Below are 288,358 nucleotides of genomic sequence, written 5' to 3' on the forward strand. Positions count from 1 at the left end.
AGGCATTGCTATGTGATGTCATTACCTGGCATCCACAGCAACTGTTTCCAGGCTGGGCTGGGCTGTGGGATGCATTTTGCACCATGGGGTCTTGGCAGCATTGGCTGCAATTTGGTGGGGTGTTACTCCGGGGTGGTGGCGGGGCCTGTGTCCCACTTGGGGGAAGCCAAGTGTTGGTTTGTTGGCACCAGGTCTGTGGTGCTGTTTATTTTTAAATGGCCAGCACATGCCATGGCAGCTCCTGCATTGAGCATCTGCTCCCTGGTGGTCAGTGTGCATCATAGCTACCAGTCAGATGGACACTTAGCAATATACACTGAGTGGCCAGATTATTATGATCTCTGAACGCATAATAATCTGGCCACTTAGTGTGTGTGTGTGTATATATATATATATATATATATATATATATATATCCTATCTAATAAAAGAGAAACATGCAGTACTCTGCTATACCCACAAGCCACGCCTACCAGCCAATCGGAGAGAGTATGCAAATTAACCTAACAAATATGGCAGTGGCCACAGAGCTGGAGAGAGCAGGAGGCTTGGTTGCCCCCTGCGATGGAGGAAGCTAAGCTTCCCACCTGCCCTGGCCTGCCCTGGCCTCCACTCAAAGCTACAAAGTTTCAATTATAGAAGATAAGTAAATCCCAGATACCAGGGCCTCCGCTTGGGTCGCCGGGGGACGTGGCCGGCCTGCAAACCACCACAGGCCCCTTGCCCAGGCCGCCCCATGCCCCAAGGAAACCCCCACCCTGATCTGGGACACCCTTCAGGGCAAACCAGCCGGCCCCTACCCATGCACCAGGCCTCTATCCTATCTAATAAAAGAGTAATATGCAAATTGACCATCACTCCAACACACAAGATGGCTGCCCCCATGTGAACACAAGATGGCTGCCACAAGATGGCCAGCAGGGGAGGGCAGTTGGGAGGGACCAGGCCTGCAAGGGAGGGCAGTTGGGGGCAATCAAGCCTGCAGGGGAGGGCATTTTGGGGGGACCCAGGCCTGCAGGGGAGAGCAGTTGGGGGTGACCAGGCCTGCAGGGGAGGGCAGTTAGGGGCAATCAGGCTGGCAGGGGAACAGTTAGGCATCAATCAGGCTGGCAGGGGAGTGGTTAGGGGGTGATCAGGCTGGCAGGCAGAAGCAGTTAGGGTCAATCAGAAGGGCAGGCAAGCGAGCAGTTGGGAGCCAGCAGTCCTGGATTGTGAGAGGGATGTCCGACTGCCTGTTTAGGCCCGGTAGGATCAGGTCTAAACCGGCAGTTGGACATCCCTTGAGGGGTCCCAGATTGAAGAGGGTGCAGGCTGGGCTGAGGGACACACCCCCTGTGCACAAATTTCGTGCACCAGGTCTCTAGTATGTGTGTGTGTGTGTGTGTGTGTGTGTGTGTGTGTGTGTGTGTGTGTGTATGTTGGAGGCCCAGTGCATGAATTTGTGCATGGCATGGGTGGGGTCCAGCCAGTCTGGCCAGGGGGAGGGGACATGGGCGGTTGGCCGGCCTGCCTGCTTGTTGAACTCCTGGTCGAGGGGACAATTTGCATATTAGCCTTTTATTATATAGAATATACACTGAGTGGCCAGATTATTATGTGTTCAGAGATCATAATAATCTGGCCACTCAGTGTATACACACACACACACACACACACACACACACACACACACACACTTGGTAGCCAAATCTCACACATGGTGTAAAGCAGAGATGACACAATAGCATTCAACAAATATCTACTAGTATTGAGTACTGAGTTGATAAACATCAGTGCACAAGGCAAAAAAATATATATATATCCTACCATTATGGAGCTTATATTCAAACTTGGGGAGACAAACAATAAGCAAGAAATGTACAAAACAAATTGCATGGTATGATAGCAGGTGATGGGTGAAATGGGGTAAAGGAAACAAACAAAAAAGCAGGGCATGATAGATCAGGAGTTCTGGGGATTCAGAGTGAGTTGCAGTTTTAAATAGGTCAGGGTTAGATCTCCGTGAGAGCATGACATGCGAGCCATGATTTGAAGGAGGAGCTCCAGCATTGGTAACCTCCTCAGGTAGCTTCTACTTTCTCTGCCTTTGTATGGTATGCCTGGCTAACTTTACTGATGGCACCAGTGAGTCTCTGCTGGCACAGAATGCATGTGGGCTCACCATAGATCTCCGGACAGAAGGACAGGACAGATGATTTAAACACTTACAAGCTCCAGGAAGAAACATGTATGGTGTTTGTCTACATGAAGCACTTGTTACTTCCCCATCCAGACCTTTAGGTTGCAAACTGTTTCTTTAAAATGTTGACTTTTGCTGAGTTGATATATTCCTTGCATTTTATTATTATCCTATATACTAAAACCCTAATATGCAAATTGACTAAATGGCGGAATGACTGGTCACCATGACACGCACTGACCACCAGGGGGCAGACGCTCAACACAGGAGCTGCCCGCTGGTGGTCAGTGTGCTCCCACAGGGGAGCACTGCTCAGCCAGAAGCCGGGCTCAAGGCTGGGAGCCTCTCCCGCCTCCACTGCAGGCAGGCAGTAAGGTGTGAGGGGTCCCAGACTGCAAGAGGGCACAGGCCAGGCTGAGGGAACCACCCCCCTCCAGTGCATAAAATTTTGTGCACCAGGCCTCTAGTAAATAATAAAAGCAAGAGTTAAAGTTCATTGGGTATCAAGCTAAATATCAAGCTCATCAGTCTATATATATTATTTCATTTAATTCTCCCAATAATTCCATGAGGTAAGAAATGTTATTAGAGTTTACCCTTGAATAGTGCAGGGTTAGGGGCACCAACCCCCCATGCAGTTTAAAATTCATGTATAACTCTTGACTCCCTAAAAACTTAACTACTACTAGCTTACTGTTGACCAGAAGCCTTATCAATTATATAAATAGCTAATTAGCACATATTTCATTTGTCTGTTATGTTCTTTTTTTAGATTTTGACATTTTAATTTCTTTTGAACATAAGTCACTTTTTGCAACCTAGGAAACAGAATCAAACTAAGGCAGTCTAGTATCCTAGGGATCAAGGCCAAATCTTGCGATCTTCAACAAAATGACATTATAATACAAGGTGCTCACAATGGGTTTATAAACTCTAAAGAACAACCACTTATCTACATTTTCCCTTAGAAAACAGCCAAACGTCCAGTCCTTAAAGACATGATATACAGAACATCTTAATCTAGAAAGGATAGAATTACCCAAATTATATGGTGCCCAACTGATCGGTGAACCAAGGCTGGCCAAGAAGTGGCAAACAGAGAAAGTGTTTACATTTTGAAAACTTGCTCTGAGGTTTAAAAAATTCCTGGTTGTTCTTAGTAAGAAAGCAAGTAAAAAATATTACAGATGCATCTACACCAATAATTGATTTTGCCAAGGTCTTCCATTAGAACATGAAGTTAATGGATAGGGGATAAGATAGTTAGATATTTTCAAAATACATTACTTAGTAATAAGAAATGTGACATACTGCGTTCTTCCATTTGCCACAAGAACAAACTGATGATAAAGACTATTTAAAATAAATGCTCAGCTCTAAAAAAGGTGGTGACAGCAACACTTTCCACTATAGAATAACTACCCACTTTTTCCAATTAACATTGCTATTCTTCCACAATACAAGTTCCTGTGCAAAAACCTGTCAGGTTTTTGTCAGGGCCAGGAGATGAAAATGGAGCATGCCCTAATGAGCTAATTGTAAGCTCAGTTAACATCTTTAGGATGGACCCATAAAACCTGGCCAATGTTTTGTTAAACATCAGCAAACTGCAGAATTCCTTAGTCCTTAGCCACCATTTCTGCTCAGTATCTTAAAGCTGAGCTCAGTCCCATCTGACTCTGCTCCTCAGGGCGGAGGTGGGTGCTAATCATCAAATTCTGGAACATCATTGTAGGAGTAACCTTGGTAGCCTTTGGGTGCAGTATAGGCGATGTGCAGGTGGTAAATCCTGGCAGGAACACCAGGATGCCAATGAATAAGACTGGATCCTTGTGGTCCCCGTCCCCTTTGCTGATATAACCCACCAGCAGGAGAGAGTATATGATAAACAAAAAGGCACCAATCAAAACCAGCACTGTAGCAAATGCAGTGGTCATACATGAGCGCTCAGGAGAGCTTTCTTAAACTGAAGGAAAATGTAGCCATCATCTGTATTGGAGAGCACTGAGTATTTCCCTTACTCCTGGGGGTTCCGGTAGGCAGGTTGGTATGAGATGGCATTGCAACACACTGACACAGCTGCAGTCGGAGAGCCATGCCAAGTCAACTGCACACCAACAGCTCGCTCATGGCTGGCAACAGAGATGCTCATGACACTAAATACTACCTTCTTACCATAAAGTATGCTAGAGAAAAGAAAATGTTATTAAGGAAAACACATTTATAGTATTATTGAAAATAATCTGTGTAGAAGGGGACTCATGCAATTCAAGCCCATGTTGTTGGCCAACTGTACTTCATTTTACAGATGAGAAAACTGAGGCTTAGGGAAGTTAAATAACTTACTTAAAATCACACAGATGGTAAGTGTCAGAGTCTGGATTCAAGTCTGTCTGATTCCAGAGTCATTAGCCTCTATTTAGTAATTAAATTTAATACTGAATTTAATGTATCCCTCAATATAAACTTTAAAATGTATGCTAAAAATCATCTAGGTTGATGATATTGCTTTAGCCATCAGGTAATTCACCCTCACAAAGAATGTGCATTTGTTCTTACAATGCTTCTGATTGATCTAGTGCCGCAGTCGGCAAAATGCGGCTCGTGAGCCACATGCGGCTCTTCGGCCCCTTGAGTGTGGCTCTTCCACAAAATACCACGGCCTGGGCAAGTCTATTTTGAAGAAGTGGCGTTAGAAGAAGTTTAACTTTTAAAAATTTGGCTCTCAAAAGAAATTTCAGTCGTTGTACTGTTGATATTTGGCTCTGCTGACTAATGAGTTTGCCGACCACTGATCTAGTGTGTGGTTTTCTGAACTCAATTTAGCAGTAGACTCCTTTACTACACAAAATCTTACAATAGAAGACTGGATCAGTCACAGTCCTAGCATGGAAGATTCAAACACCGATGGGAAACTCAAAAAGTGTGAGTGAAGGGGGTTTAATGAAGGGACTAGTCACAAAAGGTGGGTAGGGTAAAGGGACAGCTGCAAAGGAAGTGGAAGCACCACAGGGCTAGCCACAGTGGGGAGGCATGGATCCTTTGGCCTGAAGGGTCAACAGAATGGGCAGAGTGGTTACCAGAGCCAGGCAAGAACTGTGGCTATAGGAGGGGCCCTCAGATAGCAGATGTGGACTTTGATAACGGAATGTAGCCATTAACCAGCCACAGCCTAGAAAGGGTCAGTGGAATAAGTACTTCTGCTTCTTTCTCCTTCTGCCCTCAATCTACTGATGCTCCTGTCATTGGCTGAACCCAATGGAAAGCTAGAGGGCAAGAGAACCCAAAAGATGCAGTCCACAGAAGTCAGCTTCCTGGGGGCAAAGAGCAAGATGCAGAAGGGCACAGAAAGGACTCAAGCAGGCAAACAGAATAGCCAGCACAGGACCAAACATACACAACTCAAAAGCAGAGAGTTTCTCTTGTTGACTTGGGGTGGGAGGGTTCAGAGGCTCCAGCTTGCCTCTCTCTACACTCATAGCAACCTCTGGGTCACCTTTGTCAGACCCTAGTGCTCTGGTCTAGTCCTTATGTTCTCAATATCTTGGTCACCATCAACCACAGGTCTATCTGCTTTACAAAATCAATATGCATGTAGGTAAGATCACCTGGATGCAATAGGACAACGAGAGGCATCAGACATGTTCCTGGTTTAAGGTCCCGGGGCCAGGAAAGAATAGTCTGATTTCACACATAACCATAGCAAGGGTCCCCTGAATGTGGGAGCCCGAGGGCTGAATGAAATATCTATAGAATGTATAGGGCAGCTGAGGACCCTCATTTACCCCTGGGCAATGCCTGGGTTTGTAGGCTAAGGGGCTTCACCTATGTGAATCCTCCCAAAGGGACTCACTAGTAAGCTTGATTGTCCATCATACTAGAGAGAGGACTTTGTGTGCCAATACTTTGAAATCTGCAATTATTCACAAGAATAAATAAGGAGATGGATGAGAGGGGAGAGAGGGGTAGATATACAGGATAGTCGGGGAAAGAGTTATGTAGACAAAGAACTATTTAATCTGAAAAGTGACCACAGAGTGCCCATCACTAACAAAAGACAAAATCTAATGCTGTTACTATCAGCTGAGAAGCAATACCCTCCAAATGTGCTCTGAAGTCTGAATCACAGCCTGGCCTTCTCATTGGGGCCGCTGCAGGTCCATCTGTCATTGGGCAGAGCTGCTGAGCAACCCCTCTGCTGCTATGCAGAGAAGTCTGACCAGGGAAGCCAGAACTAGGATGGAGATGGGGGCGGGGGGGCAGGCAGGAAGGGAGAGGCACCAGCACACAGGGGCCAGACAGCCAGGTAATCTGTCACTGGTGCTGCCACTAAAGCTCTTGGTTCATTGGAGAGAGAGTTGTTGTGGGGGGGGCGGGGGGAGGATGGAGGGATGTTTTCATCTTAGTAGCTAGCATGGCCTTCACAGGGAATAAAAATAAGCTGAGCAGAGGAGAAAGGCACAGCTGTTCTCTGCTTCCTGAGGAGTCTCCAAATCCCTTATTTTTGTTACATGTTGGTGCAGCTGCCCAGCCAGAAGAGCACAAGTTACTTCTGTGACGGGAGAAGGTAGAGGACAAGGTGGTAAGAGATGCAGCCTATAGCTACCCTATATCCCCTTCCATGCTACTGCCCAGGCCCTGCCCCTTCACTGCATGTCTCTCCTCCAGGTTGGTGAGTTTTATATTACTGACATAAAGCATTTGCCACACATGAGCTAGAACAAATCATTTTATAGCTCTTATCACATCTAGTCTTCAAAGCAATACTATGAGAGAGGTACTATTACCATGTGTCTATTCAGATGGGAAATTATTGCTTGAAGAGGTCAAGCAACTCAGTAAAGAAAAGACAGCCTGGAATTTGAGCACCCAGTACCCTGATTTCAGTACCTGTGCACTTAACCATTAGACCATCCTATCTTGTCCTTATATGGTTATTGCTTTGCTGCTTCTGTTCTCTGAGCCAGCCTAGCCTCCATGTTTCTGACCTTGGACTGGTCACTTAATTGTTGATTTCCAATTATTTCCTCTGTCACAGATGCTGAAAAGGAAGGCCAGATCCCCCTCGCCTGGCTTTTCTCCCTCCTCATGAGAGTCCGTTGAGGTCCATCCTGGGGGAAAGGCGGTCAGCGAGGGGAAAGCACGCAGACCTCTCCCTCAGAGGGCCACACCTCATCGGCTTAGAATCCCATGTTCAGACCCTAATTTTAGATGCAGAACTCTGCCTAGAAATGTTCCACTGAATCCAGAAAGCCTCCCAAACCCTCTTGTAAGGGGAAGGAAGCTGCGCTATTAGCCTGAATCTATGGCAGTGCCCATAAAAAGTGATGCTCATGTGGCAAAACTGAGTCAGAGAGAAGAGGAAAATGAGTCACACCCCACCAAGTACTTTCAGAAAATTAAGGCTGATTTAAACACTCACATTTGGGAATTCAAATATAATTCAGGAAGCTATTTCCCTTGATTAAAATACTACATGGGTTTAGAGAAGGCCTTTGGTTATTTATTTATAACAATTAAAATTGCTGAAGAAAATGAAAAAGTTAGGCATCTATTTAGTGTTTCTTGAAAAAAATTAGATAATGTTTATGGTTCATGTGTACATTTTAGTATTACCGGAATAAGATTTTAAGTTGTTTGCTCTCTATGTATGTCATGGAACTTCATGCTGCAATTTCATGTCCTCTGCCTCCTATTCTCCCTAAGTAACACTCTATCCATTATTCTGGTATGTTTGGTATATGCATATATTCATATATATATGTACTCACTTGTATATAAAAGAAAATATTAATTTGAGAAGATTCGAGAGAAAGCTTAAGTAAATTATGGAAGCAGCTACTTTACCACTTTTTTTTTTAAATCTTTACCCGAGGATATTTTTTCCATTGATCTTTAGAGAGAGAGAGGAAGGGAGGGAGGCGTGGGGAGAGAGAAACATTGATGTGAGAGAGACACATCGACTGGTTGCCTCCCTTGAGCCCAGACTGGGGCCGGGGATCAAACCTGCAACTGAGATACGTGCCCTTGACCAGGAATCAAACCTGTGACCCTTTGGTCTGTGGGTGATGCTCTAACCACTGAGAAAAACTGGCCAGGCACTTTTGTTTTCCTTCCTCTATTCTGCCCCCTCTTTATGGTACAAACTTTGTCATCTGCTTTCAAGAATAAAAGGGTGTGTGGAATTATATACATTTGGAGTTATATCAGTGGTTATCCATGGATTTAGTCTCTAAAGCAGAATTCATTTAATTTTTTGTACTAGGGCACATCTGGTTGTAGGGAAGGGAAATGTACTTAAAATAGCTCAAGTAAAGAGGGACTTGGAGTTTATTATAAGGATACAGATGTCCTACAAACCAAAGCAGAAGAGCCAAATCAACAAACAGCAGCAACAGCGATTCTCAGTTTTCAATCTAGGATTCCAGCATCAACTTTAGCCAGCTGCCAATGCCCTCAACTTCTAGACTTCTTTTTAAACCAATTGATCCTTTTCTAAATGCCTAATATGATTTTGTCATTTCCTGTTGGGGGGACTCCTCGAGCTCCAAAATACCATAGTCAGAAGTCCCAATGCCTCCCACAGCACCCGCAGCTTCTCAAGCTCCAGCAGTCTTCCCAGCCCTGCCTCCAGCCCCCTGCTACCCCATGCACAAGATGCCTGCACCCCTGACTGGTAACCTGCTGAGAAATGTTGGCATTGTGTATTTAATGTTCGTATTGATCCTGTGTGTTTAAACAAATTTCACAGTACTTTAAAGATGGATATGGTTCCACATTATTGCTCTCTACCATTCATTACTTGTATATCTACATTACATTATAAATTAAGCAGGATTGTGAACTAGTCTAATAACCTAATCTATTGTTTCTGGCTAGCTCCATCAGTATTTGTAAAAACACTTACCATATGTCAGGCACTTTCCACATTTATTACATAAAGATGAAAAGTGAAGTCCCTGATTTTAGGAAGTTCACAGTCTAGCTGGGAAAGAAGACAGGCAGGTAAACAAACAACTAATACAATGTGACAAGTGCGGGAATGGAAATATACATGCAGTACTCTAGGAATGGCAGATAGATTAATTTTACGCCATGTGTCATGGGAAACAGCAGGGAGGAGAGTTGAAATTTGATCTGGGAACTTGATAAGAGGGAAAAGGCAGTTCCAAGCACAGAGCAGCAAAAGCAAAGGTGAGAGTCGCATACAGACACCTGCCAGGACATCAGCTGACCCTAAACGACTGTCCTTTTTCTCTCTCTGAGGATCTGCAACAAAGGGTTGAATAGACTTTCCTTTTGAACTTTCAAAACCCAAAGCATCAAATCATCCCTTTTTCTGTCGACAGTGACTGTGGAGTTCAGACTCTCGTGGCTCCCCTACACCTGCCTGTCTGAAAGAAACCACCCTCAGAGTCCAAGCTAATTGCCCTTCTAAAGCAGAGTCCTTTGTGGTTCCAAGGTGCTTTATGGCATCTCTCTTTCTACAGCAAAGAAAGAGAAACTTCATTTCTGAAAAGTTTCCGTTACATGTGAGTATTTCTTTTCAGAATATTGGTTCTCAGCCTTGACAGTTAGACTCCATTTAACTAGGCAGATTTTAAAGATGCTAATGCCCAGGCAGCACCCAGAACAATTAAATCAAAATTTCTGAGAGTAGGACCCAGGCATAGTATTTTTTAAAGGGCCCACCCGCCCAGATGATTCCAATGTGAAGTTAAGGTTAAAAAGCACTGATTCAGAGTTTATAGGGATCTCCGCTTAATATCGATGTTTAATTATCCCAATCCTAAACCTCTCTGACAAGAGTTGGATTACCTGTGGATTCAGAGGTAGAATGGAAAAACATCCCCAAAGTTTGCTGTTATTCATCCCCAAAGTAAAATTTGTCTCTTCCTGTTTATATTTATTTCAGTCATATGGTCTTTCTCAAGGATCCTTTCCCTGACATGCTTGTATCTTTCTCTCAGGCTCACGCTTCAGGTCAGGAGATGGGTTTTGGCTAAGTGGCTTTAAGAGAAGGGTGTGAGGCCTATTCTATCACTGGTTCATTCCTTCTGTAACTAGGAGGTCTCCTCGGTGTTAGGGATGAAGACTCCTGTGTCTTCACCCCACTTGAGGGTATTCTTTGGAACTGAATCTTTGCAGTTCCCTCTTCCTGTCCAGCCTGGTCTGAGGCCCTGACCCACATAGGCTGACATCAGGAGCAGTGCAGGCCTCTCCGCTGCCTAATCCTCCCAATGTGCTGTGAGCGAAGGAATGAGGGGAACGGAGAGGTCTTGACCCCAGAAGACAAGGGAAGAACTTCAGGTTGGGAGAAGAAGGATAATCAGCCCTCATCCTGAGACACGAGGCCTGCTCTCTTTCTCTCTCCCCGATTTGAGGGTAGAGATTGGGAGAAGGCAGAATGCAAGGGAGGCTGAGCATCAGAGAGAAGAGTGAGCCAAGTAGCTAGCCCACCAGAAAGTCAGAGGCAGAGTAGGGAAGGGAGAAAATCAGAGCCCCGGCAATCGCGTTGACAGTGCAGGAAAACTAAGCCCAGATCCGACAAGAAAGCTGACTCTGCAGTCCATTGAGTCAGAAAGAACTGATTTCTCATCACATTAACCAGCTAACGCCTGGGGATGAGGCAGCCCACACAAGTGTTGGCTGTAGCCTGGATGCTCATTTGTCAGCACTGAAGTGACATCATGTAAATTCACAGGCCGATGCCAAACTGGATGAAAACACACGATTCACTCAGTGTCTGTGGGGCACACCCAGCTAACTGGGTGACCTCTAAGGCCCCTTCCGGCTTTTTAATTCTGTGATCCCGAGTGACTGCGTGAACCTGGCATGTCCCAGAAAGTGCACTTGGGAGAATGTCCAAAGAGCTTTGTCCAGGTGCTAGTGTGCTTTATGCGAAAAAATGAGGGGTCACCACGCCAAGGGGAGGAAATTGCCCAGAGTCAGTTTCCAACAGGGGAACGGCTGCTTCCGTGTGCCATTCTTCCTAAGCAGTCCTCTAAACAGTGTACACATGCAGAGCCAGTGTCTCTGCTCAGTCCCTGCCCAGGCAATGAGATTGTGGGTTTTTGTGGTTTTTTTTTCCTGGCAGAGATCTGGCTCTTCTTCCTGGTTGTGCATAGATAGTATTCCTGTGGGGCCACACTATAGAAGGCATACCCACCTCCTGCTGCTATTAGCAATCTGTCCACCCTTTTGTGGCTTTCGAAACTTACTTGTTCAAAGGCACCATGGGAGTCTTGGTCTTTATTTCTGATCCCTCCAGGTAGTAAAGATTGTGCCAGTTCCTTCTGGACTGAGAACTAGAGTCAGCAGAGAACTCAGCGGAAATGGGGGCCCTGCAAGGATGGACCATGTGTTCCCCCCGCGCCTGTAACAGGTCTCTGTTCTCGTGCTGAGGTAGCATCTGCATCGCCGCATTCTGTCCCCACCAGACCCTTGCCTCATTCTCTTTTTAATCACTTATTCCGGCTGTTCTTCTTCCTGTCAACAACCATTTATAACGATGTCTCATATAATGCTCCTCTCACCATGGTTCAGCATAAGCAGTGAAATTGCAATGGAAAGGATAAACAAAATCCCGCTCACACAATTCTTTGTCTGCATATGAAAACCAGGGGAAAGACTTAAAGTATTTCACGTCTAATCATGAGTTGGGAGCATTGGTAAAGTTTTGATTATAATCACTTTCTTTTTTATAAAAAAATGTATACTTCATGAATTTTCTTATAATAAAATCTCTGTAAATACAATCCCAACTACTGGGGCTGGGTTCACCTGAGAATGATTCCTATGGCTCTGTATTTTTAAAAGGAGACAGAGTACAAGAAAGAAAATTAGACATCATGAATTTTAATTTTTTTAAAGAGTAACTTTAAAGCATATCCTGCTGTCCATATGAATTGGTGCAATCTTACAAACATCTGCTGGGCACATCATTTTCAATAGTAAGTGGTGGACAGAAAGATTCACTCATGCTACAAAATCCTCAAACTTTGAAGAAACATTCCATTTTCTGCTAATTCCATGTCTTCAAATTATTCAGAGTTGTGAGAATGAATAACTTGAGCTCAAAAGGGAAACACATGTCAATCACCTTTGCCATGTCTGTGGATAAGGCACATCTCCAGATGAAAAATCCAGGTTAAATGAGAGAACTCGAAAAATCTGGGAGTTTCGAGCCAGGAAAAAAAAGAAATTTGCTCTGAGAGGGGTTGAGAAGACCAGTTGGGCCAGTTCTTAGGAAATAGACTATAAACAGACCCCCAGAGTCCATATAGCCACAATAAGGCTGGAATTTGAGAGGGAAAGTAGGAGACATGAATTTTTACCCTGACTTCAGACCAAAGTGTATTCATTTTAGGAAAAGAAAATTTGACTATCAAATAAGTTTCTGGTATCTTTACTAGGATCCTTAGGACTGAAAAGATATGCTGCACTTTAAAAATCATATCATTGTGAGATGATCATTTTTAAAATTTATGCTCATTCATATTTATTTTCCCACTCCATTAAATTACAGAGTCACCATCATCTCTTATCTTTTTTAAAAATTGTTTTTCCTACCTTACATAATATAACTTCTTCATTACAGTCTTTGATTTTGGACTATATCTACCTGCCCCACTATTATATGATTGCATTTACTAAGATGGAAAATAAGATTATTATGTAAAGATTCATATATGTAAAGTTGAAAATTTTTCCTGACTAAATTAGCAAGAAAAGTTCACTTCACAGAACTATTACAGATTAATGTTTAATAATCTTAGAAAATAGTAAAGGAGCCTGAAGATTGGGAATAGACAATTTTTGTCCAGTTAACAACAGTGGCAAGGTAAAAGAGAGAGTAACTCCCTGTATGAATAGGAACTATGGACAAAGAAGTATAAAATTACAAACAGATTTCTTTATGATGGTGTGTAAGCACACAGATAAAGAAGTGACCACCAGGAGCCAATATATGATCTAAAAAAGAAAATCAGTTTCCTTCATTAAGAGTAGATGTTTGCTAAATAAAAGGGATAATAAAGACAAATTATAATTTCAGTAAGTCTCTTAGAATGTCATGGACAAGATGCTTTGGTGTGAGATAGGATGATGGTTTGAGGAGTGTGTAGAAGTTTCTTTAGAATGTGTCACTTTCTCCCACTTGACAGTGAGCTCAAGGACAGAAAAGAGTATATTTCATATTTCTTTGTTTTTCTGGAACTTACTTCAATGCCTGAAAAATAGTAAATACCCTTTCCATTTTTCCTGGAGTCATAAGCACTTAAACAAGTCTACTCAAAATGAACCTTTTCATGGATGCAGGTCAACCACAAAAGAATTCTTAAGTGGCATGTTTTAAATACTCTGAGCATGACCATTGTCCTGTTCAACATTCTAATTCCAGCAATGAATAAGTAAAATTTAAAGGCAAGTGGTCCAGTGCATAAGAATCAGAAACTAATAATCAGAAAGAGGATAGTGGGCCTATGTCTCATAATACCTAATATAAGACACATACAGAATAGATGTCGATAGCTATTTTCTTCATTTGATCTTACCCCAAAGGCTGAGAAATGATCAATACTATTTTCTTAACTTTTAAAAATTAATCATGCTATTCTCAAGGTTTAATATCCATGGTGGTTGGGACAACTAGACATCCACATTTGGACCCCTTATCTCACACCACATGCAAAAATTAACTCCAGTTGAACCCAACCTGTGGCAATGTTAAACATGGCAGATTAGGCATACAGATATCTTTTATATTTCAGCAGCCCATTAAACTGAAAGTAAAGTAATTTTGTTTTTACTCATTAGGTCAAAGAGAATTAGACAAAAAAACTCAATGGATGAAGGAATAATAGTTGTCTTAGCAGAAAGGAGGAAGCAACAAAAATACTTGTAAAGTGGGATTCCAATGAGAAGTTAAGTGATTTCTTCCTTAGAGTTTCTGAAAAGCTCAGGACGTGGAAGGACAGGAGCCCCTGGAGACAGGTGCAAGAACAAAGCTGAGAACAGAAAACTGGTTGAAATCAATACGCCAGAGAGAGAAAGAGAGAGAGAAGAAGAAGAAGAAGAAGAAGAAGAAGAAGAAGAAGAAGAAGAAGAAGAAGAAGAAGAAGAAGAAGAAAGAAATCAATATGCCAAATGCTATAGCTCCTAGGTTGCTTCCATTATTTATTCTTGCATGAGACTAGAGATTTATTTCTTGAAAAAACGAACTAGGGAGACTGAATTTGGGAATGCTAGAGTCACTAGAGGAGGAGTGAGTGTTGGAGCTAAAAATAGGGGAAATAAATGAAGTCTGGCCTGGCTGGTGTGGCTTAGTGATTGAGTGCAACCTATGAACCAGGAGGTCACGGTTTGATTCCCAGTCAGGGCACATCCCTGGGTTGTGGGCTCGATCCCTAGTGGGGAGTGTGCAGGAGGCAGCTGATCAATGATTCTCTCTCATCATTGATGTTTTTATCTCTCTCTCTCCCTTTCCCTTCCTCTCTGAAATCAATAAAAATATATTAAAAATCAAAACAAATGAAAGTCTGCACATTGAATAAGACTGCTCCCCTCCACTCTGCTTCCTCCTATTAGCTCTCCTCACTTAATTAGCTCTCCTCCTATTAAAAAGTTCATTTTGAGTACACTTGTTTAAGTGCCTATGACTCCAGGAAAAATGGAATGGGTATTTACTATTTGTCAGGCATTGAAGTAAGTTCCAGAAAAACAAGAAATATAAAATATGCTCTTTTCTGTCCCCCCCCCCGCCCCGCCCCCCCAAAAAAACAACTGGGGATTTTTCTCTGTAGAAACAGAATGACTCCAGAGAAAATACAACTATTTAATACTGGCATTTGCAGGTCCTCAATGAAAAAGTGATGTGGCCGCTCTGTCACCCTACACTGCTCCCACACACAGAGCCTCCAGTTTTATAGTCCTCATTCTTTCATATAAAAGGTCAGACAAGGGTGACCAGACATTTGAAGAAAGTCTTTAATATGAAAAATGGACCAAAATAACTGGGGGCTGGGGGGAAGGGCGAAGCATAGAAAAAACAGTGGAAATGAAAGGAGAAGAAAACATTTCTTCAAACAGAATATACATAACTTAATGTCTCGGAGGTGTGGGGGGGGGGGAGAAATCATTGCATCTATGAAGCAAAAATGGGGAGGGGAGAACAATTGGAGGCAAAGAGAGAACTTTTTGTAAATAAAAAATATGATAAAAATTAAAATGCAACAGAAGGGTTGGAAGACAAAGAAATGGAAAGCTCTCAAATATAGGATAAATGGCAAAGATATGGATAATATAAGGTAAGTGATTAAAAAATAGACTCAGAAAATAACAGCATAAGATATATGAGACAATTCCAGGGGGGTAATGAATCATGAACAAAGGATTGAAATGACTGAACTTTTTAGTATCAACTCTGGAAACTGTAAGATATTGGAGAAATACCTTCAAAAGTCTAAGGAGGGAAAAAGGGGGACATCTGTAGTACTTTCAACCATAAAGATAAATTTTTTTAAAAATCTAAGGGAAATTTTAACTTTGAATTCTATACTTACACAAATTATCAATCAGTTATAAGAATAATCTAACATTATTTGTAGGCATCCAAGGACTCAAAATTGGACCTTCCATGTACTCTTTTTTAGTTTGCTTCTGAGGGATGTGCTCCACTAAAAGCAATAAAGTAAATTGAGAAACAAAAATATACAGAATTCAGGAAACATGAACTGCAACACAGAAGAACAGTGCAAGATGACAGTAGAGCAACTGATACAAATTAACCTAAGGTCAATAATTGGAGAAAAACATGATCAAATACCATGTTTTCCAGCCAGTTATCCTTGGTAACAACAATGTAAACATGGAAAAAAAGAAGAAAAATGTTAGAATAAAAAACCCCACACACTATGTACCTAAAAAAAAAAAATTCCTTCTTTATAAAAACTGTTCTATTTTACTGTAATTCAGCATTAAATGCAACATGGGTCCAGGTGCTGCCCTTGCTTGGGAACAATCGCTGGGGCTCTAAATGTCTGCAGAGCCCTCTGCACCTGAAGTGACCTGTGAATGAATTTCCTGCTCAACACAATACACTTTCCTTTCTTGTCCAAAAAAAAAAAAAGGCAGAGAGAGGTTCTCCAGGACAACAACAACAACAAAGGAATTGGTAGGTTAGACCATATGGAAATAGTATTGTAAGATGTCCTCAAAAGTCTTTGGTGCATTTAGAAAGAATGATCAATAAGGTGTATACAAAACCACGTCATTTAAAAACAAACAAACACCAAGACAATCTCTTCCCCCAAAAGCAAAAGGTTATCTAAGAAGCAAACATAATCAGGGTACATTACCCAGCTAGGCAGTAAACAGTATTTATATCATCATCATAATGTAAACATTAATATTAATTTACCTTCCCCAATTATATAATTGTGGAGAGGATGGAGTGGAGAGAGGAAGAGAAGATGGAGATATTTTAAAGATAAATCCTCATCTCTGAAAACGAGATATCCATAGATAATGTTTAAAATGTTAATACAATAGTCGAGCATATAATTTGGAAGTACAGAAAATGGAATAGAATAAAAAAAAAAAAACTAAAAGAAATGGACATGGTTGCCTCCCAGGAACAACCTGGAGACAGGGAGGGAGGAGTGGGCAGGGAATTGCTATATTTTGTCTTATATTTAACTTTCAAAACTATTTGTATATATTACTCTGACACAAATACAATTCAATTGAAAAATAAAACCTGTAAAGACTCCCAACTTCCTAGTATAGTCAATCTGAAGTACTTGTTATTCAAATTATGAAAAGGGGAAAGAACATGAAATGCAGATTCAGACAGATGTGCCACTTAATAGCTGTGTGATTTTGGTGAACCTTTAACCCTTTTATTGCATCATCTAAAAAAGGATTCATAACACTTTCTCATAGGATTGTTATGATAGTATTATATGACAGAGCACTATGATATCTATCAGAGAGCCCAGCATATAACAGAGGCTTGATAAATGTTAGCCATTGCTATCCTTAGTCTGGCCTTCAGGAACCCCCATCAGTTCACCTTCTTTTCCAATCGCCATGTCTTGTCTACAATCATACATCATTTTCCTTGTGTGTTAGCCATACCTCCATTCTTCATACTTATTACTGGGTTTGTACAAACCTCTATCTCCAGCTGGAAAAAAATATCTCGAGACTTTTTTCTAAAATTCTATATAAGGCTACATAGTATTCCATGGCGTAAATGTACCACAGCTTTTTTATCCATTCGTCTACTGATGGGCGCGTGGGCTTTTCCAGATCTTAGCTATGGTGAATTGTGCTGCTATGAACATAGGGGGTGCATATATCCTTTCTGATTGGTGTTTCTGGTTTCTTGGGATATATTCCTGAAGTGGGATCACTGGGTCAAATGGAAGTTCCATTTTTAGTTTTTTGAGGAAAATCCATACTGTTCTCCACAGTGGCTGCACCAGTCTGCATTCCCACCAGCAGTGCAAAAGGGTTCCCTTTTCTCCACATCCTTGCCAGCACTTGTCGTTTGTTGATTTGTTGATGATAGCCATTCTGACAGGTGTGGGGTGATATCTCATTGTGGTTTTAATTTGCATCTCTCAGATGATTAGTGACTTTGAGCATTTTTTCATATGTCTCTTGGCCTTCTGTATGTCCACTTTGTGTCTATTTAGGTCCTTTGCCCACTTTTTAATTGGATTGTTTGTCTTCCTTTTGTTAAGTTGTATGAGATTCTTATATATTTTGGAAATTAACCCCTTACCAGATGTATCATGGAGACAGCATGGAGAAACTTGAAGAGTATTATGCTAAGCGAAGTAAGCCAGTCAGAGAAAGATACATGTCACATGATCTCACTCACATGTGGACTCTAATGAAGAAAGTAAACTGATGAACAAAATAGATCCAAAGACATAGAAGCATGGAACAGACTGATGAATCTCAGAGGGAAGGTGGGGTGAGGGGGTGGGGGGAAGAGATTAACCAGGGAATTTATATGCATATATGCATAACCCGTGGACAGAGACAACAGTGTGGTGTAGGCCTGGGAGGGGTGGGTGTGGGGTGGAGGGGGTCAATGGGAAAAAAGGGGGGATATCTGTAAAATTTTCAATAATAAAGATAAAGTTAAAAAATATTTATATATATATATATGTCATTTTCTTTGAAACACTTCCTCTCAATGTATCTCCAGGACTTCTAAAATCAAAGAGTTTAGGTTATGTGGCAACCTGATCTGAGGGCAGTAGCTAGGGGTCTTATTTTGAAGTTGAGATTAGATAGAAAACTCATTTTTTAAAAACAAACTTTGATTATATGTTTATTTGGAGTAGTTAGGGGATAAGTGTTGATGGAAATTATTGGCTCTAAACCAACCTAAATCACCACTTGACACTGCTTTTTATTTCCCCTGAAATCTACCCCTTTGTAACCCTACCTGTTTCTTTACTACGAGTTCCTTTGATTCCCTTGTATGTGCCATCACATATAATATTGGGCACCTATTTAAAGGTTGCTTTTTTTAAAAAAGTGATCTCATTCTTTACTTTCCAGACCAATCTTATATAATAAAAGCATAGTATGTACATTGTCCCCTTGACCGGGAGGTCATCCGGGAGTTTGACCAGGGGACAGGGCTGGTTGAGGGAAGGGAGGGAGTACCAGGCAGGCAGCCAGCAGCCACTAGGGACCCTACCAGTGCATGAATTTCGTGCACTGGGCCTCTAGGTGTGATGATAATTGAGGACAGGTACAGCTTTCTATTTGTTGTGTATAATCCCATGACACCTGATACATGTCCCACTCAAGAAATCCTGGTGACTATGTTATTTGCTTTTTACTGAGACATGAGTGAGGTGGCCCATGCTACAGAGAAGAAAATAGGAATTTAGTCATCTCCTTGGAATAAATCAACAGCCAAGAATCCATGGGAAGACACAGTGTGCCTTTCAAAACAGAAAATATGGCTGGGAAAGTAGGAAGGAGAGAACCAAGGCAGGTATGGAGACAGCAGGGATCAGGTTGGAGACACGGCATGAATGACAGGAAGAATGTGTAATCAGCAAAATGGCCACAGCTCTCCTTCAAGTGAAGCTCAGGTACTGCGGTAGTACTAGGGCTGGCAACATCACCATCACTATTATTATTTAGGTCCTTAAAATGTGCCCATCACTGAGCCCGGAGGCACAAACACACGCTTCAATATTTACTCTCCAGGGCTTGAATCCATGGTGGTACAGTTGTCGATCCTCCCACAGCCATCAGGCACATGCTTGACTAAACAGATGGCCTTTTCAGAATTTTTTCACTTGGGTAGGAGGGTGGAGGCTTGTACAGCCAGAATTCTTGATTCAATATGTCTTCTTGAGTATATTCTCTGAACAGAAGCACCATGTGGAATGGGGAGGACGGTTGATGGGGGTGGGACAGTGAGGAAGAAGAGGGGCAGCTGCCATGGGGCAGCATTAAAAAACAAACAAACAAACAAAAAAAACAAAACAGAACTTAGAGACCAAAAATCTACTTTCAAGTTGCTTTTGCCATGAACTCGCTACGTGACTATGCAAAAATCTCTTTACCTCTCTTAGCCACAGTTTCCTCATCTGTGAAGCGGTTATAACAATGTTTCTCCTGCTTACTTCTCACACTTTTATAAGGATTAAGCCAAGTTGGATCTGTGTTACAATACTTTGTAAACTGTAAAAAATTGCATCCTCATTTTATAATACCCTAGTGTCTAAAATAATTCTAAAACTTGTTTTTTTTCCCCCGAAGAATAATAAATGCTTTCAGTATTTATTAACTACCAGGTGTTCTTTAAATTTCCACAATTTTCAAGATTAAGGAGGAAAACTAATTTTTTTATGTTTTTATTGATTTCAGAGAGGAACGGGGGTTGGGGGGAGTAGAAACGTCAATGACGAGAGAGAATCATTGATCGGCTGCCTCCCACACGCCCCCTCCTGGGGACTGAGCACACAACCAGGCGTGTGCCCTGACCGGGAATCGAACTGTGACCTCCTGGTTCATGGGTCAATGCTCAACCACTGAGTCACACAGGCTGCGTGGAATTTCTTCTTCCTCTCTTTTCTTTCTTGTCTTCCTTTCTTTCTCTCTTTCTTCTTTTCTTTTTTGTAGTCTTTCTTGCTTTCCTTTCTTTAAAAATATCTTTCTTTAATTCTCACACTTTTCATTTGAGTTTAACCATTTAAATCACTGCTCCTTGTTCCTCTATTAAATTTTCAAGATACCAACCCAAATTACTTCCTGATGAAAGCAGGAAGAAAAGAGAGTAACTATTTGATAGTTGGGAAATAGAGAATCCTTCGTCCTAAGGAGAACTGGTGTTTTTTTAAAAAATTAATAGATAACATATACCTATAGAAAGTACAAATGTCATAAGCATATGGCTTGATGAATTTTCACAAATTGAATACAGCTACTTAACCAATACCCAGATCAAGAAACAGAAAAATAGCAACATTCCAGAAACCTTAAACCTCAATGCCCCTTTCTCATCCCTACTTTCCTCCTCAAGGGTAACTACTATTGTAATTTCTAACAGCATAGATTTTCCTGTATTCATATGTTATATCATTTGAATCATATCATATATACTCTTTGTGTCTATTTTCTTTTGCTCAATGTTACGTTTGTGAAGTTTTTTCACATTGCCTGTACAGTTTTAGATCTGAATTCTCCATGGCAGGATACTATTCCATTTTGTGAATATGCCATGATTTATTTTTCCTTTCTATTTTTTGTTGGACATTTGGGTAGTTTCCAGTTTGAGGCTACAATAAACAATGCTTCTATATATATTCAAGTACATGTTTTTTGGTGAATATCTGTATGCCTTTCTATTGGGTATGTCCTGGGAGTTGAATTGCTGAGTCATATGGGATGCACATCTTTGATTTTATTCTATACAGCACTTTTGGAGTTCTAATGGTTTCACACTTCAGAGAAAGAACTTTGGGTTTTTTGTTAATCCTCTCCCAACGAGATATTTTTCCATTGATTTTTAGAGAGAATGGAAAGGAGGGGCAAAGACCCAGAGAGAGAAATCCCGATGTGAGAGAGACACATTCATTGGTTGCCTCCTACACGTGCCCCTACCATGGCTGAAGGTGGGGTTGGCGGGAGTGAGCCTGCAACCCAAGTGCATGCAATCGAACCTGGGACCCTTCAGTCAGAGGGCCAGTGCTCTATCTACTAAGCCAAACTGGCTAGGGCTCTTCATCCCCTCTTACAGTTACACTTATCCACATTCATATATATGTCATTCCTTTGCAGGAAGCTTATTTGATTTTTCTAGGTTTAATAAAGTCCAAAGTCTAAGCCTAATGAAACTTTCTTCTGAGAACAGAGACTGGGAATGTTGTATAAAAACCTTTACAATGCTCCTGTTTTCCCTTCTCACAACCATGACAGAAAATTATTTTAATTTTCTTCAGTGCTCTTTTCAGAGAGCTCTGACCATATATTTAACTTTTCTAAAATCATGCAGAGTCCCTTTCCCTAAGCATACCAAGCTGTATTTCTCTCCATTCACCTAGAGACCTCACATCTGTTTTTTTAACTGTATTGAAAGAAAAGTAAAAATCAATAGACAATAATGTTTCCAAGCATATACAGGAGCTATGGCAAGTAATTTAAGGGCAGAGAAGAAAGAATAATCTTTTAAGGGACAGACTAAGAGAACAGGAATGCCTTACTCCAGCTTTTTTATCTATTTGAACCAGGAGACACCATTAATCCTTCATCTGTTAACCCAATAATTGGTTATATTTGATGGTCTCAGGAGAGATTTCATCAAAAACTAAGTCAAGGGACCAAATGTGCTTGATTACTAATTAGTCTTGAGGCCTACCTGGTTTTCTAACATTACAGAACTCCCATGACTTGATAAACTTCCCATTCAGGCTATTTCAATTCAAAATTTTGGGCCTCCACTGTCATTGAGAAGCGTTAAAACACTCTTTTGGTTGAATTAATGCTTGCATATTTGTCCCCTACCAAGGTTAGATCCAATTCAAGCATCCATCACCAAGTATTTACTGAACATCTACAACATAGAATGCTGATATATATGTATTCAGAGCAGCATGATCCTTATTTAATATTGGATTATCCAGGCACAGTTCCTGTGTCCCTGTAGAAATCACAGCCTAGTGAATAGATTAAAAAATAAATAAGAAATGAATATGTAAGCACAACTTGTGATTAGGCTAAGAAGAAAATAAACAGAATAGAGTATCCAAGCATAATGACACAAGAGGGTGGAAACTTCTTAGAACTTCAGGGTCTCTGGAAGGTGATGTTTAAGCTAAGACATAAATGGTGAGAAGGAGCCAGCCATGTAGGGGACAGTGGGGGGAAGTGCATATGTAAAGTGGAGGGAACAGCATATACAAAGGGGCCAGTGCAGTTGAGGAATAGTATATTCCCTCTCAATTTATTTTGAATCTACAATATAAAATTTAGATTTTCCAACTCTTTTAAACAATAGTAAGGGCAGTTCGTTTGTTAAGAGTAAATCTTGTACAAAGGTGAGAGCTGTCCCTAATTCCTCTGTGCTAAATACTTGTTGTTTGGCAGCAGGTCTGTGGATTGGAACTGGAAAATGGGGATAAGGACAATGTGTCCAAATTAAGTGGCAGAAACTAATCATCTCATTGGCATACCTAAGCAGTTGACAAAGGCATAGTGCTAATAGAGCCAAGGTCCAAAGTAGTCAGGAGCCAGAGCTGCAGTCAAGGGGAGCAAAGTCAAGTAATATTGGAAACGTCAGCATTCTAAAACATCTAAAAAGATTCCTGTCCAGCCAAAAGGGTCTTATAGTTCCTTGCCTCGTTGGAGGAAGCAAAAATAGTGAGTTGGACAGCTAGGAGCAGGCAAGGGACCAGAAGTAGGAAGTCAAAGGCAGAATATGCAGGATATAAGAGTTATAAGACAGTGGGTCAGATATGGAAAAGCAATCACGGAGGGAGATCACAAAACCACAGAAACAGAGAGAAACCAAAAGATAGAAGGTGTGAGGCATCGGGGAGAAAGTAGGGCTTTGGTAACAGAGGACAGAGGTTTTAGACATCCATTTACCATCATCAGAGGAAGATGGCTTCTGTTGAAAAATAGGGATCAGGGTCTTAAGAACTTTGATCTGTGTAACTTCCTTATGTTTATAATTTTCACTATAAACCATAGTAAAGAAATTATTTCGCCAAAAATCAATTAGAAGGAACACCCTTAAAAGCAATAGGGCCTCTGGGCCGCAAGAGGCCATCAGACTGGGAAGCTAAGGAGCCTGTGTCTCACTCTGTAACTAGCAAGGGAGCAAACATCTCCAAAGATGGCAAGAGCTGCAGAAAACAAAACAAAACAAAAAAACAGAACACAGAGAGCTGCTTTGGAAACCTTAGGGTTGAGCAGGAGAGGGGCCTGTGTGAGGTTTCCTGACATTTGGTGACCAGACATGAGGATGATTCCACCTGGACTCATGCTGAGCCCCCTGAGAGGCCCAGCTGGAAACTCCGAGATACAGAAACGTGGCTGAAAGGAAACTGGGTCAGGCAGATGCAGTGGTGGCCACCGTCTCCTTTTCAGATGAGATAGCTTACTCAGAACTGAGCTGGGATAGACACCCAAGAAAGTCTTCAGAACCTTGCTACTTAGAGTGGGATCCATGTCCAGCAGCATTGGCTTCACCTGGGATACTGTTAGAAATTCAGAATCTCAGGCTCCAGCACAGACCTACTAAATCAGGATCTGCATTTTAACATGACCCCCAGGTGATTCCTATGTAATTTAAGATTTGAAAAGAACTGGTCTAGGACATCCCTGGAGTATCCAAAAGAGCATTACAGACTATATAAGGAGAGGACAGGAGGAAGGGAATGATCAGTGGGTTTGGAGGTAGATGATGAGTTGCAGTTTGAACCAAAGTTACACTTGGGAAAATCTGAGGGTAGAGAGCCAGCATTCCTGCAGGTGGCAGGATGGCCCCTCTTGGTGAAAAAACAAATTCTTTCCCGGCTGGTGTGGCTCAGGGTTCAACCTATGAACCAGAAGGTCACGGTTCAATTCCGGTCAGGCCTCTGCCCGGGTTTCGGGCTCAATCCCCAGTATGGATCATGCTGGAGGCAACCAATCGATGATTCTCTCTCATCATAGATGTTTCTATCTTCCCCTCCTTTCCTTTCTCTGAAATCAGTAAAAGTATATTTAAAAATGATAAAACAGATTCTTTTCCTTGGCCAGCAAAGCAAGAGAGAGAGAGAGAGAGAGAGAGAGAGAGAGAGAGAGAGAACAAAACCAGGCAGCTCTCTAGAAACTCTCTCAGAATTAAGTCCCAAAGGCAGTACTCAGGTCTAGAGGTAGGTGACTGGAAGGATGTTTCCTAGCCATGAAGACCCAGAGATTAAATTGGTGAGAGGTTCTGTTACAAAGCAAAAAAGAAGAGAGAGAGAGAGAGAATCCAAAGGAGGTGAATGGCAGCATTCCATCATAGGAAGCCAGCCCAACTCACACCAAAAGATTTCCAAGTATGCAGAACAAAGAGATCTGTTTGCTTTTCTTTATTCTTCAGAACAAACAGCAGTTTTTTGGAATATTCCTATGAAAACTAGGTGCTACTGCATAAAAGCTAATTAGGGTGAAGTCTTACAGAAGTCAGAGAGGTTCAGTATGAATATCTGATCTCTCCCTGCTTGACCAGGCTCATGTCCTACCAGATGTCACTCTGTACTTTATATTCTAACAATACTGAAGTAGGTTTAGATCCGGAACTTTCCATGTACCCTAGTGTGTAAAAGAGATGCCATGTGGTAGATGAAAGAAAATGTGTGACACTTCTAAGGAATCCTAAACTGCTTTGATGGCTTTTGAAAGGACTGAATTTTCTCCTGAGCCAGTTGGGGACAGAACTAGAGACATGGTTTTCTGATAAACTTTGTACCTTGAATTTTACCCTTCAGCACAATGACTAGGCAAACTGGGTTTCACTAATAATTATCATATTTTTGTAATTATTTGTCTGGGTGAATACTAAGAGTCCATCTGGGGTAGAGAGGCTCTACCCTGAACAGAAAAGGTACTCAGTTCACATCACTTGGATAAATGAATAAGTGAAAGAATTGTTGGCCCAGAGACTTGGCCAGGGGTCGGACTCCATTTTTTCCAAAGCCAGCAAATAAAACAAACAAACAAATAGAAAACCATTCCTGGAGTAGAGAAGTAATAAGGCTGAAAGAAAGAATCATAAATTAGCCCTGACTTCTAGTTTGTCTCAAATTTCCAGTTACTTCCAAGGTTAACTATTTTAATGACACTAAAACTTGACAGGTCAAATACTGTCCCCTTCAAAATATACCTTCCTAAATTCTCCATTATCATTAGTGATATAAGTGTCCTCAATGTCCCGTTACTCACAATCTCAAACTTACTTTTTACTTTCCTTTCTTTCATATATACATCCTGCTACAAAGTTCTGTGGTTTGTTTTACTGACTGTCTTTCATGTATCTTCTTTCCTATATGATATCATAGTCATCATCCTTGTACTGGCCCTAATCACTCAAACTTCAGATCATCACAATATTCTTCTGGCTGGATTTTCTTCTTCTGTCTCCAGTTCCTCCTGATACAGCTTTCAAAAAAACTTGCGTCTTGCCATTCTCTTGCGTAAGAGCCACCCTTCTCTTCCAATTGCCTATTGACTCAAATATAAGGTAGATAGATTTGTATGTATTAGTATTTCCTCATCTATTAGTATTCTCTACATGGTGTGATCAAATTGAATTTCTTACCATTTTCCCCCCAACTCTTGATCATTCTCATTTTTGCTCATTTTTAAAATGATTTTTCTCTTTGCCTTGGTGGCACTTAACCTCTTCCCATCAATTCATGACTATCATTCAATTAAAATCAGATTCAAAATTCACTTGCTACCTGCCTTGGTTGATGTTGGCCACACCTTGGTTGAGATGATTGCCTTGATTTTCATTCCCATGTACTTTCATATGTATATAGATATATACACACACATATAAATGCATATACATTATGTATATATGTATACAATCTTTTTATGTATTAATATTATATTTTAAATAAATCATTATTGTTCAGATTATTACAGATGTTCCTCTTTTTTCCCCCCCCATAGCCCCCCCTCTACCCGATTCTACACCCCACCCCATGGCCTCACCGCCCACCACTGTCATCCATAGGTGTACGATTTTTGTCCAATCTCTTCCTGCACCCCCCAAACCCCCTTCCCCCTGAGAATTGTCAGTCCACTCCCTTTCTATGCCCCTGATTCTATTATATTCACCAGTTTATTCTGTTCATCAGATTTTTTATTCACTTGATTTTTAGGTTCACTTGTTGATAGATATGTATTTGTTGTCAGTTTGTTGTTCATAATTTTTATCTTTACCTTTTTCTTCTTCTTCCTCTTCTTAAAGAATACCCTTCAGCATTTCATATAATCCTGGTTTGGGGTGATGAACTCCTTTAGCTTTTTCTTATCTGTGAAGCTCTTTAGCTGACCTTCAATTCTAAATGATAGTTTTGCTGGGTAGAGTAATCTTGGTTGTAGGTTCTTGCTGTTCATCACTTTGAATATTTCTTGCCACTCCCTTCTGGCCTGCATAGTTTCTGTTGAGAAATCAGCTAACAGTCGTATGGGTACTCCCTTGTAAGTCACTAACTATTTTTCTCTTGCTGCTTTTAATATTCTCTCTTTGTCTTTGCCCTTGGCATTTTAATTATGATGTGTCTTGGTGTGACTGCTTCCCTGTGTTGATGGAGTAGCTTTGTGTGGTAGGTGACCTATAGGGGCCAGTGGCTCAGCCTCTCCAATCACCTGAGGTGGACGCTCTTGGTGCACCCCTTTGTGGGCTGAGTACAAAGTCTTGGTGTAGTTAAGCTTTGATTGCTGTTGGTACACTGGGAGGAATTGACCTCCAGGCCAGTTGGCTGTGAGGACCCGCTGTGTCTATAATGGAAGAACTGCTGTGCTGGAGACACCCTTATGGGGCAGGACTTGCTTCAGTGGGGCTTTGGTGTTCACTGAGTCTGCCTCTTGAGTGTGTCACTTATGGATGTGAGGAGTTGAAATCTGGTGTCGTCTCACACTGACCACTAGGTACACTGGCTCCTGGATCTCCAAGAAGGTGCAAGTCAGCTACTATCTGAGACCCTCATTGCTTGGGGTTTGGAAGTTTTGGAGCTGTCTGACCCAGCTGCAGTTTGTTAGGTTAAGCTGCAAAAGGGCAGGCCATTCATATGCAAAAGCCGCTGCATACAGTTTGGATGGGTTTGTAAATTGGGTGGGGCGGGGTCTCCGGGAGTCACCAGGGTGTAGCAAACAGTGATGGCTGCCAGTCAGCCATCTCAGTGTCTCAATGTCTCGGTGACTCCGTGTCCCGCGCCCCAGTGCAGTAAACAATGATCCCTGAGAGCACCTCTGCAAGAAAGCCACCCTCACTTTCCGACCTGATGGCAGACAGTCCAACTTCTCCCCATAGGAGTCTGGGTCCCCAGAGTCTTGCCGGAAACTGGAGTTCAGAGGAGTCGGGAGCTTGTATCTCCCTTCAGATGGAAAAAAACAGCACACCCAGTCACCAGCCCGATTCGCACGCCTCCGTACCTCTGCTTTTCCATGCCTGTGCATGTCCTACCTGGTCTCAATGCACTTTTCTCTTTCCTTCTAGTTGTAGAACTTCTACTCAGGCAGATTTCCCATGGTTCTGGGGATAGACATTTTGTCTTTTAGTTGTAGTTTTAGTGTGGTTGTGAGAGGCAGCACGTACAGGTGTATACCTTATGCCGCCATCTTGCGTTTTTTCTGTATTAATATTGTTTTACCTTCCAAATTTATATAAAATTAAGGGACTTTGTTACTTCAATGTTTTATTAGTGTAGAGTAGAATTATACACAAAGTAGATTATTATTAATGATTTTAGAAAAAATAAATGAATAATTTTGCTTTGAAATATTAATATTGCCACTCATTTTCCTTCATGAATAAATAGATTACTTAATAGATTCACTCATTACTGGTCAACTACTTATTGAATACCTTTTGTTCTGAGCCCTGAAGTGAGACCTGAAAATATCAAGATGAAAAAGACATATTCCCTACCCTCCACTTGCTCAAAGACTGAGAAGAAACTAGATAATTACAATTATGTCAGCCTCTTGGAATTGTCATCTACTTTTCTAGAAATTTCCCTTATGCACAAAAGTCATTACTCCCCTCCCCTCTCTTAACCGGAATGACTGATTCATCCGTAAGCAATTGACTCAGGAATATTTTAATTTTTTCCTGAAGCAATGATTCATCAGACCAGTGGAAAAGTTTATATTCCTTTCAGTTAGAGTGTTATTTGGTGCTCAGGAAGACAAGAGAAGTTACATTGAGTAACTCCCCAATGCTGATATTTGTCTAAAACAGTGGTTCTCAACCTTTCTAATACCGCAACACTTTAATACAGTTCCTCATGTTGTGGTGACCCCCAACCATAAAATTATTTTCGTTGCTACTTCATAACTGTAATTTTGCTACTGTTAATGAATTGTAATGTAAATATCTGTGTTTTCCGATGGTCTTAGGCAACCCTGCTAGCAGTTCTCAACCTGTGGGTCGCAACCACATTCTCACCAGCAGGTTAAATCTCATTCTGTGGGTCGTAGAATGCACTAAGCCGATGGTCTTAGGCCCGTGGTCGGCAAACTGTGGCTCGCAAGCCACATGCGGCTCTTTGGCCCCTTGAGTGTGGCTCTTCCACAAAATACCATGGCCTGGGCAAGTCTATTTTGAAGAAATGGCGTTAGAAGAAGTTTAAGTTTAAAAAATTTGGCTCTCAAAAGACATTTCAATCGTTGTACTGTTGATATTTGGCTCTGTTGACTAATGAGTTTGCTGACCACTGGCTTAGGCTCTAACCGCTAGCTGGGTCACCTAAGACCATCAGAAAACACAGATATTTACATTACAATTCATTAACAGTAGCAAAATTACAGTTATGAAGTAGCAACAAAAATAATTTTATGGTTGGGGGTCACCACAACATGAGGAACTGTATTAAAGGGTCGCGGCATTAGAAAGGTTGAGAACCACTGGTCTAAAAAGAATGAGGGTAAAGAGGGTCTATTATATGGACAGAAGGAGATGACTTTGGGTGATGAACACATAATGCAATGATGTCTTATAGAGTTGATAATGTACTAGTATTATAGAGTTGTACACTTGAAACTTACATAATCTTACTAAAATTTTAAACAAATAAATGAAGAAGATGACGAGAAGAACCTTTGGAACCTGAACAAGATTTACTCTCCATTGTTCTTAAAAAAAAAAAAGTGCTCTGAATAAAGAACCCAAACTTAATTGTTCTATACTAGTTAGGCAGGGGGCTTCTAAACAGCCTGCTTATTGAGATGATTCAGATTCTATAATTTAACTTGGAATACCTAGAAATTATTTTATTTTCAATAAATTCTGTCCTTTCTTCTTCTCTGGTGTTCTGTAGTAAGTAGCTCCTATCTGGTTTTCAGTTACTGACTTCCTCATAATCTCACATTCTTTGTTCTTACTCTTCTACATTCTTCAGTGGAATCTGTTTCTCTTTGTTCCCTATTGGAACATATATTTTAGTGGTGTCGTGGTTTATGGCATTCTGACACTGCAGGTTCAAAAACACATCTATTTGGTAAGATGAGGTGAAAGAAAAAACATTGATAGTGACCTTGATAAATGAGAAATAGAACAACAAAATAAAATTCAATAAAGAAAATCCATGGTAGTTGATTTATAGACAGAGGCACAAAAATGTCACTATAAGGCAGGGAACAATACTGTGCTACTTTGTAAAGCTTTGCAGCTAATATAGTGATTTGTGGAAAGAAATAAGAGAGATGAATTGCATTCAAACTTCTTATAGTATACTTGAAAAATTTTAAGAGATCAGCACTCATCAATTTTTCTCCATGTACAAGAAAAAAGAAAACTGGCTTAGAAGAAAGCATATTATTGGTTGTATACTTCAGGCTTTCTTTACTGTCAGAGGGATGAAATACTGAAATGAGCTCCTAAGGGAGATTGTGGAATCTCTAGTCCACATATTAAAAAGTATGTATTACTACATATACATAATTGCTACATATAGGTAAGTATTTGTTGCACAAATAAGCAAGTATTTATTGCAATCTTTGGGGACTCATCATAAAGAGAACAAAAAACTCAGTGAACAGGAGGATTTAGTTCTTTGACTGGTTTAAGGAAAGTAGTTGGACAATCTTTCAGTATTCTCCCATGATCTAGAACACTTCCAAAAACATGATTCTGGGGAACTCAGGATTCTAGAAAGTGAGATGTTTAGAAGTATATGTTGAATTGATCCCATGTTATACCATCACTTTCTTTAGAAGAAGAAGAAGGAGGAGGAGGAGGAGGAGGAGGAGGACGACGACGACGAGGACGAGGACGAGGACGAGGACGAGGAGGAGGAGGAGAAATTCCTGTATTTTACATAGGACTTTTTCCTAATTTTAAGTTTGACATTCCAAAGTTTGTTGACCTCTGAGATTAGCTGTGGTTTGGAGAAAATGTTCCTATTTTACACCAGCATTACCCTCATTTACCACTTGTGATAGCCAACGTATTCTGTCATCAAGTTCAGAATTAAGATCAAAGATAGAAGTAACTCACTCTAATTAACATAACAAGCAACCCAAAAGGTCCTGTCTTACAGTTTCTAAAACATGCCTTATCCTAGAACTTAAAATTTTTTTCCTCCCATTTCTCCCAAATTATATCTTAACTAGAGGTCTGGTGCACAAATTCATGCATGGGTGGGGCCCTTAGGCCTGGCTGGTAATCAGGGCCAATCAGAGCCAGGCCGATCGGGGCCTGCTTCTGGGGAGAGGGATGGAGGAGGGACCGCAGGCCGATTGGGGCCTGCCAGCCAGGGGGAGGGATGGGGCACGGGAGGTTAGCAGCCAGCCCTGAGGAGGGAGCCAGCCCTTGGCCCCCCTGGGAAAGGGGCCACGTCCGCCGCCACCCACCCCCAGTTCCCTGTCCCAGCCCAGGGCCCAAAGGCCCCAGCGGGGTCAGGAGAGGAGGCAATGGTCAATAGCCGGGCACAGAAGTAACAAACGCCAGACACCAATGCCCCGATCGACTGTGGGAGGTTGGCTATGGGTGCACACTGACCACCAGGGGGGCAGCTCCTGTGTTGAGCATCTGCCCCCTGGTGGTCAGTGCATGTCATAGCAACTGGTCGACCAGTCGTTCTGGTCATTCCGGTTCGTCAGGTCGTTTAGTCATAGCAGTTGCTTAGGCTTTTATATAATATATATATCCCTAAAGCACCATGCATTCAAAAATGTGAACCAGATGGCATTCCTTGACCCAGAGGCCACAGGGAGAAGATTTTTGAGAAATGCCAGAGGAAAGACATTCAGCAAAATGAGAGATGACTTACCTAGCAAGGCAAGACTGACATTTGCTCTAATAGCAAAACCCCCAATTCAAGTTTTGGATATGAGCTGCTCAATATAAATATAATGTCAACTACATGAGTAATTTTGAATTTTCTGGTAGCCATATTTAAAAAGTAAAAATAAACAACTTAAATGCATTTTTAAAATATATTTTATTTAGCCCAACATGCAATCAACATGAAAACATTAATGACATATTTTATATTCTTTGAAATCTATATTTTACACTTGCAGAATATCTCAATTTGGACCAGCCACATTTCAAGAGCTCAATAGCCACATATGACTAGTGGCTACTATATTGTACAGAGAAATTCTAGATCATATATCTAACTTCAACTGCAAGAAAAAGAAAGAGCAAAGCAAGGGAAGGTTGTGCCATCTCTGTGGCCTTTGCTCCAGCACTTCCCTAATTCATTTTCCTTTACCATGTAGGAGAAAGTACTCTGAGAGTGCACTGAACAAGTCTTCGCTTAAGTGGCACTTTCTCAATCCTACCTGATCACTCCCCACCCCAAACTCCTTCTCTTATGCTCTTTATTCCATAGCACTGCAAACTTCTAATATGCTATATTATTTATTACTAGGGGCCCAGTGCATGAAATTCATGCACTGGGGGGGGGGGGGTCTCCTCAGCCCAGCCTGCCCCCTCTCACATACTGAGAGCCCTCAGGGGATGTCCTACTGACGGCTTAGGCCCACTCCGGGCCTAAGCTGAAGTCTGGCCTCCCTTTGTGAGAGACAACCAGGCTGATCAGGGAAAGGCACCAGCCCCATCCCCCCGCTGCTAGAGCCACTGCAAGTCACCGAAGCCACCAAGGTGTTTTCATCAACACGGACTCCAGTCCCTTCACCAAGAAAAAATGACAAATTTCTTTAGGCATTTTCAAGATGTGTCTTTCATAGAATGACATTTCTTTCTTTCTTTTTTTTTTTTTTATCCTCACCTGAGTATATGTTTCCATTGACTTTTAGAGAATGTGAAAGAGAAAGGGAAAGACAGAGAGAAACATCAAAGTGAGAGGAATACTTAGATTGCTTGCCTCCTTCATGAGCCCTGACCTGGGCCCCAGCCAGGGAGGAGCCTGCAACTTAGGTACATGCCCTTGATCAGAATCTAACCTGGACTCTGCAGTTGGCAAACCTTGGCATTATCCACTGAGCCAAACCGTGTAGGGCAGGTTATGACATTTCTTAGCCCTCCAGCAGCAGACCTTCGTTTTTTTCTCCAGGAGTGTGGTGGAAAAGCCCTAGATCACCTTTTTGGATTCTTATACCCAAGTTACTAAGAATATTACCAGTGGCATACAGGGAGCTTAGCCAATGAGCGGTCAGAAAAGGTATTTCCTCTGTAGTTCACACCTATCTCCTGTGATCTCTGGCTCCGCCCCTGCCAAGGCTTAAAGCCTCCAGCCCTTGGCAGGGGACCCCCAGCTGGCTCGATCGCCAGGCTCTGCCCCAGGCCAAGACCTCAAGCCTCTGTTTGAGGCTCGGGCCCTGGGCAGGGACCCCAAGCTGGCTCTATCCCCCGCTCCATCCAAGGCCAAGGACTCAAGCTTCTGTTTGAGGCTCGGGCTCTGGGCAGGGACCCCCAGCTGTCTCCCATTGCGGGGCTCCACCCCCAGCCAAGGCTGCAAGCCTCTGGCTGAGGCTTGGGCCCTGGTCAGGGACCCCCAGCTGGCTCCAATCACCGCAGGGGACCCTAGCTGGTTCCAATGGCCCAGCTCCGCCCCCAGCCAATGCCGCAAGCCTCTGGCTGAGGCTCAGGCCCTGGACAGGGACCCCCAGCTGGCTCCGATTGCCTGCAGGGGACCCCAGCTGGCTCTGATCACCTGTGGGGGACCCCCCGCTGGCTCCGATCTTCCCCTCTGATCTTCGGCTCCAATATCCCAGTTCCAACAACCTACGCTCTCCAAGGCTGCAGTCATCTTGGTTAAGTGTATTTGCATATTCCCTTTCTGATTGGCTGGTGGGCATGGCTGGTGGGCGTGGCTTGTGAGTGTAGCGGAGTGATGATTTGCATATTACTGTTTTATTAGATAGGATTATGTTGTTTAGTGTCTGTCTTCCAGCGATAGAATAGAAGGGCAGGAATATGTGTTTATTTAGGTCATTAAGGTAACCCAAGTAACTCGATCAGTGCCTGGCATATAGTATATCCTCTAACAATAGCTGACGGATGTCACAGGAGTGAGTAAGACTTTAAAGCTTAGAATTTTGCAGATGAGGACTCTGACCCCAGAAAAATAAACTGACTTGTCAAGGACAAACAAGCTGGTCAGTGGCAGAGCCAGTCTTAACACCCAAGTTTCTGAAACACTTGTCTGAAGCTTTTTATACCATTCGATGGGTAAAACGAAAGAAAGGTAGAAACGTAATTCCATTATTAGACAAAACACTAACTATGGCATTGGTAGTGCAAAAAATTTGTTGGATTGTGAATACCTAGAGGGCAGAGACTATGTCTTATTTAGTTTTGAATCTTCCTCCCCACCCCCCATAATTGCAAAGAATATTTTACATACTGTAGGTGCTGAATTAATAAAAGAATGAGCCTGGTCGGTGTGGCTCAGTGGTTGACCTATGAACCAGGAGGTCACGGTTTGATTCTGGTCAGGGCACATGCCCGGGTTGCAGGCTTGATCCCCAGTAGGGGGTGTGAAGGAGGCCGCCAATCAATGATTCTCTCTCATAATGGATGTTTCTATCTCTCTCTCCCTCTCCCTTCCTCTCTGAAATTAATAAAAATATAATTTTAAAAATAATAAATAAATAAATAAAAGAATGAGTGGTTAATGGTGTCTGGTTTGTGGTATAATATGTGGCTTTCTTTTACTGGGAAGACAGTGGAAAGAAGTTACTGCATTCACCACAGATTGTTAGCTTTTCATTATGGCTTGGAGAGTTTGGAACGAGGTTGATGTATCTTCCGCTACTAATAGCAACTAGCCTCTGGAGCTGAAAGACTAAAATCTAAGAAAAGAGATTTTTTTTCCAGAGGCATATTTTTACAACTATCTAGTTTGTAATTCTCTTTAAAGATCTGTCAAGGCCATGAGTGTTGCTAGTTTGAATCGATTTTCATGTTTATGTTTCTGAAAATCTTTCAGACTAAAATAAAGATGGCAAGGACAAATGAGGCTGATTACAATGAGCAACAAAAACAGCCCATTGTATGTACCTGCAGTAAAACTTAGCTATTGTCATGATGTAATCCTATTCACTAGGTTGTTATATAATCGAATATAAACTTTTTAAATACTGTTCACAACATCTTTAATCCTTTGATATCGCTGAGAGAATGGAGATAGTTGCTACCTTCCTTCATTGGAGAAAAAAACAGAAATGGAGAAAGACATCTGTTGGTTATTCATCAAGTTAACAGCAAAATCACAAATCCAGTCCTGGCCTCTGAGGACCCCTAAGAAAGACTTTGAATAAGAGTCTAGTAATCTTTGATATTTGTTTGAACTAAAGGCCATGTCATTATTTAAAACTAACACTAGCCAGGACCCTGAGAAATTCTATTTGCATAAGAAATCTATAATCAAAAGTTTATAGAAACATACTATTGGCATCCTAGTAGCTTTCTCAGCTTGAACATATGTTATCTTATCCCTTTTTTAGAATCTTAAAAAAAAAATAAAACCAGTGCTGGAACTTTGGGTGCAGCTTAAAGTACAAGCATAGAACAATTAGGAACAATGCCCATATGATTGAATTTGAATGAAGAATTTCAATAACTTTGAAACAAATTGTGGGCATCCCACTATCAGGTTTTTTATAAGTTTTCTTGAAGGGATTACAGATAGAAAGCTATTAAAAATTAAGCCATATTTTGCAGATTAATTTGGCTGGACATGTTAAAATGGCTGGGGTCTAGGTTAAGGAGAAACAGTCTTTAAGGGTTAATGATGTCTAGTAGTATTTTATCATCAGGCAGGTGCTACACAAGTGGAGTCTAAGTTTCCATCTATGATTCCATCCCATGTTCATCTGATTCGAAGACAAGCATTGTGGGTAAGGAAAGAAAAGACTCTCTTGAGGATCAGGAGAATAGATTTAAACCCAGAGCAATCATTTGCAGTACAACCTGAGGAAAATTGTTCAACTTTTCTGAGCTTTGGATTTTCCATCTAAAAAATAAATGGAAGGTACTTGAATTATAGGGGGGAATCACTTTGTAAATTATATAATTGTTTATGCTGTACACATGAAACTAATATAATATTGAATGTCAAAAAAAGGGGAGAAAATTCTATAAGAAGACAAGCTGATGAGCAGAGACCTGGAGGTGAAGGTGCAAAAAGACCCTGGGCTTGACAAGGGCAGAGACACCATATTGGGGAGGGAAAAAAGAGGAGGTGTGGTTAGAGTTAATTAAGAAGGGCCAGACTAAGGATGTGGACTTAACTAAGTGAGACGCTGGCAACTGAAGTAACATGAGAAAATGGTGTGTAAAAGATTGGCCAAGGGTGGTAGCAGAATGCATTAAAGAGCAAAGTGTCTGGAACTGGGAAGGCCCCTTGTAGTGAGTTGCAATAATTCATATGTGAGGTGAGAAGATCTGAAGTAGCACTGCCATAAAGAGAGGGAAGAAAATCAGTGATGGCTGAGGCGATGATGTAATACAGAGAAAGAAGATGGGAGAAGAGAACAGAAAGGGATACCAAGATGTTGAAGTAGAGGGCATGCGTGGCAAGTCATCCATGGGGAAACATTGGCTGAGCTTTCGCTGTGGATGTGGTAATGTGGATATCCAGATTAAGTGTGTTGGGGACAGTTGAAGCCATTGGAACCGATGAACTCCCCTGCTAAACAGAGAGAGCATAGCTCGGGATTTAGGATGGAACATTGGAGAATTAATGTGATAATGTATGTAAAGTACTTAGCACAGTGGCTAGCATATACTAAGCAATCAATAAATGTCAGCTTTTACTATAGTAAAGGACACACAGATTTCAAAGATAAGGCACACAAGGAGCTTTCAGAGGAGAGAGGCATACATGGAGGACTACATATAACAGCTCCCCTTTCTGATTAGAGAGTCTAGTCTCTTAGGGTAAGGGAGTCAGGTCCCAATGCAATGGTACCCCAGGACTCGCAGTGGCCATCTTCCACAAAACTCCTTACCAAATACAGAAGAGAACCAAATGTTAACAGCTTTGTCGGTAGTTTGAATTTCTGGGAGATGCATTAACTGATCATTCAGGTATTAGCTGGAAAGGATATGAAATATAACTCACAGATCTACCTTTTTTTAAGCCAGAGTTTGTAAGAGTTTACCATTACCCTTCTCCTAACCAGTTAAGATCAGCCTTGGGATCACAAAGTGTGGGTCCAAGTGTTCTTGCTTGGGTTGAGTCCATGGGAAGTTAGCATCAACTGGAACAGAAACGTCCACTTTGTAGTATCCCTCCAACTTCCTGGAGCCTTGACCTCAGCTCTATATACCTGGACATATCTCCAATCATGCAACCCTAGCAAGGGGCCCCTTAAATATCACAGTAACCATGGTACCTATATAGACAAATACTCCTAGAAAATCATTCATCCGTTTGTTAGCATATATTGATCACTTACTCTGATCGAAGCACAATGTCACCCGCACTAAAAATAATAGAAGGTTCTAAAAAAAAGTAAGTCAATGAGTAGATAGGGGAGTGGAGAGAAAATAATTAGTAAGGGCTAAAGTGCTAGACTGTTAATAAGATGCCACAAAGCATTTAAATGTTCATCTGTCTTCATAAGCTCTTTCTCTTTTATAGCAGAAAAGACAATTAGATGTGTAGGATACTCAATCCTAATTTCTGAATTCAAGAAGTAACTAATGGTTCCAAAAAAGAAGAGTTTTTCCACTTTTCTTACATCAATCCAGCATGTGTGAGAATGTATCTCTGTCAAGGATTGGGGAGAAAAAGGGAAGGAGAATATGATTACTGCCAGAACAAGCTCAACAGACAGGAACAGAAAAGAATTTTCCTGGCAGAAATTAGAAATTGTTCTTTCTCACTCCACCAACACATAGTAATCAACGCAGAACTACCTTCTGCTGCCTTTATAAGCTGTGTTACGAAAATGATGCCTCAAGGGATACAAGTAGGATCTGCCATGCAATAAAGCTGTACCACCCTACTTAGCACACCTGAAACTATTTTTAAAATATTTAATTTTTGCTCATGATACTTTTGATATAGACCCAGTAGTCTAAGTTAGTTAATGCATGAGGCTAAAACTTTTTGACCATAGGCCTTTGCAACCCCTCCAGAACAGATTGAAAAGTATATAATGAAATCTTTAGAATTAATAAAAACTCTCTCTCTCTCTTGCTCTCTCTCTCTCGCACACACACACGCACACACACACACGTGAGTGTTTCATGCATGAGACATGTAATGTTTCAAATGTTACTAGACATGTGCGGTGAGATGTTAAAATAAGACTGTCTTCCTTTGGCCAAAGCCCCTACAAAAATGAACACCAACCACTCCCACATTCCAAAGGAAGGTGCTAGAGCCTCTAAGCAGAACTTGCTGTTTTGTAACCATTCCTTGTCTTGGAGATGCTGAGAGTTTTTGAAGACTGAGCAAAGGATTTCTTGTAGAGTGAGTTGTGAAAGTGTGGTGGCATTTTCCTTCTCCATCATGCTTACCTTGAGCTCTGTATTGCACTTGAAGCCCAGTGGGAGGTGTGTCAAGGAAAACACCAGAGTTCAGTATGTTTCCATGTCAACAGTGAGAAATCCAAAGGGTTAGAGACTGTGTGAAGTAACTTGAGGCCGCAGAAGAGAGCACTGCAGCTCGTAGGTAACTACATCCCTGCTGACAACAGAGACAAGGTGCTCGTTGGCTACATGAGTCAGTGTAAACATTATAGGCAAGAGGTTGCTGACCTGGAACTGGTTAGAACAGTGCCCAGGAGGGTTTTCTTTGAGGGACAAGACAACCTTCAGCAGAAAGAGGCTCAGAAGTTTCACTGGGTTTACAAGGTCCGAAGAGGTACACAGACAGGTTGTCCAAAGCCAAGGCAAGGGCTATAGTTGAGTACCACCAGGGGGATCTCTGAGGAGACCACAAAAGCACCACTAGAGAATTTGCTCACATCTCTGCCCAGCCAGAGGAAATTAGGACCACAGCAGTGGTGCTAGCCAGACTTTTGCTGTTCCACACCTCTCCTGCCTTCCCACACGTCAATATTAAAGGAGCCAGAGTGAGCCTAGAGAGTGGGGCATAAGAATGGGAAACAACTCACACCCACCTGCACAGCAAGCTTCCAGTTGAAGCAGGTCCAAGCTGGGAGAAAGAAGAAGGTGTAACTTTGAATGAAGTTCAAAAATTTTATTACGCTGCGCTAGACATATTAATTACTGAACTAAGACTGTTCTAGCAAATCAAATGACCAGAAGAGACAAGGTTTTATTAACTAATTGTCAGCATATAGACTCTGAGGTCTGCCCAAGATTTCATCTGGGAGCAAAGGAGGATGTAATTGCACAGAATGCAGACAAAGAAGGAAAAGTACCCATTTGTTTTCTGATTGCACCCCACTCTTTCCTATATGTCCACAGCTCCTGCTGAAAGGACAGACCCTAGAGAGCCACATTTTGCCCTTTGTGACTACATTTTACTCCCCATTCCTCGTCATAGTTGATTAGACCAGGGAAGGGTATTTGATCAAAGTCAGCCAAATAATTATTCAGCCAGAGACCTGTGGCATGCCCTTGAATGAAAAGAAAGTAAGGGCAATCAGTTTCCTTCGCATGGGAATATAAGAAAAAAGAAGAGAATGAATAAACTTAAACATGGGAATTGAAGCTAAATATCAGTCATTCATTCAACAAATATTTAGAAAGGGCACTACTATGTTATAGTAAAGAATAAGAAACATAAAGTCCCTGTTATCAAGGTGCTAACATTCTAATGGGTAAGCAGACAAAAATCAGTTAAAGAAATAAATAAATTAGAGAATGACAGATTATTATTATTGCCTTGAGGGAATACATAGAATATTTGGACAAGGAGTAGCCAGAGGGAGGGACCTACTCTAGATAAGATTGTCTGGGATGAGCTTGCTGAGGTACAATATATAAACTAAAATCTGAAAAATTATATAGATCCAGATTTGTGAAGACGCAGGAAAAGAGTGTTTCAAACAGAGAAAAGCAAATGCAAAGACCCTGAGGAAGCAAATTGCTTGGCACATTCCCAGAACTGACAGACGGCCAGGGCAACTAGAGCAGAGTGAGCGAGAGGAAAAGATGAGCTCAGAGAGGGAGAGCAGAGCCAGAACATGCTGAGATTGAGAGGCCATGGTGAGTACAATGTGACCTAATGATACAGAGTTTAGGCCACTGTGAACTAAGTGAAATATACCTTTAAAAAATTACAAAGGCAAAAAAAAAAATAATGAAGACTGAGCAGTAACTCTGAGCTGTCCAGTAAAAATTATAGCTAACAAATATTGAGTTCTTTCATGCCTGTCAATGTACTGCATTAGAAATCAGCAAACTTTTTCTAAAAATTTCTAGATAATATATATTTGAAACTTTTTTAGATCATATTGGCTTGGTCACAACTATTCAACTCTTGTAGTAGGAAAGCAACCAGATAACATGTAAATGAATTAACATAACTATGTGTGAATAAAACTTTATGGACACTGAAATTTGAATAGCATATAATTTTCATGTGTCAGAAAATTTTAAAACCATTTAAAAATGTGAAAACAATCTTTAGCTCATGGATCCTAAAAAACAAAATAGTGGGCAGGTTTGTTCCATAAGCCATAGTTTGCCAACCACTATTATAGATGGTTTACTTGTGATTAACTCATATACTCATTTTATAGGAGGGGAAAATGACAAAAGTTCTCACAGCTAAAAACTGGCATAACCAAGATATGTACCAAGCAAATCTGGTTCCAGATTACATTCTATTAATTTTGCAATCTTGCCTTATGCTAAAAAAATAATGCAAATTTAACATATTCAGGAGAAACACTTCTATAATGGTGGAATAAAAAATCCATTCCTCCATAAAAGCAAAGAGAACACTAGCAAAAACAGATAAAATCAACTTTTTCAGAACTCTGAAAACTGACCTATTCCAATGGCATTTTCACAGAAATAGAAAAACAACCTAAAATATGTATGGAATCACAAAAGATTCCAAATAACCAAAGCAATCTTGAGAAAGAGAAACAAAGTGGAAGCATCACATTTTCTGATTTCAAACTATATTACAAAGCTATAATAATCAAAGCAGTATAATATTGGCATTTTTTTTAAAAAAAAACCCACATAGACCAATAAAACAGAACAGGAAACCCAGAAATAAATCTCTGCATATAATGTCAATTAACTTTCAACAAAAGTATTAAGAATATACAAGGTGGAAAGGATAATCTTTTCATTAAATGTTGGAAAAACTGGATATCCACATGCAAAAGAATGAAACTGGATACCTATCTTACAACATACACAAAAACCTACTCAAGGTAGATGAAAGACTTGAATGTAAGACCTCAAACTGTAAAACTCCTAATTTTGGGATTTGACACCAAAAGCAAAGGCAATAAAAGCAAAAATAAACTACTGGGACTACCTCAAACTAAAAAGCTCCTGCACAGCATAGGAAAACATCAACAAAATCAAAATATAACCTACAGAATGGGAGAAAATATTTGCAAATCACAAATCTTAAAAGAGTTCAATTTCCAAAATATATAAGGAACTCATACAACTCAATAGCAAAAATAAATACATAAATAAATAAACTAATTAAAAAATGGGCAAAGGACCTAAGTAGACATTTTTTAAAGAAGACACACAGATGGACAACAGGTACATGAAAAAGGGGCTCAATATCACAAAACATCCGGGAAATGCAAATTAAAAGCAATGAGATATCACCTCACACATGTTAGAATGTCTACTACCAAAGGGACAAGAGATATCAAATACAGGTGGGAATGTGGTGAAAAGGGAACCCTTGTAAATAGTTGGTAGAAATGTAATATGGCACAGTCACTATAAAAAAACAGTACAATGGTTTCTCACAAAATTAAAAATAGAACTACCATATAATCTAGCAATCCCACTTCTGAGTATATATCCAAAGGAAATTAAAACAGGATATCAAAAAATACCTGCACTCCCATGTTCATTGCAGCTTTATTCTCATTAGCCAAGATATGGAAACACCTAATGGATGAATGAATAAAGAAACACATACACACACACACACACACACATACACACACACACACACATACACACACACACACACACACACACACACACACAAAGGAATATTATTTTGACTTTAAAAAGGACATCCTGCTACTTGCAACAACATAGATGAAGCTGGAGGGCATTATGCTAAGTGAAATAAGTCAGGGAAAGACAAATACTGCATAGTATCACAATATGTGGAATCTAAAATAAACAAGTAAATAAGTAAGTAAGTAATAGTCAAACTCATAGAAACAGACAGTACAGTGGAGGTTGTCAGGAGCTGGAGGGTGGAGAAAATGGGGAGAGGTTGGTAAAATACATACACTTTCATTGATAAGATGAATACAGTCTGAGGATCTAATGCATAGCATGAGTTGATAATACTGTATTGTAGTATTAAAATTTGCTCAGAGAGTAAGAGTAAGACTTAAGTGCTCTCATACTCAAAAATTAATATGTGAGGTGGTGGATATATTAATTAACTTGATTGTGGGAATACTTTCACAATATATACATACTAGAGGCCCGGTGCTTGAAATCATGCACCAGTGGGGTCCCTTGGCCTGGCCTGTGAGATTGGGCTTAAACCAATCATGCACCTGAGGGGTCCCAGATTGCGAGAGGGTGCAGGCCAGGCCAAGGGACCCCACCTGTGCACAATCAGGGCCAGGGAGGGACGCGGGAGGTTGGCCAGCTAGGGAGGGATCATGGGAGGGCTCCAGGGTATGTCTGGCGGGTCTCGCTCAGTCCCGATCAGCCAAACCCCAGCAGCAAGCTAACCTACCTACCGGTAGGAGTGTTTGCCCCCTGGTGGAGAGTGCACGTCATAGCAAGTGTTTGAGCGGCCTTAGCATATTATTAACATATTACACTTTGACTGGTTGAATGGACAATCAGATGACTGGACACTTAGCATATTGGCTTTTATTATATAGGCTATCAAATCACCACATTGTACACTTTAAATATAATACAATTCTTTAAATATAATACAATTATCTCTCTATATAAAAGGCTAAGTGACCAACTGTTCATCCATCTGACCATCCTACCGACCCACTGGCCAGTACGTATGACGTACACTGGCAATTTAAAAATAAACGTTGACTCGCACATGCGCAATACGTAAGAGTTAATCGCACATGACGCCAGAATGTATCTGAAGACCAACTATTGGCACTTTGTTGTTGTTATATCATGTTGTTGTTGTTTATTTATAAATCAATTTATCAATCATTTTTATCAATGTTTTTATATCATGTTTTTGTTATTTTTATGTCATGTCTTTGTTGTTTTTTATCATGATGTTATTGTTTATTTATTAATCAATTTATATATTGTTTTCATATACATTTTACTAATTTTCTTTCATCTCTGACACTTCTATTATAGAGAAAGGGTGAATAGCAATATTAAAATATTTTGTATTTTAATTTTATAATACTATATATATTATTTTGACATGTAATTTTTTGCAGTAACGTAATTATCACACAAATCTTTCTTATAACTAATATCCTTTCAATGTGCACAAATTTATGTACCAGGCCACTAGTTTCTCTATAAAGCTGATGAAAAAGGGATAAAAACCACAAATCGGAAGTCAAACCTTTTACCTAAAGAAATTAGAAAAACTCAATCTAAAGCAAGCAAATGGAAGGAAATAATAAAATTAGAGAAGAAATAGTGACAGATGTTAACTAGACTTATTGTGGTGGTCATTTCACAATATACACTAATATCAAATCATTATGTTGTGCACCTAAAACTAATATAATGTTATACCTCAATAAAATTAAATCAAAACAAAGCAAAAATTAACTCTAAATGAATTTAAGTCTTGAAACCAAAATACTACTGAAAGAAAGCATAGGCAGAAAGCTCCCTGACCTTTGTCTGGGTGATGATTTTTTGGACTGAAAGCAAAGGCAGCAAAAGTGAAAGAAAACAAGTAGGACCACATTAAACTAAAAAGTTTTGCCCAGCAAAAAATACCATCTACAAAATGAGAAGGGAGGCTACTGAATGGGAGAAAATATTTGCAAATCATTTAGCTAATAAGGGTCTAATATACTAATATACAAAGTATACAACTCAATTGCAAAAAAAAACAAACCAATTTGATTTAAAATGGGCATAGGATTTGAATAGACAGTTTTTTAAAAAGGAGTAAGTTAAATAGAGAATAGAAAAACAATACATAAAATCAACCAAAAGTTAATTGTTTGGGCCCTGGCTGGGCTGCTCAGTTGGTTGGAGCATTGTCCCAATATGCCAAGGTTCAGGGTTCAATCTCTGGTCAGGACACATATAAGAATCAAATGAATGCATAATTAAGTAGAATAACAAATTGATCTCCTCTCTCTCTCTTTCTCTCTAAAAATAAATACATTTTAAAAAGTGGATTCTTTAAAAAATTCAACAAATTGACAAACCTTTTGTAAGACTGACCAAGAAAAATAGAGAGAGAATATCCAAATTAATAAAATCAGGAATGTGCAAATTAATAAAATCAGGAACAGAAGAGGGGCCATTACTGCTGACCTTACAGAAATAAAAAGGATTATAAAGGAATGCTATAAACAATTCTATACTAGTAAAATATATAATATAGATCAAAATGGACAAATTCCTAGTAAGACACAAACTGCCAAAACTGACTTGAGGAGAAATAGAAAATTTGAACAGACCTATATACAATAAGTAAAGAGATTTAACTAGCAATAGACAAATCTCCCCCGCCCCCCGCAGAAAAGTCCTGCACCAATCCTTCACAAATTGTTCCAAAAAAAATAGAAGAGGAGTAAATACATTCCAATTGATTCTATGAGGCTAGTAGTATTCTAATACCAAAGAAAATTTCCCAAAAAGAAAACTATGGACTAATATCCCTCATGATTGCAGATGTAAAACTTAAAAGTACCAGAAAACAGAAACATACATCACAAACAAGTGGAATTAATCCCAGGAATGCCTGGGTAGTTTGATGTGAAAATTGATCAATGTAATAAACTGTATTAATAGACTAAAGGATAAAACCACATGATAGCAGAGCGTAATGGCCAAGAGCATGAACCTGGAACCCCCACATAAGTTTCTATATTAGCTTTACCACTGGCTGTATGGTCTATGGCAAGTCAAGAACATTTCTATTCCTGCTTTCCCCTAGGTTTATTTGAGGACTAGAATGTATAGGATTTACAATAATGCCTGATATATAGTAAGTGCTAGTCAAGTATTTACTGTGATAGTAAGTGCTAGTCAAGTATTTACTGTGTTATTTAACTATTTTTATTTACTAAACTTGCAAAGGATCATGAAAATTATGACTTATCCAACTCCAAATTGTTTTTGCAACTGACATTCTCAATTTGCTATTTTAAATGCTACAGAAATGCTATTGAGAAGTAACAGATGCTTTCAGAGATTAAAATTAACTCATCAATATGAGAATAAAATCTACCATGGTCAAAATGATGCCCGAGTGGTTTGGCTCAGTGGATAGAGCATCGGTCTGCAGACTGAAAGGTCCCAGGTTTGATTCCAATCAAGGGCACATGCCCGGGTTGCGGGTTTGATCCCCAGTGGAGGATGTGCAAGAGGTAGCCAATCAATGATTCTCTCTCTCTCCCTTCCTCTCTGAAATCAATAAAAATATATTTTTTTAAAAATGTTGATATCCTTATGTTTTACTCTTCCCCTGATGTTTTCCTTCTCAGAAAATAAACCAGTTTCTCAGACCGCCCCCCCCCACCAGATTGTCATCTTTGATCTCTTTTCTTTCCCCTCATATTCAATATTCAATACACAAGCAAATTCTTCAAAATTTATCCCAATCCATTCATTCCCTACCTCCCCAGCAGTAGCATGCTAGTGCCATCATCTCTCTTCTGGATTGTTTGTTCTATTAGCCTCCTGACTGGCTTCTCTGCTTTCCCTCCTGTTCCCATACATCCTAGTCTCCATACAATAGCCAGAATGACACTTAGAACAAAACAGATCCAGAGACATGGAAGCATGGAACAGACTGAGGAATCTTAGAGGGAAGTGGGGGAGGCAGAGGCGGTGGGAAGAGATTAACCAAAGAACTTACATGCGTGTATGCATAACCCAGGACACAGGCAATAGTGCTGTGAAGGCCTGGGTTGGGGCAGGGTGGGGAGTGGAAGGCAGTGTGGGAGAAGCAGGTTGGAAGGGGTAAAGGCGGGGAGAGACATACTTTTAACAATAAAGATACATTTTTAGAAAAGATAATAAATTATAATGTTTTGTAAAAAAAAAAATTCTGAATCTGATCATGACTGTTCTTACCATGCCCTACAGGCCCTACATAATCTGGCTTCATGGGTAGCCTCTATTATCTACAAATTTCTTCCCTACTCCCAGCGCTTCAGCCACAGCTGATTTCTGTGTTGATCTTGCCTTAAGGTCTTTGCACTTGCTGTTTCCTCTTCAGAAACATCCTTCCCTCATAGCTCCCTCTCTCCATTCAGGTCTCTGCTCAAATTTTACCTCCTCAGAGCTACCTCTGGCCATTCTACCTAAAATAGCACCATGCTACTCTCTACCTTCTTACCCTGATTTACTTGTCTTCATAGCATTTATTGCTACTTGACATTACACATTTATCATCTGTTGCATTCCATGATTGTGTCTGCTTTGTTCACTGTGGCATTCTTGGTGCCTAGAGCAGTACCCAACACTCTAGTGATCAATGGTAAGTGATCAATAAATATTTGGTGACTGAACGAAGAGACAATCAGGAGACCTAAAAGAAAGTAGCAGGGACAGCATTACATAGAACCATATGTCTCTGGGACTGCATTGACTCCCGCAGGTTTACAGGCTCAATTACAGTTCAAGTGTATCCTCAGAATAGCCACCCCTCCTCATTTGTCTTTGTTCCTTGCAACAAGAAATTAACCAAACCTGAAATTGGTGCCAGGAATGGGGTGTCAAGTAAAAAACCCAAAGAAAGTGTGGCACTCCCTGTCTAGCATCAAGGTGAGGAGCAGTAAGTAGCATCTCCCCATCTTAGTACGAGGAAGAAGTATGGGGCTGAGGAGGAAAGGCTAGAACGATAAGCCATGGGCTGGGACACATTGGGCCCTGAGAAACAAGCCTTTCAGGAACTTAGTGGCCACTGCCTTAGAGCATTTCCGAGCAATGAAAGTAAAGAACAGGGGTTTCGTGTCCTTCGTTTCCTTAAGTAAGGCAGTCTCTGTTTCCAGGTTGCCCGGCCAATGGAAGATAGAGGAAAGTGGGGCCAGCATCTAACTTTTCTGCATCTCTCCCATGCCTTACAAATCCGCATGGCAGGGAACGCCACAGCAAACGCAAAGAAGGAGAAGATGAATTATGCTGCTCGGTATTGGAGTATCAGGCAGAAGAGGACAGCTGTGCAGGGCCTCCCCTTAGAGCCAACTCCCTCCACAGTGTGAGAACTCGGGCAGTGTGGCTGGTGACTCAAGAACAAGCTCCTCTGCAAAGAATGGAGACCTATGGGATTCCCTGGTCCTATCATGTATATCCTACCATGCACCAGAAGTTTGCCTTAAAGGGCAGGCTTGTAGTGGGAGGGTGGGTAGAGAACAGACATTAATTGCAAGCCTGGAGTGCAAATAGGCAACGAGCGAACTGCTCTCGGTTCTCCCGAGAGGCACTGCTCTGTTTAAACACCCTGATGGTGGCAATTTAACCTGCTCACAGAACATAATGACCTTTGCCCTGTTGCTTTAACAATTGTTGCTGAGAGAACCAGGCTGCCCCCAGATCACAGGATTGCTTAATGTGCTAGTACATGTATTTCAGTTGTCTCTATTTGTTACTTGAATTCCTAAGAAGCCATGAAAGTTTACAAGCTATGGTACAAACTTCCAGTCAAGTCGAATAGACACCTGTTCACTCTTTTGTCACATTTAGCAATCATAAATATTCAATGATTTAAATCTTAAAATGATTGTTGTTTGTTTTTAAAAATAGTCATCTTAAGAACGGCAATGAAGTTCATCTCAGACTATATTTCAAAAAATAAATGTCCTTATTTAGAATTTGAAAGCATCTGAATGAATTCATTAGGATTAAGTATGGCTTTAAGTAACAGTGACTTAAACAAGGTCGAAGTTTATTTCTTTATCAGGTGAAAATTGATCCAAGGCTAATATGAGAATCCACAATCCCCAAGTATTAATGTTCCTTCTAGCTCACTGTTTTGACATCCTTATGACAGCGTCCTTGTCCTCAAGGTCCAAGAGGGCAGCTGGAGTTCAGCTATCACACCCTTTTTCCACATAGCATCATGGAGAAAAAGATGAAGAATGGGAGGAGACACTCACCAGCTGCCTTTTAAAATGGTTTCCTGGGAGGCTTTGCACAATATGTGTTTATGTCACATTAGTTAGAACTTAATCACCTGGTCATACTCGGCTACAAAGCGACTGGGAAATGACTATATTCCAGGTGGCTATAAGCCTAGATAAATATTGGGAGTTATATTACTAAGGAAAAAGAAGAATTGATATTGAGGTCAACAACTAGCAACCTATGCCCCACCGGATAGAGCTCTAGAAATTCTGTGTCCAGGGCAGGTTAGCCACGATTGTTGCTAAGGATGAGGAGATTAGTCCATGTAACTATTAAGATATGCCTGGCTAGACAGAAAAAAAAAAATGGAGGTGGAAATTTAGGTTAGAAAGTAGGGATGGAATGTTTTTATTTTAAAATATAAAGAGAAAATGATGAATCAGGAAATGAAACGGTGTGTGTGTGAAGGAAGAGTGAGGCTCTTAATGGATACCTCCACTGCCTTCATGTTACAGAAGTGGGAGGGCAGCAGGGTTGAAGAGTCATGTTAAACTGATGGTTGAAAGCAGGGGTCAACAAACGATAGCCCTAGAACCAAACCAAGGTCACTGTTTTTGTAAATAAAGTTTTATTAGAACACAGCCACACTCATCATTTACATATTGCCTGTGGCTGCTTTCCATACTGTAATGGCAGAGTTGGGTAGTTGTAACAGAGGCCATGGGACCTGCCGAGATGAAAATATTTGCTATCTAGACCTTTACAGAAAATGTTTGCTTACCTCTGGTTAAAACACTTGGGTGAGGTGTTCCAACCTCTGACTTGACTACTTGCTATGTTCTTAAAGCAATTTCACATTAAAAATAACAGTGATCCCTAGCTGGTTTGGCTCAGTGGATAGAGCATCAGCCTGCTGACTGAAGGGTTCTGGGTTCAATTCCAGTCAAGGGTACATATTCGGGTTCCAGGCTCTATCCCCAGTAGGGGGCGTACAGGAGGCAGCTGATCGATGATTCTCTCTCATCATTGATGTTTCTATATCTCTCTCCTTCTCCTTTCCTCTCTGAAATCAATAAAAATATATTTAAGCCGAAACTGGTTTGGCTCAGTGGATAGAGCATCGGTCTGCGGACTGAGGGGTCCCGGGTTCGATTCCAATCAAGGGCATGTGCATTGGTTGCGGGCACATCCCCGATGGGGAGTGTGCAGGAGGCGGCTGGTCGATGTTTCTCTCTCATCGATGTTTCTAACTCTCTATCCCTCTCCCTTCCTCTCTGTAAAAAATCAATAAAATATATATATATATATATATTTAAAAAAAATAACAGTGAGTTACAAATATGATTTAAGCTGTGACCACGGGATGCAATAGCTGCATATTATTGGTGAAGGACAATATTGCTTTCTTAAATAATGTGTTATCAATTGCCCTGGAGAAGTTCCTGTTTCTTATTGTAGTTTGTTGGGTTCTTCCCAGACTCTGCATTCTCTTGTTTCATGGCTATGGGCAATTGAATGGGAACCTTAGCTCTGACAGATGGTGATAATGTCCCCAAGTGCTATCCATCACACATATTGCTGCTGTTGTTAGAATGCAATATGGAGATATTTCATTTTCTTGAGCTAATACATTTATTTATTTGAATACTAGTAAGCAAAACATTGATGCACAAAGCAAAGGAAAAGAAAATCATCTTTTGAATTTCAGATCAAATGTCACCTCCTCCAACAGATGATCTTCTAGATGGAATTATTCTCACCTCCTCTGTCTTCTGTAGCATGCAGTTTGCATCTCTATTGAACCTATTACATTATGTCTTGTTTTGAGATTGTCTGTGAACAATCTATCTCCTCCTCTTCTAGAATGTGAACTCCATAGTGGTATATATTGTTAGCTTCTGAATGCCCAGTGCCCAGCATAATGCCTGGCACCTGATAGGTGCTCAGTAAGTGTTCATCACATCTTTTCTCATTATTTTCCACTAGAGGGCCGATGCACGAAGATTTGTGCAAGAATGGGCCTTCCTTCCCCTGGCTGCCGGCAGCGCCTTTGCTTTGGCTGGAGCTGTCTTTCTGCTCTGGCCCATAGCCGCCTTTCTGCCTTCCCACACTGCCCAGAGGACCAGAGTGGCTGGGGTGGTGCAGAACAGCAAGTGTCCCACCCCGCCCCCAGCCATTCGGGGCCTGTGTATGCAAATTAACTCACCATCTTTGTTGGGTTAATTTGCATACTCACTCCTGATTGGCTGGTGGGCATCACCAAGGTACGATCAATTAGCATGTTACTCTTTTATTAGGTAGATTATAGAGGCAGTCAGATCTACCTCCAGACAATGTTGTTCTGGCCATTGTATTTTCCCTCCCCGCCTTCTCAACTGTAAATTACATCCACCTTTATGCACTCCACCAAGTGGTGAAGCAGAAGAGAGAGAAAGGGGTGTTCTTTTCTCATATTCTCCACCTCCCTTCCTCCCGCTTCATTGATCCAAAACACTTGGGCCTGTCTTGGCAAGAACTGACTCTGGCAAGAAATGCAGCAGCTTCACTGCCCTGAATTTTAAACTTTATAACTGAGGAACCGTCTCTTCTTACCCCCACTCTCATCGAAACAAGGCTTTAGCTACAAGGACATAGGATTCCTAGATTTAAAAAACAAATGTATGAAAAACTAATCATGCTGGAAATGGGAACCCACAAGAATAGATACTCCCATGATGCCCTTCATAGGCCATGGAGTGGCTCTGCCTTTATTAGCAGGGGGCCCATGACAGGGGTCAAAGAATGAGCTCCTTCCTGGCTCCAGCCATGTGCCTGTGGGCCCTTTTGCCTTTTCCTGGGGCTGCTGCCAGGACTGTCACTTAGTGCTCCAGCTTCCTAGGCACCCACCAGATGCAGCTGCCAGGCTGAAAGGAAAGAAGAATTGATTTCAGTTTCCAACTTGAGGATGTCCTCACTGCTCTGACCTTGAACAGGGCTATTTCACTTTTTTGCCAATCCTCAGTCCATAGCCAGAGTTTTGCTCTCAGCACTGTTTTGATGCATTTCCCCAGGATTTTTTTCTTCACCTCTTCTCTGTGGCCTCTCATTTGTGGCCCTATTCTCTGGCCCTCTCCAAACCCAGCAGGGCCTCCTTGCCAACCAGGATAATGATGGGCACTCAGAGAGTTGCGGCACTGGCTCTTGGCAGGCTGACAGGCACCAGGGAGGACCAGTGGCTGGGAGAGAACTGGGGCTACCTGATCTATCGAATCTGAGCATCCCTTTGACCCTTGTAAACAAAGAAAGATTGGTCCTAATATTAAGAGGGCTTGACCTATGGCAAGACCTACTTTTACCTCCTTTTCTCATTTAAAAGATGGAAATAACACCAGGAAGGTACAAATATTCACACAGAGACAATGTCAGCATAGTGGCAAGAGCCCCTTGGAAGAAAGCAGGCATTGTTTTGGGCTAGAACTATTAAGGATTTGAGAAAGTAATGCAGGAGAACTCAAATTTGGTCAGATTTTCCAACACTAAGATCAAACTAGATTAGGCAATTCTGTAGTCCAGCAATTATGACTTTATTTCCAGTGAGTATGTCTTATTTTCAGAAGTCAGAATTGTCTAGGAAACACTGATTCTTGCACAATACTGCTATTCTATTCACCCCTTCCCCTCACCGGCCCAATCCTCTCCCCCTGGGCCACATCCCAGCAAAATGTGGTTGTGTGACTCTCTCTGAAGCAACATTTAGCTTTCCTGCTAGGAAACACAATGAAGAGCTTCAGTTTCCTCTGTAGGCTGGGAGTCAGGAATGCAGAGGCATGAGATCTTGTTCCAGTTCCACCTCGGCTACTTAGATAAGTTGCTTTATCTCTCTTGGCCTCAATTTCTCCCCCCTACAAAATAAGTAGGCTAAATCTTTTTCTAAGGTTCCTCCCAGGCTCTGCTGCAGTAATTCATTCTTAGCTGCACGAAATACATCACAACTCTGAAGGCAAGAGGGAAAATGGTTGGCTCTCAGATGCACCGATTTCTCTTTGCAGTACGAATGGAAACTTTACAGAGGCCACTGCCGTATTGACTCAGACATGGGGGCAGGAGAATTATGGTTAGAGAAAGCTGTGCTCTAGAGTCCTGGGCTTCCATTCCTCTTGGTAATCCACAGAGTTGACTCATACTCCTCTAAGGGCATCTACAGAGGCAGCAGAAATCATCTTCTTGTAGCATCATCCCTGCCCGCCACTGCCCATCCACTTGACTACACATGGAGTGAGCATTTTTATGTACCAGGCACCATTAGAAATACAAAAAATTAATTAGGTAAGATCCCTTTTCAAACCAAGCTCACTATATGTGTAGGAATAAGAACCAGAAAGGTGAAAACCCACAGGTCCTAGTTGAAAAGTCATTTGATCCTCTTTTTCACCTGCTCAGGAAGAGAATTGAGTAGAGGTTCAGATCTTTGATATCAAACACACCTGATATCAAACTTTGGCAAGTTAATCTCGCTCATTCAGTTTTCTCACCTTCAAAATGGCACAATAATGGAAATTCTCTCAAAGGATTAGTGAGATAATGCATGTAAACGTTAATTTTCTTGCCACAAATATTTTTGAGGGCTTTGTGTATTTTTGGAAGATAACTAAGAATACAATTTCAGTGTAGAGGTGGCCCCTTTCCTCATGAATTTTTCAGTGTGCTGCAAACATTAATTAGATATTACACAAATAATATATAAGTTTAAGTAACCATAAGTACTATGTGTCATTTTGGGTTTTCCAGGGAGCAGATGCAAAGACAGAAATAGAAGCATAAGAAATTTATAGGGGTTAACGCCTGAGAAATGTTAAGGGCAGAGGGAGCAGACTTGGGCAGGAAGAGTCTCAGTCCGCAATGCAGATCAGTCAAAGGCTCAGCCAGTCCAAGAGGGAGTAAGGAACAAAGATTGCCCTTTCGAGGAACACCACGTTGAACAGAAATAACCAGGCACTAGGACCACCCACTATGTCTTTAGTTGGGGGCTGTCCTGGATGTGGCCTTGGCAAGAAAGCTGAGGCAGATCCGAAAGGCACCAAAAGAAGGCATTCAGTCAACAGCACTATTTGCGGATGAATAGCAGTCACTGTCCTAAGAACGTCACATATATTATCTCATTTAATTCTTACAGCACCTCTATGAAGTATGATTCATGTCCCTATTTTGTAATGTTGAATGATGAATATCACCTAGTCCTCTGAGCTCTAAAGAGAAATTTTTCTTTGGCAGCTAAGCATTGTTCCTTGTTGACCCTCAGTGAGGAAGGAAGAGGGTCACTGGAAAAGGTGATGGAAGACAAATGGCTTCAGGAGGTGAAGTTAACTCCCAGAGAGAAATATCGGGTAGTGGGAAGCAGAGGGAGGAGATGGAGGTAAGAAGGAAGTGAAATCTAGAAAGGAGAGAAGTTTATAAAATATTTTAAAGAAGTTTTGAGTATTCCTTTTCCATCTCCTTCAGAAACTTTGGTGAAGCTCTACGTTGCCCTTTAGAATTTTCTGCCTCGGGTTTCCTTCAGTCTCCAACATTGTGCAGAGTCTGGCCTTGATCAGAGCTGGATAGCCCAGAGGAAAGGTCTCTGAGAACTTTGGAGGCGTGTGCATTACAGAAATTAACTTTACACAGAGGCACCTCTTGCTCTGGATCTGGAGAGTAAGGAGGAGGAACAAGGAGGGGAAGGGGGTTCTCTATTCTGCAGTGAAGGGGAGCTTTGAAAGCAGAGACTGGGAGCAGAAGCCTTGGAACCCCCAACTTCATCAAAGCGATCCCGAAGGCTCAGGCTCAGGGACCAAAGAGTGGAGGCTGCACCGAGGCCACAGCGAAGGTGAAGAGCCTGAATTTCTACCAAATTGGGGCTAAATTTACACTCTTCTGTTTCCTCTTCTTTAACATTCTGCTCACTGACTTCCTCCACCAACCCAGGAAATAGATTTGACCTCCTTATTTTCAAGTTGCTGGTGGCAGGAAGAATAGCAAAGATTTGCTCAAGGAAGAGCTATTATAAAATAATTGTAATTAGTGTGAGAGTGCAGGGAGAGAAGCTCCATTTCTTCTGCAGAATTCAGGACTCTATTTGCATTTGAAAAGCAATCTCATTAGAGCAGTGTGTTAGACTATAAGGTATTTTCCAGGGAAATATTCAGAAGGACCAGAGCGATCTTGTGCTTGTGTGCATGCAGACACAGATGCACACTCTTAATTGTCCAATTAAAAGTACATAGGTACTTTTTCAATTAAAAAGCACTCAGAACGTGAAATTAACTGACCACTAAATTTAAAGAGGAAAAGACTTGTGGAAAGCTATATGGCAAGGTTAAGAGAACTGTGGGATTAAAACCTTGTAAAAATAATTGAGTTAAAAACTTTCTAAGAGAATTAGTCCAGTTCATTGATTTAGGTAGTTATAAAAGTAATTACATTTTTCAGGAATTTTAACTGGGTGGCTGCAATCAGATGCACATGGGGATTTCTTCCTGATGCTAGAATTGCAATCAGCGTGTTTAATTCATCGATGGGGTATGTGAAATCCCCCAACCCAAAGGGCTACCATACATCTAAAATCGCCCTCAGATGGCTTCCTATTTTTCATGTTCCTCCTCCAAGACTTTTTACTCTTGGCTAAACCTCTTCACATATTAGGCTACTTATTTAGTTTCTTTCCTCCTTACCCTCACCTCCTTTATACACACTTCATAGTTTTCTCTCTGGGTTCAACAATCACAGAAAATAAAACTGTTTAGGTCTGAGAGAATTTTAATGATCATCCTGTGCTAGTCTCTCATCTTATAGGTAAGAAATCCAGGACAACATTGGTTAATTTTCCCGGGATTGTGCAGCTGCTTAAGGGCAGGAGTGGTGAAAAGCCTAGAACCCAGGTCCCCTTCCCACCGGCCTCCTACTTTGCTCTTCAATAACTTTCCCTGGGGCAGCTGTCTTTTAATTTTTCCTCCTGAGGCCTCTGCCAGTTCACTGAGGCGCACCTTATGACATGGAACTCAGTACGACACACACACAATATGTTTATACAAGGGCCACCAGTGCCCTGGTTTGTTTCCTAAACACATTGTGTGGCCTTTTGACCTACTTTGCTCATTGGGCATATGTCTCACTTTAAGTAGGCTGACCCAAATGCCTTCCCTCTATGAGAGGTCTTAAAATAGGAAAACAGAAAATCCTCTACTTAAAAAAAGAAAGAAAAAACAAATGCCAACAGAAAACTAGAAAAGTCATGATCCCATCACTTTTCCCACCTCATATGCTATACTTCCTCCAGGCTGTTCTCCTAGGCATTCCTTTTAAATGTCATTGTTATCTGTCCTTAGCCTGACTTAGCTGAAACCAAGTGTTGGAATAAGTTAGTTATAAAACTGTCTTGCTCTTCCTCAGAATTTGGTGGAAGCACATCCAGAGAGCACCAGCACATCTAGAGCGTCACCCAGCACAGGATTTGGGGAGCGGAAAATTACTTTTGTCATTCTATGGTTGGGGGGCTGTGGCGGAGACCACTACCTGACTATTTAATATTTATATTCCCTTTTACTTTACTAAAAGAACTCCAATTTTACTTAAAGCAACTCAGTGGGAAGCTTCAAAACGATATTTCTGCAGCCCCTCTTTTAATTAGGATTGGCTATGTGAAACAGATTTGGTGAAAAGATGTAAGCAGAAATCACAGGATGGCATATTGCAAGGAATGCTCTTTGAAACATACTGGCTCACTCCGTATGTTTGCTCTCCCTCCTTCCTCCTTCCTCCTACCTGTGTGGTAGATGTGATGGCTGGAGCTGCAGAAACCACCTGTGACCAGGAGGTAATCTTGAAGATGGAAACTACAAATTAAGGATGTTGGCAGCTGAAAGAATAAGGCGGGGACATCGATGATATTTTGATGCTATTATACCAGCTCTGGGCTACCAACTTCCCAACTTTATTTGAGAGAAAGGTATATGTCCATCTTGTTTAAGGCACACTTTTATTAGATTTTTTTTTCTTTACTTGATGTTAAAAAATTACTGATACAGGATCCAAATATCTGTGAAATGCTTTTAGAGAGCGCCCTCTGGATTCGCTAATGATTCCCCTAAGTCTGGATCTTTAGTTACTTGGGATTTCCCAGGCCTCTCCATGCACCCCACGCCTTCCTCATTGGTGCCTTGACAAGGCCAGAACCTCACCCCTTGGACTCCTTGGGTTTTACTTTCTGGACTCCCAGGGCTGGGTCCTTTTCCTCTTACCTTTGTTTTTTTTCCAGTGGCATTCCCCTAAACGGCCCAGCTCTGCCTGGAACCTGCTGATCCTTCTAAACCCCACCCCTCACTCCTCCTCAATTTAGTTTGTGCACCTGGCTAGGGGTCATCCTGGCCAACTTTCTAATAACTGCTTAACAGAAGATTTGCATGTAAGATTTCTTTGTTGAAGATTTACATGTAAGATTTCTTTGAGCCCTGGCTGGTTTTGCTCAGTGGATAGAGCGTCGGCCCTCAGACTGAAGGGTCTCGGGTTCGATTTCAGCCAAGGGCACGTATCTCCATTGCAGACTCCATCCCTGGCCCTGGTCCAGGTGTGTATGGGAGGTAACCAATTGATGTGTCTCTCTCATATCAATGTTTTATAAATTAAATAAATAAATAAATAAATAAATAAATAAATAAATAAATAAAATATTTCATTGAGCACATACTCTAGAATGGGCTCAAATTTTGTCTTAATTTTCAAGATGTTTTCCCCCTTCCTAACAGACTTTATCAGACTGAGTAACTAGTTCACCATAGTGCCAGCAAGGAGTAATCATGGCTGATTAGACCCAGCTGAAAAATCTATACACAGGTGGCTAATGAAGAAGATTTTGGTTGTAAGATTTTTCCCCCAAAAGGTTAGCCATAGAAATAGAGAGGCCCTTATTCCATTTTTTTTAAAATGTGTTTTGATTGATTTCAGAGAGGAAGAGAGAAAGAAACATCAATGATGAGAATCTTTGATTGGCTGCCTCCTGCATGCCCCCCTGTCCCATCTGGGGATTGAGCCTGAGCATGTACCCTGACTGGGAATTAAACCGTGACCTCATGGCTCATAGGTCAACACTCACCCACTGAGCAACACCAGCTGGGCAGCCTTATTCTTATTATTTTTACCCATTAATCTTTCTTGTTGAGTTATGATTCTGGCAACACACAGGACTGCAATCTTGAGAGTTCAGATTTACTTACTGGATAAGTGATAACTTTTAAACCAATCTAAAATATCCAACTAGTGAATATAAATTTTAAAAAAGTAAATTATTAAATAACAGCATTGATGCCTGGGTTTTGGTGGTAAGTAGCATTCTTCCCTAGGTTATCTCTGAGCAACATTAGCTTGTGATTATACGTGAGCCTGGTCAAGCATTTTCTCCCTGGATCCAGGTGCTATCCTTAACCCAAGCCCCCGAGGAAATGCTCTTCCTGGTCCACATTCCCCACGACTAAAGCTTTCACAGGACAGTTGACTCATGTGATTGAAGTTGGCTCATGTGTGCTCCCACTTCCATAAGAGCCCACGTTGAGACAGGAAACCATGGAAGAGACCCCCTTGGCTGCACCTGAAAAGAATGGGTCAGAGAAGAATGACTTGGAGGGGATGGAGGGCTAGATGAACGTCTCTCTGCACGAGTGCCCAGGCTCAGCTCTAAGAGATTCATCTGTACTGTCAACAAATTGGGAGCTGGTATAAAAGACATCACTGGAACCGTTCTAGTTCTAAAATGTGGGCCCTCAATGGCTTCCTTCTCTGTCTTTAACAGGGACTGCTCAGAAAATCTAACCCAGAGATTACATCATTTCTCCCCTTGGGATTCTCACTTGCCTTTCTGTATCATGCAGAGCAATTATGCACACGCATACACCCCAATGTTTACCTCCATATTTTATCCCCACCACCTGTCATGACTCGGCAAACAGAGGACATTCTGGCTACCAGGACTCCCTCTCAGAATTATAAACAACAGCAAAACATTACTTTCTCTTACACAAAGGTAAAAGACAAAAGGAAAGCCAGCTCAAAAGCAGTTCAGGTGGTGGAACTATTGGTGTCTCCTTATTGCTACTTTCAGGCTTCCCATATTTTCTTTGATTATAATACATGTTAACAGATGGTAACATTCCTGAGCACTGATTCTGGGCCAGGCACCCTGCTTAAGCACATTCCATGTTTTATCTCCCTTAATCCTCTTTACAAATCTATGGATTCATATATAAGGAAACTAAAGAAATTAAGTAACTTATCATTGAGTAGCCTGCATCTGAGTCCAGGTTTATCCGACATTAGCTACTACACCATTATTTTTATAATTGAAAAAGTACACACGTTTAAAAAAGGTGATAGATGTTGAGACTAGAAACTTTAGTCATGGATTTATCTTAAGGAATTGTACTGTTCTAAATATGAGAGGGTACGTGGTATGGTGGTATATATAGCATGGTAGTTAAGAGCCTGGATTCTGGAGTGAGAGCTCATGAACTCAACTCCCTAGCCTCCCATCTTGCTAACTCTGTGACCCAGGGCAAGTTATGTAACTTCTCTATGCCATATTTTCTTAGTTTATAACATGGAGATAATATTAGCACCTACCACAGGGTTATTGTGAAGATTAAATAAATTATATTATGGAAATGCTTAAAGATTGCCTGGCATATAGGAAGCACTATGAAAGTAATTGTTGTTTTGTTTTTGTTATTTTATTCTAAGAGATTTTGAAGCTAGTCTTGTATTCTCCTAAAAAAACAAACAAACAATTTGAGCTATAAATCTCCTAAGTCCCTGCATCAAGGATTTTAAGAATGAGGCTGCCTGTCTTTCTTAATAGAATAGCTGTAAGGTAGGGGGTGATGAATGCATGGTGATCAATCTCTTTCAGGGCTGCATGGCTGTGCCTTGCAGGGAGAAGTTTTAACTATGCAAGCAAACCTTAGAGCAAAAACGTCCTGTTCATCTTTTTCCCCCCTTTGTATAATAAATTTAATTATTATTAAAATCACTAGAGGCCCGGTGCATGAAATTCGTGCACAGGGTGGGGGGTGTCCCTCAGCCCAGCCTGCACCCTCTCTAATCTGGGACCCCTTGAGGGATGTCCGACCGCTGGTGGGATCGGGCCTAAATGGGCAGTTGGACATCCCTCTCACAATCCAGGACTGCTGGCTCCCAACCGCTCACCTGCCTCTGCCTGATGGCCCCTAACCACTTCTGCCTGCTAGCCTGATCACCCCCTAACCACTCCCCTGCCAGCCTGATTGACTCCTAACTGCTCCCCAGCTGGCCCAATTGCCCCTAACTGCCCTCCCCTGCAGACTTGGTCTCCCCCAAGTGCCCTTCTCTGCTGGCCCAGTCACCCCTAACTGCCCTCCCTGCTGGCCTGATCGCCCACAACTGCCCACCCCTGAAGGCCTGGTCCCCCCCAACTGCCCTCCCCTGAAGGCCTAGTCTCCCTCAACTGCCCTTCTCTGCCGGCCTGGTCACCCCTAACTGCCCTACTTACTGGCCTGATTGCCCACAACTGCCCACCCCTGAAGGCCTGGTCCCCCCCCAACTGCCCTCCCCTGCAGGCCTGGTCCCCTGCAACTGCCCTCCCCTGCTGGCCTGGTCTCCCCCAACTGCCCTTCTCTGCTGGCCCCGTCACCCCTAACTGCCCTCCCTGCTGGCCTGATCACCCACAACTGCCCTCCCCTGAAGGCCTGGTCCCCCCCAACTGCCTTCCCCTGCAGGCCTGGCCCCCCCAACTGCTTTCCCCTGCAGGCCTGTCCCCCCAACTGCCCTCCCCTGCAGTCCTGGTACCCGCAAACTGCCCTCCTCTGCCGGCCAGGTCACCCCTAACTGCCCTCCCTGCTTGCCTGATCCCCCACAACTGCCCTCCCCTGCAGGCCTGGTCCCCCACAATTGCCCTCCCCTGCAGGCCTGGTCACCCCCAACTGCCCTCCTCTGCTGGCCTGGTCACCTCTAACTGCCCAAAACTGCCCTCCCCTGCAGGCCATCTTGTGGCATCCATCTTGTGTCCACATGTTGGCAGCCATCTTTGACCACATGGGGGAGGCCATCCTGTGTCTTAGAGTGATGGTCAATTTGCATTTTACTCTTTTATTAGATAGGATTATGTTATCAAAGTTCTGGTCATCATTCTTAAGAGCAGGGAAGAAAATCTCTAGAAATTACCAAGTAAAACTATTTCTGCAGCAATTATTTCTGCTGCAAAAATGAAAGTACAATATATGGAAGAAGAATATTTCTGCAGCAGAAACAATAATTGCTTAATATATGTTCAAAAAGCCAAGTGAGTCTTTCTGATAATAAGCAAATGGATGAGTACAAGAGCTTGACTTCCATTGTGGGAAGAATTTCTAAGGGGCTCAGGTTTTCCAAAGTGATGGTCCCTGCTCAGAAGCTAGAGAACATGATCTTCCAGCAGATGTCAATGGCTCCCAAGTCGAGGCCCAAGTGGGGTGTGTGTGAAGAAATATCAGGTAAAATCAGCTAAATGAATCCAATTGGGGAAAAACAGAGACAATGGTGGCTCCTTTGTCTAGGGAGTATAAATAAAACAAAGTAATGCTTTCCCACTTCTCACCTTTGTCCACTATAAAGTTCTTCTCCAAGCCATAGTACTTTCTAGACTCTGGGAGTTCCCCCTCTCTAGGACAATGGCTCAGCTGTTGAACAGCTCTTATGCTGAACTGACATCTGCCTTCTTAACTTGTACTCCTTGCGCTAGCTCTACATCTTGGCAGGGAAAGACAAACTCATTCTGCCTGTGACACGTGAGCCTTTAAAATATTTACAATGACATGGTGTTCCTTTGGTTGACTATTTTTTCTTCTCCAGGCTAAATGTGATTATATCAATTATCTCTGATTTCCTGACTCTCACCATCCTATTTGCTTTGCTCTAGTTGGTCAATATCCCCCAAGAATTGTGGTACCTACCACGGAACCCAGTACTTCAGTGTGGTCTAACCTCAGCCCACGGAGGACCAGGGCTGCCTATGATTTCCACCTCACTTCTCTGCATGCAGTCAAAGATTGGGTAGGTTTTTTTCAGCAGACACATCCTAGTGTTGGAAAATATTCAACCTGTAATTAATTAAAGTCCCCAGTTCTCCCATATAAACAAACATTGTCCAGGTAACTCATCCATCCTGAATAGCTGGTTTTCTTTTTTTACCCTAAATTTAGAATTCTGCAATTATTTCTGATACATTTCATGTTATTGAGTTAGACAAGACACTCCAGAGTGTCTAGACAATTTTGAATTTTGTTTTAGTTCTGTAGCTATATTTTCCAGCTTTGTGTCATTGTAGGTTTAGTAAAAATGCCATTTAATCCGTTGCTGCATTGCCAAAATGAAGCAAACTTTTCTGACATTATTGAAAGTGTAGGCTTGGATACACAATGCAGAATGACTTCTAAATTAGTTTGAGCAATTTATAGACAGCTTTTTGAAATTCTCTCCAACCCACCTGAACAAGACATAAGGCACACACAGAAGAAAAAGAGGCCTCTTCAATGTGGGAAGTGAGCAAGGGAAAAAAAGAAGAAAGAAAATGGTGGCCCTACCTGCACCTTCCTCCTGTCCTTGGTCCCAGGATTGGACCCTCTTGTACTCTGATCCCGATATCATCCTTTCGGGCTGGATGAGGCTGATGATATGCTTATAACTCCTTTTAGACCATGGCTCAGCCTGGGTACCCAACTTCCCTGTCCAGGAAGATCCCAGGCAACAGATTACATCAAGGCATCATTTTAACCGGATGGGCATCAAATGCAGCAGCTCCACGCTGTACAAGACTCAGCCCTTCAGTAGTTCTACAGCTTCCTCTTCCTCCCTCTTCCTTCACCTTCATGGGATCAGTATCAGACAGAAAAGGAGTTTTTCCCTCACTGGTTTATTTCTTCCTATTTAGACCTAATTAGGGAAATTGGGGCCTAACTTTTATGGGCTTAATATTGGAAAAACAAAGCTTACTAATAAAACTAAGGAAAATAAACAATTTTATGGCCAGGGCCTGCTGACCGGTATAATGTTTTCTCTGATACAGTTGAAATGAAAAAGTATCCTCTGAACCTGAACATTTTTGGTCTGACTTTTACAGCTGCCCTCCCATCATAATCATAGTCTCTAGAAAATTCTCTTACATGGGCTCATATGGGCTTCTTTTTCCTCATATTCCAAGGTCAGGCCATAGCAAATGGAACTTTTAAAAATGTCCTGCACAGTCATCAGAGTGGGAGGCATAAAGCAAGAGAGTAAAAGACCATATTTAGCTGCTGGCCCTAGAAACAGGCTGGATTTCAGTAGTGGATTCTCTACGTAACAGCCATGTGATCCTGGGCCAATTACTTTATTTCTTTGTTCCTCAGAGATGGATAAATAAAAATTGAGTTGATGTAATAAGAATGAATCAAAAGTTTGTAAGCCAGTTGGTACAATGCCTGGCATCTATAAAGTGCTCAATAAATACTAGTTATTTTAAACTAATCTTCTAAGATACACATATATAATGCATAAACTTCCTTATGTATTAGGTATTTATATTCAGCTTTGTTTTTCTAGTATTCATTTGTTATGCTTTGATCTAATACAATTAAGAAACATGGAAACAGCTGTCTCCAGGTTTTCAAAGCCTTAGCATGTCAGCGATCTAGTCTAATCTAGAAATCTAGATTCTTTTTACACTTGAAGAAATTGGCCCAGGAGGAAAAGGAAGCTTTCCAAGACACACAGCGAGTGAATGGCAGAACTAGGACTCTAAACAGGTAGCCAGACTCGCAATTGTGTCCATAATTAATGCCCCTTTCCCCCCCCCCAGAAAGGAATCAGAATTAGCTCCCACTTCCAGCCCTGCCAGTGTGGCTCAGTGGTTGAGCGTTGACCCATGAACCAGGAGGTCACGGGTTCGATTCTCTGTCAGGGCACATGCCTGGGTTTCGGGCTCCATCCCCAGCAGGGGGCATGCAAGAGGCAGCCCATCGATGATTCTCATCACTGATGTTTCTATCTCTCCCTCCCCTTTCCTCTCTCTGAAATCAATAAAACACACACACACACACACACACACACACACACACACACACACACCCTCCCACTTCCAAAGCCCCTGTTTACTAAGCAGCAAGGGATCATGGAAAAAAACAAACATAAAACTTGGAACTGAATGGGCTTAGATTCAAATCCCAATTCTACCACTTACTGCTTGCAAGTAACTTTAGCAAATTGACCTCTTTGAGCCTCAATTTCTTTATCTGGCAAATGGGGCTGTTTACCCCTTATCAGTAGTTTTTATGATGCATAAGACATACCAACTATGAAAGCCCAGTGCCTAGTATATTGGGATGCCAATCGCACGTTGGCCCCTCCTTAGAGGATTCTTACTTGGTGCCACTGATTTGGGCGCTCTGCTGGAAGCAGGCCACTGCCGGATACTAGTGAGATGGGGACATGTTGGAGGGGAAAGCAGCTGTTTTCCTTGCCGGGGACATGTAGTTCCCCTCACGGCCACTGGTGAGCATAGGTTGTTTCCTAGAGGACATCAGCTCAGGAAGTATGCCAAGACCCAGGGTTACTTACCACGGGGAAACTGTCTCTAGATAGTTCAATGTCAGGCCTTGGCTTTATTGGCTGGCCTTGAAGCACCAGGATTAAGTGTCCTAATCCTCAAAGTCTATTAGCATCGAAAAGCAGCTTTTGCTTTTGGCACTGGGAGTGTTGATTGCCACAACCTTCTCCAGTTAAGCTTCCTTATGCATTAGGTATTTATAAATATTTATGGAAGGATGGAAGGAAGGGAGAGAGGGAGAGAGGAAGGGAAGGAAGAAGAGGGGGGCGAGAATTGGTTCAATGATGCAACAGTGATAGGCCCTTAAGAACTAAGAAATAATGTTTTATTCTGAAAGTTAATCTATACAATCAATCCATGATGGATCAGATCAGAATATGTAACGTCATCTTAAAGCAACAGTACAATTCTTAGCCAAATAAAACTTCTATGTCAGTTGTCCCCCAACCTGGCTAATGATCAGAGTCACTTGTGCTCCCTGTAAACATTCAGACTCCTAAACCCAAAAAAGATTCCCATTTCTTTGTAAACCCTCCAGGTACTTTTGTGGCAATCAGCCCCACCCTGGCCAGCAGACTGGCTTTGGGGACCACAGTTAGACTGCAAGAGGTCTGGAAGGATTTACACAAAAAAGCAGTGTGTAGGTCAGAAAAGGGTTGGCCAGCCAAGGAAATGTGGGCAAAAGGGCACATTTGGCACCCTCTGGCTCATGCAAACAGGATTCTGGAATTGGGTTCCCTGCCAGAAACATCTAGACCATCTGGAGAGCAGATTCCTGTTGAGAAGAGAGCAGAGCTGATGAGCAGAGCCTGATGTTATTAAGCATCTGGATGGTCTAACTCCCCTTGTCAAAGTCCCCTGCTCACTGAGCAACCTTCTGATAATCTCTCCCCTAACAACTGGTATAAATGGAGAAAAGGGGCAGATCAGGTCAAACGTTTCCCACGGTAAGTTAATCAACTGGCATTCTGGTTATATATCAGTCTCTTGTGAGTTAGTATGAGTCAGCATCCCTGAGTCTGATCAACTCAGAGGCTCTGCCAAGATCGAGTTTCTGAGGCTGCACAGCTGAGGGCCTGACCCTGGATCCAGTCAATGCAGCAGAGTAAGTGTCCCCTTCAGGCCCAGGAAGCCAGCCAGCTAGCTTCTCCTGGGGAAGGGAGGAACACATGTCCCCAGGAAACACACTATGGAAGTCTTTTCTTGATAACTAGTAGCCCTGCGCACGAATCTGTGAGCCAGTAGCTCTCTGCCACTCCCCTGTAGCTCCTCCCTTCCCCTGTCCACCCCTTCATAGCTTGCTGCCCTGCCCCATCCTGTAGCTCTCCGCCACCCACTTATAGTTTGCTGCCCCAACCTCCTGCAGATCTGTGATCTGGTCGTTACGCCTCACGGAGTAATGGATAATTAGCATATTCCTCTCTTATTATATAGGATATTACATGTGCTTTACTGGGTACATGAACTTAGAGGAAGGGGTTAGGGACTTAGAAGAATGGTCATTTAAAATACTTTTCCTGTTCTCAAAGGGCTTTCATATGTATTAGCTCATCTGACACTTGCACCACCCTGGGAGGTAAGCCAGACACATATTACTATTATTCTTATTTCAGAGATGAGGAATCTGAGTTTACCTCATATTCAAAGTAAATGGCACAGCTGGAACCAGAATCCGGAATTTTTTACTCTTATACTCTACTCAGTTCCCCTCTCATTTAATAAAGAAACTACCCTAAATAAAACCTTAAAGGAGCAAATGAAACACCTGAATGGGATAGAGTGGGACTGTGTTTGCATATGTGTGGTGAGCTGGGTTAAGGACACATACAGAGTAGACAGAGGAGTAGAAGAAAAATCATACCAGTGGTGGTGATAAGAAAGCACATCAAACACTTTTCTCTTAACCAAGAGAACTGAGACACAATTCAATTTAACAGATTACTTGTTGAGCACCTATTGTGTGCAAGGCCTTGTGTGCTGAGTGCTACCATGGGGTGTAGAGCATAGGAAAGAACATTTTCCAACATGTGCTTTGGTATGGTGGAGAGTGATTCCACCCCCAAATATGTTTTCTTCTTTAATGGCAGTATCAAAGAGTGCAGTCCACACCCAGGGTATTTAAAGACAGGTGGGGAAAAGGAGACCGGTAGTTGAGAAGTTGACTGTGATTATGACTCTGGCAGCCAAGTCAATCTGGAAATGAAGGCTTGATAACATCCATCATGAAGGATGGATGGATGTTCATGCAAAATTCTTGGGGAAGTAAAAAAAGGATGCAGCTTCCTCAACATTTTTCCATCACTGTATTTTATCTTAAGTCTTTAGGTCCTTGGTGACTTCACCAGCAACAGTTTCCCAAGTAAATCCTGCCTTATAAAAAAATGCTTTTTATAATTGCATGAAAACAAAATCTAAATTCCAGAGGTGCAGGAATTATGAAAGGGGTGACTCCCTGAACTCCTCTTTCTCCTGCTCCTACAAACATTTCTGCATGAGCCACAGCTGGGACAAGGTGCTCCAGCCAGACCTGTTAATTAGCCCACAGATACTGCCACGTGGCTTGCTTCAGCGCTCATGTTTTCCTAACTGCTTGATTCTGTTTTCTCTTTATAAATCTGCATGTTTTGTTGGGAGTGCTCTGGGGTAGCAAAGGGAGAGAGAGCTGCCTGTTCCCCACTGGATCAGTTCATGTCTGGCTGGATCAGCCTCCCACCCCTCTCGCTGATTCATCAGGCTCAGTCTATTCAAACAGATGGGGCTTCTATTTAGGTATTTTAATAGCATGTAGTTAAGATACCCTATTGAGAGTCTGATCTGACAGAGGTATGATGAAGTGTTGATGTGCTGAGAAACCAGGCTTGCTAGGCAAATAACTTCTTCCCAAACCATATAATCTGAATCAATTCAAGCAAGTAAGGGCCTTACTGTGTGCCAAGCATTGTGTTAAAAGAACCAGAAAAGAAATAGAACGCTTGGCTGACAAGCCTTTAAACGTGTCTTTCCTGTGGGAGAAAACATGCATGGATGGATGTCTTTGTAATTTTATAAACTGCCTACTGTGTGCAAGGGGTTTGAGCAAGTAAGCAGCTAAACGGTCAGGGTAGTGGCCACCTCTTTTATACCAAGCCTGTGTCAAACAGTGTAAGAGAAAAGTGGCTTTCTATTGTCTCATGATGAGAAAAACAAATGACCTAACATTTATTGAGCATCTACATTGAATGATCTTCAATGCATCACATTCCTTGGTGCTTGTTACTGCCCTAACTCTAAGTGATATGTGATATCCACTCTCCCACTTTGCAATGCTTATCCAAATCTGATTTTTTTAAAATATATTTTATTGATTTTTTACAGAGAAGAAGGAAGAGAGATAGAGAGTTAGAAACATCGATGAGAGAGAAACATCGATCAGCTGCCTCCTGCACACCTCCTACTGGGGATGTGCCCACAACCAAGGTACGTGCCCTTGACCGGAATCGAACCTGGGACCCTTCAGTCCGCAGGCTGACGCTCTATCCACTGAGCCAAACCGGTTTCGGCAGATTTTTTTTCTTCTTAAGAGCAAATCTGACCTTTTCCAAAACCTTTGCTCCCAACCTTCAGGCAATAACATCTTCCTTTATAGCTTTTACTGTTTGTTAACAACATGCCTTTTGCAACTCTAATTTAGTACCTAACAGTTTATACTCTCATATTGATCTCTAATCTTTCAGGTTTGTGATACTACTATAAGCTCTTTAAGGGTAAAGCTTGACTTACATTTGTTCAGTTAATCAATATTTGTTGAGCACCTACTTTGCACCACATTTCCATTATGGGGGAAGCAAATATAAATTTTAAAAGATTCCTGCTCTCAAGGAGCTCACACATACATTTGCTACTCTGAAATGGAATCAGAATCTCTTTCTGGAAAGCTCTTAGCACAGTACCAGACACATAGTAAGTCTATAAATGGACACTATTATTAGTTATCATTTCCCTAAGGCTGGATTGAAGAGTGAGAAGTAAAGAAAGGAACTGGGAAAGGAAGTACAAACTGTTGGGTTGCTTGTGGAGCTATGTAATAGAAACCCCATCTCAAATGGCTTAAACAGTAAAGGAGATTTATTGGCTGTTCCAATTGAAAAAGTTCAAAGGTAGGGTAAAAATTGGTTATGATTAATCAGAGCTTTGGCATCACTTCTTTGTCATTCTTTTGGTATTACTCTCCCTGTGTGTTTGCTTTACCTGCGGGCTGGTAGCAAGATGACTTAGTAATTCCAGGCTTTACATTTACACCTAACGTCCAGAGGAAGAAAGTCTCCATCTTTTCTGGTGGCTCTCTTAAAAGTGATGAAACCTTTGTCCTCAAAGCCCCAGCAAACCTCCCTTCTCATCTCAGCACACTAACAGCCCCAAGCCTTTTTCCCCCAACCAATTCCTTGACCAAGGAATGCCATGGATTGCTTGGCTTAGGCTAGATTCCTGACCCAGGCAGGCACTAGTAAGAGGATGAGATTACATATCACTTAGGATGGCCTGCTTGTACTGCAGTAAATAGCCGATTCCCATATCTCAACAGCTTAATTCATTTCTTGCTCACTACATGCCAGCGGAGATCAGCATGGGGGGGCTGTACCATATGGTCACTCTGGGACCCAGGCTGATGGAGGCTCCATCTTGACACATGCTTTAGCAATCACTGTAGCAGGGGGAAGGGGACCTGGTGAATCATACACTGGCTCTTAAAGGCTTCTGCCTGGAAATGACATGCGTCACCTCTACTCACATTTTATTGGCCAAAGCAAGTCACATGGCCACACCTAACTTCAACAAGCTAGGAAAGGTAATCCTACCATGTATCTCGAAGTAGAATATTTATTAATTTCCCCAGTTACTACTGTTTCAATCAGGACCAACTGTACAGATGACTTATAGAGTTGGCTTCTCCAGAAGCATATGAACTTCCTTGGGAAGAAGGTCTGTTAGCAAAAATCAGGTAGTATTAGGATGGGAGCAATGGATTCTGACTAGGCAACCAATAATGTTTATTATAGAGGATGTATGAAGACAAACTGATCTCAGACATGAAAGACCATGAACAGATTGGTAAAGATCAAGAAGAGAAGCAACCACCGTAGCCAACTAGAGGAGGAGCCCCGATGAAAATACACAGCAGGGCCAGTAGCGCATGTGCTAGTCTGTTTGCTGCCATACATCGCAGCTCAGGCATAGGGGCATACAAAGCAGGTCAGGAAGATATGTAGGCAGGATAAATGATTTGTGGGGCCTTGTGGGAGGTCTTGGGATATTAAAGTTGGAGAGTTAAAAGAGTCAATGGGAAGCCAAGGAATAATAGAACCCAGAACCAGTGACAGTCTTAAACTAGGTTAAATATTTGAGAAATAACCTATTACAGTAACAAAGGCTTGTGGTACAGACAGATGACACGGAATCCAAATGATGGAAAATGGAGGGCAGCCATTCTGAAAGAGACACAGAAACCAATCTGGGGCCTTCTTTTCCACTGGGCCTTTTTCATAGGTGCTAGAGAAAAGGTGTGAGAGAAAGGAGGTTTCCATGGGAGAGGACAGTCTGAGTTTACATTAAAGCCTTGTTTCTACCCTGGGAAGGCAATACAATATGAAAGAACTCTTCTAAATCAGCAGTCTGGACACTTGGGTTTGATATGGGGAAATCATCATAAACTTCTTTCCACTTGTTTTCTCAGCTGAAGAAAGAGGATAATAATGCCTCCTCTACCTCCCTCAGAGATTTATGTGAAGATCAAGTGGATTAGCAAAACCCTAGATACGTATATGTATGGGATTACAACACAGGTGAGGGTCAGTGGGAAGAGCTGAGGAGGTTTAGGTTATCGGTGAGACACTCTGAGACACCACCTCCAACTAAACAGAGCCCAAAGGGAAAGACAGAGTAAAAATGAAGTGGAGGTATCAGCAGGCTGATAGGCACTGTCTAAGTCAACACTGTTACTTGCAAGGGATGGAAACCCAATTCAAATTGGACTGAGAATAAAATAAAATAAAATGTATTGACTCACATACCTGAAATAATTGCAAGGGTGAAAACAGCTTCAGGATTCAGGTGCTCACGTGTGATGGTTGGAACTCTGTCTCTGTCCTTCTCTAGTGTTTGCCTTCCCGTGTTGGTGTCATTTTTAGGAAGTGTGTCCTTAGACGATAACAAAGATTGTCCCCAGCAACTACCACTTATGCTGGTTAGTTACCTAGTAGTTAGGGTTAGTTTAATAACCCTAGAAGGAAGAAAGAATGTCCTTTTCGCATTTTTACAAAAACCCTGAAGAAACTTATTGTCTGGCCTGGATTGTCTGAGTCAATCACTATGACTGGCATCAACCCCAGCTGAATCATATGAATGGAGAGTGGGGAGAAATGCAAACCATTGAGGAGCAAATGAAAACTACCCATATCCTTCACCAGAGGAAGTAGGCTTTAAGGGGCTTGTTTCAGAAGTGATGACTATAGAAAAGAGGACACAGGGCAGAGGAGGGAAGAAATCAAGGCAAAGGGAAATTAACACTTTCTGGAGAAAGGCAAGTTTAAAAAGGGGTTACCAGTCCAGCTGGTGTGGCTCAGTGGTTGAGCATCGACCTATGAACCAGAAGGTCAAGGTTCGATTCCTGGTCATGGCACATGCCCGGGTTGTGGGCTCAATCCCATGTGGGGTGTGCAGGAGGCAGCCAATCAATGATTCTCTCTCATCATTGATGTTTATATCTCTCTCCCTCTCCCTTCCTCTCTGAAATCAATAAAAATGTATTTTTCAAAAAAAAGGGATTACCCAAGTGCACTTTGGGGGATGGGGAGGTGATTTAATGAGACAGGTGCTCGAACAAGGAGATCAGACAAACCACAGTGAGGACATGGTGAAGAATTCCCAAAGTGGCTCAATGCACTGCTTGAAAAATAGTAGTTTAGGAGGCAAAAGAGCCACAGTCACAGGCTTTCAGTTAGTCCTTTGCTTGATAGGTGGTTTTGTCCCTAACTATAGGAGGGGGAGGACGGAGGGAGGGAAAAGACTGTGTCAGTTTTGAAGGAGCTAGACTAATGCTGGAGACATGGGCAGAGATGTTCACAACACTGCCATATTTTTATAGTTTAATGAGTCTCAGTGGAAAAGCAGCAGAGAAATTATCACTAAATGTACTGGAAGTTACAGCCTGTCAAAGAGCTGTGAAATGTGACTGCCATACACAGCACGGTAGGTCCTCTCCGCCCACCCAATAGACATGAAGGCCCGCCTTCTCTTGCCTTTTTCCACCCTCCTACACACACATTATACCTGCACACAGGCACATAACAGCAGGAAACGATTCTCTTGGAACACTGTCAGAATCATTCTTTAGCCCTCCCAGGTAGGTCACTACCCTGAAATGAAAAGCTGCCAGCCTCCGGTGTTTGACGCTGGTGGAAGAGGGCTGATGAAAACTGACTTCGTACTGAGCGAATACTTGTGAGAGGCCTTTAGTTCTGGATCCATCCTCCGGATCTTAACGCCGCCATCACCACCAGCCCGGACGTTGGTACACTTCCAAGCGTGTTCAAACAGAAGGGCCTCACTTCATGCTTAAGCAAATGACAACATTAGCTGCTCTGATCCTGGACTTCAAGGCCTGACTGTGTGGTGGAGAACTGGAGCCCAGGGGTCACAGCTCCAGGTCAGCACTTTGGAAGGCCAGGAGGACTCCATGTCCCAGGACTGAATGTAAGGAAAGAAAATTCAAGACTCTAGAATTCTTACTTCATATGCATAAATCCCAATATGTTGCCCTCTATAGTTGTTGCCAGGAAAGGCTTTCTGATCACAGATCCTAGAGTTTTGGTGCTCTCTGTTGACTCTCACATCCAAAACAGACATCTTGGTTACAAGGCCCTGCCCACTCCCCAGTGAACGACAGTAATTATTGCACACAGTGCTTGGAGAGCTATTACTTTAAAAAGAAATAGCACATAAACATAGAATCACCATATTACCAAGCAATTTCACTCCTAGGTATATAGCCCTCCCAAATTGAGAACAGATACTTACATACTTGTACACAAATGCTCATAGTGGCATTATTCACAATGGCCAAAATGTGGAAACAACCTAAATGTCCATCAAAAGTGGAATGAATAAGTTGTGGTATAAACATACAATGCAGCCATAAAAAGTAATGGAGCATTGATACCTGCCACAATGTGGATGAACCTGGAAAACATGCTAAGTGAAAGAAGCCAAACACAAAAAGCCACATATTATACAGGTCCATTTATAAAAAAAAAATATCTAGGATAGGTAAATCCATAGACAGACAGAAAGAAGACTGGTGCTTGCTAAGGTCTGGAGGTAGGGGAGAATGGAAAGCAACTGCTTAGTGGATACTGAGTTTTTCTTTTGGGGTAATGAAAATGTTTTGGAAGTGAATAGAGATGCTAGTTGCACAAGACTAAATGCACAAAATGCCAATGAATTGTTCACTTTAAAATGTTTCATTTAATGTTACATGAATTTCACCACAATAAAAATATTCCCCCCCCCAAAAAAAATGGGAGGGGGATACTGACTCAGCTGGCGTATATCTTTATTCCCTTACACCCGCCCTTCTTTCTACCTGAAGGTGTAGGTGGATCAGCCATTGTGTGATCACGAAGCAACAAACATTTATCAAGAATAGCTGAGCATAAAGATAAAAGGAAGCTGGGTCTTTGATGTCATGAAGGAAACCATAATATCATCAAATTTTTTAAAAATTGATTTTAAAGAGAGAGGAGGGAGAAACATCGATGCGAGAAACATCAATTGGTTGCCTCCCATACATGCCCTGATTAGGGGTTGAACCCACAACCTAGGTATGTGCCCTGACCAGGAATCAAATCTACAAACTTTTTGGTGTATGGGACAACTTTCCAACCAACTAGGCCACTTGACCAGGGCTTGTCAATTTTACTATGAGACAAAACTCCTAGTCAAAGAAATAGCAAAGTACTTGTTCTTTATAAATTTCCTCTTTAAAGAACGACCTTAACATAGACTAAGTGAGCAAAGTCACAAGTAAGCCTTGGGTTGGATGTATTTGTTCCATGTCCTTTTGATTAGCTGGTTTCACCAGTTGTTGAGAAAATGCCCTTTGCTACACAGATCAGCACTCACCATCTGTAACACTCCAAACAGGAAGATAACTAATACAAAATAGCATCACAAACATTAGGTATACAAGTAAAATGACAGAAAATAAGTCTTTTATATAAAGGTCATACTTTACTCTTGTACTAAATAAACATAATTATTTATTCATTCAATATGTATTGACCACTACTTACTAGGTGCCAGGCACTGAGCCAGGGATCTGAGCCAGAATACTACAGTGAGCAAGAAAGATAAAGGTTCTGCCCTCATGGAGCTTACATTCTAGCAAAGGGGAGATACAGACAATAAACACATGAACAATTTCAGATGGTATCTTATATATTAACTAGGGGCCCAGTGCACGAATCTGTGCACCTTGAAAGGAACTGTGGGCTGAGAGGCTGCGGAAGGCACAGGGGTGGGTCTCGGACCATCTTCTGCCACCCTGCCCAGCCCCTCCCACCACTGGCGCCAGAGCCGATGGCACTGAGTGATTGGGACCGGTGCCGGGCACTGGCTGTGGGTGAGAGCGGGGCCGGCGCTGGCAGTGAGTGCAAGAGGGGCTGGTGCCAGTAGCGGGTGCAAGTGCTGGGCGGGACCGCGGCGTGCAGGAGCAAAGAATTTTCAGTAACCACCAGAGGCTTGCCCCGATGACAGCGACTGGTGCCCTGCCTTGGTCTGGCACCCCCGCTCACCTGCTCCACCATCCTGCTGTGGCCAACGCCCACCATGTTCCGCACACATCCCCTGGTGGTCAGCGCACGTCACAGCGACCGATTGTTCGGTTCCACCGTTCGGTCTATTTGCATATTAGTCTTTTATTATATAGAATGTACTGCATATAGAGCATTGAGCTTGCCACTCTCCTCTGATTTAGGACTAGCTCTTACTCTTAGCACCTCCATCTCCAGCAGGACTTCACAGGGTGCTCAGGTTCCTCGCTACCAACAAGTCAGCAGCACTTTCAACCTCACAACACTGGTCTCAGTAGTGGGAAACTTCTCGGTTCCTGTCACCATTGCTGACATCCCTCCATTTCACCCTACTTCAAGAAACAAACGAACAAAAAGCACCTCACCCCAACCACTCCCACCCCTAAAAGGGGAAAAATTAACCCAGCAAAATCCATTGTTGTCCCAAGAACAAAGAGCCTGCAAACAAAATGAAGCCTAACTTTCTGGAAGAGAGTTGGGGAGGAGAGGAAATGGGCACAGCATTCAGGCCAAAAACTTGTATGGGAGGAAAAATGCAAATAATCACTAAGTACAATACATAAAACTCTAGTACCTGAAGAAGGTGCCTAGACCAGTGCTGTCCAATAGAATAACATGCAAGCTACAAATGTGAGCCATATATATAATTTCAAGTGTTCTGATAGCTACAGAAAAAGAAATAAAAAGAAACCAGTGAAATTATTTTTGATAGTATATTTCCTCTAACCCAACATAGCTACAGAATTATCTTTTCAACATATAATCAATATAAAAATTATTAGTAGTAATTTTACATTCTTTATTCCCATACTAAGTCTTCAAAATGTGGTGTGTATTTTATATTTATAGCCCATCTCAGTTTGGACTAGATACACTTCAAGTACTCAGTCATATGTGGACAGTGCAGTCCTAAACAAAGTATTTCCTTTTCCATGAACATTAAAGCTAATGGCTCCCCAGAATTGAAGCTCCTAGCCATCTCATTGGCTGTGCCCAAGAAGCGATATTCTGGCACCCTCTACTGTTAGTCCTGGAGACACAGCCCTAGGTACCACGAACCACAGTGAACATAATTAACTGATTAAGAGAATGTATATATATTTGCAATTCAGGCAGGAACAAAATGATCAGCCGTAGTGGAGAAAAGGCTATGTTCCCCTAGTGGTGATTCATCAGTCCATCCATTCATTCAACACTGAGAGACTACTATACATCAGAACTAATTCTATATGCTAGTATCCTGCCCTCAAGGAGCTTAGTCTTTTATAGGAGAGGCTGATAGACATAAATAATTAAAGGAGAAATAAACAATTCATTTAAAATAGCAATTTTGCTATGAAGAAAATAAAACAGGAAAATGTGATCATGAATGGGAGAGATTTCCTTTAGATAGGGCAGACAGAGAAGGTGGGAATGTTATTTCTCTCTTTTAAGCTGAGAATGAAATAACAGGGAAAAGAATGGAGAGGAATGTTTTATGCAGAGAATACAGTTAGGGCAAAGACCTAAGACAGGAAAAAGCTTGGCATATTTCCAAAACAGAGAAAATATCAAAGTGGTTAGAGAGTAGTTAACAAGGAAAAGAATAAACAGTAGGAGACCTGGTCAAAAGGTAGCCAGGGGCCAGACCACTGAGGGCCCATAGGAAAGAGTAAGACATTTAGATGTTATTCTAAGAAGAAATTTTAAAAAAATCAATGAAAGGTTCTAAGGGGGTAGGGAGTTTGGGAGATGAACATCTGATTTACATTTTTTTAAAATCTTGTGTGTGGAGAGTAGTCAACATCCCTGGGAGTGGGGGTGGAGGGGGATGTTAAGAGTAGAAGTAGGGAGACCAGTTGAAAGGCTGCCATAGGCTGGTAGTGGTCAAAGTAAGAAATCAAGTTTAGAATATACTTTAAATTTATCAGCAGGTCCTGTTAGCTCTACCTTCAAATTTAGATTGTATAAATTAGATTATAATTTGAGTCTGATAGGCCTTGCTGATGGATTGGATATGGGATGAAAAAAACACACAAAACTATGACCAACTATTAAGACTTTCTGCTTGAGCATGTAAGTGACATGGTGGTTCCATGTACTGAGATGGTAACTAAACAGGAGTAAAATCTGCCCTTCCTCCTATGTTTGCATCTTGATAAATGGAACCACCCAGTCAGAAACCTGAGCTTCATCCAAGGCACTGGCCTATGCAAGTCAACAAATCCATTAAATCTATCTCCCAAAGTTCCTCAAATCTGTCTGTGCCTCTCTATCCCCACTGACTTGGACAATTTTTTAGACCAAATGACTCACCAAGATATTGAAATGGCCTTAATCATCTCCAGGTTTAAACACCCAACATCAATGCTACAAATTGTTCCCCTGCTTAAAATTCTCCAACAATATTTTCAAAGAGCAATTTGGCAACGTCTATCAAAGTTTAAAATGGGCATGCCCTTTTATGATTTTATCCTACAGAAATACCCAGAAAATGAAAATATGAGGGTAATTCATTATAGCATTTTAATAGCTGAAAAACTGGACACTCACCTAAATGCCACTCAATAAGGAAATTGTTAAACAAACCATCATACAACTATACTGTAAAATTCTAGTCCTCATTTTAAAAAATCGAAGACCTAAATATACTGATATGAAAAGACCTTTATATTTTTAAAGATACTTTAAAACAAATAGCAAGGTGTATAGGATTGCATTTATGTAAAGATCATTGCAGAATATTTGTGCGTACCTATGTGTCTATGTTGTTTCTTAAAGGCCTAGCAAAGGTCTGGGATGACACACATTAATTAAACTATTAAAAACAGTTACCTCAGGGGTAGTAAGATTGGGATGGGCTGTGTGGAGAGTTTTTATTTTTTACTATGTAGATCTTATTGGATGAATTTTTAGAAAATTAATATTCATATGACTATCTTATATGCCTTAACAGGATTCAAGGCACTTTAGGACCTGGCACCAGTCTTCTATCCAGACTAATTTCTCAGACTATTTACATTAGGTATGCAATAATGTACTTCTGTCGACAGGAAATGTGGGGCTGACTGTTGAAACTGGGTCATGTACTAGGCCTGTCTGCTCTGCACCTGGAATAGGAAAGGCAGCTTCTGGTGCTCAGGACATGAAGCTCTTTCTCAAGAGAAGCTGAGGGTACTTACTCATCCTGCGGAGGGCACACCAGAATCAGCTCACCCTCTAGCTCTTCCAAGAAAGGAGGGTAATTTCATGACTCTCCCCTTCTCAGCCTATTTGGCTTTACTTATGTTTTGAGAATACCTGTATTTATCTTGTTCAATTTATTTTGCTTCTTTTATGATATAAAAAGCCAAATGAATAGATAGTAAATTTACCATAGTGCCAGTGTCTTTCTGAAAATCTTTTTCATTTCCCCAAGAGATATTTTTTTCATTTTTAATCCTCACCTGAGGACATAGTAAGAGAGAGATAGAGATAGAGTTAGAGATAGAGATAGAGAGAGCGAGAGAGGGAGAGAGAGAAAGAAACATGAATCTGTTGCATTCTGTACGCTGCACTGGGGATCAAACTCACAGCCCAGGTGTGTGCCCTGACAGAGAATTGAACTGGCAACCTTTCAGTGCATGGGACTGAACCATACCATTCGGCTTCCCAAGAGATAATACATGTGAAATAGCTTTGGTGGAAACAAAATGCTAAACAAATAGAAGGTGGAATTATACTGATTTCTAAATTCTAAAGATTTTCATATTTGTTTTTTGATTGTCATTTCTTAGTTACTTTTTAAAACTCAGGAATAAAAAAATAAAAAAAAAAGGAAGTGCATATGTTAAGTCTTCCTATTGTGGTCCTGGCTGGGAGTCTAGCCATAGGAGCCAACTTGTAGAAAAGAAAATGAACTGCTCTTCCCAAGCTTACCATTTAGTCCAATTCTCTCAAAATGGTATAAAAAAGTTATGAAGTATTTAAATGTCTTCCTCAGTCATTCAGATGATTAGAAATGAAGTATCTTGGCAAGATAGGAAACGAGAAACCTAATTAGCAATTGTTTATTCTGAGGTTTGCTACATTCTAAACCCTAAACTGCCACCTACACTACTCCCTCAATTAAAATATCTTCCACTTGGTTTGAATTGCTGTAGCATATAAGACTTTTTTTTTAGGTTATTATTTGGCCTCATTTTAAAATGTATAACCTCTATGAAATATCAGAGCGGTGGAAATCATTGGTGATCCTAGCACAATCCTCTCATTATTGACAGCTGAGAAACCAGCCCAGAAAGAATACGTTAGATAACAGAATCACAGTGCAAGTATCTAATTAACTGGTCCTGGGACTAGAACTTAAGTCTCCTGACTTCCGGGCTATGCCAAATTAGATCATTTCTTTTAATCATTTAAACTTAATACTCCTTAAGGTGTTTAAGGGAAAGGGGGCATCTTAATAAGAAAAAGGCTTTAACTTCAAGGGCAGGTAGAATAAAAGCAGTTTTCCACCAGATATAAGGTTATGGATTCCCTGTAGCCAGTACTGTTTATATATGACCTTATATATTATATAAGTAATACATTTTAGTGCAGTGGGAAGAGAAAAAGTTCATTTAAAAGCCACAGTTAACCTTCCATGCTGACTGACTCCTAGAGGAGGGGAGATAGCTCCTTGGTTAGGGAAACATCCTGATAGGCCACTTTGGATGTGATAGGATCATTCACAGCACTGTTAGGAATAGGAATAAAACGAAGAACAAAGTTATTTCCTCTAATCCTATCTTACATAATAAAAAGGTAATATTTAAATTACCATCACTCCGCTACGCCCATGATTGGGCCAGCGGGTGACACAGGGGGCGGGACTCGGGGTGGCTGGGGTGGTGATTGGGCCGGCAGGACGCTGAGCTCGCGTTGCCAGCGACGACACGAGCTCAGCGTCTGCGCCATGGCTGTGCTGCGGCACAGACAGGCCTCTGGGGCAGCGAGCCAAGCCGGCGTTTTGGAGGTTTGGAGGCGGGGGGGGGGGGGGGGGGGGGGGGCGGGCGGCACGGCTCCCCGGGGAGGAGTCTGGCGGCAGTTGGGCCGCAGGAGCATGTGGCGGCGGCCCCAGCCTTCCTGGGCAGGAGGCAAAGGCAAGACCCTGGCCTGGGCTCAGCCTGCAGGAGGACCACGCCCCCGCCCTGCCTCGCCCTAGGGGCCCAGGGACTTTGGAGCTGCCGACCAGCGGACAGACAGCTTACACGTGCATGATTAAATCATGCACTGGGCTTCTAGTCTAATAATAGAGTAACTTGTAAATTACCATCACTCCACTACGCCCACGATTGGGCGGCGGGAGGCTGGGGGGCGGGACTCGGGGTGGCCTATCTGGCCATTGAGAGGCACCGATCCGCTGCCACTGAGGGGGGCTACCCTGCTGTTGAGAGGCGCAGGGGAGGGGACTCCCGCCCCCTGTGCCTCTCAACAGCCAGATCCGCGGCCACTGAGGGGGCCTGCCGCGGACACCCAGCTGCGCCTCTCAACGGCAGGGTAGCCAGGTGTCCGCAGCAGCTCCCCTCAGCGGCCGTTGAGAGGCGCAGGGGGCGGGGGTCCTGCCCCCTGCGCCTCTCAACAGCAGGGTAGCCCCCCTCAGCAGCCGCGGACCATCAAAAGTGGGGGAGCTGGGTGCCTGCTTGCTCCGGCACCAGGCCTTTCAGAAGCCTCCGCCGAGCCGGAGGCTTCTGAAAGGCCTGGTGCACCAGCGGACAGGCACCCAGCTCCACCGCGAAAAGCGAAAGCGTGTATGGGACCCTACACGTGCATGATTCAATCATGCACTGGGCCTCTAGTACATTTATAACATTCCAAGGCCTTTGGAAAGAAAGGGGTAATTGAAGAGAAGGAAAAAAGGAGCCGAAATTTTAGCAACATTTAAAGCCAGGATTGTCCTTGAGGTGAAGTCTGTGAAAATGGCAAGAGACTCTTTTAAGAACAAGAATGTATATAACCCACCCTTACATGCCTGAACTATGCAATGCTGAGACAAAACCCCCTTTCACTGCCTGTGCCCTGCCCATTACTATAAGAACTTCAGTGAGGATCTGTTACACAGACTGGCATTGAGGACACTCGGGGAGTCAGTACAGGTGGTGCAGAGGAGAGCTGGAGAAGCCAGGGAAGCAAGGAGGCAGAGCAGGAGGATATAAACCACCAAGCCCTTCCCCACACTCCCCAAAAGAAATGATACTGAAGAAGTATCCCATGGTGTTAGGATAAAACTGTTCTATTTAAATCTTAAAGGACAGTGGGACACCTGGGTAGCTGAGTTATACTAATACAGTCAATCTCGCTCAGAGAGGAGTTACCGGCCATTCTTATAGGCTGTGGGTGGTAACAACTCCATATACCCCGAGGTCAGCAACACTGTGACCACATGTATCAACGAACCTGGGGTGTAAGTCTGCCCTTCTGAGAGCTGCTAATTGGGAGGGCTCCCATTTTTGGTCATTCTGTCACTGACTGGCTTTTCTCACCAGATTATTGTGCCACTCAACATCCATAAACCTGTTGGATAAAATAACATCAAACTCCATTGAGTCACTAGATATGTTATTGAAATGTGGGGTAATGTACAAAATTTTATATATTAAGCTATATTTCCCTATTAATTTTGAGTCTAAATTCAGAGATGTTTATGTAAGGAAATGATAAACCCAGGATTTAAAAAAGAAACACCTAAAAATCCTAGCAATAATATAAAAAGCTTGCTTTTGTCACTCTTTTCTTTCTTTTTTTAAAAAAATATGGAACGTTTCACGAATTTGCATATCATCTGTGTGCAGGGGCCATACTAATCTTCTCTGTATTGTTCCAATTTTAGTATATGTGCTGCTGAAGTGAGCACTGTCACTCTATTTCTTTAATTCTACCAGGTAACTTCTACATGAACTTTTTAAAATGTCTATTTGATTCTTTTTTTCAAAATGGAAGTATCTTTTCCATTATAATTTAAGACCACTGTAATTCTCAACTCTAATTATATACATCTTTGTATACATATATCTACCTCACAGGTTATAAAGATTAAATGAGTCAACATATGTAAAGAAGTTAGTGTCTCAACACATATATTAGCTACTTTTTTCTTTACACACACACACAGAAAAACAGAATCCTTCTATAATTAAGACATTATGGATATCTTTTCCTATCAATACATTCTTTTTAATGGCTAAATGATTCATGGAAAATTATTTAATTCCTGATTAGTGCCTATTTGGTATACCTATGTACCTATTCTATTTCAAACACTGCTGTAATGAATATACTTATTCTTCACCTTGCCTCCTGTACGCACCCCAACTGGGGATCGAACCTGCAACATTTTGGTGCACGGGATGATGTTCCAAACAACTGAGCTACCTAGCCAGGGCTTGTCTTCACTTTTGACATTTTTCTATTACATAAGTTCCATACAGAGAGAGAGAGAGAGAGAGAGAGAGAGAGAAAGAACTAGGCCTTGAGATATGCCGATACATACAGCAGAGGGGGAAAAAAAATGAAGTCTAAAGATTGAGAATGAATAGCCAATGAGTTAATGAGTCAGTGTAATGACTAGGGTATCAAATGAAAGCATTTCAAGGAGAAAGAATGAGTTGATGGCATCAAATAATGAAGAGCAGCCAAAAAAAACCTGAGGACTAAAGGGCTGTTAGGTTGGGCAATTAGGACTGGAGAAAGCTGTTTCTATGTAGGAATAGGGCAAAACCTAAACTGCAAGAGGGAGGTGAAAGAAGTATGTAACTAGTCTGTCTGATCATTTAAGAAGTTGGTAGATAATGGGAAAGAAAAAGAATAGTAGCTTTAGGAAGAACATGCAAGTCAGAGTCAAGAAAAATTAGTGAAAACATTTATTTATTTAATAAAAAGATGACAGTTAACCTACAACTGTTTTTAAAACTTTATATCTGATTACTATTTTATTTACGTGAACTTCATTCTACAACTATAAAAGTTAAAAAAACAATATTTAAAAGTTGAACAGCCCATGTGTACAAGGTACATGCATAATAGTAGTGCGTTTTTTTCCTCCAAAGGGAAACATTCATAGAAACTTTATTATGAAAGTCATTCTTTTTTTTTCTTTTTGTCATTGATTTAGAGAGAGGAAGGGAGAGAAAGGGAGGGCAGAAGAAAAAGAGGAAGGGAGGGAGGGAAAAAGGGAAGGAAAGAAAGAGGGAGAGAGAGATAGAGACAGAGAAAGAGAGAGAGAGAAACATTAATGTGAGAGAGAAACATCAAACCTACCACCTTCCTGGGTATGGGATGATGCTCCAACCAATTGAGCCACACCAGCCAGGGCTAAAAGTCACTCTTAAGTCAACTATTGCCAGAAAAAGTTTGGACCACACACAACTGCATCTATAATTTAAAATATAACTAATAAGAGAACAAAGTCTGAAACTTTTTTTAATGGGAAGAATATTCATTTTAATTATGTTCCAAGATGTTACAGAGCTGGAAATGAACAAATTTTAGTCAGTATAAAATAGTCTGTTAATATTCAGTCATTCATACAACCATGTACTAGTAAATGAAACACTACTTCCTACAAAGCTCAGATAACTCTAAAATCTACCTTAACTTCACACATGTACTATAAAAAATGATAAATACTTAAAACTTACAATGCAAGGGGAAATATTACAAAATATACAACTGTTATAGATCCTTGTATGAAAGTTCCTTATTTTTAAAGTTCTGCCTCAGGGAATAATACCATGTTACATAGCAGAACTGAAATGATAAACTATGTTCCTTGAGGTTACAATGCTCAACAATATACTGGGTGTACTCTATAATACCGTGTCTGACAACAATCAAAAGAGAAACAAAGACGACGTTCAATGGTGTTGAGAGAGAAAAAGAGGGGAGTATCAATTGTTATATGCTGGTTTCTGCTGAAATGTCCTCATTAAACTACTGACAGCACTGTAGAAGAAAAGGGAAGGGAGCAGTCTCACCTTCCTATGAAGGATTTCCAAATCAGCACAGAGTCAGGCAATGCTAAAAGGTACTATTCTCAATGCTCTTCACTTTTCAACCCTTCACATGGAACTCCTGGTCCTTTGTTCATTTTTTTTTTTCCTCCTAATTTCTTCATAAGGGCTTACCAAAATACTTTCTGTTTTCTATCATCCAACATACAAACCAAAAGGCAATAAGCAAAACAATAGACTCTTTCAGTCAGGTCAATTCTAAATATACAAATTTTGGGTTAGATATTAATTGTGAGATTTAGGCATATCTATCCCTCTTCCACACACATTCCCAACTTCCCCTTACTTATTGACATCATCCTCAATTGAAGTTTTAAGATTGTTTTGTCCCTCATCAAATGATTTTCTGTTGGCAAGCTGCTTTAGTTAGCAGCAATACCAGAAATTATTTGGAATGCTGGCTCGGAATAGATTTTAAAAAATGTGATCAGTGAATTACTGTAACCTGCCATAGTGGGCTTCTGCAGGCAGACAGAAAGAATTTACCTTAAAGACTTCCCTCACTTATTTCACAAGGGAGAAGAACGTGTCTTAAAAAGGAAAGAAAAAGGATTCGATAAGAAAATATAGTAAAATGGCAATACTGTAGTAGTAGTGGGGAAAGGAACGCTTGTAGCCAACCTACCTTTTGGGAAAGTTTCTGTCATAAAAATCAATCTTTCTCTCCCAGTGTTTTTTTGTGCAAGATTAATAGTCGCTTTACATCAAGAAGGGCAGAAAGCCACTTAAATACTTTTCTTCAAAGGTAGGTACTTTCTTTTTGAAATGAGCATTAGAGAAAGGAGGAAAATGTAGGGACAGCTCATTCAAAGAGGTCCTCAAACATGCGTTGTCCCATTGCTATGTACGCTTCCTTCTCCTCTGGTGTCATCTGTGCCACCAACTCTGGCCGCTGGCTCACTTCACTGTACGAGAATGGACGACCAGCCACCATAGCAATGGGGTCATCTGCTACTTCCTCAAACTCGTCATCCTCCTCGTCATCCTCTCGGTGATGTGCAGCCACAGAAGCTGGACGAGGTGGGGAGTCATCGTCTGACTCACTGGTCTCACTCTCCGAGTCACTGCCATTAGCAGTGGTCACAGGAGCAGCTGCCCCCACTGAGCCAGCGGTAGCAGAGGGGGTCTTCTTCTCATGAATGAGCAGTGCTCGCATAACCTCTTCGTTATCATCCAGCCCTGCACGGCCTTCCTCACGATCTTGAAATGCATCTATATCTATGCCACCTGGAGAGAAAAAAAAACAGAAAGTCCTTAAATATAAAAGATATTCCCATATAATAAAATATATATTTTAAAACACTGTATTTAAATATACAATCCTATCTAATAAAAGAGTAATGTGCAAATTGACTATACCTCTGCTACACCCACAAGCCACGTCCACCAGCCAATCAGGAGCAAGTATGCAAATTAACCCAACCAAGATGGCTGCGGCCACAGAGAGAGCAGGAGGCTTGGGTTGCCCCCAGCAATGGAGGAAGCCAAGCTTTCCGCCTGCCCTGGCGGGCCTACGCTCAAGGCTACAAAGTTTCAATTATAGAAGATAAATAAATCCCAACAAAAATAGCGGCAGCCAGGGAGCTGGAGAGAGCAGGAGGCTTGAGTTGTCCCCGGCAATGGAGGAAGCCAAGCTTTCCGCCTGCCTTGGAGGGCCCAGGCCTCCACTCAAGGCTACAAAGTTTTAATTATAAAAGATAAATAAATCCCAACAAAAATGGTTGCGGCCACAGAGCGAGCAGGTGGCTTGGCTCCGCTCAAGGCTACAAAGTTTCAACTGTAGAAGATAAATAAATCCCATATACCAGGGCCTCTGCTTGGGTCGTTGGGGGGCGTGGCTGGCCTGCAAACCACCACAGGCCCCTCGCCCAGGCCTCCCCATGCCCCAAGGAAACCCCTAACCTGATCCGGGACACCCTTCAGGGCAAACCAGCTGGCCCCCACCTATGCACCAGGCCTCTATCCAATCTAATAAAAGGATAATATGCAAATTGACCATCACTCCAACACACAAGATGGCTGCCCCCATGGGGACACAAGATGGCCGCCACAAGAAGGCCAGCAGGGGAGGGCAGTTGGGAGGGCAGTTGGGAGGGACCAGGCCTGCAAGGGAGGCCAGTTGGGGGAGATCAAGCCTGCAGGGGAGGACATTTGGGGGGACCTAGGCCTGCAGGGGAGAGCAGTTGGGGGGGACCAGGTCTGCAGGGGAGGGCAGTTAGGGGTGACCAGGCCTGCAGAGGAGTGGTTAGGGGGTGATCAGGCTGGTAGGCAGAAGCTGTCAGGGGCAATCAGGAAGGCAGGCAGGCGAGCAGTTGGGAGCCAGCAGTCCTGGATTGTGAGAGGGATGTCCGACTGCCCATTTAGGCTTGATCCTACCTGGATCGGGCCTAAACGGGCAGTCGGACATCCCTCGAGGGGTCCCAGATTGGAGAGGGTGCAGGCTGGGCTGAGAGAACCCCCCCCCCCCCCGTGCACGAAGTTTGTGCACCGGGCCTCTAATAATATTATAAAATAACACCGATAAAACTTCACTGATTCTACTTTTTGAGCTGCTGTCCATAATATATTCAAAATGTTTCTCACAAACTGGAACTTAAGTAGCCTGATGGTTAAGTACATGGGTTTTAAGAGTAATATAGCCTGGAACTGAATCCTGGTCCACATGTAAACTGTGCTGCCTTGGTCAGGATATTCAGTCTCTAAACTTCAGTACCTACTAGTACTTCTATAAAATGGGGTGATAAAAGCATCTACCTTCTAGGACTCTGGATAAGAGCATCTATATATATAAAAGCCTAAACGACTGAATGACTGAACGACTGGTCGACCGGTTGCTATGATGTGCACTGACCACCAGGGGACAGACGCTCAATGCACAGGATGGGGCTCCCTCCTGTTTGGATTGGGCCTATGGAGATTAGGCTGAAACTGGCTATCTGACATCCCCTGAGGGGTCCCGGATTGTGAGAGGGTGCAGGCCAGGCCAAGGGACCCTACCGGTGCACAAATCCATGCACTGGGCCTCTAGTGTGAAATAATGTCTATGAAAGACCAGGTATAGTAGCTGTCATAATAGGAAATCAAGACATGGCTCCTCACTTTGCTCAGAGGAAAAGCCAGATACTTTACAATGGCATATAAGGCCCTCCATTATCTTGGACCCCTCTTGCCCACCTACTACGTCTTTTCCTTCCCCTTGCTCATTCTGCTCCAACCAGAGTGGCTTCCATGGTATTCCTGTACACACCACACACAGTTCTACGTTAGAGCCTTTGTACTCCCTGTGGCCTCTACCTGGGACACTTACATTTAATTCCCTTACATCTTTCAAGTCTTTACTCAAATGTCATCTTCTTTGAGTTCACCTCTATATTCCCAATGCTCTATTTTTTCCCCAGAGCAATGATGTTCTAACATAATAAATAACTCCTGTCTATTGTCTTTGGCACCCTCTTTCCCAGCATGTAGGTCCTCCACAACAGATATTTATCTTTTTTATTCAGTGATATATCCCATGCACCAAGAATAGTGCCTATAACTTGTTAGGCACTGAATAAATATTTGATGAATCAATAAATATATGGCAGTTTTAGCTTCCTGAAGCAAACTAAGCACACTTTGAACTCTTTATAAAAAGGAATCTAGTATCATGAATAAAAATTCTCTTACTACATACCTCCTATTTATCATTTTGTGTACACATTTTGTCTGATATATTGAAGATGAAAAATTTAAGACAAATATTTGTATTCAGTATTTGGAAAATAATACCAAACATATTGTCATTTAAAATATATGACAGGATTAAAAGTATTATTTGGAACTGACTTTTTGATTCAAATCCTGACTCTTAATACTTTTTAGCTGTGTGATTTAGGGCAAGTTACCTCATTACTCTCTGTTTCAGTTTTCTTTTTTGAATCCTTACCTGAGGATATATTTTTTCATTGATTAGAGAGAGAGAGAGAGAGAGAGAGAGAGAGAGAGAGAGAGAGAAAGGGAGAGAGAGAGAGAGAGATGTGAGAGAGAAACATGGATCAACCCGGAATCAAATCTGCAGCCTGAGGATGTGCCTTGACTGGGAATCAAACCTGTGACCCTTTGGTGCATGGGATGATGCTCCAACCAAACTGCCCAGCCAGGGTTCTGCTTTAATTTTCTCAAAAACAGAACAGAAAAGAATAATAGTATCTACCGCACTGTCACAGTTAGGTGAATATACGTGAAGTGCTTGGAATAGGCTTGGTCCTTAGAATAGTGGTATTTATAATCAACAGCAGTATCAAAAAAAGGCTCAGAAATGGTCAATTCTGGCTATGGTGAAATGAAAGCATCTTCTCATTAACATATTAGAATGGATTAGCTCTTGACATTTTTAAAAAGTATAGAACTCCTGAGATGAGATATTGGGCAGAAAAGAGAATGGGAAACAAGAATTAAGAAGTTAAAAATTTAGGACAGACAAAATAAGCTTTTGACAACATGGATACAAAAAAATGAGAATTGAAATCCAAAGGATGAAAGGATGAACCTCCTCCTAGCGCCCTTATTGTCAATGCAGTAATTCAACAGAAAAAAAAAAAAAAAAAAAGACAAGAAATGCACATGAGTCTCTAAGGCAATCATTACCTCTTTAAAAATTTTCCAAATAGCTTCATATTTCCAAAATAGTGTTTTGGTTAATGCTTAAAATAAATATAAAATGAGGGGAAAAGCTATTTACCTTTGTAAACTAAGTGAAATTATATTTAAAAGATTTCTGACAAGGGTCTTGAGAGGTATGGGACAAAAGGAATTGTTCTGCATTATAGATGAAGACAAGAAAACAGAATATGAGGATAAATGAACAAATCTCTAGAACACTAGTTCTAGAAACAGTCTGATTTAAAAGAGTTATAAATTAAAAAGAAGATTTATACTCAGAAATTGTCAAGTACACTAATGATGCTAATACTTGAGCAATATTTAGAAATATTCCTAAATTTCTAAAGCAATTCTGGCTACTTAGGGGCCAAGCTGATAGTGGAAAATATATAGGAAGAGCTGAAGGTTATATAAATGGGCAGAAAAGTGACAGATCCAGTTCTACACTGGCAAATGTAAAAAAATATCTAGAAAAGTAATCTAAAATATGCCGAAAGGTGTGGTCCAAGCTATCAAGCTATCAGATACAGGGCAGAAAAGGTTTATATCTATCTATCTCTCTCTCTCTCTCTCTCTCTCTCTCTCTCTCTCTCTCTATATATATATATATATATATATATATATATCCTATCTAATAAAAGAGTAATATGCAAATTGACCATCACTCCAACACACAAGATGGCTGCCCCCATGTGGACACAAGATGGCCACCACAAGATGGCCAGCAGGCGAGGGCAGTTGGGAGAGAACAGGCCTGCAAGGGAGGGCAGTTGTGGGCGATCAAGCCTGCAGCAGAGGGCAGTTAGGGGTGACCAGGCTGGCAGAGGAGGGAAGTTGGGGGCGACCAGGCCTGCAGGGAAGGGCAGTTGGGGGGGACCCAGTCCTGCAGGGGAGAGCAGTTGGGGGAGACCAGGCCTACATTGGAGGGCAGTTAGGGATGACCAGGCCTGCAGGGGAGGACAGTTAGGGGTGACCAGACCTGCAGGGGAGGGCAGTTAGGAGCAAACAGGCTGGCAGGGGAGCAGTTAGGCATCAATCAGGCTGTCAGGGGAGTGGTTATAGGGTGATCAGGCTGGCAGGCAGAAGCGGTTAGGGGCAATCAGGAAGGCAGGCAGGCGAGCAGTTGGGAGCCAGCAGTCCTGGCTTGTGAGAGAGATCCCAGATTGGAGAGGGTGCAGGCTGGGCTGAGGGACACACACCCCCGTGCATGAATTTCGTGCACCGGGCCTCTATTGTGTGTATGTACGTGTGTGTGTGTGTGTGTGTGTGTGTATGTGTGTGTGTGTGTATATATTTATTTTTTTATTTTTTTTTAACTAATTTCAGAGAGAAAGGGAGAGGGAGAAAGAGATAGAAACATCAACGATGAAAGAGAATCGTTGATCAGCTGCCTCCTACACGCCACACACCAGGGATCTAGCCCGCAACCCGGGCATGTGCTCTGACTGGAATCGAACCGTGACCTCCTGGTTCTTAGGTCAATGCTCAACTGCTGAACCACGCCAGCTGGGCTAAAGTTGTTATTCTTAATATGCTTCCAGAACCAAAGCAACAAACAAAGTATCAGGAACAACCAGAAGGACACTGGAAATAAAACTCAAATCATTAATGATGAACCCATGCATGAACAACATGTATTCTTCTGGTCAGTAGGTCTCAAGCAGAGTACATTATGACTGGAGGTTGTTCAAAATGAGGCAATTAAAATAAAATAAAAACTGTAGGTGGAGAGGCTGGGGGAACAGAACTATTTGTAAGGAAAGTAGAATCAAAAGAAATTCAAACTTCAGCGCCCTACCCAGTGTAGCTAAGTGATTAAAGTGTTGGGCCGGCACTGAAGAGTTGCAGGTTCAATTCCCTGTCAAAGGCATGTAGCTGGGTTACAGTTTGATCCCAGCCCTTGTTGGGGAACATGCAGGAGGCAACCAATAGATGTTTCTCTCTCTCCTCTTTCTATCCCCCTCCCCTCTCCCTTCCACTCTCTCTAAAAATCAGTGGGAAAAAATATCCTTAGGTGAGGATTAACCAAAAAAAAAAAAAAAAAAAGGAAAGGAATTAGAACGTTCTGTAGAGTAATAAGGACATGATTAAAGTCTATGAAATTCTGAGGAGAAACCAAAATGTCGGCATAGGTAAACACCTGAACTTGCTGCCTCGCACAACAACTTCAAAACTACAACTAAAAGACAAAACGAACATTATCCAGAACCACAGGAAGGCTGGCTAAGTGGAAATTCTACAACTAGAAGGGAAGAGAAAAGCATAATGAGACTCCAAGGAGCTGCGGAGGTAAAGTGCAAAGGTACGGAGGCGCGCACACGGAGAAGGCTGGCAACTGAGTACGCTGCTGGCTTTTTCAATCCGGAGGGAGACACAAGCTCCCAACTGCTCTAAACTCCAGTTCTGGGTGAGACTCTGGGGACCTAGACTCATACAGGGAGAAACTGGACTGTCTGCCAGCGGGCGGAACTCGTGGGCGGCTTTCTCTCAGAGGTGCTTGCAGCGATTACCGCGGGACACTGAGACCCAGGGCCTCTTAGGACAGGGCTGATGGGAAGCCATTGCTGTTTGCTCCGCCCTGAGACTGCCCCATCCAAGCTGTGCGCAGAGGCTTTTGCATATGAATGGCCTGGTCCTTTGAAATCTAAACTTACCTATCAAACTGCAGCTGAGTCAGAGAGACCCAGAACATTCAAAAGAAGGCCCAAGGCCCCACAGCAGCTTGCATTGCTTCACAGCTGGGCCTCATCTGGGCACCTCCAAAACCCAAAGAAGAGGAATCTGCAGATCTCTCCGTAGCTCCTGCTGGGTGGCCTCAGGCAGAAGCTAAATTAGCACTTTCTTGGAGATCCAAGAGCCATTGTACCCAAGGGTCAGAGTAGAACCATCCAGATTAAAACTCCTCGGATCCATAAGGGACACACTCAGGGGGCAGACTCAGTGAACACCAAAGCCCCACTGAAGCAAGTCTTGCCTCATAAGGGTATCTTCAGCACAGAAGTTCTCCCATCGTAGACACAGCTGATCCTCACAGCCAATTGGCCTGGAGGTCAATTCCTCCCAGTGATACCAACAACAATCAAGGCTTAACTACAACAAGACTGTGCACACATCCCACAAAGGAGTGCACCAAGAGTGTCCACCTCAGGTAACTGGGGAGGCTGAGCCACTGGGCCCTATAGGACACCTAGCACACAAAGCCACTCTATCAACTCAGGGAAGCAGCCAAAATGCAGAGACAAAGAAACAGGTAACAAATGAAAGAAATGGAGGAAAGCAAATGACTGGATATAGAGTTCAAAACCATGGTTATAAGGTTTTTCAAGAATTTTCTAGAAAAGGCCGATAAATTTAGTGAGACCCTCGAGGATATGAAAAAGGACCAACTAGAAATTAAGCATACACTGACTGAAATAAAAAATAATATACAGAGATCCAACAGCAGACTAGAGGATTGCAAGAATCAAGTCAAAGAATTGAAATACAAAGAAGCAAAAAACACCCAACCTGAAAAGAAAAAAGAAAAAAGAATCCAAAAATATGAAGATAGTGTAAGGAGCCTCTGGGACAACTTCAAGCATACCAACATCTGAATTCTGGGGGTGCCATAAGAAGAGAGAGAGCAAGATACTGAAAACCTATTTGAAGAAATAATGACTGAAAACTTCCCCCACCTGGTGAAAGAAATAGACTTACAAGTCCAGGAAGCACAGAGAACCCCAAACAAAAGGAATCCAAAGAGGACCACACCAAGACACATTATAATTAAAATGCCAAGAGCAAAAGACAAAGAGAAAATATTAAAAGCAGCAAGAGAAAAACAGTTAGTTACCTACAAGGGAGCACCCATACGATTGTCAGCCAATTTCTCAACAGAAACTATGCAGGCCAGATGGGAGTGGCAAGAAATATTCAAAGTGATGAATAGCAAGAACCTACAACCAAGATTACTCTACCCAGCAAAGCTATCATTCAGAATTGAAGGTCAAATAAAGAGCTTCACAGATAAGAAAAAGCTAAAGGAGTTCATCACCACCAAACCAGTATTATATGAAATGCTGAAATGTATTCTTTAAGAAGAGAAAGAAGAAGAAAAAGGTAAAGATAAAAATTATGAACAACAAATACATATCTATCAATAAGTGAATCTAAAAATCAAGTGAATTCAAAATCTGATGAACAGAATAAACTGGTAAATATAATAGAATCAGGGGCATAGAAAGGGAGTGGTCTGACAATTCTCGGGGGGAAAGGGGTGTGGGAAGAGACTGGACAAAAATCGTACACCTGTGGATGAGGACAGTGGGGGCGGGGTAAGGGCAGAGGGTGGGGTGGGAACCAGGTGGAGGGGAGCTATGGGGGAAAAAAGAGGAACAATTGTAATAATCTGAACAATAAAGATTTATTTTTTAAAAGTCTATGAAATTCTGAAAGATGTTAAAATGAAGTTTGAGGCAAATTAAGGGTAAAACAAATAAGACTCAATTCATATATGCACTGGATAGAGTCTATTTTACTGTCATAAAACTTAACAAAAACAAATTTAGATATGACAAATCTAGTACACTAGATGACTTATTTAAGGTCCGTATGATTCAAATTCGATAATTCTAGGAATTATAAACATTGAATGTTAAGTTTATGAGTCTAATTGTAGATAATATTGGTTAACAATAGTTTTATTCAGTTGTGTTTCTAAGTTCAAAGAAAAGAAGGTTTGGTTGCTTCAAGAATAGGCAAGAAGCCAAGTTGGGGAAAACAAGCCTATTAAATAGCTGACAGCCTAATTACTATATAATCTACAACAACTTGAATCAAAATAAACATCATAGCCAAGCTGATCAGTGGGAAGGAGGGAGAGTGAAGTATGGTTGCCAAAAACTAACTTTTTTTCTTCTGACTGGAATAAAGATACCAAAGAGAATCACACTAGAGGTATCACCTGCTTTTATCATCACTACCCAATTCCACACTACTTTTACAATTCTTAGCATACACAGTAAAGAAATGCTAATTATGAAGGGAAAGAAGGTTAGGAGAAAGGCCAAAAAACAAGTGGTTTTCAACTACTGATAATTCTATACTATTAAAGAATCATACTCAGATGCCATGTTAATAAGATACACAGAGGCATGCAGATTTGAATGCTGATGAAATCCAATCAGAAGTACACACTCCCTTTCATCTCTGCTTCCCAGTTTCTGAGTAATCTTTGTCCAGTCTTAACCTTCTATTTTCTACGTACTCTTAAATCATCATCCCCCAATGTCTTCAAATCCAATAACTTGAGACTAAAATTTACAAAGCAAAATCTTGCAGTTCTCAAACTTATCATTATTACGCAATTCTTTATTGCTCACAGAGATTTCTAAAATATTCTAGGATAAAGTTGCATCAGTCTTCATGGATGCTGAATATCCTTAGTCCTTCACTCAGGTGCTATCTTTCTATATATTTATGTGGCACAAACTCCTTGGTGTTTATGAGACAAGAAAAAACAAAGCTTGGACTAGTGTATAGTTATCGCTCCAAATTCAGAGAAATAATAGTGCATATGAATTAGGACAACAGCCCTGCCCAGTTGGCTGGAGTGTTGTTCTGTACACCAAAAGTTGACGGGTTCCACTCCTGGTCAGGGCATATGTAGAAGGCAACCAATTGGTATGTTTCTCTCACATTGATATTTCTCTCTGTCTTTCCCTCTCCCTTCCACTCTCTCTAAAAATGAATGGAAAATATACTCGGGTGAGGATTGAAAAAAAAGAAGGGAACTACATAATGATAAAGAGGCCATTCCAGCAAAAAGATATACCATTTATAAATTTATATGCACCCAGCACATGAGCAACAAAATATATGAAACAAATATTAAAAGACTAAAAGGGTGAAATTAACAGTCTTTAATTTGTAATAATTACAATTGTAATAATACAATAATAAAAAAGCATAGTATGCTAATTAGACTGGATGACCTTATGGTCGAATCTGGGGCTGCAAGGGAAGCCTGGGTCCCGGGTGCCAGAGGGAAGCCGGTGCCGGCAGCCAGGGGAAGGAAGGCCTACTGTTGCATGAATTTTGTGCATTGTGCCTCTAGTACAATAATAATAGGGGATTTTAACACCTCACTTACCTCAATGGATAAATCATCTAGACAGAAAATCAATAAGGAAACATTGACCTTAAACAACACATTAGATCAGATGGACTTAATAGATATATACAGAACACTCTATCTAAAAGTAGCAGAATATACATTCTTCTTAAGTGCACTTGGAATATTCTCCAGAACATCACATTAGGCCACAAAACAAGTTTTAATAAATTCAAGAAGACTGAAATCATACCAAGCATCTTCTCTAACCACAATGGTATAAAACTAGAAATCAATCACAAAAAGAAAATGAAGAAAGCACAAAAATGTGGAGATTAAACAATATGCTACCGAATAATCAGTGGATTATCACTCAAAAATCAAAGAATAAAAATACCTAGAGAGAAATGAAAACATAAATACAACACACCAAAATTTACAGAACGTAGCAAAAGCAGTTCTAAGAGGGAATTTCATAGCAAGAAGGCCTACCTTAAGAAACAAGAAAATCTCAAACAAACAATCTAACTTTACACTTTAAGGAACTAGAAAAATAAGAACAAACAAAGCTGAAAGTTAGCAGAAGTAAGGAAATAATAAATAAAGATCAGAGTGGAAATAAATAAAATGAAGACTAAAAAGAAATTTTAAAAGATCAATGAAATCAAGGGCTGGTTCTTTGAAAAGATTAAAAAATTGACAAACCTTTAACTATATGAACCAAGAAAAAAACAGAGAAGACACAAATAAACAAAATCAGAAAGAAAAGTTACAACTAATACTACAGAAATACAAAGGGTCATAAGAGACTAGTATAAACAATTATATACCAACAAATTGAACAATCCAGAAGAAATGTCTACAAACACACATTCTTTCAAGACTGAATCATGAATAGAAAATCTGAATAGATTGATTACTAGGAAGGAGATTAAATCAGTACTCAAAAATTTCCCAACAAACGAAAGTCCAGGACCAAGATAGCTTCACTGGTGAATTCTATCAAACTCACAGAAGATTTGATACATATTCTTCTTAAACTCTTTCAAAAAACTGGAGAAAAAAAAAAATTGAAGAGGAGGGAATCCTTCCAAACTCATTAAATAAGGTCAGCATTACCAATATTGAAACCAGACAAGGACACCACCACTACCACCACCACAAAATTATAGGCCAATATTCTTAATAAACATAGATACAAAAATCTTCATCAAAATATTACCAAACTGATTCAACAATACATTTAAAGGATGGTACACCATGATCAAGTGAGATTTATTCCAGGGATGCAAGGATGGTTCAACATGTGCAAATCAATCAATGTGATAATCTACATAAATAAAATGAAGGATAAAAATCATCTCATCATCTCAATAAAAAGGAACTGACAAAATTCAACATCTATTTATAATAAAAACTCTCAACAAAGTGGGAACATACCTCAACATAACAAAGGCCATATATAACAAACCTACAACTAACAGTGAAGATCTGAAAGCTTTCATCTAAGATCAGAAACAAGACAAGGATGACCACTCTCACCACTTTTATTCAACATAATATTGGAAATCCTAGCCACAGCAATTGGGCAAGAAAAATAAATTAAAGGCATCCAAATAAAAAAGGAAGAAGTAAAACTTTCACTATTTGCAGATAGTATGGTAATAGTGTGAGGCAAAAGTAGGTTTACAGTTGTATGTGAAACAGAGTTTATCCTTGTATTGTTATTTATTAATTATTGTATTATTTTCCATATGAAAACTATAAACCTACATTTGCCCCACACTATGTAAAGAAAACCCTACAGATTCCATCAAATAAACAAACATTAGAACAAATAAATTCAGCAGAGATGCAGGATACAAAGTCAATGTACAGAAATTGGTGGCATTTTTATATATTAATGATAAACTATCATAGAGAAAATAAAAAAAATAACCCCATTTACAACTGCATAAAAAGAATAAAATACTTAGGAATAAATTTAGCCAAGGAGGTGAAAGACCTGTACACTGAAAACTATGACATTGATAAAATAAATGGAAGAAGATATAAATAAATGATAAGACATTTGCTACTTATGGAATGGACGAATTAATATTCTTGAAATGTCCATACTATCCAAAGCACTCTACATATTCAATGCCATCTCTATCAAAATTCCAATGGCATTTTTCACTAGGGCAAATAACTCTAAAATTTGTATGGAACCATAAAAAATCCCAAGTAGCCAAAGCAATCTTGACAAAGAACAAAGCTAGAGGTATCAGTTATCTTTGTGATTACAAACTATATTACAAAGCCATAGTAATCAAAACAATATAGTGCTGGCATAAAACCAGATATATATCAATTAAACAGAATCCAGAGCCCGGAAATAAACCCACACAGATATGGACAATTAATATGGAGCTAAGAACATACAATGGAGAAAAAACAGTTTCTTCAAGCAATGGTGCTGGGAAAACTGGGCACCCACACGCAAAAAAAATGAAACTAGACCACTATCTTATACCATACACAAAATTTAACTCAAATAAGTTAAAGATTTGAACATAAGACCTAAAACTATAAAAGTTCTAGAAGAAAACATAGATGGTAAGCTCTATGACATCAACAATGTTTTCATGGTCCGGACTCCAAATGCAAAATAAACAAAAGCAAAAACAAATGTAAACATCAAAGTAAAAAGCTTCTGCATAATGGAGGAAATGATTATCAAAATGAAAAGGCAACCTACTAAATGGGAGAAGGTATTTGCAAATCATACATCTGATGAGATTAATATGCAAAATATACAAAGAATTCATACAACTCAACAACCAAAGAACAAACAACCTGATTTCAAAAATGAGCAGAGGAACTGAACAGACAATTTTCCAAAAACATACAGATGGCCAACAGGCAAATAAAAAATATGTTCTAGTTCACTAATAATTAGGGAAATGCAAATCTAAACCGCAATGAGACATCACCTCACACCTGTTAGAATGGCTATTGTCAAAAAGACTAGAAGCATCAGGTGTTGGAAAGAATGTGGAGAAAAGAGAATCCTGTACATCAAGCATGTCAAATTCACGGCAGGCGGGCCGCCGTGATTCTGACATGCTTGCTGTATATTGTAGGTAAACTGGTGTAGCCACTATGGAAAACAGTATGGAGAGTCCTCAAAAAATTAGGAATAGGACTACCATATATTAGCTATTCCACTCTGGGTATTTATCCAAAGAATACAAAAATATTAATTCAAAAAGACATATGCACCCCTATGTCCACTGCAGCATTATTTATAATAGCTAAGAAATGAAGACAATCTAAGTGTCCATCAATGGATGAATGGAGAAAGAGATGTGGTATATATACATAATGGAATACTACTCAGCCATAAAAAAAGAATGAAATCTTGCCATCTGCAACAACATGAATGGACCATGAGGGTATTATGCTAAGTAAAATGAGTCAGATGGAGAAAGACAAATAATGTATGATTTCATTCATATGAGAAATCTTTAAAAAAAAAAAAGAACAAACAAAACAAAAACAAACTCATAGATATAGAGATTAGTGGTTACCAGAGAGGAAGGAGGTTAGGGGGTGAGCAAAATGGGTAAAGGAGGTTCAATTGTATGGTGAAGAATGGTAACTAGACTTTGGTGATGATCACTTTGTAGTGCAGATGTAGAATTATAATGTTGTACACCTGAAATATATAATGCTATATTCCAATTTTACCTCAATTAAAAAGATAGATAGATAGATGATAGATAGATAGATAGATAGATAGATAGATAGATAGATAGATAGACTTAAAAGCTGTCTATTTGTTTCTTCAACTAAGTTGAAGGAAAATGCAAGTATATTATTTGATTTTAATGCTTATTGCTCAATTTCTTACTTCCTGTTACAATGCAATTGTTTTGGAACACAGATATAGTGGATTACCAATAAAACTAAGAATTGCCCAGGCAATTTCCCCACTAAGTCAAACTCATTTCCAACTGAACCCAAGACATAATTTTAATGACTTCTCTTACCTTCCTTCATCTCTTCAGAACCATATGCTCCTTGGACAGTGCTTTCTCTCAACCAAATGGGTCTCTCTTTGGCAGATTTCCCCTCCAGTGAGGCTCGATGAAGATCTTCTTGGTCATCCATGTTAATGACAACATTCTGAGTATATAAGTCCTCATAGGAGGGACCTTTGGTAGCCCATGCTTCCCGGTGGTGCCCACTTGCCAGGCCAGCAGCTCCAGCAGTAGCTGCTGCACGGTCTTTGCTGAATGAAAAGATTAGAGGACAGGAAGAAAAATATTCAAGTCTTGGTGTTGGAAAAGGAGGGCAGCTGCCTGGGTGGTTACTGAGAAAATACTATCTAGCAGTCATGTATACAAGCTTTAACAATGCTGAGAAACCTCATTTATATCTCAGGGTGAAAGCTGCATGGGTGAAAGCTGCATATAAGAACACATCATATTTACATTTAAGTTCTTCAAACTCTAGGTTAATCTGGGGTATATGAATGATGTTGCAATAAGTCTACTTAGGAAAAGGGAAGAATGTTATGATGACATAATCCACTTAAAGACACTAATCTGGCAAAAATCTCTCCCAGGTATGTCTTTCATGTATCTTTCTCCATATCTGACTGATTCTTTTGGCCCCATGTTTTTCCTTTACTTCCCTTCCATTTTTCTCTAAATATTTCCATGGAACCTGGACTGTTGTTTTGTGTGGAGTCCTGTCTCAATTTGAGCGTAAGCAATACTTCTTCACTTGTCTTTATGTCTTCTAACACTTCCCTCTCTCACGAGCCATTCACTATTTTTCCTTAAAGATGACAAAATTGACAATTCAGTTTTAAATCTTTTTACATTATTTAAGAAATTTTAGAACTTTTAAAAGACATAACTCTTGCTCGGGAGTGTGGGAGGAATATTATTTCAAACTAAAATTTTAAAGATCTTTAAGGTGAGTGTTAAATAAGAGATGATGGAAAGGGAGAGGCTACGGGCAAGGAATTCCACTTAAGAAAGACTTGCTGAAAAGCTGGAACTGTCCATCAGCTCTTGGGTTAAGTCTACTAATTCTGCAGAGGCAGCTTCTGGCTCCTGATCTGGGGATAAGCTAGAATTTAATTGGTTACAGATCAGTAACCAAACTAACAATCATGCCACTTATTTTTTTAAAAAATCATCAGTGAATCACTGTCATCTCTGAACTCCCTTTCCACTCTACTGGTTCCTTTTCTTGAATTTGGGGTAGGATGGCTATTGCAGATCTGTTATGTTCTGAAACAAATCCTTTAGTATAGAAAGGCTAAATCAATACCACTTCCAGGATGTTATACCCAGGCAGTGGAGCTTGTCAAATGCTTGGCAAGGCCATCTCAGCCAGGTTAACACCTTGTAAGCTCACTCCAATGGTCTTTCTCTTTAACTTAGTTCTTAGTACCTCCAGGTACCCCATTCTATCTCTTTTGCCTGTCTCCATTTCACCCTTTATTCCCTAGTGACCAGGCTGTTGGATAGGTTCTTTCTTGATCAGTTTATTTGCTCTATTTCCTGATTCTTTTTCATCCCTGTAGTCATCAACATTCCTAATGAGAAGCCAGGTTATTTGATACAGTGAGTTGCTAGGGCCTCTGGCATCACCACCACTCAGACTTGTCTCTGGCATGAAGCAAGGGATATCTAAATAAAGATCTGGAATGGGAGGTGGACAGTGGTGAGTGGGGAACATTAGAGGTAGGATGCCATTGGTGATGGTGAATGAATATTACTGTACCCAGGGAACATCTTGATAAACAGGAAAATAGCTATAGTTAGAAGAGGAAACACAAGAATGATTCATAGATAGTATTATATTGTGTTCTTAAAAACTGCAGTTACAACTTGGACTAATGTGTCCTATGAAAGGGTATACAGTAAATGCTAAGCTCTTTCCTTTTTCCTCTTAGTGTAACACTAGGAGGAAAAAGAAAAGAGGTAGCATAGGAGAACACTCGCTGACCCTATTCCCTTTTACTAGTATGCTTTTCAAAGAATATAAGCCACTTTTTATGGCATGGCAAAACTAAGGTTGAATCTACAATTCAATTAGGACACTCAAAAGAATAGGAAGCCATAGTAAGAAGTACTAACTCACAGGAAACACCTATTTTACTTCACTTTCAAGGAAGTTGCACTGAAAACTAAGGCAGTCAAGAAAGGTGTGGTTAATGTGCTTCAAAAACAAAAAAGTGAAAGCTGTATTCCTTAAAGAACTTCAGCCTTCAGAACTTGGAAAATTCAAATATCCCCAAGAGGCACTACCAATTTAGGATTAGCTGACAATTGCCCGAGTTGCGGCAGGCCTAATAAGCAGAGTGAGTAGTAGAATCAAACTTGACTATTTAAAGATTTTTGCCTAAGGCCCACACTTTTCTGTATTCACTACAAACAAACTTCATCACAGGCACAAGTTAATAAGACAAGTGTGGCAGAGCTTAGAATCTATGAAACACTAATCTTTAGTCTCCTAGTAAATTAGTTACCCACTCTTTCTCTTCAAAGTACAGGTAGTTAAAACAAGAGCAAGCTTAAAGTGTTACTGGTAAGAGCACAGGGACTATACTCACCTCTGTTTCAGGGCTGGTATTTCTGTGGGTTCTGGCTCAAGTATTTCATAGGCCAAATTCACATCCTCTGTTTCCCGAAGCAAAGCATAAATGGGCTCAATTTGTTCATTAAACCTTGCCAAAAGTGTGCGTGCATCTTTTTTGGGCATTGCTGATTCATCTTCTTCTACCTCTGTATTGCAAAAAGTGCAGCGGAAAGTTCCTACAGAGAAAACAAAAGTCTCAGGTCAGGGAAGAGAAATTCTCAAGACTAGCCTTTAGAAAACTGTTTATATCTCCACTCCTCCTCTAACAGGTTATTATTAAAACTTTTAAATAACAAACAAACAAACAAAAAACTTTTAAAACATACAGAAAAGTTGAGTTTTAAAATGAATATCCACGTGCCCACCATTGAGATTCTAGAATCAACATTCTGCTATACTTAACATATTGCATTTCGATTCATCTCTCATTTTTGATGCATTTCAAATTAATTTCTAACCCCTGATTGCAGCCTAGCAAACAGATTTTAATCATATTTCTAACAAACTTATTTTAACTTAAAACCAAATTTTTTTTACAGTTTACCAGTGAAACTGTACCTTTTCCCAAAAGCCTTCTTTTCACACATTACACATTTGGGCCTACATTATGGAGAAAGCCAAATAAATACCTGAAACCAAGTCTCTAGTCATCTTGTACACTGTCACGTGGCTATTTCTTCAAATTTATTAACCATTTATACCTAAACAAATTTAACCAATCATCTCCAAAATTAAAGTTCAAGAAGCCTTTATTGTTCATATTTCTTTATCCCTCACATTCAACTTGTACCTAAATTGCACTAATTCCCTAGGAATATCTTAAGATTTTTCACTTCTATTAGAGTGTCACTAATCAAAACCACCATTATTTAGCTTGAAACAGTTTCCTAAATCTGGTCGTTGGACCTCTAGGTTCTCCTCCATTTCCATGTTTTCTATGCCACCATTTTTGCCATCTCATTGCCCTGATCTAAAGTCTGTCTGACAGCTGAATGTCTAAAGTCCACAGCATGAAATCTAAATTTCTCATCCTAACATTCAAGATCCTGTATAATTTGGCACAAAACATCACAACCCAACCATAGTCCTTTACCTGTCAAGTAAATTCAAATACTTAAAAGACAACATACTAGACATTAATATTTATTATATTTTATAGTACTTTCTGTTTCTAAAATGCTTCCACATATACTTTTTAATCCTTATGTCAATCCTGCAAAGTTATGTCAGAACTGAGGCTCTGAGGAGTTTTGTGATTTGTCCAAAGTCACATAGCCAGTAAAAGAAAAGTACATAAGGAAATATTAAACAGTGTATGCAAGTTATATTAATTATCATTAAATTTTAACTGCCTTCACTTAATATGCTTGAACTGCTGCCTTAACTTAAGCATCTAGGAGCCAAAATATAACTATTGTTGCCTTTCTAACACCCATAATGCAGTTCTATATTAAACTGAAATGCACGTTAGCCCAGAACAAGAGCTATATACCATATATATAGCATAGCTGCTTAGTTGCATTTGAGATTTTCTAGTCATAGTCATTGTGTAATGCAACTACTTCTCATAGTTCCTGGTATCATTTTCTGATAAATGAATTACTATATATTTAATGTAAAAATTCTTATACTAAGTAGAATAAACTTTTGACTTCTTTTTTTCATTCAAAAGGAAAGGAAAGAAAAGAAGAGAAAAGAACAGCAACTGTTGAATACTGAGTGCTTACCAAGTATTGCCAATCCTCTGAGACTGGTATAATTATTGCACATTTAAGTTTGTAAAAGACATAGGATCTAAGGGGTTAAGTAGCTTGCTCAAGGTTATAAAACTAATAATTGTGAGGAGGGGGCAGGATTCAAACCCGAACTATTTTGCTGAAACTCACACTCTTAAACATTACAGTCTACACCACTAGCCTCAATCGGATCTCTAGTTTGGTTCTTATTCCCAACATCAGAGATATGCATCATTCACTTCTATTCCAATTTACCAGAGTATGGATTAAGAGACCATACAAGTACTTAGTGCCTGGCACATTGTAAGTATGCAAACGTTTTGCTTTACAAAGTTCCATATGTGATTGATACATAACTCTACCTTCTAACCCTCCTTCCCTGGTAAGGAATAAACAAACTAGGCATCTCTATCTGAACACAACACTGGAGCTTACTAGTACTGATATATTTCAAGTAGAATAAGCTTTTTTACTGCTTCTCACATATAAGCACTCAATACCATATAAATTCTTTGTTCATATATCCTGTCTAAAACATTCTTCATCCATCTTGCTGCTGACCAAATGGTACCTAATCTTTTATACCTCTTCCAAATAAGTGACAGAGAAAAGCAACCTTTCACAGCTAGGAGATTGCCTAGCACTCAGTTAGGCTCTGATGTATTTCTATCAAACAGAATCTCACAGATCACCAATATCAGATAAGGAAGGTCCACTGTGACCATGGTGCAGAGCCAAGTCTGTTTGAGTAAGAGTACAGACAAAAGCAAGGTCTCTGTCCAATCATACAAACACACAGAAAAATATCAGTTAACCGGGACTATTGCTTCTTTACCAGTTACAGTTTTAACCTGACCCTGTTCTTCTCATCTTCTAGACAAGACTTATTAAGATACCAAATCATAGCCCGGCCAGTGTGTCTCAGTGGTTGAGCACCAATCTATGAAACAGGAGGTCACAGTTCCATTCCCGGTAAGGACACATGCCTAGGATGCCCGGGTTGCGGGCTTCATCCTCAGTAGGGGGCGTGCAGGAAGCAGCTGATCAATGATTCTCATCATTGATGTTTCTATCTCTTTCTCCTTCTCCCTTCCTCTCTCTGAAATCAATTAAAACATATCTTTAAAAAAAAAAAAAAAAGATACCCAATTATAGAACTACTAGTGGCCCAGTGCGCAAAATCATGCGCAGTAGGCTGCCTGCCACTTCCACGGGAGGCGGGAGCGAGCCGCCGGTGCTCGAGGGAGCTGGCAGGGAGCTGCCGCTGCCGCCCAAGGGAGGGGGGTGGCGAGGGAGGGAGGGACCAAGAGGTGCTCCATGCATCTCCTGGTGACCGGTCACACACACAGCCCCACCCACCCACGCATGCCTGCTGCGCACGCAGCCTCCCGCTGATCGGTCGTTACACGTGAGGGCGTGATGACAACTTGCATATTAGCCTTTTATTATAGAGGATTCCCACTTCTTGACAATACCCAATCCAGACCAAACCCAAACCTTCCCTGAATCCTCCCCAAGATTACCTAACAAAAGCCCCAATTCTCCATCCAGTGCATTCTTACTATGACAGTCCATAGTTCCTCATGGCACGTGACTTCCCATGTTGCAGAAAACATCAATATACCCAACTTTGTTTACCTATGGGGTGTGTTACTGATGGTGTTTAACTAGTGGGCATCAATATAAAAATTCTAGTTTAATCAACTGGACAAGCATAATATTTACCAAAATAAAGACAGGAAGAATAAGTTCTTTTTTCTTTGTGGTGAAAAGATGTAAACTTACTTTAAATATCTGAGTCTTTGTTACCAATTGGTCATCATAATGGATAAGTTACAAGCCACCTTATTACAACTGCTCAAAGCTCAAACGTGAGATGTAGACTAGAAATTCTGATATGAGAATCAACAACATATAGGTGGTAACTGAAATCATAAAGTAGATGAGAATATCAAAGATTAAGGAGAGTGAGAAGCATAGTCAGTCAAGACATAAACCCAAGGAAAGAAGAATCCTTAAGAGAGAAATGGTACAACCAGAGGGATAGGATGGTATTTCAAGGGAGAAATGGTTTGGTGTTAATTTCTCAAGGTAAAAAGAATGGAAAACTAGCTTCTATATTTAGTAACAAAGGGTATTAGTGACCTTGGCTAGAGAGGTTTTAGTTGGTATGCTATCTTAGATGATTTTCTAACTATTCCAGGTTACCTCAGCTTCTTTGCTTCAACAAAAATAGAATAGAATCCATGTGGGAGTTAAAAAATAAATCATATAAAATAAGGTCTAAATCCATTTTCAAATACCTGCTGAATTAAAAAGAAAAAAAATGCTGATGTGGGACTTACATTAAATGTTGAAAGATGGGCACTTATAAAGACTGTCAATGAAAACTAGAGAATACTGCAAAAAAGTTATGTAATTCAGTAGTTTTCAAAATTTTAAAGAAAGAAACCCTATTCCACAAGTGAAGAAGTAACTAATATCTATATCTACATCTACATCTATATCTATATCTATCTATATCTATATCTGTATCTGAAAGCTTAAGCGACCATCCAATCATTCAACCAGTAGCTATGATGTGCATTAACCACCAGGGGGTAGACACTCAACACATAGGCATGGAAACATGTCACAGACTGATGAATCTCAGAGGGAAGCGGGGAGGGGAGAGGGTGGGAAGAGATTAACCAAAGATCTTGTATGCATACTAGAGGCCCGGTGCATGGATTCGTGCACCGGCGGGGTCCCTTGGCCTGGCCTACAGGGATCGGGCCAAAACTAGCAGTCCAACAGCCCCTGAGGGGTGTCAGATTGCAAGAGGGCACAAGCCAGGCCGAGGGACCCCACCAGTGCATGAATCTGTGCACTGGGCCTCAAGTATAAGTATAAAAGCAAGTGCTCCAACTGAAGCATAGAGAGACAGCTAAAACAAAGGGCAACACTATAATCCTCTCAACCTATGTCTTCAGAGCATTACAAACTGAGCTCCTCAAAGTCTTGCACCAGGCACACTTTGCTACAGAGCCTTTGTACTTGCTGTTTCCTCTGCCCAGAATGCTTTTCCTCCAGATAGGTGAGTGGCAGGTCTCCCTACTTAGTTCAGTTCTTTACTCAAAGGTAACGTCAGTGAGGCCTTCCCTAACCAACATTACCTAAAATTTCAATACTGTCCTGTCCTTCCCTTTTCCTTAACATTTATCACTATCAAACATGTTATGTTTTATTATTTATCCAATTATTTATCATTAAAAGTATTACACTATACCAACTTTAAAAGTCCTCCCAAATACCCTATTTCTCTTTTGAAGGCACGATACATTCAAAACTTCAGCTTTAAATAAATAAATGCGCTAGTCAGTGTTGCTCATCCACATAAAATAGCAATGCTTTTATTTTGGGGGGAAAAAGAGATCACTGTTAACATCATCATCTGATAGAAGGGCAATCTCAGAATAACAGTTCTTTAACTTGAATAAATTTGGTTTGTGGGGAAAAAATAGCGGGGGGGGGGGGGGGGGAGATCATAGTATATAGTCATAAGAGACCTGAATTCTAGCTTCACCCAGGTAACTTTCCAGATTTGGGTTTAATTTAGATGAAGATTTACCAGGAGTTACTTGTTGAAGGGCTCGTTTTCAGTTCTAAAAAGAGTGGCTTACATATTACTGTGAATAATCTAAGATTTTATCCTACTTATAAGCTAACAAATTATCCTACCAGTTTCATGGATGTTGGAGAAAGACACAGAACTCCCAGGTCAGAGACGAAGAACTTTATTAATCAGGGCAGTAGCAGTAGTCAGTTTTGTGACAGTCCTGTAAGCCCCCAATTCCCATAGGGTGACACAGAGAGAGCCAGGTAACAATTGTATATGCAGTGCGTTATGTTGCAAAAGAGAAACCCTGAGGTTAAGGAACCCAACTCTTTATAATGAGCATAAACATGCCTGTCCTTTGCTCTGAAGGGTGATGTTATCTTTACTATGCTGAACTGAGCAAACATTCTCTGAAGAAAGACTATTACATTTTTATTTTATTTTTCAGTTACAGTTGACATTAATATGCAATACAGCATAATGGTGAGAGTATCATACAATTTACAAAGTGATCCCACAATATTTCAAGTACCCACAGGGCAGCATACATAGGTAATACAATATTATCCTATCTAATAAAGAGGGAATATGCTAATTGACCCTCACGCCATCACAAAGATGGCGGTGCCCACAGCCAATAAGGAGGGAATATGCTAACTGACTGCCCCGCCCTCAGATGGCAGTGCCCCCAGCCAATAAGGAGGGAATATGCTAATTGACTGCCCTACCCTCAAAGATGGTGGCGCCCCCAGCCAATAAGGAGGGAATATGCTAATTGACTGCCCCACCCTCAAAGATGGTAGTGCCCACAGCCACAAGATGGCAGCGCCCAGGCCCCTCAGCCCCACCGGGGCGGCAGGTGCGTGGCAAGGCTAGGCCCGCCCCGAGGCAGGCCTGTCCGCTCCGCACGCCTGCCTCCGGAGTCCCCCAGTTCCCTCAGCTCCCCAGGGCTGCCCGAGGCTCAGGTAACCAGGGCCGACCGAGGCTTGCACTGCCTGCAGTGGCAGCAGCAGAAGTGTGATAGGGCGTCGCCTTCCCCTGACCGCCGGGTCCCCTCCTGCCCCTGAGGGCTCCCGGACTGTGAGGGGGGCAGGCCAGGCTGAGGGACCCTCCCTCCAGTGCATGAATTTTCATGTACCAGGCCTCTAGTCTATAATAATAAAAGCATAATATGCAAATCGACCGAAAGGTGGAACAACCATCCGGATGCCCTTCCAGAAGAAGCCGCGGCTGTGGATGCAAGGGATCGAGGCAGCCAGCAGGCACCAGGGCTGAGAAGGCCTACACTTGCACGAATTTCATGCACCGGGCATCTAGTTGACTATATTCTCTAAACTGTACATGCCCATGACTGTTTTGTAACTGCCAATTTGTACTTCTTAATCCATTATTTTTTTCACCCAATCCTCCAAACTCCTTCCCCTCTGGCAACCCTGTTTGTTCTCTGTATCTATGAGGCTGTTTCTGTTTTGTTGGTTCATTCATTTTGTTCTTTAAAGTCTGCATATAAGTGAGGTCATATGGTATTTGTCTTTCTATGTTTAATTTATTTCATTTAGCATAATACCCTCTAGGTCCATCCATGCTGTCACAAGTAGTAAGATTTCACTCTTTAAAAAAAAAAAAATTTATTGATTTCAGAGAGTAAGGGAGTGAGCGATAGAAACATCAATTATGAGAGAGAATCATTGATTGGCTGCCTCCTGCACGCCCCACACTGGGGATCGAGCTCTCAACCCAGGCATGTGCCCTGACTGGGAATCGAATGGTGACCTCCTGGTTCATAGGTTGATGCTCAACCACTGAGCATGTCAGCTGGGCAGATTTCATTCTTTTTTATGGCCAAGTAATATTCCATTATATATATATGTAACACCACTTTTTTATTGACTCATCTACTGATGGGCACTTGGGTTGCTTCCATATCTTGGCTAGTGTAAATAACACTACAATGAATATAAATATAGGGTGCATTATGTCTTTTAGAATTAGTGTTTTGGAATTCTTTGATATATACCTAGAAGTATAATTGCTGGGTCATAAAGCAGTTCCATTTTTAATTTTATGAGGAACCTCAATACTGTTTTCCATAGTGGCTGTACTAATTTGCATTTCTACCAACAGTGCATGAGTGTTCCCTTTTCTCCACATCCTAGCCAACACTTGTTGTTTGTTGATTTATTGATGACAGCCACTCTGGTGTGAGGTAATATCTCATTGTGGTTTTAATTTGCATTTCTCTGATGATTAGTGATGTTGAGCACCTTTTCATATGTGGGGGAAGTCTATTTTTATTATACTGAACAGAAAGCAAGCTTGCCCTTTGCTTTGGAAACAATATCTGTATCTTCCAAGGCTGCTCACTATATAAATATCGTTGAAAAAGGTAGTCCAGAAAAAAGGCAGACAGTACCTCTACTTACAAGACATGTATAACATATGAGAGACCCATGGAGAACTGTCTGTTTCCCAACAATTATCATGTCCGGCAAACAATACAAGAAGAAAAGCTAACCTGACATCTCTGAATCCTATACTTATCACAAAATACAAGTTGTAAACAAGAAGCAGCCTGTCAAAAGCCAGGTCTAAGAAGAAAAATAATAAATTCTATTATTTTTCTGGAAAATGACTTAAGACTAGCTTAACATACCAGCAGCATTTTTATAAATTTCACTAAACATTAAAAAATGCAGCCCTAACCAGTTTGGCTTAGGGGATAGAGCGTCGGCCTGCGGACTGAAGGGACCTAGGTTCGATTCCGGTCAAGGGCATGTACCTTGGTTGCGGGCACATCCCCAGTGGGGGGTGTGCAGGAGGCAGCTGATTGATGTTTCTCTCTCATCGATGTTTCTAACTCTCTATCCCTCTCCCTTCCTCTCTGTAAAAATCAATAAAATATATTTTTTAAAATGCAAATAAGCTTTTCCCAAATCAGAGGTGGGGGTGGGGAACTTTGCACACACTATGTACAAAGTACCATTCTACTGAGTGAGTGATGGTAGAACACAAATAGACTCTGTCATCAAGAAACTTCAAGTTTAATAGAGATGAAAGGTATCTGGAGATAAACATGATATGGGATCAGTGAAAAAATAAAGCACATAAATATTCTGGAGTTAAAAGAAGGAATATGACTTCTAGCAGTAAAGATGATTTATGGAGAAAGTGTGCCTTTTGAGGTAGACTTTAGAAGAAAAGTAGTTGTTAGAGATCAAGGACATGGGGAAGAGAACGGGACATTCTAGATCATCATAAGAGAAGTAGGTAGTTGAAAATAATGCTAACCTGCAATTTCAGTCTACTAGGAATATAGTCATCAAAAAGAATGGTGAAAACAGAATTAAAAAGATTAAAATACAGTGGCCATAAATATAAATGGGTCTTAAATGCCAAACTTCATTTTGATTTTATTCTTTAGTAATGGAAAAGTGATTGAAGTATTTTGGGAAAGAATATGAAGTCATCAAAACTAATATTTATAGCCGGGCTGGTGTGGCTCAGTGGTTGAGCATTGACCCATAAACCAGGAGGTGGAGGTTCGATTCCAATCAAGGCACATGCCTGGGTTGCAAGCTCAATCCCTCTCTCCCTCTCCCTACTTCTCTATGAAATCAATAAAAACATATTTTTAAAAAACAAAAACTAATATTTATAAACAGTGATTTGCCTTAATGGCTTGAAATGGTCTTCCAATAAGTCAACTGGAAGTTCTTAACTGAGTGTTTTCATAAAAATCACCAGTGAAATTTTTAATTAATACCCAGGCCCCACCCCAGAGATGCTGATTCAGTAAGTCTGGAGTGGGGCCCAGGAATATAAATTTTAAAAGTTCCACAAGGAATTCTAATGTATACCCTTGGTGGAGAGCTGCTGTTAAGTAATCACTATGATAAATAGCCCCACTCTTCTTGTAACTGGATCACTTTGCACTAAGTAGTATGCACAGAATATACTACTCAAGCATGAGAGAAGACACTGAAACTGAAGCTCACAGCTCTTTGTGGTCTCCCGCTTCCCATACATAAAAAAGTAGGCAAAAACTGGAAACAGCAAATCCAAACCAAGGAGAATGTACAAGCTACATCCAAGCATGTGGCAGCAGGGAGAAAATGAAGGCTACAAAGATTCTTTATGCAAAACTTGACAAATGATAGGATTAAGAGAAGAAAAAAGAAACAGTTCAATGATAACATATTTGTTTGATCATTTACATTCACAAACCACAAGACAACTAAGAAGGCTATTTCACAAATATTATCATTTGTTCATCAAGTCTATGTCAATAGTATTATCCAAATCTAACATAAGAGGGAATAAAGACTCAGAAAGGTTACGTTTACTAGGTCATAACTTAAAAACAAAAATCACTAAGCCTGGATTCAAGTACAAATCTTTCTGACTCAATAATTTACAAATTATTGTATTATTTTCCAAACAACTATAAACCTACTTTTGCCCCACCCCATACATAGGAAACGCAGGGACAGCCTTCTCTGATATAGCAATGAATAAGCAAAGACGTAAAGGACCAGTTATAGAGACATTTGGGCAAAAGGAAACAGCATGAAAAAAGGCAAGCAGCCCTAGCCAGTTTGGGTCAGTGGATAGAGCATCAGCCTGCGGATCAAAGGGTCCCAAGTTCGATTCTGGTCAAGGGCAGGTATCTAGGTTGCAGGCTCCTCCCCCGCCCAGGCCCTGGTTGGGACGCATGCAGGAGGCAACCAATCAATATCTTTCTCTCACATAGATGTTTCTGTCTTCCCCTCTCTCTAAAAAAAAAAAATCAATGGAAAAATATTCTCAGGTGAGGATTTAAAAAAAAAAAAAAAGGCAAGTAGAGCCCAGTCGGTGTAACTGAGCTTTTGAGTGTTGACCTCTGAACCAGAAGGTCACAGTTTGATTCCGGTCAGGTTATATCAAGCTGGGTTGTGGGCTCGATTCCCAATGCGGGGCATGCAGGCAGCAGCCAATCAATGATTCTCTCTCATCTTTGATGTTTCTATCTATCTCTCCCTCTCCCTTTCTCTCTGAAATCAATAAAAATAAAATAAAATAAATTTTAAAAAGGTAAGTAAAGGCACGCCTAGTGCAAGTAAGACAGAAATAAGATGGTCAGTGAGGCTGTTGTGGAGTGACATGGGAGTGGTGGAAATAAAGCTTCAAAATGGGAGGTGAGCGTAGATAAATGACCTTATAAATTCTGTAAAGTACTTCGACTTTTCTGAGAGAAGAAGACTTTGGAGGGTTTTGGAAAAAAAGAGTGACATAACCTGATGTGCTTTTTAGAAGGGTCACTGGCTGCTGTGACAAATAGTTCATATGAGCAGCAAGAGTGAAAGCAAGGAGAGTAGCTAAGAGTTGTGCAAAATTTAAGCAAGAGATAATGGCTTACATAACTTTTCTGGATAAGCCTATGGAAAAAAACTGTACTAGTAAATAAACTCACCCCCACTCAAAAAAGCTTCCAGAATGGAGAACAGTATGGAGTTACCTCAAAAAACTAAAAATGGAACTCCCATTTGACCCAGTGATCCCACTTCTAGGAATATATCCCAAGAAATTAGAAACACCAATCAGAAAGGATATATGCACCCCTATGTTCATAGCAGCACAATTCACAATAGCTAAGATTTGAAAACAGCCTAAGTGCCCATCAGCAGATGAGTCGATTAAAAAACTGTGGTACATCTACACAATGGAATACTACACTGCTGTAATAAGGAAGGAACTCCTACTATTTGCAACAGCATCGATGGACCTGGAGAGCATTATGCTAAGCGAAATAAGTCAGTTGGAGAAATATAAATATCTCACTCATTTGTGGAATATAATAAACAACATAAACTGATGAACAAAAACAGAACCAGAGACAGAGAAGCATCAATCAAACCGTCAAACCTCAGAGGGAAGGCAGGGGAGGGTGGAGGGAAAGGGGAGAGATCAACCAAAGGACTTGTATGCATGCATATAAGCCTAACCAATGGACACAGGCACCAGGGGGGTGAGGGCATGAGTGGGGGTGGGGGGGTGGGGTCAATGGGGGGATAAGGACACATAGGTAATACTTACCTTAATCAGTAATTAAAAAAAGCTTCCAGAAAAAAACAATAAAACAAAAGATTAACAGTTCCATGTTAAAACCAAGTAACTAGAACCAAACTTCCTAGAATTTTAGTGAGATAAAGAGGAAACTATAAAACTTCAATATATATCACTAACCCATGGATTAATTTTACCACACTGTAAAAATCCAACCATCATATATACCTTAAGAAGCATATATGGACATTATTTCCCCTCCCTCTGGATATTTTATAGATTGTGTATACATGCGAAAAGAAAGTAATTGGAAAAATAAGAGTGCCAAAAATTGTGATTACTCTTTACTATGCCACAATGTGTTTCTGAAGATGGCATAATTAAACAGCATATTTTCTATGTGAACACTACTATAACCATGAGTTTTAATTCCTAACCAAGACTTTCAAATTAACCAAAAGTGACTAACATCGTCTTCTAAGAGCAGTAATAAAACAACCTCAAGCCTCTTTATACTTTTAAAATGTCAACTATTTTCCGAATCAGAGGGTGTTATGAAATTAGAGAAACCATACATGGTACAGAATAGACTGAACTTAACATTTTATACATGCTAAAAAAGGCCTAGGATGATTAAAGGATTTGCCTAGGGTAACAGTTACTAACATAGCCCAAGACTAGAAGTCAGGGGTCTGGAATCCTAATACCTATCACTTTACTATCTTATAACCATTGCTTTAAAAAAGAAAAAAAAAAAAAACCTTCTAGAAATGACATGTTAACTGAATATACTGACTATGCAAAAGGACCCAATATAATAAGTGCTCTAAAAAACCCTGACAATACTATCAGAAGTTGACCAAACATTAATAACCATAAGCTGTTACAACAAAAAAATAGTTAATTAAGAATCACTTTACTTTCTTAGATTTCAAAAGGGCTTTGGGAAAGGATGGGGGACAGTTGGTGTTTCGTGGGCTTGGGGTGTAAGGTGAAAGGACTGGAAGGATAACTAAAACTTAATAGTTATTAACACAGTACACATTAAAAGGTGGGGAGAGTGCACACTGGGTTGAATGGGAAAGCATAGAGGAAAAACTAGGTTTGCCATTTTATCTACACTAGTGACCTGGTGCACAAAATTCATGCACATTAAAAGGTAAATAATTAGAGGAAATAATTTAATATTGCTATTTGCCCTTTCTCTGTAATAGAAGTGTCAGAGATTAAAGAAAATTAGTAAAATGTATATGAAAATCTTCCTCCTGTCAGAGTCTGGGGTGCATCACAGGAACCAGAGTCAAGTCTCTGCCCACCCATGTGTGCCTCGAAATCGCACGAGACCCAGACCCGGCTGACCCCAGCCCCGTCAAGCCCCACCTGGCCCCACCCCCGTCAAGCCCCACCTGGCCCAGCGCCGGGGCAGGGGGCGCAGCCTGAGGTCTCCCGGCCTGGGCTGGGGGGCACGCCTTGAGGTCCCCTGGGCCTGAGGTTCCCGTCAAGCCCCGCCAGGCGGGGGGCGCAGCCTCAGGTCCCCCAGCCTGGCACCGGGGCAGGGGGCACGGCCTCAGGTCCCCAGGCCCAGTGCCGGGGCAGGGGGCGCGGCCTGAGGTCCCCCGTCAAGCCCTGCCAGGCGGGGGAAATGGCCTGAGGTCCCCTGTCAAGCCCTGCCAGGTGGTGGGGGCAGCCTGAGGTCCCCCAGCCTGGTGCCGGGGTGGGGGGGCGCGGCCTGAGGTCCAGGGCAGGGAGCATGGCCTGAGGTCCCCTGTAAACCCCACCAGGAGGGGGGCGCAGCCTCAGGTCCCCTGCCCCAGCCCAGCGCCACGCAGCCTCAGGTCCCTGCTGATTGCTCGTTAAGGCTCGTTACGGGAACTTGGCCTCTGCTGTGGGTGCAGCCATCTTGTTATGGTGTGATGGTCAATTTGCATATTACCTCTTTATTAGATAGAACTAGAGGCCCAGTGCACAAAATTCTTGCACGGGTGGGGTCCTTAGGCCTGGCCGGCGATCAGGGCCAATCAGGGCCTTCCTGCTGGTTGCTGGCTGCCGGCTAGGGCCTGCCAGATGGGGGAGGGACCGCAGGAGGTTGGCCAGCCACGGGAGGTTGGCTGTGGGAGTGCACTGACCACCAGGGGGCAGCTCCTGCATTGAGCATCTGCCCCCTAGTAGTCAGTATGCGTCATAGTGACCAGTTGTTCTGGTCATTCTGGCATTCCGGTCACTTAGGCTTTTGTATACATAGATATTTTTCTAAATTTACATTACTTAAGTATTTTTAGAAGAAAGAAAACAAATGTTATTCTGAATCCTCCAAAAGCATTCAATTCCCTCTTAACTAATATGAAGAAGTTAGGTAGTCATTCTTGGACTATTCTTTGAAAGCATAATCAAGTCCTTTGTTATAACTTCTATGAAAGTTCATAATGTTCATGCACATATATATTAAAACTAGAGGCCCGAAGCATGAAAATTCATGCACTGGAGGGGGGGGGTCCCTCAGCCCAGCCTGCCCCCTCTCACAGTCTGAGAGCCCTCGGGGGTGGGAGGCGACCCGGTGATCAGGGGAAGGCGACCCATCACAGCTCTGCTGCTGCCACTGCCAGCAGCACAAGCCTTGGCCAGCTCTGGTTCCTGAGCCTCAGGCAGCCCTGGTCGGCTGGGCAGCCACCATCAGAGGCTTGCCTGTGCCTTGGGCTGGCCCTGGGCAGCTAGGCAGCCGCCATCCAAGGCTTGCCTGCGCCTCGGGCCAGCCCTGGGCGGCTAGGGGGCTGAGGGGACTGGGGGACTCCAGAGGCAGGCACGTGGCAAGGCTGGGCCCACCTGGGGGCAGGCCCGGCCTTGCCGCGCATCTGCCTCCCTGGCAGGGCTGAGAGGACTGGGCGCCACCATCTTGTGGCTGTGGGCACCGCCATCTTTGAGGGCGTGGCAGTCAATTAGCATATTGCCTCCTTATTGGTTGTGGGTGCCGCCATCTTTGAGGGTGGGACAGTCAATTAGCATATTCCCTCCTTATTGGCTGTGGGCACCGCCATCTTTGCGATGGCATGAGGTTCAATTAGCATATTTCCTCTTTATTAGATAGGATGCTAGCCTCAAAAGATACCTTTTACTCTGATTTCCAAACTTTAATAAAACAAATTTCTTCAGTCTAATTGGGCAAGGGGAAATATATGAAAAAAGGAATCTACACTAATAAAAGAGTAAGACGCAAATTGACCGTACCTTCACGACGCCCACCAGCCAATCAGGAGTGAGTATGCAAATTAACCCAACAAAGATGGCGGGTTAATTTGCATACGCAAGCCCCAGCTGCTCAGGGCTTCTGGGCAGTGTGGGAAGGCGGAAAGGCGGCTCCAGGCCAGAGCGAAAAGGCAGCTCCGGCCGGAGCGAAAGCAGTGCCAGCAGCCAGGGGAAGGAAGGCCCATTCTTGCACGAATCTTTGTGCATCGGGCCTCTAGTTACTATTATAAAATAGTAACAGACATGACAAGTACATAGCTATATATTTATATTATTTTACCTATAATAAAAAGGAATTTTAAAAATCATCCTTCAAGTGACTGCAGAACATCTAACACTGTAAAATACTCATTCATTTGCATTCAAAAGGAAAAAATAAGCAGGTTTAATGTATTGGGGGGGTATTCTGAGTATCTTTAAACTCAGAAGATCTCAAATATTTTAATGATGTATACAACAAAATCACACACCCCAAAACTCAATTTATCAATGAAATTATCTTCTGTCCTTCCTTAAATGGACACATCTAGATTTGGTCTAATCATGCATCATTCCTAGATTCTGTAACTCTTATAAAAAGGAAAACTGTACTATGCCTGGGAGGAAAACAACATATTGAAACATGGTACTTGTGTAAATAGTAAAACTAATAATAAATTCTATACATTAGGCCTAAATCAAATTCATCTCAACATGCAGTGAGCAGGCAAAAAGTCTGTGGTTTTGATATGACTAGTTGAAAGACAATATGTACTCAATAGAATATCAAATGCCAGGATCAATTATTCACAAATAAGTTAGCTCCTGTATAATCCGCATCAAATTACAAAAAAGAAAACACAAATGACTTTTTAAAAGCTCTCAAATCTTCAAGATCAAACACAGTAATTAAATAATAAAAAAATCAGACCTAAAGGGGTTGTTGTGGGGTTTTTTTGTGTGGTTTTTTTTTTTTTTTTTTGGAGAGGGAGAATGTTGAATAACTTGTTCCTTACTTTCTTTCCATATTTGCTTTTATTTTTTTAACCTGTTCTAATGGTCACCCTCTCCCCCCCAAATCCACACCTCTGAGCTTTCTGGTATCATTTTCTAATTAACTCATCCTGAGCAAGATTCCAAATCAGCAATTGAGCAAAATAATCCTAAAAAGATTTCTTTCTGTATTTGTTTGTGTGTTTAGCATTTTAAGAACTGAAAACACTGCTTTTATAAGACATCTCTTGTTCTAAATAGAAAGAGATGAAGACAAGAAAAAGTAGCCTGATGTGTGAAAATTGAAGAGGAATTTTAATCAGAAAACTGATCTATCTATAAACCAAAAAGCTTTGCCTGCAGTCACAAGGCAAGAAGAGAGATTCATATGATTTAACCCCAAATACATACGTGAATATCCTATCTAATAAAGAGGGAATATGCTAATTGACCATCACGCCCTCACAAATATGGCGGCGCCCACAGCCAATGAGGGAATGTGTTAATTGACTGCCACTCTCTCAAAGATGGCAGCGCCCAGTCCCCTCAGCCCCACCAGGGCAACAGGTGTGTGGCACGGCCAGGCCCACCCCCAGGCAGGTCCAGTCATTCCGCGCGCCTGCCTCTGGAGTCCCCCAGTCCTCTCAGCCCCCCAGCCGCCCAGGGCCAGCCCAAGGCACAGGCAAGCCTCAGATGTTGGCTGCCCAGCCGCCCAGGGCCGGCCCGAGGGACAACCAAATGACTGAACAAGCAGGCTGCGTGGGGCAACCAGGCTGGCAGGGGACTTAGTGACGGACAACCAAACGACTGAACAGCAGGTTGTGTGGGGTGACCAGGCCAGCGGGAGTGGCCATGAGGGGCGACCAGGCTGGCATGGGGGGCAGTTGGGGGTGACCAGGCCAGCAGGGGGGGCAGTTGGGGGCGACCAGGCTGGCAGAGGGGGCAGTAAGAGGCAACCAGGTCGGCAGGGGGATGGGGACAGTTGGGGGTGACCAGGCTGGCGGGGGGGGGGTGCAGTTGGGGCCAACTAGGACAGCGGGGGGGGGGGGCAGTTGGGGGCAATTAGGCTGGCAGGGGGGGCAGTGAGGGGCAACTAGGCCAGCGGGGGGGGGGGGGAGGCAGTGGGGGCAACCAGGCCGGCAGGGGGGGCAGTTAGGGGTGACCAGGCCAGCAGAGGGGGGTAGTTGGGGGTGACCAGGCCAGCGGGGGGCAGTTAGGGGTGACCAGGCCAGCGGGGGGGGGACGGACAGTTAGGAGCGACCAGGCTGGCAGGGAGGGGGCAGTGGGGGCGACCTGGCCGGCAGCAGGGGGCACTTAGGGGCAACCAGGATAGTAGGGGGGGGCAGTTAGGGGCGATCAGGCCGGCACGCAGAGGCAGTGAGGGGCGATCAGGCCAGCAGGTTGGGGGGGGGGGGCAGTTAGGGGTGACCAGGCAGGCAGGCAAGTGAGTGATTAGGAGCCAGAGGTACAGGATTGTGAGAGGGATCCCAGATTGGAGAGGGTGCAGGCTGGGCTGAGGGGACACACCCCCCCATGCACGAATTTCGTGCCCCGGGCCTCTAGTCCCAAGTATATATGAAGTTTACTTTAATATTCCAAGTGACTCAGAACTAACCACTAAAATTACACCAATTTCCATTATTGGCCATTTTTAAGGCTTATTTATTAGATACTTATTTAAGAGTTAGTTATTAAAGACTTCTTTTACACTAATTCTAAAATCTGTCTGTCTCTAAGTCATTTTCATGAAATCACACAAAACAAGCTGAATCTCCACAAAAGCTATCCTATTCTTCCCTAATATTCAATCTAAAATATCCTAGAAATTTATATAGCCCTAGGTTTATTTATTACTTGTAAGAATACTGCAAACCCTAGAGTACAACACAGGGATGTGTGTGTGCACCTACACACAATTTGATGAGCTGAATTAGATAAAATAATCTCTAAATTCTTATTCCTAAGATTTTATTAAATATACTTATAAGATTTCCTTTTTTAAAATTTAACTTATTTTGATGTTTATTTAAAATGGGATTCCCTTAGAGTGCCAGCCTGCGGACCAAAGGGTCCTGGGTTCGATTCTGGCCATGGGCACTTACCTTGGTTGCAAGCTCCTCCCCAGCCCAGGCTCTGAGCGCATGCAGGAGGCAACCAATCGATGTGTTTCTCTCACATCAATGTTTCTCTGTCTCTCCCTCTCTCTAAAATCAATGGAAAAATATCCTCAGGTGAGGATTAAAAACAAAACAAAACAACAAAAAAACTTCCTTACTAATATGCCCTAGTTCTCTGCCATGAAAAAAAAACCACTTAATTTTAAAATGGGATTCCCAGGTCTATAGGTAATTTCAGTAATAGGAGCTCCCAAACTGTTTCTAATTCAAACACCTAACAATTTTATCACATCCACAATAAACAACAGTGCCATATATGCCTTTTCAGAAGCTATAAAACTAAAGTTGCGTTGGTGGTATAGAGGTGAGCATAGCTGTTTTCCAGAAGCTATAAAACTATATTACCACTGCTGAGAATTCTTAAGAAAAAAACTTTTACAGGAATAAAATGGTATCTACCCTAAGAAAAAATAGACACAATCGAAGTGCTGAAAAATGTGTAGAAAGTAAAATGGGGGGACAGGGTAGAATTACACGTATTAAAACATTTTTTGAACACTAGATAGAAATAAGAGAGTTTGGTACATTAAGGAACCAAGAGATCACCAACTATTTTTGGCTGTGATTATAATTATAAGTAATATGCAAAAGCTAGTGGTTTTGTGGGTAATATTTTCTCTTCAAAATTATCCCTGGCCTTATGGCTGCTTAATTTTTAAATTAAGAAGGAAAAATATAAATGTTTCCATATCATCTAGCCTTAAAATCTAAAAAGAGAATATAATTTCCCCTTCCCTTTGGGAGAAGCATGTTGCTGAATTTAACTTAGAAGGGCCATTAACTGAATTACCCATGGCTGAGATTGCGAAAGTAGAAATATTAATTTTTCCACGGTGAGAAAGCTTCTAAATCTAAAAACATGCATTTATGAACCACAAGATTCTACTTTGCTGATTTGAGGAATTTTGTGTCATGCTGTCTTTGTTTTGATTACATAAACCTCCAATATTTCAAATAAATATTGGAAGTAAAACCACTAGTTTTGCCTCATTAAGTTTCTGAAACCAGGGACTAGTGGGCAAAGGCGAGGCAATTCCATTTTCATGAAGTATCTGTATATACTATAATGGAAAAACCTCAGTCTTCTTTCCTGTGCAGGGAAAACCCCAGTTCTTCTCTGTTTGTGTTTCTTCCCTGTGTGTTTCCTTTGCTACTCGCACATAACATTTCACTTCTGACACTTCTGGTCACCAAGTGTGTGGAGGTTTTACCCCACACCATGCAATTCTCTGTAATACCAGTTGTGTGTCCTACCAATCAACTCAATTCTGACACTGTCTACCTAGAGACAGCATCAGATTCTACAGGTTAAGGGCTCAGTCCCACAAGACTGCTCCCACTGCCTCCACTTTAGAAACCTGTTGCAAGCCCGGGTTATCACCTGTGCTTCTGACCAACTGGCTATAGGTCAGAGGTTCCAATGACCCCTCCCTTCCCCCACTCCTTGGGTTCAATTAAGTTGCTAAAGCAGTTCCAGAATGCAGTGAAACACCCATGTTTACCAGTTTATTAAAGAATATAATAAAGCACACAGATGAATATCTAGATGGAAGAGCTGTGTAGGGCAAGGTATGTGGGATGGGGCTTGGAGCATCCATGCCCTGTCCAGCATGCCACATTCCCAGCACCTCCATGTGTTCACCAGCTCTCCAAACCTCATACTTTGGGAATTTTATGGAGGCTTCATTGCGTAGGCATAATGGATTATTAATTCTATTTTCAGCCCTTCTCCTCTCTCAAGAGAAGGGGGAACGGGGCTGAAAATTCCAAGCTTCTCATCTAGGAGCCCACCAAAGTTGCCTCATTAGAACAAAAGGCATTCCTATCACCCACGAAATTACAAAGGTTTCTTTTCAGGTGCCCTGTATCAGGACCAAGGGTGTGTGTGTGTCGGGGAGCGGGTGGGGGGAGGTGTCAAAGACCAAACAGCACAAAAGATGCTCCTAGTGTTCTTATCACTCAAGAAATTACAAGGGTTTTAGGACATCTGTCCAAGGAACTGGGCAGAGACCAATATATATTTTCTATTACCTCACACATACAACCATCAAACATTTGGAGAGAGTTCAACCCAAGAACACCAAAATGGAAAGTATGAAGAGAACCTACAATTCTTAGAGAAAAGAGAGATGAGGTAGGGAAAAGCTGTAAATTGAAGTAGGAAGATCTCTGGCTTATGTGTAAATTAGCCTTAATAAAATAATTCTTGTTGGACTCAGAGTTTCCTGAGCCCAGAATTCCCAGGTGCTCATCTAGGAGTCACCACCCTTTAGTGAGTCACAGAGAGCTGCCCATACAATTGAGTTCAAAACTTTAAATCAGGGAAGCAGTAAAGTCTAGAAGGCTTCAAATCTCATTCCTGAATACCCCCTATTTGATAATATAACAGTTCAACCTAATAACTGTTGAGATGGGAATGAAGATAGCTCATCAGAAATCCCATCATTTGGTCAGAAACATCCTCAATCTCCAACAGCAACCAAGAAATAGAATAACTTTGTACAAGACTGGGCTTAGAATGAAAACTGTAATCTATCAACTTAAACAGAGCATAAATATTACAACATTACAGCATAAAAAGCCCCTGCCCCCGCTCCTACTCTGATACACATACCCAAATGTTTATTTCCCATCTTCTTCAAAATGAGTGTGAAGGAAATGAATTCTGAGCAAATCAGGAAGGGAAAAAAAGACCAACGTTTCTAAAGGGAATGTATAGAACACAGAAGGGTATCAAGTTAATAGTGAAAAACAAGACAAAACTGACAAGCAGACTGGGTCCTAATATCACCCAGTCAGCACATTCTCTCCTTAAAGGAAGGTCCAAATGAAAAGCCAAATTATAATCAAAAGGCGAGTACATTCCCAGGGCACCCTCCCCCAACTGATACCAAGATAAAATGATTTATTCTTACTTTCCTTGAACCCCTTCTTTCCACCTTCATATTAAAAAGTCTTTGTTCAGCCTAGCCGGTTTGGCTTAGTGGATAAAGCGTCGGCCTGCAGACTGAAAGGTCCCAGGTTCAATTCTGGTCAAGGGCACATGCCCGGGTTGCAGGCTGGATTCCCAGTAGGGGGTGTGCAAGAGGCAGCCGATCAATGATTCTCTCTCATCATTGATGTTTCTCTCTCTCTCTCTCTCCTTCTCCCTTCCTCTCTGAAATCAATAAAAATATATTATTAAAAAAATAAAAATAAATAAAAAGCCTTTGTTCAGACTGGCCACAAAACAATTATTACAGTTTTAGTTCTCTTTCATAAAATATTTTCATGTCCCCTACTCTATCTCAATTCCCTGATTCAAATAACCTTGACTATATTTGGGTGTTAGGCCATTTCTTCCATAGGCTACCTACCTGTTGATTACAATTACCTTCATTCAGACACTAACCTTAGGTGAAATTCAAAGAGCATCACAGATCAACCTCCTAAATACTAATATAAATACTGGAGTAACTTCCTTTTAGAAAGCTTCATTAATAAGAATAAAATGATGAATAAATATAGTAGAAGCACATTATATTACCATCTTTGAGGGACTGGATAAAACACCTTCTGCTGCAGTCAAGAGTGATGAAGATGACCACTAACTGTAACACCAACATCTGCATAGAATCACAACCAAAACCCAGAGCTCCTTTAAGAAATCGGGTAGAATTGGCCTGGCCGGTTGGCTCAGTTGGTTGGAGCATTGTCCTATACCAGTGGTCGGCAAACTCATTAGTCAACAGAGCCAAATATCAACAGTACAACGATTGAAATTTCTTTTGAGAGCCAAATTTTTTAAACTTAAACTTCTTCTAACGCCACTTCTTTAAAATAGACTCGCCCAGGCCGTGGTATTTTGTGGAAGAGCCACACTCAAGGGGCCAAAGAGCCGCATGTGGCTCGCGAGCCGCAGTTTGCCGACCACGGTCCTATACACCAAAAGGTTGCAAGTTTGATTCCTGCGCATATGTTTCTCTCTCACATTAATGTTTCTCTGTTTCTCTCTCTCCCCCTCCTCCCACCCCACCCCCTGCAAAAAAAAAAAAAAAAAAAAATCAATGAAAATATATCCTTGGGTGAGGATTAAAAATAATAATAAATAAATAAATAAATAAAATCTGTTAGCGTGAATAGCAAAAAACACAAGATTTCCCTAGTTTATTTTGAAACCGCTCCAGATATATTCTACCACTTCCTCTATAGCACACTCAAACAATCCTTATACTCAGGATGGTTAGATTTTCTTATAACCAAGAGCCCCCTAGTGAAGTCAGTTCAAGGTAAAAAGATTCAGGCAAAATAAACATTTAACACAAATGGGAATTCTTTAAATGACTTTCTATCCAGAATGACTGCTTCATATAAATAAGGGGGGGGGGGGGGGGAAGTTCTAAGCTAGCTGTTTTTGTTAATAATCTTAATTGATATTGAGATTATTTCCCATTTTAAAAAAATTAAGTGTACAATATGTAACATGTACAAAAATTAGAAAATTAAACATGCACAAAATCCTGTAATTTTAAAAATATATATTTTTATTGATTTCAGAAAGGAGAGGGAGAGAGAGATAGAAACATCAATGATGAAAGAGAATCATTGATTGGCTGCCTCCTGCTTGTCCCCTACTGGGGATCGAGCCCAGAACCCAGGCATGTGCCCTGACCGTGAATGGAACCATGATATCCTGGTTCTTGGGTCGATGCTCAACCACTGAGCCAAGCCAGCCGGACGAATCTGTAATTTTTTTACAATAAAAATTTCACGTGTAAAAGTTTAAATTACATTTTTGATAGTTTTTTCAAAGGCAGATCTAGGATTTTTAAAAAATATATATATTTTATTGATTTTTTACAGAGAGGAAGGGAGAGGGATAGAGAGTTAGAAACATCGATGAGAGAGAAACCTCGATCAGCTGCCTCCTGCACACCCCCCACTAGGGATGTGCCCACAACCAAGGTACATGCCCTTGACCAGAATCGAACCTGGGACCCTTCAGTCCGCAGGCCTACGCTCTATCCACTGAGCCAAACCGGTTAGGGCTGGGAATTTTTTTAAAGTCACCTATATTCCTGAATTCAGCCATAACAAAGGGACAATCTAACTTAGCAGCATTTTTTACATCTTGAAAGTAAGACCAAATTGTCGAGTAATTAGCAAAACTATAGTCTCTTTACCTGTTTACAAATGATAAGACAAAATAACTATACAACCCAGCACTTTAAAGTTTTTCATGTTAATGCTAGACATACTGCACTTTTTGAAAATGTGTTTTGTAAATTCTGGTTGATTAAAAAGATCCTTAACTAAAGTATTTATATGAAGCAAATTAAATATCTTGTTGACAGTTTTCTCCCACTAACTAATGCCTAAGAGATTAAATATCCATCCATGTGAAGGAAAGGATGCCCTGCTTATTGCATCTGGCTGACTCTTATCTTTTAAGTCTCAGCTGTTACTTAAACTCTTTCAGAGGCCATTCCAGATTAGAAGCCCTATTTATGTACTCCTGATAGCACTTTACACTTCCACTAACATAACATTTATATGCACTGTATTGTGACTGTCTGTCAGTGACTGGCATAAATAGGTGCTCAAATATTTACTGAATGAAGAGGTCAAAAGTGGAACTGTCAGAATAGTCTTCAAGTGATAGAGAAGTTAACCTTTCAGATTGAGCTGTACCTATAAATAAGAGGTAGAGGTGGGAACAGCAGTAGGAAGGCCATGGGTGGAAGAGTACACTCCTTTGTGAATGAGAAAGGCTTTAAAAGAGTTTCTAAAAGAATAACAGTCAAACAGGACAGTAAGACTAAGACAGACCATATAGTGATTTACACCAATCCATTCACTTTTATAATAATACCAGGTCCGGTGCATGAAATTCGTGCATGGGAGGGAGGGTCCCTCAGCCTGGCCTGCACCCTCTCCAATCCAGGATCCCTCTCGCAATCTGGGACCGCTGGCTCCTAACCGCTTGCCTGCCTGCCTGCCTGATCGCCCCTAACTGCCCTCCCTGCTGACCTAATCACCCCTAACTGTTCTCCCTGCCAGCCTGATCGCCCCTAACCGCCCTCCCCTGCCAGCCTGATTGCCCCTAACTGCCCTCTCCTGCCGGCCTGATCGCCCCTAACTGCTCTCCCCTGCCAGCCTGATTGCCCCTAACTGCCTCTGCCTTGGCCCCCCGCCACCGTGGCTTTATCCAGAAGGATGTCCGAAAGATGTCTGGTCTAATTAGCATATTACCCTTTTATTAGTATAGATACATGACTGGTTTAAAAATTAGATGAATCAATTTAAGAAAAAGAATACATATTTTATTTTTAAAAGTTACTTTAAAGATTCATAAACTGGAAAAGTCTCACCTGTCCTGGGATCAAAGAGCTGATTAGCTTCTAAATCTGTAAAAGTATTAGAACAGACAGGACATTTGAAGGAAGCCCGGTTGGTGGAATCTCTCTCATCAGTTTCAATCCTCCTTCTCATGTGGTCCAATTTATATTTAACCACATTAACAAGAGTACGATAATTGATAAAGTAGTAGTTATGGCGAGTGGTTTTCCCATCTGCAGCAGTCTCTACTCTCATTCTGCATTTGATGAACTTGTCTCCTTTTAAATTATTCAAAACTGAACGAAGTTGCTTCCGATCAAACTTGAGCAGCTCCAACATATCCTCCTCTTTCACACAAGGGTTCCGGATCAAGATGTCCAAGGCCAAAGCATGCTCAATGCCATAGAAACCCCGGATCACATACTTGGCTAACCTCTTCAATGATGCAGGAACCTCGGTGAGGACATCTGGGTCTGCCATCTTTAGTGGCAAACTTCAACTTTAAATGTACTGAATTCAGAAAAAAAAGAGAAGATTACATAGGCACAATGAGGAAACAGTAATCATTTTAAATCTAGAATAATCAACCCATTAGGTAGCTATCACTACTCTTGGAGTGCCATAAAGGCACTAAAACATTGTTTTGTAAGATTTATAATGCCAAAGCATTTAACAGAGAACAAGATTTTCCTCTGAGTATACAAAAGATTACATCTAAAAAGCTTGGCATATTTCTTAAATGATTACTTTCATGATCTACAGTGTGCTTAATTAAAAAAGTTAACATTACTTATAACAATGATACATATCAAGCCCACTTTATTTCAGTAAGAGAAACACAAAAAAGTAAATGAAGTCTTATTAGTCTTAACGCTATATAGATCAGCGATTTTCAACCCTTTTTATCTCATGGCACATAAAAACTAACTTCTAACTTCCGTGGCACACCAAAAAATATATATTTTTTGCCAATCTGACAAAAAGAAAAAAAGGTATAATTTTGATTCATTCACACTGAACGGTTATGTTGCATTGGTTGCTATCATATTTTTATTTGACAATCTAAGGGAAAAGAACTCAGTGCCCCTGACTACAGTACTCTAATTTGAAAATCACTGCTACAGATCTTTGGAAATGCTGGATACCCCCTCCCCAAGAAGCCTAGCAATTAGCATTTCCTTAAAGTGTCTTTATTTCTTGAGTAAAATTTTTCTACCAAAATAGCCCTGGCTGGTATGGCCGAGTTGGTTGGAGCACTGTCCTGTGCACCAAAGAGCCACAGGTTCAATTCCCAGGTAGGGCACATACCCAGGTTGTAGGTTTGTTCCCTGGTAGATCCCTGGTTGAGGGTACAGGAGGCTTCCAGTCAGTGCTCACATCAGTATTTTTTTTTTTCTCTCTCTCCCTCCCTCTCTGTCTAAAATCAATCTGTCTAAAATCAATAAAAACATATGCTTAGGTAAGGGTTAAAACATATAATTTAAAAAAATTTCTCTCGGGATAGATTCTAGAATGTTTTACATAGTCATGCTTTCACAATAAAATCACAACAAACCAAAAAAAAAACATAAGTAATCACCAACTGGGGTGCTTAGCAAAATTACTACTAGAAATATGAAAGAAATTAACACTTAGATTTAGATAGCTTTACCAACCTTGTTAACTTAAATCTGATGACCAATTAATACCATATAGTCCTTAAAAAGCAAACAAACACCCCAAGATATCCTTAAGTACTGGACCCCCTTGCAAAACAATTGTACCCAATTCTTATATCATGGCCCAGAAAGCTTTCTTTTTGAAGCCCAAAATGGCATTGGCTAGACTTTCACATGATTGTTCTAAAGGATGGGCTTTGGAAGTCAGAGTTGGACAACCTGTGTTTTAGCTTAAACCACCACAAGCCATACTTTATTCTCTTAGCGAAATAACAATATAAACTATCTCCATAAGGTTGTTGTGATGAATAAATGAGAATGTAAGTAATGTGCTTAGGAAGCACTTATTAATAAGAATAGCTCCCACATCGCCCTTGTGGGGGTGGCTCAGTGGGTTGATCATTGTCCCATGCACCAAAAGGCTGCAGGTTTGATTTCCAGTCAGGGCACACACCCAGGTTGCGGATTGTTCCCTGGTAGATCCCTGGTCAGAGGGGGTACAGGAGGCAACCAATTGCTGTTCACATTGCTGTTTCTCTCGGGAAAAAAAATCAATAAAAACTTATTTTTTTTAAAAAAAAGAATAGCTTCCATATAGATTTAATATGTCCCAAAGTAAAAATGGTCAGGCTATCCAGACATACTGTCAAATGAAATTCCCTATACCGTAGGGAAATTTTTAGGAGACATCCCATTGAATTATTTCAAAAGGGAATCATCTTTTGTTATTAACACCACTTTCTACTGAATCTTTTATTTCAAATCAGTGGCTATCAATACTATCAGATTTAATATCTCCTTTCATAAGAAATATTTTTATATTCACAATATTATTCTAAAAAGATATTCTTAAATAACCAATCTATACACATTTGGGGGAGGGGAGGATATAATGCCCTACATGCAATAAAGAAAAAAATAAAAGGAAAGTCGGTTACAATTAAATGTATATTTTATATTGTAAACACTCAGGCATGACTGAGATAACAATGTAGCACCTAGATCCAAACCTGTGGTCCTACCACCTTCCTGTTATCCCAAGGATCAAGGGTGCCAAGCAAGTGCCTTGGTTCAACACAAAAGTATTTATAGCATACTATCGGATGCATTTTGTTCTCCTTTCCAATTTGGTTGATACACTGTACTTGAACACAGCTGTTTTTGTATTTTTTATATGCTTAATGATTGGCAGAACACAAAATATGGCTTCAGAAACATCCAACAGACCAAAGAATGGCAGACAAATGTCAAAATAGCCTACTTTTCCAACATTATTTCCCCTCCCTGACCTCCCACAACATACACTCCATATTCTGGAATCAATGGTTCTCAACCCTGGCTGTAAAGTAGAACCATCTAGGAAGCATTTAAAAGTACCCACGTGGGCCCCATTCCCAGAGATTCTGTTTCAGTTGGTCTGGGAGGATCAGATTAGGCACCATATTTTAAAAGCTCTTTAGGTGACTCCAATAAACAGAAAAAGTCCCTGACCACTGCTCCAGACAAACCTGGTGACTGGCTATTACATATTATGCCAACACACATCATACATTGAGGACCCTCTGCTACTCACTTAGCCTGTTTCCACTGCCTGAAACAACTGAGGGGGTCCTAACAATTAGAGCAAGGGAGTGACGTGAGGACTCCGCAGTCCAATAGTTTTGGGTTTTGAATCCCAGGTTCCACCATTTCTTAACCTGTGGCCCGAAAATTCTGTCTGTTTCCTCATGCATAAAAAGTGATTAACAGTTCCTTCCTCATAGAGTTGATGCATGGATTAAATAAAATAATCCATGAAAAATATGCTGCTTACAGAGGTGGCATCATAAGAGTTCCATTATTGGTATTCATACCAAGAACTCCTTTTTAGAAAAGTGACTCTACAACAATATGAAGAACGGATCGAGGTAAGTGAAGATGGAAGTACTGTGGAAATATTAGGAGCTACAGTAATCAAACCTGAACTAAGAAAGAGAGCAAACAATTGCAAGAGAACAGGATGCTCCCTAGATAATTCTACTTTTCAGAAGCAAAATCAAATGGGCCCCATAATATATTGGAAATGGAATAAAAAAGTAGAAATTTTTTAAGTAATTATTTGTGTTTTTTTTAACCAAGTAAATATTTATTTTTTAAATAAATGTTTTATTATGGTAAAATACACATAACAAAATTTACCAATTAACCATTTCTAAGTATACAGTTCAGTGGTATTAAATACATTCATAACATGGTATAACTATCACCGCCATCCATCCGCCATCCATCTCCGTAACTCTTTTCATCTTATAAAACTGAAACGCTATAACCATTAAACAAGAACGTTATTAATATAATAAGATGTAGCTATTTGTTTTAGGCCAATGTAACCAAGGAAAGTACTACTATGAAAAAATAGGCTAACACCTGAAGAGGAACAGGTTTAAAAGAAATGAGGCATTCACTTTTAGTTGCTTCTTTTTGAGGAAATACTACAGAATATTCCTGTGAAGATGTCCAGCAGGTAGCTGAATGAGTGAAACTGGAGCTCAGGAAAGAAATCAATCATGCCACCTAGTTTGAAATTTCTCCATTCTAAAATCGTCCTTCCTGCCCTAGCTGGTTTGGCTCAATGGATGGAGCATTGGCCTGCGGACTGAAGGGTTCTGGGTTCGATTCCGACCAAGGGCACATGCCTGGGTTGAGGGCTCGATCCCCAGTAGGGGGCGTGCAGGAGGCAGCCAATCAATGGTTCTCTCTCAACATTGTTGTTTCTATCTCTCCCTCTCTAAAATCAAGAAAGCATTAAAAAATAATAATAAAATAAAGTAAAATCATCCTTCCTGACCACTGCCTTCTCTTCTCTATCACTTCTACTTCCCCACATATGCTAAATCTCCTACTCAATCTCTGAATTCCTTAAATTATTTGGTCAGAGGTACCAAACTGGCCGCCTCTACCACATTGTTTGACCAAACGAATGTCTTGAAAATGTTCTGAGTTAGTTGCCAACATTAAAAACAGTGGGATTTCACATAAACCTCAACTTTCAGCTCCTCTTGAAAATTGGAAATATCTGAGGAAAAGTGAGACCAGGTTCCCATATGGAAAAAAAAAAAAAGGTGAAAAGCAGCTGTCACTTTTAAACAGGGAAAGAGTTAGGCTGGCTGGTCTCTGGAAATTAAGTTTGTAACCTCTCAGGGCAACTCCTTTTTCTCTTCTTTTTTGCTTCAGCGTCTCAGTCCCTCCCAGTCTCACCTACCTCCCTACCCAGCACAGATCCCCAAAGATCTTGTTTTTGAATCATATGTAGTATAGGCATACAAACACTGGAGGACTACACTGCCCCAGGCACAGAGTTGGAGGACCAAAACTGAAATGAATGAGTTCTCTGCACTGTCTATCCCTGTCATTCTCATCTCCAGCCACGTTGGCAGGCTCTCAATTCCATCAGCCACATATGCCTGCCCCACGCCCAGGTCTTTGCACATTCTGTTCTCTCGGCTCAAACTCTCTTCTAAATCATCCTTCACCTCTCAAAAGACATTTCCTCACGGACCTTCCCAGATTCCTTGTTAACAGCTTAGCATGATCCATCCCATTTCACAAGTTCCCAAGGCTCTTTCCCAACCTTCCTCCTTGCAGTGAATAGACTTGCACTCTCATCTCTCTCTGAGAACAGGGATATCATGTTCACCCCTGACTTTTCAAAATCCAGCACAGCGAGTCAGGCACGGCCATAAACCTTTCAGTAGCTTCCCTAAGCACGTGTTCTTCCCACACGCCCCTCCTGCCAACTTCCCCGCAATTCACTTCCTCCACTGCTGCTTCCAGAGTAGAAAAAAGGCTACTGGACTCCCTCTTCTTAAAACTTCGAATGGTTTTAAGCAGGAACAACAGAATCAAATCTGCAATTTTAAAAGATGATGCTCCAGGGTATAAAATAAACGGAGAAAGAAGAGGATGCGGAGGGGTCCAGTTTATTAATCCAGTCGATTATTTCAGTATACTACTATGCCAGTTCTATATTAATTTGAATCTTATACACTTAACTGCAGTTTTTGGGGTTTTTTTCAGTTACCCTGTTTCATGGTCTCTCCACGCCTTCATACATAAGAAAGCTGCCTACCACCGCGAAACCTCTGGACCCCGCTGCCCTCCACGAGCCCGGTTCAGTGATGTCCACTCCTCCCCACACTGCGCGACCCCCAATTCCCCCGGATCCTGCCAGCTGAGCGCAGGGGCCACCCTCGGTGGAGCCAAGGGTCCGCCCGAGGTCGCCCACGGGCCGCTCCGGGCTCCGTGGCTCTTTAGAGAACCAAGTCAAGCGAGTAGCTGAGAGGAGGAGAGGAGCTAAGAAAGGAGCGAAGAGGAGAAACCCTGAAAGACGACTCCGGGCCAGGCAGCCCAGAGCAAGGAACAGGGAACAAGGTTTACCCAGGCGAATCCTCGAACACTGGCACTACAGCTTCCCTCAGCGCCTCAACTACCGGCTTAACCAAGCCTCGCCATTCGTGCGACAAAGAGAACGCCTTATTCCTGCGACCGGCTTTGGGGAGCCACCCGCTACTTTTCACCGAGCCGGCCAATCGGCACAGGGAAGCCGTCCATGAAGCGAGTCACGCTCGGATTGGCCAATGACGTCGAAGGCTCCGCCCCCCCCATGCCCACCTCTGATTGGCTTAAACTCAGGAACAGGGGTTAACCCCGGAAGGCAGTGGCAAGATGGCGTCCCTGGATCGGGTGAAGGTACTGGTGTTGGGAGACTCAGGTGAGCGGCTTCACCCACCTCTTGGGCTACCAGCACTTTTGAATTACTCGATAACTACGACTCCCTCCCCGCAGCCAACTAAATCGCTCGGGCCCCTGGCTGAAATCCCCCTCGAGGCCTGAAGACTACACTTCCCAGAGGACTTTGCTCTGTCTGACGAAGTGGCGGCCTGGCGTGGGTCGGGGGCGCGGAGACCCGGCCTGTCTCCGCCTTCGCTGCTTTCCACGTCAGTCTCCAGGACGGTCGTAACCTGGCGCGCCTTGTCGATTCCTTTGTTTTATGTGATAGGCAGACCTTGAGTATTCTATTGCGCGCGGTGCTAAGGAAACAGAAGTTAGGACCGTGCCTTCAAGAGGTTTTATTAAGGAAATCACACGTGCACTAAGAAAAATGACACTGTTCTCAGTTCTTTGCCTATATTAACTCATTTAACCCGGAAATTAGCCCTGTTGCCCCATTTTACAGATGGGAAGAGTGTGGCGGCGGAATGTAACCGACAGAGCCGGTTTGAACCCAGAGTCAACATACTTAAACACTAAGCTATACTATGAAATGAAATATTGGAGGGTAATCCTGTTTTTCTCTCAACTGGGCTTGATTTCTTGGTTCTCTTTGATCTTAATTGGAAACCTGTTACGTGCTAGGTTGTAAGAAAGAGAGAAATTAAGATAAGGGCCTTTTATGAATTAACTAGGACTTAATGCTGAGCCCAGTTTATTCCCAGTTTTAAAATTCTTCTTTTTACACCTTGGACATTTGGAAGTCTGTATTTCCCCCCTCCCACCTCACTACCCTTGTCCCTCTCACCGTTCCTCCACTCCTTATGAGCTTGGAATAAATGCTAACCTTGCATTTCATAGTTGTGCTTTTCTGGAGTTGACCTTTGAAATGTGTGTTGTGAGCAAAGACATTGTGCCAGATACTTGGGGGTGGAGAGGGCATGCCTCAGAAAGCTTGAAAATCACCCTTACAGGACTGAATAACATTGTTGGGGAAAGGAGGAGGTCAGAAACCTTTTCACCTTGCCTGAAGATTATTTACATTATAAAATATTTTACAGAGAGCATTATTTAAAATTCCCTGAGAAAATCCCATTATGAAATCCTATGAACATCATACATTTATGTCAACTCCAGTTCTTTCGCTTGAAATGATGCTGAAGTTAATTTAATAAAATCACTACATTTTACAGATAAAGTGATGGTGATCTAAAGAGATTTGGCAAGTGTATCATCAAGTAGGATTTAGAACTGGAATACAGAGCTAACACAATTTCATGATATGTGAAGTGGGTGTCTCTTTTATAAAATTTCCTTTTCTATTACATCTAGCAATCCCTTCATGTTAGATATTGTTGCAACTAGCAGATTCCCCTCCCCCCCCCAAAAAAAAAAAAAAAAACTCACAAAAAATACTTAAGTATGTACTACAGAGCAGACACTGCTGGGTTTATAACTGGAATCAATTATGTAGCAGATTTGAATTGGCTGCTGCATTAAATGGTGGAAACTGATCAGGCAATTAGTAAGCTTTATTTTGTTTGTTCATTATAATTTAGTTGTAAAATAGAAGACAGTCATGCCCACCAGGAAAGTGATTGATCTTGTTACACATTCACTGACGTTAGGCTGTATGTACAAAGTCAGTTATTGCCTTTTTATCAGTTCCCTTTTAACAGTGATTTGCTATCAGGTTAGAATATACTTCTTACACTTCATCTGCCTTTGTATTCAACCTTTAAAGTTTCCTTTTGAATAAAAGCTTATTTCCCTAGTGAAATTTGGAGGATTTCACAAAATACATAAAGCAATGACTTGGGATGTAGATATTTGTTTTGTATCCCATAGGTATCCTACCTAATAAAATGGCAATCTGTAAATTACCATCACTCCGCTACGCCCATGATTGGGCCAGCGGGAGGCGCAGGGGGCGGGACTCGGGATGGCCGGGGTAGCCGATTGGGCCAGCGGGACGCTGAGCTCGCATCAGTGTCTGCGCCATGGCTGTGCTGCGGCACAGAAGGGGCCTCTGGGGCAGCGAGCTCACGTCCGGCCGCGGACCATCAGAAGCGGGGGAGGTGGATGCCTGGTGCACCAGCGTACAGGCACCCAGCTCCCCCACGATAGAAAGCGAAAGCGTGTAGGGGACCCTACACGTTCATGATTCAATCATGCACTGGGCCTCTAGTATTTGATAATTCTCTTTGTTATTTCAGATACAAGGGATGAGCTTAATACATTACCAACAACTAATATTTGCAGCTGGTATTTATTTCATTACCTTGGGCCTCTTACCCTCCAGCAAATGAATGCATTTTTAAAAATATTTTTATTGATTTCAGAGAAGAAGGGAGAGGGAGAGAGAGATAGAGACATTAATGATGAGAGAGACTCATTGATTGGCTGCCTCCGGCTGCCCTACTGGGATTGAGGCCACAATCTGGGCATGTGCCCTGACTGGGAATTGAACCTGGGTCCTCTTGGTCCATGGGATGATGGCTCAATCCACTGAGCCACCACAGCCGGCAAAATAATTTTAACCAAACTTTAAACAGAAATCTTTTTTTGGCATAATGAAAATTTTAAAACACCCTAAATATCTAGTAATTAGGGAATGGTTAAGTAAATTGTTATGTCAGTGTTCTGAATTATAAAGGAGATATTAAATATGTTTAGGAAGATTATAATAACATGGAGAATTTTAGTCACTAAATAAGTACTAATTAAGGACCTATTCTGAGTATTGGATTTTTTTTTAAAGGTGAGTAAAACCCAGTTCCAATCCGCAAAGAAATTAAAATTAAACAGTGAATAAAACCTATAGACAACTATAATGTGTTTTAAGAGTTCTGTAGAAAAATATACAGGGTACAGTGGAGACCAGAGGGTGGTGGATAATGTGCTTAGTTCTACCTGTGTGGAATCAGAAATGACAATAACTAGAATGATGCTGAGTCTTGACAGATTAATTCACCAGGCCAATGGAGGGCGGGGGTGGGGAAGAATAGGTAGTATATTCCAGACAAAACCAGATGTGTAAACAGAGGCTTAGATTTATTATTTTCAAGTATACGATGTGTATATTTACAGTAAGAATCTGCTTATAAAAAATCCTGCTTATGAAAGTAAGCCTACATGTTTACAATAGTGCTCTTCAGGTGACTTTTTCTTCTTTTTAAAAAATACTTTCTGGTTGTCTGTAAATATAACTTCATATAATAAAAAATAAACATAAATGATAGGTTCATACACAAAATTGCACACAAAGAGAAGGTCTAAATTTTTTATACAACAAATGATGCATGAAGATTCATCAACCATGCTTGTCATGGTGGCATCAAAATGTTAGTTATATGAGTGACTCCATCATGTAAATGGAAACTCATTTTCTTCCCCCTACATATAGATTGCCCTGAACCCAGGAGAGCTACAGGAAAATAAAGTGCTGCCTTAAGGTAAAGGGCCATGATGTAGAAGAGGGAGTAGAGTTGTTCCCTTTTTTCCAAAGGGTAAAGCTGGGCCAAGTGGTTGGCTGTCGGAATGGGAGTGTCTAAACAAGGAATTGTGAAATGGTGAGTCCCTGTCACTGACAGTGTTCAAGCACCATCTGAAAGATCAGCTAACGGTGCCATGGAAGGGCCCTCTCCATTGGTAATCAGGATAGAGCATTACCTCCAAGATCTGTTAATATTCTACAATTCTGAAAAAGGTTGAATAGATGAAATCATTCAAAAGGAAAGGACTAGTTCATATGCAATTGCCCTAGAACAGTAGTTCTCAAAGCAAGGCCCCTGGACCATAGCATCAGCATCACCAAGGAGTTTGTTAGAAGTGCATAATCTTTGAGCTCCACAACAGACCTGCTGAATAGGAAACTGGGAGCAGGACCCAGCATTCTATGTTTTAACAAGCCCTCCTTGACCATTTACTTATTAATAAAGCTTATTAAATGCTTGGTATGGTATGGACATCCTTTAAACAACCATAATTTACATACCATGATTACTGCATATTCTCAGTCACACTTTTGCTATCAGATTTCAGCATGTCTCTTATATAACTAGAGTTTTTGTATCTTTTACAGGTGTTGGTAAATCTTCACTAGTTCATCTTCTGTGCCAAAATCAAGTGCTGGGAAATCCATCATGGACTGTGGGCTGCTCGGTAGATGTCAGAGTATGTTTCCTATATTTTTAGGGGTTTTTTTAGTAGTCATAGTAAAATTAATTTGTTCCAACTATGTAATCAGATTACAGTGCTGCAGTCAAAACTAAGTACTGATAATAACTGGGCTTTATTAAGCACATACTCTGTGCTAGATACTATGCTTTACATGTCTCTCCTTATTTGATCTTTTTTAAACTGTGAGATAATAGCTGCAGAAACTAAGCCATAGAGTAATAAAGTAACATGACCAGATTCACTCAGTGCTTAACAAGCAGTCAAGATTTGATCCCCATTAGTCTGATTTTAGAGACTTCACTTTTAATTGCTATGCTATGTATGTGGAGTTTACATGATCTAAATGGCATGGAATCTACTGAGAAATTACATGCTCCATAAATAATTCTAAGCCTTTGACACTGAAAAATCCAACTTTTGGCTAGAAATAGTGCAAAGGCAAAAGCATTTGGAGCCTTATGTCTAGGTCATCTGTTCCACCTCACATTTAGGAGACACGGGTGCAGTTTCCATAGACTTAAGTATCTTCCCAGATATTGTTGGTGTTTGCTAATTCCGGCTACTCCAATCCAAGTATCTCTTCTGCTGGCATACCTCTCTCCATTGAGTTAAGAAATAAGTTGGGAAGGGATGATAGTTAGCTAGATTGACAGTTATTTTCCTTTAGTTCTTTGACTAAGTTCTGTGACTTATTTTGCTGCTGATTAGAAATCTTTCATCAGAAATCTTTGATGGTATGTAGTTTTGCTAACCTATGTCTAGATATGGATTAGTTATTAGTCATTCTATTCAGAAGTTGTGCTTTTCACGGCTGTCTTCATTTTTCAAAAGTTTTAGCTATTGTCTGTCTTCCTTCATTCCCTCAATCTTCTCCTTTTGAACTTCTATTAGATTTTTCTCCTCTGTATCTTTTATATGTACTTTCATGTTTTCTGTTCTTTATTTCTCCTCAGTTCATTCTGGATGATGTACTCCAGTTACCTAAAAATCACTTCAACTATGACTAATGTGCTTTTAATATATCCACTCAGTTTTTTATTTTATTTTAGTAACTATAGTTTTTAGATATTCTTTTTTGGTTCTTTTGCAAATGTCAACATTTTTCAGAATATCCTAATCTTTAGTTATGGTTTTACTTTTTTATTTTAATCATTTTAAACATACTATTTTATAGGTTTTTTTTTGGAATGTTCTCATTTTTTCTGGGTGGTTGGTAGATATCCTTCATGCTGTACATATGTTGACTCTACTTCATGAAAATGTATCTTTTTGTATGGTGTGTGATTGTTTGAAGATGGTCACATCTTGAGCAAGATACCTTTCCTGTTCCTGTGGAAGTCCCGACCTATATGTTGTGGTGTGAAAGTCCAGTCAGTGCCTTTTCATTTCTCTTGCTGTCAGAGCCCTAGGGCAGTGGTCGGCAAACCGCAGCTCGCGAGCCACATGCAGCTCTTTGGCCCCTTGAGTGTGGCTCTTCCACAAAATACCACGTGCGGGCACACAAGTACAGTGCGATTGAAACTTCGTGGCCCATGTGCATAAGTCGGTTTTCTGCCTGGGCGAGTCTATTTTGAAGAAGTGGCGTTAGAACACTCAAGGGGCCAAAGAGCCGCATGTGGCTCGCGAGCCGCGGTTTGCCGACCACTGCCCTAGGGATTTCAGTGGTCCTTGTAATTTCTCAGGAGTTTCCATGCCATTTAGATCACGTAAATTCCCCTAATATTCAATTATAGCATAGGCCCATGGTTTCCATTTCTTGGGGCTTTTTCTCTATTCTCTATTACCTCTATGTGTGGTCGCTGATAAGAAAGTTTTTTTATTTTTCATGTTTTCCTGAGCCAGTGGATAGAGTTTTTCCTACTCTCTTTCACTGACAGGGTAGCTCATCAAGGGTCCAGATTTCATGAAGAGAACTATAGTCTGGTCTTTGTCACTCACCCACATGTACTCTTGCCTTAAAAACTGGAAAACAAATCTCTATTCCTGGATGGGCACTAAAACTCCAGGGACCAGACCCTGAAGCTATTCTGAATCTAGGTCAGTTCCCACTTCTCACTCTGATTTTTAAGTTCTTTCTTAATTTCCAGCATCTGGGGATTTTCCTGTCTTTTGAGCTTGTCCTCTTTGCTTATTTTTTAATAGTTTATGACATTTCTATGCATGTAAAGTCAGGAAGTACCTGTCTGCCATTTCAACCTACCATGTTCCCAAATTCTTAGATATGGAAGAAAAACACATTCCAGATAATGAGTTCAATGGCAACTTTATTTAAGTTTGGGAGACTCAATAATAAGATCTGCACAAAATTTTCCTTTGCACCTTTCTAGCTCCCTTCCTGTGAGAAGACATTGAAAAAACAAACAAAACAAAAAAACAGACTTAGATTTAAACTCCCATACCCTGAGTCAGTCTTCGTTTTGCCTTTTGCTTCTTAAAGAGTGACCTTAAACTAATCATTTTACTTCTCTGAGTCTTAGCAAAGTTGAAGTTAATAATACCTGCTTTACCTGGCTTACAAGTTTGTAGAGAAGATCATAGCTTAAGAAGCAAAGTTAAAATATAGTGCTTTACAATTTTAAATTGAACTTCAGTTCAATTTTCTGCTCCCTGCCCTTTATCCCTGTCCTGCCCTTCTTATCCCTAATCAGAGCTCAGTCTGTTTGTGTAATTTACCGTTTTTCCCCCTCACTTCATATTGAGTTGGCTAAATCTCCCGTACATACATGTTGAATAGAAGTGGTGACAGTGGGCATGCATCCTTGTCTCATTCCCAATCTCAGGCAGTTTTCAGTATACCCTTAAATCTGGTATCATTTTGTTCCATGCTTCCATGTCTCTGGATCTATTTTGTTTGGCAGTTTATTTTGTTCATTAGATTCCACATGTAAGTGAGATCATGTGATATTTGTCTTTCTTTGACTGGCTTATTTCACTTAGCATAATAGACTGCAGATTTTTGAACTCTCCCCATAGTTCCAAGGAACACTGGAATAAAGACTACAGTAGTCAAAGACAAATGTCATGAATGTGAATAATTTTACTGGAATGAGAATGAGTGTGATACTAATTGACTCCTTTAAATCTACCCTGGTCTAAATTGCTTATTGTGGAAGAATGGAGCATGTGGGACTCAAAGGGACCTAGCTCTTATTACTCTTCTTTGTTTCTTGGGCTGATTGATCTTTGAGAAGAATGAATTTTTTAAATGACAACATATGTAAAAGGCATTAAATGATAATCTTAAGTAAAGTTGTCATAGATATGTAAATCCTTTTGACTATCGTTATTATAAAGTGAACATTTCTTCCCTTTAGCAAGAATGATTAAATCTGATAAAGCCTTTACCTAAATAGCTTAGAACACTTTCTTCCTAGCAGCTTTTATATTGCAGCTAGAGGCCCAGTGCACAAAATTCATGAACGGGTGCGGTCCGTAGGCCTGGCTGGCTATTGAAGCACAAGCGTCTGGTGTGGAAGGGCATGACCCAGCTGACCTCTGGGCCCTGGGCAGTACCTGGGCCCCGGGCCCCCACGCACTCCCCTCCGCCTGAGTCACGGTGCCTGAGTCCCCACGCAGAGATGTGGTGAGCACGGCGGGACGCCGTGGGCCAGGGCGCAGCGTGGGCCTCTGGGCCGCCCAGTGGCGCCACGGAAGCCGGGTGGGCAGCATGCTCTCTCCTGGCTGGCCTCGCAGACCTGCTCTTGCATGAACCCATGGGGAGCCCGACTGGCCCCTGCAGTCCCGGCAGCTGCGGCCTAGCTCACCCAGAAGAGGCCACACGGTACAGGGTGGGCTTCTCATGGGTGTCGGGCACCTGAGTGCCAGGGGGCTTCTCTGGCTCACAAGCCCTGGTATCCTGGGGAAGGGAGCATGGAGAGTGATAGTGAGTTCTGTGGACACCCCACGTTTTCACTGAACCTCCGTCCTCATCACCCCCACCCCCAGGTAGCCAGCAAGAGGTCGCAACCCCCCCCCCTCACACTCCCCCCCCCCCCCCGCCCCCCGCCCAGGTGCCGCAGGAGATTGGTCGCCACCACCCACCCCCAATTTCCTGTCTCAGCCCCCTGCCCGGCTCCCTCAGCGCCTGGGAGCTGGGCGGTGGCCCCACCCCCTGCCACCGCCGCTGGTCTCAGTCTGCGGGGCGATCGGGCCCCCTATCGCACCCGTCTTGGCCTGGCGTTGCCCGCTTACCTGCTCCACCATCCCGCTGCAGTCCCGCTCTCATCAGGGCCCATCGGGGCCGGCAGCACCTCCACTGCTGCCCACTGCCAGCGCCGTGTTGCCGACACCCACCATGTTCTGAACTGCCCCTGGTGGTCAGTGCATGTCATAGCAAGCAGTTGAACTGGTCGAGGGGACAATTTGCATATTAGGCTTTTATTATATAGGAAGGATTATAGCTTCTCTGTTGTTGACATCTGTGAAAAGGATAGACCCATGAATACACTAGCAGTTGTCTCATTTAGCTCATTTCACATCTGTGTAAGAGCCAGCTAAAAATAGCAGTGATAAAGGTGATAATGTAATTGTTTAATTACAAGTACTAGATGAAGCTAATGAGCTTAATGCATATACTCAGTAATTATTAACTTTTGGATTTATGATGCACTGCAGAGCAGAAAAGTTTTATTTTGTGGTATTCTTCATTCCTGTCTTCTAATTTTGTGGCATCAAATCTGATGAGACTAATATGAATGCATGGGTACTTTTATTTATGAAAACAAGACTTACAGAACTTAATCTTTTCACAGATTATAAATAAGGAAATTGGTTTGTCATTTCTTGTTCACTTTAATGGGATTTTAACTAATTTACATATTGCATTCAATGAATATTTATGGACTTTCTCTTTGGATAGCATAATGTGCAAGCACTGGGGATAAATTTTTTTAAAAGCTATCTCTATCCTCACTAAGACTATGAAGTGGGGTCTAGTAGGTGGAACAAGGTGTATAAATAAATGATCTTTGATAATAATAATGAATGATGGCTAACCCTTTGGCTAAACTAGGCACCTATTTTACATACTAATTCATTTTGTTCCCACAATAGCCTTCAGGGTAGTTACTATTAGTGTCCGTATTTTCCAATGAAGCAGTTGAGGCACAGAGATATTAAGTGACTTGTCCAATGCCATACTGATCATAAGTGATAGAGTTGGGATTCAGACCCAGGCAGTGAAGTCCAAGAGCCTGTGCTCTTGACCGCTATTCTGTAGTTCCTCTTGTTCCAAAGGAACAATGGTAGTAAGAAAAAAGTATTCTAATGCTGTTAAATACAATAACCCCTAGACTCATGTGGCACTTTAAATTTAAATTAACTAATTAAATTAAAAATTTAGTTCCTCAGTTGAACTGTTCAGTAGTCACATATTACTAGTGGTTATTGAATTGGGTATTTTTATCATCACAGAAAGTTCTTATATAAACAGCACTTATGCAGAAAATTAGTGTTATAGCAATTCAGGAGAGAGTGAGATGTTTGTGAAGAGTAGAAAATTATACTGGCATTAATGATTGAATGGGTGGCCTGGGCAACAGATGAATGGATTATTCCCCAAGAAAAGGGATGTATATTATAGGTGAAAGAGAAGAAAATGATAATAAATTCAGTTCTGGACATGATGAAGGGCAGTATCTAAGTTATCCACCTGAAGCTATCCATCCAGAAAGCGTTTGAAAATGAGGAGTTGAAGTTCAAGAGTAAATGAGGAGTTGAAATCATCTGTATGGAGATGAGAGATGATGAGGTTTTCAAAAAAGAACATTTAGAAAGAGAAGAGCTGATGAAGAACTTTGGGGTATATTTAGAAAGTTGAAGGTGAAAGAGGGCTCAGAGAAAGATTGATCAAAAGGTAGGAGGATAGCCAAGATGATGAAATACCACAAGAGCAAAGAGAGATGAGAATTTCACAAAGGGAGGATTGATTTTTAGTATGAAATACTATAGAGATGTAAGGAGTGAGAAGAAAAAAGTTGAATTTGGTGATGATGAAGTCAGTGCTGACCTTTGAAAGTGCAAGGAATGTTAGTGGCAGGAAGCAAATGATGTGAGTAGACAGAGAGGAAAGAAAGACAAAGGTTTAAATCAATCTTTCACAAAGTATAGAGGTTAAGTAAAGGGCCCTGGCCAGTGTGGCTCAATTGGTTAAGTGTCCTTCCATGCACCAAGAAGTCTCCAGTTTGATTCCCAGCCAGGGCACATGCCTAGGTTTCAGGCTCCATCCCCAATAGGGAGCATGCAGGAGGCAGCTAATCCATGTTTTTCTCTCACTGATGTTTCTCTCCCCTCCTTTCTCTCTCTCTCTCTCCAGAAATCAATAAAAACATTTTTTAAAAATAGAGGTTAAGTAAAGGAGTGAATGGATACAGAATAGAAGGGAAAAGTGAAGGTTGTTTTTCTTTTTTAAAGGTGGAACTGAGCTTGGCTGAAGGCAAAACAAGATTACTAGAAAAGAGAGGTAATTAGCAGCAACCTCTATACTAGTCATTCATTCATTTGTTCATTCAGTACATAGTATATTGCATACCTACTGGGTATCAGACACTGCAAGGAATTGAAAGTATAGGCATTCCTCATTTTCTTGTGCTTTGCTTTATTGTGCTTTATAGATGTTGTGATTTTTGCAAATTGAAGGCAACACCCTGCACCAGTCAAACATTACCACTTGCTCTATTATGACACTCACTTTATTGCAGTGGTCTGGAACAAACCTGTCATCTCTCTGAGGTATGCCTATATAGCAGTGAATGAGTCAAATTCAGTTCCTGCTCCCTGCTGCACTTTCCTAGTTGCTCTTTTCTATCATCTCTTTTTTCCCAACTCTCTTCGAAGACCTCCTACCTTTTTATTTCTCTAACTAGTAGCCCATTGCAGGATATCACGCCGCAGTAGGCCGCCCACTGCTTCCGCGGGAGCCGGCGACCGCAGCGTGCCGCGGGGAGCTGTGCTGCTTCCGTGGGAGGCGGGCCCGCCATCTCCTCTCTGGGCCTGCGCTCGGCCGCAGAGGCTGCGGGCTGGCCCCCTGTCCCCCAGAGACCCTCCATGGCCAGGGCGTCGCCGCAGCGACAAAGCAAGCGTCCCACCCCGGCCGTTCCACGCCCGCTGCCCAGAGGCCCTCCATCACCACAGCAATGAAGCAAGCATTCCGCCAGGCCGCTCACACTGCCCGCTCTCAGCGGCAGACCCCCAGGACTGGGGGACTCCAGCGAGGCTGAGGGGTCTGGGCACCGCCATCTTGTGGCTATGGGCACCGCCATCATTGTGACAGAATGATGGTTAATTTGCATATTACCCTTTTATTAGATAGGATAATAATAATGCAGGCATATATACCAGACCAAACTTATTAGCATCTATAACATTCAACATTCTTTCTTGGTGTGTCTTATTTTCTTTACTAAATTTGATTTTAGTTTTTAAAAGTTACAAACAATAAACTATTCAAATGAGACAAAACCTTTAGTACTTACTTAGTCTTGATTTGGTTTCCAATAAAACGTCAAGAGTTAAGTGAGTGAGAACAGCATTAGAAGTATGGCTCCTTTTTCCATTTGATGATCAGCACATACTGTTTGCTACCTGTTGAGAAATTTTTCCTTGTATAACTCTAAAGTCTGTAAAACGTTATTAAATCCTTGATGACCTATTTAAGTATAAAACACATTGCTTATAGTTTGGCAATAAGAGTCCACCCCCATCATGTTGGACTCTTAGTATAGCACCAAGAAACTACTTACTGTGTGGAGAGCAATACCTTTTACAATGTCAAGCTTTCCCTTGGAGATCACTCACCCATGTGAAAGATATAATGTTATAACTACAAGCTACTGGTTTAAAGTTCTTAGGACTCATTCCATTTGAATTAAGTTAAACAGTATTAGTTGAACAAGTTGGAAAGGAAGAAGGACACTTTCTCTTCTAATTCTTGAGGGAAACAATGAAAGGTGATTGGGGAAGGTATTTTGTCAAGCTGGCTTGGGACTATGTGTAGCCAAAAGGGATCTGGGTAACAGACTTGGTACATTGAATGCTTAAGAGGGCATGCTACCTGGGAATTGTATTACATAGTGGCTATTCTTAGAGGAATTAGTCTTTTAGGGGAGGTAACATTAGACATTTGAAATAATTTTGGAGATAAAAGTGATATACTGCAATGCTTGCTAAACTTAATTATGTAACAGAATCACCTAAGGAGCTTTCTTTAAAAATACAGATTTTTTTGAGCCCCACCCTAAAAGCTCCTCCTCCTCCTTCTCATCCTCCTCCTTCTCCTCCTCCTCTTCTTCCTCCTCCTCTTCCTCGTTTTGTCAGAGATGAAGGGAGAATGAGAGAGAGATAGAAACATCAATAATGAGAGAGAATCATTGATCAGCTGCCTCCTGCACACCCCACACTGGGGATCGAGCCCGCAACCCCGGGCATATGCCCTTGACCGGAATCAAACTCAGGACCTTTTTTTTTTTAATCCTCACCCAAGGATATTTTTTTCCATTGATTTTTAGAGAGAGTGGAAAGCAGAGGGACCGACAGAGAGAAACACCAATGTGAGAGAGACACACTGATTGGTTGCCTCCGGCATGCTCTGGACCAGGGTCAGGAGCCTGCAACCGAGATACGTGCCCTTGACTGGAAACGAACCTGGGACCTTTTAGTCTGCAGGCTGACGCTCTACCCACCGAGCCAAACCGACTAGGGCAAGAATTTTTTTTAAAAATATATTTTATTGGTTTTTTTACAGAAAGGAAGGGAGAGAGATAGAGAGTTAGAAACATCAATGAGAGAGAACATCAATCAGCTGCCTCCTGAACACCTCCTACTGTGCCCACAACCAAGGTATATGCCCTTGACCGGAATCGAACCTGGGACCCTTCAGTCTGCAGGCCGACACTCTATCCACTGAGCCAAACCGGTTAGGGCAAGAATTTTATTTTTAACAAGCTTCCTATTAATTCTGATTTAGTACATTCTCAGAACTGTACTTGAGAAGCACTGGTGTTCAGTAAAATAAAGTGAATATAATAAAACCTTGGAGGATGAGATATCCTAAATTTATTTATTGATTTAAACAAACATAGCCAAGCATCTAATAAGTACTGGGTACTATAGTATTTTTTAGACCTACAAAGATGAATAATACATGATCCTGTCCTTATGCTCAGAGTCTAATAGAAGAGAAATTGGCAGATAAATAAAGCAATGTGGTTAGAAATGATAGATGTGTACAGGGTGTTATGGCAGCAAGTAGGAGTATCTAAACCGCCCTGGTTGGTTTTGGGTCTTGGAGGGAAGGGAGACGGATCAAGAAAGTTTCAGTTATGTGGCTGAGTTTTGGGTGTGTTTTTCTCTCTCTCTCTCTCTTTATTGATTAAGCTATTACATATGTGTCCTTATCCCTCCATTGCCCTCACCTCCCTGGTGTCTGTGTCCATTGGTTAGGCTTATATGCATGCATACAAGTCCTTTGGTTGATCTCTCCCTCTTACCCCCACCCTACCCTACCTTCCCTCTCAGGTTTGACAGTCTGATTGATGCTTCTCTGTCTCTGGATCTGTTTTTGTTCATCAGTTTATATTGTTCATTATATTCCATAAATGAGTGAGATCATGAGATATTTATCTTTCTTTGACTGGCTTATTTCGCTTAGCATAATGCTTTCCAGTTCCATCCATACTGTTGCAAGTGGTAAGAATTCTTTCTTTTTTACAGCAGCGTAATATTCCATTATGTAGATGTACCACAGTTTTTTAATCAACTCATCTGCTGATGGGCACTTAGGCTGTTTCCAAACCTTAGCTATGGTAAATTGTGCTGCAGTGAACATAGGGGTGCATATATCCTTTCTGATTGGTGTTTCTAATTTCTTGGGATATATTCCTATAAGTGGGATCACTGGGTTAAATGTGAGTTCCATTTTTAGTTTTTGGAGGAAACTCCATACTGTTCTCCACAGTGGCTGCACCAGTCTGCATTCCCACCAGCAGTGCACGAGGGTTCCTTTTTTTCCTCATCCTCGCCAGCACTTGTCATTTGTTGATTTGTTGATTATAGCCATTCTGACAGGTGTGAGATTGTACCGCATTGTCATTTTGATTTGCATCTCTCAGATGATTAGTGACTTTGAGCATGTTTTCATATGTCTCTTGGCCTTTCTTATGTCCTCTTTCAAAAAGTATCTATTGAGGTCCGTTGCCCATTTTTTATTGGGTTGTTTATCTTTCTTTTGTTAAGTTGTATGACTTCCCTGTAAATGTTGGAGATTAAATCCTTACCAGTGATAACATTGGAAAATATGTTCTCCCATGCAGTGGGCTTTCTTGTTGTTTTGTTGATGTTTTCTTTTGCTGTGCAGAAGCTTTTTATTTTGATGTAGTCCCATTTATTCATTTTCTCTATAGTTCCCATTGCCCTAGGAGCTGTATCGGTGAAGATATTGCTTCGGCATATATCTGATATTTTGCTGCCTGTGGATTCCTCTAAGATTTTTATGGTTTCCCGTCTTATGTTTAAGTCCTTTATCCATTTTGAGTTTATTTTTGTGTATGGTGTAGGTGGTGGTCTAGTTTCATTTTTTGCATGTATCTATCCAATTTTCCCAACACGATTTATTGAAGAGACTCCATTGTATGCTCTTGCCTCCTTTGTCAAATATTAATTGAGCATAGTGGTTTGGGTTGATGTCTGGGTTCTCTATTTTATTCCATTGGTCTATATGTCTGTTCTTGTGCCAGTACCAGGCAGTTTTGAGAACAGTGGCTTTGTAATACAGCTTGGTATCTGGTATTGAGATCCTTCCTACTTTGTTCTTCTTTCTCAGGATTGCTGTGGCTATTCGGGGTCTTTTTTTATTCCAGATGAATTTTTGGAGAGTTCGTTCTAGGTCTGTGAAATATACTGTTGGTATTTTAATGGGAAGTGCATTGAATCTATAGATTGCTTTGGGTAGTATGGACATTTTAATGATGTTGATTCTACCAATCCATGAACATGGTATGTTCTTCCATGTGTTTACGTCTTCCTCTATCTCTTTTTTCAGTGTCCTGTAGTTTTCCGAGTAAAGGTCTTTTACCTCCTTAGTTAAGTTTATTCCTAGGTATCTTACTTTTTTTAGTGTGATGGTAAGTGGGATTTTTTTAATCTCTCTGTCTGTAAGTTCACTATTGGTGTATAAAAATGCCATAGATTTCTTGGTGTTAATTTTGTATCCTGCTACATTGCCGAATTTATTAAGTCTAATAATTTTTTGATGGGATCTTTAGGGTTTCCTATGTACAGTATCATATCATCTGCAAATAATGACAGTTTTACATCTTCTTTTCCAATTTGGATACATTTTATTTCTTCTTTTTGTCTAATTGCTGTGGCTAGCACTTCCAGTACTATGTCAAACAGGAGTGGTGAAAGTGGGCATCCCTGTCTCATTCCTGTTCTTAGGGAAAATGGTTTTAGTTTTTGCCCATTGAGTATGATGTTTGCTGTGGGTTTATCATATATAGCTTTTATTATGTTGAGGTATGATCCTTCTATTCCCATTTTGCTGAGGGTTTTTATCAAGAAAGGGTGTTGGATTTTGTTAAATGCTTTTTCTGCATCAATTGATATGACTATGTGACTTTTATCTCTCAATTTGTTTATGTGATGTATCACATTTATTGATTTGCAGATATTGTACCACCCTTGCATTCCTGGGATAAATCCTACTTGGTCATGGTTTATGATCTTTCTGATGTAATGTTGGATATGATTTGCTAGAATTTTGTTGAGGATTTGGCATCTAAGTTTATTGGCCTGCAATTCTCTTTCATTGTATTGTCTTTATCTGGTTTTGGTATTAGGGTAATTTTGGCTTCATAAAATGAGCTTGGAAGTGTGCCTTCCTCTTGAATTTTTTGGAATAGTCTGAGGAGGATAGGTTTTAGTTCTTCCTTGAATGTTTGGTAAAACAGCCCTGTGAAGCCATCTGGCCCCGGGCTTTTGTTTGCTGGAAGCTTTTTGATGACTGCTTCAATTTCCTCCATAGTTATCAGCCTATTGAGATTTTTAGATTCTTCCTGATTGAGTTTTGGAAGGTTGTATTTTTCTAGGAATATGTCCATTTCCTCTAGGTTGTCTAGTTTGTTGGAATAGAGTTGTTCATAGTATTTTTAACAATCCTTTGTATTTCTGTGGGGTCTGTTGCTATTTTGCCTTTCATTTCTGATTTTATTTTAGTCTTCTCTCTTTGCTTCTTGGTGAGCCTGGCTAGAGGTTCATCAATCTTGTTTATCCTTTTAAAGAACCAACTCTTGGTTTCATTGACCTTTTGTATTGTTTTTTTCTGTGTTTTTTTGTTGTTGTTGTTGTTGTGTTGTTGTTTTTTTGTCTGTATGTCATTTATTTCTGCTCTGATCTTTATTATCTCCTTCCTTCTTCTCTCTCTGGCCTTTTCTTGTTGCTCTCTTTCTAATTCTTTAAGTTGTAGAATTAGATGATTTATTACCATTTTTTCTTGTTTTTTTGAGGTAGGTCTATAGAGCTATAAACATCTCTCTCAGGACTGCATTCACTGTGTCCCGTAGATTTTGGATCATTGTGTTTCCATTGTCATTCATTTCCAGGATGTTTTTAATTTCTTCTTTGATCTCTTTGGAAACCCAGTCATTGTTTAATAGCATGCTATTCAGCTTCCAAGTGTTTGAATTTTTTTATTTTTTTTTATTGTAGTTTGTTTCTAATATTATGCCATTGTGGTCTGAGAAGATGCTTGATATGATTTCAATCTTCTTGAATTTGGAGAGACTTTGCCTGTGACCCAATATGTGATCTATCTTTGAAAATGTCCCATGTGCACCTGAGAAGAACATATATTCCATGGCTTTGAGGTGAATAGTTCTGAAGATGTCAATTAATTCCATCTGATCTAGTGAGTCATTTAGGATTGCTGTTTTTTGCTGATTTTTTGTCTAGAGGATTTTTCCAGTGATGTCAATGGGATATTAAAGTCCCCTACTGTGATTGTATTGTTGTTGATCTCTCCCTTGATATCTTCCAGGAGTTTTTTTATGTATTTGGGTGCTCCTGCATTGGGTGCATATATGTTTACCAGGGTTATATCATCTTGTTGTATCGATCCCTTTAGTACTATGAAGTAGCCTTCCTTATCTCTTGTTATGGCCTTCATTTTGAGGTCTATTTTGTCAGATATAAGTATTGCTACCCCAGCTTTTTTTTCATTTCCATTTGCCTGAAAGATATTTTTCCATCCCTTCACTTTCAGTCTGTGTGAGTCCCTTGTTCTGAGGTGGGTCTCTTGTAGACAGCATATATATGGATCATTTTTTTTATTCATTCTAGCTGAGCTTTTTGATAATAGATAACTGATTCCTTATAACATCCTATGTGTTTCAATAGTTTTGCTTATAAATCTTGCTTAAATGTGTTTCCATGGTTTCTTAAACAGAACTCATATAATCTCACCTTTATTATCAGTTATTTATGCCATATAGCAAAGTAGTGATACCTTTTAATACAGTTTACAGAATTAGTTCCCATTATCCAAAATGATCCCTGTGTTTTCCAATGGTCTTAGGCTCTACACAAAATATCTGTGATTTCCAATGGTCTTAGGCTCTACAGCAGCGGGCGCGAGCGGCTGCTGCTGACCTATGATCGCCCCTAAGGGCTTCGCCACCTCCCCCTGCTCCTGAGGGGCAATCATGGCAGCAGCCGCCACTCGCACCCACTGATGGCACCAGCCCCACTCACACCTGCTGCTGGCGCCACACCTGTCAGCTGGTGCAAGCGGGGCCCGACGCCGTCAGCATGTGGGAGCAGCAGCAGTTGGAGTGGGGCTGCCGGCAGACAGGGGACCAGGAGCCGCAGCAGGAGGGGCTGGGCAGGGGCGCAGAGGATGGGCCAAGACCCACTGCTGTGCCCACCGCAGCCTCGCAGCCCACAGTTCCTATCAAGGTGCACGAATTCGTGCCCTGGGGCCCTAGTTATTTATAATAGCCAAGATTTGGAAGCAGCACAAGTGTCCATCAGTAGATGAGTGGATAAAAAAGCTGTGGTGCATTTACACAATTAAATACTACTCAGCCATAAAAAAGAAGGAAATTTTATCTTTTGCAACAGCATGGATGGGTCGGAGAGTATTATAATGAGTGAAATAAACCAGTCAGAGGAAGACAAATACCATATGATTTCAATGTGAAATCTAATGAACAAAATAAACAAACAAGCAAAATAGAAATAGACTTATAGATACAGAAAACAGACTGATAGCTGTAAGAGGGGAGGGCCTTTGGGAGGCTGGGTGAAAAAGATGAAGGGGATTAAGCAAAAAACAACAATTTAGACACAGACAACAGTATGGTGATTACAAGTAGGAAAGGAGATGGAGGGACATAAAAGGGTAAAGGAGGATAAATGGTGATGGAAAAATACTTAACTTTGGGTAGTGAACACACAAAACAATACAAATTAATTAATTTAAAGGAACAGAGAAGCAACATGATAGCTTAAGGAAGTATATGCGATCAAGAGAAGGTAATTTATTTTCTAAGATGGGAAAAATATGGCATATTTGTGTGCTGGTGGGAATTATCCAACTGAGAGGGAAAATTTGATGATGAGAGGAGCTACATCTTTGATAAGAAGGAGGGGGATCTCATGCACAAGAGGCGGGTATTTGTCGTTAGGGACACAGACAGCCTAGCTCTGGGCTGGAGGGAAAACATACAGGCACAAATGCAGAGAGATGGTTAAATACGGGAAGAACAGGTTGTAGAAGTTCTCTTTTGATTGTTTCTGTCACAGGAAGCAAGGTTACTAGCTCTGTTTGAGAACAAGGAATATATATTGGAAATTTGAAAAAGTGTAGAAAGTATGAAATAATTACCTAGGAGAGAAAAATAGGAAATGAACTATGCAATTGACTGAAGGAAGCTTCAAAGTTAAAATGAATCCAATCAGGTTGAATGTGTATTTTTCTGAGCTTCGCATTAAGCTAGCTGGGTTGTAGACATGGAAATCAAGAAAAAGGTGGATATAATTAGTGTTGGAATTTTGTCAGGTGAATATACAGTAATGTGAAATAGGGGCAAAGGAGTGACTAAAATGACAAATCATGGATTTTATGCTTATTGGTTTGTAGTGTTCGATACTTTAAACTGGAATGAGAGTGCTTACCAGTTTCCGAAGTGGCTATAAGTATTTTGATGGATTGATTTTTTAGGTTCATGACTACAAAGAAGGAACCCCAGTAGAGAAGACCTACTATATAGAATTATGGGATGTTGGAGGTTCTGTGGGCAGTGCCAGCAGTGTGAAAAGCACAAGAGCAGTATTCTACAACTCTATAAATGGTAAAGCATGTTTTATTTCTACCATGTATTAACGGACCAAGAGTACAGATCATCTGATATGGAGTGCTGTGGGATGCTGGACTCATCTTAATTTACGAAAGGTTTAATTACTCACAACTCTTAATTTAAATATGCATAATGCATTTCAGTTTATGTTTCTAGATTCTAACCATGTAATTCAGAATATTAAATATTTACTCTGTCTAGTGTTTCTATTTATATCATTGTCATAAACTAAATATTGAGAAATAAAATTGTATTTGGGGAACTTGACATAAAACATGGAACTTTCAAAACACTGTCCCTTGGGAGTGCTATTTCTCTAGTCATTTGGGTAAATACAATAGAACTGTTAGGAATCCCATAGTCTAAGCCAGATGTCACAGAAATAAAAACCTTTCTTTCTTTCATCTCCTCTTAGAGAGAGTCCTATGTAATTAATTATAAAGAGATGCGTAAGGGTATTTTTAGGGGTGCAAAAAATTCCTCCAGATATAGAGATTCAAATACTTCAAACAGATTTCCAGATGGAGGCATGTGATAGAGGTCATAGTTGCAATTCATAGAGGGCCTACTCTATGTCAAGAGACTAAACCACTGACACCTGTGATTTACCTATAGAGTTTCTTTATCTTCTTCTCTTTTTTAAATGCATTTTAAAATATTTTACTGTGAAGTATAATTTCAACTTGTCTTTAATTGATGTACCAAAAGATTTGGCATCTCACCTCTTCCCTCCTGGTGTATGCTTAGCTAATACTCATTTATACTCATTCACTATTAGGTAAGCATTGCAATTGCTAAGTACCTTCTTCATTCCTTATGTTCCTCTTTCACTATCTTATCTTTCCATGTCATAAGCTGTTGTGGATGCTATTTTAAAAAAAAGAGAGAAGAAGCTTCTTGTCATTGGATATAAACTATAGAATATAGGATATTGACCATAGAATATTGTCCAGAAGTGTCCCAATCTACCTGAAGAAAAAAAAAATAAATGAAACAAAAGAGTTATAAGATAGTGACATCAATGTATGATATTGTCATGCAAGAAAGAACATGATAATGGCATATATTAAAAGAATAAATATAAGTGAAAAAAACAGTAAGATAGTCATAGATTTCTTAGAAAAAAAGGAGAGAAAGAAAAGAACTAGAATCAAGTGATAAAACTTGGTTTATATCAGCCAAATGACTTTGTCAAAGTTGATATCAATCTGATCTGGCAAAGAAAAGTTTAGATATATAACACTTTTGAACTTTTGTTTAGATCTTTTTGAGAAAAAGTTAAGAGCAAAATAAATGTAAAGATAAAAATTATAAGTAATAAATTTAAAAACCATTTAAAACCTAGAGATTTTATGGAATTGAGTCATGAACTTAATAAGTGCTAAAGAAGAAAGCCATCTAAATCCACTTATTTGACTGTCTTTTCTATACCTACTATTCATTAATGATTTGTCTCTTCCTTGAATATTACTGAAGTAATTGCATATATTTTGTTAGTTTTACAGAGAAGACTGAGACCTATTTCTGTTTCTTAAAGTTTAAAAAAAAAAGTCCCTTTAGCCCTGGCCGAGTGGCTCAGTTGATTGAATTGTCGTCCCTTACACCAAAAGGTTGTGGGTTTGATTGGTCAGGGTATATACCTGGATTTCGGGTTCAATCCCCAGTAAAGGGGGTGGGGGGATAGGGGAGGCAGCCAATTGATGTTTCTCTCTCCCTCCCTCTCCCTTCCTTGCTCTATAAAATCAATTAAGAAAAAGTCTTAAAAAAACACACACACAAATGCATAGTCTTTATTCTTAGTAATAACATTCCTCCCTCAAGAGCCCACCTTCTTCCCACTGCGATGAACTAGGCTGGTAAATCCCCAAAGAAAATCTCTAAAGTATGTCTCTACCTCTTTCTCTTTTAAGATTAGAACATACTCTGATCAGCTGTCAACCTGATTTCTTTGCTCTGGGCCCCAGAGTGACCCTCCTAGCTCATACAAACAGGAATTCTCAACCCAAATGAAAGAGGGAGAATAAGGAAAAAGAGTGCTCAAATGCCTTTAAAAATTCCAGAGCCTTAAATAGAAATCTTTAAAAAATGAACTCCTTCCAGTCCATCTAATAGCTCATCTAAGCCCTTGTAATCCTTTCACTTTCCCAACCAAAAGTCTCACCCATAGCTTTATGATATTTATACCTGGGAAATAGGGAGAGGAGAAAATATCTGCCACTCCTGTGCCCTAAAGTGAGACTTTATTCTGTTTTCCTCAACCTTTTACTGTCAAATTAACTGAGTTCAAGGCAAGTTACTCAACCTCTCTGAGCCTCAGTTTCCACATGTGTAAAATAAAGGTAATTCCTACTTCATAGAACTATTCTGAAAATCAAATTAGACAACACTGGTAAAGTATAATATGTAGCATATAAGTGATGAATAAATGTTAGCTTTATTTTTTATATATATATTTTTAAATTGATTGCAGAGAGGAAGGGAGAGAGAGAGAAACACCAGTGATGAGAGAGAATCGTTGATAGGTTGCCTCCTGCATGCCCCCTATTGGGGGTCAAGCCCACAACCCGGGCATGTGCCCTGACTGGGAATTGAACCGTGACACTCAACCACTTAGCCATGCCAGCCAGGCAGCTCTGTTTTTTAATGGTAGTTCTTTATTCCTTTTTTAAAATCTATCTTTAATTATGTGTCCTTGATGCCTAATAGAACACCTCATTGAGGAAGGTAGAGTGAATGCAGTTGGCTATGGGGACAACTGTCAGATCTCTATTTATTCCAGATGCCAGGAGAGAGAACAGATTTATCTGAGCCAGCTTGAACACGTCAGCTATGACATGCACAAGCACCTTCATTGTACAAATGACTGTAAATTCTAGAGAAGCCAAATAATGCTAACTCTTCTGCCCTTCTTTTTTAAATTGACATGAAAATGGAGGAATCATCAGTTTTACATCCTCTCTTCACAGTAGAATCTGGGTAATACAAAAGGTTTGGGATTTGAAAAACCTAGTCTTTTGACCTCAAAATATCTTAAATTCCACGAGGCATTAAAGCTTTTCCTTTTTTATCTATAGCTTATTGGAATAATTACCTGCTTTGCTTTTCTGTCTAGGATCTTAACTGATTCTGTTTAATTGTATTTCTGAGCCTCATTACATTTTATTATTTTCCTCAATCTCTCAAAAGTCCATCTGTTTTCTATTATTCATGTCTCTTGACTATTTCTTCTTATCCTCTTCTAATGACATATTTATTTTGTTCTTTTAACTATATCTCTCAAAGAACTAAAAATTGGACTCTTGAGTTGATTAGGCAGGCCCAGGTAATCTACAGGAAAACATTTTCCAGGTAAAGAATAACAATTGTATCAAATTAAATCAATACTGTTTTAATATATTTTATATACTATTTTTAGTGAAAATAAGTAATATATGTATGTATGATGTCTATGACAATACTATGCAGAGTGCAAAAACAATTAGCTTTTTGAATGCATATAATTTCTTAAATACATGAAGTATTTTTTATTCTCTTTATTGATAAGGTGGTTCTGCAATTAGGACCAGACAGAGTAGGCACATGAAGTGTTGAATGAAGAAAAAAAAAAGAAAACACATTCTAAAAGTTTAATGACATTTTATAGAATTTTTAAAAGTTAGACTACAAAGAAAATTTGGTAATTTGTAAGAACTTGTAGAAGAAATTTTAAAATAATTGTGTCTGAGTTTATTATACATACTACTAGAATGCTAGGTTCACTAAGCAGCTCAATGCTTGTTATTTACTGAGCCTCACTTTGCCAATTCGGAAAGGAAGAAGAATTGTTCCTGTACTGACATTATTTTCTCTGATATTTTAGGTATTATTTTAGTACATGACTTAACAAATAAGAAGTCATCCCAAAACTTGTATCGTTGGTCATCAGAAGCTCTCAACAAAGATTTGGTGCCAACTGGAGTCTTGGTAACAAATGGGTAAGCCCAAATTACTTCATAATTGGTTTGAAATGTTATAGCAAGCACAAGAATGCACCCTCCAGAGTAACACTTTGTAAGATGTTTGATTTGCAAATATTTTCTCCCAGTTTGTACATTGCCTTTTCATTCTCCTAACGGTGACTTTCACAAAGCAATAGTTTTGCATTTTTAAAAAGTCTAATTTCTCAGTTTTTTCTTTTATATATTACTAGAGGCCTGGTGCACAACATTCATGCACTCGGGGGTGGGGTGTACCTCAGCCTGGCCTGCGCCTGCTCATGGTTCAGGACCCCTTGGGGTTTCTGACTGACGGCTTAGGCCCATGGGGAGCGGACCTTAGCCGGCATTAGACATCCTTAGCACTGCTGCAGAGGCGGAAGAGGCTCCTGCCATCGCCACTGAGCTCGCTAGCTGTGAGCCAGGCTTCTGGCTGAGCTGTGCTCCCCCTGTGGGAGTGCACTGACCACCAGGGGGCAGCACCTATGTTGAGCGTCTGCCCCTGGTGGTCAGTGCACATCATAGTGACCAGTCGTTCTGCTGTCGGTCGATTTGCATATTAGCCTTTTATTATATAGGATACTTTGAGTAGGTATCATGTGTAAGAACCTTGGCCTAATTCCAGAACATGCAGATTTTCTCCTCTGTTTCTTCTAGAAGTTTTATAGTTTTAGGTTTACTTTTATATCTGTGCTCCTTTTTGAGTTACTTATAATGTGGAAGGTTTTAGTTGAGGGTGACTTTTGCATATGAATGTCTAATTGTCCTAGCACAATCTATTGACAAGATTAGTCTTTCTCCATTGAATTGCTTTTACTCTTTTGCCAAAAATGAGTTGACCATATTTATATGGGTTTATTTCTAGACTTCCTAATTCCATTCCATTGCTCTGCTTGCCTATCCCTTCACCAATACTACAGTCTTGATTATTGTAGCATTATAGTAAGTCTTAAAACTAGATAGTGTGATTTCTTCCACATTATTCCTTTTCAAAATTGTTTAGCTAGTCTAGTTTGCCTCACCATATAAAATTGAAATCAGCTTGTCTATATTGGCGAAAATTATGCCTGGATTTTTATTGGAATTGCAATAAACCTATAAATCAAATCAGAGAGAATATTTTTTGCCTCTTCTAATCCATGAGTAAAGATGTTTTACCTCAAAACATCTTCAATGATAATCCTAGTCATGATATCATTTCATCTGTGTACTTCAGTGTGTAACTTTAAAGATTAAGAACTTTTTGAACATAACTAAAATGTAATTGTCATACTTAAAATTAACAATAATCCTTTAATATAGGATATTATTTTAATTTACACAAACATCTTATAAATATTGATTTATTCAAATCTGTATCTAAGTAAGTCCAATCATTGTATTTGCTTTCTTTTCATCTTAACTTCCCCTTCCTTTTTTAATTTTTCTCTTTTACCCTCTAGCAGTTTATTTTTTGAAAAAAAAGATGGCTTGTTTGTCTTGTAGAATTTTCTGTATTCTGGATTTTGCTGATTGCATGCTGATAATAGCTGTTAAATTTGTTTCTCTGAATCCTAAATCTTCTCTAAAATGGTAGTTAAGTATAGCGATCTGAAAGATGCAATTTTTTTGTTTTTGCCATAATTAAATTGGATGTAAGGTTTAATAAAAGAGAGAAAAAATGGAAGCTAAAAAGAGATATAAGAGAACAAATTATATGTATATTTCAACATGTATGTGTTATGATACATATATAATACATGTTAATGTATAACACGTGCAGCATATGTTATATTACATATGTAATATATGTATTGATTTGCAAGAGATTATGCAAGACTACAAGTGGCAGAGATATATGTGTATCAAAGATGATGTTGGATGAACTAAATACAAAAATTTGATACTTAGTGAGTATAGGAAAAGAAAATAGTCCTAACGGAGGTCACTCTCAACGCTTTATTATCTAATAAAGCAGATTTTAGTTTTTGGACAATTTCTCCTAAATCAGGCATGATATTGGCAAAAAGAATCAAAGGCCTTGAACTCAAGCTATTATTGGCTTTTATGCAATAAATAGAATGGTAATATTTTTATCAAATGGGAGTTAATAGTTCAAAACAATTGTGTTGCAAGACTGAATAGTAACTGAGGTTCTGCAAGATTATTGTGAAAGGCAAAAAAAATTAAATAATTTTGTACACACAGCCCTAATTTAGATTATTCAAAGAGAAAGGAAAATAATATCAAAGGAAGAAAAACAGCTATGCTCAACTGGGTTGTATTGATTGGATTGTGCAATATTGATTTACTGTCATCAGGTGTTTGAAACCAGATTTTGCTGACCATTGTAAATTGAGCTTATAACGTGTCAAAAATCCAAACCTTTTATTTCTCCTATGTGAATAGAATTTAAATTAATTCAATAACTTTGGGCTCTATGTTCCTTTTAGTTATAGAAGGTATACCACTCTATCCTTTGGGTAGAAATAGAAAAAAAGAATTGTAAAGAATTGTAATGCTGGTACAATTGTTATTGTACCAACAAAGAGAGGTAACTAGCCCAAGGTTATACAATGACCCTGAGGGATTTGTATTTCTTATCCTCATTCTCTCTGTCCTCTGTCTCCCACAGCTCTCATATCAGGACAAACAACTATTTGGTACTCAGTTCTTTCCTTTTACTATTCATTTTGTGGTTTATCTGTTTCTTCCCTTTCCATGTGTTGAAACCATCTTATGGTTGATTTATTCTGACCTTAGCATCCCTATTTCCTGTTTTCCTTGAACAATCTATTTTCATTGTAATTCATAGACAGAAATATGTATGGTAGTTTAGAGTTTATTTATAACCTTGCAAATACCCAGAAGCTTGTCATTTTCCCCTCTAACACAAGGCTTGAGTGCCATGCTAGTTTCCAGGGTTTTCTTTCCACTGAGGTTTGAATCCACTCTCAGCATCTATATAGAAAAATTCCTGAGCCTTAGAAGGTAGAGCTCTGGGAGAAGTCAACTCAACCTACCTTGGTATACCTGGTAGGCACTCAGTTATTCAAGTAGTCTATCAACACTCATGGGGACAAATTTTGAGTAGTTAGATGAAAGTTGGAACTCTGTAGATGGTGAGGATGGATTGTTAAATAAACAAGTAGATGGAAGAAATTAGGAGAAAAATAGGTTTATAGGTGATGGGTGAGCAAGAGCCAGTGAATGATCAGTAAAATAGTATAAGCTAGTTGCATTTAAATATTACACGTATACATCAAAAAGGTAAATTCTATTCACCTCTTCATTATTTATCACAGGGATTATGACCAGGAACAGTTTGCTGAAAACCAAATCCCACTGTTGGTAATAGGGACTAAACTGGATCAGATTCATGAAACCAAGCGCCATGAAGTTTTAACTAGGACTGCTTTCCTGGCTGAGGATTTCAATGCAGAAGAGATTAATTTGGTGTGTATTTTCATTAATGCATGTTTGTATTATTGTCAGTTGAAAGTGAACCTGAAGACTTCACAAGTCATATATTCTCACAAAAGAAGCTTTATACTTGAAGTCAGGCTATTTTGGTTCTACTCCAAAATATGGTGCAAATTGGAATCAACATAGACTGTCAGATGGGCAGTCACTTCAGTCTCCTTGTATGCTGATCTGTTGGAATGTTTAAACTTTGTTCTATAAATAATGTAAAAATCGTGGGTTTTTTCTTTAAAAGATTTTTAAAAATCACACTAAAATCAAAATAAGTAAATTAAGGTGACAAAGAAAGGTTACTGATACTGTACCTTAGATTATTCTTGCTTTAGAAAAGCCTCTTAGCTTCTTAAATTACAGAATTTACCTTAAAGAACAAACAACTAGACAAGTGAAAAAATTATAAGCTATAAACTAGGAGTGCCTCAGGGCATTAGTTTCTATACTCTTACGTATATACGGACGATTGAATCCCTTCCTGAGGTATTTAACTCAATTAGAACTTGGTGCTAAAAAGGCTAAGAAAAGTCCTCATATAAACCAGTTGGTATTGCCCAGACAAAGATATGCCATTGCTCACAAGTAGGATTTGTGCAGCACATACGGTGCGCTGGCATTTAGACGTGTTGGTCGTAGTGGTTTAATAATACCAGTTGCTACCATTTCTTATTTACGTGCCGAGCACTGTTCTGCTTATTTACATAAGTTATCTCACATGCATTATCTTCATATCATCTCTATAAAGTAGGCATTATTATTATCCCCATTTTAAAGATGAAGACTAGTAGCAGGGAGAGGTAACTATGCCAAAGTTACCCAGTCAAAGCAGGCACTCTGACTTCAGAGCCTGTGCTGTACAATTAACCCTATTTTCCACTTAATTTTCCTACAACTAACATTTAGAATCTTGGAAAGAACTCTTAGAAATCACCTAGATTAACAATTACCCAAACCTGACTGCATATTCATATTACCAACTAACAGTACCTCTGAAAATTTTTAAATAACTGCCCCTTTTTATTCATAAGGTCTGGCAGGAAGACCAGGACTCTATTTTAACAAATGACTCAGGTGATTCTGATGCCCTTACTCAGAGAGTCAACATTTGTGAACACTGCTTGGTTCAACCACCTCTACCCCCATAATTGAGTCAGCTTCTGTTACATTCTACTTGGCAGTTAAGGTACCTTATTTCTCTCAACTGCCACCATGGAATATTCAATGTAAATAACCCCCGGTGGTCAGCACTGGACCATAGGTTCCAGAAGATTCCTGCTCTTTAGAATATATAATCTACATATATAAAAGCCTAAGTGACCTTTAAGACCAGTTGACCGGAATGACCGGTCACTATGACACGCACTGACCACAGGGGGCAGATGCTCAACACAGGAGCTGCCCCTGGTGGTCAGTGCGCTCCCACAGCAGGAGTGCCGCTCAGCCAGAAGCCAGGCTCACGGCTGGTGAGTGCAGCTCGGGAGCCTCTCCTGCCTCCATGGTCCTGCCTCCATGGTAGTGCTACAGAGCAGCTATTGAGCGGCAGCAGCACAGTGAGACCAGGATGAGTGGGAGCGGCGGGGCGCCCAGCCCCAGCTCAGGCTCCTCCCCAGCCGTCTGCCCCTTCTGCACTGCTACATCCCTGAGGGGATGTCAGACTGCCAGTTTTGGCCTGATCCCCGCAGGCCAGTCTGACATCCCCCAAGGGGTCCCGGATTAAGAGAGGGTGCAGGCCAGGCTGAGGGACCCCACCTATGCACAAATCCATGCTCCGGGCCTCTAATATAATATATAATGCTAAGGTTACTTCCTTTGAAAATTATTTCCAAAGTGAAATTTACCATTACATATACTTAATTTGTTCCATTAATTACTTTCAATGTGTTTTGGGATGTATCTGTTTATAGTGGCTAAATATATGATTTTCTACTTTATTTGCAAAGTCAGGGCCAATTGTTAACAAGATGTAAAGGAACTCATATGGTGATACTTTGGCACACAGAGTCTCCACAGAGTTCACATACAACATACTTTTGGCCTTCTATCCATGTATGGCTTCAAGGACACAGCAGGAACAACAAGAGGGTCTTGAGTATACAGGGAACTACAAATGAGAAAATTGGTTAAGAATTTCAAAAAGAGATAATCAAAAAGACTCAGCAAGTAAATAAAAAGCCTCAAATAAACTAGTGTAACAATATTAGTGCTAGTATCTTTAGTTACTGTATGTATACATCAAAGAAAGAATCAGAGTTATCATCTTGTACTTGAAAAAGGTCAAAGTGTTTAAATTCTAGATAGGGAGAAGATTATTTTTTTCAAATCCTGTTAGGCTAATTGTGTCTAATACAATTTTTTTCTCTGTTATGTGTTTATTTCAAAACGGTCATATTAAAGCATCTTCCCTAGTTATTATTCCTTTCTCAAGCTTAGACAAGCTATTTAGAGCTATTAATTTTCAGGTTTTGCCCTCAGCCATAATCAATAATGGATGGCTCTTTCAGCCTTAAAATTCTTATCCTAAAATCATAGAATTTCTCTAGCCTGGTCAAGCTTAAATTGTGCAGCCTTACAATTAAGTTTTTGGGAGGTTTTGTTTATTTGCTACTTGGTTTAGATTTTTTATTTAGTACTGCAGCTCTATTTGGAATCATCTCTGAAGTCTTTTAACATTCTGATGACTATATAATTAGTATCCATTCTGTAAAACGTCTAACACAGGTCCATCTAAGGTTTGTCTCTTATATGCCCCAACTGCTGTATAAATGTGTTCAAACATTATTTCAAATACAATAGTTTGCATAATAATATTTCAGCTTATTTAATCTATATGTGGAATTATCTTTTATATTAGGTGCTTTGTGTCTGAAAATTCAGTCTGATAGCATTTTCTTGGAATGAAGAGAGAAGGGAACTAATATTTCAGTACCTGCTATGTGCCAGACATGCATTAACTCATTTAATTTTCACAGAAACCCTATGGGATAAGTATCGTTATTCCCATTTCATAAATGAACTACACTTTAAAGATTTAGTAACCTAACCAATGTCACACAGTCTAGAAATGTAGAGACAGATATTCAGATTCAGAGCTTGCTGGCTTCTAGTATTCTGTGATCTTGGAAACATTTGTTAGAGTCTCTCTTTTTTTGTGGTTTTGAAAATGTATTATAGATTCTGGCCAAAATTAAAAATGTGAGCCTTGAAATGTTATATATGGATAAAATAAGTGACTGTTACAAAATTTATTGGAAAGGAATCATGTGGGCTTAGAGAGTACAAATCAATAAATGCAACACCAATAATTTCAGAATTTCCCAAGGGACACAGCCTGGAAGACAAATATCATTCTTGCAAAGCAGCCTACATGATATCCTCATAGTTTGGTCTTGGAGTTAGAAATCAAAGTATTCTGTCTCTTAAGGTGTCAAGTCAGTAATGACAAGCAAAGGCAACACAACCCTGGAATTTCAATAAAAGGATAGTAAGCCTTTTAAGGTCTTTACTAGTCATTATAATGATTTAATGTTCCAGATTGTTTTGTTTCCTCTGGGCTCCATTTTTAAAAATTCTATTTAATAGTAATATATCTCTTCTTCATTATTGTTTCTCTAACTAGTGTTTAATAATAATGCTTAATGATATTTAATAATAATTCATTGTTTATTATTATAAAAATATATCTATTGTTTATTATTACCTTTCTGGCCTACCAAGAGATGTATTGTGTTATGTACAATGAGTGAGAAATCCCTGGCAACTATTCTGTTTGTTCTTCGCTCCTCTTAACTCCTTATTTTCATGCTTCCTACTATTTGTATGAACTGCATACAACTTAGTTGAGCACTGGTGAGTAACTAGTGCTAAAAAGTAAAGTGTTGACTTTTTAATGGCTTTATTTCTGCTTTTCAGGGTAAATGTAGGTAGGTCACCTGATTAGTATCTTGGTTGTATTAGTGAGATATTAGCAATCCTGTCTTCCTTTGTGGATTAATTGATGAACACATTGGTTCAGGGTCTTCTAAATTTGCTCAAATAACAAAAAGTGTCCTTATCTTCCTTTAGCACTTTCCTCTATGCTTTGTGCATCATGATTTGAAAATAACATGAATATTTTATGAGAGTATTATGCCTAATATTTTACAATGTGCAACAGGAACATTGATAACTAACAAGGATCTATGTTCTCTAGCTTTTAATCGTGGGTCTTATGTTTTATCTTCTAGGATTGCACAAATCCACGGTACTTAGCTGCTGGTTCTTCTAATGCTGTCAAGCTCAGTAGGTTTTTTGATAAGGTAATGGCCTCAATTAAGTTATTTTTAAACTTAATTTATATATTATAAGAGTTTAACTTTTTTTGTAAAATGCTTTGTCCTTTTATGCCTTCATCCTGAATGTCACAAGCTGAATAATACTTGTTTTGATCTCTCTTATCTGTTGGTATAATTGCTCAAGGCCTGCTGACGTATTTATACTATCACCAGTGTTCTCTAGCAAAGGATGAAAGCTACTGAATTTAAATGGGTTTTTTAAATAAAATACCTAATTCCCCTTCTTAAAACAATTTATGTTTCCCTGTTTCCCTAGTTTCTATCTCTTTTTGTACTTATCCCCCCTAAGCCCTACAAAAGACAATGAACTGAGGAGATTCTACTTAGTTAAAGCCCTGAGTTCATTTTGCTCTCCCAGCTATTAATAGTTCTTACTAATACTTTTAAGGTAATGCCATCTTCTTGATTCCCTATTGTTTCCCTATCAGAAACTTTTGTATTAAAGTTATGGACTCTTGCTAGCATCATCTTATTGTAGAATGAAAATGCAGAATGACTCAGCATGCTAGTAAATTAGAGCACTGTTTGTCTTTCCTTCACAAGTCCTTACAGCTGCATTGCACGTAGTATTGACCGAGTTTAAGTTGCTTGCCCAATGCGGACATTGTGTAGTCAAGTAAAATAGGATGTATTTCTGTATGCTATTGAAAAAGATTAATTTCTATATTATATTTCCTTTTAAGTGTAATCTTGCAAGAAACATTTTTCTCATAGATCTTCTTTATGAATCATTTTTCTTTTAGCAATTTAGGGATTAATATTTGGCCCTTTATCCAATATGTCAGCAGAGATAAAGCCCCACATCCTCCCTATTTAATGAGATCATGGGGAAATTTTTGCTTCATTGCAGAACTTCCCAACTGGTGTGTTGCAAATAGGGTACAGCTGTACTGAGATATTGATCCACTCATTTCTCTGAGCAGCAGAGCCCCTCGGGCTGGGTGATTGGCAACCTCTTCCATTTACCCCGGTGTGCTGTACAAATATTAGCATTTTCTAAATGGGATGCACTGCAAGGAACCACATTTTCTGTTCACATTGTTTTCAGACTTAAAATGTAAGAACTTTCATTTGGTTTAGATCCCTGATCCCATCTGTACAAAATGCTATCCCCTAAGAGCAACATCTTATAGATCTGTGTCTGACATGGAAAGATCCCACAATATACTGTTTAAAATTTTAAATAATTTAATAATTTTAGAATTGAGATATTTAATGTAATAAGTTATATCTTAGAGAAACAATGGGTTGTAGACTAGTAGGACCCAAGTTGTCTGGCAAGGTTTTATTCTAAAAACATCAGAGGGAACTTGATGAGTTTAAGAAGAGAGCAAGATTTAGTAAGAGGACATTGCAAGTTGAGGGTAGGGAGTTATGAGCAAAAGCAAAAAGGTAACTTCTCTCGTCATTGCCTAAATCACCACCAAAGGTATGTGGGTTAGGAGGTTGGCCAGACCTCCAGACTGAGGTGGTTGCCAGAAACCAAAGGATATGGCAGCTAAATTTCACCCAGTTTTCCATACATCGTATCTGTGAGAATTTTCCCCCCATTGATTTGAGGGAGAAGGGGAGAGAGAGAAACATCTATGTGAGAAAGAAACATCCATTGGTTGCCTCCTGTACCTGCCTTGACTAGGGATCAAACCTGCAACCCAGGAATGTGCCCTGACCAGGAATCGAACCTGCAACCCTGTGGGGCACCAGACTACCCTCCAACCAACTGAGCCACACTGGCCAGGGCCCCAAGAATTTAATGTAAAGATTTATTTTCCAAGAGGGAATCTGACTCCTCCTCCAGACTCCCTTGGCTAGTAGTCATTCTTCCCCACTCTAGAATGATAGGATTTTTCTGTGCTGCCCCAGAGAAAGGAAAGAGAATCAATCAGTCCCTTCTTGCTATCTCTAAGACCAAGTATTTTGAGATGTATATTGATCATGACCAGCTTTCCTACCATGGGGGCCAATGAATGCAACCTTACCCCGGGTCTCTTGTGGCTAACAGTGACGCAGCCATAGTCTCTAAGATAGAAAAATCCAGCTATTTTGCCTGTCGGGCCAGTTAGAGTAAGCTGACACAGGCCTGGAAGAAGGTGCTTAGCATTTATTCAGAGGAACTTTTATTTTCATAATTCTAGATTCCAGTGTCTTAATCTCTAGCTAATCTATATCCTTATTGATTACATTTTCTTAATCACAACAGCTTTGGCTAAAGAAAACAATACTGCCTGTGCAATCATTGTAGTTTCTCAAGGGTTAGAACAGAATTTGTTATTTTTGAAAATGTGTTTCATAATCTGAAAACGTGGTGCTCCTTAAACTCACCATTTACGGCATGTTTGAGGGTTTCTTTATCATAGAAGTGGTGGATTTGTGCAGATACACCCACTGCTTTACTGTGTTTCTCCTGTTGACCAAATACAGACGGTTCTGAAACTGCTGAATTACGGGTGCAGATTAAGTCCATAAAAAGAAGCTAATTGACACTGTTGATGTTGTGTCATCTGTCTCCATGGAGGCTCTATAGAATTTATCACTGTGTTTACTAGAGGGATGTGGTGGTTCATTGCATTACACAGACTCCTCTGTAAGGAATAGCTGTACTATTAGTAGGCAAGTGCTTTGCATTTTTCTTATGACTTCTGTTTGGTACCTTTTAGGACTGCCTGCTGGGAAGCTTAGAGCCAAATTTCCTCTTATATACTAAAAATTGCATGGGATCATATGTCATTCTCTGATTATTTAGTCATTTTTTTTAATTTATTTTTTTAATCTATTAGTACTTTTGGAATGAAGCAGGCTCTTAGGAAATAATCCTACAATCCTGATCCCATTAGCACCAGATTCAACTCACTGTACCAGATGTCTGTAGCTATTGAAAAGACTCTTAATTTGGATATATGCCTTTTAGTCCCCTGAATGGCCATTACAGTTAGCCACTTTTTCCAGATCTGTGTACTAAACTCTTAAAATCTTTGTTTCTCACAGGTCATAGAAAAGAGATACTTTTTAAGAGACAGTAATCAGGTCAGTATCTTTTCTTTATAAAATGGGTTCTTAAATTTGTAGAGAGGTGATTTCCAAATTTATTTTCAGAAATGGTTAAAAAAAAAAAAAGTAGGGATAGTCCCTTTGTAAGCACAAGCAACTGATTTTTTCCTGTTAAACCCAAAAGAAAATAAGATCAAGGGAAAGTAAGAGTCCAAGAGACAATGAATAAATAAATAAATAAACAAACAAACAAATAAATAAATAAAAACCAGGAATAAGGTTACATTATAAAATAATAAAATAAAATTGTTTGCTTGAGACACCAAAGATATATATCCGAAGTCTATTACAAGCAAATCATTCATGTAAAGTCCAATAGGGGAATATTCTGAGATTCACCTTCATCCTCTCTGATTTAGGTGACACTGTCACCAGTTTGTTGGCAAATGTTTTCCATTTTGGGGAAATGTATTTTTATTATTTAGTCTGCTGTGGTTTTCTGAGTAAAACCACAGACTGGTGGTTCTCTCAGGAACAATAGACTGACATTTTAAAGAAAAAAATTTAAAGGCTATTAGCATTTGAACTCTGCCTACTTGAAACTTATTGTGATTATCTTTCTTGCCTACAGATTCCAGGCTTTCCTGACAGAAAGAGGTTTTGGGGAGGAACATTAAAGGGCCTTCATTACGACTGAATTGTATGCATCCTTTGGAAGAGTGAGAAAGCAGTGGCAATTTTTCACAGCATTCTTCTTGCTGTGTCAATTATTAATGTCTCAGCCTTTTAATGAAATCATCTTAAAATGCCACCCTTCACCCTCACCCTTTAATGGAAAACTAAAAGGAATTGACAGTGCGGAGGTCTGAACTTTGTCCCCATTCTCTCTGTTCCTCACCTTTCTGTCCCTGTTTATAGATTATGTAAAAGCCTTATGGAAATACGAGATGTTGTCAAAATGATGCAGCAAATGAGCAGTGACAGAGTGCTGCAGAGAAAATTTACTCCTGCCTAGAACTGGAGCGTTTTTTTGGGTCTGTAATTTTCCCACACGTCTTGCTGAAGGCTTAATTAAGTACTTTAAAAATGTATCTCTATTGTTTTATCTTCTGGAGGGGAAAGGTTATGTTAACCAGCCCTGAGTTGTCTACACCAAACAATCTTTGTCATTTTCAAAGAAGCAAAATCGTGTTATTTAATTATCTCCACCCTCATCACATACAAGGATGCCTAATAATAGCAACCCTTCTTCCCTCTCCTCTCCTTTGCAAATGGTTCAGTGGCTGGAAGAGGAGGACTAATGGCTGGAGTTAAATATAAATAGATTAATAATACATAGAGAAGAGCAGTACCAGAAAAGAAGAATTCTGCAAGAAATTGACAGCTCACTAAATCCTTCACTGTTTAGGTTAAAGCTGTCCGCACAATCACTGTTGTCTGTTTGGAAATGGTTAGGGTGAAATCTAAGACCTGCACAAAGGCAGTAAGAAAGATTTGTAGCCTCTTCAGGTTTCCTTGTTTTTTAAAGGAAAAGTTAACTCCTGAAATGTCTCTTAACTATAGTCTATAAACTAAAAATATTATTCTTTGTGTCAATAATGTATTTATGGAGAGAAGTAAAAATAAGTTCCATAGCAACACACTTACATGAATTATAGATTAGAATTCTTGGATTTCATAAGCCAGAATTTTGGGGTGGTGGTATGTGTATATGCATAATTGTTTGTTACTTTTTTTACCCATCTTTTTTGCTTCTTTAATTCTCTCTGCCCTGATTGTTGTTAAGTATATAACCCTGGTTTCCAAAAACTGTAATTTGCTGTCTTATTCAAAAACACCTTTTCACCCGCATCCTATCTCTGACTCTGCTGCGGGTCTCTGCACTCCTGATTTTGCTCTATGTTAAAATATAATAATAATATTAAATACATAGTTTCAGCTTCTCATTTTAAAACTAGGGGGGAAAAACAGTAAATTCACTTTCTACTCCATTTTAATTACATTTCAGAAGTACTTTGGAAACCAAGGTATGCTGAAAGAGAATGCTAAAATAAGAATATTAGAGAGTGCTTTTAGAAAGATAGTCTTTGGAATTTGCAAAAGGATGGTTAAAGCACTTTTCATCAGCTAGAATATTCTCCAGTCTTTCTTTGCATCCTCCCCCACAAGACTTTGTCCTGATTTCTTTTTTGACATAAAGGAGAGCTATGCACATCAGGATCTGTATGTGGAATTTGGCCCAAGTGTGTTGTGACCCAGACTGTGCAGTTAGGAAGTAGAAACCAAATGAATACATAAAGACCTAAACCAACTAACAAATAAATCAATAACTCTTTCTTTAACCTTCTTTCTTCTTCTTTCTTTCCCTTAATTAAAAAAAAATCTATCCAAGTTTCTTTATGTTCTCCCCAATTAAAAAATAGTAACCCATCACTGGTGACTATAGGGTCAACCTTGAAAAACTGACATTGCTCCTTAACTCCATTTCTTTTTACTGTCAGGCTTGACTCTCTGAATTACAGTTCTCTAAGAAAAAACAAAATTTGTAATAGCCTAAGTTTGTTGCAAGTATGAGTAGCAAACAAATAAGGTTGTTTGCCAAAATGAATGTTACTAGCCAGAGTTTTTCAAAAAGAATGCTTTGAAGCATTATAATTTTTGCTGAGACTTTCTGAGATCTGCTCATAAAAATTGCTCTTAAATAATAAACAAGTGTAAATACCAAAATACTTCCTAAAAAGTGTTAATTAAATCTTTAATTTTCTTACTTTCTAATGGAACAAGTTGGTAGCAGTAGAGAAAGACTTTTTTTTCCTGTTGTGATTTAGATGTCTAGCCAATGTCCTTACTCATTGGGGAGCCAACCAGATGTGCAGGCACATGGCCAGTCATCTGTCCCTCAGATGGTAGGACCCTTACTTGGAAAAGATTTGGGTTGGTCCTTCATCTTAGTGCTCTAGAAGGGCTGTTCCCAAAGGGTTTGATCCATATCAGCTTTATCTTGGGTTCTCAGGAGTCCCTGAAATTGAAACACCCATGATATAATCCAAGTGCCTTGACACTCCTGCTTTCCTGTGCATTGTGAAAATGGACTGCATGTGCTGGGGCATTGGACTGGAATGAAGAGCTTCTAATTGCTGCCATAATCAGAGCGTTTCAGTCTTTGTTTCAATAATGTGGGCTGTGCCCTAGCTGGTTTGGCTTAGTGGATAGAGCATTGGCTTGCGTACTGAAGGGCCCCAGGTTCGATTCTAGTCAAGGGCTCATGCCCAGGTTGCGGGCTTGATCCCCAGTAGGGGTGTGCAGAAGGCAGCTGATCAATGATTGTCTCTCATCATTGATGTTTCTCTCTCTCTCCCTCTGCCTTCCTCTCTGAAATGAGAAAATATATATATTTTAAAAAATAATAATAATGTGGACTGTAGCACCCAACGTAGGTAGAGCCTTGCATGAGTGTTTAATAAATCTTGGTTTAATTGAAATTTTTAAAGCATAGGTAGCATCTGTTTGAAGAAGATTAAAGGTCTAACAGGATGTCTGCATTGATTTAATACCTGTTAAAATTCAAAGGACGATACTGTTTTGGAGAAAGGAGGAGAAGGAAATAAAAAATTGATTTCTCTTTAGTCCCAAGACTGAGTTAAATCACTGTGGTAGGAAAGGAAGGGTCTCAGGAAATCTAGTCCTGGAAGAACCCTGAGCCTCAAATATTGCACAATATGCCTGATGCAAAATTGGAACTGGGGCCTGCCTGGGCTGCTCCACAGAGTAGGAAGGGGGTCTGACTTCCAGTTACAATTCATCACCTCCATTTAAAGACTTAAAGCAATGGCTTTTAAACTCAAAAGTTGTAAAAATCCTCTGTTTGTTTAAAATGCAGATTTCAGGAATTATCTGACCCCTGTCTCCCAGTTCTATGCATATAGGATGGGGCCAGGATTTTGTACAGTTAGCCCTGAAACAACACGGATTTGAATTGCTTGGGTCCACTTATACTTGGATTTTTTTTCAACCAACAGCACCACATTTATTTTCTCAGCAGGCTATTGCTAAGCTTTACCAAGGTCATCTATACTAATAAAAGGGTAATATGCTAATTAGACCAGATGTCTTCTGGGCATCCTTCTGGACAAAGCCACGGTGGCAGGGGCCGAGGCAGAAGCGGTTAGGGGCGATCAGGCCAGCAGGGAATGGCAGTTAGGGGTGATCAGGCAGGCAGGGGAGGGCAGTTAGGGGTGATCAGGCTGGCAGGCAGTGGCATTTAGGGATGATCAGGCCAGCAGGCAGAGGCAGGGGCGATCAGGCAGGCAGGCAGGCTAGCGGTTAGGAGCCAGCAGTCCCAGATTGTGAGAGGGATGTCCAAGTGCTGGTTTAGGCCCGATCTCTGTGGGATCGGGCCTAAACTGGCAGTCAGACATTTCCCGAAGGGTCCCAGATTGGAAAGGATGCAGGCTGGGCTGAGGGGGCCTCCCCCCACCCCCCATGCATGAATTTCATGCACCAGGCCTCTAGTCTATAATATAAAAGCCTAAGCGACCGTTACAACCGAACGACCAGTCAACCAGTCACTGTGATGTGCACTGACCACCAGGGGGCAGACGCTCAACGCAGGAGCTGCCCCCTGGTGGTCAGTGCGCTCCCACAGCCAACCTCTTGCAGTCCCTCCCCCGAGCCGGCCAAGCTTCTGTCCCTCCTCACCTCCCCCAGCCTGCCGGCCCCAATCGCCCTGATAGGGACTGGGCAAGATGGCCCTATCGGCCCTGATCACCGGCCAGACTGAGGGACCCCACCTGTGCACGAATTTGTGCACCGGGTCTCTAGTCAATAAGTAATGGAGAAGAATGAAACCCCCAAACTCCAACAAAGGTGTAAGGTCTTGCTCAGTGCCATAAAGTACATCAAATAATCTATCAGTTCTTTATTGGAGACATCTGTCCTGGAGTCCTCCATCCTCTAAGTCCATTTTGGAGTGATTGCCCTGTAAGCTTTCCTTTGCATTACCCTGTGCAATCCCCAGCTTCCTGCAGATGACGTTTTCCGGTTTCTTGGTGTGGATTGGTGGTCTTCCAACTGGGATGAATTCAAATACCCCTCCAGCAGGTACATGAGCACAGATAGTTTTACAGGAGTCATTTTTCAGGTCATCACTTCCCCTCTGTTCTTAAAAATTGAAATGCTTGTGAATGCACCTCAATGCTGGTTCTTATTTTCTACCTCTACTTTCATTGTCACCCTTCCCCACTATGGAAAAGGAGCATCTTACGAGTAATACCATAGAAACATGGTATATTTTCCCAAGCTGTACGTGTCTTCAGGATGCCAACAAAAGGACAATTCTGGATATTAGTTTTACTTAAGAAAGGACTTTTGTCCACTTCTTACAATTACTTTTTTTTAAAATGCAGAGCTCTTAAGGGAGAGTTCCAGAGAACAAAGCAAAGAGCTTTGGTAAGAAATATCCAAGGCTGTGACACATTCTTTCATGGCATGGCTTCTTGCTTGGACTGTCAAAATAGCAAAATAACATTTTTAGCAAATGTAATTATACAGGCAAAGGTATGTACAATTAAAATTCTTATTTTCCCAACCCTTTCTGAGTAAATGAATTAGACAAAGTGCCTCAAAGTGAAAAGGTAACATTTAAAGTCAGTGATTCCCATAGCTAGATAACCAAGCCTTTTTCAATTAGATTTCCAACTATTTCCTTGCAACAAAATTAAAGAACCCTACTGAGTTGTTGATTGGTAGGCCATTAAAAATAATGTTTAATGATAGAACACTATGTATTTATTAGTATTTAATTCAGGAGGAGAACTGAGTGACACCATAGCAAAATTCCTTCCAGGCATATCTACTATTTATATGAACATATTTTCTCAGTGCTTATGTCTGTAAAACTGAAAAATAAGCTTAAGTGATGCTGAATCTTGTCTCATTCTAAAAACAAGAATTATTAATTATGGATATAGAAATTAATGGGGGAAGGGAACCATCTACCTCATTAAAGAAGCATTTCCGGAAAGACTTTACTTTTTATATTTAACTAGAGGCCCGATGCACGAAATTCATGCAAGAGTAGACCTTCAGGCGGCTGCCTGGATGCCTCCCTCGCAGCCATGGCGGCTGCAGCCCTGGCTTAGTCCAGAAGGACTCCCGGTCTAATTAGCATATTACGCTTTTATTATTATAGATAATTATTTATCAAAATGTGTAGTCTTTATGAGCCACTGTCCTAGAGAAGAGTACTCCCGTCTCCTGTCGGGAGGTAGAGCACTTGCTGATAGCATGCTGGAAGTGCGCTGGGAAAGGAGGCTGGAGGTCTCAGCAGCACTTGTTGCACTTGGTGTTGGTCCTAGTCCCCACTCCCTGGCACCTGTAAGTGTGAAACTTCTCTGACTTTTCTTCCAGGGCTTCTGTGGAGCGTAGGCCTATCTTGTGCCAGAGTCTGGGAGAAGCAGACACCTGGGGTCTCCCGTTCCTGGTTCTTTTCAAATGCTTCACCTCACCTATTCCCCATGTCGGTGTACTGACTCCATCCTCCCCTGTCTGGTTTTTAGCATCTTTGTGTTTTTTGCTTGCCACTTTGATATTGTGACTCTGTTCTGATCCAGTATACGTCTGTCTTGGCCCTACACACTCCCTGTTCCTTCTACTGGGTGTCTTTGGACCCTAAAGCATGTACCCAGCCTAGAAGGTCCCCTATTCCCTTGCTTCAAATATCTGACCAAACCTCCCCTTTCCTGGAAGCCTTCCCTCACTAGATCCCTCCACTCTGCTATTTCAGTCACCCTGCCCTAAACCCATGTCTTTGAATGCACTGCACTTACCCTTCTCTGTCTTTGTACACACTCTGCCCTCTGCTCCGTGCCCTACCAACTCTGATTCTATGTGACTTGGCTCAGGCATCATCTTCTTTGGGTAGCCTTCCCTGCTCTCCTAGTCTGGGCGAGGTGGCCCCCCAATCCTTCCCGTAGCACCCTGGACTCTTCCTGTTGCAGCACATATGGCGCTCTATTGTAATGACCCATTTACTGGTCAGTTTTCACCAGTACGCTGTCCTGCTAGAGAACAGGACTGAGGCTCAGTCATCTAGTGTTCCCCACATCTCACAGGGTCTGGCAACTAGCAGGTCCTCGATAATTGTAAAATAAAGAAATGAGCCCGGCTGGTGTGGCTCAGAGCTTTGACCCATGAACCAGGAGATCATGGTTAGATTCCCTGTCAGGGCACATGTCCGAGTTGCTCGCTCAACACGCAGTAGGGGGCATGCAGGAGGCAGCTAATCAATGAATCTCTCTCATCATTGATGTTTCTATCTCTCTCCCTCTCCCTTCCTCTCTGAAATCAATAAAAACATTTTTTAAAAATAAATGAGTGTGTGATTACATTAACATGGGAAGCCAATCAGAACTGTCTGTCCCTGTGTTTTATTCTCATATCCCCTGTGTGTATATAACATAGTGCCCGGCACTAGAAGTGCTTGTTTTATTAAATCATTGCTATAAAAACAGAAAAAGACAAGAAATAGTTCCCACTTTGGAGAAATCCCTAAAGTCAGTGATAGGTTTATTATTCAATTTTAAATGTTTTCAGGGCCCTCAAAGTAATTTTCATCCAGTCAAGGATCTGTTACCACTCTCTAGGAAATCTCTCACACCTCAGGAAGAACCCAAACACCTCTTCAGTCTGCCTTCAAAGTTGATTCAATGGAAAGAGCATAGAAAGTTTATGGAAAAATAAAGCAGTAAAGCTTTTCCTTTGTCTCATACTGGCTCCTATTTATTTTATTTTTTTAACCACCAAAGACTAACTTTTAAGATCAATAGAGATTCAAGATCCAGTGTACTCATAAACTCAGTTGCAAAAAGTATTTTTCTTGAATTCATTTTAAAAATATATATATTTTATTGATTCCAGAGAGGAAGGGAGAGTGAGAGAGATAGAAACATCAATGATGAGAGAGAATCATTGACTGGCTGCCTCCTGCACGCCCCACACTGGGGATTGAGCCCACAACCCAGGCATGTGCCCTTGGCCGAAATCAAACCTGGGACCCTTCAGTCCACAGGCCGGCGCTCTATCCATTGAGCCAAACCAGCTAGGGCTTGAATTCATTTTTTTATTTTTCTTGAATTTACTTTTGAATCTGCAAACTACAGGAAATATAAAAACTCAGCCTTCATAAAGCTGGGGTCTATACCCCTTTCCTCCCAGGTTTGCATATAAATTCCAGGAAAGCTTATATAATACCACAATGTCATCTGTCTATGCCAGTGGTCGGCAAACTCCTTAGTCAATAGAGCCAAATATCAACAGTACAACGATTGAAATTTCTTTTGAGAGTCAAATTTTTTTAACTCAAATTTCTTCTAACGCCACTTCTTCAACATAGACTCACCCAGGCCGTGGTATTTTGTGGAAGAGCCACACTCAGGGGGCCAAAGAGCCGCATGTGGCTCGCGAGCCGCAGTTTGCCAACCACGGGTCTATGCTGATAAATGCTGAGATGCCCTGTAGCTGCCTGGTCCACACCGATTGCTGTCAACCTGTCACTTGTTCCTATCAGCATGGGCCCTTTGGTCTGGCTTTCTCTGTCTTAATTCTTTAGACAAAGGCAAATCACTCTGCTGCTGCCATGGTAGGAAAGGGTCAGCGATTTGGACTCGGTTTAGCTGGTGGTTCTCCAGGTCTCACCTGGAATCACTCATATATCTGCAGTCATCTCGCTGCCTTATTCACATGGCTGGCAGTCAGTGCTGAGCTTTGCCTGAACTTCTCTTTCCATGTGGTCTCTCATTCTCAAGGAGGCCCGCCCAGCTTTGCATGGTGGTCTCAAGTAGCAAGAAATGGACAAATCCTAAGGCACAAGCACTTTTCAAGCCTCTGCTTGTGTCGTGTTTGCTATTAAACAAAGTAAGATTCAAGGAGGTAAAAATAAAAATACTCCGTCTCCTGATGGGAGGAGCAGCAAAGTCACATTGCAAAGGGGCATGCATACAGGATGGGAGGGCACTGTGGGCATTTTTTGCAATCTACCACAGTGGTTTTATTCATTCACTCAGTTGCCAATGTTTCAAAATTGGAGCTTCATATAAAAGTCTTCTCTGGGAAAATCACCTAGTCTACTTAACCCAATTATATTTCCTGCCTGGTCTGTTGCACTTGGAGTTTGTAATAATAAAGCCTTGTTTACAAGATTTTTTGTGTGAAATTAAATGAGGTAATGTCTGTGGGAAAATCTGGCAAGAGGATGCATTCGATATATGGTTTCTTCCTTCCTGAATACAATTAGCCACGAAGTTGATACCTGACCATGGCTAAGGAGAATAGCCAAGATGAAGGACAAGGAAGTCATGGAAAAAGTGACTGGAAAGTAATCCCTTGGTCTGTTTTCAAAGAAATAAAGGCATTAGGAAACAAGATTCTTAAAGAATTTATACGAATTTAAGGAATTGAGGGAGCAGTAGTAAACATCTCGGTTTGCTTTGCTTCAAAAGCTCTGAACAATTCACCCAGCTCAACCTTAGGAGGCACCTGCGGAGAGCTGTCTAGACCGGTCCCTGTTTCAGGCAGCTGTGTGCCAATACCTGTGCTAGAGCACAATTGTCTTCTCACTGCTCTCCAGAGAATGACACTTCCCTATTCCTTCTTGTCCTGAGTCAGGACTGAGTAGAGAAGTCTCTGCCACACACAGCAGGCACTAACTACTTCAGTTCCTTTCCTAGAGAGCTTTAAATTCTCTGCCTTTAGGCCCTGGCGGGGTGGCTCAGTTGGTTGGAGTGTCGTGGGTACACCAAAAGGTCATGGGTTCAATTTCTGGTCAGGGCACATACCCAGGTTGCGGGTTCAATCCCTGGTCAGGCTTATGTGGGAGACAACCAATTGTTGTCTCACTCTCACATCGATGTTTCTCTCTCTCCCTTCCTCCCCCTCTCTAAAATTAAAATAAATAAAAAAATTTAAATAAGTCAAAGCCAAATCTGGGCCAAATTTCAAAAAATACAAATTTAAAAAAAAAGCATGTCTTTGTGTGAGGATTAAAAAAATTTATCTGCTTTTAGTAATAAGCCTTCTTTTAAATGGAACAAATAATTAGTCAATCTTTACCTCAGGTGAAGAGGAGACAGGCCTCTGAAGACTCTTCCAGAAACAGCTTGGGGTCAGTAAACAAATGCAATTGTGTAAGCAGTTAGTGGAAAATAAGCCTGCTGGACTTTCTCCCTGCTTCACCAGTTAGGCAATTCTGTGACCAGTTTGAGCGACCTGCTGACCAGTGAGTACAGCAAAGTGGTGGGAATAAGAACATTCAGCAAGTGGTTTAAAGAAGAAACAGAAGCATTTGGACTTCATACCCTCTCTACGCTTGGGTTTCCTGAAATCACCGGGCCTGCAGCAGAAGGAAAATGGCTACACTGAAGGTAAGAAACTACCAGATAACTTGGCTGTGGCTTCTTCAGCCAGAACTTATGGAAGCTTCAGAGAATTCCATTGTGTAAGAGTTAGAAAGGACTTAGGCCCTGGTCCAAGCCCCCATCTTCAGAGGTTTCACCGTGGTGTCTGTGGACCTGGCTGGGGCTGGGGGCGATGAGGGGGATGAAGGAGAGATGATTTTTAAAAAGGAGAGTTGACGCTTTCATTGTTCATTTCAAATATTGACTTGGGAATCTGTAGATATCAAAAGGGCTCCCTCCCACCATGAACAGACACATGTCTTACTGTTTTTCCCCAGCCCCCCACCCCCACCCCACTCTCCAATACCTGCCTGGTGCTGGAGCTTCCTGGACGGCCTCTAGCTGACCAATTACATTTGTTTAATCTACTCAGTCATTTTGAGGCCCACAAACAGCCCTTGGCCAGTATAAGTTCTAACACTCCCTCTAGGAAATCATTCCTTTTTATAATTTAATGTGCAATTGAATGTGTGGGTTATATACAAAGGCACAGTATATACAGAGAGCCTGCCTGTTCTGGGGTCCAAGAGTGATTCAGCTAAATTTGAGTTGCTACAGGGACAGTCAAGTTGAGATCCCCCAAGAGGTGGTTGGAGGTGTAGATCTGGATCTCAGGGAAGTGGGTAAGGCTAGGAGAATAGATATGGGAAATCATCATATCAAAGGTATAGTTGAAGTCTTGGAAGAGTGCATAAAAACTGTGTTTCTTAATGAAAATCCTGTGGGGGAGTTCAGCAGGGGTTGGAAATATCCTTACCATTTATAAATAAATTATATTTAAAATCCTCCCCTGCTGAAATTTCTAAGCAATTTATTATGCACAGAGCCAGCACACCAATGTAAATTGCATGCTGGTCTTTGTTCCTAGTTTCAAAGGCATTCATCCCAGCCTGCTGTCTAAAGGTTAGCTCTAGAGATCAGGAATCAAAACACAGAAAGCCAGATTGCATCATTCTAATCAATAAGCATTATATGTTAAAAAAATATTTCTCAGCTTTTATTTATTCATTTTAATTGATATGTCAACACAAAGCCTCAGATGAAATCACATTTTCATAAAAGCAAAACTAGGGGAAGAAAATGCAAAAGATAAAATTAAATTTAAAATAGACCATACCCTATGTTCTTAAATTGCTTTGCTTCTATAAGTCTTGATTTCCTCATTTCTAAAATGAAGAGCTCTTTGCTCTGGCCATTGTCTCAGTGGTTAGAGTGCCGGCCTATGCACTGAAGGGTCATGGGTTCAATTCCCCATCAAGGGCACCTACCTGGGTTGTAGGTTCTATCCCTGGCCCTGGTCAGGGCCCCTGTGGGAGGCAACTGATCAATGTATCTCTCTCACCTATCTCTCTCTCTCTCTCTCTCTCTCTCTCTCTCTCTCTCTCTCTCTCCTCCCTTCCTACTCTCTCTAAAAATCAATGGGAAAAATGTCCTTGGGTGAGGATTAACAAAATAATAATAATAATTATGGCTAATATGCAAAGTGTCCCCACGGGAGTTCAACCAGGAGACCGGGAGTTCTATCACTCACTATGACATGCACTGACCACCAGGGGGGCAGCGCAGAATGAAGGAAGGCCCCAGCCAGCAGCCGGCAGGCCCTGGTCAGCCCTGATTTCTGGCCAGGCCTAGGGACCCTACCCGTGCACTAATTTCGTGCACCGGGCCTCTAGTATAATAATAAAATGAAGAGCTCTTTAACATGCAAACTTTGGGCCCCACCACCAAGTATTTTGATTCACTAGGTTGGGGTCTGCATTTAACAAACTTCAGGGGTGATTCTAATAATTAGCCAAAGATAGGTCCCACTGGTCTACATAATTATTATTTCTGCTGTAACAAATTACTATAAATCTAGTGGCTTCAAACTGCACATTTATTCTCTTATAGTTCTCCAGATCAGAACTCTGAAATCAGTTTCATTGGGCTAATGTCAAGGTGTTGGTAAGCCTGCTTCCTTTTGGATACTCAAGGGGAGAATCTGTTTCCCTGACTTTCCCAGATTCTCCAGGCTTCCTACATTCCCTGACTTGTGGCCTCTCACCATCTTCAAAGCACAGCGCTCCAATCTCTGTTTCCATCACCTTTTCCTTTTCTGCAGTAAAATCTCCCTCTACCTCCCTCTAGTAAGGACACTTGTGATTACATTTAGGGCACACCCCAAAAATCTAGGCTTATTCCACCATCTTAATCCTTAACTTAATTACATCTGCAGTATAAGATCTGCAAAAATCATCTCTCTTTTGCTATTTAAGGTAACACCTACAAGTTCCAGGGATCCTACCTAATAATAGACAAATATGCAAATTTACCGTACCTTCGCTATGCCCGCGATTGGCCAGGAGGCACGGGGGGGCGGGACTCGGGGTGGCTGGGGTGGCCGATTGGGCCGGCAAGACACTGAGCTCGCGTCGCCAGCGGTGGCTCGAGCTCAGCGTCTGCTCCATGGCTGTGCTGCGGCACAGAAGGGGCCTCTGGGGCAGGGAGCTCACGTCCCACCGCGGACCATCAAAAGCAGGGGAGCTGGGTGCCTGTCCGCTCAGGCACCAGGCCTTTCAGAAGCCTCCGGTGGGGCGGAGGCTTCTGAAAGGCCTGGTGCACCAGCGGACAGGCATCCAGCTCCCCAGCGATCGAAAGCGAAAGCGTGTAGGGGACCCTACACGTGCATGATTCAATCATGCACTGGGCCTCTAGTTAAGATATAAATATCTTTGAGGGTCATTTTCAGCCTACTGCAATTATCTGCAAGTTCCCCTAGAAACCTATAGTCTAAGTTCCCAACAAGTGAATCAGAAATACTGGACTCCTTACAGAGTGAAAATGGTAGCTGTAGCTCCATCTCTACCCTGACTTTCTCTCTCTCTCTCTCTCTCTCTCTCTCTCTCTCTCTCTCTCTCTTTCTCTCTCTCTCTCTCTCTCCCCCCTCTCTCCCTCCTCCCCCCCCCACTCTCTTTCTCTCTCTCTCTTTGTTTCATGCCCAGTGAAAGGAAGGGAGGTGCACCATCTGCTTGTCCCATCAGGGTGTTACCAGATCAGAGTCAGTAGAAAACAACTCATAAAACCACTCTTGACAAATAAATCATATCCTGGGGACTAGGTGAGAATTAAAAAACTGTATAGTAGGGAGCTGTCAAAGAACTGATGGTACTGAAGTTACATGGAGCTCAGTAATTTGTTCCTTTATTTAGAAAGGATGCATATAATTCTCTTGGAAAGAAATGAAATCATACTTTTATGTTGGATAAAATTATTCAGAAATCTGGACTGAAGAAAACATATAAACACACTTGCTAAATGTTAGACTTTTTTTGTATAAGATATATTTGCACATAGCCACTGAATCAGCTGGAGTTGAAGGCTCTGATTTTCATAGCAAATATAAGCAGAGTTGAGATTTGGTCCTTGATCTCAAAGCCTTGGGAAAGCAGCTGCAGAAAATGGCTTCCTTAATTCAGATACCTTCAGCAGTGAGGGACCTGGAATTTTAAAGCTCTAAAAAACTCACCTGCCGTTTTTCTCTCAGAGGATTAGGAAAACCAACTGATGTGATAGTGACTCAGCGGTTTCCACCCTCCTCTTCAGTCAGTACTCTACAGAAAAGACTGAGAAAGTGATTCAGAACTCTCACCTCTCTGGGCAGCTCCCTTCCAAATCACCAGCTAGCTGTGCTAGCTACTTTCTTTTCCATTTTTTTTTTTTAAAGCAATAGGAAGCAAATGCTTCAGAACTCCATACACCAGTACTAAATCTCTCTTCCCTTGTTCTAAGCATACAGTAGTATAACCGTGGATTCTGTTCTGAGGCCAGCAGTTGTGAAAAAGGGAGAAGACCCCATGCCGGCCAGATAGATGGGCTGCATTCCCGCCCCCGCACTCACACCCTCTTGCCTCGCTTGCTGAGAGAAACAATGAGGCAGCTGAACAAAGTAAAGACACTGTGACACTCAGTGGCTTCAGTCACAGATTGGTCCAAATTCCACTTCACAGAATTTAGGGTCATTACCATTTCTCAGCAGCTCACATTCCATCCTGTTCATGGTGAGCATGAGGTTCATTTAGAGAGAAGAAAATTGTGCTCAGTGGAGAGTCAGAATGCTGGATGGTCTCTGCTGTTTCCCCAAAGAAATCATTCCAAGCTGCATGCCGCTGCTGTTAACCAATCTGTATATAATAGAACTCCATGTTTTTAGTGCTGATAGATTTTCATATATTAAAAAAAAATTGTGTATGGAGGCAAAAAGAAGAATTTCACTTCCATTGTTTTCTAGGTCATAACATTTCACATTCGATGTTCCTTTCCAAATATAGACAGCTGCTGGCCTGCTCATCGCTCACACATGCAGGCACGTTGCATCAAGCTCATCCTTCTCCATGCTGCTGAGCACTCTAGAGGACTGGCCCTCCACCCACCTACATCCTTCTTATATCTCTTAAAGGCATGTGCTCAGATGGTGGCATTTCCCTCCCTGAGCAAGGCTGCACTTTCATCCTGGGCTAGAATTAAGTATTAGGAACAGCTGGGGTGGGGGTGGGGAAAGGCCATTTGTTTTGGTGTTTAAGTTAGAAAAAAAGGGGGTTCTAACCTCACTTAACAGAATACATATATTCTTAGGATAGGATCTAAGTGACAACTAAATCAAACAACAAATACCTATTGAGTACCTTCTATAAACCAGGCACAGGGCATATGGAGGTACATAAGAATGTTGTAGTCTCAGACTTCATGGAGTTTATGAACTGACCGAGGAGTCAGACAGCGAACAAGAACTCATAGCTGTGTTAAGTGTTGTAACAATGAGTTTCATGGGCTCCACAGGTGTTACTTTGTTGAGAAACCCCCTAACTTTATTTTCTCTGGGTGTAAACAAGTGACAATCAGAATAGACTCCATTTTGTAATGGTAGGCAGATTCTGGTTTTCTACTGAAAACCAGAGGGAGAGAGAGAGATAGAAACATCAATAATGAGAGAGAATCATTGATTGGCTGCTTCCTGCATGCTCCTGTGGAGATCGAGCCTACAACCATGGTGGAATATGCCCTTGACTGGAATCAAACCTGGGACCCTTCAGTCCGCAGGCTGACACTCTATCTACTGAGCCAAACCGGCTAGGGCTTCAAGCTTTCCATTTTTAGAGATGAACCAGATTATGTCATCTTCTATCTGCAGTAAAGCTAATTTGGAGAGCTTCCTCTCAAGAATATTGCTATCAGAATGGATCCTTGTGCCTCTTACAGTTGCTTGTTTCAGAGTATGAATGGGGAGTGGAGCTCCCCAAACCCAAGGAGGTTGCTATCCAGGCCCAGCAATATCCTATTAATCTGGATGAGGTGATGCATGAACCTTCTACCCTATCAGGGAATCCTTCATGGAACCAGAATTAAAGAACCTGTTCTTGGAGTAGGATAATTAAGAACAAGCCCATAAATTTACTAAGTACAGCGAAGGGTGAAGAGTCTATGTCATCCAGCATTCTTCTTCCAACTAATTAGTAGTCTTTAAAATTCACACAGAACATATTGTCTTTCCTAAATGCTTCATATGTCAAGACATAGCAAAGGTATTATGTATGGAAAATCATACACAAACACATGTTCATGTAGAAACTCTTACCTTTGTGGACTGTCAGTGTTGTGAAATACTCTTTAAATCCCATTAATGGTGGTCTTTTTGCTTTTGTCACACGCAGTACATTTCTGGATTCGGGAACGAATGTGCCTCAGAGGACCCCCGATGCCCTGGTGCCCTGCCAGAAGGACAGGTACGAGTAAATAAAATATTAGTTTAGAAAGCTCTGAATTACAGGAATGAATGACCAGCCCTCAGGCAAAGCACCTCTACCCACCATAGCTCTCGTAATTCAGCCTGTGAAGTATCTAGAAGTTTTACAGTCTTCCAGACAACTAGGATACAGACAATGACAGCACAAAGATTAAAGTTGGGTGATAGTTATTTTATGGCAAAGCACTCAACCCAAAATAAGAAGACTAACCATGGGATTTTCAGGAGGACCTCCTAGGTCCAAGGCTAAGGGAACTGTTTTTATAGTTCCCTTGAATAGCATCAGATGTGACAATGATAACAAAATAATCAGCCCTAAAAATTTTATGCACAAAGATGTTCACACTAGTGTTGGTTACAATAGTAAAAATATGGCAAACCATTTTTCAAAAAATTTTGAAGTATATTGTATGGCATGAGAAAATGCCTATGACATAGTGTTTCCTCTTTTTAAAAGTCCTGATTATTACAGAACTATACATAAATCATAAGATCCCCATTTTGGAGGATAAGAATCGAAGAAAATATATCAATATGACTACATTGGATTATTTCTGGACGGTGAAATATGGGTTACATTGTATAAATTTTCTACAATAGGCATGCATTACTTTTCTAATAAAGGGAAAAAATACCTAAAATATTATTACAAGAAGTATATATGGGTGGGGGATGGTCATATGCAGTGCCCAGTGCATCCCCCATTCAGGACAGAATCCTCTCACAAGTTGCATGGTGGGAAGGTAGGATGCATTTCTGATTGAAGTGATGCTATTTATTGCCTTCTTTGTTTTAGAACAATCCTCAAGTTTGTCCCTACAATCTGTATGCTGAGCAGCTCTCAGGATCAGCTTTTACTTGTCCAAGGAGCACCAATAAGAGAAGGTATGAGGATTAGGTTCATTCTGACCTGCAGACTGTGGGAGCTCTAACTGCTACTTAGTGTTGCCTCCTACACCTGGGCCACAGCCTCATAGGGCTGCCCAAGATCCTACTTCTCACAGACTGTGCTCTGGATCATGGGCCTTGTCTCCAGCTAGAATCAGGTGACTGGGGGATGAAGCTGAGAGAACAGCTGCCCAGAGCCTGGAAACACACGTCCACCTCCACTTACAAATTCTCACTTTTCCTCCGAAGAAAATGTTCCCAATAGGGTTGTCCAGTGGAGTTTTGGATTTTGGTTTACTTGTTTGTTTTTATATAATGATTAACTCAAAATTATAGAAGATTCAGCACAATATCTTCCTCAGCTGACTGTTCTTTACATGAAAAGGTTGGATAATCCAAGCTCAAGTATTTTAAAGGTCATGTATTACAGCCCCTTGTGGTTTGAATTAATAAGGTTTGTACTCTTTGAAATTTGCTTTTGCTGGAAACCAGCACATTCATTGGCACAAGGTGTCATATTCCATGTTTGCTCTAATCCTATAAACCAGGCCAATGAACTCACTCCCTTGATTAACTCCTAAGGGACAGGTTAGATGCAGTAGTTGTGGTTTGGGGAGACAGTAAGTGTTTTGATTGAAACATGTAGTGTCTAAATGTAGGAATTTCAGGCTAGGGCACCAGTGAGGAGGTCTGCTACTGACTATGGAGATTTAGAGAAGCAGGCAGGAGGTCTTGTGTTGCTTAGTGGAAGGGACTGGGTGTATCTCCACAAAGTTCTCCTGAGAAGCAAATAAGACAGTGAGTACAGAAGCATGATGGACCACACAAAGGACAGATTGTCCCCCTTAGTGGTTAATCATGCCCACTCTGGGGTCAGGCGCCCTGAGTTTCAATCCTGGCTTCTTCTCTTCCCAGCTTTGTGCACTTGGGCAAGTCATCTACCCGCTTAGAGCCTCAGGTTCCTCACTTGTCAAAAAGATAATAATAGTATCTATTTCATAGTTGTCATGAGGATTAAAGGAAAGAATGTATGTAAAGTGCTTAGCACATTGCCTGGCACATGATAGGTGCTCAATTAACATTAATTATGCTACATTATTGCCACCATAGCAGATGAGTTTCTTCCTCCAATACAGAGTATTTATCCCTAAGAGGCTACCAGAGAATTGAGTGTGAGATATGGCAGGTACTAGGCTACTATGTCAATATCAAATGGCTTCTCTCTCAATAGATATGTGCATGGGGGGAGGAAGAAATAGTTTCCCATACTTGTAAAAAACCAGGGGTTAATTCTATTGCTATTTAATCATCTCTATCTGTGCAAGCCCAATAGTCAAGATAAGGTAAACAAAGACAATTCCTGTCCAATCCAATGTATAACAACTTGACCTCCATGACTATGTTCTTGACTTTATGTCCCATTCACTAATGGGACACCTGGATTCTGGATTCTGCTGCCTGCCCCCATTATTCAGCAATATCTTCAGCCAGCAGGAGCTAAGCTCTGATCCAGGAGGCTGAAAATGAGCGGTTGGCATTTCATTAAGAAGCTGGCACCATTCCCTGACTCAGAATTAAATCTCTGTCCAGGACAATGTATTGCTGCTTGGGGATTTTTATAAACTCAGCTAAAAAAAAAAAAAAAAAAAAAAAAGGATCCTAGGCATGGCTCACCCATCTGTTTAGAACTCTTTAAAGATAGCCACACGAATTTTGTGAAAATGATCAAAATCCCCAATGGGAAGATGGAACCAATCCCATCCATAGGTGAGTAAGCCTAGTATTCTTATAGTCACCACTCATTTAAGCCACGGAGTGCAGTGCAGAGCCCCACAAAACTACCTGAGATCATATCGACCAAGAATTAATTTTTATAATATTAATTAACTGACTCCTTAAGTCCTGAGAAAGTAAGAGTCAGGACAGGGAATGTGGAAAATTTGGACCATCATAAAAACCCAGCTGATTAGGAGTTGACATGCAATTCAACATGAATCTAATAATTGAGCACCTACTCTGCACCAGGCACTCTAGGTACATAAACTCTGAAACCTCACAACAATCCTAGGAGACAAGGATGAGAAACACAAGGTTGAGAAAGTGTTTTAACTTGCCCATGATCACACAGATACATTCACACTCTCAACTCCATAGACTACCAGAAGCTGGAGAAGCTTAATTTTTCATGGCCTAAAAGACCAATGTCTGGGGTCACATCATCTAGAGCTGGAGAAATCAAATGGAAACTGAACAAATCCAGCCTTTTAATCTCTCTAATTGTTCATGTGCTGTCAGGCCAACTCCTACCTCCCAACCCGCCCCCCCCCCACCCCCCGCCCTGAAATAGACTGTCCTAGGGCTTAAAGGACCAGAGCCTGTTCAAGCTTCTCTGGTCTCCCATTGTCAGAAGTAGTATTCTTCTTCCTTTAGTTCTCTGTCAGGGTAATGGCCTCTGAAAGGACTTTGTTCCATTTTAGTGAGTTTCAGTGTCCCTCTCAACTTCTGGAGGGTTGTCCTCCAGGTGTCCTTCAAAGTTTCTTCATCAGAGTCTTCTTTTCCACCTCAATCCTGAAATCTGGGTCCTGACAGGAAGATCTTTGGCTCAGACCTTGACATATACAGATAGGAAAACTGGAAGGAAGAAAGGAAGCAAGGAAGCAAGGAAGGAAGGGAGGGAGAGAGGGAGGGAGGGAGGGAGGGAGGGAAGGAGGGAGGGAGGGAGGGAGGGAAGAAGGGAGGGAGGGAGGTAAGAAAGAAGGCACCATAGATATACTATAAGAAAATAAGAACAGATAGTCTTACAATTTTGGAATACAGAAGTGTTCATTTCCTAAACTTCGTACAAATTAATATTAAAAAGACAAATAACGCAATAGAAAAATTATAAAGCACTTGTACAAGAAATTCATAGAAAAATGACAAAGGTCCAATAAACATACAGATTCTCAACCTTACTCATAATAAAGGAAATACAAAATTAAAATGAAATATTTTTTACCTGTAAGGGCAAAATTATTCATACTAACCTATATTTGTGAAGATGTGGCTGATTAGACACTTTCACATATTTTTGTTGTGAGAATGAAGTGGTACAATGATTTGGCAATTTTGTTCATATATGCATTGGACATACTGAGAGAATATACAAGGAAATTGTGGAGCTCTGAGGATTGGCTCTGAAGGAGAAAGCCATTTACCTTTCAGGACTTTTTAAATTATTTGAATTATTTTTACCACTGACATGTAATACTCTTTATAATTTTAAAGAATAAAATGTATTTACATATCAAAAGTAAAGAAACCACCCATATCTTCCAATCTACAAAGGATTCGTTATCCTCACCTTCCAGAGCAAGGACTGGCATTTAATAACATATATAAACTAATGTTTTTCTATGGGTGATCCTACACAGATGTCCTTCAAGGTACTTCCTTTTCCTTTATAGTTGTCACTGGGGAAGACAGTTCTTCATTTTTGGTCAGTATGGGAATAACTGAGGGCCAGAGCTTTAATATGAAGAGTGACGGGTAGAGTAGAAAGGTGAGAAGAGGCCAGGGTAATGGGCAGCAGTGGCTATTAAGGAGTGATGCTGGGTCGTTGCTTTTCACATTAAAGTGCATAGATCATTGTTGACTTAAGCATCTTCCCGATAGTACTTCCTGAGCCAGTCTGTGTATCATAACATCCCCCTAAGACATGTGTCCTTGTTTCCTCCCAGTTGGCTGTATAGGATCCTACCTTCAGTTTCTCACAAGCCCTTTGAATCCACTGACCAAGGCCATGTCACTAACAACTGGGATGAAGTTGATCCTGATCCTAACCAGGTAAACAGGTTCTGTGAATTGGAACATGCCGTGTATCCAGAGCCTCGAATATAAATATTTAAGTCACTCCTGGGTCTTTGAGAAATTAGACAGTGTTTTTTAAAATAAATATTAAGCTGTATCTTTTGTTTTACTCAAACTTGGGTAGGAATTTTGGATTTGATTGATTGCATGAGTGTGTGTGTGTGTGTGTGTGTGTGTGTGTGTGTGTGTGTGGGTTTCTGTAAGCTTGTGTTTTTCTAGCCTAATGGCAACTAGGTAGGCACAGAAGTGGTTCAAACTCTGCAGGAGTGCCCAGGTGAGTTGGATGAACGGAAATTATACAGGCTAGTGAAAAATTATACAGGCTACATGTCCATAGGTTGGTTAGTTTGTTTTACTATAAACTTACCACAGAATATCAAAAACACATTCAATACTCACATAGCTGAAAAAAGGCCTCTGGTATAGGGATGAGAGACTTGTCTGAGCTGGAGTCTGTACGTTTATTGTGGTAACAGATTACTGTCACATTCTCTGCAGACCTAGGAAATTCCATTTCTTGCTAAGCTTCCTTCTTTTGTTTGCGTGACCAGAGGGCTTTTCTTCTGGACATCAGTATTTAGATACTCTGCTTTCAGTAATGAGACAGACTCAATGCTACAAAGGACTGAGCTCTATTTTTTTTTTTTTTTTTTACCTTCTGAGAACCCCAGTGTATCCCCTTTGTCCCTGAGCTTAGGTACATGCCACTGATAACAGCTATATAGTGCAGGAAGAAAAACAGGCCTGAGTTTGCATCCCTGTTGCTCTACACCCCGCTGTGTCTTTGAGCCGTGGCATTTTACCCGTAAATTGGCATGATAAGCTGCTGTGCAGTGCTGTTGTGAAGATTATGTAAGAGAACAGGTGTGAACGTGCTTCAAACAGTGCCTGGCACACTGGACGGAGGTGAGAACCTTGATTCCGATACAGCCATTTGACATATTCACTTAAAGGCAGCGGTAGTGCATATAAATTGCAGAAATTGTATTCAGGTAAATTCGTTTTTTTCGTTTCCTATTATTTTTTATTCTAAGTTCCTGTCTGCCCCACTAGCAGAAAACAATTTCGTCTCCGTCTTGGCTGGGATATGCTGGTCTTAAAAGACGCCAGAGTCGGAGTGGGGGTTGGCCTTGCTGGTTGGTCCTTCTCACTGGGTAGCGTTGGGACACCCACTGTTCTGCTGCTGTCTTGCCAGGTTGAGGCATGGGATCATCTGCAAGGCCACTCTTGTCCTGTCGTGCTGGATATGCCACACAGCCATTCCCTCCTTCTGGGAGTTCAGGTCACAGATTCAAGAACCCCCCTCCATATCCAAAGTCCACACAGAACAAGGAGTCTCTCTCTCCCTCCCCTTTCCAAAGCCCAAGAAAAACCTGCTGCCTCCCCTTGGTTTACCAAAACATTATGTTTATACCTACAAAACCTCCCCCCCTCCTGCCCCTAAATGGTTAGATTTTTTGGTAGATCCAAAATAATTCATAGTCACTTTTGGTTTCCTGCTCTGCTCCATCTCTTCTTCTCTAATTATGGAAATTGCAGAGAATTAAGTACTGAATGATTCTCCCCTCCAGCAAGGACAGAAAAGGCATTCAGGGTCGGGGAAAATAGGAGTTAACAACTTCAAATATTATCCACCTCACAACCATCCTGAAACCAGGATATTTTGTCTAAACTTCCACTTGTGTGAAGTGTAATGCATGAAGCAGACATCCTTCTCAGTTGACCACTGGCCTGTATATTACATATTGGCCTTTGAGCATATTGGAAAAAGTCAGGCCCAGCTCCAACCTCTAACCCCACAGACACGGTCCCCTGCCAAGACAAAAGGTTGGGCTTTCAGCTCCCGCCCCTTCCCCTTCTGCTGGTCAGGGCCCTTGTGTGGGGGACAATTTGTACAACCAACCTGGGGACTCTGTCTTCATTTCATCCTTGAGTCTCACCTGGGTTCCTAATCCAATAGTATCTTACCACCCTCTCTCTCACACTCTGGGGTAAGGAATGCATCTGGCACACCATCCTCATTTATCTTCTATATATATAAAAGCCTAATATGCTAAGTGTCTGACCATTCAACTGTTCACCGGTCGCTATGACGTGCACTGACCACCAGGGGGAAGACACTCCAACTGGTAGGTTAGCTTGCTGCTGGGGTCCGGCAGATTGGGACTGGGCAAGATGGGCCGGACATACCCTGGAGCCAACCTCCTGCAGTCCTTCGCCAGCTGGCCAATCTCCCTCGGTCCTTCCCCGTCCTCTAAAATATTTCTTCTAATTAATTTCCTTTCAATGTGCATGAATTCGTGCACCGGGCCTCTAGTTTACCGTATTCATTTAACTATTTACTTCTTCCCTCAGCTCATAAACTATTCTAGACAAAGTCGCTGTTTATTCTCTGAGAATTAGCGTGACTCCTCAATGGGTTGCATCTCAAATTCTCTAATTTCTCTATTAGAGTTACAATGGCCACATTTGTTTGCTTTTGCTTAATAAATAAACCAAACTGCTTAATAATGTGACTCCATCTTCCACTAGAAAATAGAAATAATGGATAAATGTACTTTGGTAGAATTCCTGGTTGGGTAAAATAAATTAAGCATTTATTATATACTAGTTTTGTAAGGTTGAGAGGTTATTTGGACCACACTACATTTTCTTTTTTTTTTTTTCTTTCCTTCAGGCAGCATAGAGAATTCCCAATTAAGTTTCTGATAGTTCCCTCAAATAGAGGCAAATTACATGTTCTGCTAAGGAACAGGGTGGTTGTAAAATGAGCAAGTAAGACAAAAATTAAGTATAAACAAAATTATCACTGATAAAAAGCCCTTAAATCATCCATAAAGTATAGGATACATGGTTTTGTGTGTGCCACCCTATGTGGTAATTCTTCTGTGCACTAAATTTGAGAACCATTGAGCTAAACTAAAGGAAGGATTACAGGAAAAGTCCATAAGATGTTTGGGAATTCAAACCATGGCCCCTTAAGATAACTATTAAAAAAGAAGTGGTTATTTAATAATTAGGGGTGGAGTGGGGAGGGAGTTTCAGTGTCCCTGCCTGCTCATGTCATCCACAACAGTCACTTAAGCCTCTATCACCTTAATATGTCTTCTTAGATTTGATCATGGTTGTGTGGGCAACAGTGGAGTCCACTTATTTTATATTTTATTTAGGGTAGGGGGTTAGATTTTAAACCTAGCCTTTAAGGAAAATGTGACTCTACTGTGAGTGTGATATGTAATATGTTCAGTATTATCCTTTTATTATATACTAGAGGCCCAGTGCACAAATTCGTGTACTGGTGGGGTTGGGCCAGCCTGGCCCCAATTGGCGGATTGGGGCTGGGCCTGTCAGGAGGAGGAGACGGCAGGAGTTTGGCCAGCCGGCCTGCCCCGATCGGGGCCTGATCAGGGCCGGGCCGGCTGAGGGGAGAGGCCCTGGCTGATTGGCCAGCAGGCCCGACCCCTAATTGGGGTGGGGGTGGTGATTGGGGGGGGGGCAGCTGTGGGGAGGGGCTGTGGGTGGTTGGCTGGACAGCCCTGCCCCCTATGGGGGGGGCGATCAGGGGTGGGGCAGACTCGGGGAGGGGTCACGGGAGGTTGGCCGCAGTGGGTGTTATAGCAACCAGTCATTCCGGTCGTTACGGTGTTCCGGTCACTGGCTTTTTATATATATAGATCTTTATTTCTATGACTACTATTGTTACATTTTATTTAAAATAAATATACCCTTTTATAATGATTATTTGGGGGGTACAGATGGCTTCTCAATGGAAGCTAACCTTGTCCTGATAGAATCTTTTCTGGTTTTGTCTTATTATAAAGGTAATAGAAACTTATAAAAACTCAAATGATGTAAAATTAACAAAATAGGAAATGAAAGTCTCCCACTATAGGTGAGAGTCAAGTATGCCATTTGGGCATGTTAGTTCATTATTTCATAAATTGAGAGGGAAATTTGAGGCAACTGCATTAAAAAGCATGAGTTAATATGGAGGTATCAAAATAGCTGTATCAAAGGTTTCTGCTTACTTTCTAGCAGGTTCTCAGTACATATTTATTTCCTCCCCCCTACCCAATGTGTCCCATTTAAACCTTTCTTTGCATTTCTCCTTGAACTTGTTACCTTTCCCCATTTTGAATTCCTTCAAACACTTTCTATATGGTGGCCACCAAATGAATTTTCCCCCCAATATTTCCCCTGCTCATTTTTGGCCTGTGGTCACATACTTTGGTATAGATGTTCCCCAGAACTCAACAGTGCCTCTGTCAACACCAGCCCCATCCAGGGAGCAGTTCATCATCTCCCTCCTCTGTGATTCACGTCACCTGCCATCCCGCTTCCCTTGCCATGATGCACACACCCTGGCTGTTCTTGCTACATTAATGCTTTTGTCTTTTCATTTACAACTTCTTGACAAGTTAACATCTCTTTCCAATTTGGTGCTTCATTAATAACCACAGCAATTTGCATTCATCACTTTTCCCCCTCATAACCTCTTCTAAATATATATTCTAGACTCCCACCAAGAAAGTCTAAGAAAATTATATTTAGGTACCTATCTGACAACCCTTCCAGCTGAAGTCTGTATGGTAGGTATGTCTTCACCTGTCACAGATCAAAGCAAATGATTCATCAGCTTCACCAAGTCCCCATCTTAGTCATCTCTGGGTATTTGAAGATCTGAGAATTACCTAATGTTTTCTCCATGAGAACATTGTGGAATATGCTATCATCACTATTATCTTTTTGATACCCTGCTAGGAAAACTGGGGACTATACCCACAAAACATTCATTTTCTTTTAGTGTTTACTTAATGAATTATTTAAGAATTAATGTAAACTCTTTTTGAGTATATTTAGATTTAGCCTGTGGACATGACAAGTTCAATCCATTAATAACTTACGTAAGAAATACACCTAATTGTTTTCATCATTCACCTTCCTCTAACTTCTGGAACCTCATAATTTAACAAACAAATCTGCGTCCAATTTAACTGATTTTACAGATTTCAATTAGCATTCCTAAATCAGTATTCTTCTTGAAGGTCAGAGTCCTTTAAAGTTTATCTTTTTTTATTACTACATCCGCAACCTCTTGATTGTTGGAAAGTTAGACTCTTGACCCAATTAAGCTTCAGCTGAGGAAATTACCTTTTAGTTCTCAGTATAATTTGAACTAAGTGATAAACACCTCAACGCTAATTAAAGACTACATCATAAAGTTACCTTCCAGGACATGCAAATTATAACAAATGTTTCAAACACTTGTCTAATTTGTCAAACTGTTCAGGTCTCACAATCCTAAAAGCCTCTTTCCTCCAAAACTTCTTGGGTTCTCCACCTCTTTAAGTTTTTAACCCTTTGTAATTCAACCTGCCCTGACTAGTCTATTGAAACTATTTACACTTCTTTAAACAACATTAATGCACCCCCCATCATTAATATATGTTTTTATTTAAGACTTATATAAAAGTGTCAATGCCCAATAATCCCACCAGTGCAGAGTTAACAACTTCTAATGTTCTGGTTTCTTTCTTTCCAGTCTTTTTCTTTGTATAAATATGTGAATAAATAAGGTCCAGAGTCCCATGCAGCCGGAGACCAAAAATAACTGAAAATAATTTTAAACTTCACTTGTTTCTCCTGGAAAAAAAAATCAAGAAGACCCACTATATGGCCCACAATATAACTTTTTAAAATCTCCTTCCCCCAGTTTTTCCCAGACTCCAACCCTCTCACACTCTGAGAACTATGCCTTCATTGTCTTCATAGACTTGCAGGATCCAGCATATGCCTTCTTTTAAAGCAGAATGACTAGAATTTGTTGACAATACTCCCTGGTAGCTTGGATCCCATCAGCCTGTAAATAGACTAGATTTCATTTCCCTAAATGCACTCACGGGCGTTTGCCATCACTGCAGTGCACGTTGCCCTGTTCAGCCCTTTTTGACAGCTTGCTAGCTCTTTTACCAGTACATCTCCATCAACTTGTATTTTACTCTTTAGAAAGAGGTTGGAGCTGTCTGGAAACCAGATTACAGGTATTTCATTGTGTCTGTCTCTTATTTTCCGTGTGTAAGAATATTAAATGGGCCCTGTGTCAGGACTTATTCCTGAGGGAACATTTCTGTTTATGTTTCTCTTCCAAAGTCATTTCTACTTATCCATTTCCTTGTTTTCCTATCAGAAAGTGTCCACACTCCCAGGATCTTCTGTAATAGGTTCCCCGGGGGGTAGAGACTGTACTCCTGTTTATCTCCAGAACCTAGCATAAAACTTGGCACACAGAGAGGTTCAATAAATCATTTGAATAAATTAATATAAAAAGATTGCACACAAAAACATTGACACTAAAGGACCTCAGCAGGATTCAGGTCCCAAAAGACAGACTGGGCCAGGACAACTCAGCACAGGAAGAGCGTAAATAAGGTCAGATTGGAAGACCCAGCATAAGACCATTAAAAGGAGGCAAAGCCTGGATTCGGGAGCCAAGGAGATCATGAATAGTTTGGGAAACATATCAAGACAACCTGAAAGTAAAGGGATTAGGATGTAGGTTACTAAGAGAGTCTGAGAGTATTGGCATCAGGTTTTAGTAGAAAAATATTACTTGGTCTACACCATCTGTGTTTTCACTTCTAAAATAGAGACAATAGCCCTAGTCGGTTTGGCTCCGTGAATAGAGTGTCAGCCTGTGGAATGAAGGGTTCCAGGTGCGATTCCGGTGAAGGGCGCATGCTCAGGTTGCTGGCTCTATCCCCAGAAGGGGGCATGCAGGAGGCAGCTGATCAATGATTCTCTCTCATCATTGATGTTTCTATCTCTCTCTCCCTCTCCCTTCCTCTCTGAAATCAATAAAACAAATATATTTTAAAATAAAACAGAGACAATAATAATCATAGGAGTCTCCCAGAGTTGTGATAATTAAATGTCATCCAACAAATATTTATTAAGTGACCACTATGTTTCATGCTCTATGCTGGGTGCTGAGTAATGGATTTAATGCCCTTAGCTTTACACTCAAGGGCAAGGCCAAATGGGAATCCAGGTTTTGCTTGTTGGATTTTTTTTTTCCATGAAAAAAATGTTATCGAAATCCCATGAAGGCTCGCCTCTTTTGTAGCCTCATGATAGACTTTTGAAAACCTAAATAAAGTACAGTGACTTGCATCCTCCTTACTTGTGCTCTTGTCTGTTACTCAAAATAATTCCAAAGAACTCAAAGTCTGATTTTTCTTCCACATCAATCATGCTACCTTTTTCCTCAAATTGCTGAGGCATTCAGTGAGTTACTGTTTTATTTTATTCACTCCCCCACCCACCCCACCCCCGGCCCCTGCCACCTTCCCTACTCTGGACTAAAACTCACTGTAGTGGATTACCCTAGGCCTCTCCTAGCCATAGCGGGGCTAATAAATGCTGACACAGTGTACGCACTACTACATCTACAAGTTACTTCCAACCTCTTGGCTAGAAGGTACCGACTTCTAACGATGTCTATCTCTAACCATCCAATGGTGTTGAGAGGATCTAACTTACTTTTTCTAAAGTCCAGGGCAATTTTGTAGTGAGTCTCAGTAAATCAAAGAATCTCAGTGTTGAAAAGTATATTTGAATCATCCAGTCCAACTCCTGATCTTCTGACTCAAAATAACTGAGGTCAATTCTCTTGTTTTCTTTTTCTCCCTGGGCATGAATTTCAAATCTTGATAATTAAATGTTGCCACTGATTCCAGTCTTTCTCCTTTGGTAACCTTAAAAATTTTTATTATAACTTTGGACTCCCTCAAATTATTTTTGATCACCTCATTTCTAGTAAGAAGAGTTTATTTTCCAATAAAACTTGTAGAATATAGCTGCAACATAAGTGAAGCAATGATAGAACTGAAAGGAGAATTAGATGAATCCCCAGTTATAGTTGGAGATGTCAACACCTCTCTCCCAACAGTTGGTAGAACTGGCCAAAAAATGAAAAGGGATATGGAAGAATGGATGAGTTTTTATATTTATAAAGAATTGACATGTTTTATAAATAATCATTGTACTTTTAGAAACATTTATCAATTTACTATTGCCTGAATGTCATTTTGACTTCCAAAAATCTCACAAATTTGCTTTATTCTTGTTCTTTGAGATATTAGCAATGTTCTCAGTACCTTATATTTATGCATTCAACCATTCACCACAAATTTATTAAAATCTACTAGTGTCAAGACATTACATTGGGTTCTACAATGGATTTCATTGTTTTTAAATGTTTAATAATTAAATTCTTAATTATTAAATTATTATATTGATAAATAGAAGGCTATTTATCAATAATATATAGTATGAATAAAATAAATGATTAAAAAGTTATAGGACTGCCTAGCCAGTTTGGCTCAGTGGATAGAGCATTGGCCTGCAGACTGAAGGTCCCAGGTTCGATTCCGGTCAAGGGCATGTACCTTGGTTGTGGACACATTCCCAGTAGGAGGTGTGCAGGGGGCAGATGATCAATGTTTCTCTCTCATCGATGTTTCTAACTCTCTCTCCCTCTCCCTTCCTCTCTGTTAAAAATCAATAAAATATATATATTTTAAAAGTTATAGGACTAAATCAGGAAAAAAAATCCCCTTTATTACTTTCAGAAGCTCTTCTCTGAAGTGAATTATGGGTTTATAGTTTTTCTTACATGTAAGAAAAACACAATCCAGGGAGAGGAAATGACGTGCCTGAGCTTACAGAGTGAATGGGAACAGGACGGTAACAGAACTCAGGTCTCCTGGTTCAGCCCAATGCACAGCCCCCTTTGGATCAGGGAGTAATTGCTCCACAGCATGCAATTAAGTTGAACATCTGGAGTTAGCAGATGGTTCTATCCTTTACTCCATGGACTTTTCCTTTTTATTCTTTCCCCAGATCTCCCTCCTTACATTCAGCAGCATATCACACCAAAGCTCCTAACCTGAATCTTGCCTGAAGGTACAAAGCTCGCTTCTTCTTCTGGGTACTGGGTTTGATAGGACCACCTTGCAGTCTTTATCATCCTTCGTGATATGCTGAATTTAGACCCTGTACAATCTGCTGCCATCAGATCCTGCAGATAAATTACTCCTCTCCCTATACCATCTCTACCATTTGAAGGGCATCCCTTTTTGCATTAGGAAAGGTTCTTCGAGGCCACTGCTCATCCAGGATGTGAGCCCTATTGAAGTGCTTCGCTGTGGCCCTTCCTGATGTCAGGGGACTATCCTCCTAGCTCAATCGTTCTCAACCAGGGGAAAGTTGTCCCCCAGGTGACATTTAACAATGGAGACACTTTGGATGGTTACAACTTAAGAGAGTGCTACTGCATCTAGTGAGTAGAGGTCAGGGATGCTGTTAAACATCCTATGATGCACAGGACAGCCACTCACAACAGAGAATTATTCGCTGCAAAACATCAATAGTGCCAAGGTTGAAAAACCCTTTCTAGATCCTTGTTCTCAGGTTTCCTCTCTTTTCCCAGGAAATCATCTTGAATGAATTAGTCCTAAATATTTTCCTTCTTTCTGAAGCATGATTTCAACAACGTTCCTCACATCAACATTTTACATTCCTTTTAAGTAGTCCCAGAATGTGATAATCTATGCTGCTTTTAAGAAATAAAGGCTGCTGTGTGACTGTGTATATCCGAGAGGCAGAATAATCCCAGCGCTGCCTTTCCATTTGCTGCTTGCTTTCCCCTCCCCCACCCCCAACCGTGACTGCCTCTCTGAAATACAGAATGAGCTGAGCCCAGGGACCTAATGGGCCCTACCTAGCCAGTGGAGCCATTCCTTGGGGTGCAGTTCACCCCACGGAGTGTCCCGAGGCTGCTAGGTTTATCAGCTGCCAGCCTGGCTGGGTCAGGCCTGCCGCCAGATTGATTGATAAGTACGGGGCTGACTCTTTGAGTAGGGCCTGGGCCTGCTGATTTTCCTCCCCACTTCCTTACATCATTTCATTATTAAATTAAAGATTGTTGTGATTTAAACTGAACTGTCAGGCAGCCTGGGGACAAACGTGGGGTTTGGTGGGAAAAAAAATTGAACCTGGTACTGCATTTACCAAATTCAATCTCAGCTGGGTGCGTTTTCTTTCGCTTCAAGAAATAATTCAAAACTCCAAGGGCTGGCAGGAGAAGTAGAACCTTCTCCTGCAGTGTCCGGGGCCCACACAGAGAGGCTGGCGTGCCAGCAAAGGGAGCTGATTATAAATAGCATTAGCAGCAGCATCGGTCAAAACTCACTGGTGTGCCTGAGCAAAATGCTGAAAGAAATAAACAGTTTCTGAAATAAGAAGCAATGGTCTTTATAAAAAAAAAATTATAATTCAAAGTGCTAATGAACAAAGACAATATATATGCATATGAATTAAACACACACACACACCAACTGAGCCCCTTTAAGGAAATGATGGATAATTATTAAATTTAAAATAACAAAATCACAAGTAGTCAGAACCTTGCAGGGAGCAGCTGTCCTTTTTCTATGTAATCGGTGCTTTTTATTTAGAAAGTCTATAGTTTCCCCTTGTGAAATCATATTCCTGTATGTGTATTTTTTTCCAGCTTAGATGGAAACCATTTGAGATTCCAAAAGCATCTCAGAAGAAGGTGGACTTTGTGAGTGTAAGTAAACGCTGCCCACACCTTCCCACTGCTCCTTCTCTCTTCCGCTGTGAGCGACCCAGCCATTTGAGGGCTGAATGCCAGGCAGAAGCAGCCTCAGAGGCGGGCAGCCGGCACAGCACCATCTGCCTCTGCTTTAGGCACTGCCCATTGATGTCTTACTTACCGGCACCATCTCCCCCCACACCAAAGGGCACTCGAGGGCTATTTACAACATCTCCCAACAGCCAATGGAAATTGAGCTTTTACCTTCCCAGGTTCCTTTGTTTTGGGGAACAAAGACTCCTTTGGTAGTCTGGTGAAGCCTGCGTTCTTAAATGCATAAAATAAATTACATAAAATGACAAAGAAGCCGATTATATTGAAATGCAGTGATGAAAATATTAAAATAAATTAGGTTTGGTTTATAGTAATAAGCATGCTTCCTTATTAATGCACTAAATCACAAAATCTATGAGAAGATCTAATAACTCTGGTTATTAGAAGTATGAGTATAAATGATATTTTGGGATATCTGTAACAACTCTAATATGATGTAAAATTATCCATGATTTCTATCAGTGTCAAGGTTACAGGCACCTCTAATACCGCTGTAGTTTGTTGCTTATGTCCACATTAATTGAAGGAAATGATCAATTTCAGTCATAGATTTGTGAAAACAAATATATAATTTTTTTTTCCCATCCAAATTCAGAAACTCTCTGAAATGAGCCCCTGAATAGGATCAACGCAGGCCAGCAATTCTGGTTAGGACAATGCTGATTAGAAGTTCTGCTTGGTAGTAATAGCTGCTGAGAGTATAGGAACACCTGCGCTCAGAGCAAGGTGTATCGGGGAGGAAGAGAGGAGCTGTAAAGAGGTGGGGCTCAAAAAAGCTAGTGGAAGATTCTGCAGACCAATCTCAGGTCATGGTTTACATAGGGAGAGTCCCGGTGTCCAGCCATAGGCCAGATTGTTTGTATCATGTTGACCTCGTCACCCATATTAAATGCTCCAAACCCTACATAGACTCATCTAAATAGCCCCCAAACTTGGAAATTGAATTAAAGTACAAAAAGAAGTCCTCCACCCTGTGTGAATCATGACTATCTGGAGGAACAGAACGCTCTCCTTGTGGGCTTTCAGTGTACAGGTTTGGGGCTGAGGGCAGCTTTAGATGGCCTGAGTGTGTTACAGTTCCTTGGACTGTGGATGATCAGCAGAGCGTTACAGTTGGTCCAGGTGCTTCCCTTTGCCTTGTTCTGGAGAGATTAGTGCTGACCCTATTCCTAAGCAGAGGAGTGCCCACATGGTCTGATGTATTTGAGGGGCATTAACTGGTCCCTAATGGTGCAGTCTTCCTCCCCAAGCCTCCTGGATATCTGATTTTACCTCCAATACAAACTTTCCTTCAGGTTGACCTAAGTACAAACATGATAAAAATGCTCTAATCAATTGATGCTCTATAAGTGCATCTGATGCAGCAATTAAAACAATCCAAAGCTAGGGCCATGGCAGGTAATGAAGGTGAACCACCATCTACCAAACATAAGTCAATAAATGTTGGGCTCCCCATAGGTAACCTGGATCCTGAATGTCCCACTGGTCCCAAAGGGAGGACGCTTGTACTAGAACTTTGCCTCATGGTCCTCAGGTACCAGGAGAAGGGGTAGCCTCTTGGGCACTATTCATGTTCACTCTTCCTTCTCCTTCGGGTCTCTCCCAGGGCCTGCACACCTTATGTGGAGCTGGAGACATCAGGTCTAACAACGGGCTTGCTGTCCACATTTTCCTCTGCAACACCTCCATGGGGGACAGGTAAGTGACTCAGTCCTGAGGTAGGACATCCCCTTTCCCCAAAAGCTGCTGACCAGAGGGGTTGTTGTTTTTGTTATTGTTTCTTCCCCAGGGCAATGTTGACATGCATTTATTAATAATGACAATAAATGCGTATTTTCATCTTGATGGACTCCTGTGACATAAACAGGAATGTCACATAACAATGCAAATAGAAAAGGACGACGGGGCACTGGAAAGCGGGAGTATCCAAGAGGCATTTTGGCTTTAGCCAGATTTGAGTTAGAATATTCTTAATTTCTAAGGTTCCCAGGACTATTCTTGAGTCCAAAGTCATGATGCGTGGTCAGCCATTAGGACCACCTGTAGGTGGCAGGTCAAGCAGACAGACTTTTGGCTTCAGCTAACAACTTTGTATAAGCTTAAAATTCCTAGATAGAGGGGCTTTGATACTGGATTTTTTTTTTTAAATCAGAAAAGTACGTGAATGTCATTCCTGCCTTTTCTTTGGGAAGCAGAATATCAGAACCATTCTTGAACCAGACCACTGTGTCCAAAGGCAATTCTACTCTTCCTGAGTGACCTTGGGCAAGACATTTAACTTACCTGAGCCATGAATCAGGTCCAAGACCAAAGCCCTATGACAAGGCACAGGAGATGTCCCTTTGGGTCCAGCTCATATCAGGCACCTCCTCTCTCCCCACTTGAGCCACTTTAGCCTTCATTCAGTTCTTTCCACCTGCCATGTGTCCTCCTGCCTCAAAGCATTTGCGCATACTGTTCCTTCTGCCTGGGATAGTCTCCTCCCTCCTTAAACCCTTGCCTAGATGATGCCTTCAGATCACAAGTCAAATGTCCCCCTTTCAAGGAAGCTCGTGCTGATTCCTCAAGCTAGATCATGTCCATTATTTTTTAATTTCCCTGGCCCTAACTTTCATATTGCCATTACAGTTTACGATGACATAGTTCTGTTTGATTGCTGTCTGACTTCCTACTAGACCCTAAGCTTCACGAGGGCAGAGATTGGATAATTTTGCACACCATTTTATACCCAGTACTAAATCTGGCAGAGTGGGTACTGAACAATAATTTGTGCAGTGAATTAATTTGTCTGGGTGATGTTAAAACAGGAAATCACATGAATGATTCTATGTTTCAGATGTTTTTACAATTCAGATGGGGACTTCTTGATTGGTAAGTTTTGAAGATTTTAGGCCCCTTCGCTATGAATTTAGCCCTAGTCATATGCTTCTTTTTAATTGTATACATATTATTTTCCTTCATCCTTCAATATGTCTTATTTAGTGGAATCTGCAGACTAAGGTATAAAGACAATTGGGGGTCTGAAAAGATTCCTCTTGTACCTCAAAGCTCTTACTCTAGGTCCTGATCTCTCTGATTTTGCCCATTTCTGTTGGGTCCTTATAATATGAAAGATCTGAGCAGCTGAAAAGAAATGAAGAGTAATACCAAGATGAGATTAACTTATTAAGATAACTCTATTGGCCTTCATACTCATCCAAGTAAAAGCTATCTGTCATTGATAACTGCAATTTAAATACAGATTTTCATGATAGCCCCTAAACTGGAATGTCAATTAGGGATTTATCTGGCCTGCCCCTTCTTTTTGATGGCTTTAGTAGAAATATTTTGGAGTGGACACTTTGGTGTAGACATTAGACATGCAAATAATAGCCTTCTGCTGGAAGTGTCAGAAATAGGTGATTTTCTATCCTATTTCAGGTGCCCTTTTTGGTCAATCCTCAGAATTGTGCATAGTCAAGATCCTTACTTGACAACTAAAAAAGACCCCAAAAAACAGTCAATTTTTTCATACATGTTCTTCTAGATAATAAAATAGGTAACCTAAATTGTCATACATTTTTCCCTTTGAGACTCACTAAAGCTCTGTTCGTTGGGAATGAAAAAGCAAATGCAGTCCTTAAGCTTCTGACTCTTCATGAAGTGGTTCTTCCATTAAAAGAGACACTCACTGCTGCCCTGTCTTTTTTATTAGTTCCCCAGAAAGGGAAACTTCTCATTTACACCGAGTTTGGCAAGATGATTGTGCAGCCCAATGAGATCTGCGTCATTCAGGTGAGTAATGTGTCCCCTCTCTCTGCCTCTCTCTAATTTGGGAGCAATCAGATGTTGCAGCTGCTGCTATTTCCAACTCTAAAATTTCTCTGTCATGTCTGGGCAATGGGGAGGGAGTTTGAGTTACCCAGAAGGCTCCCTGTGCAGAAGGATGAGCAGGCTTGGGTGTCTGCTTTGTTTTAAAATAGCACACAATCACAAAGCAAAGAGCACTGTCAGTTCACCTTCCTGAATGTCTACTCACACTCTGGATAAGGCCATGGATGTGGGTGGAGGGCAGTGAAGACAGATTTCTGGAAATGTTTGCTACATCAGGGCACTGTTATCTCTGAACCAAATAAGGTAATACGCTAGAGTTGGTTTTGGTCACAGATGTGATTAGGATTTACATTTTTTATTTCTAACTCATCTTTGAGTTGGTTGTCTCTCAGACCTAGTTCAGCTTGTGCATGTGGGGTTGGCTGTGGCTCTGGAGCTTCTTTTTAACTAAACTAGAGGCCTGGTGCACGGATCGTGCATCGGTGGGTCCCTCGGCATGGCCTGTGGGGATCGGGCCAAAACCGGCAGTCCAACTCCGCCTGCCGCTCCGGCCTGCTGCTCCTGCTCATCCCGGCCCTGCTGCACCTGCCACCGCTGCCACTCGCTGCGGTCTCCCCGTCTCCGTGCTGTGGCGGCCAGCTGTGAACCCTGCATCTGGCACCCATTGGTCAGCTGAGCGGCACTCCCGCTGTGGGACCGAACTGACCACCAGGGGGCAGCTCCTGCATTGAGCATCTGCCCCCTGGTGGTCAGTGCGCATCATAGTGATGGGTCATTTGGTCCTTAGGTCACTGAGGCGTTTAGATATATAGATGTGTGATCTGGGAGGGCACATGAATGTCTGCTTCTCATTCCAGAGAGGAATGCGGTTCAGCGTAGATGTGTTCGAGGAGACCAGAGGCTACATCCTGGAGGTCTACGGTGTCCACTTTGAGTTGCCTGACCTGGGACCAATTGGTAAGTCTCCACCACAAGCCTCTAAGCCTGGTTTGACATATAGGACACAGATAATTGCATGAGAGTTAAACATTCTTCTCCCCTCATTATCTCACTCAAACTTTAACTTTCCTCTAGACAACTTCTTCTCTAGACCAAGTGTAGTTGGGAATTTCAGAAGCCCCCTGGAACTCCATGAGTGATGCCAGACTTTCTTTTCAGACCTCTAAGTTCAGGGGCTCCATGTAGTATCGCTGACCCAGCGGCTGAAATGGAACCTTCACTTATTAGCTCATCGGTGTATTAACCCACCAGTTTGTTTCAGCTCCCATGTGTGCTGAAGGTGGTGACAGAAACCTCATCGAGGGTAACACAAACCTCTTCCCATACGTGTATAACGTGCATAACAGAAAATGACCCAATATAATTCATTATAAATTTCTCCCTATAACAGTACATAGGCCATTGGAGAGCAGTGTATGTACATACACCCTATTGGATGTAGAAGTTGGGATACTGTGAGCCAAGTCACCAAGAACAGCTTCACAGAAGAGATGAGATTGATGAGATTTAGCTAATTCTTGTTGAAAAGATGAGGAAAAATAAAAAAGAAAGGGAACAGCTTAAGCAATACAAATGGGAAAGAGCTTTGTGACTAGAAGGGATATCATTGTCTTAAGTTTATTGGTTGTGTGTAGACAATACAGGGTGGAAGCCATAACAATGGCAGGTGCTATATTCCTATGGAAAGAGAAAACAGACCGAGAGACACATAGTCTATGAACCTCACATTCCTGCTGAGCACACTCCACAAAATCTAAACACTTAACAGTCAAAAAGGGTACATCACTCAGTGCTATGAAGAAGCTGGAAACCACAGCCTCCATGAGGCAGATTAAAACATTCAAAAGTGAACTAAGATGCCCCACTCCTGATTTTTTTCTGGCCAGCTGGAGGCAGGAAATGCAGGAAAGAATTGAAGGTGGTAGGAGGGGTTGTTCTAAAAAACATCTCTTGGAGTGAAAAGAGTGGTTGGGAAAATTGGCCCTTGGTTTCATCTTTGGCATGTTTGCTGAAGGTGGTGGCCACACCTCCCAATGCTTCCCTTTTTTGTTAACAGCTTTTTTAGAGCAAAACAGGGACAGGCCAGCATGTGCCTTCTGGTCACTCCCCTGGGAGGAACCAGATAGTCAGAGGAAGGTGGGAGGCAGCAGGGAGGCAGCTGGAGCCGTGGTGGGCCGTCTGTCATCCTGCTCACCGCCCGCTCTTCCCACTTTGGTCTGGCTTCCTGCTGCTCTGCAGTCAGCATAGCCTCCGGGTTCTATGGAACATGTACCCTCCTGAAAATACATATAATTTTCTAACCAGCTGGGGCCCATTTTTTTTTTTAAACCCCAGGAGCTAGAAACTATAAAACACTCCCCAGGTCTCTCTTCTCAGAGTTAAATTAAGTTTTTGCACTTACGCTTTTCATTTTTGATCTTTTGATTTATTTATTTTTCTCTGGAGGGAACACTCGCAAAACAAAGGTAAGCAAGCAAGTCCCGTATCCTTTCTTCCTGACAGGTTTGTCAGGCTGGAGAGCAGTTCTCCAGACCTGGATTTATTCTGAGTTCTGTCTGAGGAGCAATGGCACACCTGGGCCCCCAGCATGGAACCCTTTCTTTCTCAAGGACTGTAGATCAAGGGCTGTAGATGAGTTCTACAGTCATCAGGGTTTTCTTGGGAAGAAAAAGGTCTAGTATTTCTATCAGATCTTCCCTTGTCCTCTTTTCTAGTCTCTTCCTCCTCTCTCTTCCCTTCACCTGTAGTGATGAAATAATATATGTAAAGTGATTTTATAAACCATTTTCACTCTAAAATTTTGGGAGATGATGCTGACAATGATAATGATGACTTTCATGATTTATTTTTCTGGATCATATTCTTTGGGTCCTCTTATAAAGGTACCATACTGGGAATCCAATGAGCCTTTGAACAATGAAAGCTCATTGTAGGGTGGCTCTTGACATAGAAAGCCCTTTGCTTTGTGCAACCATGAGCATCTTTCCTAAGTGACTTCAAAAGTGTCTAAAAGACTACGGGTCATTGTATTCTAGGAGCCAATGGCTTGGCCAATCCTCGTGATTTCTTGATACCTGTTGCCTGGTATGAAGATCGCCAAGTGCCAGGTGGTTACACTGTGATTAATAAATACCAAGGAAAGCTGTTTGCTGCCAAACAGGTAAAGAGGGTCAGTGGACAGTGGAGGGAATGAGCACCTACTTATTGCCAAGGCCAGTGTTAAATACACATATTATATTTCTTCATCTTTACACCACTAAGATACTACAAATAAAATAGTATTTGCTTTATTTGAAGCCATGAAAACAAGCCAGGTAGTGACAAATAATTTACAAAATGCCATAGTAAATGGTAGAACCATATCGGTTGCTCATGTTCTTTCCATTCACCAAGTAATGAAAATCATGGGGATATAAATGGTGGGGAAAACATAATGTACAGACAGGGTAATATGTTCTAAAAGGGAAATGAGGTAATAGGCAGATCATCCAAGATTTATATTCATCAATGGCCACCATATTTCAAATACTATCAATAACCATACAAAACAAGTAGAACTCAGTTAATTAGCTTGATTTAGTTTATACTACCAGCCTGGTAAACTCAAGAGATAAACAAAGGCATAGATAATAATAAAAATAATAATTGTCTATCGCTGTATCTCTCACATCTATGTTTCTCTCTCTATCCCTTCCTTCATCTCCAAAACCAATAAAAATAAATAAATAACAATTGTAACATAATATGTAATTTATAATATAACATATACTAATATTAGTATATATTTTGTATAACATGTAGTATATAATTAGTATATGTTATATTATTACTTAATATACTGAATATATATTAGCCTAAAGTGATCATATAACAAACATAATCCAAAGATCTCTTCTACCATTATTTGTTTGCTTTATTTTTGCCCATTTGACTTATTGCTTACATTTCGCCAAGGCATATTATTGGAACATCTAGAAGGTATGCTAACCAGCAGAGGCCAACTAGTTTGGCACTTAAAATTAACCCTTGAGGGCTAATGGTTACCCTCATTGATACATTGTCACCCTCTGATTCTCTGGGTGGTTTAGAGACCATTTGCATCAGAAATTATCAGGGAGGCTTCTTGAAAACGCAAAAACGATAACCTCTGGGGATGGGGTGTGGAAATCTATATTCATTTTAAGCATGTTCTCCCTATTATTGTTGACATACAGTTGATAAAGAACCATCATTCTAGGGGCCGCCAGCAGCCCCAATAGTTTCCACTTTCCAAGTGGACCCTCTGCTGGTTATTCTCGGTGAGAGCTCCCACTGATCCATTCTCCCTTCTCTGCCATGATCTGGGCCTTAGGAGCTTGACCTACATGGACTGTATCACCCAGGCTTCCTAGCCAGCTGGCTTTTGGTTGGGTTCAACTACTAAGAGGTCCTCACTGGAAATTAGAAGGCAGTTGGTTTTTTTCTCTGTTTTTAATTTATCTTTATCGTTGAAAGTATTACAGATGTCCCTCTTTTTTCCCCCTCAATGACGCCCTGCACGTTGAAGTTTTTCTTCCCCTTGCTTCCTACTTCTTGTGTTTGCATCCCTTCACAATCTCAGTTCGTGTTGGGTAGCCCCAGTGGTATGCTGGAGCCAGTTTATACTGGTTTGCCACCTCTTCCCAGCTTTGTGCTTAGTGACAACACATGAGTCGCTCAAAAATGATCCTGGTGAGAGTATTTATACCCCAGAAATCAGCAAATGCTATCAATCAGAGTTTTAAATTTTTTTCCAAGATTGCTGTTTGTAAAATATTTATCAGCCCACCACTGGGCAGCCCCTTTTTCATGGATTTTAGCTCTTGCTGGAGTCCTATAACACTTCCTTCCCATATACCACAGGTCTAGGAATGGCAATGTCTGCCCACTATTCCTAGGCTCAGATACCACACCACCCATCTCTAGTCAGCTCACTTAACAGTAGCCACACCTCTGTGAGTAGTCTCTCCAGTGGTCTTTAGAACATTCTGAATTGGATGCTGTTGCCAGCGTCCAAGACCCATATCTACAGTGGGGCAACCTTCCCATAACAAAACACCGATCCTCTCCCACCCCAGGGCAGGCTCAAGAAGCATCACCTTAGGATTGCTCTGAAAACTCAAGTCCTGGGGCTGGAACTCCTAGAGACCCTCTCTCCCTCCTGCACTCACCACCCCGGCACTGTGTCTGCTGGCTGCTCCTCTGGGCAGCAGTTACCTGGGGAACAGTCACAGCGCGTGCCTGCCCTTCGCACAGGAAACCCAGAGGGTGGCCCAGATGGTCTGAGAATTGCTGGCATCCACAGCTTCTCACATTTGCGTTAAAAATTGTTGAAAAGGCACTACTTGGAGAATGTGCTGTGCTTCTGTTTGCTGCACATGTGACCAGAGGCAGCTGCAGTTATGAACTAAAAAAATGGGGTTAGTGACTAGACGAGGGATAGTTTGAGGGTGTGTGAAGCAGCCACAGAATGATTCAGGGTTATGCTTCTCCCAAAGGATGGTATTATTAAATAATAAGAACAAAATCAAATCCAAAAGGAGAGAGTGATGCCAACTACAAACTGGCATCACGGCTACAAAAGCATTAGGTGCTAAGATCATCTTTTCTGCTTCTTTTGCAATCAGAATGTCTCCCCATTCAATGTCGTGGCCTGGCACGGGAACTATACCCCCTACAAGTACAACTTGGAGAACTTCATGGTCATCAACGCGGTGGCCTATGACCACGCAGTAAGTCTGGCCCCTGGAAGGGCCTTGGAGAAGGGGGAACCCTTGGGTGAGAGGGGTTTACAGCAGGCCCCTCCGTTCACAGATTTCACATTTCCAGTGTCACCCTTGGAAGCCTGACATACAATCATTTGTCACTGTGCTCACAGGAATCTGAGTCACCTGCAGCAAGGCTTTGGTGAAGGATTAAATAACAGCTAGTGTAAGGTGACCAGATCGTCCCGATTCTTTCCAAAAATAGGGACTTTTTTATTTATTATTTATTTATTTATTTAATATATATTTTATTGATTTTTTACAGAGAGGAAGAGAGAGGGATAGAGAGTTAGAAACATCGATGAGAGAGAAACATGGATCAGCTGCCTCTTGCACACCCCCTACTGGGGATATACCCGCAACCAAAGTACATGCCCTTGACCGGAATCAAACCCGGGACCTTTCAGTCCGCAGGCCGACGCTCTATCCACTGAGCCAAACCGGTCTCGGCAAAATAGGGACTTTTTTAAAACGCCGCGGGCCGCGGGACAAATTGTTAAAAATCGGTTTTGTCCCGCCAAAAGCGGGACGATCTTGTCACCTTAAGCTAGTGAGGAAGCCAGGCCAGACACCCAACCTGTGAACACAGCTCCATTCTCTAATACAGTTGTCACAGTTGATGGCTAAAAACTTATTTTCTTCATGGAAAGTTTATCCCCAAAAGAAAACCAACTGCTAGTGTCAGTGATGGAGTGATAAGAAAGAAACATTTCTGGTTTGGGGAAGTTCTCCGTCCTGCCCACAAATACCAAGAGTCGATTTGCTCCGGCTGCCTGCTCCAGGGTCTCCACTCCTGGCTGTTTCTAGCAGCGATAGAGCCGATGGCTCTCTAATAACGTTACTCATAATGTTTAGTGCTTGAATTCAAACCAAGGGAATTCTAGATGAAGAACTTGGTCATATTTTTCACTCAGTTAAGGGGCCACAAATAGGCCCCAGGTGTACAGTGCAGGCCCCTGAGGCCCCACATTCTTGATAAAGTGCCAGTCCTGGGGGAAAGTTCAGTGTGCCACCTCGTTCATAATAGATTAACTTAGTTCACAAGCTGGAGGGATAATTAGAGCAGAAGGGAGAGAACCAAAGACAGACAGAAAGATTACTCTGAGCCAGTGCAGCTTATTTGGGGGAGGGGGGCGCAGGGGGGCACAAAAAGACCTTTCTGAACGGCAGCAACTCTGAATAAAACCAAATAAAAAAGAAAATGAGGCATCATGCCCAAAACAAAATGAAAAAGGATCCTGCGAGACTGATGGAGCTTTATTTGAGCCACGCGCTACCTTTTCTCTAGTGGTTTCAGGTCATTTCTCGTGGCAGATGAAGTGTTAACTCTCACAGCAATAAGCGTTGGTGTTTTGACTTGCCTTTGCCCAGGTTCAGCCTCCTCAGCACTGCTGCTGCAGTTACTTTTCCAAAATTCAGATCCGATCATTCTACCACTGCATTAAGCAAACCTTTGCAGGCTCCCTGCGGTTTGGGATTAAGTCTGAGCTCTGAAGTGTGGTATTGAGGCTCTTCCCCATCTGGCCGTGGACTTGTTTGCCAGGGCCACCTCTTGCCCCTCTCTCCTCTTAATAAAACCTGTGTGCATTTTTATGCCTTTCCTGTTTTCTGCGCTTACAATACCTTTTCCTTTCTTTCCCTCCTTCCTCCTTCTTTTCTTCCTTCCTCTTTCTTCTCTCTCTTTCTCCTTTCATTCTTCAGCACCGATCTCAAATGTCACCTCCTCTTTGAAGCCTTCCCGGATCCTCTCAGGTAGAGACAGGACTCCTTCCTCTGTACTCCCTTGGGTCTCTATTTATAAAGCCAGATTGCCCTTGGCACCTTGCTGTGATTAGTCGTTCATGCACCTGTTTTATTACTCCTTTAGTCACCTACTCCACCCCTCCACCAATAATGCTAAAGGGGGCAGGGAATAGATCTCAATCATCTCTGAATGGCATCTGAAAGCAAACATGATCACTGATTTCAATTAAACTGAACCTCAGTCTTTTCACTGAAGGATTGTACAGTTCTTTTAAAATTATTATAGTGTCCCTCAACCTACTCCCCTCTACACTATCACCACCCAAACTAGTGATGTACGTGGTGTGTTTTAAATCTGAGAGTCAAAAAAGGGTCAGAAAGCAATAAGGATACCATCTGGAGTCTCTGTGACACACACACACACACACACACACACACACACCCTGCCGAAAGAGAAGCAGATCCTACATTTGTACCAAAGTTTGGATATTTTATTTCTATCTCCACCTTACTCTGAGCATCCCTTCTGCCCAGAGCTCCCTGCGGTACAGCCCAGCTCTGGTCACCCTGACTTCAGGTTGGGAGGCAGGCACCACTGGCTGGTTCTCAGGCCCACCGGGTAGTACTTACATGAAATGGGCTCAGCAGGGTTGAAAAAGTAGCTCAGAATCCTCCTAGCTGGTGTTAATTCATTTTGCTTCCAGCACAGCAAGAGGGGAAGGTCAGATGAGTGATTACTGCACCTTGATGGCAAGCCCAGACTTCTCAGCCTGGCCCGTGTGGTTTGATCAGAAATTAGAGTGTCCCTCCAAACCCCTTCATGTGAGGGAGCCATGTGTGTCATCACCCAGTCACTCCCTTTCCTCCTTGATCAGCCTCTCCTTGTGCTTTCGCAGGACCCGTCCATTTTCACAGTATTGACTGCCAAGTCTCTCCGCCCTGGAGTGGCCATCGCTGACTTTGTCATCTTCCCACCTCGATGGGGGGTCGCTGATAAGACCTTCAGGCCTCCTTATTACCACAGTAAGTCTCTCTTTCGCCAAGTCACATTTGGGAACCGAAGAGACAGCAAAGCAGTGAGCATTGCCCATTGGGAATACTGCCGGAGGTGTTTCTGGACGCCCTGCCCTGGCTGGAGTCCAGGACCCTGCCTCCCGAGGCCTTTAGCTGCTTAAATAGCACGACTTGCCCCATGGGATGGCAGCGATGGGTTGACCCTGAGGAGGAAACACTTTGTAAAGCCTAAGCCCAATTCCTCTGGCCCTGAAGAGAGGTAGAAAGGTTGATGAAGTGTGAAGCAAGAAGTTTCTTTACATTTCAGATGCGCTTTTTTTTTTGGGGGGGGGGGATTTGTTGTTTTGAGAAACCTCATTACCTAAGTCTGGTGCAAGAACCAGTAAAATGTGCCTTCTCGAATTATTTTGGCCAGGTAGAGCAGACTACAGTCCACACTAGGGGAGGGACCCTATTCTGGAAGCAGTTTCTGCAAAGCATTTGTTGCCTAAAGGAGAAGTTATGAAATCTTTCATTTTTATTTTATTAATATCCTTATTACTAACAGCTAACATTATTGGCCTTGTTCTATGGCTCTGTTATTAGTTCTGTAAAAGCATAACAGTTGTCAGAGATAGGTAGCATCATTATCCCCTTTGTCTTCAGAAGATGGAACTGAGATGAGAAGGATTAGGTACTTGCTCAAGGCCTCACAGCTCGTCAAGTGGTAAAGTCAGGATTGAATTGCAGGCTATCTGAGCCAGAGCAGATGCTCATGACCACTAACCGATGTGCCTGGCACAGGACTGGTACATGATATGTATGTAATAGATATTTACTCAGTAAGTGAATGTATCACCAAGTACTTCATGGCTGTACTTAATGAGGCTGGCATTTTTAATTGTGCAGTAGCTAGCTGTAAATTCAACCTAAAGGTCAATGTACAATTCCACTTCCTGGAGATTGCAATTTGTACATAGAATTCTGGAAAAATTCTGAGCAGGAACGTTCTTTTGTTGTTATTGTTGTTGTTTTTGTTAATCCTCACCTGAGGATATTTTTTCCATGGATTTTTATAGAGCGTGGAAGGGAGGGGAAGATACAGAGAGAGAGAAACATCGATGTGAGAAAAACACATTGATTGGTTACTTCCCACACGTGCCCAGACCAGGGCCAGGGTTTGAGCCTGAAACCGAGGTACACGTATATGCCCTTGACTGGAATTGAACCTGAGACCCTTCAGTCTGTAGGCTGACGCTTCAACCATTGAGCCAAACTGGCTAGGGCTGGGCAGGAACATTCTTCTTTCTTTTTTAAAAAATATATTTTATTGGTTTTTTACAGAGAGGAAGGGAGAGGGATAAAGAGTTAGAAACATCAAAGCTGTCTCCTGCACACCCCGTACTGGGAATGTGCTCGCAACCAAGGTACATGCCCTTGACTGGAATCGAACCTGGGACCCTTCAGTCCACAGGCCGATGCTCTATCCACTGAGCAAACCAGTTAGGGCAAGGCAGGAACATTCCTAAAAACAAACCCCCTTTCCCTAGTTAACCTCAGGGCCTTCTGTCTATATGAGGCTCCTCTCTGTAGTACCAGCTCCCAAGATGCCAGGGCAACAGGATAGAAAGGTGCACTGATTGGGCAATTTAGGCATTTGCAGAGGCCTTCAGAGTGGAAGGACACTTCATGGTCAAATCCTAGCACATTTTCAGGTGACACCATTATGCCTGAGAAAAGGATTCAATTGGTTACCACGGCAAAGACACCAGGTGCTTTTGAATAAAGTTGTAATAAACTATGTCCTTTCTGAAGAGTGTCAAGCCCATAATAGGCCCTAACTGTCCTTCTGAAAATTCATCCCCCAGAGGCCCTGTTGTCAAGGAGAGAGAGCTGCTCTGGCCTAGAGCCTGTACCTCACATGCTAGTCCTTGATAACTCCCCATTTCACGTGGTTCTTGTATTGAGATTGCTCTGTGTGCCTGAGGTAATGGTTTTCAACGTGAGCAGGTTCTCAGTGTTAGTCAGGTTATAAGAGGACTTATGGAAACACACATTCCTGGGCCTCTCCCTCAGTCTTTCTGCTTGGGTATGTCCGGGACCCAACAATTTACATTGATCACAAGTTCCCACGTGAAGCTGATGCTACTGCTCCAGGGACCATAGTTGTTCAATGTTTATTCCCAGGGCCCACTCCCAGAGAGGTTAACTAGTTGGTTTTGAGGTGGAACTTCAATCTGCATGTGCACCAGCCAGTGAGGAGATTCTGAGGCAGGAGGTTGCAGTTCCGTGTTGAGAAACAGCAGCCTCGGGCTGTCTCCCCACCCAGGGCGAGGGACAGTCTGCCTCAGACAAGTCTGCTACCTGTGCCCCAGCTTCAACCCACTCCTGGATTTTGGTTTGTAGCTCAGATTGCCTGAAACAAAATAGCCTTGTGAAATGCCCCTTTAAAGACTCTCAAGTAAATTGGGCCCTGGATAGATAGATCTCCAAAAAGGTATGGTTGCCCCAAGTTAGTTGGAAAAACCATAGAACCCCAAGTTAGAAATTATTTTTTACTAGCGATTTTTAAGACATTGCTTTAGTAATAATCAGAATCTTGCTACTTTGATGTGACTTTATAGGAGAAGTGGAGAATTATTTGTGTAGAAATATTGCATCCGGTCATCTTAATGCGCCTTGGTCAACTGGTTTCAGCACTCTTCAGAAAGTCAAGGTCTACCTCCCACTGTCCTTTGAAATATAGAAAATGATATAGAAATGTCATCACCAAACTCATTGCTACCTAAATTAATATTCAGATCAAAGCTGAATTCCGTCTTGCTCTCTTCTTAAAATTGGGCTGTGAAGGTGACCCTGAGTACACACACTGGAGTGAGGAGTGACAATATATTTAAATCATGAGCAGACCTGCGTTTAAAAAGCATAAAGACTTTATGCTTACAGTCTTTTCCTCTATTTTCGCATCTTTTCCTCTATTTTCGCTTCATGGAGAAGCAAATGGAGCCATGACCTGGGTCTTACCTTTTCTGTAGGGCCTGTAGCAGCATTGTGTTGTCTGGGCAGGGAGGGTATGGCTGCTCAGTCAATTACAGAATTATTTTGGCACTTGGTTACACTTCACATGCAAGGAAGAGGGGTTGGGCATTTATAATGTCAAATGTTAGTTTGTGCAAGGGTTGCCACTGTCATATCTCTCTACTCTGTTCATCATTTATACTCTTAGCACTCTCTTGGGACAGACTGTGAGTAATTTTAGACAGGCTATTTCTTATTCATTTCCATCAGTACTTGGCACAGTGTCCAATTATATATATTGGATGGGTGGATAGACAGATGGAATGGGTAAGACATGGACAGATGAATGGATGAATGGGTAGGTGGGTGGATGAATGGAAAGGCACTTAAATTTACTCAGGTGTTATATTTCTTTAATTCTTGCTCTAAATGTGTTGCCATCCTAATAAAAAGCTGCATTTCAATAGAAACCTACTTTTGAAAGAGTGGGAATATGGTGATTTTTGTGTGACTTCAGAAAACACAACTAGGACCAGTGTATTTAATTTATGTGAAAGCAAATTTCCATTTAATATGAGAGAAGTTTTTAACATTCTAAGCTTTGTTGAGTAGAGCACTTAGATAGTTTAGAGCTCAGTAGCTTTGTTGAGTAGAGAGCTTCCATTCACAGGCTTAGCACAGGAGGCGATCTGTCGGGAATGATATAGAAAATTATTCTGTATTGAGTAGAAGTAAGGATCCCTTCCAATTGTAAGATTTTAGAATTCTACGAGGATAATGTCAATGGAAATAGAAAAGGATGAATCTAACGGCCATTTTTAAGATTGAAAGAATAAGATGATATCAGATTCAGACATAGAAGATAATATTTGTTAGAATATAGCATTTATGGACTGGGTTTTACAAATACTAAGATCCTTTTACACCGGTTATAATTTGATAATGAAATCTAAGTCCAGAGTTCTTTCCATTGCCACACCCTTCCATACACACACACACACACACACACACACACACACGCACACACACACGCACACACACACCACTTCAGTGTTCTAGATTGGGAACTAGAAATATGGTGATATATGTGTTACTGTGGGGTTATATGGGAAGCAACTCAGATCATAAAAGAAGGTAATTTTGATATGAGGCTTGGGAGCCTAAATGAAAGAGTACATTCACTTTCTATTACAATGTACATTTTAATTATTATTAGAATTCTGGTCTGGGCTCTGCTTTTCTTTAGATCTAGTCTACTTTCAGGCAGTGGAATACAAGATCTCTGCTAATCCACATGGTCAGGAGGGAGTAGGGCTCTGCCTACCAAGAATTCCACACTAATGAATGTTTTATGTTTGTTCCTTTGTCACTCTGTATTCTTTATTAATCTTATAAAATGTACCAGATTCTTCTATCTTCTTGTCATTCTGTGGAAATAATGTTTGAAGGTTCTTAATGTTTATGGGTCTGCTTTGGATAATAAAAATAATACTGCTTCCACCTTCCCAGGGAACTGCATGAGTGAATTCATGGGACTCATCAAAGGTCATTATGAGGCAAAGGAAGGTGGGTTCCTGCCAGGAGGCGGCAGCCTGCACAGCACCATGACTCCCCACGGGCCTGATGCCGAGTGCTTTGAGAAGGCCAGCAAAGCCAAGTTGGTACCTGAGAGGATTGCTGATGGCACCATGGTAAGCAAGTTAAATGCCAGGCCCTGGTGGCCTCTGGACCCCCCAGTCTTGTTGAGAGAAGTGTCTATTTTTTTATTTCTCCAAAATCACAGAGGAGGAGTCAGGAGCAGAAAGGGTGTGTCTGTGTGCCTTTCCCATGTGCGTATGGATGCAACCCGCTGTGTGTATACTAGACTCCCAATGTAGTGAGGGTAGAAAGAACTTTGGACTTAGAGCCAGGCCTGGGTTCAGATCCTAGCTCTTAGTTCCTGTGTGACCTTGAGTAAGTCACTTAACTTCTCTGCTTCATTTCCCCCATCTGTAGAATGGGTATGGTATCCAACCCAGCAGGTGGCTATAATTTAACTTTAAAGACTGTCCAACACTGTTCAAATGTCAGGGTGTGTATTTAATACTGCGGGAAGGATCTCCCCTTATCTGCATGCATCCCTGTGTGTATGTGCTTGTCTCAGAATCACCTCCTGCTTTGGAAGTACTCCTCTAGAGCCCCAGCAGCAGAAGATGCAGATGTCACCTTCAGCCAGGTTCTCAAGCCAAGGAGGGTCAGGACTGTGCGCAGCACTTCTCTGCTGTGTTCTCATTTTCTTTTGCTCTCCTTTGGCATGGGATGAAACTGATGGGATTTAAAACCTGCTTTGTATTCCTCTTGAGTCCGGCTGTAAACATTGAGGCTGAACACAATTGCAGACGGCTGCGGTTCTTGATTTTATTTTATTTTTGCATTCTTGGAGGTAGAGTTTACGGACCACAAGGAGTCATTTTATGCTAAATCATACGCAAATTTGCATTGTCTTTTTCAACAAATGCTTTCAATGCTACCTGGCTTTGAAATCAATAGCACAGACCCGCCTGACTCCATGGCCAATTTGCAAACTACCTAAGCAGGGAGCTTTATCTGTCCCGCTGTCCAGTGCTGTTTGCTTTTGGTCTCCATCCTGGGGCCCGAGTCGGTGCAGCTGGTCTGCAGGGGGAGGCTGAGAAGAGTCTCCTCTGCTTGACCTCAGCTCTGCTGCCCCTTGTAAGGGCCTCTGTGGGGTTTTTGTACACCCCTGCTTCTCTGTGAGGCATGGTCTGAGAATATCTGTTAAGTTTTTGCCTCTGAAGGCTCCTGGAGGTGCACAGGCTACCCCAGAGTTGCCATTCAATAAGCGTTGGGGTAGTCAGTGTTACCAGGGAGCGGTGTTCTGCAACAGTGAGGCCTGGGACAGGGCTGCTTTTATGAGAGCATGGCTAGGGCTCGGAGCACAGATGAGAACGTGCTCTCCTATGTGAGGGCCACAGGAGCTGGGAGGCCTGGGTAGCCAGGAAGCCCAGCCTACCTGGTGGGAGAGGGCCCAACACCTTAACTAGACCTAACTTTGGGCCTCCTTCACTATTTCTCATGGTATAATTTGGACCCAGGCCCGTCTATATGCCTCATCCTTATTCCAGTTTGGAATAAATTAACTTTATGCAATACTGTCTTCATAGCTCAGTGGGGCTGGGGTTTTATTACTCCAGGAAGACAGCAAGGCTCCTAAGAAGCAGTCAGCCAAGAGACAACAATAATAATGGCCTTGATAACAACCCTTATATCTGAAGAGTGCTTTATACCGTGTAAGGCACTGCCACATGATCTCATCCTGTCCTCACATCAAGCCTGTCCCGGGAAGTCAGGCAGGGACAATCACCTCCATTGTTTTAGGCAAAAAGAAGTTAATGTGTATTGGACACCAAACAGTGACGTGGGGCACGGAGAATTTTTAGTTCCTTTTTGCCCATCTATATTTTTGAAATTTCTAATAATGTGAGCACATCAGAATTGTAGGGTCTTATTTTGTTTGCTTGGTTTTTGTTATTTTAAAAAGCCACAGAGAGTAGGAAATTCAGCCATCGGCGAAGCTGGAATGTCTACAGTGCACAGAGCACTTACATATTCTTACTGTGCCGACAAAATCCTCTTGAACACACAGGACATCCGCTATCCATTCCCTTCTGGGATAGGGTTTCTAAAGGAGCTACAGCCATTCCTGCCTCCTGCTTCTCTTGTCCTCACTCTCTCTTTCCTCCTTTTCTTTTTCCCAACTCATCTCTTGGTCAGAGTCCTGAAAAATAAAGGCTCAAATCCCAGCTTTGCCACTTCCTGCTTCCATCACTTTAGACAAGTCATTTCCCAGGGCTGAGCCTTAGTGTCCACCTCTGCAAAGTGGGGAGTGTGGCCTCCCTCACACGGACATAGCCACCGTCAATGACAGCCTCCGAGAGGGTGAATGTTACTAGGACTCTCCCACCGCTGCCCTTGGATCTAGCAAATCTAGCTCCATAACGCTACAAGGACAATGTGAGGCTTATGTGTCCAATTTCACTTTTTTAGAGTGAAACTGGAGGCACTGAGAAGTTCGAGGCCTTCCGTAAGGTATCACCCACTTATGATGGTAGGGTCAGAGCCAGAAGCCAGGGTCTGGGCCTGCTCTCCACCCCATGCTAGCATACAAGACTTATTATTCAGAGATCCTGCCTACTCACCCCTTGCCTCTTGACATCTAGTCAGATGTGTTTTGTTATCCACCTCATCTCTTCTTTCTCGTCATTTCCTACAGGCATTTATGTTTGAGTCTTCTCTAAGCATGGCCGTCACCAAGTGGGGGCTCAAGACCTCTCACTGTTTGGATGACAACTACTACAAGTGCTGGGAGCCTCTCAAGAGCCACTTTACCCCCAATTCCAGGAGCCCAGCAGGACCTAAGTGAGACTGGAGCGTTGCTGCCTAGTTGAGAATGGATTTGTTTCCCTTAGAATCTGCTGACTTCTGGCAGTGTTGGGTGAGGGGGCGGGTTAAAATGAGAACTCACATGTTGATAGTCAAGTGACTGAGAAATGTATTTAGAAAGTTCTGTGGCTGTGAGCTTAATTACTCAATAAATACTTCCTGGTGTTGTGTGCAAGTGGCAATTGGTCCTAATCAGCACTTGATGAAGCAGACCTGTGGCGGCCAGCACTGGAGCCCACGCCATTGGACTGAGACCCCTTCACATGCACTTAGCCTGAGACCCTTTATTCCAGAAGCACGAGTCCAGGGAATCTGCCACAGACCATAAGACCAAGTCAGAAGGAAGGGCAGGCCAACGTAAGGACCAGGAGTTCAGGCTGAAGCCAAGGCCAAGGTCCCAGGAGTCAGCTCAAGCATAGGGAAGCAAAGGGGGTCAGCAGAGCTTAAGCATCTAGTGTCGTCCTTAAACAAATGGGCAGCCAGGGCAGCCACTGTCTAATCTTAGTCACATAGCAGCCAGTACAGTGATAATGGACAAGAAGCTCAGCCACTGAGAGTGAGCATCGTTCACTGAGGGTTCCAACAGCCCTGATTTTCACACTGAAAGCCCCACATCCCAGAAAACCCCTCAGTCATGGTCCAAGGAGGACAGTTAGTCACCCTACTATTCACTCACCTATCAGCCCATTTGCTACCCATGCTCTGAGTCCTTACTATGTGCCAGCTACAGAGTGAGACACTGGGGATGAATGATTGAAAAGGAAGAAGTGAGCTCACAGTCTGGGGAGATCTGGGCCGAAGACGATCAAGGGCCACTGTGCTCAGACCACAGCAAAACAGGCAATGCTGTGTGGGAAAGCTGCTCCTAACAGCTCCCTTCCCATGGCCAGCATTCCCCCAGAGTACTGGGCTGTCCGGAACTTTGAGTTGATTAGATTCTCCTGGAATGAGGAGACAGGCACATCAGAACAGAAAGGAATGGGAAGTGGCATTTAGTTCTGTAGTTTTAGCACATTTCCCCCACTTTGTTGCCATAGTAGCAATGTTCATATGCTGCTACCAGATTTTTGTTCAACGATGTGTAGTGAGAGTCAGCCATGTGTCAGGGTCTAGGAACTAGGGTTGCCAGATTAAATACAAGATGCCCAGTTAAATTGGAATTTCAAGTAAACCCTGAGTAATTGAATATGTGCTTTGGACATACTTGTACTAAAAAATTATTCAGGATTTATATGAAATTTAAATTTCACTGGGAAGGCTGTATTTTTATTTGCTCAATCTGGCAACCGGGTGAAGGATATGGTGGTCAAGCAGATAGACGTGAAGGATATGGTTGGTCAAGCAGATAGACGTGTAACCAGATAGACGTGTCCCTTACCCTTACAGAGGTTACGTTCTAGAGAGGGAGACAGATGAAATAACATAAATACAAGCTGTGAAACATGCCAAGAAGAAAACAAACAGGAACTGAGTTGGGAGTAACAGCTGGGATGGGGAGATCTTTAAGAGAGCAAAGTCTTCAATGAAGAAGTGACATTTAGCCAGACCTAAAGGATAGGAAGGAACAAGTCATTGGAGGAGGAGGGTTGGGCTGGAGTGGGGTCAGGAGGAGGAGCATTCTAAGAAAAGAAGGCCTTGTGGGTTCAAGAAACTGAAAGAAAAGGGGGTGTGGGGCACCCAGAAGTGACCATTGTGATGGTGCAGGAAAAAGGCAACATTGTCCTGGACCAATGAGGTTGCAGCAGAGACCAAAATTGATGAATTCCAAAATGTTCAGTGAGGACTTAATGTTGCTCCATGTGTCCATGGTGGCAATTCTGCTAATCACCCCCTATTAGCTTCCTTCCCTCCCACTTCCCCACTCTCCCTGGACTCATCTCCCAAATAACCCAAACTAAGACAACCACTAAAATATTTTATTCCCAAACTCAGCCTTTTCATAATGAGCTCTATCTAACCCTACCTTTATACATACCCAAACCCTCACCTATTTGTCTTCTAGCCTTCAATTAGATATTACCAACTTCATAGAATTGCAGCAAAGCCTTCCTAGAGCTAAGGCAACGTTCTGGGTTTGCATCCATTTAGCATCCAAGCCCATGTACTTTCTCCTCGCTGCTGGCAGCAGCTCGTCAGCTGGAGACAATATTTCACCCAAGCCAGGCTGTTCACACTAATTAAAAAAAGATTTAGTTTTCTCCTGTTGTGCTTCAGATCAGCTAGAAAGATCTGTATCGTTTCCTTAATTCCCTATTCTCAAATATCATCATTTCGTTTGCTGTTTCATTATAACGATGAGATGCCACAGGAACCTAACTCTTGTTTATATCAGTGAGCCTCTGGTAACATTCATTTCATTATTTGTCGTTTCACTTCAAGTCACAGAACCTATTGACAACATTAAGTGGGGACTTACTGTACCTTCCCCTACTAGGCTCCCCAAGAAACATTATCTTTTTGCTTAGAAATAGAAAATCTCTTTTATAAAAAGGCACCCTGGTTAGGTTTCCTCCTATGAGAGGATGGTTTCTGCCAGATCCCCTTGGCATCTTTATATATTTTCCTGTTGGAGAGGGTGCGATAGAAGCCACCCTTCTCTTTTTTCTTCTTGAGAGACTTCTCTCACAGCCAGGGTACTAGTAATGGCTATAGACCAATGGTTCTCAACATGGAGGAATTTGTATCTCCCACCCCAACATCTGGCAAAGTCTAGAGACATTTTTGGTTGTCACAACTGGGGAGGGTGCAACTGGCATCTAATAGGTAAAGGCTAGAGATGCAGGTAAACATTCTACAATGGAATGATCTGGAATAATTCATTCCACTATAGTTGAGTGTCCATAGTGCCAACGTTGAGAAAGCCTGCTCTGGATATAGTGGTTGTCAACTTCAGCTGTTCACTGGATCCCCTGGCAGCATCTAAAACTCCCAAGTGCCCAGGCTATACCTCAGATCAACTAAATTAGAAACACTGGACATGGAACCCAAATGAGAAATTTTTTTGGAAACTGCTCAGGTGATCCCAATTGCATAGGCAAGGCTGAGGACCAGGGTTATTATGGGGGGAGGGGTGATTTTGATCTTGACATGCTTGTTTTTAAGCATAATTATTAGATACGTATTAATATAATAGCCATTACATATGAATTTAATTTGTTTGGAAGAATCGTAACTAAGGAATTCAGACCGTGCTTTCATAGCTGAATAAAGTAGTTTAGAAACTACTTTAAAATCAGTATACAAAACACCCTCTGTTCCAACCTCCAATCCTGGTCCAAACCAGGCTTTCCTAGAGTCTACAGAAAGGAGGTGAAAAAAGCTCCCTATACCTCCCAATGTTCCAGTAAACATGGAACAGGTTGGAACGTGTAGTGAGGGATTACCCAGGAGGAAAAGCAGGTTCCAAGGCAGCGGGAAGGGGCTCAGTGGGGAGCGTGGGGAGAAGGAGGAAGTTAGGAAACCTAAGGCCTAGATGTAAACTGCTTAGAAGTTGTAAGTTCATGTGCAGTTTCTGGGTTGCGATTTCCCAGAGTGATGACAGAGTTATCACTTCTGGGGTTTTGTCCTTCTGGGAAGATATTTTACTACTAAGATGAAAATGGAAAAAAAAAAGACTTGAGAAGTGACATTTAGATGTCTTCTATTTACTTATCAGCTAGCCTTCAATTAGATATTATCAGCTTCATATAATTGCATCACTAATCTGAGGTATGTCCAAATTTATTTGTGTGTGGGGGAGCCGGGGTCACTAATGTGGTACATAGTTAAGAGCATAAATTCTAGAGCCACGCTGCCTGGGTTCAAATCCAGGCTCTATCCCGTCTTAATTGTGTGACCCTGAGCAAGTTATTTAACCTCTCTTGGTCTCTGTTTCCTCAGCTGTAAAATGTGGATAATGATAGTACCTACCTCATAGTGTTAATGTGAGTATAAAATGACCAAATATAGATAAACTAGAGCAGTGGTTGGCAAACTCATTAGTCAACAGAGCCAAATATCAACAGTACAACGATTGAAATTTCTTTGGAGAGCCAAATTTTTTAAACTTAAACTTCTTCTAACGCCACTTCTTCAAAATAGACTCACCCAGGCTGTGGTATTTTGTGGAAGAGCCACACTCAAGGGGCCAAAGAGCTGCATATGTCTCACGAGCCACAGTTTGCTGACCACTGAACTAGAGGCCTGGTGCACGACATTCGTGCACTGTGGGGAGATGGGTTCCTCAGCCCGGCTTGTGCCCTTTAGCAGTCCGGGAGCCCTCAGGGGATGTCTGACTGATGGCTTAGGCAGTGTGGGGAGTGGGACTAAGCCGTCAGTCGGACATCCTTAATGCTGTCACCACTGCTGCTGTGCTCGCCAGCTGTGAGTCCGGCTTCTAGTGCACTGACCACCAGGGGACAGCTCCTGCATTGAGCGTCTGCCCCCTGGTGGTCAGTGCATGTCATAGTGACTGGTCATTCTGCCATTCAGTCAATTTGCATATTAGCTTTTTATTATATAGGATTGCTTAGAATAGTACCTGTCACATAATGAGCATGAAAAGCAAGGAGCTATTATTCAGGGTTATTGGTTGGGGAGGGGGGTATTTTGATCTTCACATGCTTGTTTTAAAGTATAATTATTAGATACTTATTTTTTTAAATATATTTTATTGATTTTTTACAGAGAGGAAGGGAGACGAATAGAAAGTTAGAAACATCGATGATAGAGAAACATCAATCAGCTGCCTCCTGCACACCTCCTACTGGGGATGTGCCCTCAAGCAAGGCACATGCCCTTGACCTGAATCGAACCTGGGACCCTTCAGTCCGCAGGCCGATGCTCTATCCACTGAGCCAAACCGGTTAGGGCATTAGATACTTATTAATATAAGCCATTGTATATGCATTTAATTTGTTTGGAATAATAGTAACTAAGAAATCCAGACCATGCTTCCATAGCTAAATGAGTTGGAGCAAGTGACTTCACCTCTCTAAGCCTGACTTTCCTCGTTTGAAAGAAGGAAATGATTTCTTTCACAGGGATTTGGTGGGGGTGGGGAGTGGGGAGTGTGAGACCAGGCGTTAAAGGCACCCCACTGCTTTCTGCGCAGTGAGCATAGACATATATTAGCTATTGTTATTGTTAATTGTTGCTATTGTGACTCAGTGAATACTTATTAGTTCCTGCCTCCCAGAGGCTATTGTGCCACCTACTGTAGGAGACACGGGAATGAGTAAGCCAACGTCCTTGTCCCCAAATAAACTAGCATTGAGCTGAAGATTAAGGTATGTATGTACCCTTCTAATGCAATAAGTGACAGAAGTTAAAAGTCTGGAAAATTTAGAAGTACTGCCTCTTTTTCATCATCTTTTAGGTCTTTAAACAAGAAAATCATATTGAGAGCAATGGCACATAGTAGGTATTATACTGCCCCCTCAAAAGGGTATATTTATAAGATTTAATTTTATATAAATTCTGAGATCCATGAAAAAAGAGAAAATCATATTGAAGTTCAATTTAAGATCACAACAATGCATATTAATAGTTCAATTAAAGTGAAAGTTAAGATAGAACCTAAAGTGGCTTTGATACAAGCCCAGTAAGTGCTCACTTCATTAATAGGTTCTTGGAAACTGACTTTGAGTGAAACAATGTATAAAGAAACAATTTTACCATAGGCTAACTGACATAAACAACAGTTTACAGCACATTTCTGGTCACAAAAATATCACTAAACTTCTAAATAAAGACCCAAAACATTTTTGTTGTTGTTGTTAATCCTCATCCGAGGATATTTTTCCAATGATTTTTTTTTTTTTAGAGAGAGTGGAAGGGATGGGGAGAGACAGAGAGAAACATTGATGTGAAAGAGACACATTGATTGGTTGCCTCCCGCATGTGCCCCAACCAGGGCTGGGGATGAAGCCTGCAACCGAGGTACATGCCCTGACCAGAATCAAACCCAGGACCCTTCAGTCCACAGACCCACACTCTATCCACTGAGCCAAACCAGCCAGGGCCCAAAACATTTTTAATAGTAAACATTGAAGTTAATGTGAGCTATACATGCATTTAATAAATATTAATAAAAATAAGATCACTATTTTTCAGTTCAGGGTCTCCAGTGGCTGGAGCCTATGCAGGCAGCTCAGGGCGTAAGGTGGACTCAGCCCTGGACAGGACACCATTCCATTGCAGGGTGATAAAGGGATTTCCACCAGTCTCCTGAAAAAAACGGGTTCTATCAGAATAAAGAAAGGGGAGGTGGGTGTCAGTGGGCAACAGCCAGTGCCCACTATGAATGCCTTCTTGTGAGAATTTGGCAAGAATAATATGGGAGGTATTAGGTTTGAATCCAATATCTTGACTCTCACAACCCCCAAAGGACAAATCTGCTAATAATTGCTTTACACAGAAAATGCTCCCTGGTTTCTCTCTAAATCTATGCCCGTTGAAATGACTTTTCAAGTCCTCTGTTTGTATAAGGGAAGGAGGTTAGCTGGCAAAGGTCTCGGTTGTCCCAGCAGTCTCATTTCTAATCACAAACATGTGACATGGGCCATCAGGGCAGTAGGTCTTAATCACATCCTGCACTCCTAATCCTTAAATAGACAGGGTTTCTTAAAGAATTGAACAAGTCATGTTTCCTGTCCAAACCTTTCCTACAGCGTTAGGCTGTGAGACTGGCAGTTCTTTAAAGATCCTTCCAGCTCTAACAATCTATATACTTATGAATGTGCAGAAAATCTAAGCGTGCAAGTGGGCGTCCCTGCTCTTGAAGGTGTTATCTATCTATCTATTTACCTATCTTTTTATTTTTCAATTACAGTTTGCATTTCACACTATTTTGTATTAGTTTCAGGTATACAGCACAGCAGATAGACATTTATACACTTTACAAAGCGTTCCCTCCTATAATTCAAGTGCCCACTTGGCACCAGTGATGACAATATTGTTGACTGTATTCCCTATGCTGTACTTTGCATCTCTGTGCCTATTTTGTAAGTGCCAATTAGTACTTCTTAAGGCGTTACCACTTAAACCCTCCAGGCTGAGTCAGATGTTTTCTCAGTACTGGACTCCCCACTGCGTCGGTCTTTGTCCCTTTCAAAGAACGGTTAAAGACATGCCTTTTCTTAGAGTCAGGCTGCCCAGATCTAAGTTCTATCTCAGCCCTTATTAGTGAAAGGACTCGAGCAAATTATTTAACCTCACTAAATCTTGCCTGCATAATGGGGATCTTTAAGGTATGCTAGGAGGTGTGTAAAGCTCTCACTTTAGCTTAGTGCCTGGAACACAAGGAAAAGCATAATGAATGTTGCTGCTGTAATTGTTTTTCATCATTGTGTTCCTCCAAAGAGCTGTATCTTCTTCATATTAGTATCCTCAGTGCTTAATAAATAATCAGGGCTCAGTGAGTGTTTGATCGATGCAGAGGAGACCTAATGGCCAGTGTTCTACTAGAATTCTGTGGGACACAGGCTCCTCCTCCCCAGTGGCTCCAGTAAATCAACCATCCCCAGTTCCTGCAGGCCAACAGCAGCTCATTCTCCTTGCAACCTGCAGTGGCGTCGCCTCCCAAACACCGATGGGACCAAATCACTTCTGTGTCATCCCTTCTGCAGGGAATGATTTTGGAGAAGCTGCCTATCAACATCTAACAGATGGCTTCAGGTAAATTGACCACCCCCATCTCCATCTCCCCTCTCCCAAGCCACTCCATGCAAAACAAGAATACTCTTCAATGGTGTCTCCACCTTTTATAAAGTATGAATAAAACCCTCTTTAGAAAAATTTGTGTTCTTAATTGATATGAAACATCCTATATAATAAAGATGTAATATGCAAATGGTCATTATGCTGTGAAGCGTAATGACCAGGTCATAGATCAGCAGAGGGTGGGGCGGAGAGCTAGAGGAGGGGGCAAGGCAGCAAGCTATGAGGGGATGCGAGTGGGGGGGGGGTAGGGAGGGCAGGGACAGCTATAGGAGGGTGGGGCAGCAGGCAGAGAGCTACTGGGGGCAGCAGTGAGCTACTGGCACACGGATTCGTGCGCAGGGCTACTAGTATACTCTAAGTTCTTAAAAGTGCTTAATTGTGCAAATGTAGTTTTAATAGGAGTCCCCTACCACCTTCTTCTCCTACCCATGACAGTTTCTTATCCTATTGCAGCCCCTGAATCCCTCCTACTGATTTCTAGAGAAGCATCAGCCAGTTGCCTCCTTCCCTACCTACAAGATTGTTTCAGAGCCTAATTATTAAATAAGAGATGAATGATTTAAATGTAATTGGTGATAGAAGTAAAGAATTGACTCAAAACTAATAAGGTAATAGTTCTTGTGATTATGGGGGAAATGAACTTGAACTTTAGTGTCAGGTTTGCTCCAGCAATCTCAGATGTTTCACCAGCCATCCACCTCCAGGGACAATCAGAGGTCAGATGTCAGACTTTGACTTTAATCTTTTAAATCCTGAAGCTTGGCAATGAGTTCGACGCACACTGAATTTTCTTGGGATGATGGTGTCCAAGTAGATGCTGCTGCTCAGTGTTTCTCCAGGCCACCGTAGGCATCAGCAAAAGGAGTCTCTATCTCAGCTAGAGAAATGGCATTAAACAAGGCAAACCAGAGGGGAAACTAGTGAAGTATCACAATCGTAGTTATAGGTACAAATGGGTCCTCTAATAGAACACAAAATTATATTTTTTAGGAAGTGGCAGTGGAAGCTTTGAAAATTCAGAATCTTTGAAAATACTTTATAGCAGTATATTTTTATTAATTTTAAAGTGTTGTCAAGGCAGTTCTTGTACAGATTCTAATTTCTTAAAATACCCCATTAATGATCCTGAAGAATGTACATAATCAGTACTCTCTATCTCCCTAAAGTTATTAGAAAACTGTGTCAGATGCTACCAGGAATGAGAGAAAAAAATAAAAATAAACCAGGACTGAACGTGACAGGATTTCAGAGTATGAATGCAATCTTTTTCTCTAGGCAGGATCCACAATAAAAGGTAAAAGAGAACATAGTATTGAAACAAACCAGCCTGTTAGAGATGCAATTTTGTTTCATAGAGGAAGAAGGGATGTCATACAAGGACTTATTAAGAAGGCTGGCTCCTCATAGACATGCATAAAGGGTAACAAATAGATAATATACTTAGACTTTCATAAAGCTTTCAACAAGTTCACATCCCAATGAGTCATCCTGCGATTGGCAGAGATCCTCAGGGATCCAGAATGATCTTCCAGGAATGCAAGTTCAATCAGCTTACTCCTGCTTTCTACCTTCAATGGCTCCCATTGCTGTCTGAAGTCTAAACTTCTTAACTGTGATAAGGGACCCATCTGGTCCCTGGTTACCTCCCTCAGTACATATTTGTCACTTTGTTAGAAGCTCAGCATTTGAACCACTTTCTTATGTTTGAGAACTCCTTACCTGCCTCACATTTTAGAGATGAACATGCCATGTGCTTGCTTTTTCAGCCTTCCTTGCAGCTAGGACTCAAGCACATGACCTAGGCTTGGCCAATCATATTCTCCTGGACTCAGAGCAGGTGATGCGAAGATGAGTTCTTGACCCAACAGAGGCAGGGTAACCAGTGTGGGATCCTGTGCCCAGTGCCCAAAGCTAGTCAGACACATGACAGCATTGACTGCTCAGATGAGAAGGCCATTGCTGTCCTCACCAGACCACCTCTGGGTGTGATATGGGTCACTGTTTGTGATTTAAAAAATCTTTTAAAATTAAACTCTTAAGAACATATTGCTCAATAATTCTCAATGTTAAAAAAAATGTTTTAAAAATTCTGACTATGCCTCTCTGGGTACTGTTTTTCTTTCAAAGCTTAGGCACCAAAGATATACTGTAAATGTTTTTTCTTTTACTAAGGTGTACTACAGTAACTCCAGATGGAAGAAGACAGGTATGATCAAGGACTAATATCTTTATCTCGTTTATGCCTTAAAATCTTTAAGAAAAAAGACATATTACATCAGAAAAATTGGGCAGTGGATTTGAGCAAGCAAAAAACAAATATAAATGAACAAAAATATGTTTTAAAAAAAGTGAGGCCTCAATAATAAAATGCAAATTAAAATTTTCATCAATCAGGTTTAAAATAATGTAAACACTCACTGAGATCTGAATGTGTGCTTCTATTATAAATTCTTTCAATAACTTACTAATGAGTTCAATAACAATATTCCTATATTGTTTTAAAGATAAGGAAACTGAGACAAGAATTCAGATACTTCCCAGCTCAGCAGGGATACAAAGCCTAGGAGATAGGGGGTGGGACTGAAAAGTTTCAACCCTCTAACCTCAGGGCTGGTTCTCCTGGCAACCTGCCCTCATCCTCAGGTAGGGTCCAAAAGTCACCTTTATCTCATCACTTAGGAAATCCCAAGGGTTTCAGAAGCTCCATGCCAGAAACAGGGACAAAAACAAAATATATATATTTATTATCAATCTTAGTTATCACAGGATTTGGCTTTAATCTGAAGCTATAATTATCGCCTGATCATTTTGAGTTCTTGCACCTGGGGAAAAGTAGACAAAAAAACCCAACAGACCACCAGTTTTCAGAGTTGCTGTTACACAATGAGAGCAGGAGGGGATATGCCTGGAACCCAGGGGATTCACTAGTGCATCTTGGTGCTTCCATGTCCAGGGATAACTATAAACAGGCAACTGCTTCAACAATGGCCTGATGATGCTACAGTAATTACTGTTCTGGCTTATAGTAGGCACGTATTTGTTGAATGAGTAAACGAATGAGCATGCATCTGTTTTTCCATTAAACTATGAATGCTCACCAAGTTCTACAATGTTCGGTAAACGTTTGTTGAATCAAGGTAACATTAAGAATGAGAAACTATTTCATGATTCATAGATTTATTAAACAATAATATATATAGTCATCACTGTCAGCCTTAATAGGAGATGTTATATTTTCGGTCCAATTTTCCTTCCTGGATAAGTTTTTCTTTCCTGTCCTGAGTAAACAGAAAAAAACAAACAAGCAAACATTAAGAACAATGCATTCTGGCACAACCCATGATACAACTCTAAAAAACAGGAATGAAATGCTCCAAACCTAATTCCACCTCCCTCCTTTTAAAACCTATGGAGCATGAGTGAGGAAACAGTAGTCTGAAAAAAATAAAGGAACATTAAGAAACTACTGCTATTGGAATATCTTACCCACATTTTAGTAAGTAAAATTGTATTACTTCACTAAAAAGCATATATCGCAAGCAAAATGCAAATACCTGCTGGGTAAGTGTGGCCTACCTTCCTGTTAAGCAATATTTATCAGATAATCAAAAAATATACACTCTAATAGGAGACAGGACTGGCTGGTTTAAGGCACAGCTAGATGGCTGGGCACCAGTGTAGATGGCAATGTGAGGCCTAGAAGCTGGGAGGCGTTCCAGCATTCGGGTGGTCTAGGGTCCAAGAGAAGCGTGGTTTTCTCTGCGATAGATACCCAAGCCTCTGACGGCAGTGATGCCAGCACAGGCTGCTTTTGCTTTCTGGTGTTAGGGCATTAACAAGTTTTAACATTAATTTGCAAAGTGTAACCAATATAACTAGAATTCACACAAATAGGGAACACACTAAATGATTTGCATATTTTGTTAATACTTACCCCAAAAAACATGTCTTTGTAAAATAAATGAATTCAGAAAACTAATTACAAAAATTTGCAAAGATGATCTCTAAAGGTGAATCAGAATAAGTTTAACTTCTACACATCTTCTAATGAGAAAAAAAGACATTAAACTTCTTAAAAGTTATTTCTGTATTCTCTTGTGTAATACTCACAATATAATTTCCTCATCATCTAAAATACACCAGGAAAACTCTTTCATGAGTAAATTCCAGTCTTAGAAATTTAAATTAACCAATTTATTACTTTAAATTCTAGAGCAACTGTTGAAAGACCCAGAGATCAGTGATTTTTAACAAAGCATATTTCTATGAGTTGAAACGATAAAGAAATAAAACCAAACATATAACTCAATTATGTTTTATCTTGTGCTGGAAAAGAATAAAGACAAAAGAGCACAAAAACTAAACCTCAGGTCCTGATACTTACTCTGTCAGTTTTGAAAACATAATACCAGAAGACAAGGGGCCCAATTCCAAGCACAGCTCCTAGGAGTGAGTTCTTGGGAGTGGGTCTGAAATTGGGATAGACATTTGCTGTTCTTGCGAAGGTCCAACGAGCCAAGGCAGGATCTTCCTAGAATTAATAACAAAAAGTTACAGAAACTTAAGCAGGGCCACACTAAGAAACAACCTCATCAGGACTGTTGTGGAGGAGCATAGGAGATACTTTCCTTTTGTTCTCCACTACAGTTAAAGGTACGCTCTGAATGTTCCTAAATAGCTACAGGGAAGATCTTTTATTTCTATTGGCTGAATAATTCTCTGATGATCGTGTTCAAATTCTTCAAAACTTAAAAGCACTTTTATAACAACTTTCAGCTTTCTATTTACTTAAGATTTAAGAATCTTAATTTTTTTCTTTTCTTTTTAAATATATTCTTATTGATTTGAGAGAGGAAGGGAGAGGGAGAGAGAGAAACATCGATGATAGAATCATTTATTAGCTGTCTTCTGCACGTCCCACAATGGGGATTGAGCCCGCAACCCAGGCATATGCCCTGATCGGGAATTGAACTGTGAGCTCCTGGTTCATAGGTTGATGCTCAACCACTGAGCCACACCAGATGGGCAAGAATCCTAATCTTTTTAAAGCTGTCAGAGAAACTACTTTTTCTTTGATCATTGTGATCTATTCTTTTTTTTATTGTTTTTAGCATCATCATCCTCCTTGAAGTGTGACCAACAAAACCATATAGTATTCCCAATGACGACCAATAAATTTCATATGCTCTGTCATGCTTTGTACTTTGCTACCAGCCCTTTATAATGTTACCCCCACATTGGTCTTTCCAGGCTACAAATAAGTTGCAGGAAGGTGTAGACTGAGGTAGGCTAACTATGAGCTTTAAGTTTTTTAAGCTGACTTGGCTGATATTTTTAAGGGCAAAATATTATATTTCACACTATTAAAATAGTTTTGTAGCAAGGACAAGGCTGTTGTTAAAAAAATAATCATTGTCTTAAGAAAAAATTAATTGTCCATTTCAATATGTTTATACTAGAATAACAATGTAATAACGAATGTACCCCAAATACATAATTAAATTTAATTAGCTAAATCCCCAAATGATTTTACAAAATTATTCATTCCAATTAACTGATTGATAAAAATAAGCAAACGAAATGAGCTTTAAAATCTTAATACTAAGCAGTAAGAAGAACATTCAAGGTCCTAATCCAGTGGTCAGCAAACTGCGGCTTGCAAGCCACATGCAGCTCTTTGGCCCCTTGAGTGTGGCTCTTCCACAAAATACCACATGCGGGCACGCATGTACAGTGCGATTGAAACTTCGTGGCCCATGTGCAGAAGTTGGTTTTCAGCTTTAAAAAGAAATTTCAATCATTGTACTGTTGATATTTGGCTCTGTTGACTAATGAGTTTGCTGACCACTGTCCTAATCAATACCAAGAAGTCATGATGGGTAGGACTAAATTACTTAAACTGGATCTTTCACAGTACCATTTTACAACAAACTGCAGAAACAGCCAAAGTGAAGACATAAGATATAAATTCAAGGGGAAATTTGAACTCAATAATCTATTCTTTTACCTATCCTTTCTGCTATTAATGTATTTGAATAACTCTCCCATGAATTATCAAATGCCAGTCACCTCTCTCCACTTTGATATGTGACAGATCTGCCTTCTAGAAACACATTTCATTTCAGAAAACTGAAATACCCCATGACCATAGTTCACTGAGCCCAGCACTGTTGTTAAGAGCTGTTTCAATACACACAACATGGGGGGCAGTTCTCCTTTACCACCACTCCACATCTGGACTACCAGCAGCATGTGACCTGGTGAACAATCCTTCCTGAAATCACGGCTTTCCATGACATACACCGGCTTAATTTTCCTCCTTTCTGATCATTCCCACTTAGTCTCTTTTGCTCTTCTTCCTTACTCGCCAATCCTATATAATAAAAGGCTAATATGCAAATAGACCGAACGGAGGAACAACCAAACAACCGGTCACTATGATGTGCACTGACCACCAAGGGGTGTGCGTGGAATATGACGGGAGCATGAGAGCAGGGGTGCCAGTCCAAGGCGGGGCGCCAGTCACTGTCATCAGGGCAAGCCTCTGGTGGTTACTGAAAATTCTTTGCTCCCACGTGCCGCAGTCCTGCCCGGCACTTGCACCTGCTGCCAGCGCTGGTCCAGATCACTCGGCATCATCAGTGGGTGCAAGCGGCAGCTGCCAGTCCCAATCGCCCCTGAGGGCTTCTCCACCTCCCCCTACTCCTGAGGGGCAACCAGGTCAGCAGCTGCTGCTCACACCTGCTGACAGGGCCAGCCCCACTCACACCCGCTGACAGCGCCAGCCTCACTCACACCCGCTGCTGGTGCGGGCCCCAATCGCTCTGCGCCGTCAGTGGGTGTGAGCAGCGGGAGCAGGGCTGCTGACAGATAAGGGACTGGGGGGGGGGCAGCAGCGGGAGGAGCCGGGCGGGGGCGCGGAGGATGGGCCAAGACCTGCCCCTGTGCCCACCGCAGCCTCACGGCCCACAGTTACTTTCAAGGTGCACAAATTCGTGCACTGGGCCCCTAGTCTCTTAATATTGGACCTCGAAATTTGTTGGCCATTCCTATTTACATTCACTCTATTGGTGATCTCTAGTCACATGGCTTCTAACATTCATCTGTAGGCTGATGATTCATAAAATTATACCTGTAGCCCTCGATCTACCCTAAACTCCAGACACTATATCCCACTATCATGCTGTCTAACAGACATGTCAAATGTGATGTCTCATCCCAAAGTGATTTCCCAGCATCCACTCCACCACTATCCCTGCTCCTCTCATTCTTCTCTATCTTGGTAAAAAGCAAGTTCATTTTTCCCATCGGTTAGGTCAAAAACCTTGGAGTCATCCTTGACCCCCCTCCATCTCTTACACTTTCTATCCAATCTGCCAATGACTTACAAGGCCTGGTCTGATCTAGGTCAGGTATCCTTCTGACCTCATTTCTTCCTACTCTGCCCTCATCTTCCTCCATATTAGCCACAATGATCTCTTCAGTATTTTTGCAATTAAGTAAGCACACTACAGACAGTCCTTGGATTATGTCAGACTCAACATATGTCGTTTTGTGGTTACATCACCATCTCCCATTTATTTATTAAAAATAAAAGTTCCAGCCAAAACAGGTTTGGCTCAGTGGATAGAGCGTCGGCCTGCGGACTCAAGGGTCCCAGGTTCGATTCTGGTCAAGGGCATGTACCTTGGTTGCGGGCACAACCCCAGTCGGGGGTGTGCAGGAGGCAGCTGATCGATGTTTCTCTCTCATCGATGTTTCTGACTCTCTATCCCTCTCTCTTCCTCTCTGTAAAAAATCAATAAAATATATTTTTAAAAAAATACTTCATCACAAAAAAAAAAGTTCCATCATTTCGATGTATGTACATATGTACTTTATGTTTTTTATTATTTATTTACCACAAGTAAAGGTCAGGAATTGTTATCTTTTAATTATTTTTTACTGTTTCATTTCATTACTGCTGTGTATGTGCTCCATGTGAGTGACGTAGGTGCTTATGTAGGTGGGTTCCGACTTACGGCGAAAATCAAGTTACATCGCGCCATAGGAACGGATCTCCAACGTAACCTGAGGACCTACTATACTACCTAAGGACCCTTGTACTTGCTGTCCCCTCTGCCTAAAATGCTACTTTCCCAGCTCCCTCCCCTCATCTTTCAGATCTTCACTCAAATGTCACTTTATAAGCAAGGCCTTCCCTGGGCCCATCTAAAACTGCAGTTGCTCTCTCCTCCTACACACAGTCCTAATTCCCTTCCTTGCTTTATTTTTATTATCATGATCACTATCTAATATGCTAAATGATTATATTTTTAACTTACTACCTGTCTCCCCCACTAGAAAGAAAGCTCTATACGGACAGGGGTCTCTGCCTGTTTTGTTCTCCACTGTTATTGCAACATCTAAAACAGGGCCTGGCCTATAATAGATCCTGAATAATTATTTATTCACTGAGTCAATCATTCTTAAAGATTAGGCAAGTAATTTTCATGTATTGATCGATCAGTATATAATGAAGTATGAGACACTCAATGAACAGAACAACCAATGAGTCAGGTATTACTACCTCTGTTCTACATGACAAAATTGAAATTGCCCTAGGTCACAGAACTGGAAAAGAGAAACTCTCTGGAGCTTAAACCTCAACTCTGGTTCAAATCCTTACCGTTTTTAACGACATCATACTATCTGGCACATCAAACCTAATTGTGTATATATATAATAAATGTCTCACTCTGCACCTTCTTCACAAACAAGTTTTGGCAAGAGATGGTTTAGCAGATGCTCTGTGTTACTTAGACCAAAGTTCAAATTCTGCTCAAACACTTGCTAAAAGAGTATCTATATTAATAAAAGGGTAATATGCTAATTAGGGCAGACATCTTCCGGACGATCTTCCAGACGTCCTTCCGGACAAAGCTGCAGCAGCTGTGAGGGCTGAGGCTCAGGAAGCCACAGGCAGCCTGCAAAGGGCCCAGGCTTAGGCCGGCAGTGGCAGCAGCAGCGGGGTAATGGGGGCGGCGCCTTCCCCTGATCTGCCAGGTTGCCTCACGCAGAGGGAGGCCAGACTGTGGCTTAGGCTGGGGCCGAGGCAGAGGCAGTTAGGGGCAATCAGGCCAGCAGGGGGTCAAGTTAGGGTCGATCAGGCCGGCAGGAGGGCAAATTAGGGGCGATCAGGCAGGCAGGGGGGCAAGGTAGGGGCGATCAGGCCGGCAGGGGGGCAAGGTAGGGGCGATTAGGCCATCAGGGGGGCAAGGTAGGGGTGATCAGGCCAGCAGGCAGAGGCAGTTAGGGGCAATCAGGCAGGCAGGCAGGCGAGCGGTTAGGAGCCAGTGGTCCTGGATTTCGAGAGGGATGCCCTGTGGGATCGGGCCCGCAGTCGGACTTCCCTCGAGGGGTCCCAGACTGGAGAGGGTGCAGGCCAGGCTGAGAGACAACCCCCCCCCCCCGCCCCCGCATGAATATCGTGCATCGGGCCTCTATCACTCTATATACTACTTGTCCTTCCCATGTTGTCTTCTCTTCTGTAAAACAGGGATAGTAATAGAGTTTAACTCTCTAAATAGTTGTGATATTTGAATAATATTCAGGAAAGTTTAGATAGTCTCTGGAACAATGCAAATTTCCTTCAATTCTCACAACTTCCAAAAATTCCTACAGAATACCAATGCAACTGTTGGGAAAAATACTTTTTAAAATCACATTTCATATCATATTTCTGCTCTTGTACAGAAAATTATCAAAAAGCACCCCTGTTAAATAAAAATAACTATCAGTTTGATGGGCATATATTATGTGCAGGGAATTTTACACAAACTACCTCATTTAATCTCACACCAACTCTATAAAGTTAATATCATTCCCATGAAGATCAGAAAACAAAGGTTCAGAATGGTTAGGCAAATTGCCCAAGGTCATACACAGGGTGAGGCAAAAGTGGGTTTCAGTTGTTCTTATGGAAGATAAAACAAGAATTAACACATAGGCCCTGGCTGGGTAACTCCTCCCCCCATACATCAAGGATGTGGGTTGGGTCTCCTTTTAGGGCACAAACAAGAATCAACCAAAGAATGCATAAATAAGTGGGACAACAAGTCGATGTTCCTCTCTCTCTAAAAATCAATAAATAAAAATTAAAAAAACAAAAATAATAATACAAGAATAAACTTGTGTTTTGCGCGCTCACAACAGTAAACCTACCTTTGACCCACCCTGTAGTTGGCTAACATGTAGCGCCTTGGAGTCTGACTCCAAAGCCCAAAGCTTCAACAAGCCGCAGGGTCTTTGGGTCTTTAAAGATACAAAGTGAAGACTCACTGTGCTCCCATCAGGTGGGAGCAGCATTACTATGAAGTGTGAGCTGAAATGTGGGAAAACAGCTTAAAAAAAAAAATACACACACACACACTTTCGAACACGCATTACAAGCCCGGCAGGGTACTGGCCCGTCACGTGCTTTATCTCATTTAATCCTCCTCAGACGGGAGGTCTGCTCCCATTTTTCAGGTAGGAAAACGGAGTGTAAGCGGCAGAGCAGAGTAACTTTCTCTCAAGATCATCAGGTGGGAAGCGATCCGGCCAGCACGGAGCCCCAGCCGGGTGCAGGGGGGTGAGTCCCTAGCCCCTTCCTTCTCTCGACCACCAAACTCCCTGCCCAAGGTGAACGGGCTGGTGAGCAGCCCTGCTCGCCGGGCCTGGACGAGGGCCAAAGTCTAAGATACTGATCCGGGACGGCGGCCCCCCGCCGCCGGGCCCCCGGGGCGGGTCTGGGCTGCCCCGCCGCAGCGGAGCGTCCCGACTCCGGCCCGCGGTTCCCGCCCTGCGACCCCCACTCACGATGAGCCCGTGGCGGTTGGGGTTGTTGTACTGAAGCAGGTACTCCCTTTTAAGCCGGGACCTTATGGCCAACCGCTCGGCTTGCGCCTTCCGGGTTTCCGGAGATATGTCATACTCAGCTGGGTCAAGGGTAGGGGGCAAAGTGGCCAGGCGCGCCGGCTTATATTTCGGGTTCGACATCTTGGGAGCCTGGCGCGCGACTGCGCCTGCGCGGCCCCCGTCTTTCTCCTGACCTTACGCCTGAGGAAGTGCGCCTGCGCGGTAGCCGGAGGCGGAGGTTAGCCAGGAGTTCAGCTAAGTTCCTCCCTCGCCGTCCGGGCCGGCTAATAGCGAGCTGCGCGTGCGCAGTGCTTTCTTCACCGAATGACCCCGCCCCCACTTCCCTCCTATCCCCTTCCGCCCTTTCTATCTGTCGCTTGTTGTTTCTTACTAGCAGCCTTCTCTACCGACCTGACAGACCTTATGCGACGTTGAGCTGTGTGGGACTTGCCCAAATAGGAAATGGGACTGGTTGTGTCAATGTGGACCCATCCAAGCAAGCGGTGTGACCTTGGACAAGTCACTTACAGTCTCCTGGTTTCCTTGTCGGGAGATAATGACCCCTACCCTGTCCGCCTAGCAAAGTTGTTGTGAGGATTAAATGAGATAATGAATAGATGCCCAAGTGCTTTGCAAAATTTAATTACCTAGCCAGAAAGACAATAAGCTTTCCTCTACGTTGCAACATTAGACCCATATAACATAAAAGAGTATGCTTCATAGGCACGAAATAATGTTTAGTAGGAGAATGATGTTATAAGAGAAGTGTTGCCTGCCTGACTACAGTAGGCAGACAAAAACTGAATAAAGCTCGTGAAGAAACAATGATGCTTAAAATACCAAAACCTCTTGCCTAAAATCCTTAGCACTGTTCGGGTGCTAAGAATGAGAAACATCCTTAGAGATAGGAAAATATGCATAGGGGCATTGTATCTTACCGGGAAAGATGATTTAGGGAGAAAAGGAAAGAAACCTAAAATAAAGCCTTCTCCATCCCTTATTGACTTTCTCCAACCCCTACTATGGAAGGGAAAAAGCAACTTCAGGTAGCCTGGCAGAATCTTTAGGTGCCAATCAGATATTCCTCAGGGGAAAACAAGTAAACAGTATTTCCACAACTCAGGCAAGGAGAGCTGGATCAAAAGAGCTTCAGCTTGGATGTACTGTCTGGAGACCTGCAGATATGTTGGGAAATGGTTGCTAGGCAGAGAAGGGACCTAAAAAGTGTTGGCACTTGAAGTGATGAAGAGCGGCTTTGCTGTCAAATTTATTCAACATTTTAATACTGTTTTAAAATATTTATTAAGCCCCCACGGCGTGAAGCATACTGCACACTAGTCAGTCAATCTCTCAGGCTCAGTGGGGAAATACAGAAGAAATGAAGGATGTGATGTTTGTCTTTGAGGAGCTGACAATCAGGCAGTAGAGAAAGAACAGACAGAATATGATAATATTTGCAAGACAGTTTAATGTCCAAATGATTAGAGAGCAAAATGGGCTCCTGAGAATGCAGGCTAGGGGAATGCAGAAAGAAAAAGGAATTTGAGACAAATCACTTACATTCGACTTTAAAGGAGAAAAGAGAAGTTCTGTTTTTTTCAAAGTTGTTTTCAAATATTAAAAATATAAAATAAAATGAAAAGCAGGAGCAGGTTGTAAATTCTAAAAATTCTAAAGGCTACATTAATAAAGTTTCAAAAAAGCATCTGTTTATAGATTAGACACTGACCTAGGAAGAAGGGCATGTCAAAGGAATGAAAGAAAAAAGAAAGGAGTGCAATGAGTATAAGCCAGCTGACAAAGTTAAAAATGACCTTTAAGGTTTAGAGAGAGGGAGACCGTGAGAAGATAAACATCATTTTGCTTTAAGTTAAGGTGGTTATTCCCACATTTGCTTAATTATCATAAGGCTCTCTTAAGATGTTAAAAATATGGAATCCTAGGTTGTTTTTTGCTCTTGGAAATTCAGATATGGTCTGGCAGGGGAACCCAGGAGTCTGTATTATTTTACAATTTCCTGGGGGGATTCTAACAATATTCCGTGTTTGAGAAACATAGAGAAGGGTATAAGAGGTCTTCTTTCTATCTTCCCTTTCCCAGAAAAGGCACTCTTAGAGAGAATCTATTGAAGATGGAGACCTAGATTCCAGAATGAAAGAAAAAGACTTGATTGGGATGTTATCTTGCAATAATGCAACCAAAATATATGAAAATGAATTTTTTCTTTATTGATTAAGGTATTACATATGTGTCTTTATCCCCTCCATTGCCCCTCCACTCATGCCCTCACCCCCCTTGTGTCTGTGTCCATTGGTTAGGCTTATATGCATGCATAAAAGTCCTTTGGAATGAATCTTATATTTAACACATTTTAGGTTACAATTACAACTGTATGCTAAGCTAATTATTCTTTACTTTGCATTTGATTTTTTGCAGTAGAGTCATAAGTTTTGAAGGGCTTTATCCAGTTTTCCCAAGGCCCTCTCTTAATCCTTTAAAACAAAATTACTTCCTTTACAAGCATTGGTGTAATTATCATTCTTATTGATTTTTTCCCCCATTTGTTATCTGGTCTGACTCTGTGAGAGTCTCCTTTATTAATGACTTTGCATCAGGCAATTCACCAGCATTACTTTCATCAATTTCATGAACTTTCACACCTTTTGCAAGATTTTTAATATACTTATTTGTATTTGAGGGCTGGATATTCCCAAATGGATGACCAAGACTTTGATAGAGGTGGGTGTAGGCACTCGGGTTAGTAGATGGAATAGTTTAAGTGGGCAGCAGTTTTACAAGTGGTCAGTACATCAATGAATATTTCATGTTTTGAAGACTCTTGCTTCTCTAAGAAATCTCATAATAGAATTTATCAGAATTTATTGGAACAGGGGTTAGAAAGACTAAGTATATTTACCTGCATTTGGCTGGGACGGGGATGGGGTGGGGGGAGGTATTGGAGGAGGAGAGAAGTGCAGATGTGCAGGGGTGGTCCAGCTGTGTGAGTGGGGCAGAGTTTCAGGGAACAGAGATGGACAGGTGAGTGCAGAAACTGTAAGAAGCAGGCAACTCCCAGCTTGCAACAATATGAAGAGCATTTCTTCTTTTAATTGGTAGGATCACAGGTAAATTTGTGAATAAATTCCTAACTTTGGGTTGAGAAATGTAAATGCCAAAATAGGTAGAAGCCCTTTATCAAGTTAAGAAAATTCCCTTATATTCCCTGCCAAAAGTGTTTTTTTTTTAAATCATGAATGAGAGATAAATGATCAAATGCTGTTTTTACATTTTTTGATCTGTCATCACATGTTTTTTCTCTGCTAATATGATAAAGAAAGATGGAAAACCTTGGTAAGTTGTTCTGATGTGGAGTCATTTAACATTCTAGAATTAACTCTGTGGTCACAGTATGTTTTTTAATGTACTAATGAATTAAATATATTAGCATTTTATTTAAAACTTTATCATTAATATCATAGGTGAATAGACTCTACAATTTTCTTCTTCTTCTTCTTATTTTGTTCTTGTATAGTTTGGGTAATACATTTACATGAAATGAGTAGGATAGACCTCCTTTTTTTCCCCTCAAACTCTCCAAAACAGTTTGTAGAATACAGGGACTATAGTCCTTGAAGGCTTGGTAAATTATCTTATAAAATTATCTGGGTCTTCCATCTTTTTTCAGGGGAGACTTTTGGCTATCAATTCAATTTATGTGATGGCTGTTGGTTTGTTCAGGTTTTCTATTTCTTCTGGAGTTAATATTGGTAATTTACATTTTCTAAAACATCTTGTTTATAACTTATTGCCCTAGAGTTTCTAATATCATCTTATGATATTTTCTATATCTACTGTCTTCATAATGATGGTCCTCTTTTTTGTCTATTATTGTTTATTTATTGCTTCATTTTTTTCATTCTACTCGAGTTTTGTCTACCTTGTTTTTGCAGAAAATCTATTTTTGTTTTGTTAATCATCTCTAATCAATCATTTGTCCTCTTATACTTTTTCTATTTTTCTTAAGATTGCTCTAATGTTCTTTTTTAGCTTCTTAAGCAGAATGCTTATCATTCATTTTTGTTTTATAATTATTTGTGGATATAATTCTGCACATTTCACTTTAGCTACATCTCCACAAGTTTTTATTAATATCATTGTCATGTAGTTCTTAGTATTTCATAATTTTCATTGTTTTTTCCTTAGAAATGCATTTTCCACTTTCCAAGAGATTTTGTTTTATCTATCTTTTTATTGTTAATATATAATTTAATTGCACTATTGTCAGAGAACTTTGTATAATATTAGTCCTTTGAAATTCCCAGAGACTCTCTTTGGGGCTTCATTGTGGTCAGTTTTTTGTTTTTAACAAACTTTTTTATAAAACATTTTTTATTTAATTTTTTAAATATGTTTTTATTGATTTCAGAGAGGAAGGGAGAGGGAGAGAGAGATAGAAACATCAATGATGAGAGAGAATCATTGATCAGCTGCCTCCTGCACGCCCCACACTGAAGATGTGCCCTGACATGGAATCGAACCTCCTGGTTCATAGGTTAATGCTCAACCACTGAGCCATGCTGGCCGGGTTTTAACAAACTTTTTTAAAAAATTAACATAAGTTTAGAAAAATGCACAACACAGCTGGGCTGGCTTAGTGGTTGAGCATCGGCCCATGAACCAAGAGGTTGCAGGTTTAATTCCTGGTCAGGGCACATGCCTGGGTTGTGGGCTTGATCCCCACTGGGGAGCGTGCAGGAGGCAGCTGATTGATGTTTCTCTCTCATCGATGTTTCTATCTCTCTAACCTCTCTCTTTCCCTCTCTCTAAAAAAAGTCAATGGAAACATATTTTAAAAAAAGAAAAATGCACAAGTCATACATATGCTGTTCAATGAATTATTACAAAGTGAACACACCCTTGAACTCATACATAGTCATTTTATAATAGCTCCATCTGAACTTAAAAAGAATGTATATCCATAGTCATTCAGTAGTTTGGATATCTTATATCTTTATTTATCTTTGTCTACTTGATCTATTTCCAATATAATGGTATATTATAATTTCCTGTGCCATTGTGGGTTGTTAATTTCTTGACCAAGATTAGAATACACGGGATAAATTGAATTGATATGGAAACATTTTAATGCCCAGGCATCTGTGAATTGTTTTTACCATAAAGACAAAGCAATTCATACATAATGGCTGGTTCACTCCATCCATTTAGTGTGCTGTATACAAACCAAGCAAGCAAAAAAAAAAAAAAAGAGAGAGAGAGAGAGAGAGAGAGAGAGAGAGATTTCTGCTTAAAATACTCAGTACACTTAGAAACACATCTGTCATGTAGACATTTCCAAAAGCTTATGAATATTACATTTTGCATTCCTCTTCTTCAAAGACAGTTTTTTGTCTTAGTCTTAGCACAGATCTGTTCTTATTAGTAAAGTCACTTACATAAGCATGTATTTATACTTGAAAGGAAAAATAAATTCCCTACAAAGTGTAAGGTGATATTTTCTTGCAAATTGTCAATTTAACATAAAATTAATCCTCTTAGCTGAGGCTCTGTCATGGCTTTGGGGCAGGGAGGGATAAAGTACTACCTGATCATCATCTTTTACTTGGGGAGAGCCATAGCCTCCTAGTTGGTTTTCTTACCTACATTCACACTTGCTGTACTCCCACTTCTTTTCCATACAGCAACCAGAGTGACCTTTTAAAATACCCATGATCCTAGCATCCCTAATCAAACCGTACATGACTTCAAGACCCCGGTGAGGTCTGCTCCCTGCCTCTTCAGCTCCTCTTGGCTCCTTGCTCCCCATCACTGTCTGTGCTCCAGCCACACTGGCCTCTTTTCGGTTCCTTCCTTCCACAGGGCATTTGCATGTACTCTCCACGCTGCCTTAAACATTACACGCTCTATTCCTAGTCATCCTTCAGAGCTCACTCATTTCTACAGGCCCTTCACTAACCAACAAGGTCAAACCCCTTTATGAGCTGTCATAGCACTGTAGACCTCTCCTTCATAACACTAACTACAATGCTAATTTTGCATTTTCTTTTTATTATTTAGTTAATCCCTGCCATCCTCTCCCCATCCCTTCCCACACACACACACTGGAATGTAGACTCTGAGGACCAGGAACCCGTTAGGCTTGCCTCACCCAGCATCCCAGCGCTAGCACAGTGCCTGGCACATCACAGCAGGGGTGAATGAATAAATGACCAGTTGCCTTTCTTCGCTTCAAAGTGAGTACAGTAAACAAATATGACTACACCCCTCTTGCAGCCTCTGCTTTCATCCATGCTCACTTCCAGGCATACGCCACACTCATCAATCCTCCCCCTTTCATCCCCTACCTCCCAAATTAAAAATTCAAGTCCAAAAACATTGTCCAGCAAATATAGATTTTTCACTGAAGATTTTGTGTGGTTACAGAGAATGGGCTACATCACAAAGCAAAATGCCCTAACAATGTCCTTTAAAAAAACATTTTATTGATTTTTTACAGAGAGGAAGGGAGAGGGATAGAGAGTTAGAAACATCAATGAGAGAGGAACATCGATCAGCTGCCTCCTGCACACTCCCTACTGGGTATGTGCCCACAACCAAGGTACATGCCCTTGACCGGAATCGAATCTGGGACCCTTGAGTCTGCAGGCCGATGCTCTATCCACTGAGCCAAACCAGTTAGGGCAACAATGACCTTTCATCATCTCTGCCTTTCCTCCTAGTCCAATCTCTGCAACAACAGGGGCTCTCTTCTCCCTCTTCTTTTGCCCCCTTACCAAGTCTGCTCTGGGAACATCCCCAGCCAATCTGCCTCTTCCTCCACCTGCTCCCAAGTCTATATTCAACAAAACAAATCGCAGCCATAAGCCATGCCATGATGCCTAGGGTACTTAGTTCATAGGGCCACTTGTATTTTTAACAATTTGGAACAGAACCTGTTGTCCTTTTTTTCATTTTTTCTTTTGTTGGATGATATTCTTCCCCCCCATCAATACCATCCTAAGCTCTCCCTGCTGTTTGTGGCCGATTGAAATCTTTTGTTCATCAAGGTCCACTTCAAATGCCCCATCATCTGGAAACCTTTTCATAAAACCCTTAAGTAGAGGTGATTTTTTGCTTCCCTAAATATGCCAACTACTTTCTTTTCTTCTACTTTACAGTCAATGTTATGGTTGTTTTCTCTCTCTCCCTCAGCAATTCTGTTTCTTACTCTGCATATCCCCTTAGGGGTCTTGCTCCAGACTCTGTGCACCATAGGCTCCAGTGCTGGCTGAATGATAAACTTTTTGTATTTCTTTTGTTGTTGTTGTTAACCCTCCCCAGAGGACATTCTTTCCACTGATTTTCAGAAGGAGTGGAAGGGAGGTGGGGAGAAAGAGGAGAAAGAGAGAGAAAAAAATCGATGTGAGAGAGACACAGTGATTGGCTGCCTTCTGCACATGCTCCTGACTGGGAATTGCACCTGTGACCCTCCTGTGAATGGGCTGATGCTCCAACCACTGAGCCATGCTGGCCATGGCTATGTATTTCTTTTATTAGGTTTTGGTAAAAGCCTTTTCAAGAAAGCTATCTAATGTCATGTTTCTGAATGATAGATTTCTAATATTTCAACTTCAGAATTAGTCAGCAGAAACCACTCTCCCTTGTGAAGGAACTCTGTATATTTGCTTCAATAATCTTGGAGAGTAGGTCTCTATCTAGGTAAAAGATACATTTGACATGTTTACCGGGTTTTGTGGTTGGCAGTTAAAAAACACATGAGCAGAGCAAGGATGATAGGCCAGGTACAGGTCACCAGGTTTGAAAGCCCCAGGTTCCTAGCAATGGGCAAAAAGCAGAAAACAAAGACCTCACCTCCAAGGTAACCTTTCCCCCACTTACTGGTCATGCTATTTAGACCCCCCTGACCTTTCATATTGATGGTCATGGGGTTTGGCCCCTCCCCTGACCTTTCCTCCCTTAGCGTGTTGCTAGTCATTTGGGTTAAACCCCCTAGAGGGGAAATGAACAAGGCGGCCAGAGAATAGCCCTTACACATGAAGCCCCCAGGACAATGAGATTCTGAGCCGCATCAAATACATCTCAGTTGTGCTTCAGCTCCTGGCCCAGAAAAGAACCAAAACCAGACAAGCGATGCCATGGCTGACATCAGAACTAGCTGCATTGACTAATGATCCCTGTCCTCGTGCTGACCAACCAGTGGAAACCACCACCACCTGGAAAGCTGATGAATATTCTATTGAGATTACCCCCCACCCCCAAGACCTCCCATAAAATCCCCATCCTTAAAAATCCTTAGGATGGAGGACCCAGGGCACTCTCCTTCTCAGGAACACGCCTTCCCTCCAGGTGCATTACCTTTGCCCTTCTCTCTCCTAAGCTCCAAGAGCCCCATTTTTTTTTCCCTCTATAACTTGTTTCCTAAGCCCATTTCTTCTACAGCTCACTTCTTCTGCCTCACTGACTTTCTAAATAAACTTTCTCTTATATTTTGAGTCTTGACTCTGAATTCTTTCTTAGCCAGAACTCAAGAACTGAAATTGCTGAACTGAGGTCTGGTCTGACTCCACTGGTCTAATACCTAGTGCCGTTATTGCTGCCTATAGTTTGGCTCTGGCTTTCTAAAATGCAGCACCAGTCTGGTCCCTGAAAAACTATCAGGGCCCCTGAAAGAGTTACAGGCTAACTTTTGTGACTTGTTAAGGTTGCCAAGGAGATGGCTAACTATAAATGTTGGCATATGAATGTAACCTGCTGAGGTATGTAGAGATCCCTATTGCTAGTGGCCTATGTTCTGTTCTCACTAGTGTGATCTCCAGGTGAACAGATCTCTCAGTGTTTCATAGTCATCTGATTAGTGAAGGGGGTGGAGGCCCAGGGATGAGGTTTGCTTCATGTATCTATGGCTCACTGAGAGCAGCTAAGATATAACTTACCATTGCTTTCTCAGATTTTCTACCAAATTATTTTATCTCCTCAATGTGAAGCCATAAATACCTTAAATTTCTTTACCCTGGATTAAACAAAGATAAACAGTAAGAGGAAGTTCTTTGGTTTACTTTTTAACATTTTTATAGGAAAATAAAGAATGGAATGAAAAATTTAAATATTTAAAAAAATCTATATTTCTACAAGCTAAGGACAATCCCACGATTTTTGACAGTTTTTTTTTATTTATTTCCTTCCAATCGTTTTTTCCATGTAGAGGCTCTTATACATATACCATACTCTGCTTTTTCACTTAAGTTTTTAAATAAGCATTTTCTATAGTCTTCATTATAGATAATAATACCATTATATTATCCTACATAATAAAAGGCAAAAATGCAAATTGACCGAATGACAGAATGACTGGTCGCTATGATGCGCCCTGACCACCAGGGCAGACGCTCAACATAAAAGCTGCCTCCTGGTGGTCAGTGCACTCCCACAGGTGGAGTGCCGCTCAGCCAGAAGCTGGGCTCACAGCTGGCAAGCACAGTGCCGGTGGCGGGAGCCTCTCCCGCCTCCACAGCAGCGCTAAGCTGGCAGTCGGACATCCCCTGAAGGCTCCTGGACTAAGAGAGGGCTCAGGCCGGGCTGAGGGACCCCCCCCCCCAAGTGCACGAATTTTGTGCACCAGGCCTCCAATGGATACATAATATTCCCGTGAGAGGATATATTATAAGTTACAATTTACTTAGCTATCTTCTTTACTTGACCTTCAGGCTGGCTTTAAAATATTTATAAGAACTTAAATAAATACGACTTTTATAAACATTTTACATTTACTCATGGAATTATTTGCTTTTTTATAGTTCAATTTTTTCTTTGCTTCTTACCCCTGTTGGCTCTTCCAGGTGCTGCTCTCCAGTTTTTAGCACCCCTTGTTGATTCCATGAGGTCCTGGGTAAACAGGCTCTGTGCTTCCTTGACACTCCTCACTTGTTCTATGGACTCTTTCACCCTATCATCCCTGCCCAAGAGGGCATACTCTTTTTAAATATATATATATATATATATATATATATATATATATATATATATATATATATATATTGATTTCAGAGAGGAAGGGAGAGGGGAGAGAGAGATCGAAACATCAATGATGAGAGAGAATCATTGATTGGCTGCCTCTTGCACTCCCCCTACTGGGGACTGTGCCTGTGACCAGAATGGAACCCGGGACCCTTCAGTCCACAGGCCAATGCTCTATCCACTGGGCCAAACTGGCTAGGGCAAGAGGGCATACTCTTAATTTCTCTTGGTTTAGGTTATCAATTCCCCAAAAAATCGAGTCAGTTGGGAGCCCATTTGTGAATGACCTCTTCTCTGAATGGCAGGCTGATCGAGGGCCAACCACTGAGGTGAGCAAGTCTGAAGACTGCAACATAGCGGACTTTGGAGCCAGTCACATGGAGCTCCAGACCCAGTCCCTTCTCCCAAGCCCCAGTTTACCAACCTGTGGTATTTAGGCAGAAGACCTGACAATTCTAGGCCTGTTTCCTCATCTGTGAAATGAATCCTTAGACAGAGATCATGCATATATAGTACCTAATGCAGGATAGCACCATCCTGGAGGAGCATGATCAAAAGTCATTAAGATTAAACAGTTGGTGAAATGTATAATATTCTACATCTGAATCCTAGTTTCTTCTCTCTTTTAATATCCAGTTCCTTACAAGTCTGTTGCTTAAAAGGACTAGCCTTCCTTTTCTTGTAAATAGTCTAAAAATATAAATCCAAACCAACGTTTTAAAACACACTTTTGTGGTTGTATTTCACAAGTGTTAAAGATAGTTGAATATGATATCCTCTCTGGAGCATTTTTTAAATATCAAGGTTACTTCTATCTTTTATTATGGAAAATTTCAACTACACAGAAAAGTAGGTGGAATGGTATAATGAACCCTATGTACTTATCCCTGAGCTTTTACAATTTTAAATATTTTTATCTATTCCCCCAACATACACAGTTCACTTTTCTTTTTGCTGGATTATGTTAAAGCAATACCTAACAGTGTTTCATTTCACCCATAAATACTTCAGCATGGATTTCTAACAGTTAAGGAGTTTTTTCCCTACATAACCACAATGCTATTATCACACATAACAAAATTATCAATAATCTCAGGAGCATTTTAAAAATAGGATTCTGGAAAAAGCCAGCCAAAGAAATGAGTAATATAGAATTTCAAGCACTATGGTAAGCAGTTTGGGAAGATGCTTTTGGCAAAAGCAGTACTTTCACTCTTGCAAATGACATCACAGAGCCAGATGCCACTTTCTCCTACTTATATGAAACTAGAGGCCTGGTGCATGAAATTCGTACACTGGTGGTGGTGGGGTGGGGGGCGCTCAGCCTGGCCTGTGCCCTCTCACAGTCCAGGAGCCTCATGATTGATAGCCCCAAAAAGGTAGGTCCCACCCACCCAGCTAGGACTCCTTGATGGATCACTCCAAAGAGGTAGGCCCTGCCCACAGGACCGAGGCTCTGCAATGGATCACCCCTGCAGAGGGAAGCCCCGCCCACCCACCGCAGCCCACCAATCGGTGGCCTGGGCTTCCCTTTTTGGGGTGATCGTGGAGCCCCCTGATTGATCAATCGCCCCACTGGCCGGTAGCCTGGGCCTCCCTCTGCAGGGCGATCATGGGACAATGGCTGGGCCCCCGACCAATCGCATCGCATCTGCCTTGGCTGGCCTGGTGCCAGTGGGTGTCATACTGAGGTCATCTGGAAGGTCTTCTGGAAGGACGTTCGGAAGGTCGTTCAGCTGTCTGGTCTAATTAGCATATTACACTTTTATTGTTATAGATTAAATTTACTTCCTTACCCCCAAACCTATTCCCTAGTTCAGTTCAAGGCATCAGCACCCACCCAGGAGTTCAAGGTCAAGACCCAGAATCCTTGTAGAGTCTTTCCCCACTCCTCTCTCTGACATGCCGTTTAACCAGTTTTGAAGTCTTAAATCTCAGGGTAAATACTGCTCATATCATCCCCTCTTCCCCATTTCCATTTCTATTCCCTTCATCAAGGCCCCCATTATCCATCTCTGCACTGAGGTATTGAACAGTGTTTATTTCAGTTCCTCCAGAAACAGAGCCTGAGACAAAGACTTGGGTAGAACAAATTGACTTGAGAGGCAATCCTAGGGGACTCTGGCAGCTGAGTTGGGGAGTGAGGCAGGGAGATGAAAGAAGCCAATACGTACCGCGTGTTATCAAGTCCTGCAGGATGCTGGAGCTCCATCCCACCGGGGAGTTCTGGGAGACGGGACAGAACACACCTTGGAATTATCTGTCAACTCTCTACCCATCGTTGTTTCATGGCTGCTCTCAGGGGCATGAACTCCCTAGCACTTCTGTGCTGTGTAGGGCTCAGCAAGCCGCCGGAACAGAGAGGGCCACAGGTCTTCCGTGTGTAGTGGTGAGCACGGAGGGTACCTGGGCAGGGCTCAAACAGCACCCACGACGTTGCCTCCCTGCTTGCTCTCTCCTCACACAGAGGCCAGGGATAACTTCTCAAATGATGCTGGTCAATAGGATGCTGGCACTCCCACTCAATGACAAAGGGATGTGGATGGTGCTGAAGACCAACCTTGCTTACTGCTCCTGACAGAGGTGACTGTCCTGAGTGGTACTGAGCCCTCTGATCCTGGGCACCTTTGGCATACCTTCTGCAGATGGCCGAGTTTTGGATTGGACTTTGAGTAACTACCTGTGAATTCAATGGATAGATAGCTTCACTCGTGTTTATAATTAAAACCATGTTTATTTACAGAAAAAGTTGGGAGGGGAAGGGACAAATGACTCTCTCATATAGATTTCATTGGTTAGTCAGGCCTTAGTTCCAACAGTTCTGCATAACCCTCCCCGGACAGTGGAGTGCCTCTTTCCACTAGTGCCTCTGTACCAAAGCTATTGTGAATACTTTGTTCTTCTATTTAAAAATGTTTTAATATGTTTTTATTGATTTAGAGAGAGAGGAAAGGAGAGGGGAAGAAAGAGAGTAGAACATCGATCTATCGACCGGGAATCAAATCGACAATCTGGGAATGTGCCCTGACCTAGAATCGAACCGGCGACCTTTCTGTGCACAGGACGATGCTCAACCAACCGAGACACGGTGGCCGAGGCTACTTTTTTCTTCCTTACGCAGTCACATTATCTGGGAATCTCGATGTGATTTACAGGCTTACGTAACTCCCCAAATGAGTCAGCATAGTGGAGTGGAAAGAACACGGCATTTGTGCCAGAGAGAACAAGTTCAACTCCTGCTCCCGTCACTCCCTAACTGTGTTGTTAGACAAGTGACTCTACTCCCAGAGCCCCAGGTTCTTCCTCTAGCAAACCAGGGTCCGAGTCAGAGTGCTGCCTGGGGTGGAAGGAGGTCAAGAACACTCAGTGTGATAGATACATAAGAAGCCCGACTCTGTTCACCTTCGCCATCCTACATCCTGGTTTTACACATCTAGGCAGCCAGCTCTGGAACCTCACTGACCTGCGGTGAGCAGAGAATGCTGATTTATTCTCTGTCTGAATTTAGATGCAAATCCTAGTCAGTCCTTTGTCCAGGAAGCGTGCTCTTGCTCCACTCTGGGCAAAGCAGCCACATGCGTGTGAAATAAATCCGTCCCCGAAAGGGACGGCGCTCTAGGAAGGGCAGGGCTGGCCCAGTCTGGCTCGGCTCCGACTGCAGTGGCGGCCAAAGATCACGGACGTGGCATTCGAGGCGACTTTGCAGGCCCAGGCGGCCAGAAAAGCAAAATGCGCAGGAGAGGACGCGCGCTGCGATCCGGTGCGCGTGGCTGCCTTCCGCGGAGCGGAGCGGAGCAGGGCGGGCTGGCGCTGCAGAATGCCTTCCCCTAGACAAAGCCGCCGCATACCAATGAGCTGCTGCTGCGCCAGCCAGGGCTGGGGACGATTCTGGAAGTGCTTTTGCAAAGTGGTTGGAACAAATGCCTGCGAGTTAAAACTAAATAAATAAATAAAATCCCTGGTCAGCAGACGGGCACTGCTGCAAATGTCCCTCCCTGCTGGTGGCACCACTGTTAGGGCAGGATTACCGACAGGCTCATTTCCAGGATCTTTATAGCCAGTATGACACGTAGTTAGCAGTCAGCGAGGTCAGCAGAGAAAGTATTTATAATTAAGGGGTGATCGGTGAGCGTGTCCGTAAGAGCAAAGACACCTCTAAAACAAAAACCAGGAGCCAATGTTCGAACGTAGAATTTGTAGAATGTTAGAACAAGAAAGCCTCTTTCAGATCGTCTAGATGTTCTGGTGATTTTTAAATGAAGAACAAAAACAAAAAAACAAACACAACAACAAAACAGACACACACACCACACAAACATACAGAAAACCACCACCACCAAATAAAATCTTACTATAGCCCCTTCCCCGCCCCCCCCACCCCCTCTTCTGACTAGGGGAGGAGAGGAGGACCAGTCTCCACCAGAACGCCAGGCATGGTCCCCATGTGCCCTGAAAATCCTGAGGCCCCACTGAGCATGGTGCGAAACCTGTGACTAGTCCACCACACACATTGTACAAATGAGGAGTTTAGGCTCAAAGAAGAGATGTGAATGGTCTCAGGTCACCCAGCAGAACCATGACTAGAGTCTAAACCTCTTGATTTTAAGTTCCTTGCTCTCTCCTAAAAACCATCTCCCCTTAAAAAAAAAGTGTCTTAAGAGAAAATAACCTCATGAAATTGCTTGTTAAAGTAAACGAGGAAGCCAGAGACATCCAAGTGCAAATACTGGCTCTGGAAAGGATCTGATTCTATCTTCCTGTCTGCTGGACCCAGGTGCAGCTTCCTATTGCATTTATTTTTAAGACTTTTAGTCCTAGCTGGTTTGGCTCAGTGGATAGAGCATCAGCCTGCAGACCAAAGACTTTTAGCACGGCGGTCACAAAATCCAAGGAACCGAGCTAAATGAATGGTCTCTAGAGCCAGATAAGGCCAACCAGTTCATGCCTCCTAGAAAACAACAACATGAAATAACTACAATGACTTAGCATCTTGACCATTTTTTTAAAACTATGCCAGCACAATAAGGAAGAAATCGGAAATGCATGGCAGGTGGAAATGGCCAAACCAAAGCTCTCACACCGTGGAGCACAGTGCATTTCAGACTCCTGACTGCTTCCCACTGTGAGAAATATCATTGCTGACATGTACACATAAGGAACTGTTTGACATTGAAATTGGGACTCAAAAGACCTGTTGGCCCAGAAAGAAACTCACTACAGACTGATTCATTTGCCTCTCAGCATAACCATTATGGCTTGTCTCATTTTCAGTTCTTATAAGTGTATTTCTTGTATCACATGATCTCACTCATCTAGGGGAAATAATGAACAACATAAACTGATGAACAAAAACAGACCCGGAGACAGGGAAGCATTGATCAGACTGTCAAACCTCAGAGGGAAGGTAGGGGAGGGTGGGAGTAAGGGGGAGAGATCAACCAAAGGACTTGTATGCATGCATATAAGCCTAACCAATGGACACAGACAACAGGGGGGTGGGAGCATGTGTGGGGAGGGGTTTGGGATGGGAATGGGAGGATGAGGACAAATATGTGATACCTTAATCAATAAAGAAATTTAAAAAAAAAGAAAAGAAAGAGAAGCAGCAACGTGGAGACGGCTGTGGGATGATAGGAAGAGGGAGGAAGGAAGCAGATGGAGAGAAAAGCAAAGGCTCTCCTTTTGTGCTTCAGAGGACTGGATTCTTGTCACGGATTTTGGTCAGCTTCCATCCTGTACATTTATGTCACATCTTTTACCCTGAAGTCCTCTAAATGGCAAAATAAATAGCACATGCCTACGAAGAAAAGTCTGTGAAGACATAAACAAAATACTAACAGTGTTTTCTCTGGGTTGTATGATTATGAATGCCCTGCATTTCTTTCTTTCTACCTCCCTCCCTTCCTCCCTTCCTTTTTTCCTTCTTTTCTCCTTATATATATACTAGAAGCCCGGTGCACGAAATTCGTGCACGGCGGGGGGTTGTCCCTCAACCCAGCCTGTACCCTCTCTAATCTGGGACTCCTGGAGGGATGTTCGACTGCCCGTTTAGGCCCGATCCTGGTGGGATCGGGTCTAAACGGGCAGTCGGACATCCCTCTCACAATCCAGGACTGCTGGCTCCCAACTGCTTGCTTGCCTGCCTTCCTGATTGCCCCTAACCGCTTCTGCCTGCCAGCCTGATCACCCCCTTACCACTCCTCTGCCAGCCTGGTTGATGCTTAACTGCTCCCCTGCCAGCCTGTTTGCCCCCAACTTCCCTCCTCTGCCAGCCTGGTCACCCCTAACTGCCCTCTCCTGCAGGGTTGATCACCTCCAATTGCCCTCCCTTGCAAGCCTGGTACCTCTCAACTGCCCTCCCTTGCAGGCCGGGTGCCTCCCAACTGCCCTCTCTTGCTGGCCATCTTGTAGTGGCCATCTTGTGTCCACATGGGGGCAGGATCTTTAACCACATGGGGGCAGCTATACTGTGTGTTGCAGTGATGATCAATCTGTATATTACTCTTTTATTAGATAAGATAGAGGCCTGGTGCACGGGTGGGGGCCAGCTGGTTTGCCCTGAAGGGTGTCCCGGATCAGGGTGGGGTTCTCTTGGGGCATGGGGCGGCCTGAGCGAGGGGCCTGTGGTGGTTTGCAGGCGGGCCACGCCCCCTGGCAACCTAAGCGGAGGCCCTGGTATCTGGGATTTATTTTCCTTCTACAATTGAAATTTTGTAGCCTGGAGCAGAGCCAAGCCTGCTGTTCCCTCCGGGGCGGCAGCCATCTCTGTGGCAGTTAATTCACCTTCTACAGTTGAAACTTTGTTGCCTTAAGCGAGTGGGCCCGGCCAGGGTGTGCTTTAAAGCTTTGCTTCCCCTGTTGCCGCCGGCAACCCTGGCCTGCTCTCTCAAGCTCCATTCTGTTGCCATTTGTTTGAATTTGTTTACCTTCTATAATTGAAACTTTGTAGCTTGAGTGGAGGCTTAGGCCTGCAACAAAGCTTGGCTTCCTGGGAAACCTTGCTCTCTGTGGCTGTAGCCATCTTGGATTGGGGTAAATTTGCATACTCGCCCTGATTGGCTGGTGGGCGTGGCTTGGCTGGTGGGCGTGGCTTATGTAGCGGAGTGATGGTTAATTTGCATATTACCATTTTATTAGAGAAGATTTCCTAAATTTTGTACCTTACCTATATATTACTGCTTCCCCCACCAGAGGGTAAGCCCCATGAGTACAGGAATTTTTGTCTCTTTCATTCACTGCTGCTGAAGCATAGTAACCTCTACCTTGTATAAAAAAAACTGCTGTTTGAAACTCTCTGCTATTGTTAGATAGTCCCTAGTCCTGTAAATTCTGTCATTGTAAACTCTGTCACTTTAAGACAGTCTCTTATTCTATAAAATGACTTTGTTTTTAGTTCAAATAATAGAAAAAGATAAACTTAACTGTCTGACCTTGCAAGCTAGCCATCCAATGTAATAGACTGATATAGACTAATACTGATAATAATTCCCATATTCTTATGCCAAGTACTAACTCATTATGTATTCAAGGTTACAACTGTCTGTAACAATAACTCACACAGAGCTCTTTGTAATATCTTCAAACAAAGAAGTTCGAAAAGTTTAAATATGGGAAACTTCCTATATGGGTTGCTCAGAGATTTGGAGAGACACCTCCCTCTGGGCCTCGTGCAATAAACCACTCCTAATTAATTGGCTCATTAAGGCATCTTATATCTCATTTGCTGATTTACTATACAGCACTACATTCTCAGTGCCTCGAACAGTGCCTGGCATATAATAGGTACTCGCTAAATATTTGTTGAATGAATGAATGTATAATTAAAAAGTGAGAAAAATCTTTAATTGCAGGCAACATGGAGCATATCTTAAAGCAGTAGCTTTCAATTATTTTGGACACAGCCCATGGAAAAAAATATATATATATGTTTTACAATTGTGACCTCACAGTACATAAATCAACACACACATATAACATATGTAACAAAGAATTACAAAATAATGCTTCTTAATACTACTTGTCAAGCACTCTGGTATTTCTAATTCTCCTCTATTTGATTTTTTAAAATGTTGAGTCACTCAACTTATTTCAAGACTCACTAATAGGTTATGATCTGCAGTTTGAAAATCACTGCTGCGAGGGAGCCACCTCTAAGGTCAGGCCTGGTTGCCTTGTAGGGGAGAGCATGGAGGAGAGTCCTTTACCTGTTGGTCGAGTCATTTAGAGCAGGAGCCCGACCTAAGCAAGGGCCAGCTGAAGTTGTTTGTAGTTACCTGTGTTCCCTTGCTTCTCTTCAAAAAGACAGTATGGCCCTGGCTGGTTTGGCTCAGTGGATAGAGCATCAGCCTGTGGACTGGAGGGTCCCAGGTTCGATTCCCGTCAAGGGCACATGCCCTGGCTGTGGGCTTGATCCTCAGTGTGGGGGGGGGGGGGGCGGCGCAGCAGGAGGCAGCTGATCAATGAGTCTCTCTCATCATCAATGTTCCTATCTCTCTCTCCCTCTGTATTCCTCTCTGAAATCAATAATATATATATATATATATATATATATATATATATATATATATATATATACTAGAAGCCCGATGCATGAAATTCATGCACGGCGGGGGGTTGTCCCTCAGCCCAGCCTGTACCCTCTCCAATCTGGGACTCCTGGAGGGATGTCCGACTGCCCGTTTAGGCCCAATCCAGGATCGGGCCTAAACGGGCAGTCGGACATCCCTCTCACAATCCAGGACTGCTGGCTCCCAACTGCTTGCCTGCCTGCCTTCCTGATTGCCCCTAACTGCTTCTGCCTGCCAGCCTGATAACCCCCTAACCACTCTGCTGCCAGCCTGGTTGATGCTTAACTGCTCCCCTGCCAGCCTGTTTGCCCCCAACTTCCCTCCTCTGCCAGCCTGGTCACCCCTAACTGCCCTCTCCTGCAGGGTTGATTACCTCCAAATGCCCTCCCTTGCAAGCCTGGTACCTCTCAACTGCCCTCCCTTGCAGGCCGGGTGCCTCCCAACTGCCCTCTCCTGCTGGCCATCTTGTGGTGGCCATCTTGTGTCCACATGGGGGCAGGATCTTTGACCACATGGGGGCAGCTATATTGTGTGTTGCAGTGATGATCAATCTGTATATTACTCTTTTATTAGATAGGATAGAGGCCTGGTGCACGGGTGGGGGCCAGCTGGTTTGCCCTGAAGGGTGTCACAGATAAGGGTGAGGGTTCCCTTGGGGTGTGGGGCGCCCTGAGCGAGGGGCCTGTGGTGGTTTGCAGGCTGGCCACGCCCCCTGGCAACCCAAGGGGAGGCCCTGGTATCTGGAATTTATTTTCCTTCTACAATTGAAACTTTGTAGCCTGGAGCGGAGCCAAGCCTGGGGCTCCGGCAGCCATTTCTGTGGCAGTTAATTCACCTTCTACAATTGAAACTTTGTAGCCTTAAGCGGGTGAGCCCGGCCAGGGTGTGCAGAAAGCTTTGCTTCCCCTGTTGCCGCCGGCAACCCTGGCCTGCTCTCTCAAGCTCCATTCTGCCACCATTTGTTTGAATTTGTTTACCTTCTATAATTGAAACTTTGTAGCTTGAGTGGAGGCTTAGGCCTGCAATGGCTATGGAAAGCTTGGCTTCCTCTGTTACCTGGGAAACCTTGCTCTCTGTGGCTGTAGCCATCTTGGATTGGGGTTAATTTGCATACTCGCCCTGATTGGCTGGTGGGTGTGGCTTGGCTGGTGGGCGTGGCTTATGTAGCAGAGTGATGGTTAATTTGCATATTACCATTTTATTAGAGAGGAGATAAAGACACTGAAGCCCTGGGAAGGAAGATGGCTTCCCACCACATCTGCCTGTGTGAGCTTACTGTTCCCAAAAACCGATACTCTAGTCATATCCACCCCTGAATATGAAGTAGAGAAAAAGAACATGGGGGCAGGGATTAGAGGTTCCAATTCTGCCTCTAACCGTCTGACTTGGCCAAACCACATTGAACTTCAATTTCTTTCTTTCTTTTTTTTTTTTAATATCTTTTATTGATTTTTTACAGAGAGGAAGGGAGAGGGATAGAGAGTTAGAAACATTGATGAGAGAGAAACATTGATCAGCTGCCTCCTGCACACCCCCTACTGGGGATGTGCCCGCAACCAAGGCATATGCCCTTGACAGGAATCGAACCTGGGACCTTTCAGTCCGCAGGCCGACACTCTATCCACAGAGCCAAACCGGTTTCGGCGAACTTCAATTTCTTCATATATAAAATGAGGAGTTGGGTATGATGCTGTTCAAGACCAGTGTCAGCCTAAAAATTGATATTCTAAGAGTAAGACAAACAAATAACTTTCACCAAGCATCTATTACGTACCAGACACTGGGTTAAGTGTTTACATATAGTATCTTATGGAATTTATCAACTCTATAGAGAAGGAAATGAAAGCTTAGAGAGGTTCAATAACTTGCCCCAAATCAGCAAGTGGCAGAGCTGATTTCTAATGAAGACCTCTCCGATGCCAAACCTGTTCCCAACTATAACCGGTACTGTTGAATGGACTTACTTTGATGTTTCCATTCAAAACCCTGGCCCATAGAAGGGGAAAGGAAGCAACATTTTTTAAAAATCCTCATTGGAGTATATGCTCTTTTCATTGATTTAGAGAGAGGAAGAGAGGGAGGCAGGGGCAGAGAGAGAGAGAGAGAGAGATATCAGTTGCCTCCAGTACACACCGTGACCGGGGCGGGGGGATCCTGATCCAGAATTGAACCTGCCACCTTTCAGTGTACAGGACAACACCCCCAACCAACTGAACCACACCGGCCAGGGAAAGGAAGCACCATTTGTTTTTTAAAATGCAGTGTCCTAGGCATTTTTAAAATGTTATTCAACTAAATCCTTACTACAACTTTCAAATTACGTTTCACTTTTTTTTTTTTTTCCATTTTGCAGATCTAGATGTAGAGAGTTTAAGCAACTTTTTAAAGTTACAGGTGTTTTGTAAAGCTTGGGACTGTAAACTCCCCACGGGCAGAAGCTGACTTTCTCATGGTGCTTCTATTGTCAGTGCCTAACACAGTGCCTGATCCGCAATAGGTGATCAGTGCATTTACTAATGGAAAAACGGAAGGAAGTGGCCAAGTGTTAAATGCAGACCTACCCAACTCCCAAATCCAATTCTTTCACTGCTGAACTCATAAAATTTGTTACAAACCATTGGTGTTTGGACAGTTGTTTTTAACCCTTATTTACTGCATAACAGGAAGTGTTTGAGCTCTGCCTATTTGAAGCTCTAGCTACATAATTAGCTTACTCAATTCCCATCTCTTGGTTGAATCTATAATTAAGCAGGTTTTGTAAGACAGGCACAGTCCCCAGTTTCTTAAAATGCGTAACATTCTCCCAGAGGACCCATCTTAGAGAAAAACACAGGACTGGAAAACGTTTTTATCATTGCTCTCCCTGATCACCATAAGCAATTACAGAATAGACAGGTGTGGTTTTTTAAAATCAGTAAACACAAATTTTAAAAGGCATTTTCATAGAGTTTTTTCACAATGCAGTTTATTTTAAAAAAATGTATTTTTATTGATTTCAGAAAGGAAGGGAAAGGGAGAGAGAGATAGAAATATCAATGACGATGAGAGAATCATTGATTGGATGCCCTCCTGCACGCACCCTACTGGGGATCCAGCCCACAACCAGGGCATGTGCCCTTGGCCAGAATCAAACCTGGGACCCTTTAGTCCGCAGAGCCAAACCAGTTAGGGCCACAATGCAGTTTAGAAGTGAAACCAATTATGGTTAGATAGCACACAACGATATAAATGTATTATAGTTTCTGTCCAGGAATTGGATGAAGATAAGAAATGAAAGCTATGCCGAGACCGGTTTGCCTCAGTGGATAGAGCGTCGGCCTGTGGACTGAAAGGTCCCAGGTTCGATTCCGGTCAAGGGCACGTACCTTGGTTGCGGGCACATCCCCAGTAGGGGGCGTGCAGGAGGCAGCTGGTCGATGTTTCTCTCTCATCGATGTTTCTAGCTCTCTATCTCTCTCCCTTCCTCTCTGTAAAAAAACAATAAAATATATTTTAAAAAAAAAGAAGAAGAAAGAAAGCTACATCAAGCATGCTGTACTGGAAGAGCATGCTCAGGTGTGCCTGGGACCTTGCTCTGCTTAATGCTTCCGGACTCAACAAGGCAGGCCCCATGACTTGTGAAGGGGCCGTTCTGATAAAGAGGGCGTGAACAAAGTCATTCCTCCTTGTCTTTCTCACTCAGAGGTATTTCCTCTCTGATGTGTTGACCAATGCTGTACATGGCTTCCACCATCCCAGAGTACTTCATTGGGCCTTTGCAGTCGTATGCTCATCTATTCCTTGTTCCTCCACTTTTCCAAGTATTTCCCAAGGGCTCTCATGAGCTCAGCCTCCTCAAGGTGCTGTGGGGCTACAGGAGGAACAGAGTATGAGCTCTAGACTCTGGGCATTACTGATAACATACCTGGACCTCAGGTGTGACCATGAGGCCCCGGCCTCTGAGCTGGTGATATAACTGTTAGCACCTCCCTTCCTCGCCAGCGCTTAAGAGCTTAGGAAGTCTTTCTTGTTATTATGACCCAAGAAGTGTGATTCTCCCTTACTTCCCGCTGCATAGAAAGTCACTATGATCTCAACACAAACATGGCCCTCTTTCCTTGAGGGAAGGAGCATCCACGTTACCATGGCTGTAGAACCAGAGAGGTATCAACTTTTCACAGTCAGTCAGTTGGAGAATATGCAGGGTCAGTTCAGCTTCGTGGATAATTCTCCTCGCTTCCTACACTGAGTTTGGCTATCTCTATTTTCAGCCTGCACTAAATCTACTGACATATATATAATATATATATATGTGTGTGTGTCTTGGAGCTAGGACAGGCTTTCCCAGAATTCAAATATTCTTTTTATTTCCTGCTCTGAGTTTATTTCTATAACATCTGCCCTGGTCAAATTACTTTTTTTAAATAGCAGTTATATTGAGATTATTCATCCTTTTAAAGTGTACAATTCAGTAATTTGGTGGTTTTTAGTATATTTGCAGAGTTGTGCACCAGCACATTTTACCCCCAAAGAAATCACTTATTTATTAACAGTCACTCCCCATTCCTCCCTCTTCCCACTCCCTGGCAACCACTAATCTATTTTCTTTTTCCAAGGATTTGCCTATTCTGGATATTTTATATAAATGGAATCATACAATCTGTAGTCCTTTGTGGCTACCTTCTCTCAATTAGCATGAAGTTTTCAAGGTTCATCCATGTTGTAACATGTGTCAGTACTGCATCCTTTTTTGACTGAATGCTATTCAGTTGCATGGGTCTGCCACAGTTTGTTTATCTTTTCATCCATCAATGGACACTTTCTACTTTTTTGGCGGTGATGAATAATACTGCTATGAATATTCAGGTTTTGTGTAGACATATGCTTGCAACTCTCTTGGGTATATATCTAGAAGTGGAATTGTTAGGCTGGCTCAGATCTTAAGAAAACATTTCTAATGGTCTTCATTCCTGTCTCTGTTTCCCAGAGAAAAGGTTTCTCTATATTTTATTAAACCAAAGGGAAGGACCAACAGCAGGAGCTTCTTCACCAAATCCTAGACACAGCGCCTGCCTCTCCAAGTCAGACACAGCGCCCAAGCATCTCCGCTCCAAACAGTATGTGGCTTTGAGTGACTGGCAGGCCCGGGATGGCGCCAAGTCACTGCAGTGGCTCACAGTGAACAGCAGCTCGCAGCACCCAGAGGAGGTACGCTTTTCTGGCCGGGTCTTCATCTTAGAAACCAAGGCACATTAACAGTCAAGCCATTCCCTGCTTAGAACTGATTCCTTGGAACCTAATCTCTCGTGTCCTGTCGGGCATCTTGGACTATGATCTCCGGGGTATGCGTAAGCATGGCCTAAGGCAGTTGCCAACCTTGGGATCCTCAATTGCCCTTTTCCCACCGTCCCCTCTGCAGGCTCTGTTTGTAACGGAAGCCTGCCCTCTGCTGGCCACGAGCGGCCCAGACCACCACGGAACAGCTGAGCAGTTTTCTTCTAAAATCACCTCTTCTCCAGAAGCATTTTGGAAATTGCTACGATTTAATCAGCTGTAGCAATACAGAGAAACAGCATCTTCTACAGGGTGTTCCTCTTTTATTTCTTACATTTTGACGTTTGTGGGTTTTTTTTCCCCCTTTTATTCACAGAAGCAGAACTGGGCCAGTTTCAGTTATTTATGAGCCACTCTCATTTGTGATAAATACCCAGTATTTGTATCTAGGCAGTGCCTACCAAGGCCTTCTGCTCCTACCCACTAATGAGTTACTAAAATACTTCTCTATGGTAGAAGTGGACAGGACTAGCTGGGATATGAGATAATATAATTTATGGACTGTCTAGTAGTTGTCCAGAGGTGGTTTATGGGCTGAGTGTTGATAAAGAAAGACCCAGAGTCTTATTCTTCTCAAGGTCTGTCACTATCCATTTGCCGTGTTAGTACTCTGCAGGGCATCAGACATTTAGGGACCCCAAGCAAGCCTGGCAACCCTCTCATCCCTTCCTTCCACAGCAGCACTCTGACCAGGCAAGCAGACCCAGGAGGGGCATGAGAGGTGAGTGGGGAAGGAAGCCAAAGCCTGGGGGAGACCAGGAGACAGTGTGAGCAAAAGACTGAACCAGCAATAAGAGAAGAGGAGAGAAGCTAGAGGAGAGGAGGCGGATAACAGACAGAAACAGTGGTCAAGGGCGATCGGGGGACTAAAGAATAAATGCCTCTTGCCCAGAGAGCCATTACTGCTTTCTGCAATGCAAATAACTGTAACTAACAAAGGAAAGGGAAGCCTTTCACCCAGAGTCCTTGAAAATAACCCTATGCCTCTGACCTACTGTTTTAGGAACATTTATACTTTCTGCCCTGAGAGAAACACAGCATTTTTATTAAAGGAAACTCAATTTTTAGAGAGATGATTGGAGTCTCTAACCTCTGCGGGGAGGTACTAGGATTCCTTTTTGCGAGCATAATCCTAGTCAGAGGTCTGGAGATCTGTCCCTCTCCTCTAAGCTGATCCCCAGGCACTGCCAGAGTGGGGACCCACTGCTGACCCCAGGGCCAGCCCCGGCAGTCTGCTTGGGGCTGTAGAAGCCAGGGCTCAGGGTGCAACAGACATTCTGTGTCCTGCTCTTCCTCTTCCCCCTTTTCCCTCTTGCCTCCTCTCTCCCCTGCTTCTGCGATCCTCCGGATTTTTGTACTCTCCTGTCCCAATGCCCCTCTCCCGGCTTTGTAAATCAGAACTCAAACACTGTAGAAAAGCCAGGGCACACTGCCTTCCTATGACGGGGTGCTGTCCCTTTAAAGTCAACCTTCAGCTGAGAGAGAGAGGAGAGAGGACCAGGTCTCCTGCCTCTCCTCCCAGAGATAAAGGCTATTCTTAGCAGTAAAATCCACTTAGCATTCGGGGAGACTTGTGTCTCTCTCCTTCCCGCCCCAGGGGCTTTGCACATTGCAATCCCTCCCCTTCTTGCAGAGAAGATGAACCGGGTGAGAGAGAAGGAAATGGAAGAGGGAAGGGTGAGCACACTGTTGGTGCCCCTCAGGACTTAAGGCTCCTCTAGGACTTATTTTGGAAGGCTGGTCCAGTTGGTCAGCTCTGAATAGGGGAGTGCCCTCACCCCAACCCCAGAAGGCCAGTTTGCTATTGTAGCAGCCACTTTTGAGGCAAGAAGACGAAAGGCCAAATGAGCTCCCTTCAGGCCTTTCCACGGTACTTGGTGTGTGGCACGTGTTCAATCAATGTTTGCTCAGCCAGCCTCCTCTGGGCACCCTCATTAGGATGGGTCTCTCAGGACTGTCCTCCCTGGCAGATAGGACCAAGGCAATCTGTCAGGACATTCAAGCCCCAGAACTAAACATCAGGCTTAGGAAAAAAAACAAAACAGAAAAAACGTGGGAAATTAAAAACAAACAAGCAAACAAGCAATAAAGAAAGAAATGGGGAAAATGGGTGGGCAAAATTCAAGACTTACGTAATTCCATTCCACTTTAGAACCAGATGGTGAAAATCTACAGAGCGGCCAGCAGGGGGCGCTCAGACAGTGTCTCAGAAAGCCAGAGCCAATGTTGCCTGGAGCCCAAACCTCTGGACAAACAAAACAATGAGCCTTTGTGGTTTCTCTTGAGTTTTTAATCCAAGATGCTCCGGTCTGGTCTTCATCCTGGGAGAGCCAGCTAGCTTCTTGCATAATACCGTTTTAATAGGTCTCCATCTCTCCCTCCTTCCCTGCCTCCCTCCCCCAAATGGTTTCCTCTCTGTGTTCCTCTACCTCTAATCCCTTCTCTCAAGCTCTCTCAGTATCTCTCTTTGTGTGTATTTCTTTTTGTAATTCTGTGGGGTTTTTTTCTGAATCTCGGTTTCTGTCTGCTTTTTGTTGTTGATATGTCTCTGTATCATCCTAGATTCACTAGTAAATGTTAATGGAAAATAAACGGAGATGGAGCCATCCACAGGCTGAGCTCTGAGAGATTTCAATATCTGGCAAAAACTAACACTTTGAAGAAAATTTAGACTATGCAGAATATCATACACAGCAAAAGTGGCTAATTCTGCCACCACTTAGCTGTGCAGTCAAGCTTTTCATGTGTATTTTCCCATCCCTGTCCTCCCGACCTGCAGCCCTTACCGGCCTACAGTCTCTCTCCTGCCAGGTGGCTGTCAGGCTGCTGCCCACTTCTCCCAAACCATTGACTGCCAGTGGGCGTCTCCCTCCCCAACTGGCAAGACGAGATCTTCCAGGTTTTTTAGAGAAGAAGCCCACACTAAAAGCGTTGTACCTCTAATGACTCCGTTTCTTGCTTCTTAAGAACCAGCCCCCTCCTCTCCAGGACACACTGGAACTCTTAGGATTGGGGGCTGAAGGGTCCAGGTGACAAATGGAGGGACTCAGCCCTGCACTCTACCTGGGACCTCTTGTCCAACATTCAGGTGCGCCAGCTGGATCTGGTCCACTCTGCCATGGTGACTCATGGTGACTTTTTGTGTGTGTGTGTGGGTGGGGGGGGGGGCGGTTCTTCCTTATTGTGTTTCTCTCCAGATTGACCTCTGGGGGCCTCCGGCTCATTACACAATCTGTATATAACTAACCCCTTGGCGGGGACAGAGTTTAAATTCTTTTTCTGGGCTTGCAAACTTGGGGAATCAAGAAATGTAACCGGCCATGTGTTTTAAGGTTCCAGACATTCCATGACAGTCAAGAAGCATCCCCAGCATCTAATGGGAGGCTGCTTTACCTAGAGCCCACAAAAGCCAAATGAGGACCCCGAGCATGTGCAGCCTATGACGGCTCCAGGGCAGTGCTACTCAGCAGGAGCTTGCCTCAGTTCCAGCCCCAAATACTATAGCTAAGGAAGTGATCGTGATGTATCCCCCCATTTCTATATTTCATGGTCCCTACCTCCAAATCTATTCTGTTCTGTCCAGGTTCTCAGTATTTTTCAGATCCTAATCATGTGTCTCCCTGAGGGACAGATGGTCACATAGACCTAGTTAGACACGATACTCTTCGATCTTAGCGCTGGAACTTTGTTTAAGCCTTCTGGAGTCGAAGAAGGTGGTTGAGGTATGATCTAATTACACCTGCCCCTGCTATACTCAATACTTGGTAATCATTATCGCTTCCAGTTCTAGAACCTATTTGGACTAAATTTAAGAGCAAAGCAGGGGGCAGATAGGCAATACAATGCAATCCAACATGTAAAGGCGCTTACCCTTTGTTTACCCTTCCTAGGCCCTGGCCACACAAGGAGACTGAACAAGACGTGGGCCCTGTCCTCACGGAGCAAATGCTTCCAGTAGGCTGATCCACTGTGTCTCTGAACGGGAATAAAAATGAAAGTGCTGCAGAAAAACCCAGTGCTGCAAAGTGCTAACATCATCAGGCAGGTTGCCTCTGCAGTGCAATCCATAATCCCTGTGACTTCCAGAACCAAAATTATTGTTATATGGCTTTCTATATTAAGCTTCACATTTCTCTGGAAACTTACAAAGCATTCCTTCCCACAGACACTGTTCTCGAATCAGTTTGCGCTTGTACAGCTGCTCAAATGTTGGTGAATTGAAGATGAAAACGTTCTTGGGGAGAGAGGTGAGTGCCTAAAAAGGAGAGGGGGACACTGTGAAGGGGTGTTCTTTTGGGAGGGGGTTGAATAGCAGGGGGTCAGGTAGAAGAGATTATAAAACAGTTGGAGAAGATTATAATCAAGTAAGTGAGTGTATTTTAAATTCTTAGGTCCGGATAAGTATAGGTTAAGGAGCCATTATGGTCAAGTATTTGAAAGCATACGTTTAAGTGGAAAACTTGGTGAGTGGCTATCACCCACTTCTAATTAGTAGGAGCCAGAGGAAATACACAAATGGCTAAGGTGGTATCTAAGGTCACTGTGGGGCCCACTTTCCAAGATCTGACCACAGTTATCACTGCAATGGGTCACAGAGAACAGCTGGGCTCTGCTCAGGGGGCCTTTGCCGAGAGAACAGAGCTTGGGTTCTGCAATGCTGCAGGGAACATCCAGGGTAGAGACAGAGGCATGGCCTGGATGAGCCAGCTCCCCAGGTTCTCACCCAAATCGAGAAAGAAAAGAACTCATAGAGCATTAGACACCTTTAGCAGCGGCTGAGAGAAATGGACCCAGGGAAGGCCCGTGGTCCCCACGGGCCATGTCTCACCAACATGCCAGGGCCCCTTCAATCAAGCTGCCTCTTTCATTTGTTTCATGAACTTGTGCCTAGATGTTGCTTGAAATTACGTGAGCCATCTTGGCAAAAGGTTCTTTAGAAAACTCTCACTCACAGAAATTCTGTCTGCAATATTTGGATTGTACTGCAATATTTGCATTGGCTACCAGGTCTCTCACTTTTATGCACAAGCTGTCCCCAACTTATCTCTGGATCTCTCCCAGAGGGGCATCAGCTATTTAATGATGATGTAACATGAAACCCAGATTCCCCTTGGAAACTGTTTTCATGGGAGTTGGCTGGGTGGTAAAGAGTAGAAATGGGGTTTGAAGCAGAGTAGGGTGAGGAGGTAAATAAATCCAGGTTTAGTCAGATAGTATTTTCCATGAGGCTGAGGGAGCAAGAGGCTCTGCCTGCAGCAAACAGGGACCCCCACTCACAGAGGCTGTGAGCTGCTCTGGACACTGGCCGCCTGGCTCCCCACAGCAGAGCCTTAAGGAGGCTGTTCTCTGGTCTTGCCTCTGACCCAGATTAGCTATTTATCCTTGAGCCACTTTTCCTCTGTCATAGTTTGCAAGAGGAAAATATTGGCATAAACATCTCTACCAGTAAGTTCCTATAAACTCTATGTTCTGTCATTCAGTATGGCCTTGTGTTTAGGTTTTAAATATCAATGATACTTATTACCCATATGGCGTTTTATGATTTGTAAAGCACTGTCACATATTTGTCTCATTTGATCCTCACAGCCACACTATGAAATAGGAAGGACAGACATCATCCCCTCACTTTAAAGATTAAGAAACTAAGGATCAGGGAGATTAGACAATGTGCTATCACACAGTTAGCAAATGGAAATCCAGGACTTCTAACTTGAGCTCAGTTCTTCATCCTTTCGGAGGCCATTGCACCTTTGAAATCTGACAATTATGAACCATTTCTCCAGAAAAATAAACTTGGAATTTTTAGATGCTTATGCTCAACATGGATGCCAGGTGAAATGCCCCTACTCATGGCCACCCTTATAAACTCTTGCAAACGTGTGTAGGGGTTTCTCTGACCAGACTGCAAGCTGCTTGGAGTTTAAGACCATGTATTTTCTCTTCCCTCCCACTCCCCTCCAGCCAGTGTCACCGAGTCAAGCACCCACCAGGGGCTGTGCATTGTCAGGAAGAGGGAAAGCAAAGTAAGAGCGTGAAATAAGTAAGTGGGACAGATGTCTGTTTCCCATGTTTGACCACTTGTCCTACAAGAACTGATATCCTTGTACATGTTCTGCCCTAGACGGCCATCTGCCCGCCACACTGTTCCCCAAATTCTAGAACACAGCACAGTGTCCCATGGTGGCAGCAGCGATATCCTCCTCGGCATGATTTCCCAGTCACAAGATGGGCTCATAAGCACAGAAACATGGCCTTAGTGATCTCATGCCCCAGGAGCCTGATGTAAGTGAAGAAGGCCGACTGGCTGCCTTAGCTGGGGAGTGGGTTTGAATTAGTGGGGCAGGCTACTAAGAGCTTCATTTGAGAAGGAGAAGTGGTGCTGGAGCAGGAGCTGCCAGGAGCATCTAAGGGAAGCTGCAGAGGGCATGGGGTGAAGGAGAGAGTGGGAGGGGCCGGCAGGCCTGGGGAATGCACCAATAAGACTGAGCCCATGGCCTGTGTGGTTCTCTGACCACTTGCGCTTACTTGGCACCAAGCCTCAGTGAAATCTTGCTTCATCTCGCTAGACCTCTATCTACCCTCATCTACATCTGTGACTTCAGTCCTTTCATCAGGACTGCAAAGAAGGAACACTCAGTGATAATTCAGAAGCAAGGACAATTGACTAGATAAACAGAGGTGGCTCTAGTTCAAGACCTATGCCCCATTATTACCCTGCCACCTCTTCATCATCCTATATCCCAAGTCCTTACTTTTTCAAATTTGGTGGAGTCAGAGAAGGATTCCAAGACTATTATAAGTAGGGCCACTTCCATTAAATGAGACCATCCCATACCCCAGGGACTGACTTACTTGAGCTTTACTGGCCAGAAGGAGAGTCTTAATTCTGGCCAAATGAGGTCTCTGTCTTTCCCCTTATAGATACCAGTGACCCCCACTATGAGATCAATTTTAGGGTGATAGAATATTAGAGACAGCAGGGACCCTAGAGGTTATGTATTGATCCAACAACCTCAATGATAGATGACAAAACTTGAGAATATGGTAATAACATTAGAGTCCCAGGCCACTCAGAAAGTTAGTAAAAGAATCTGGACTACAACCTGGAAATCTTGACCCAATACCACACTAGCTCCTCTCCTATCTTACCTGACCCTGGCCCTTTTAGATGCCAAAGGTTTCCACCCAGAGCCAAGTCTGAGCAGCCACTCATGAAGGTCTGAGTTTGAAAAACTACTTTGTGGAAGCAACTGCTCTTTAAGAGACCTCTTTGTGTTACAGCCAGCCCTGGACGCTCCCTGCCTCTCTGCATCCTGCCAAATCGCTATTCTAAAAACCCATCTGGCTGCCACGCCTGCCCCCTTCTGGCCAAACACAGTACCTGCTCAACCTATAAACCAGTCCTGGTGCCTCCTCCTGGAGTGGGAAGAGTGCACTGACAGGGGCAAGGTGGAAGTGGAGCACCTTGCACAGACATTTTGTAAATGTTCTATGAGTGAATTACAAAGGGTCCAACTCCTCTACACTCCCTTTAGCTCACCACTGCCATAAGCACTCAGCAAACTTGCATTCAACCTGTGCGTCAAATCAAGTCAAATAAACAGGTATTCGTTGAGTTACTATTGGAAAGGCAATGTGCCAAGTGCTGAGCACTATACAGAGATAAGCCTGAGTCCTGTCTTTAGAGAACTCACAGGCTAACTGGAGGAGACCAGGTGAAATCACATTTGAAGTTAATATCACAAGGTGGCCATACAGGAAGTGTCATGAAGCAACAAATGAGCATTTGCAAAATTATTGGGGTAGATAGTAAGAACCACTGGTACATAAGAGAATAAGGGAATGGTCCAGTGGCATTGGGGAAAAGGAAAAATCTGATCAGGGCATTAAAGGATAGGAAGAATTTAGAGGAGTGGAGAGAAGGGAAGAACATTCTAGAAATTGGTAACTGAGAAAAGGTATAAAAGTAGAAAATGAAAATGTTTAGAAGATAGTGAGTAATCATAATCATAAATAGTAGATGATGCTTACCATGTATTAGACACTGTTCTCAGCAACTAACACTTATTAATCCTCTTGATTTTCATGCAATTCAAATTATTACTATTATCCCATTTTTATAGCTAAGGAAACTGAGGCAGAAAGAAGTAACCTGAAGTTTAAGTAACTTATAGCTTGTAAGTCACTGAGCTGGGATTTGAGCCCAGAAGCTATATTCTTAGACACTGCTTTTTACATCTTTTCTCATTTTGGCTGGAGGAGCTGATTTATTGGAAAGGTATGTTGGAAGAACATCCCAGAGGATCTTGAATACTATGTTAACAAACTTGGACGTAATTTTTGTGGGTGGTAGGGAATCACTAAAGGTTTCTGAACAGGAAGGTAGAGCTGGATTTAGGTGTTGTTGTTTTTAATTGAAATACACATAGGAAGAAAATTCTAAGGACACATTCCCATAGAAATAAGCACAGAGAAATATATTACACAGATCAATGCCCTTCCTCAGCATAGAGTGCCTTGTCCAGAGGAAGCCTCTCAGATCTCAGACTAGCAGAAGATTGAATCCTTGGCGTGTGGCACTGAGAGAACACCCAAAAGTAAGCAGCCTTCTCATCTACCCAGGCACATGCTCAAAAGCACAGACAGACTTGGAGGATGGTATGTCAGGGAGATAGGAGACATCAGGAGAGAGTGGGAAAGGTGGAGGGACAGAAGAGGCCAGTAAGTAAGAGGTCAGCAAAATGAGTCGGGACCTCGGGTGTGTAATTCAGCAGTATCTTAAACATGGTTAAAGCAAAGCTTCTGGAAAAAGAAAAAATATCATCAGCTATCTCCTTGATTATTTTGTAATAGCAGATAATCTCTTTAGTTCCTTCCCTCTTTTCATCTACTAAAATGGAAAATCTTTTTTCATGCACAGAATGCTTTTCTTTCTCACTCTGTTTTTTAAAAACTCAATTTTGCTAATACATTCCATCAAGGACTATAAAGCTGAACTTGTTCTCATGACCACTACCGTAATGAATGTGGGACAAATGAAGTAATGGGATCTCTGAAAGGGTGGTAATTGAAATAAGAGCATCTTTTTTTTTTTTTTTTTTCCAGGAACTGTATGCACAAAGGAGTCTGCTCAACCCATTGGAGTAAAACCATTAGGTAATTTGAATCCTGAGCAGAGATTAGATAATTGTCTTGGATGGGATTTTGGGAATAGTCACAGGAGATGAGGCATCATCCTGTCAAGATGGTCTCCAAGGAATACTGGGTCTGTGAGAATATTGTCCGGCTCCTGAGTCACAAAGCATGGGTTATGGGGCTGCCTTAGTCCGGGTTCCAGGCAAAATGTACTTACCTTTGTAAATTGCAGTATTCAGTATAAGCATCGCCTCAAATTATGGCCATGCCTTCATGACCCCACTTTTGGGAATGGACTGCAAATCTGAGTTCCAAGCAGCTGTTTTATGTCCACTCACAAGAAACCAACAGATAGATGTGTGGGTGGTAAGGAATTGTTTGCAAGTCCCCAAATCTTGTTCTCTTGAGCACGAATCTTTTGTTTGAAGAATTAGTTAATTGTGTTAAAATCATTCTAAGAAAACAAAATGTCATTGTATAGACATTCCCTCCTCAACCACATGCACGGCCCTGATAGACACAGCCTGCTGGTCTCCTGCCTTTGCTTTCTTCTCAGCTGCTACTTTTTGAAAATACGTAAGTCCATGACACTGAGTCATTTCTGGCTGGGGCTGTGCATAGGGGGTTGGAAACAAGTCCCATTCCCAGACCCAGCTTCTAGGAACCGGCCCCAAATTTTCTTCCCTTTCAGCCAGATCCGGAAATATCTGGCACCAAGAACAAACCTGAGTACCCATGTGGCCCCAGAGCCACAGTTCACCAAGTCCCACAGGTGAACTGTTACCCTGGTTTCCCCTCCCCCCACCCCGCTCTCTCCTCCCCCGCCCCCTAAGCTCTGACGTATGGTCCTGTCTCAAACTCTGCTTCTCCTTCTAAACCTGGTTACTCTACCCACGTCTCATCCAGCCAGGCCCCTTCTTGCTGCCAGCCAGGGTTTTCTGTGATGCAGGTCATGGAGTGATTGCGTCATAGGACAGGGAACGTTTGCCCTATTGGACCTTCATATTGATTCCTGTTCATTTACCAGCAGTGTCTCTCAACAGGAGAAATACCACCCCCTAGGGGAAGTATTGGAAACTCGAGGGGGCATCTTTGATTGTCACAGTTGTTGGGAGGGGCACGAGTGGCACTGAATGAGAGGGAACATCTATCTAGGCGTGTGTAGCACAGGCACCACAACCAAGAAGTGCCACGTGTCCTGTGTAGCCTTCAAAAGTCACACTGGACATTTGTGCAGAAAAACCCATTTATAATTGTCTGGGTTGAAACTTAATCTCATTTTACTTGAAAATACAAGTGATCCTTTCGCATAGTTTTAATATACACTGAATTTTTTCATAAATGCCCTGTAAGCATTTTTAAAAAAATCAGATTTCCCTTCCATTCCAGAGTTTGTTGTTGTTGTTGTCGTTGGTGTTTTAGTGACTTCCTGAACTAATTCTGTAGAGTCTCATGTGACCACTGACATGTCTGCTGTTAGCTTAGTGGTCAGCTAATGACAGAACAGAGATTTTCTTAAATGCCTTACACCATAAGTTCTCCATTCCCATAGCTTCTCCTGTTCCTCCCTTGCCCAAAGCCCCATTATCCAAGATTGTTGTGTTTATATGAGAGACTAGCTAAGTCCAGCCAACAACCTAAAATTCAGTATGAGATATCACTGTTTGTAGATCCTTAGCCTTTCCTGCTACTAGACATTTCTCATTGGCTAGTTTCTCTGGATTCCTTTCAGTCCTCAAGGTTTCTGGGCTCTCTCCTTTCTTCTTAATACCCTCTCCACTTTCCTCTCTCCCAGAGTTCCAAACCTTTTGAAGAAGCCAGGATTGAACTGTAAAATCTTATAACTTAATGATCACATAGAATAATTGTTATATTTATCATAATCTTTTCCCATTTCAATGAGCCTAGGCCCCGCTTTCACAATAAAACAGGCACCTTGAGGTGTTTTTCTAAGTAAAAGAGCCTCATAACCAGGAGATGAGATAATTATGCCACTCTTCTGAAGTCTGGTTTTTTATTTATTTAAGTAATTTTGTTTGGTTTTGTGAGAAATTATTATGAAAGCCTCATTTATTTCTATTTCCCTCTAAGCATTTTTAAAGCAAGAGAAGACTAATTTGTTTGGTTCACAGTTTTACCAACAGTAGTTAGAAATTCAGAGGGGACTCACTGACAGCATATTGCTCTTGGTGTTGGGGTTGCCAACATACCTGTCCATCTATGTTTGTCTCTGTCACATTCCCTATGATCTCGAAACAACTGACTACTTTATTCTATCTTTTTTTTTTTTAAAGATTTTTTATTGCTTTTTAGAGAGAGGAAGGGAGAGGGAGAGAAACATTGATGTGAGAGTGAAACATTGATCACTGTCTCCTGCATGCCCCCTAGAGGGGATCCAGCCCACAACCCAGGCATGTGCCTGACCGGGAATTGAACCAGCAACCTTTTGGTGCACAGGATGATGCCCAACCAACTGGGCCACACTGGCCAGGGCTATTTCATTCTATCTTTTAGTTAGTTATTCCCAAGCATTAATTACTCCAATACATATTGTTTTATTACAAATTGTTCCTCTTCTATCAGTATTTCTTCTTTATTTTTATAGTTAAGATATTATATTGAGGTGTTTTTTTTAAAAAAAAAAAATGGCCGAAACCGGCTTGGCTCAGTGAATAGAGCGTCAGCCTGCGGACTGAAAGGTCCCAGGTTCGATTCCGGTCAAGGGCATGTACCTTGGTTGTGGGCACATCCCCAGTAGGGGTTGTGCAAGAGGCAGCTGATCGATCTTTCTCTATCATCGATGTTTCTAACTCTCTATCCCTCTCTCTTCCTCTCTGTAAAAAATCAATAAAATATATTAAAAATAAATAAATAAAATAAAATAAAATAAAATGTGTGTAAAAGGTTTGTTATTTGTGAATTTATTTTCAGAATAAATGGGACCTAACAAAATATTTGCTTAAAAAATAGGTCATTGAGTCCGATCAGGTTAAGACCTCTGATCCGGTTCAATGGATATTGTGGTACTGTCTGCTGAGGGCAGAAAGGGATTGAAGATGAGGTTAGTGCATTCCACGGAGAAGGCTGTAGCTGCTTACTAAGAGACCTCATGGGTAGTAATCCCTGAAGAACTGACCACTTTTCAAAGTCCAGCATTCCCTCTCATCGGGATCTCCGAAGTTTTCAGAATCTAGGGTCACCTGAGTTGGTCAAATCCATGAAGTTTCTCATGGCAAACTTATAAATTTACAGTGGGAGACGTTTCTTCCCAGGGACTGAAAGCTCAGGTCCACCACCCAGTCCTAGAATCAGAATGCCTGGAGGCCAACAACGGATGAACACAAATGCTGAGCAAAGGCACATCGGTGCTGAAGAGAGATCGGAAGAGGCGCTGCTGTCCCACCGCCGAGCGCACTTCAGCACCCCCAAGCGCGGGGCTCTCCTCGGCACACACTGCTCGGCTGGGCACTGCCACGTTAACGTTCCTTGGCTTTTCATTTCGTGTGGCTCTGTTCACCTCCCGCCCTGCCCACCTTCACGGAGTCTTCCTCCTGGCAATGTACACTTCAACTGATTACATAACTTCTACTAAAGGACATTCACAGGTTGGACCTGCCTCCCTCTGTGTACACCCAATCACCTATCTTAACTGGCCTTTTGTGAGGTCCACACATGTCAGATGGTCTTTGCTTTACTCCAACAGATGACCAATCACACTCATTGTCTGTGAATTTTGCTGATTCAACTCAGAAGGTGACCTTATGTCCCCGGTCTCCAAATTAATGGAGAGGGAGGCTTCCCACTGCAGCTTCCGTATGCTGCCAAAACCGAGGTCAGAAATGCGGGCTGCGCCGACCTCAGACTCCTTTCCTGCTCTGCACCAGTCCCTGTCGCTGGAGCAGTTTTCCTGATTGTTACTTCAATTTGATAAAGAACATTCCTCACTCCAACTCCCCACTCACCCCCCATACACCCACCCTGGGTGGCAAATTTCCTGTGTAGTTCAAATTATGACAGTGACTGATAATGGTTCAGAGGAAATAAAGCAGGCATCAGGGTATTTTGTTTGTTTGTTTGTTTGTTGTTTTAGAATATATGGTGACTTTCACTTAGATAGACTGGTTGCAGAAGTAGTGATGAGCTGAATAACTTAGCAGTCATTAGCATAGATGGACAATGATTTTCAAAGAATTATTAATGGCATGCAGTTCATTCAAACCCCATACTATGTAGTTTAATAGCTTTTCCATGGTACAGAAGGGAAGAGTTCAGGGAGGTGTGCTTGACCCTCTACACCTTTCATTATCACATTACAGACTGCAGTAATGTTTCCTCAAGCTTTTCTTTTCAATAATTCAAATGCTCTCAGCCCTTATCACTGTTCTCTGTGCTCTTCCACCTCCCCAAATTGAAACGTTTACTATTATTTCTGCGCCAGTAAGAAGCCTTGTCACTTTAACCTCCCGTGGTCCCAGCCCACTTTACCGCTGTATCACCTTCATTGAGTCTGTTGATTGTGAAGAAGCGCCCAGCAAAGCAAGAACTCAGGTCAGTGTGTCTCCATAGGCTTTCACCGAGGGCGTCCATTCTTCTTCATGAGGAGATCCAGTAAACAGAGCACGAGTTCATCATTTTCTCCAGGAACTTAAAAACATTGAATGAAGATTAAACTTAAATTTAAGTGTAAGAATTTTTTTTTAAAATCGTACCTTATTTGTTCACTCATTTAACTGTTTATTACAAGAACATTTATGACGCATCCATCACGTGGCAGACACTGTAGATGGCATTGGAGATACTAAGGAAGCATTTCGTTGTCCCAGTTTTCAAGGAGCTCATAGTTGTAACAAGGAGAGATAGACATGTAAAAATACAATTCCAACTCAGTGTAATGGGGGCTCCTATGGAGGTTTGCTGAAAGCTCAGTGGTGGCACAAAGGAACTAAGTGATCAACTCTACTTAAGGAAGTGGGCTACAGAAGGTTCACAGAGGAAGATGCTCAGACTAAGTTTTGACGGAGAGGTAGAGATTTGCCCACTAGTCACAGCAAAGAGGAACTTTTCAGAAATATGGAGGAGCATATGCTAATGTGCGGAGGCAAGTAATAATAATGAAGCTTCCGGCAACTGGAAGCAGTTGATGGGACTGGAGCCTAAGACAAACCTTGTAGGAGATGGGGCTGGAAGGGCTGGATCCTAAATGGTCTTGAATGCCTTGGTAAAGGATTTGGACTTATTTCAGTTGGCAGTGGGAAGTAATTGATGAGTGCTAAATGGGGGAGAGACAGTTATATCTACGTTAGGAAAGATCACAGTGGATTCCATGTGGATGGATGTGTGGTAAGACAGAGGTAAGGAGTGTAGCTGAAATAGCAGGCTGACCACGAAGACTGGTAAGCCCCTTCTGTAGTACAGAGTTGACTTTGAGAAGTATTTGCTCACTGGGGACAGCCTTTCCCACTCTCTAAGTGATGCCATATGACTAGTTCTGGCTACAGGAACGTGAGTGAAAGTGTGTAGGTCATTCTGGTACAAGGTGGTTCAGTGAATCCTATGCCATGCTCTCCTCCCTTCCACAAAAACCCTGGAAAGCTCTTGTTGAAGATGCTTATGTCACAAAGTGAAAGGAATCTGGACCCCTGAGTCAGAGAAGAGGTGCCCAGAAGAGCCACCCAACAAAGAACACCTACATTGAACGTTGCGTGAGTAAAAAATAAATTTTGTGTGTTAAGCCTCAGAGATCTAAATATTGTTAAAATTGCTAGATTGTCCTGGCTAATACATAAGGAGTGTTAGGAGATGTTTATAATACTTGAAATAAGACAGAGACTTTACATGTTGGTAATATGTAGAAGTATAATACATGATAACAACAGCACAAACTGGGAAGATGGTAAATGCAGTTAAATTTTGCAAAGGTTCTTTCTTGCCTTATTTAGGAAGTGGTAAAATCAAAAGTACTCATTTAAGGTAGACTATCATACATGAAGAATGCTATTGTAATCTCTAAGGTAACCACTAAAAGAAACATGTAAGAATATATAAGTAAAAATCATATAAAAGAGAAAAATAAAATTTATAAATGTTTCTGTAATTCACAAAAGGCAAAAAGTGAGAAATAAGGGAACAAAGTATAATAGGACAAATAGAAAACAAATAGCAAGATGTTAGACTCAAACTAAACATTATTTTAAATGCAAATGGTCTACAATCCAATTAAAAGACCAAGTTTGTCAGACTGATTTAAAAAAACACCGCTATATGCTATTTAAACAAAAAGATAAAGAAAGATTGAAGATAAAAGGATGAGAAAAGACACTACACAAACACTAATCAAAGTAAGTCTGGTGTAGTTAGATTAATATCAGACAAAAAAAATTAAAAAAAAAATATATATATATATATAGATATATATATCTATATATATATATCTATATATATATATATATATATCAGACAAGTGGACTTCGAGGGAAGAAGTATTGCTAGAAATTAAAAGGGAAATGTCCTGGTTATAGAAAGACATTTTAAAATACTACCTGTTTCTATATTCCTTTCTTGTATTAAGTGCTATAATCTATCTACACTAATAAAAGAGAAATATGCAAATTGATCGTACCTCCATGACACCCATCAACCAATCAGGAGTGATTATGCAAATTAACCCAACAAAGATGGCAGGTTACTTTGCATATGCAGGCGTGGAGTGGCCGGGCGGGGCAGGACGCCTGCTATGAGGGGGAGGGTGGAGGCCAAGGGAACTACAGGAGCAGTGCTCTGGCTGGGAGCGAAGCCAGGGGAAGAAAGGCCTATTCTTGCATAAATCTTCGTGCAATGGGCCTCTAGTGTATATATATATAAAAGCCAGCAACCGGAACACTGTAACGACCAGAACGACCGGTAGCTATGACGCTCACTGTGGCCAGCTAACTGGCCCATCAGGGGGTGGGGTCAGCCAGCCAACCTCCCCCGCCCCTGATGGGCCTGCCCCACCCCTATTGGCCCGCAGCCCCTCCCCCCAGCTGGCCCCACCCCTGATCGCCCCCCTATCCCAATAGGGGGTGGGGCTGGCTGACCAACCTCCTGCAGCCCCTCCCCTAGGCCAGCCCCACCCGATGGGCCCCCACCACCCTGATTGGCCTGCAGCCTCTCCCCCAGCCATCTCTGCCCCTGATTGATCCCCCCACTTCGATCAGGGGCAGGGCCTGCCAGACAACCTCCCACGGCCCCTCCCCATGGCCAGCCCTACCCCCGATCAGCCCTCACCACCCCTAATGGCCCCCGCTCCCATGGCCCCTTCCCTGCCCCCCTAGACCCTCCCCCAGCCAGCTCCACCCCTGATTGGCCCCACACACACCAATTGGGGGTGGGGCTGGCCAGCCAACCTCCCACAGCCCCTCCCCTGGCCCCATTTGGGGGAGGGGCCAGCCAGCCCACTGCCCACAGCCCCTCCCCATGGCCAGCCAACCTCCCACTGTCTCCTCCTCCCAACAGGCCAGGCATCAATCCACCAATTGGGGCTGGGCCAGCTGGACCCCACCTATGCACGAATTCATGCACTGGGCCTCTAGTTACTTAATAATAGAATAATTACTTCAGGTAAGATGATGATTCCAGAATACCTTGTCATTTCAAGCACAAAAATATGATGAAACCAATTTTTAAAAAGTATTGCCTGTCTATGACATTAGACTTTTAAGATTGACACCTTTGAAAATGTTAGGACCTGTTACATTTGCTGATCACCAAAGGTTTTATTTGTGCCTATAGCATCAACATACATAAAAACTACTCAGTGTATCTATCCTGTTTAATAGTATGCTTCTATTTCCTCTTCATTCTTCTAAAACCATGGGTAATGACTTCACTTGGAAAACGAGTTAGCTAGCAGTGCCAAAACAGACCACTTCCATTAGCTTAACGAAATAGTTCAGGGACAAGACCTTCGTCAGCTATTAAGCATCTTGATTCGAGTTCACTCATTACCTGTCTTTAAAAATGTAACTTTACTGTAGCTTCATGTTCAGCAATTTTTTTCTAGCCACACAGCTAGCTTCTAGTATATCCTTTCCTGGAAGCATATGAACGTAAGCTATGGAATTTCTTAGAAATGTCATGTTCTATCATTATTTTTCACCAAGCTCTGAATGTCATCAATCAGAAACCACATATGGCTCAGTGAGGTGCTTTTTCTCATAAAAACTCTTTACTCTTTCTGAGCTGGAGCCAGAGTAGAGACACTCTGTAAACATTGAAACAGGAGCTATTCACTGTAGGATAAGCAGAATGTGTCCATCATTCAACAACTTCATTTGAATCAGAACCAACAACAAAACAGAGGGGCAGCCATTTCTAAGCCTCGATGCCTTACCAACTGGCCAAGCTCAACTCTACTGCAACACCGGGAGATTTGAGATGTGGCCAGAGTGCAGGGCTCTCAGAGGAGGGAGAGGTTATCAAAACCCTGAGGAGACATTCTATGTGTCGAGGAGCTAAGACTTTTGGGTGATGGAGCAGAAGAGGACTGGGGAGGGAAGCATAAAATCCTTGGCCTCCCTCTCCTCCCTCTTTCTCACCTCCTGCTAATACTCCCTATTGACTAGACACAACTGGAAAATAGAAGGCAAGCTTGGGGCAGCCTCCTTGGGTGCAGAGTGAGCTGGAGACGGGGACGGAGGAGATCTGGAGGGGCGTAGGCAAGCTAGCTAGCACAGGGGGCTGCTGCAACTGCCTAGATAAGAGACCACCTACTGATCGGTTGTAAACTGTATGCCTGTGACTTTGTGGAAGCCAAGTCTCTGAGACACGGTGTCCTATTCTGTTAAAATGAGGGCAATAATTTCTATCTACCTCACAGAGTTACTGTGAGGATAAAGCTAATACGTATAACATGTAGTACAGTGCCTGGCACACAGTAAGTGCTAGATACATTGCTAGATACATGATGTTACCTTCCCTTCTCCTTAAACTTATCCTCTGCTTCTGTTAAGCCGAGTCTAGATGTTTACTTTCTTCTTCAATATTAGCATACTTTAGCAAAATCCTCTTATTCCTCAAGGCCCTGGGGAAGTGTCAGGATCGTTCCTATGTCAGACACATTACAGTAGTAATTGCCTTGGGCCAGGATACTATTTAAGCAGAAAAGCATTTGTTTCTTTGTTCTTCAGAAATGCTGTGCACACTGCAAGGGACTAATTTGGCCCTTAGCAAATAATTCTACATAAATTACCCACTGTTTATCAGAAGCAGCAGTTCATTTCCAAGACTGCTAGACCTGACATGAGCTCTACCCTATTCGTTGTGTCAGGTAATGAGATGCTGGGCATGCGGAACACTTTCACTGGATCATTATTTGGGGAAGCTCAGATTTGCTACAAGCCAATTGCTCATTCCAAGGATCAGAGCATTTTTTTATTGTAAACCACACACCAATTTGCAATGTCATTTCCAAGTTCTGATGGAAAGTCTATAATGTATTCCTATAACCATCTAATGTTTTTATAGATGATCCTGCAGGCTGGAATGTTTCCTGCTATTTCATTCATTTGGAGTAATTCCAAAACAATGATGGTTGCCCTGCTGGCCAGGCTTCCAGAGGAGTCTGGGCCATGCCCAGGCTGCAGGCTTTTCTTGTAGGGTACTCTGGAGACAAGGGGACAAGACAGGGTATTGAGTGCAGTACTGAGAAAAGGTCACAAAATGATAATAATGTTTACATATGCATCCACTTTCCACTTCACTAAGCAACTTCACAGCCATTATGTTGATTGAGATGGGGATAATTACCTCCTTCCTCTTTATGATGAGAAAATTGACTCTAAGAGATTTTAAGTAACTTGCCCAAAGCCTTCTAACTATTTGGGTTGGCACAAGGATTAGAATATAAGCTTTCTGATTCTAAAGTACTTGTCCAGGGATGAAAAAGTAAATTGATATCCTAGAGTCATTTGCTGACTGCCTGCTCTCTGTAAAAGAATGAAACAAAGACCACCAGAGCTTAACAGTAAAAGAAGCAGAGTTTAGAGTTTATTTATTTGCCTGGCAATAAAATACTCATCAGTAAAAAAAAAAGAAAAGAAAAGAAAAAGAAAAAGAAGAAAGAAAAATAAATTCACTGGCTAGTTGGCAAAGGGGGGAAAGTTAGAATGTTGTTAAGTGCTTTAGAAAGATGGAAGAGATTCAAGGTGGCTAAACCACAGAAGCATTGAAAACTAATGGTCTAGAATTCAGTGGTTCTCAACCTTTCTAATGCTGTGACCCTTGAAATACAGTTCCTCATGTTGTGGTGACCCCCAACCATAAAATTATTTTCGTTGCTACTTCATAACTGTAATTTTGCTACTGTTAATGAATAGCGGTTCTCAGCCTGTGGGTCGCGACCACATTCTCACCAGCAGGTTAAATCTCATCCTGTGGGTCGTGGAATGCACTAAGCCGATGGTCTTAGGCTCTAACCGCTAGTAGGGTCGCCTAAGACCATTGGAAAACACAGATATTTACATTACGATTCATTAACAGTAGCAAAATTACAGTTATGAAGTAGCAATGAAAATAATTTTATGGTTGGGGGTCACCACAACATGAGGAACTGTATTAAAGGGTCGCGGCATTAGAAAGGTTGAGAACCACTGGTCTGGATCGAATGAAGCCAAACCATACATTTTATATGATTGGTTAAAGCAAGTCTCATTGTTCATTGGTCTGGAGAATCTTCCAGTAAGCCCAGTCTGGGTCTGAATGAGGGGGTCACTAAAAGTTGATATTTCTTTTCCAGCTTCAGCTAGTTATAATAGTTAAGCACAGCATTCAGTTTTGGCAACTTCTCAAACTCTCAAACTTTTCAAACATTCATCAGAATCACCTGGGGAACCTGCTAAAACACAGATCACTGGGCTCAACCCCAGAGTTTCTGATTTAGAAGGTTTAGCATAAAGCCTTAGAATCTGCATTTCTAACAAGTTCCAAATGAAGTTTTGTGGCTGAGGATCACTATCCTAGACACAGTAGTTCTCAGAGGGGAAAACTATTCTTATTGGGGGTGGGAAGTGGGCAAAGAAATTGCTTCTGGAATCTAAAGTCAATACAACTTCATACCACAACCTTGATCTGTTCATTTCACTTCCTTAGGAGGAATCAGTACTGAATTATTTGACTTGGTTTTGTTTTTTTAAAATAGCATTGCATGCATTGATTCAATCTCATTACATTTATAGTTTGCTTTTATTACCTTATCCTCCCTGATCAATAATCACATTTTCTTATGCCTATAACTTTCTCCCATCTAATTTTTGGTCAGTGTAAACTCTGATTTATTGCTTCTGTGACTCAGCCTTATAGTTCTTCAAGCTTATAATTCTTCTTGTAAAAATCTAATGTTCTCCAATTATACCTTCTTTGTTCCTTTGTTGAGCACATATCCCCCACTGCCCCATGGTAGTTACTTGTGCACCTGTTTCCATCTTCCAGTGGAATGATGTCTACAAAGAGAAGGAACTGATTATGAGGCTTTGTTTTCCTCATACCTACCAATCCAGGCCCTGCTCATAATAGGCACTCAATAAATATTGATTTCGATTCTTTGGCAGTTTCAAATCAGATATGCCTTAACTGATTCTTTTTTTATTCACACAAGTGAAATTTTTATGCCTTTTGACACATAGTTCTGACTCCTGACAAACACACAGAACCATGAAACCACCACCACAATTAGAATAGAGAATAGTTCCATTGCCATAAAAAGTACCTCATACATGCTGCCCTTTTGTAGTAAAAACCTCCCCTTTCCCTAAGTCCCTGGCAACCATTGGTTAGTTCTGTCCCTGTAGTCTTGACCCTTTCTAAGTGTCATATAAAGGGGATCGTGTGGGATAAGCCTTTGGATACTGCTTGCTTACTTAGAAAAATGCCTTTGAGTGCCATTCATGTATCAATAATTCATTCTTTATTGCTGAGTACTATTCCATTTGTGGATGTATCCATTCACCAGCTGAAGTACATTTGGGTTTTTCCAGTCTTTGGCAATTATGAATAAAGTTGTTGTAAAAATTTGTACACAGGTTTTTGGGTACACATGAATTTTCATTTCTCTTGGATAAATACCTAAGAGTGGGATTGCAGGATGATATGATAAATCTATGTTTAACTTTATAAGAAACTGCCAACATTTCTAATAAAGTAGCTGTACCAATTGTATTCTTATCAGCAAGAGTTCCAGTTGCTCCACATCCTCATTAGCTCTTTGAATTGTCAGTTTGTTTTGTTTTAGACATTATAATCAGTATCTACTGTTATCTCCTTTTGGTATTAATCTGCATTTCCCTAATAAATCATAATATTGAGCTTCTTCCCATCCATGTATTATCTTCTCTGATGAAATATCTGTTCAACTTTTTGTCTATTTTTTAATTAGCTGTTTGCTGTTTCTTTTCTTACTGTTGAGAATATACACATTAGAGGCCCGGTGCATGAATTCATGCATGGGTAGGGTCTGGCCAGCCTGGCCAGGGGCAGGGGACATGGGAGGTTGGCCGGCCTCCCTGCTGGTCGAACTCCTGGTTGAGGGGACAATTTGCATATTAGCCTTTTATTATATAGGATATACACTGAGTGGCCAGATTATTATGCGTTCAGAGATCATAATAATCTGGTCACTCAGTTTGTGTGTGTGTGTGTGTGTGTGTGTGTGTGTGTATATATATATATATATATATATATATATATATATATATATATGGCATAAAAGTCCTTTGTCAGATGTGATGTGAAATATTTTCATCCAGTTTGTAACTTATTTTTCATTCTCTTAAAAATGCTTGTGCAAAACAAAATTTTACATTTTGATAAAATCCCATTTATCAATTTTTATTTTATTTTAGGGATCATGCTTTGCTATTCTAAGAACATTTTGCCTAAGTTAAGCTCACAAAGATTTTCTCCTATGCTTTCTTTTAAAAGTTTTATAGTTTTACATTTTATATTTAGGTCCATGACCCATTTTGAGTTAACTTTTGCATAATGTTTGGAGTACAGTTTGAGGTTCACTTTGATGCATATGAGTATTCAACTGTTCCTACATATTTTGTTAAAAGAATGTCCTTTCTCCATTGAATTGCATTTGAACTTTTGTAAAAATCTACTTGATCATATTTGTGTGAGTCTATTTCTGGAGTCTGTATTCTGTACCTTTTTTCCCCCCTATACCACACAGTTTTGAATACTATACCTTTTTAGAAAGATAATATGAATCTTCCAAACTTATTCTTTCATAAAATTGTTTAGACTATTCTAGTTCCTTTGCTTTTCTATATAAATTTTAGAGTAGATTGTGAATATCCACAATCTACCTTAGTTGATTCTTAACTGACACTGTTTACTTTGGTAGCCTATGGTTCTCAAACTTCAATGTGTTTAAGAATATAAAAATGCAGGAGACTAGGCATTTGCATTTTAGCACTATCCCTAAGTTGAGTTAATGTAGGTGGTCATGCACAGTAATTTGAACCTAGGAAATGCTCCACAGGCTTTGAAGAATCCTATATAATAAAAGGGTAATATGCAAATCGACCAAATGGCAGAACGACCGATTGCTATGATGCACACTGACCACCAGGGGACAGATGCTCAACGCAGGAGCTGCCCCCTGGTGGTCAGAGCACTCCCACAGGGGAGTGTCACTCAGCCACAAGCTGGGCTGACAGCTGGTGAGCCTCTCCCGCCTCCCCTCCACCATCAGTCAGACATCCCCTGAGGGCTCCCAGACTGCTAAAGGGTGCAGGTCTGACTGAGGGGACCCCCCACCTCAGTGCACGAATGTCATGCACTGGGCCTCTAGTTACATATTTATTACATCCAAAAACTTGGTAAAAGAGTGTGGCATTAAGTTAAATCTAATAGCTGATAATACAAGTCATACAATATTATGGCCAATCAGTATTGTCCAGTCAGTGCTGGAACACAAACCAGAACCTCATAGATGTCTTACTGCTCTGCTTTAGGCAATGAGAATAGTGAGGTGGATTTCCATGTCTCATGAGCAGCTCCCCTGTGATATTTATCCCTTGGGCCAATTCCATGAACATTTTCTTATACTCAGGACAGAATTTTTAAAACATTCCCAAACAAGGAATAACTAGGTTGGAGAGATTCACAAGGTAAGTGAGAGGGTTACAAGGAAAAACATTAATCAAATAAATAGATTCTCTAGAGATAAATTAATGACTGTAAATATTAACTTTGTTTTACATTGAAACACGGATTGACCAGCTTGCTTTGGGAATAGTACAATCTTGTTAATTTCATTTTCTAGGTAATGGGAAATGGAAGGTTAACTGGAAAAACCTTCCATTAGAAAAATCTCTCTAAAATGAATTAGTGTACTTTTCACATCAATTTATTACTAAGCATTCATTGCTTTGCTTGTTTCCTAAGGGCAGAACATAGCAATTTAGAAAAGACCAAAGTGAATTTAAGAGGCTTCTCACAGGTCCCTAGTCCAAGAGGCTCACTGAATAGTCCTGGAAAATAGGTGGGAAGAAATTTTAAAAATTATTATAGAATGCCACTGAGGAAGTAAACTCCTTTCCAGGTGTTAATAGGCCAAGGCTGCTTAGAAAGGGGGAGCTGAGGGTAACAATTTAAAGGGAGATCAACCTTCACACTTAAGACAGCTTTCTCAGAGAAGCCCAGAATCAGCAGCCCTCGTGAAGAGGCCAGGCACGTGGGAGATACAAGTAGGAGATCCCACCCAGCACAGGACCCTTCTTTGGCTAAAATATTTTCAAGTAACAACCTCATTTTGAATCTTCCGATAACATTTCTCAAGGCACCACTGGTAAGTTGGTAAATCAATGGGTAGTGTATTCTAGGGATTTCTCGGTGGGCTTCAAGCCAGGCCGCTTTATTCTATACCCTGGCTTCATCGTCTGCTGGTGAGTTTGGAAAAGTCACTGCACTTCTCTATTCCTCAGTTTCACCATTTACAAAATGGGGGTGGGAGGGTGTAGCGGGGGGGGGGGGGGGGGGGAACAGTGCCTGTCTCAGAGAGCTGATTGTTATGCGAAGCAAATGGGTTAATGTACAATTGTAAGATCCTCAGAACATCCCTGGATAGTAATTGCCAGCCATCACTACTAATACAGTTGTGTATTTATGAGAAAGGATTTAAGACAGAGAAAATATACTCTCTGAGGAAGATGGTGTAGGAATTGAAGGGCAGGTGCGGTTTCTCTTTTTGCTTGAGTTGCTCACCAAATATTTGTTATGTGTGTACAAGGTAGTCACTGTCGTAGGAGAGAGAATGCCATGGTTTGATGAAGAGCCCTGTGGAAAATGTGCCATCCTCCAGGTTGACGGAAGAGGACATCCTGCTGAGGGTCACCTTGTCTTCAGGGTCTGCCCTTTTATACTGAGCACCTCCTTTCCAGAGGCTGTGATCAAAGCATAGATGAATGATCCCTCACCTGAAAGCTGTAGCACAGCATCTATGAGGCAGATTGTTCAGATAAGGCTGAACTACACACTGGGGAATACCAAACGGGGAAAATGAACACAGGGCACACCACCAAGCAAGACAATCTAAGTCACAAGTGTGGCTTGTTCTCCAGGCTTAAATCTCTCCCATTCCTTTCAATCTTAGAATAAAAGGGCTCTTGCCTAGGTCCTTGTACTCAGACAATAACATCTTTAACCCCATCCAACCTACAGTCCACTCATAAAAAATGAGGCCCCTGGGGGTCTACCCAAGGACAGGCTAGGCCACCTCCAGCCTGCCTGCAGCCCACCCTCTTAGTTAAGTCATCCATGACTAATTTCCTGCCACTTAATTGAGAAATGAGTAACTGTCTTCAACTATTTCCATGCCTACCTGACATTCATGTTAGCAGCAAAAGTATTGCCTTTCAACCTCTTTGGTGTTATGGCTTACCAAATAATCTTAAATAAATTGTACTGGAAATAAATCAGAAATAAAAATATTCTGAGGTGGTGGGAGATGACACAAAATATCTCTCAAGAGGTTGAAAGTAGAAAAAGGTGCCTTGTGGGGCCAGAGAACCCATGGGCTTTCCCCATGGAGGGAGATCCAGGGATGCAAAAGCATCAGCAGGGTATCCCACTTCACTGGGTACCGAAGAGCACATGCTCTTCTATCCTAGAAAGCTAGCTTCCCCACGAAGTGAACTGCTTTATTTTACAGACAAGACCTTCTTCCCTTCACCTTCAAACTAGATTTCTAGGCCCCCTGATGCTGTGCCGCCTTGCAAACCCAGTGTTAAGCCAGGATCAGTGACTGTGCCATAAGAGAGCTGAAAGTTAGTTTCCTAGTGCCAGGGACCCTGAGTCAGCATGCTGTAGCAAGGTGTGAGGGCATGGAGGTATGCTGCTCAGATCTTCCTTCAAGAAAGAACTTGCCTCTCAGCTGCAAAGATCCAGCTAGTTAAGGGCCTGCAGCTTCCGTGCTAAGGCCACACTCTTCCCAGGTAGCCCCCAGTCAGGAGTTTAGCATGGCTGGGGCCAGGGCCTGGCCGTTTCTACTGAATGCAGGACTCCTCTAACAGACCATCTCTGATACAGAGCTCCCCCACTGGGCTGGCTGAGACCGTCAGATCTGCATTGCAGCCTGACACTTGCTGCCCCCAGGCAATGAGGACCCACTGTGGACGGCATTGTAAGCAATGGGGGCTGCAGTTCTTCCCAATAGCCTCCCTCTTCTAAGTGTCCCCTCAGGAAGAAGGGCCCACTGTAATCCCGGAGCGGCTACTCCCTGAATAAAAGAGGAGACTCTACTGGTGGAGGGAGTACTGGGGCAGCCATGAAGCTCTCCACTTGGCTTTCCCTTCGAGAACGAACTTGGCACTCAGCTGTGAGTAGTGCAGTTTCCTGACAGTCTCCTGATGCAGCACCATCAGGATCAAGCCCAGGCCACGCTCTTCCCAGGTGCCCATGGCAAGACACCTCAAACGAGAGTCTTTGCTCCAAATCTCTTCCCATTGGGTTGGCCAAGACTTATCTGCAGCTCAGTCTGAGGCTCTCCTTGCCCACTTCTGCTTCTTCCCAGCTTTCCTTTCACAGGCGTCAGATCTGCCTCTCACTCTGAAATCCTTTCCTGCCCTAGCTTGCTTCCTCCCCCTTTATCTTGACTCTTGAATTCTTGACTCTGTCCTATCACGCTTTCCAGAGGGCCCAAACTGACACCCAGGGCTCTCTGGCCCCTGAGAACTCCAGGCTATGAGCCCACTGAGCCCTCCCTTGAGAGGCAGTGCCCACACTGAATCCCCTCAGTGGGAGACACTCAGAAAGAGGCCCCTGAGCTGCCGGCAGGAAGGTACCAGGCGGAGGACTGATTCCGCCAGCATTATCTCAGCTGTTCCAGTTGAAAGCTGTGCCTTTGGGGGATTAAGAAGATTACTGGAATGGAAAAGGTGTCTCAGAAGGTGGTGTCAATATTTTTCTTTTCAACTCTGATTTATCATACCGAAATGACAGACGCCTGGCAAGCAAGAAATGCATGTTAGGAAGATTTTTAAAAAATGTTTTAGGGGCAAAGGTTACTAGTCAAACAGCTTCACATGAAGTTTGAAGGAAAGGAAGAAAAAAGGCTCAGAAGAAACTTCTAAATCACATAAATGGAAGCTAACATGAATGGCATAGAAAGATTTACAGTGAGAGAAAGATAAGCCCTGTCATTCTAAGAAAATGCCAGAGAACCAGTACTGGGAATAATATTTAAGGCTCAATTATTCATATTTCAATGCACAAGATAACATAATATAACAAACTAAGATGAGCAGCCCGGCCGGTATGGCTCAATGGTTGGGTGTGAGCTCATGAACCAGGAGGTCATGGTTTGATTCCCAGTCAGGGCATATGCCTAGGTTTCAGGGTCCATCCCCAGTAGGGAGCATGCAGGAGGCAGCCGGTCAATGTTTCTCTCTCCTCAATGTTTCCATTTCTCTATCCCTCTCCCTTCCTCTCTCTAAAATTAAAAAAAAAAAAAAAAGATTTTAAAAAGATTAGCAGATTGTCCCAGTTTGGGTTTCTCGGGAAATAGGCCCTGAGATGGAGATTGGCTTGCAGGAAGTTTATTGGGGATTGCTCTTGGGAAAAGAGGGGTCGGGGGGGAGGTGCGGGGAGGGGGGAGAAGCAGAACTGAGCGGAGGGAGAAGTAGAGCTCCAGTGCTGTCAGTGGAATGCCTCATGGCCCTGCTGAGGAGTTCTGAGAGGACCCTTCAGAGCTGTCCTGAGTCGGGGTGAGGCCCTTCATCCACACATCAATCAGTCATTGAACAAAGGCCACTCTGGAAGGGGGTGGCCTTGGGAGATGAGGCTCTCTTCAGCCAAGGCAGTTCGGAAGAGACCAGCTTGGATGACACGCCCAGTTGCTGGACTAATAATTCCTTTACACCTCAAGGGGAACCGGTGGTACACCATGGCCCCCGCTACACAGATAAACACAATTTCCTAGATGTTCCTTAGACTTGGGGAAACGGAATCGGTTTAAGCAATGAAATGGTATGTTTTCCAATATCAAACACATCTGATGAAAATGGATATATAGTACCACCATGTGTCAAAACTGCAAATATGTGAACCCAAAAGTACAGCATACAGCATATGGAGAGGGTTAAAGGAGCGTGAGAGCGTACGCTATTTGTGGGAGCACGCCAAGACTGCCAGGCTAAATTAAAGAGCTGAAGGATGCTTTTCTAAATCACATGATAGAAACGTCACAGAGGCAAGATGCAATGTTGATGTGTCACTTCAACTACTTAGATAGCTATTCAAAACCTCTAAACAACTTTAGAATTTAATACATTCTTGATTTGCCTTCCTAATAATTCATCTTTCTTTTTTTAAAAATATGTTTTTATTGATTTTCAAGAGAGTGAGAGAGAGAAAAAACAACATCAAAACATTGATGAGAGAGAGAAACATCAATCAGTTGCCACCCATAGGGACCAAACCGGTGATCTTTTGGTACACAGAATGACGGTCAACCAACTGAGCCACACAGGCCAGGGCATAACTTCATTTTTCAAAAAGTACAAAAAGGCATGAAGGGAACTGCTACACTAGACTCAATTCTGACCAGCAAGGAAGGATTTTTTTGCTGATGTTTAAATGATAAAAACATTTCAACAAACATATGAAATAAAATGCATCCCTTACCTTCCTGAAGATGAAAGGGATCCTGTCATCCCAGAACCTGTAAGAGAGAAAAAAAAAAAAAAATACATGTAATTGAGGCTTTAGGAAAACAAACTTTAACAAGTTCACATAAATATAACCTCAGGGCGATGATAAGAAATATATTGGGGTTTTTAAATTGTCAAACTGAGCAATTGTTAGAATAGTAACCATTATCTGGAGAAGCTGATATGAGCCCACATGGCATTCTCTGATGAGTCTATATTCTGAAATGACACATCCAAAAGATGAGAGAAAGGACACAGACCACGGTGAATTAGAGAGTTATACAAACCCTGAGAGAAAGTGACAGAAGGCAAAAATCTGGAATGAGCTGAGAAGTGCTAAATGACAAGGACCCCAGAAAGGGCTTTAAAAACACACACATGGTTTGAAGCAAGAAGATGAAGGGAAGAAGAAGCTGACTGCTTAGAGAAGATTCTGTTAAATGATAACAGAGAAAAGGCAGAGCTACTCAATTGCTTCTTTCTTTCCCAGCAAGGAACATGATCTTCAAACCAAGAAGGGTATAATAGATACACAGGGAATAAATTGAAGCCCAGCCTAAATGAGGAGTGAGTCAGAGAGAACCCGGTATATAGGCTTTGCAGACTGAACAAAAGATTATAAGTCTCAGAACCACTGCCTCTCATCTCAGAGAAATTGAAAATAGGACAAGTGCCAGAAATCTAAGGCAGGCAGAAATACAGAGTTTCTAAAAAAAAAAGGGGGGGGGGGCGGCGGGTATGGAATCTATAGAGTGAGCAAGCTTAGCATTACTTTCTGCAATATTCTAGAATGCATATTACACAAACACTTGTTAACTAACCATTGAAACAGGGTAAACTAATTTCATATAGAGCTAAAAGATAGATTTGGCCCTGGCCAGGCAGCTCAGCTAGTTACCAGTAGAGCATTGTCCAGGTATGCCAAAGTTTTGGGTTTGATCCCCAGTCAGGGGACAAACAAGAAGCAACCAATCCTATATAATAAAAGCCTAATATGCAAATTGTCCGACTGGGAGTTTGACCGCTTGCTATGACATGCGCTGACCACCAGGGGGTGGCATGGAACATGACGGGCGTTGGCGATGCAGCGCTGGCAGCAGGCAGCAATGGAAGCACTGCTGGCCCCAATGGGCCCCGATGAGAGCAGGACTGTGGCAGGATGGTGGAGCAGATGACCAGGCAGCCCCAGGCCAAGGTGGGAGT

General features: G+C 41.8%; 4 protein-coding genes and 1 long non-coding RNA gene across 5 annotated transcripts; 3 read left to right on the forward strand and 2 right to left on the reverse strand.

Moving 5' to 3' along the window:
- Positions 1-82,050: 82,050 nt before the first annotated feature.
- GTF2E1 (general transcription factor IIE subunit 1) lies at positions 82,051-130,384 on the reverse strand. Its single transcript, XM_079766102.1, has 5 exons — positions 130,237-130,384; positions 124,195-124,672; positions 100,054-100,255; positions 97,472-97,713; positions 82,051-83,929 (listed from the first exon to the last, which is right to left on the reverse strand). Exons 2-5 carry the CDS (start codon positions 124,640-124,642, stop codon positions 83,505-83,507), a joined length of 1,317 nt encoding a protein of 438 aa, XP_079622228.1. The 5' UTR covers positions 124,643-124,672; positions 130,237-130,384; the 3' UTR covers positions 82,051-83,504.
- A 122-nt stretch (positions 130,385-130,506) lies between these two features.
- Positions 130,507-169,407, forward strand: RABL3 (RAB, member of RAS oncogene family like 3). Its single transcript, XM_079765088.1, has 8 exons — positions 130,507-130,570; positions 134,654-134,745; positions 149,966-150,095; positions 153,961-154,075; positions 157,360-157,510; positions 161,755-161,826; positions 164,848-164,886; positions 165,482-169,407. The coding sequence occupies exons 1-8, from the start codon at positions 130,525-130,527 to the stop codon at positions 165,545-165,547; spliced, it is 711 nt and encodes a 236-aa protein (XP_079621214.1). The 5' UTR covers positions 130,507-130,524; the 3' UTR covers positions 165,548-169,407.
- A 5,317-nt stretch (positions 169,408-174,724) lies between these two features.
- Positions 174,725-216,319, forward strand: HGD (homogentisate 1,2-dioxygenase; the record flags this gene model as incomplete). Its single annotated transcript, XM_079767443.1, has 14 exons — positions 174,725-175,268; positions 180,989-181,060; positions 181,877-181,965; positions 185,688-185,793; positions 196,391-196,450; positions 198,156-198,247; positions 199,386-199,420; positions 200,244-200,323; positions 201,220-201,319; positions 203,398-203,522; positions 206,008-206,112; positions 208,785-208,911; positions 213,409-213,590; positions 216,170-216,319. Exons 1-14 carry the CDS (start codon positions 175,254-175,256, stop codon positions 216,317-216,319), a joined length of 1,338 nt encoding a protein of 445 aa, XP_079623569.1. The 5' UTR covers positions 174,725-175,253.
- Positions 216,320-227,200: 10,881 nt separating this feature from the next.
- NDUFB4 (NADH:ubiquinone oxidoreductase subunit B4) lies at positions 227,201-235,185 on the reverse strand. The gene is made up of 3 exons (XM_079766274.1): positions 234,880-235,185; positions 228,425-228,571; positions 227,201-227,318 (listed from the first exon to the last, which is right to left on the reverse strand). The coding sequence occupies exons 1-3, from the start codon at positions 235,057-235,059 to the stop codon at positions 227,256-227,258; spliced, it is 390 nt and encodes a 129-aa protein (XP_079622400.1). The 5' UTR covers positions 235,060-235,185; the 3' UTR covers positions 227,201-227,255.
- A 27,379-nt stretch (positions 235,186-262,564) lies between these two features.
- LOC307097092 lies at positions 262,565-264,810 on the forward strand. Its single transcript, XR_013813336.1, has 3 exons — positions 262,565-262,871; positions 262,996-263,077; positions 264,796-264,810. It is a non-coding gene; the product is annotated as an uncharacterized lncRNA (long non-coding RNA).
- The last annotated feature ends 23,548 nt before the right edge of the window (positions 264,811-288,358 follow it).

Source organism: Cnephaeus nilssonii, assembly GCF_951640355.1.
Source record: "Cnephaeus nilssonii genome assembly, chromosome: 3".
Lineage (NCBI taxonomy): Eukaryota > Metazoa > Chordata > Mammalia > Chiroptera > Vespertilionidae > Cnephaeus > Cnephaeus nilssonii.

Bases quoted from the DNA above. Each gene is read 5' to 3' on its own strand.
- GTF2E1 (XM_079766102.1), bottom strand. From the start codon at position 124,642: ATGGCAGACCCAGATGTCCTCACCGAGGTTCCTGCATCATTGAAGAGG. The intron at 100,256-124,194 runs GTGAGACTTTTC...TTTTCTCTGTAG, and splicing joins GCTCTTTGATCCCAGGACAG to GAACTTTCCGCTGCACTTTT. The intron at 97,714-100,053 runs GTGAGTATAGTC...CTTTTCATTCAG, and splicing joins ATACCAGCCCTGAAACAGAG to CAAAGACCGTGCAGCAGCTA.
- RABL3 (XM_079765088.1), top strand. From the start codon at position 130,525: ATGGCGTCCCTGGATCGGGTGAAGGTACTGGTGTTGGGAGACTCAG. The intron at 161,827-164,847 runs GTAATGGCCTCA...TGTTTCTCACAG, and splicing joins TCAGTAGGTTTTTTGATAAG to GTCATAGAAAAGAGATACTT. The intron at 164,887-165,481 runs GTCAGTATCTTT...TCTTGCCTACAG, and splicing joins TTTTAAGAGACAGTAATCAG to ATTCCAGGCTTTCCTGACAG.
- NDUFB4 (XM_079766274.1), bottom strand. From the start codon at position 235,059: ATGTCGAACCCGAAATATAAGCCGGCGCGCCTGGCCACTTTGCCCCCT. The intron at 228,572-234,879 runs GTGAGTGGGGGT...TATTAATTCTAG, and splicing joins CCAACCGCCACGGGCTCATC to GAAGATCCTGCCTTGGCTCG. The intron at 227,319-228,424 runs GTAAGTATCAGG...CTGTTTACTCAG, and splicing joins ATGTTTTCAAAACTGACAGA to GACAGGAAAGAAAAACTTAT.